The 274,866-nt window shown below is 55.5% G+C and overlaps 14 protein-coding genes across 18 annotated transcripts in view; 5 read left to right on the top strand and 9 right to left on the bottom strand.

Annotated features, from left to right (window-relative positions):
• Positions 1 to 5,833: 5,833 nt before the first annotated feature.
• On the bottom strand, positions 5,834 to 10,620 carry PCGF1 (polycomb group ring finger 1). Of its 2 annotated transcripts, XM_074147658.1 has the most exons (10): positions 10,500 to 10,620; positions 10,005 to 10,111; positions 9,612 to 9,717; positions 9,217 to 9,369; positions 7,870 to 7,941; positions 7,575 to 7,683; positions 6,958 to 6,991; positions 6,652 to 6,738; positions 6,484 to 6,564; positions 5,834 to 6,019 (listed from the first exon to the last, which is right to left on the bottom strand). In XM_074147658.1, the coding sequence occupies exons 3-10, from the start codon at positions 9,697 to 9,699 to the stop codon at positions 5,972 to 5,974; spliced, it is 672 nt and encodes a 223-aa protein (XP_074003759.1). In that variant the 5' UTR covers positions 9,700 to 9,717; positions 10,005 to 10,111; positions 10,500 to 10,620; the 3' UTR covers positions 5,834 to 5,971. The 2 variants fall into 2 exon arrangements, with proteins under 2 accessions (XP_074003759.1, XP_074003758.1); XM_074147657.1 differs by lacking the exon at positions 10,005 to 10,111 and having other exon boundaries at positions 10,500 to 10,610.
• A 9,705-nt stretch (positions 10,621 to 20,325) lies between these two features.
• On the top strand, positions 20,326 to 24,600 carry TLX2 (T cell leukemia homeobox 2). The gene is made up of 3 exons (XM_074147896.1): positions 20,326 to 21,112; positions 23,657 to 23,894; positions 24,384 to 24,600. The coding sequence occupies exons 1-3, from the start codon at positions 20,326 to 20,328 to the stop codon at positions 24,598 to 24,600; spliced, it is 1,242 nt and encodes a 413-aa protein (XP_074003997.1).
• A 3,866-nt stretch (positions 24,601 to 28,466) lies between these two features.
• LOC141464589 (interleukin-12 subunit beta-like) lies at positions 28,467 to 30,722 on the bottom strand. The gene is made up of 6 exons (XM_074147589.1): positions 30,653 to 30,722; positions 30,043 to 30,264; positions 29,617 to 29,725; positions 29,358 to 29,539; positions 29,100 to 29,248; positions 28,467 to 28,628 (listed from the first exon to the last, which is right to left on the bottom strand). The coding sequence occupies exons 1-6, from the start codon at positions 30,720 to 30,722 to the stop codon at positions 28,467 to 28,469; spliced, it is 894 nt and encodes a 297-aa protein (XP_074003690.1).
• A 2,159-nt stretch (positions 30,723 to 32,881) lies between these two features.
• DQX1 (DEAQ-box RNA dependent ATPase 1) lies at positions 32,882 to 40,150 on the bottom strand. The gene is made up of 11 exons (XM_074147678.1): positions 39,853 to 40,150; positions 37,130 to 37,323; positions 36,468 to 36,843; positions 35,903 to 36,142; positions 35,497 to 35,596; positions 35,168 to 35,326; positions 34,759 to 34,950; positions 34,504 to 34,629; positions 33,970 to 34,160; positions 33,692 to 33,882; positions 32,882 to 33,487 (listed from the first exon to the last, which is right to left on the bottom strand). The coding sequence occupies exons 1-11, from the start codon at positions 40,132 to 40,134 to the stop codon at positions 33,307 to 33,309; spliced, it is 2,232 nt and encodes a 743-aa protein (XP_074003779.1). The 5' UTR covers positions 40,135 to 40,150; the 3' UTR covers positions 32,882 to 33,306.
• A 2,686-nt stretch (positions 40,151 to 42,836) lies between these two features.
• LOC141464465 (dedicator of cytokinesis protein 2-like) lies at positions 42,837 to 119,262 on the top strand. Its single transcript, XM_074147402.1, has 52 exons — positions 42,837 to 42,879; positions 44,925 to 45,008; positions 45,210 to 45,250; positions 45,485 to 45,540; positions 45,646 to 45,742; positions 45,822 to 45,970; positions 46,429 to 46,564; positions 46,701 to 46,855; positions 47,691 to 47,772; positions 48,976 to 49,111; positions 50,668 to 50,743; positions 51,258 to 51,337; positions 51,778 to 51,903; positions 52,021 to 52,145; positions 52,720 to 52,818; positions 53,357 to 53,429; positions 54,360 to 54,463; positions 57,244 to 57,433; positions 60,888 to 60,985; positions 61,490 to 61,579; positions 62,124 to 62,224; positions 62,388 to 62,522; positions 68,227 to 68,338; positions 73,612 to 73,682; positions 74,309 to 74,415; positions 76,274 to 76,401; positions 78,945 to 79,040; positions 106,019 to 106,117; positions 106,393 to 106,487; positions 107,072 to 107,150; positions 107,285 to 107,385; positions 107,583 to 107,641; positions 108,410 to 108,558; positions 109,603 to 109,688; positions 110,297 to 110,453; positions 110,746 to 110,786; positions 111,032 to 111,122; positions 111,217 to 111,336; positions 112,067 to 112,156; positions 112,282 to 112,386; positions 113,562 to 113,703; positions 113,880 to 113,961; positions 114,064 to 114,148; positions 114,423 to 114,509; positions 115,555 to 115,731; positions 115,875 to 115,958; positions 116,083 to 116,220; positions 116,563 to 116,648; positions 116,936 to 117,086; positions 117,440 to 117,551; positions 118,130 to 118,263; positions 118,334 to 119,262. Exons 1-52 carry the CDS (start codon positions 42,837 to 42,839, stop codon positions 118,421 to 118,423), a joined length of 5,430 nt encoding a protein of 1,809 aa, XP_074003503.1. The 3' UTR covers positions 118,424 to 119,262.
• LOC141464466 (uncharacterized) lies at positions 82,083 to 91,963 on the bottom strand. Its single transcript, XM_074147403.1, has 3 exons — positions 90,447 to 91,963; positions 86,358 to 86,432; positions 82,083 to 82,505 (listed from the first exon to the last, which is right to left on the bottom strand). The coding sequence occupies exons 1-3, from the start codon at positions 91,961 to 91,963 to the stop codon at positions 82,307 to 82,309; spliced, it is 1,791 nt and encodes a 596-aa protein (XP_074003504.1). The 3' UTR covers positions 82,083 to 82,306.
• A 249-nt stretch (positions 119,263 to 119,511) lies between the features above and the next one.
• On the bottom strand, positions 119,512 to 121,727 carry LOC141464649 (BCL2/adenovirus E1B 19 kDa protein-interacting protein 3-like). The gene is made up of 6 exons (XM_074147673.1): positions 121,652 to 121,727; positions 120,927 to 121,053; positions 120,713 to 120,842; positions 120,536 to 120,630; positions 120,243 to 120,392; positions 119,512 to 119,908 (listed from the first exon to the last, which is right to left on the bottom strand). Exons 1-6 carry the CDS (start codon positions 121,671 to 121,673, stop codon positions 119,860 to 119,862), a joined length of 573 nt encoding a protein of 190 aa, XP_074003774.1. The 5' UTR covers positions 121,674 to 121,727; the 3' UTR covers positions 119,512 to 119,859.
• Positions 121,728 to 122,014: 287 nt separating this feature from the next.
• On the bottom strand, positions 122,015 to 132,747 carry AUP1 (AUP1 lipid droplet regulating VLDL assembly factor). Its single transcript, XM_074147672.1, has 12 exons — positions 132,639 to 132,747; positions 132,177 to 132,314; positions 131,483 to 131,633; positions 130,386 to 130,573; positions 130,226 to 130,298; positions 127,204 to 127,277; positions 126,239 to 126,305; positions 125,560 to 125,665; positions 125,073 to 125,219; positions 124,788 to 124,951; positions 124,489 to 124,577; positions 122,015 to 122,156 (listed from the first exon to the last, which is right to left on the bottom strand). The coding sequence occupies exons 1-12, from the start codon at positions 132,686 to 132,688 to the stop codon at positions 122,108 to 122,110; spliced, it is 1,296 nt and encodes a 431-aa protein (XP_074003773.1). The 5' UTR covers positions 132,689 to 132,747; the 3' UTR covers positions 122,015 to 122,107.
• A 329-nt stretch (positions 132,748 to 133,076) lies between these two features.
• HTRA2 (HtrA serine peptidase 2) lies at positions 133,077 to 140,919 on the top strand. The gene is made up of 8 exons (XM_074147640.1): positions 133,077 to 133,434; positions 134,313 to 134,517; positions 134,588 to 134,782; positions 135,056 to 135,088; positions 135,536 to 135,644; positions 136,482 to 136,551; positions 140,157 to 140,252; positions 140,540 to 140,919. Exons 1-8 carry the CDS (start codon positions 133,079 to 133,081, stop codon positions 140,703 to 140,705), a joined length of 1,230 nt encoding a protein of 409 aa, XP_074003741.1. The 5' UTR covers positions 133,077 to 133,078; the 3' UTR covers positions 140,706 to 140,919.
• A 1,881-nt stretch (positions 140,920 to 142,800) lies between these two features.
• LOXL3 (lysyl oxidase like 3) lies at positions 142,801 to 155,246 on the bottom strand. Of its 3 annotated transcripts, XM_074147336.1 has the most exons (15): positions 154,931 to 155,246; positions 154,097 to 154,260; positions 152,669 to 152,880; positions 152,076 to 152,129; positions 149,383 to 149,442; positions 148,890 to 149,109; positions 148,412 to 148,592; positions 147,923 to 148,077; positions 146,916 to 147,089; positions 146,192 to 146,354; positions 145,421 to 145,664; positions 144,752 to 144,867; positions 144,376 to 144,512; positions 143,765 to 143,876; positions 142,801 to 143,508 (listed from the first exon to the last, which is right to left on the bottom strand). In XM_074147336.1, exons 1-15 carry the CDS (start codon positions 155,238 to 155,240, stop codon positions 143,435 to 143,437), a joined length of 2,376 nt encoding a protein of 791 aa, XP_074003437.1. In that variant the 5' UTR covers positions 155,241 to 155,246; the 3' UTR covers positions 142,801 to 143,434. The 3 variants fall into 3 exon arrangements, with proteins under 3 accessions (XP_074003437.1, XP_074003438.1, XP_074003439.1); XM_074147337.1 differs by lacking the exon at positions 152,076 to 152,129 and having other exon boundaries at positions 154,931 to 155,240; XM_074147338.1 differs by lacking the exons at positions 149,383 to 149,442; positions 152,076 to 152,129 and having other exon boundaries at positions 154,931 to 155,240.
• An 8,832-nt stretch (positions 155,247 to 164,078) lies between these two features.
• On the bottom strand, positions 164,079 to 182,701 carry LOC141464546 (protein O-GlcNAcase-like). The gene is made up of 17 exons (XM_074147518.1): positions 182,662 to 182,701; positions 179,004 to 179,055; positions 174,368 to 174,465; positions 173,761 to 173,891; positions 173,057 to 173,228; positions 172,588 to 172,686; positions 172,081 to 172,365; positions 171,641 to 171,769; positions 169,775 to 171,120; positions 169,526 to 169,700; positions 169,159 to 169,215; positions 168,151 to 168,236; positions 167,806 to 167,910; positions 165,979 to 166,070; positions 165,456 to 165,648; positions 165,202 to 165,373; positions 164,079 to 164,829 (listed from the first exon to the last, which is right to left on the bottom strand). The coding sequence occupies exons 1-17, from the start codon at positions 182,699 to 182,701 to the stop codon at positions 164,693 to 164,695; spliced, it is 3,369 nt and encodes a 1,122-aa protein (XP_074003619.1). The 3' UTR covers positions 164,079 to 164,692.
• A 3,114-nt stretch (positions 182,702 to 185,815) lies between these two features.
• DOK1 (docking protein 1) lies at positions 185,816 to 192,480 on the top strand. Its single transcript, XM_074147519.1, has 5 exons — positions 185,816 to 185,921; positions 186,269 to 186,565; positions 189,244 to 189,355; positions 189,505 to 189,677; positions 190,923 to 192,480. Exons 1-5 carry the CDS (start codon positions 185,859 to 185,861, stop codon positions 192,033 to 192,035), a joined length of 1,758 nt encoding a protein of 585 aa, XP_074003620.1. The 5' UTR covers positions 185,816 to 185,858; the 3' UTR covers positions 192,036 to 192,480.
• A 3,552-nt stretch (positions 192,481 to 196,032) lies between these two features.
• Positions 196,033 to 225,264, bottom strand: M1AP (meiosis 1 associated protein). The gene is made up of 9 exons (XM_074148074.1): positions 225,016 to 225,264; positions 219,492 to 219,674; positions 210,413 to 210,590; positions 201,220 to 201,393; positions 199,538 to 199,688; positions 198,238 to 198,379; positions 197,477 to 197,683; positions 196,465 to 196,620; positions 196,033 to 196,173 (listed from the first exon to the last, which is right to left on the bottom strand). Exons 1-9 carry the CDS (start codon positions 225,262 to 225,264, stop codon positions 196,033 to 196,035), a joined length of 1,581 nt encoding a protein of 526 aa, XP_074004175.1.
• A 35,713-nt stretch (positions 225,265 to 260,977) lies between these two features.
• The window catches only part of AADAT (aminoadipate aminotransferase), a 19,072-nt gene continuing 5,183 nt past the window's right edge, over positions 260,978 to 274,866 (top strand). Inside the window, exons 1-11 of one of the 2 annotated variants that reach the window (XM_074147468.1) lie at positions 260,978 to 261,296; positions 262,563 to 262,631; positions 264,264 to 264,432; positions 265,527 to 265,659; positions 266,304 to 266,378; positions 267,678 to 267,887; positions 268,415 to 268,480; positions 269,686 to 269,768; positions 271,054 to 271,150; positions 271,991 to 272,052; positions 274,386 to 274,450. In XM_074147468.1, coding sequence (XP_074003569.1) covers positions 260,978 to 261,296; positions 262,563 to 262,631; positions 264,264 to 264,432; positions 265,527 to 265,659; positions 266,304 to 266,378; positions 267,678 to 267,887; positions 268,415 to 268,480; positions 269,686 to 269,768; positions 271,054 to 271,150; positions 271,991 to 272,052; positions 274,386 to 274,450 — 1,348 coding nt within the window. Of the gene's footprint in view, positions 261,297 to 262,562; positions 262,646 to 263,195; positions 263,211 to 264,263; positions 264,433 to 265,526; positions 265,660 to 266,303; positions 266,379 to 267,677; positions 267,888 to 268,414; positions 268,481 to 269,685; positions 269,769 to 271,053; positions 271,151 to 271,990; positions 272,053 to 274,385; positions 274,451 to 274,866 lie in introns of those variants that run through there. The other variant, XM_074147469.1, reaches the window with a different exon arrangement.

The following is a 274,866-nucleotide window of genomic DNA, read 5'->3' as shown; positions in this document are numbered from 1 at the left end:
GAGAGGGGCAGCGGGGACCCTCCTGTATCCCTGGCACAGGCGGCACCGTGCGGTGCATCGGGCCGGGCTGAGCCCTCACTGGCTGCCGGTGTTTCCAAGCTTGCATTGATTTGCCCTAAAAGCCTCAGCCCGGGTCCTGCCCGTTAAACTGTGGCCTGTTTTACTGCTGGTGGGGTCAGCGGGGAGCAGGGGAGTCCAGTGGGGCTATGGGGAAGGGGCTGGTCAGTGTTGTCTGTCCCCACAGCACCAGGGCAGGGTGCCGGCACTGGGGGTACACAAACCCAAGGATGGGAGCATGAATGGGACCAAGGGGCGAGGAGGTAGGAGCACCCATCCCGTGTTCCCCGCCTGGCCAGGACTGCAAACGCCCCCCTCCGGCCATGCCCTGGGACCCTGCAGGGAAGCGGGGAGCATCCCTGGCTGGGATGGCTCCAGGGCAGCCATTTGCCTGTGCCCAGGGCACTTTCAATGGGGGCAAAGTGTGGCCAGTCGGAGGCAAGGGGACCGGATGCCATCCCACACTGCGGGTCCCTGTGCCATACGGCTCAGGCCAAGGTCCTCTCCTGCCCCAGGCAGGTCCCAGGTGAATGTGGGCTCGGCTGGTGCCCCTCACTGGGGCCGGGGCCGTGGGCGTGCGGCCGGCCGCGCCGCGCTCCCCCGAGCCTCCCAGCGCCGAGTGATTTATGGCCGGGGAAGCACGCGGCGCAGACAGATCGGGCCATAAAACCGGGGCAGGAAGTCGCCCGACTTCAAAGGCTGTGCGGGGCTGCGGCCGCAACAATAGCGGGGCCAGCGAGCGCCGTGCCGTGGCACCCACACTGTGGCACCCACACCATGGCACACACGCTGGCCCAGCCCTGGGGTCCTTGGTGGCACCCTCGTCTGAAAGCACCCCATACCTGCACCCTGTGCACGCCTGCACCCCACGTGTGCATCCCGTGTACATCCCATGCGCATTCCGTGTACCCAGGCAGTCAGTGCATGGGGCTGGTTGTGGGGCCGCCCCGTGGGCATTGAGGCCCCCCCCTCCATGGTGGTCCCAGAGCCTGCTGGGGTGTGCTGGGGTGGTGATCCTGTGGTGTGAGCACAGCCCCAGCGTGCATCCCCCCGCACCGTGCCCAGCGGCACGCAGGAAGGCTGGGGTGGGGGGGAGCATGGGCGGCCGCAGCCTTACAGACAAAGGGCTGGAGGAAACGCCGCCGTCCAAGATAAACTGGGAAAGGTGAGGGGGTGCCCTCCCGTCCCGCTCCCACGGCCCTGCCGCACGCCCGCGCCTGGAGATTGCCGGGGACACCCGCCCTGCCGCCACCCAGCACCTGGAGGATGCCGGGCTCGGGCTCGTCCTCGCAGCCAGGGCTGGGGGTGCAGCCTGGGCCGGTGGCAGGGTCGGGTGCCAGAGCATGGTGGCAGAGCTGGGTGCTGGGTCTGGGTGCCATGGCTGGTGTCATCACCAGCCTGGGCTGGCCCAAACTCCCCTGGGCGCCACACCAGTCCCCTGGCTTGAGGTGCAGACAGCATGGCTGTGGGGAGTGTCAGGGTCTTGGGGGCTGCTGGGGGGCACTGAGTGAGGAGTGGTCTCCCTGTGGCAAGTGCCACTTTCCCAGGCCCCCACAGCCGTGTTCCCCAGGGCCAGGACAGGGCCCGCTGCGGCCCCTCCATCTACAGGAAGGTGCCCCCCCGCTCCACATTCCCACAGTGGCAGGGCATCCCGGTGCCAGCACCGGTGCCCACATCCGCGGGAAGCCGGCAGGAAACCAGGCGCTGCTGTCCCGCCTGCCCTGGTCCCACTGCCTCTGCATGGGGCACGGCGGGGGCCGGTCGGTGCCGGCACGGTGCCGGAGGGCATGCGGGCACAGCATGCCGGCCCGTCAGAACTGCACGGCGTCGTTTAAAGACGATCAGGCAGTGACAGGAATTAAATTGTGTTTTGATTTTCTCATTAGCCTAATCTCCAGCGCGCCTCGTTACGGGGTAATTTCCCTGTGCCGACATGACAGCTCATTCCCACCATGACAGCCATATGCCAGCGTGCCCGTGCCGCACACTGGTGGTCACTGGGGTGCCTGACAGGGACAGCCATGTGCCCCGACAGGCCCGATGGATGCCCCTGGGGTGGGCTGTGGCATAGGAGGGTGTCAGGGTGTGAGGCGATGCTGGCCGGGCCCCATCACATGCGTCCCCACGGTGCCCATCCATCCTGCGCCCCGCAGAGAGGCACTGGCAGGTCCTGCTGTGCCACGGGCTGGCAGCCGAGTGGGACCCTGCGGTGTGGCCCAGCAGCTGGCCTGGCAGCATGGTGCTGCTATGCCGGCAGTGCCCGAGCTGGAGCTGGGAGGCCATAGTGATGCCGTGGGGGGGGATCACGGGGGTGTCACGGGGATGGTCCCACACACCGGGTCCCCGAGCACTGCCCCACTCACCCCAACAATGGGGTGTGAAGGTGGTGGCAGGCACAGGCAGCTCATTTGTCTCTGTCAGGAGCCGGCGTGGGAGATGGTGTTGCCGGAGCATGGCGGGGACAGCACAGCTGGGGGTGCTCAGCACCATCCCGCAGCCCTGCTTGCCTGTGGCACGGCTGGTGCCAGCACCATGTGTCGGCTGCCCGGGTGGCATTGGGGTCCAGCTCCTGTGCCCATCCATGGAATAGGGCAGGGGCTGGAGGGATGAGCAGGACCCCTGGAGCGAGTCCTCACGAGGCAGCTGCATTGCATGAGGCCTTTGGAGGGGGCCATGCTGTGCTCCTCTGCCAGGCACCTGCGGCCCCATAGCCCCTCATGGGGGTCACCACTCCACAGCCTGCCCATGGGGACTAGCTCCCTCAGGCCCCGCCGTCCCACCCATCACCTACACTGAGGGGCAGCAGGAAAGGGGAGAATGAGTCTCAGCAAGAAGTGGTGGGGAGAGGCCGTGAGACAGGAGTGGGGCAGCAGAATGGAGTGCTTGGGAATCTTGGCACAGGCTGCGCCATACTCCCAGTGCCACCTACCCTGTCACTCCTTGGTGGCCCCCAGGCACAGGGGCTGCAGAGTTGTGGGTGGTTCCACTGTCCCCATTGCAGAGCCAGGCTCACTCCAGGGACCTGAGGGCAGGGGAGTGGGAACCCCGGGGGTCCCAGCCCCCTAGCAGTGGGGAGCCATGCTGGGGACCATGGTGTGACCGGGCCGTGCTCAGGTCCTCCAGGGAAGGGCTGTGCAGCCCCCACCGCACCCCGGGTTAGGGCCAGTAGAAAGGGGGGCTCAGGTTTCCCTCTCTGCCGGGGCTGGAGCCTGGGGCCATTAGCCCCCTCGGAGCATGACGGGGGACGGGATATCAAAGCGCCTTTGCCCCGCGCTAAGCGGCGTGACCACAGCTCTCAGCTGGCCCCCGCCAACTCCACAGCCCCCATGACCGGACCAGGGGTGCAGGACCCTATCCTGGCACCTGTCCCTGCCCCCCAGCACTGCCCACGGCCTTAGCCTGCACTGGGACCAGGAAGTGGGGACCGGGGTCTCCCCACACACCTGAGTCCGTCCTGCACCCCTGGGCTCCCTCAGCTCCCCTGGGCTCAGCTTGCATCCCCCACCCAGGCTTGTCCTGCCCCCTCCCGGGCTCCCCTGTGAACCTGGATCTCCACGGTTGCCTGGGGCTCCACCTGCACCCCCAGCCTCTCCCTATCCCCCTGGGCCTCCCTGAATGCCCCGAACTCTCCATCTCCCCTTGCAAACCCTGCACTCTGGGATGCCTCACACCCCCTGCTGCCCCCGGCCCCCGCTGGACCCCTCCCCTTCCCTCCCGGGGTGGAGCACGGTGCAGATCCAGGCCCCGGCGGGCCATGGGGCCGGGCTGGACGGCGGGCAGGGGGCTGCTGGCACCGACCCCCGCGCCTGCCCCTGCTCCCGTCCCGGCGGGGGCTCATTTACCAACGTCAGCCCCGCAGTTGGTTTGAATTAGGCTCCTCCGCGGCCGGCACTGATAAGTGAAGGGGGCGCGGGGCTAGGGGGCGCGGGGGGCTCCCCGGCCCCGCTCCCGCTTCCTGCTCTGCCGTCTGTAACCGGCTGCCAGAGCCGCTGCTGAAAGACACGGGGACGGCCCCCTCCTGGCGGCCCGTCGCCCCCGCCGCCCCGCCATCCATCCATCCGTCCATCCACCCACCCGCCCGCTCCCACGGCCGGGCTGCCCTCCCCGCTTCCCGGGTTGGGACCCCCGTCATGCACCCCCAACCCGCCCCCCTCCGGCTCCGGCTGCCGCAGGGGGGAATGGGGGCTCCGGTGGCTGCCGGGGGAGGGGGCACGGACCCCAGCCCGGCCAAGCTGTACCGGGGTGCCGGCGGGCCCCAAGCACCCGCAGCACCCCGGGGCTGCCGGGCAGGAGCCGACACGGGGAAGCCCCAGGCACCGCGGAGCATTTGTGAGGCCGGGGGGACACACACATCATCCCCCGCTCCCCACCAGCCCCGGGACCCCCAGATGGACAGGGATCCTCGTCCCGGGCCGAGTGTCTCGCTGACCCCTGGCCTCTGCCCGCGTTTCACCACGTACTTAGCAGGGGTTTTCGGCACGGAGAGGCCGCGGCCGCCCCCGAGTGAGGGATGGCCGACAGCTGGGCCGGGGAGAGGGGCCGGTAACCGGATCCCCCGGCGGCGACGGCGGCTCGCGGGGTCCCGGGCGCGGGGTCAGCCGCGGTGCGGGGCTGGGGGTGAGGGACGGGCCACGGCCGCGGGGCTGGAGACCCCCGGGATGGGGGGAGGGGCACGGGGCGCCTGGAGGAGACAGGACGGAGGGGCCGGGGCTCCCCAGCAGGACCACGGGGACCTCCCGCTCAGCTCCGGGCCACCGGTCCGAGGGCACCCGATGCCCGCGGGCAGGGCCCCTCCGTAGCCGCTTTCCAGGGAGAGCCGGGACAAGCGGGAGCCGGCACCTGTTCCTCCTACGGGAATAGGGGACGCAGCCGCCGGATCGTGTTTGCAGCGCCTGGGCGAGGGGAGCACGGCCCCAGCCCCGCACCGGGCGACCCCCGCACCGGGAGAGCACGGAGCCGCCCCGAGCCGGCAGCTGGGCCCGGGGCCGCCGCACGCCCGACCCCGCCGCGCTCCGGCAGCGGCCCAGATGGCTGCGATATTGTCCCCACAATAGCGGGCTAATTAGGCGAGCGCTGGGGAGCTGGGGGTGGGGGAGCGCCCCGTCCCCCCCCCCCCCCCCCGCTCCGCTCAGGCAATCAAAGGGCCCATGACTTTATTACGGCTCATTATGTGCGGGCGGCGGGGGGGCGCGCAGCCTGCGCCGAGGCGACAGGCGTGTTATTTCCCCATCACTCCTCATTGGGATTCTGGCACCGGCGGCGGCGCGGGAGGGGGGGGAAGGTTGGGGGGGGGGGGGGGCCGGGACATGCGCCAGGCAGCCGTGACGGTGATTAATCTGCCGAGCGCCCGCACAACTGCGCTCGGCCGAGGGGCTGCACGCCCCCGCGCCGCGCAGGAACGGGGGAGGGGGCTGCATTCCCCCCGCCCTGCAACCCAGCCTCCCGCCTCTCCTCAAGCTCTGCACCCCCAACACTTGAACTTTACAGCTTAGCCCCCCACCCCCTCAAATGCTGCACCCACTCCCCAGGGCCCCCCACCAACACTGCACCCCCACATGGCTCTCCCCCACGCAGTGTTGCCCCCCCCCCCCCCCCGCAGATGCACCCCATATCCCTCCCCCAGCAGCAGCCCTGCGGCAAGGCACTGCCCTCCCCCCATACAGCCCTACTCCTGGGGGTGAAGGGGGCTCAGCAGGGCCCCCAGCTCAGCCACCCTCCTAAGAGACCCCATAGCAACCAGTGCCCAATGCCCCCAGGACAGAGGAAGGACCCAGGGGGGATTTTCCACAGTTTTATTCAAAAAATAAACTCGAGCAGGAGGTGTATTAAGTTAGGGGGAGCAGGGCAGAGGGTGCAGGAGCAGGGCTGTGCTCCGGGGGGGAGGGGGCGGGGGGGCAGAGCCCGCCCCCAGCCCCTACCTCCTCTTGTCCTTGATGCTGTAGTGCAGCAGAAGGGGCGCCGGCTGCAAGGCAAGGAGGGGGTCAGGGCAGCCAGCACCCCCACCCCAGGGCAGACACTCCCTACCCCAGCCCAGAACCCCATGGGGAGGCAGGAGCGACCCCTCCCCGCAGGGCAGACAGCATGGAGGGGCCCAGGCTGCACCGTGAACTTGTCCAACTCCTTCTGGGGCCCATCACCATCCTGACCCGTGCGGGAACCACGGGCTGGAATGGCTGTGGCACGGCCTTGGGCGCCCCGGGTCGCCGCTCCAGCGAGCGACATTAATCATCCTTGATTCACCGATTACCCGCTCCGCCGCCACATCCTCAGCACAGCACTGCCCCGAGCTCCCTCCTGGGGAAGCTCTCCCCATGCCAGACCCCACCGAGCCCCTCAGCCCAGGATGGGGCCCCTGGGGGTAAATCCTCTGTGGCAGAGGTGCAGTGGCATGGGCAGGGGGCACCATCCCACCGAGAGGGCACCCACCTTGCCGAACCAGCGTGAGAGCCAGAGCTGCTTCATCGTCATGTGGTCGGGGAGGGCCTCGTTGTTGAACAGGATCTGCACCTATGCACAGGGAGGCTGCATCAGGAGGGCCCCCCTGTGACCCCAACCCAGGGCCTGTGACCCCCACCTGTCCCCCATCCCACTCACGTGCTGCAGCGGCAGCCCCAGGCGGTGGCACAGGACTCTCCGCAGGTGCCGGATCTGTGCCCGCACGGAGCATCTCACGTACTTCTGCTGCAAGGAGCACAGCAAGTCAGGGGGGTGTGGGTGCCCCCAGCCCCGTGGGACCACTGCCAACAGGTGGCAAGGCCCCAGCTCCCCTCTGCCCACCCCACCTGGGACCCCATGCACCAAGCCGAGCCCAGAGCAAGGGCTGTGGGGCCAGGTCTGGGCAGACCCCAGGGGCTTGGGGCCCAGTGAACTGGCAGGGCAGCTGCATGGACCCCCGCTCACCTGCAGCACGGCCTTGCTCTTGTCCTTACTGGAGCTGTGGAGAGAAGAGAAGGGGCAGCCTGCCAGCTCCAGCACAGGGAGGTGGGGGGCCATACCCCCTGCCCCGTCCCTGGGCACAGCCTGATGCAGAGGTGTGTGCTGCCCCAGGCTGGGTACCCCCCACCTGATGTTGTTCCCCCCCCGCCAGCCCATCACGCACGCACAGAGCCGGGGCTGGCTGGGCGGCACGGGGCCGGCACGCCAGCCAGGACTGGCAGCTGAGCTGCAGCCATCGATCCCATTACAGCCCCCAGAGCTGCCGCTTATTGACTTTGCTGTCGGAGCAGACAGACAGCTGCGCAGCGCCCGCTCTGACAGCTATTAACGCTGGCAGCCACCGGGCAGGGCTGCAGCCCCAGCGCAGACACACAGAGCTTGGGCAGCTCCAGAGGGGCAGCAGGAGCCCCCCTGGCTCAGCCAGGTCCCCCCACCTTGTCCACAGAGGTGGAAGCATGGGATGTTGCTATACCCCAAGCGCAGGCCAGCTTCCAGTGCCACCCCGGTGCCCCTCCCCACCACACCAAGGGGCAGCAGCTCTGCCGGCATCCCACAGCCCTGCCTGCACTGCCAGCACTCACCTCTGCTTCTCCAGGCAGAGCGAGACATGCTCGTCGTAGCGGAAGTAGTGGGCGCGGGAGTGATCGAAGGTGCTGTAGGGGAGCCCCATGGGGTCGCCCCCAACCGTGTCTGGGGAGATGTGGGGAGGGGGCAGGAGTCAGCCCGCCTCCGCCCCGCCGGCACCACGGCACTGCCTGACTGCCATGGCGGGCTCCCAGAGACACTGCAGTGAGACACCCTCCACCCTCCTCCAACCCCACACCCCCCTGGGTGGTTGCCCCCAGGCCCCTCCATGCCACCCCTGAGTGCGCCCACCCTCGCTGCTGGGCTGTGTCACTCGGTCAAGGCCACGGGACTGGTAGAATTCCCGGATCCTCTTCTCTTCACCTGCGGGCGAGAGGCGAGCGCTACTCAGGGACACCCCCTCGCTCCACATCCCCCCCAGCCCAGCAGGGCTTCCCTCCCACCCCACAGTGCCTAGATGTGAAGACCCCTAGGCTGCCCCTGTCCCATCCCACTGCTCTGACCTCAGCTTGGCAACCAGCTGACAGCAGCCCAGACCCTCCTTCTCCATTCACCTCCTCCATGCCCCTGGCGGTCTCCACCAATCCCCCACTGTGGGCCAGGGAGCCCTAGCCCTGTCTTCGTCCCCATCCTTGTCCCTGTCCCTGCCCACACAGACACATCTCTGCTGACATCTTCCTCACACTTTTCCTCTCTCTGCTGCAGGGTGGGGGACCAGAGCCCACGCTTCATGTTTGCTGTGCCCCCTCCATCCAGCCCAGGCCTCCATCCCTCTGTGGCAGTGCCCAGTGCCCCATAGCAGGTTGACATTTCCAGAGAGGTGTCCCCAGCACCATCCCCAGTGCCGCCCCGAGTGACAGTGGCTAATCTCAAGCCCACCGCTGCGCCTGCGGTGTGGGGGCTGCCCTCCCTGCGTGCTGCTTTACATTCACCACCATCGACTGTCGGTTCATCGCGCCGTCACTCAGTGCCTGGCCCCAGGGACACTGCTTGCAGAAGCAGCTCCGACTTGCACAGCTCCCTGTCCCCACACCTCAGCCCCGCTGTGCTGAGCACAGCCAGCTGCTGGAGTCCGAGCACCGACAGCAGGGACCCGAGCTGGTTAAACGAAGCACCCACCTCCCTGCTCTGTTCCCCACCAAGCCCTGCAGTCACTCCACCCACCAGCATGGCCGAGAGAATGGTGCAGAGCCCCAGCACTGCCAAAGCCTCCCGTGGGTCTCTGCACTTGAACTTCCCAAACCGTGCAGTGCCAGTGCTGAGCACCCACCTTGCTCCACTCCCCATCCCTGAGTAGTCCTACATGCTTCCCAAGCACGGTGCCTGCAGCTCTCTGACACCTGCCTCCATGGGTGAGGGCCATTTGTCATGCTTTTTCCCTTGCTCTAGGTCTATTTTTGCTTGGTTAGATGCCCCCCACCCCCCGCTCCAGCCCCATCTCCCCAGCCAGGCTGTAACAGCCACCACAGATGCAGTCAGCAGCATTTTGAAGACCCTGACCCACAGAGTCTCCCACACCCAGCAAGGAAGTGCCTCCAAAAAGTGTCCAGTTCCTCCCCTCACAGCTTCCCTCCAGACTCTGGAGGACACCCATGCCAGGAACACCAGATCCTGCCCCACCCCAGACAGGACACTCACTTTCCTGCAGGCCGGGCACCAGCTTGTAGACGATGTCCTGCATGACACGGTCCAGCTTGAGGTTAAGCAGCGGCTGTGTCTCGTGGATCTTGGTGTTGCACATGGGGCAGTACTTGCTGGTCTGCAGGTACTTGACGATGCAGCTCTTGCAGACTGCAGCCAGGGGGAGAGGGTGTTGGGGAGGCCAGGACAGTGGCACAGCCCCATACCTCCAGACACTCTGTATTGACCAGCAGGACACATCCTCCTGGGCCCCTCAGGCAGGAGCCACTGTCCCAGGGCAGTGTTGGACCTGCCAGCGGGCAGGGGAGGCTCTGCTGGTCCCTGCCCGGGAGGCACCCCACGGGACCCCACACTGCTGCACAGGCAGCTGCCACCCCCACACAGGGACTCACACGTGTGCAGGCACTCAGTGATGGTTGTGGCATCGATGAAGTACCCGGCACACAGGCAGCACACGATGTGCTCATTCAGCTCTTTCATCTTCACCTTTACCTCCTCCTGCAGGGATATGCCACCATCACCCAGCCCCCAGTCCCTGACCCTCCAGAGCAGCCCCTGCCTGCTCCACAGAGCCCCCACCCACCCTATGGTTGGCAGGAACCCCCAGGGACAGCAGGGTAGGTCCCTCAGGGACAGCACAGCAGGGAGCACACAGGACTGTGGGCAGCTCCCACCTCTGCACAGGTAGAGGGACCCCCCCAGGGTGACTCAAAGAGACCAGGCTCCCGGGACAGCAGCCCTGAGTAGCCACCCTGTGCCCAAACTCACCCTGTTCCCCAGCTCACCCATGGCTTTGCCCCACGGCCCAGCCTTGGGGCCCAGAGCGGAGCTGCCACCGTGAAGTGGTGCGGGGATGCGGCTGGCCCCTCTCTCAAGCTGTGGGGCCCAGCACCTGCAGGGATGGGGCCACCTGGCATTGACAATCCCTAGTCCCCAATCCCATCCTTTCCACCCCAGCCAGGGCAGGGTTTTAATCACCTGTGCCACACCCCAGCGCCTGGCCACGCCCCTCCCGCCTGGCCACGCCCCCCCGCCCGCTGGTCCCACTCCTCCACCTGCGCCTGGCCCCGCCCCTCACCTGCGCCCCGCCCCTCACACCTGGCCCCGCCCCTCGCCCCCGCCCCTCCGCCGCGTGGGCGTCCCCCGGCGCATGCGCGGGGCGGCCCGCACGGCGCCTGCGCGGCCCCGGCGCCCCCCGAGCGGCGTCGCGGCGCCCTCTTCCGCCCACGCATGCGCCGGCCCGGTGCCGTCGCCCGCCGCCGCTTCCCGCCGCCACTCGCCTCGTTCCGAAGCGGATCCATCTTGTAGACGGCCTGGAGCTGGTTCCGCAGCCGCATGGCGATCGCCATCGGGCCCCCCTGAGGAGGCGACGCCATCTTAGAACCTCCTCCGCCTCCCCGCGCACTTCCGGGTTCGGGGTGGGGCGGGGCCGGGCCGGCGCCGCCCGCGCCGCTGACTACAGCTCCCGCCACGCCCCGCGCGCTTGCAAGGCATGCCGGGAGCGGCCGGGCCGGCGCAGAGCGCGGCCGCCCCCTGCCGGGCGCGGCGGGGAGCGCGGCCCGGTGCTGGCCCCTGTGCTGGTCTTGACCCCGGTGCTGACCCCGACCCCGACGCGCAGCGCAGGGCCCGCCCGGGGCGCTCGGCGGCAAAGCACCCCCGACCAACCCAGCCTGGACCGAGGGGTCTCCGCCGCCCTTCTGCGGGCAGCAGTCACGGAAGCCCCCGGACCCGCTTTGGGGGGAGGGCGGAACCCCCCCCCGCCGGTGGCCAATGGCGGGGGGCGCGCTCTCTTGACAGACAGCAGCCGCCGCTAATCAGAGCGCCGCTGCCTGGGCGTGGTGCTGCAGGCCGCCGCCAGGGGGCAGCAGAGCTCCGCGTGGGGAACCGGGGGCGGGGGGGAGGAATGGTGGTCCCGGGGGTCCTGTTCCGCCCCCGCCCCGGTGCGGGTGGGGCTGGGCCCCGCTGTGCCGGGGTGCGGGTCCCCCCAGCAGTGACCCCGGGGGCTGCAGGGTCCGCACGGAGCCGGGGGGGGGGGGGGGGGCGCAGATAGTGGGCCGAGCTGGGGTTCGGTGGATGCGAGGGGAGGGTGGGAGGCGGAAGGGTCTGTGCTGGGGAGCAGCGGGCGGAGGGGGCTCGGCTGGTGGGGGGTGGGCAGAGGGCTGGGTCGGGAGAGGAGGACCCTGGGCTGGATGGCAGTGGGTGCAGAGGGCTGTACTGGGGGGTGTGTGTGTGTGTGTGCAGGGTCCCAGGCTGAGGTGCCGGGGGTGCCGCCGGCGCTTGCCGGGGCGGGGGATGCCGAGGGTGCCGCCGGCGCTGGCGGGGCGGGCGGGCGGTCTCCCTGGCGCAGCCCGCCGGAGCCTGGAGCCGCGCTAATGGGGGGGTGATTGGATCAGGGCTCTGGAGGGGAAGGAGCGGCCCCGCTAATGCAAAGCAGAAGCCGTTAAAGGCCGTAATGGCTCGTTATGGTTACGATTATTGCTCCAATCCCGAGCAACAAGTGCCGTCTGGGGAGACGGCGGGGGCAGCCGGCGCGGGCGAGACTGCGCGGCCCCCGCCGGGACCCCGGGACCGGGCGGGCGCGGGGGGCGGCTGCTGCCGGCCGCGGGGTGGGGGCGCACGGCGGGACCCTCGGGCCGGGGCCGGCAACCGCTGCCTGACCGGCAATATTCCCCCCCTCCCTCCCTGCGACCCCGCTTTCATCAGCCACGCAGCCGAGCTGTCCCCGCTCCCGGGAGGCTCCCGGGAAGTGATTAAATCCCAGCGAAGCCGAAATGATGCCGTCTCCCACCGGCCTGGCCCAGGCAAGCCCCCCGGAGCTCCTCTGCCAGCCCTGCTCCGCTGGCACCCGGGCTGATGGCCGTGGCCAGGGCCCAGCTGGGCAGGGGCAGAGCTAATGGGGGGGGCTCTGGTGCCCCGCAGGGCTCCATCGCAGCACTGCCTTCAGGAGCAGCCTGGCTCATCACGGCCACGCCGGGGATGTGCCCTCTGCTCCCCTGGATTGAGTGTACGGAGCCAGGGTGCCTCCGGTGCAGTGGGGAGTGGAGGTTGTGGGCCCATGGGTAAGGCGGCACTGTCACTGTCAACACCAGCCTCCGCGGCACACCGACCAGCCAGAGGCTGGCCCCTTTGGCTCACCTGGACCCTGGATGGGTCCTGGTCCTGGTCAAAGTCCCGGTTTTGGTCAGCTCAGCTCCTCCTGGTCCTGGTCAGAGCATCTGTGTCCCAGCCCCTGTCACCTCAGCTCCTCCAGGTCCCAGTCAGCCACTGTGGCCCAGCCCAGCTGGCCAGGCTGGCTCAGACCCCCATGACCAACTTGGCCCCGTGCCGTGCAGCCAGCACTGGCCCCTGGGGTATCCCCGCTGTGCCCACCCCCCTGTCCCTGCCTTCTGCCCAGAACCAGGCACGGTGTGTGGCCGGGCTACAGTACCCGCACACCCGGAGGGGACCTCACCAGGAGCTGCACAGGTCCCCTCCCCAGTGCTGGGGTGCCTATGGGCAGAGGCGGGCAGGACCAGCCCCCCCACGCCGGGGGGACTGCGGCCCCCGTAACTTTCCCACCCACTGCCAGCCAGAGCCTGCCCGCCCCTCCAGCCTGTCCTTGCCGGGAGGTGAGAAATGAGGCTGGGGCCAGGGTGACCCCCGTGTCTGGGGAGGGCCCGGCCCCATTTGTACCTGCCAAGAGCAGTTCCTGGGAGGGACAGGCGGGCTGGGGGCTGCGGGGGTCACAGCCGGGCCAGCGCAGCCCTGGGGCAGGGCAGCATCACTCACTGCCAGCACCGTACTGCATCCAGCACCCCACTGAGCACCAGCACTGCACCATACTGACCACCGGCACTGCACTGTATTGACCACCTGCACCAACGCTGGCACCTCACTGAGCACCGGCACCACAACCGAGCACCAGCACTGCACCAAGCACTGGGACCAGCACCCCATCGAGCAGCAGCACCAGCACCGCTCCGTATTGGCCACCAGCACCGAGCACTTACACCACAGCGAGCACTGGCACTGCGGCAGCACTGGCACCACAGCGAGCACTGGTACCAGCACCCCATTGAGTGCTGGCACCAGCACTGCACCCAGCACCAGAACCAGGACTACTGAAAGCCCTGAGCACTGCCTGCCCACTGCCCAGCCCCGTGCATGCCCTGTGCACACCCCATGCACCCCTGTGTCCCAGACCAGCAGGACAGGCTGGTTGTGGTGGTGATGGCAGAGTGAGGCAGTTCTGCTGGGAAGGATGGGTTGACCCCTGGCAAGTGGGCACCAGGGCAGGGATGGGCACATGAGTGTGCCAGGCAGTGCAAGTGTCCAGCGGCCCTTGGCAGTCACACCTGCAGGTGCATGTCCCTGTGAGACCTGCTCATGCTGGCATGGGGCTCCCTGTGCCCTGCATGCTGTCTCCTTGCATGCCCCATCACACACACACCCCCATGCTCACAGCACCAGGTCCCCACACACCTGCACCCATTGTCACCTGAGCTGATGCCCCTGCATGAAGGACCTGTTCCTGTGCACAAGCACCCGTGACCCCCGCATAGTGTCCCCCCCTGCTCATTATCTCCACACGCTCACACCAGTGGTGCAAGCCCCCCATACTGGGTGAGGTGTGGGGCTGCAGGGCATCTGCAGTACCACCCAGGCATGGGACCCATGGAGATGGGGGGCTGCAGAGGGGCTGGGGGACCCACAGTGCTGAGACAGGCTGCCCACCCATGTTCCCTGCTGGTGTTGGGCGTAGTGGCCGGTGTGCCTGGCAGCTGGTGTTCCCTGGGGCGGTGCTTGCCAGCCTGGCATGCTTGAGGCCACGCAGCTCCATCTCTCCATAAATAATTAATGCCTGGGCGGCAGCCGGCACTTCTCCCAGCCTCAGAGAGGCTCCGGGGCTGGGCAGGCCAGTGCTTTTAGCAAAGACCTGCTCAAATATTCAGCTCCATTTCCGCTGCGGAGCTGCGTGGGGCCTGGGCGGCTCCTTCTGGTAAGCGCCTGCCGGGGGCTTTCCCGGCTGAGCCCCTCGTAGGGGCTGAGTGAGGCTGGGGCTGAGGCCGAGGCCGGACACACTTGTGACCGCAGTGGCGTGGGGCAGCAGCGCTCCGGTCCCCTCCCGGGCCAGGCAGGTGGGGGCCACATCCGGACTCAGCTCAGGGCAGCAGGGAGGGTGCAGCACAGCCACAGCCAGGATCCCATCCCAGAGTCCCCACAGGGGGGTCCCCATGGCTGGAGCCGCTCTCCCAGCCCCACATGCAGGGTCCTGGCCCCATGGGGGGCTCCAGGGTTGGTGGGACCAGGACAGGGCTGGTGCCAGCAGGGGCCAGGGATGGGCAGGGTGGGCAGGGGGCCATGGCAGGCTGCGGTGCGGGGGGCTGGGCGGTTATGGACTGAACTCCTGCCTAATGCACCTGATTGGATTTACAGAATCCAATTACCTGCCCTCGGCCTTTGATAACGAGGTTCTGAGCGACGGCTTCTGTCAACGGCCCTGCGGCAGTCACAGCCACGGCCGCTGGCACCCGCTGGCACCCCGGCCCGCGGGGACAAGCAGCACTGGCACCCACAGCCCTGCACCAGGCAGGACCCCTGGCAGGGTCCTGGCCAGTGCCAGGCCCCGGGGGAGGCAGGGATGGCGATGGGACTGGGGCCACAGGCACCCCAAGGACCACCGAGTTGGCTGGAAGGTGGGAGAGGATCTCAGCAGGATGGCCAGGCCTGGGATGGATCTGCCCCAGGCCAGCTCGGCGTGTTTGCCCGCAGCTCCCGCAGTTCCCACACACTGGCCCTGGCCCCACTGTGCTGCAGGACCAGGGCAGAGGAGCCGAGATGGGCAGCAGGACCAGAGCATCCCATCCTGCCAGCCTCCTTGCCTGGCCGGCTGCCCGCAGCCAAAGGGCCCCGGGAGCCATGCATGCCCCCCACTCCTGCAGGACTCCCTCCGGCTCCACCTTCCACCCCACTCCCAGTCCCTCCCCCCACCACGCTGTTGTCCCGCTGAAGGCCCGAGGGGCTCGGCGCCCACCCTGCTGTCAGAGCTGACCATGGTAGGTGCCCCCTCACACGCAGGGCTCCCCCACCCCAGGCAGCAACCGCTTCCCACGCCTCCTCCTTTGCCCTCCCCCGGCCCCTTCTCCCAGCCCAGGGCAGCTGCCACCGGGGGCCGGTGGGTGGGTTTGAAGGGGAAGGCTCAGGCTGCACCCCCAGCCCGGGCTCCCAGCACCCGCCGGGGCAGGGGGGCTGCCCGCACGCACGGCTCCGTTGTCCCCCACCTCGGGGGGCTGCAGCCTGGGGACTCCCGGCGGGGAGCAACCGCCCCAGCAGCTCGGGGCCGGCGTCATCCCGCCGCCGCCCGCGCGTCCCCGTCGCACCCAGCTCCTCCCCGAGGAGGCCGCGCAGACGCCGATGGCCACCGTGACGTCCGGCCGGGGCGGCTCTGGCCGTCGGGGCCCCGGGAGCCCGCGGTTCGGCCGGCGGGGCCGCCTCTCGCTCTGCGCGGTGCTGCCTCAACTGCCCCGGCAGCTGCCCCGGCCCCGTCCCGTCTCCGTCCCAGCCCCACTTGCCTCACCCCGCGCACCCCGGCCGGGTGCCGGCGCCCACCCTGGGGCGGGCGGCGGGGGGCACCGGGAGTGTTTCATGCGGTTAAGAAGTGTCTGATTGAGGCAGGAGGCGCCAGCAGCTCCCCCGGGAGCCGCAAGCCAAGGACTGGAGGACCAAATGCAGGCTAAAGTAATCCAATCTGGGCTGGCTTCATCTAATTAGCCCAGAATTAACCCAGCAGCCAGAGAGGAGCTGACTGTCCCTACAGTTTGCCAGCGGGTTTGGGGGGAAGCGGGAGGAAGAAGGGGACGTCCAGCGGTAATGAGATTACGGGGGGGAGCGGGCGGGAGCGGGCGGCTTGGCAGCATCTTGCCGGTGGTAACGTGGGGCCCTTCCAGGCCTCCGCCGCTTAATTGCCGTGCGCTGGCCGGCGTGCGGGGAGTGGGCTGTCAGCAGTGAGGGGCAGGCAGGGACCCGCTTTAATAACTCCTGCCCCGGCAGCAACACCTGAGCCCGGCAGGAGTCCCCCGGGGGACAGGGACACCAGCACAGCCGGCCCGCGGGGACAGCTGTCATGGGCAGCCCTGGGGCTACGGGCACCCGCGGGCACAGTGGGGGATGGGGTGAGGAGCCGGCACCCGGGGGGAGGGATACAGGAGCCCCGGCAGCTCCTGGGGTGGCTGCAGGGAACAGGCAGTGCTGCCGACGGGACCCCCATTGTGGATTAGGGTGGGGGTCAGGCTCCGATATGCCTACCCCCCTGCCTCCCAAGTCGGCTATGTGGAGCACTGGGGGGCCCCACGATGGTGTGGGGGGCCCAGAGCGGTGGGATACTGGGGGGCAGCTCCGCTCCACACCTTGCAGGAGCCAGTGCAGCTCTGATGGCAGCAGGACCTGGTGCCACAGTGGCCACAAGCAGAGTCTTGCCGCCGAAGGCTGATTTCCTACCTGGAACAGGCAAATGCATTTTCTTCTGTCATGTCCCCTCTGACCATCCTGCCACCCAGGTGCCAGGTCTCACTCCTGCCCTGGCGTGGGGATGAGTCCCGTGTGCCCTGTGAGGACCCCCAGGTCCAGCCCTGTGGGCAGGAGGGAGCACACGCTGGGGACCACAGGGGTGCACACAGTGGCCAAGGAGTGAGGAGTGTGTTTGTACTGGTGCGTAGGGGGGCATCCCAGCTCTTCCAGTGCAGGTGCACTGGGGTTTCCCTGCCTGAGGCCTCGCTGATTGTGTGGTGCTGGAATAGAGGCAGAACCAGGGGGAGCTGGGGGCCAGACCCTGTGTGGCCCCCCTGCCTCAGGCTGCATAGTGGCTCTGGGAACCCCAGGGGCAGGGATGGGGAGATGGCCCTGTCCCAGCTGCTGGTGGCATGAGGGTCACTGGGCAGTCAGGGCCAGCAGCACGAAGAGGTGACAGTGGGGGGCGGGGGACCAGTGGGGTTCCTGGAAGGGTGACCCCCTGCACCCACAGCCAGGGTGGAATGGGGCTTGCCGACGCTCTGAGCACCCTCAGCCCTTCCTGCCGAGCCCTCGGGGCTCTCCCTGCCCTGTGCCATCCTGGAGGAGCCCTAACCCTGGTGCTGGAGGGAGCTGGGCAGTGGTTTCTGCCAGCCCCCCTGCCTAGTGGTACCCACTACAGCCCCCAGCTGCGGAGCCCTCCCATCCTTCCAGAGCCAGTGCTGGGCGCTAGGGTCCCACCCTGAGCAGGGGCCGGGGGGAGCACCCACCCAGCGAGACCCCAGCTGGGGGTGCTGCCCAGCAGACCCCTGTGGGTGCGGGGCGGACCATGGTGCAGGCAGGCCCCGCATGAGCCCACACTGCCCCCGGCCCTGTCACCTGCCCCCCAATCCATCTCCTGGGATCGGCAGCATTCCAGCCCCTGGGCACGGCAAACATCTGCCTCCTGCTCCAGGTTTAATTAACCTGCTGCCTCCTCCCTCCCCCAGCACCAGGCATTTCCTCCCCACCACCGCTCGGGGCCGGGGCAGGCACTGATGGGGCCTGGGCCAACCCCAGCACCAACACCAGCACCAGCACCAGCGCCAGTGCCAATGCTGGCTGCGCCCCATGGGGCACAGTGAGCCCCTCTGCCATGGCAGGCCCACAGCCAGTGACTCTCTCCGGGTGGGAAAGCCACAGCCATTCTGTGCGCATGCAGCCAGAGCACTGGGCAGGTTTCTCCCGGCACCTGCCAGGCCATGAGTAAAGAAATGCTGGGAAACTCCCAGGGCTCAGCCTGGTAGGGCCCCCAACAGGGCAGGGTCATGGTGCTGCAGGCCAGAGTGCAGTGTCCCCCTCCTCTGCCAAGGCACACAGGGACCCACACCCTTGGCACGGGGGTCCTTTGGGATCAGCGGGAAGGGAAAGTGTCCCCAGCATGGAAAAGGGCAGCTCTGTGCCTGCCCAGCACTGCGGTGGGATGTGGACACAGCCAGCTCAGCACAGCACGAGGATCGGGCAGGGCAGCGTGTGCCCAGCCTGGGCCTGGCGGGGACGGACGCGTGTATGTGTGTGTACGTGTGCATCCATGCTGTGCAGCATGTGTGTGTGCAGCTGTGCTGTAGGCTGTGTATGTACAGTCAGCTGTGCAGCTGTGTGTTTGTACATCACCACCTCTCGCTGCCGGCTGAGTGTGTGCAGCCCTGGGTGCCTGTGGCCCCACACCCTGGAGGAGCTATGGCAGCAGGGACGGTCACCCCACACTTGCAGCAGGTCTGGCTGAGCCAGGGTCCACCTGGTGCTCCTAGTGCGTGCGGAGCCCCTGGGACATGCAGGGCATTGTGTGCGGTGCCCCCAGGATGTACGGTGCCCCCGGGGTGTGCAGTGCCCCTGGGGTGCGGCAGCTGCGGCTCCCGGTGCCGCCGTGATTTACAGGCGCAGGCCCCGGTAATGTCATTTGCCCCAGACCGGTGGCGCCAGGATGGCCGGACGGCCGCCCCCCCCGCCGGCCCCTGCCCCGGAGCCGTGACCCGCCGCCCCGAGCTGCTGCTTGCCCGGGAGCCGGGACCCCCAGCCCGGGACCTGCGGAGACCGACCCACGGGGCCGCCCCGCCGCCCCACAGCCGCGCCCCACGGGTCAGACCCCTCACTCGTGGAGCGGCTGTCGGGATAGTCTCCAGGAGGCCCGGCCCGGCCCGGCCCGTACCGCTCTCCGGTAGCCGTTACCGTCCGCCTGCGGAGTAGGGCCGGTCCGCGGGCCGGGGCCGGGGCCGAGCCCGCCCCGAGCGGCACCGTCGCACCCCGCGCCCGGGCACCCGGTGGGACTGCAGCCGGCCCCGCTCCTCAGAGCCAGGTACGAGCGTCCCGACGGGACCAGTCTGAGCTCCGTGCCCGGGAACTACGGGTCGGGGGGACCGGGATGGGTGTCCCGGGAACGGCTGGTTTAATAGAAACCGCAGGTCGCACTACCAGGAACTGGTCTGTGGGAACCGGAGTCCGTGACTCGGGAACAGCGGGTGGGGGGAACCGGGATCTATCACCCGGGAACGGCGGGCTCGGTGGAAACAGGATCCATGACCAGGGAACGGTGGGCCCCTGGAAAATGGGGTCCGTGCTACCGGGAACGGCGGGTCCGAAGGAAACTGAATCCATGGCCCGGGAACGGAAGGTCGGCGCAACTGGCGTCGATGTCCCGGGAACGGCGGGTTCCAGGGAAGTGGGGTCCGTGCTACCGACAACGGCAGGTCGGGAGAAGAGGGGTTCGTACCAACTTGAATGGCGGATGGGTCCGTGCCCCGGGAACGGCGGATCGGGGGAATCGGAATACGTGTCCCGGGAGAGAGGGTCCCTGCTACCGGGAAGGGCATATTGGTCCGTGTCGTGGGAGTGGCGGGGTCGGGGGAAGCGGGCTTCGTACCGCCGGGAACGGCGGATGGGTCCGTGCCCCGGGACCGGCGGCTCGGGAGAACCGCGGTCCGTCCGGGAGCGGCTCCTCGGGGCAAACCTCGGGTCTGTGTCCCGAGAGCGGCGGCTCGGAGGTCGTTCTGAACGGGGAGCTCCGTTCGCTCGGTGGTGCGTGGGCTCTGTGGGCTCGGGCTCGGTGCGCCCGGACAGCGGCGCCTCCGGGGAAGGAAGCCTGCGCGCCCCGGGAGTGGCGGGCACGGTGCCGGTCCGTCCGCCCCGGGATCCAGGATAACGGCGCCCTGGCCGCCTCCGTGCGCTGCGCCCCTGGACGCGCGGCCCTGTGCGCCCGGGAGGACGGCGCGGCCCCGGCTGTGTGCCCCGACGCTGCCGGAGTCTCCGACGGGACGGCGGGGGGAGCCGGGGCTGCGCCGGGGCACGGAGCGGTGCCGGTATCGCGGCGGCTGCCGTGGGCCCCGCGCCGCCCTTTCGTTGCTGCGAGCCGGGGGTCGTCTGGCGGCTGCCCCGTCGTCGAGGAACGGGGCTGGAGCGCGGCGGGACCGGGGGGCGTCCCGGGGCCGTGCGGGGCGTCGTGCGCCCGGGGCCCGACGGGCCGAGCCGGCGGCCCCGGGGCCGCAGCGGAGCCGGTGCGGGAGACCCGGCGGGAGGCAGGCCGGGCGGGCCGGGGACCCGGGGCCGCGGCGGGGGGGGGCGCCGGTGGCGGGGCGGGGCCCCGGGATGCGCGAGCCCCCGCCCCCGGGGGCGCGGGGCTGTCAATCACGGGGGGCGGCCGCCAATCAGGGCGCGGGCGGCTGGGATTTTGGCAGGTTCAGATGGAGCGGGGCAGAAAAGCGCGCGCCGCCGGGGCCCGCCGCGCACCCGCGCTCCCGCGCCGGGGCCGCCAGCAGCCGCGGGCCATGCCCCGGACCTGGCCACTGCCCCGGACCCTGCCCCGGACCCTTCCCCAACCCCGCCGGGCCCGCACCGGGCGCACCGAGCCAGCCACCCCCTCTCCCGCCCCTGCGCGGGGCCGCCCGCCGCCGCCGCCCGCCGCCGCCCCCCGCCGCCCCCCGGCCGCAGGCGGCCCGGCCATGCCCGCGCCCCGCCGGCTCTGAGCGTGGCCGGGCGATGGAGGCGGCGGCGCTGGCGAGGGAGGGCGGCGGCCAGGGCCCCCCGCCACACGAGCCCATCAGTTTTGGCATCGACCAGATCCTCGGCGGACCCGAGCCTGCGAGCGGCGGCGCCGGGGTGGCCCGGGCGGCGGGGGAGCCCGACTACGGGCTTTACGGCGGCGGCTACGGCCCCGCCTGCTCCCTCGGTTCCTACAACCTCAACATGAGCATGAACGTGAGCGTCAACGTGACCCCCGCGCCCGCCGCGCCGCCCGCCGGGGTCATCCGCGTACCGGCGCACCGGCCCGCGCCCGCCGCGCCGCCCGCCGCGCCGCCGCCGGTGCCCGGGCTCTCGGGGCTCACCTTCCCCTGGATGGAGACGACGCGCCGCATCGCCAAGGACCGGCTCTCAGGTGAGCGTGGCGGGCCGCCTACCGACAGCTATCGACGACTACCGACGGCTACCGGCGGCTCCGACGGCTTCGGTGGCTCCGGCGGCGCGGCGGGCGCGGCGCGGGGCTGGGGCGGGCGTAGACCAGGACCGCGCTGCCCGCGGGTACCGGTCGGCGTTGGTCGGGGGTCGTGCGGTCCGCCGGATCCCGCAGCGCGGTGTCCTCGCACGCCGCCTGCCTCGCTCCGCCGCGCTGGGAGCTGCCGTGCCCCGGGCCGGGCTCTCGCCGCCGCGGGAAGCGGCCGCCGTCGGGGCCCACGGAGAGCGGTCTGGGGCTAGTGCAGCCACCGGCAGCTCCGCCGCGGTCCCGCTCCTGTTCCCGGCAGCTCTGGGCAGGGATTGGCCGGGGTCCGGCTCAGAGCAGCACCGGGGGGGTCCTGCCGTGCTCCAGCCTCGGGCTCTACTCCGTGTCCAGTCCCTTCCCTGGGCCCGGGGGCACCGGGAGCCGGCTCCATCCCACCTCTAATGGAGATGCTGCCAGGGGTTGCGGGGTGCAGGGAGCCAGGATGCAGGGAGCAGGGTGGGGGCAGCATCTGTGTCGGGAGCAGGGTGCAGGGACCCGCTGTGGGGCTGCAGATGGGCAAAACCCATCTGCGTGTGGAGCTGGGTGTGAGGAGCAGGTGCCCCTGTCCCGTGTACCCCTGGGGATGGGGGCAGGCGGTGGGGGTCCCCATGGGGCCCGGCTATGGGGAGCCTGTGGATGGGACTTGGAGACCCATGTATGTGGGGATGGGTGCAGGGCACAGGGTGCGAGTGCCGAGGGAGAGGCTGGGATGGTGCGTGCTGGGGCTGGGGAGGGCGGGTGGCGATGCAGGTGTCGGGAAGGCGATGCAGGGTCCCTGTGCTGGCGGTGGGGATGGGAGCTGAGCGGCTGGAGCACCCAGTGCTGGGGCAAGGGTGTCAGTTGCTGCACCCAGAGAAGATGTGGGGTGCTGTGGTTGGGGTGCTGGGCACTGGGGCTGTGTGCTGGGTGCATGCAGGTACTGGGGAGCCCTGACCTGGCTCGGCTCGGCTCAGCTCGGCTCCTTCCCAAGATGGCGGCGCTGCCACGTCCGCAGCGCACGGCTCCATGTGGGGATGAGGCTGAGGGCTGCGTGGGGCTGGAGGCTGAGCGCTGGCTGCGGGGGCACTGGGGCCATGTGGGGTGGGAGGCTGGAGATTGTGGGGGCTCAGCCCGGGCGCCAGCAGAGCCAGGTTCGCCTCCCGGCCCACCCCGCCATCCCAGCGGTGACGAAGCACCGTCCCCACACAGGGGTGGCGGGTGACGTCCCCGTCTCCTGCCTGGCGCCAGCGGTGGGTGGACGGGGCGGCCCCTCCCCAGTACGGGGTCTCCCAGCCACAACCATCACTCAGCGCCACTGGCCTTGGGGTGGTCTGAGGGCTGTCAGCATCTGTTCCCAGCGAGGGGCCGCCCCGCACGGGGAGGGGGCGCGGGGGCCTTCGTCCCCCCGACTGCGTGGCTCCACCTGCGTCAACCATGTCCGCCCCTGCCGGCGGGCAGGCTGGCCTCCTGCCCGCGTTGCCTGCCTGGGTGCTGGCAGGAGGGAGGGTCGAGTCTCACGGGGAGAGTCTGTCAGGCGCCAGGCTGTCCCTGGGGCTGCTCTGGGGTCTTGCCCCACGCCCCTGCAGCCTGGGGTGGTGGAGCCCCATGATGGCCCCATGGGCTCAGCCATGCGCAGCCTTCATGTGCACTGGTGGCACCGGCAAGGGCCATGGTGCAGTGGGGCCGTGGCTTGGCCATGGGCCACCGCCGGAGCAGGAGGGGAACGGGAGCTGGGGGCTGTGCCCCACCAAGCTCTCACCTTCCTCCACACACATTCGTTCCCTGATGCTCCCTGTGGCTCTCGCTGCATCCAGGGCTGGGGTGCGGCACACTGGCCTTGTCGTTCCTAGCTCACACTCCGGCTGTGCAGGGACAGCCCCTTCCCCAGCCCCCAGCACCTGGGCAGCTGGTGGCAGCCAGCTGGACGTTGTCGGCACACAGAGGGAGACATCATCTGCCTCCCGATGGCTTCTGGGTCTTTGTCCCCTCACTGGGAGGTCTGGGACGCCCGGCAGCACCGCAATGGCTCTTCTGGGGCTGCGGCTGAGCTCAGCACATGGGTAATGGTGGATTTGTGCTGCTGGGAGCCTTGCTGGCCCCACAGTAGCCCTAGGACCGGGCTTGCCCAGCTGCCCCGCTGGCTCCGGTCTCCACCCACCAGGCTGGGGGAGCGATGGGGACGTGGCTGTGGGGTGGGGATGGGCCGTCCTGCCACATCTTGAGCTGCACAGTGTATCCCTGGGCTGTGGGAGCAGGTGGGGACAACTCGGGGTCTCCTCTTCCTCTCCTCTCTGCCAGGCAGCGCTGGCAACCCCTCCAGACCTTCCTGTCCCCGTGGCCCTGAACATCCCTCCAGGACTACCATGCTGCCTGGGCTGTGCCTGCTCCTGCCTTGCCCTCAGCAGGGGCTCTGCCCAGCCCATGGCCCCCCTGAGCCACTCCTCACCCCCCCTCTGCCCACAGCCGCGCTGTCGCCCTTCGCGGCGACCCGGCGGATCGGGCACCCCTACCAGAACCGCACGCCGCCCAAGCGGAAGAAGCCACGCACCTCCTTCAGCCGGGTGCAGATCTGCGAGTTGGAGAAGCGCTTCCACCGCCAGAAGTACCTGGCCTCGGCCGAGCGTGCCACTCTGGCCAAGGCCCTCAAGATGACGGACGCCCAGGTCAAGACCTGGTTCCAGAACCGCCGCACCAAGTGGAGGTAACAGGGCTGGGCCTGAGACGGCTGCCGCAGCCCCCACAGCTCTGACCCACCGCCCCCCTTTGGCACCAGCGCTCCCCATGGCTGTCATCCCCTGGGAGAGGCTGTGCTGGGGAGAGATGGGGTGCCCATCCCCGCTGCAACCCCTGTGCCCGGCTGGGTGAGGCGCAGTGGTGCCGAGGGAGGGACAGGCTGTGGGTGGGGACTGATGGGCACTGTGGTACCGGTGCACGGCGGTGCCGGCAGCGGGATGGGCTGCGGGTGTCGATTGCGGGGCATTGCCACAGCGGTGCCGAGAGAGGGATGGGGCTGTGAGGTGGAGGCTGTGGGGCACTGCCAGACTGGTGCACAGCAGTGCCAGCGGCAGGACAGACTGTGGGCAGAGGCGGCAGGTCACTGCTGCAGAGCAGAGGCTAAGGGGCATCGCCAAGAGAAGGATGGGGCTGCGGGGCAGTGGGGCAGTGCCAGATGAGCCCTGTGTGCTGGCAGGAGGCAGACGGCGGAGGAGCGCGAGGCGGAGCGCCAGCAGGCCAACCGCCTGATGCTGCACCTGCAGCAGGAGGCCTTCCAGAAGAGCCTGAGCCAGCCACTGCCCCAGGACCCGCTCTGCATGCACAACTCCTCCCTCTACGCCCTGCAGAACCTGCAGCCCTGGGCTGAGGACAACAAGGTGACGTCCGTCTCAGGGGTGGCCTCTGTGGTGTGAGGTCCCCAGGGAGCCGTGGACGTGCCAGGAGGCGGCAGTGGGAGCCAGTGGTGGGGTCTGAGCCTGACACCTCCAGCCCGTGGCAGGGAGGGGGCTGCTGCTTCCCGGGAGACCCCCCCATCGGCAGCCCCCTCCCTGCCATGGGTCAGCCCTCTTGGGTCCCGCCTTGGCCACCCCGCATATTTCCTTGCGGTTGGACTCAAAACTCTGCCGACCCCTGCTTGGACTCCTGCCTGGAGCACTGCTGTGGGCAGTCCCTTGCCCGGACACCATGGGGAGCCCAAGGATGGGCTCCTGCCAGTGTGCGGGCCTCTGCAAGTCCACCCTCCCCCTCCCCAGGGCTCCGGGGGCAGCTCCTTGGGTGGTTGCTGCTCAAGACCTGGTGCCCACCCATCAGCGGCTCTCCTGGCTGGGCCAGGCTCCTCTCCCCCTGTGGTGGCCACAGCCCTTGTCCCAGCCAGGGCAGGCTGAGCAGGGTGCGGGGCAGAACCCCCCATTCCTGATTCTGGGAGGTCCCCCTTGTCCTTGCCGGCGGCTGCTGTGGAGTCTGCACCACCTGCACACACTTGCCTTACCCTGGTCGGAGTTTTCCAGCTCCGGCTTCCAGCTGCGGCCCCCAGGCCGGGCAAGGAATCTGGCCCTGCAGCACCCAGCCCCCCTCAGAGGTGTGACAGACTGATGGACTGGGCTGGTCTGCCCTGTGGGCTGGGTTCCCCAGCACTCTTGGCCCCCAGACGCCCGCCAGTCTGCCGGCTCCCTGAGGCCCTGGGCCTGGATGTGCCCCTGCAGCACCCTACGATGGACTTGGGGTGCCCCTGCATGACGAAGGATTGCACCAGCCCCCTCGAGTGGGGCTGCCCTCGTGCCTGGCCCCCCTACCCCCCCTCCCAACTCTCTGGCTCCCAGGACCCCCTTCATCTTGGTCTGATGACTGAACCTTGGTCTGGCGTGACCCACAGCACACTCGTGGGGAGGCAGAGGGGTCCCCCTCCTCCAGCAAGCGTCTGTGCCCCCTCCCTGCCCCGGGTGACCCCCTGAGTGTTTCCAGTCTCGGCCAGGGACCCCTTCCCCTGCCTTAGCCCTACTCCAGCTCCGGCTGGGGTCTCTGGTTGATGATGGGGGGGAGAAACAGCGATGACCCTGACCCTAAACTTGACCTTGACCCCCGACCCCGCCGCTGTCCATGGTGCTGCAGACGCTGCCTGGGGACAGGCAGGAGCCTGCCCCTCGCCCGCGGCGTTGGGCTGCGGATGAGGGGCAGGCTCCTGACGGCCCCCCCGCCGTGGCTACCGGGAGGAGGAGGCGGGCAACCGGTGCCGGTTCACCGGCGGCGGGATTGGCTGCGGTTCCATGACGTGGCCCCGTTTTTACCGGGGGGAGGGGGGGGCGGGGAACCGCTGCGGCGGCGCCGCCGCAGAGCCGCCGGGATGAGCGCGGCCGAGGGCTGGCCCCGGTCCCGGTGGGGCGGCGGCGGCGAGGCGGTGCTCCGTGCCCGAGCCGAGGCTGCCGGGTACCGGAGGCTGCTGCGCGCCCGCGCTGCCGAGGTGGAGGCGCTGCGCGGGGCCGTGGGCGCGTTGCACCGGCAGCTGGAGGGGCTGCGGGACCGGCGCAGCGGGGAGCTCGCCAAGTACCAGGTGCGGGGGGTGGTGGGGTATGGGGTGGAGGGGTCCCGGATGGTTTGGGAGGGGGAGGATGGCTCGGTTGTGGGGAAGGGCGATGGGAGGGGGGGCAAGACACCGGAGTGCAGGGCCTGGATACCCGGAGGGCTGGGGAGGGGGCTGGGGAGGGGGCTCGGGATGGGGCTGGGGAGGGGCGGGGGTCCGGGGATCCGGACGGAACTGGGAGGGGGGTGGTGGTACAAGTTGAGCAGGGGATGGAGTTCAGGGCGGGGCAGCGGGACGGGGGTCGGGATGGGGCTGGGGAGTGGGATCCGTGCGGTGCGGGGGTCGGGGTCCTTGGGTCCGTGCGGGGCAGGGGCCCCGGGGGTCTGTGCGGGGCGGGGGCGGGGCAGGGGTCCGTGCGGGGCGGGCCGGGGGGTCCCGGGCATTGCTGACGGCCCGGCCGGCAGGAGCGGGTGGCGGAGCTGGAGCGGGAGATCGGCGAGGCGGAGGCGGAGATGGCCCGGTGCCTGCGGGAGTACCCGGCGCTGCTGCGGCTGCGGATGGCGCTGGAGGCGGAGATCGCCGCGTACCGGTACGCGGTGGGGGGGGGGGAGGGGGCGGGCGGGGCGGGGGGAGCGCGGGGTTCAGCCCGGGCCTGTCTCTTGCAGGGAGATGCTGGAGGGCGAAGAGCTGCGTCTGGGCTGTCTGGTCCCGCCGTGACGGGACACCCGGCCCTGCTGCGGGACCTGGCGCTGCCGGGACTCGCCAGACCCCGCGCCTGGGCCCCCAGACCCCGGACTTCTGCGCCTCGGGGTCCCCTGAGCCCCCACTGGCTCGCGCCTCGGGACCTCTGCTCCCAGACGCCCAGGCCATGGGACTCCCGGACCGTCTAGACCCCTCTGGAGTCCCGGAGCCCTGGTCCTTCTGTCCCCCTGTGCCATGGGCCCCCCGGACTCCTGGGACCCCCGGCTACCCGGACTCCCCAGACCCCTGTTCCGGGAGGTCCCGTCCCCCCAGGAGGGCGGTGCCCACGGGGCCGCACACTCTCACCAGCCTCTCCGGAGCAGCAGCGGGGTTGTGGTCCCGGCCCCAGCCCGCGCAGAAGCACCTCAATAAAGCCCCGTGGCATTATCCAGAGCCGGCCCCTCTGTGGTGGGGGGGCAGCGTCCGCTGGCTGGGCCCTGTGCTGGGGGCACCCTGCTGCGGTCTCGGGGTCTGCGGCAGAGCCAGGGCCTGCGGCAACTCTGTGGGAGACTGGGTGCTGCGACTGTGTCCCATGGCGGTTGCCTGGCTGCTGGGTCTTTGTTCCCTCCTGCCTGGCTGCAGCCCCTCGCCCCTGGGCTGGTCACCCCACAGGGATCCTGAGTGGGGCACATCATGTGGGCCTGGAGGGGACTGTGCCCCAGTGGGAGCCGAGTCCTCCCAGTGCTGGTGGGTGGTCCCTGACTCCTCCCTGCTGTGGCTGTGTCCTGCCCCGGGACCAGTGCTCCTGGGATCAGGCAGGGATCCTGCACCCCAGAATGTGGGGACAGGGTGCTGTCCCCCAGAGCATGCCCCCTTGGGTGAAGGGCAGCAGATCCACACTGGGGTACTGCCCCTGGGGCTGGGAATGTAGCCCTACCGCAGACCCCAGAAAGGAGGCAGGTCTGACAGGGCTGATGAGGAATAAGGGGGTCCAGGGTGCCCAGGCAGACAGTTGGCTAGGGTTGTGGGCCCACCCCAGCTAGGACAGGGCTGGGTATAGCCACTGACCTGGGCTGTCCCCGGCTGGGCTGGTGCATGTGTGCATGTGAGTGTGTTACACATCTGTTTTCAGCCATGTGTGAGGACCCCACGGGCCGAGCCCAATGCCGCCGGGAGCAGGGGCCCCTCAGGGAGCTGTGGGGCAGCAGGGGCCTTGCACAAGCCTGTGACCCCCCTGTGCGGCAGGGTCCAGTCTGGGCACCTTGAGCAGAAGGGAAGGGAAGGCAGGAGCCCTGCCTGTGCTGTGCCCAGCTGGAGCCCGCAGAGGCTGGGTGCCAGAGGGCCCAGCACCCCGCACTCTCCACAAAGACTAACGGAGGTTTGTCGTAGTAAAGCCAAGCACAGCCTTTATCAGAGGTAAAAAGCCTCTTCCAAACCATACAAGACTATGTAAAGGTCGGTGTTGGCTGCCTATGGCTGCCACACCTGGGGGGTGCCTCCCAGCACCGGGTGCCCCCATGCACAGGGAGGGGCAGTGGGGTAGGGGATGGGTGTGAGGGGGAAAGATGTGTCTGGGGGGGGTCAGCGCGCTCGGAGCTGGCTCTGCTGGGCTGCACTGACATCCTGCCAGGGGCTCCAGGGGCTCCAGGCAGGGTTGGCGTAGGGGTCCTGGCAGCTGATGCGCACTCGCTGTGCACGCTCCTGCATCCATGTCTCCTCTGTGCCCTCCACGTACTTGTCAACCTGCAAAGTGGGGCAGGTCGTGGCATCAGGGAGCACCTCGGCACCAGGGCTGAGGGCAGCCGGCATGGGCACTGCTGGAGGCGAGGCTGCGGGGAAGGCGGGACAGAGCAGGAAGCAGGGCTCAGGAGTGGGGGCTCAGGAGTGGGAGACACTGGCATCTCCCCAACCCAGACAGTGACACTGCCTTGAATGGGCAGTTCTGGAGGTGGGAAGCAGAGGTGACAGCCAGGAGTGACAATTCAGTGCCCCAAGGAGAGAAGCAGAGTAGAGGGGAGGGGACCACTGCTGAGCCCCCAGAAAGTCGCTGTTCCCAATGGCACCGCTGGGTGGAGGGAAGAGTCCAGGCTGGGGCTGGGGCAGGGACGGGATGCGCACAAGGCAGGGTGGGCATAGGGCAGGGTAGACACAGCAGAGCAAGGACGTGGGGTGGCATGTGTAAGTGCAGGCTGGACATGAGCATCCTGCAGTTACCTGGGTGCCATTGGGGAGCTCGTACTGCAGCCGGTAGAGCAGGGCGAAGTAGGACTTGGGGAGTGGCCAGGAGGCTGGGGGGGCCCAGGCCAGGTGGAGCTGCTCCCCCAGCCGCTGCACAGTCAGCTCCTGCGGTGGGTCGGGCCGCACTGCGGGTAGAGCAGGGCTCAGCACAGGGCAGCTCTGCACAGCCCTGGGGCTGAGCCCTCCCACAGGGCTCCCAGCACCCCGAGGACCTCCCCACTGGTCTGAACTCACCAATGTCACGTACGAAGAAGCGGATGGAGAAGTTGAGGTAGGAGGTGTCTGAGAGCCCTTCCAGGTGCAGCTGCAGTGGGCGCAGCTCCTCGGCAAAGGGGCAGAAGGAGGGGTCTGCAAAGCTGGCACTGAAGCGACCACGGTGGCCGGCTGCTGGCACCCACTCCCCTAGGGAGCCATCGCTGCAAGGGGGAGGCAGACGTGAGAGCTGGGTGGCCAAGGGGCTGGGTTCGGGTTGGGGGGTCCCTGTGGCACCCACCTGCGTGTGAGGCGGGCACGGAAAATGGAGGAACGGGGGCCGGTCCAGGAGCAGTGAAAGGAGCCGCGGTAGGACTCAGCCTGGCAGGAGACGTTCATCCCTTTCTCACCTGGTGGGGCTAAAGGGTGACAGCTCAGGGGCTGGGCAGGGTCAGGAGTGGTGCTCCTTCCCCATATGGCACAGGCGAGGCTGTGACCCCACGGGGGCTCCCCCCAGCCCCTCCCAGCCCTGTCTAGTGCATTCCCACAGCCCCAGGGGCTGGGCACAAACATCTGCAGATGCACGAGCATCTCCTGGTCCTCAGTCTGCCCCCAGCTCCCTGCGTTGCCTTCCCTGCCTCATCACCCCCCACCCACCCACTCTACTCCCTCAGCCCTGGCTCCCCCATCCGGCTGTGACAGCCCCCTCATGCCCAGCCCCACGTACAGGGTCCGCTGACCACGACGTAGGTTGTGTCCAGCAGGACAGTGCCGGCCCAGCAGCTGTAGTTGCCTGTGGCCGGCAGGTCCAAGCCAAGGATGGTGAGAGTCTGTCCCTTGGCCACAAGCTCAGCCATGGGCTCTGGGTCCCCGTTCTGCGTCCAGGTTACTCGCTGCTCCGAGGTGTTGCATTTTACCACCACATCCCCATTCAGTTTCCCCACCAGAACTGGAGATAAGAGGCAGAGACTGGGGTCAGAGATTGGCTATGGTGTGAGCAGCCCACCTCCCACACCACCTCATCTCGACGCACCACACCCATCCTTCCCCACAGTTCCCACCCTGCCTCATCACCCCATGTCCATCCCCACCCTGCTCCCTCACCCCACACCCATCCCACCCTTCCCATCTCCCCATGTTCACCCTGTCTCCACCCCATCACTTTCATGCCCATCTTCTAGCCCCCCACCCCACCAGAAGAGCTCATGTCGTCCCGTATCAGAGGGATGCAGGTCCTCCCTGCTCCCTCCAGCTGCTGTGGGGGTCCTGCAGTCTCTCCTGCACCAGTGTGTCTCCCCTCCAAGGCCTCCCCTGTGCCCAGGCAGGGCAGAACTCACACTTTGGGGGGAAGGCAGTCAGAGCATCCACAGAAGCGAGGCACAGCACCAGCCCCACCAGCACCAGCATCTGGGAAGGGAAGAGCAGCAGTAGAGGAAGGGCAGCTCCGTGCTGGGGAGGGTGGGGGGCAGCCATACCCCAGGAGAAGGGGAGCCAGCCGAGCTGGGATGCAGCCAGCAGGGCCAGAAAGGGTAGAGAGGAACAAAGGGAGTGTTGCAGTGTGTGGGAAGCTCTGCACAGGGCCGGGCAGCCAATGCAACACCCCAACCCTTCCCGCTGCAGTCCCCCAGATGTCTCCCTGGGCAGGGGGCTGCAGTGGCTGCCAGTGCAGCAACTTCCAGGGGCTCCCTGGTGCCCAGACTCTCCCAGGGCTGCTGTGCAAGTGTCCCCCCGGCAGCTCCCATGCTGTGCTTACCCCGTCGCTGTGGCGTGCGCTGCTCCAGTGGGCTCAGCATGGGCTGGGGGCTGGCAGGCAGCTGGGTATATACTGAGCCAGGACCCCCCGGGGCTGCCCCAAGGTGAAGCCAAACCACAGAAGCATCACAGTTCTCAGAAGAGGAGAAAGCTGGGCTGGGTGGAGCTGTGAGCCAGGACCCGTGCTCAGCCCCTGACCCACCCAGCCCCAGCCTTGCTGGGACTCACCATGGGTACTTCCCAGCCCAGGGGCAGTGAGGACAGGTCCTCTCCCAGGAACTGCTGGGCACCCAGGACTATGCTGGAGCTCTGGGTGCTCCCAGCTCTCATAAAGAGGTCCTGAACCCCAGGATCGGCTGAGGGTTTGCAGATCATCACACGTGGCACAGAGCACCCACAGCCCCTTGCCATGGGAGGAGCAGGGGCCGGAGCACAGGGAAGGGACCACCAAGATCCAGCAGAACCTGTCCTGGTGGTCTGGAGAGGGGCTGGCACAGTGCTTGGCCCTGGCCAAGATGGGCTGCAGTGTGTCCCTGAGCAGAGGAGTGAGTCCCTGCAGAGACTCAGGGTGCTGCATCCAGCCAGACACAGGCAGCACTGGCTCTTGCCCCTTCACTCCTCTGCCAGGGCCACGCAGCTGCCCTGGCTGCTTGTCCCATGGGATGCTGTGCTGGGACAGGGATGTGAGAGCAAGGGCAGCCACAGCCACCAGCCTCCCCTTTACCATCCCTGTGACCACCAGCCCAGCTCTGCTGCATGGCCACCTCCGCTCAGCCTGGCAAGGCACAGCCCCTGCGCCCACACCAGGCACCAGCACCAGCCCCCACTGCCTGCAGCCCCGGCCCAGGGAGAGGGGATGGGGCAGCCCCCCCACCTCGGGGGCAGGCAGTCCCAGGCCAGGGAGGGTGACAAGGCGTGAGCTGTGTCCCACTGCTCCTGCTCACGTACTTTCTGGGGTTCCTAGAAAGCGAAGGGGAAGTTCAGGCTCCGAAGAGGCTGTGGGGAGGCCCAGCCCTCACCTTTCCACCCGACCTTCGAGGCGCTGCGGTGGGGATGGGGCAGCAGAGCCTCCGGGCCCTTTCCAGGGAACAGTGGAGCTCCCACGCGTGGGCTGTGGGGAGGGAAGGAGAGAGGGAAGGAGGGAGAGAGCGGGCCCACCTGCCAGGATGGAGCAGCCCCATGCCCATGCTAAGGGGTCCATCCTGGGGCAGGAGCTGGAGCACAGCACCCACCCTGGGACATCCGGCCCCCCAGGCAGAAACTTAGCCCTTGGCTGTGGTGCTGAGGAGCCACAAGAGGAGTGGGATTTCCTGGAAAGCTGGAGGGGACCCCAAGGCAGTCAGGGGGACCACGAGAAGGAGAGAGGGGAGCCCCGTGCCCCAAGGGAGCATCCGTGCCTTGTCCCATCCTGGGGGGAGCAGGAGCTGGCTACACATCCAGACTGCCGCCCGCGCACCCCCCGGCTGGCCGCAGCTTCCCCTTTGCTTCTGCAGAAGAGCACACGACCACAGAGGGGAAGACCCATCACAAAGGCCAGGGCTGCCCCTCGGCACGTTGGCGGGACCGGGGGCAGCGGCACGCTACCCAGAACCGGAGGCGGGAGGTGAGCAAGACTAGGGATGCTTCATGTTCAGAAACCCCCCTGCGAGAAGGGAGTCTTGGGGCGGGGTGGGGGGGAGGCATATGGCTGCCCCGCAGGGGTGTGGGGGCCAAGGGGAGCCCTTGCCCTGCTGCAGGCAGGACCATGAGGTGGGACAGAGCCCATCCTTGCTGGACCCCTCCTCGGCCGCAATCACAGATACGAACGCAGGAGCAAAGATCACAAAACTTTATACAGGAGAGACCCACAAGTGGCCCCTCAGCCCCGGGGCACTGCTCCCCAACTCAGGTGTGGGGGGAGCGGGACAGGCAGGAGCCGGCAGCCCCAGCCCTGCAGCAATCCCAGGAGACACACGGGGTGAAGGAGCCCAGCAGGGATGGCCTGCACGATTCCCTCGGGCCTGGGGCCAGCGCTCCCCCCAAACCAGGCTCTGTCCCCAGGGGAGGTGCCGGGGGCTGGTCCTGCGGCCGCTGGCACGACGACTGTGGTGCAGAGCTGTGGTAGCGGCAGGCTCCACCTGCGCCTCCCTGGGTATCGGGTCGGTCCCTGCAGCAGCACGGCCCTCACAGGGCTCTCCTGTCCCTGGTGGTCACAGCCAAGCCCAGGCAGCCCCAGCATGGGGACTCCGGTGGCTCCAGCTCACTGCAGCACACAGACTTCCCTGTCCTCATCTTCCTCGCTGGCTGCCTCTCCTAGCGGCTCTGGCACTGCCGGCACATCCTCCACGGCCACCACTTTCTCCCGTAACTCCATCAGCAGGTCGCGGCTCTCACTGGGTGGCAGGTTGCTCAGGTAGTACTGGGGTGCCAGCTCCACCAGCCTGTGGGAATGAAGGGGTCAAGGAGAGGCAGCCGACCCCAGGGGCATCCCTGGACCAGCCTCCTCACTCCCTGGCATGGGGACACTCCCCCACCTGCTCCACCCGCCCACAGGAGAGGAGGCCAGCAGGCCAGTGACAGCTATGGAGCCACATACAGACACAGCCCGGGCACGACCTGTCCCTCCCCATCCCTGAGGTCCTCACATTTGGGGCTGGATCTCCGAGACCACGCGAAGGCAGTTGTCCTGTGAGATGGTGAACTCATGGTAGAGGACCCAGGGGGGCAGGCGCTGGGGGGGCTGCCGCAACAGGTAGCAGCAGGCTGGGGGCAGGTGGGCCACATGCTTGTGCGTCAGCATCACATAGTTGCCGGAGCCGTCAATGTCCCGGGCCACCTGAGGAGCAGAGTGGGAGGGGAGCAGGGCTGGCTGGCATGAGCCCCCCATCCCCCCAGCCAAGCTGCCTGTGGCCCCCCAGCGAACCTTGAGGAAGTAGCCAGAGATGAGAGCTCTCTGGATGTTGAGCACGTTGGCATCGGTGCCGAAGGCGGGGGGTGAGACAGGCAGCTCGATGCGCTGCATCACCTCCAGCAGCTCTGCCCGCACGATGCTCGCCAGCCGCAGCGCCTCCCCGTTCACCGCGTGCTTGCGGCACCAGCCCTCATCCGCGTTGTCTGTGGGGAGAGCGGGGTCAGCACCACAGGGACAGGGTGGACAAGTAGAGACCCCGCATGGAAGCCAGTGGCCTGGCTGGGCTAGGGCTCATTGGCCATGAAACTAGGCGCCGTGGCTCCCATAGACTGCGTCCCCTCAATGCAGTGGGGACAGGGACTGTGCAGAGAGCGTGGCCCCCAGGTTGGGCTGGGACCCCCTCACAACCAGGCTGGGGTGCCTGGATGGGGTCACAAATGTGGCTCAGTGCTCACTCCTGAAAGGAGCAGGGGGGACACGAGGGAGCTGTGGGACACCCATGGGGTGCGCAGCCCACTGACAGTTGAGCCCCTGCCTGGCACTCACGCTGCTGGAAGGCGTTGAAGATGTTGATGAGGGTGAAGTGGTCTCCGTCTGGGTGGAGCAGGGCCCGCCGGCGCATGGTCACCGCCTCCTCCAGGTGTGTGGAAGGGGGCACAAAGCAGGGGGAAGCTGGGGATTGTGCAGAGGGAAGGTCACCATGTGACCCCCAGCACCAGCCCTGCCAGTGCTGGCTCTCTGGGGGCTGCACCGTGCCCTGCACCAGCAGCAGATAGGGCTCTGAGCCCCTTGGCATGGTACCTGTGAGCATGGCAGCCAGGCTGACCATCTCCTCCACGCAGTCGAATTCGCAGGAGGCAATGAGCGCCTTGGCCAGCTGAGGGTCCAGAGGGAACTCCGACATGATGATCCCCACCTCTGACAGGTTCCCATCATCATCCAGAGCGGCCAGGTAGTCCAGGTCCTCCAGTGCTTGCATCAGTGACTCAGGGGCTGGGGTAGGACATCAGCCAGCTGCCAAGACCAGGCAGCCCATCCTCCTCCTCCACCCGTGGGACCCTCCAGACCCTCTTCAGAGACAACTCAGGCTGTGGTGACAGCCATGGCCATGGCCAGCCTCCAGTTCCTCCCACATGTCTGCCCCTATTGCCCCCCTCTGCTCCAGCCCCCCCATGCCATACCCGCCCCCTCTGCATCCCGCAGGCACTACCTGGCCGGTCAAGGAAGTCGCACTGGCCCATGTCGGCGATGTCCAGGCGTTTCAGCAGCAGCACAAGGCGGCTGAGGCTGGTCTCGCTGACGTGGGGTGCAGGGTTGGGGGGCAGGTGATGTTCGTAGAAGGCCTCTGAGTAGAGGCGCAGGCAGGTGCCTGCAGGAGAGGGGTCATGAGCCATGATGGTGGGAGAGATGGAGCCCAGGCACAGGGCAGCAAGTGCAGGCAGGCAGAGAAGCGTGCTGGGCCACGGGCTGCCTGGAGCCCCAGCGGGGTGGGACCAACAGCCCTCTCCATTTGGGGGACACCCGGGCAGGGGCTCTCACCTTGAGGGCTTCCTGCGGCTCGCTGCATGCGCGACTCTGCCTGGCTCTTGCTGATGGGTCGCAGCACCTGGGACTCTGCCCGGATGCGGGGGTTGTAGACCTGCAGGTGATGCCGTGAGAAGGGACACCCACAGACGAGTCCCCACCTTCTCCCAAGGCCCCTCCGCCCCACTGGTGCAGTGCTGCCACTGCCACCTCCCTGAGGCAGACCGTGTGCCCCACACAGAGTCCCCTAGCCTGGACCATCACAGCAGGACCTGGGCCGAGCAGACGATGCAGAGCTATGCAGCCCTGCTACTCCCTCTCCAGACTTGCCTCAGCCCATGCTGCTGGCTGTGCCCCAGAGCAGAGCCAGGCCCCCCGCTCGCCACCGCTGGACACCCCTGACGCAGGCTGGCACACTCACGTTGCGTAGCTCCAGCCCAGAGTCAATGACGAAGCGCACGGTCCCCAGAGAGAAGGAGGAGTCAGCAAGCCAGTGGGTGACGATCACCCGCCTTTCTCGGCTGCTCTCCTCCAGCACCTCATACACCTTCTGCGCTGCACGGCCCACACCGGGGTGCAGGGGCAGGACCAGCAGCGGGCCCAGCCCTGGGTTCAGCGCCATGGCCTCAGTCTGGATGGCCCCACAGCACTCAGCGATCTCCTGCAGGGAAGGAGAGGGGGACATGAGTGATGCCCGCCGATGCCCGGAGAGGCTCCATACCCAGGACAGGGTGCTGTGCTGGGACCTGTGGCTGCCTCCCCATGCCCTAGGGGGGAAAGACCCCAGGCCCCCCATGGTGCCCACAGCCCCTCCACAGAGGAGGCGCAGCTCCTGCAGTTTACTCCCCAGCAGTAGCCCCCATCGTCCTCAGGGCTCCCCGCACAGAGCTGAGAAGGATCCCCCAAACCTTGCCCCTGCCCCCCGTTCTGGCCTCGTGGCATGTTGAATCCCCCAGGAGCCAAACCGTGGGGTATCCACAGCCCACCTGCTCGCTGGCCAGGAAGAGCAGGATGTGGCCAGGCTCCTGCCGCCGGTGGATGTCCAGCACAGCCTGGCAGGCAGCCGCAACATGGCCACGGGCCGGTGGATCCCTGTAGAGCAGCTGGGGAGAGAGACTGGGTCCTGGCACCCGCACCACAGGGGGGTCCCCGCAGAAGGCTCGGAGCCGTTCCTCCATGGCCGGCGAGGTCACCACCACCACCTTCAGTGCAGGGCGCTGGCGCAGCACGTCCTTCAGCAGCCCCAGCAGCACGTCAGTGGGCACCGTCCGCTCCTGCGCCTCGTCCAGCACCACCACCCCATACTGCCGCAGCAGTGGGTCTGACGTCATCTCCCGCAGCAGCATCTCATCTGAGCAGTACCTGCCATGGACCGCCCCCATCAGTGTGGGGCAGTCATGGAGACCCTTGGCACCGTGGGCTGCACCCTCGTGGGCATCCCCGCACACAGCCCCAAGGGAGCATGCCTTGCCCCCTCCCCAATGGCAGAAGCCCCCACCACAGCCTCAGGAGGGCCTGGGCAGCCAGCAACGAGGCCAGGCTGGATTAAGAGATTATGCTGCTGCCGGGGAGCTCAGCGGGATTAAAGTGTGGTGCAACAGGCGCTCCCGGCATGGCAGCCTGGGGGGAGCCCCCGCCGTCCTCATACCTGAGGATGGTCTCGGTGGTGCAGCAGTCCTCGTGGGGGACACAGTAGCCGACCTCATGGCCCAGGTTGAGGTCCATCTCATCCGCCACGCGCAGGGAGAGGCTGAGGGCAGCCAGGCTGTGGGGCTGGGTGCAGGCCACCAGGCCGTGGACGAACTGCAGGGAAAGGGCATACTCCGCGCACCACTGTGGGATCTGCAGGGACAGAATGTTGGTCAGGGCAGGGACAGCATTGCCCAAGCCAGGAGCACCGGGATGTTCCCCTGCTCATCATGGAGCGGCGCCCGCTGTGTGCCCCAAGAAGGGCAGAGGGACCGTTCCCACAGCAGCCCCCAGAGTTCCAGCTGTAAGACCTCCCAAGCCAGAGGCCGTAGAGAAGCACTTGACAGCCCAGGCAGGACCTTCTCTCCTTAGTATTATCAATTCTGAGCCCCAGAGCCTCATCACCCCATCCCTGTAGCTTTCTGCCTCATTATAGGACACCACGGCCCTGGCTCTTGCATTAAGGACACAGAACAACAATCCTCTCTGCCTCCACCTCCCCAGGAAAAATAGGGCTGGAGGGGTATGTACTGCACTGCCTTTGCCAGAGCTGCCAGCTCAGACAGAGCGGTGCCTCCAGCTAATGCCTGCCAGGGCTTAAGAGGCATTTGGGCAATGCCCTTAATAACGTGCTTTAACTTTTGGTTAGCCTTAGAGCGGTGAGGCAGTTGGACTAGATGATGGCTGCTGGTCCCTTCTGACTGGAGCCATCCTGCTCTATTCTAACTGCCCCCCCTACTCCTCTCCAGGGAAGGGTGGGCAGGCTTCCAGTCAGGTTCCACACAGAGTAGTGGTCACTGGCTGGGTCCATGAGATCCAGACCTTGCAGCAGCCACAAGGCTGGGGAAGGGGCTTGAGCATCCTTGCGTGGGGCCAGAGGGATCACACACCACTCCAGGAAGCCCCACGGTGAGAGACAGGGAAGGAAATGCCAGGGAGCTGCCCAAGCACCCAGCCAGGTGGTGTGGGAAGGTCCCAGGGCCATGTGGATGTCCCTTGGACATTGGGGACCAGAAATCTGCTGTTTAGCTGCTCCCAACACACCTGCCCTCCTTGCTCATTCCTCCCACCCCACGTACCCCCAAGAGCAGGTGACTGCGCCCCTGTGTCTGCCCAGCACCCCAAGTCACAGACAGATAGAGTCCTGCCCCGGGGCTGCCTCCAGAGAGCCCAGCTTGCAGCCAGGTTGGAGCAGACGGGTCAATCACGTGCCCGGCAGTGACCACGGGCGGGCGTGCAGCCTGCTCTGCTTCTCCACCCAGCCCCACAACTGTCCCATGGATTAGCTTGGCTCTGTCTCTGTGCATGGCTCTGCACCTTCCCTTCCACCACCTTCCTGCCTGCAAAGACCATCAAGGGCAGTGCCACAGGATGCAGCCAACCCTCGGCCATGACAACAGTGAAGGGACCCAGCTTGCACATTGGCTCTTCCCACTTTGGGTGGCAGCACTGTGTGTTTGAGGGGTGCTGGTGCACCAACATGCAGGATCAGATGCTTCACACAGGTCAAGTCATGTCCCCTGGGTCTGCTCAGGGGATGGTGGTCGCAGGACCCCGCAGGGATTGTAGGCAGGGTGCCTGCACCCAAAAGCAGCCCGACCCTGGGGCCAGACCAGGCCAGGGCCCGCACAAAGGCTTTATTACCCAAATCCATCACTCTGCGGGTTGGTCAGTGCCGCAGGCTGAACCCAGGCCCGCACTGCAGCAGGGTCACACCCAAGGGAGGTGGTTTGGGCCCCGAGCCCACTGCCAACACCCTGATAGCCCCAGAGGCCAGCAGCTGCCACGCAGCGACCCAGCCTGCTCCAGCCCCGTAGAGGCCATGGCTGCCCCCGCAGCTTCCAGGTGATCCCTCCCCTGGTCAAAGTCTGTGTGACGACGTCTCTGGCTGTTGCGCCAGGGGCTGTCAGATGGGACCAGCTCCCTGGGACAGGCAGGCTGGATCCTGGCACCCTGGACCCACCACCGTCCAGCCTCACTGCCCACACCCACTGCCGCCCCATGCACCTGGGCTCAGCTCCAGGGAGGGGCTGTTTCCCCCTCCCTGCGTTGCCTCCTGTGCCTGCCTGGCACCCTGCACTGCTGCAGCAGCCGCTCCCAGGGCAGCCATGGAAGCACTTCCCGGCTCGTGCTGCGGCTTTGCCCAGGGCCCCAGCGCCTGCCCTGGCACATCCCCACGTGCGACCACCTGGCTTTGCACTAGCCCTGCCCCACACCAGGCTCACCGCAGCGGCATGCTCCCAGGTACGGCAGCAGAGCCAAAGCCCTGAGGGGCCCATGACCTGCTCTGTCCTCCCCCCAAGCTCAGATGCTGCTGTGGGTTCAGGGAGCTGCTGCAGTCTCATCCCCATGCCTTCTGCCCACAGCCCTGCAGCCACCCAGGCTCCCACCTCCCCACTCCTCCATGGCCCAGGGACTGCCAGCCAGCACTGCTGGGGTGAGACCCTGGTGGCTCCTGTGCCATGGGAGCTGTGGCTCGCTCGGCCTCAGGGCAGGACCCAGCTGCTGCCAACAGCAGTGCCACAGGTGTTTTGAGCAAGTGGGATGGCGTGCAGAGAGAGACCACTGGCAGAGTGACTGGTACCGCAGCCCCATGCCGGGCTCCAGGCAGCAATGTGGTCCTGTCCAGCCACACTCAGCCCCCAGCAGGGCTGGCCACCCTGACACAACTCCCCCACTCACCTGGGTGCTCTTGCCAGTGCCAGGGGGGCCGGACACCAGGATGATGCCACTGTTGCCTTCCAGGTGCTCCATGAAGCTGTACTTGGTGGTCCAGACAGGCAGCTCCCGGCGCTGCCGCAGGAGCTCATAGTAGCGGGAGGAGAAGGGCAGCCCATCGTAGGGGTTCACCTCCAAGTCACCATTGCAGCCCAGGGCTGGGTCGTCATCTTCCTCCTCTTCCTCCAGCGTGGAGCCAGGGCCGCTCTGCCGGGGTGGGGAGCCAGGGGCCCCACAGCCAGCCATGGCAGGGACGTTGGCGCCGGTGCTGCAAGGGCAGGCAGGAGGTGGAGCAGGGCCTGGGGGAGCCTGGCACTGACCCACCCTCACCCACACCCCTGGAAGGAGGGAGCTTGATGCGGCCCACCGTACCGTCCTGCTGGGGTGGGGGGCACCTGGGGGGCACAGGGGACAGTGGCAGGCAGGAGGGTGCGGGCAGAGAGTGATAGGGACAGGCAGGGGTTTGACACAGCCTGGGCGTGGGGAGCGGGGAGAGGCAGGTGACAGGGCTGGGGTGTGGGGGACCGGGGGGGACGGGCAGAGGACCTGGGAGAGCACGGCAGGACCGAGCGGGGTTCAGGGGACTGGACCGGGCTGTGCATGGGGGACCGGGCCGGGGTGCAGTGGGTGTGGGACAGAGCAGACACCTTGGAAGTGGGCGGACAATACGGGGCCGATCCCAGCAGACGGACCCGAATGGAACGGGACGGGCCGGAGGGGCACAGGTACCGGACAGACGGACTGGACCGGACGGGGCACCTGAGCACTCGGACGGGACGGGACCGAACCGGACCGGATCAGACCGGACGGGATGGGGACAGGTCTCCCGACTCGGCTCCCCCCGAGCCGCGGCTCCGGTTGCGGTTCCGGTTGCGGTTCCGGTTCCAGTTCCGGCCCGTCCCGGCCGCCGCTCACCTGCGCGCGCCGCCGGCACCACCACCACCTCGGGGCCTGCTCCGGGAGACCGTCAGGTGACCGCGGCGCCGTCACGTGGCCCCGCCCGCGGCCGCCAATCAGCGCCGCGGGGGCGTTCCTCGCCCGCCGGCGCGCGGCCCGTTGCTAGGCGCGGCCCTGCCTGCGTGGCGACCGGCCGGGCCGGGCTGGGTCCCGGGACCGCCGCCGGTGGAGCGATGAGCCTCTCGGTGTCCGGCCCGCCCGGGTGCGCGCTCCCGAGCCCACCGGCATCCCGTACTGGTCCGGGCGTCCGCGGGACCCTGCACCCGAACCGGGCGCCTTCAGCCCGGGGTGGCTCCCGGTCTATGGCCGGTCGGGACCGGCAGGTGGAGCTGCCGGACCGGCAGACGGGCCATGGCAGCTCGGCCCGGCCCGCGCGTCCCCCGAGCGCGGAGCTCCCGCCGAGGCCGCGTGGACCGGGCAGGGGGGCAGAGCCCGGCCGTGGGCTGTGCAGTCCGGGCTGGCCCCGGGACTTGGCGCCGGCGGCGTCCGGGAGCCCCGGCTGCCGGCAGAAAGCGAAACTCCGAAGCCGCCTGCAGTTACCGCTCTGCCCCGCAGCTCCGAGAAGGACCCGCCGGCCCCTGCCCTGGCCCTGGGCAGAGGCTCTCCTGCCATGGAGGTCCCTGCTGCCGGCTTCAGCTTTGGCACGGCCCGGCGTGCTGTCCCAATGCGCTGTGTTGGCACCAGGCGTTGCCACCCCAGCCAGGGATCCTGCTGTGTCACTGCCCAGGAGCAGCCGCCCAGGCAGAGGGGAAGATGCTGGCAGAGGGCTGATCTCCAGGTTATCTCCTCCAGCTCTCTGGGCAGAGGCTGCTACCACAGCCTTTGTGCTCGGGGGCCCTTAAACATTCCTGGCCACCTCCTTGCCCCTGGGTCCCCCTGTACGCCCAGCTCCCCCCAACCAGCTCTGGCAGCTCGCCCAAACCTGCTCAAACCCCCTTTCCTGTGGGGCTCCCCGTCTGCCTCCATCATCTTTTTCTCAGTTCTGGAGGGTCTGTGAGGGCTACTTGGAGCAGGCTTTGGGCCAGGGGTGTCTGCTCTGGAGCCTGGGATGACCCATGTGACGTGGGAGCTGCACCTGAGGGTGACGCCAGTGCAGGGTCAGGCTGGCTGGGGGAGATGAGGGCCTGGAAAGGGAGTGTGGGTGACACAAGGAAGGAGCCTGACGTTGCCTCAAAGGGGCCAATGGAGACGTGGTTCAAGCTGTGAAAGCAGGAGCTCCGCCTGGGCTGGCCACGAGTAGGGGGATGAGGGGCCCCACAGCAGCATGGCCATGCAGGAGGAGAGGGCCTGGCCAGTGCAGGCTGGAGGCTGAGCAGAGTCAGAGGACGAGCAGTGGACCTGTGGGTGCCGGACAGCCGGGGTTTGCAGCAGGCGGGAGGAAGGAAGTGGTTGATGCTGAACTGTTGCTTCTGTCACCATTCTTGTGCTGCAGGGGCCAGAGGGCTGGGTGTGGGTCCACTGAGCCTCATGCACTGAGGGACAAGGACGGGCCAGCACCAGCTGGAGGGGCAGAGGCCTCATCCCAGTGGTGCTGGTCTGGAGCAGTGCATCTGGTCCAAATTCATGGCTCCCTGCAGCTTCCCGTGTTGTGGGGTGGCCAGGGCTGTCCTTGCTCTGTGCTCCAGCCCTGTGTCCTGCTGGCTGCTGGGCTCTGACAGCGGTGCTCAGCGGGAGTGGCTCACAGTGCTGCAGCATCACCCAGGGCCAGCAGCCCCATTGCACCCCACAGGCAGGGCCAGTGATCCACTTGAGCCTGGGCCCCTAGGAGGGTGGGGTGGTGGGGTCCCAGGAGCTCCGTCCCCACCACCTCTGTCTCTACCCTCATGTGAGGGGGTGCAGGGCAGTCGGGTGGGTCTCTACAGCACCCGGCTGCGCGTTGAGGAAGCAGAGGTTTGCACAAGCCGGTGAGATACACGTGACCTGGGGAGCGCGGCAGGAGGAACCATCAGCCGCCCCGCACAGGGCTCTGGTCCCCTACGGCACAGCTGGCCATGGCCCCGTGGCTGCCCACTAAGGAGGAGAAGTATGGCGTGGGTGAGTGCAGGCTTCGGAGCTGAGCGGCCACCGGGCCCTGCTGGGCTCCTTGGCTTGGCAGAGGGGTGCAGAGCTGGCAGGACAGGGTGCTTGTGGCCAGGGTCACACTGGTATTGCCCCCCCCGCTGTGGTGGCTCTGTGGCAGAGGGCTGTAGCGGCGATGGCGATGGCGGCTGGGTGATGGTGTGGGTCTGTGGGGTGAACGGTGCTGGCAGTGCTGGGCTGGGTGGGGCTGGTGGCAGTGCTCAGCAGTGTGAGGTGGGGGCCAGGTCCCTGTGATGGTGGCGCTGGGTGGGCTGGTGGATGCAGGAATGAGCTGGGGGTGGGCTGCTGATGGGGTGCCCTGAAGGACCAGGGTTGAGCAGGGCAGTTGTCAGTGGGACCCGCGCACCCAGGGCTGAGCGTGGCTGATGCTGGGTGGGGATGAGGAGCTGTGGGTCTGAGTGGGGCTCGGGGCTGAGTGTTTCCTATGCTTGACACAGGATCCTCCCCTTTGAGCTAGGTGTCTAGGCTCATCCTGGTTGTTGAAGTGCAAAACCAAGGGGTGGTTAGCTTGTTAACAGGGATCGTTAGCTCATGTATGACCTGCTCTCAAGCCTAGAACCATCCCTGTAACCACCACCAGCTGGGGCTTTGCTCCCAGCCTCTGCGTCAGTCATGGCAAAGCCCTGGGCAGCCCTGTTCCCTGCACCACCCCCCAGCTCAGGCTCCCCACCTCAACCTCAGCCCCTGTGTAAGCACACACACCCTGTGCCCTGTGCCAGCCCTTGCAGCCTTGCGCCTCTTCCCGTTTCTGGCCAGGGCTGTTTCCCGTGTCCCCTCCACTTGTGCTGCTGACAGCACCCGGAGCAAGGGCTGAGCCCCTGCGGGGTCCTGGGCAGCACCAGGAGCAGGGTCTTGTCCTGCTTGTGCAGGACAAGCAGGTTCCTGCTTGTGCCCGATGGGCACTAACCATCCTGTGGGGAAGCCTGACCTGGCCGGGGCATGGCAGGGGTGGGAAGGGGCTGGAGGGGAGTGAGCCTGGACCAGGGCCAGGTGCTGCTCCAGGTTGGCTCAGGGTCCTTCTGTGGAGGGCAGGGCGGCAGGAGGGGTGCCGTGGGACCTCAGGGCTCCTGGTGTTGCAGTGTGTGCCGGGGCCAGCATGAGGGGTCCTGATGGGTGGTGCAGGTCTGGGGATGTTGCAGTATGGGTTGGCCCTGACTGGGGCTGGTGGTGGGTACGGGCAGTGTCTCAGCAGGGACCCCCTGGGTGCTGGCATGTCTGCAGGGGACTTGTCTCCTGGTGCAGAGTGCAGCTGGTCCTGGGGCCAAGCCAGGGCTGCCTCCACCAGACAGAGCTATCACTGTCCCCATGACCAGAAATAGCAGCAGGACTAACCACAGCCCATCCCACTGCAGCCCGTGCTGCAGCAGGAAGTATCTGGCTGCCAGCGAGCTCCTGCACTCCCACTGCCCTGCTGCCCCATAACCCCGCTGCCCCCACTGCCCTTTCCCCCGCCACCAGCTCCTGCTGTCCCCAGGGACTGGCCTGTGTGCCCCTGAGCTGCCAGCCCCAGGGTGGCAGCAATGCTGCTCCAGGCAGGAGCTTGGCTGGCGCTTGCCTCCCTGCACTGTTTGCAGTGAGAGTGGGACCACCGGACTGACCTGGGTTGCGGGTGGCAGGCAGTGTGACCAGGGATCACGCCAAGCAGGGAACCCCCTGTGCTGGATGGCTCCTGCTGTTCCTGGTGCCATGCAGGCTCTGCTGCAACACTCCTGGGGTCTGGGGTCCCCTTCCCACCCCTGTTCCGCTGTGGCAGCACTGCTCTGCCTCGCACTGCACCTCCCCAGAGGTCTCATGCCGTTTGTGTGGCAGTGGGACCCTGCACTGTCTCCTGGGCATGAGTGGTGCTGGCTGAGGTTGCTCTGCCCCACGCAGGGAGGCTGGCCATGGGGCATGCTATCCTGAAGGGAATGGGTACACAGAGCCCCAGGTGGGCTGTGCTGGGTGAGGGGGGGTCCAGATGAGGGACCCCTGCTCACAGTTCCCGGCCCCTCTCTCCACAGCTGTGTGGAACTTCCCGCGTACCAGTGAGCATCACCTCCCGCTGCAGATTGGGGAGACGGTGCACATCCTGCAGGCCTCCGAGGGTAAGGGTGTCCAGCAGCCCTGGCCAGGCCCCGTGCCATCTCTCCCTGCCGGGGAGAGGCTGGGGTGCTGGGGTGCACCCTGACACAGCTCGTCCTGCACCCTCTCTTGGCTGTGCTGCCAGCAGGCACCCAGCCCTGCCCTACCACGGGCTGCTGGGTCCCTGAGCCCAGCTGATGGTGTCCCCTTCCCTCCCCTTGCAGGCTGGTACCGTGGGTACTCACTCAGGAACAGGGCTGCCCGGGTAGGTGAGGGGCTGCTGGGGGCTCAGGACATGGGGGGGGGGGTGTGTGGGCATGGCCAGTGGCTCACCCTGCCACTGCTGGGGGGATGTGCCAGGCACCTTTCGGCACTGCCATGCTGAGACCCTCTGCGGGACCCTTGGTTCCGGGATGGGGGCTCCCAGCTGTGGTCCCCTGGGTAGGGCTGTCTCCTGACCAGCCCAGCCCTTATGTGATGACAGCTCTGGCTCCCCCAGGGCATCTTCCCGGCTTCGCTCATCCACCTGAAGGGTGCCGTGGTGGAGCACAGGGGGTAGGTACCAGACAAGGGCACGGGTGGGTGGGCCCCATCCACCTGCCCAGCGTGGGGTCCTGTGTGGTGCTGCAGGGCTCCAGGGCTTCCTGTGCCTCTCCCCAGGGCGGAGGAGAGTGTAGTCCCTGCCGAGATGCCCATGGTGCAGGAGATCACCACCACGCTGCGGGAATGGGCCACCATCTGGAAGCAGCTCTATGTGGTGAGGGCCATGGACCGGTGGTGTGGGGGAGCTGGGGCTGGTGGGGGCACACAAAGTGACCCTGCGCTGGTGCCCACAGGCAGGGCAGATGGAGCGGTACCGGCAGGTGAAGCAGATGATGTACGAGCTGATGGAGCGGCGCTCGCAGCTGCTCTCAGGGACACTGCCCAAGGACGAGCTCCTGCAGCTCAAGAAAGAGGTGACCGGCAAGATCGACTATGGCAACAAGTGAGAGCAGGAATGGAATGCAGGGGGGTGGGATGGCTGGCGGACATCTGCCCCTGCCTCAGGCACAGGCTGCATGGTGCCAAGGGACACTTGGCACCTCTGCTGCAGTATCCCTGAGTCCTCATCATCCTGGCTGGGTGTCCCTGGGGCAACCTGTGTCCTTGCTGTTCTGGCTGGCTGTACCGTGGTGGCTGGGGACAGTGAGTGTGCTGGTGGGTGTGCAAACCACCTAGCCAAGGGCTATCGCCGACAAGCCCTGGCTGGGGCAGGAAACCATCCCTGGTGCTACCTGGCTCTTGTCCCTTTGCCAGGGTTCTGCTGCTGGCCAGGACCTATCTGGATCTGTCCTTTCCCCACACCGTGCCTGCACCCCCAGACTCTGTGCCAGCCCGTGCAAGGGCAGCAGGGTCCCAGAGAGATGTGCTGGGTCCTGCCTCACCCTGTCCCAACCTCTGCAGGATCCTTGCGCTGGACCTGGTGGTGCGGGATGAGGATGAAAACATCCTGGACCCCGACAGGACCAGCATCATCAGCCTCTTCCAGGCACACAAGAAGGCTGCACAGACCATCACACAGCGCATCCAGGAGGAGACGGTGAGAGCCAGAGCTGGCCCCAGTGCACTGAACCCTCTGTGCCGAGACCCTGCTGCCCCATGTGTGGCTGTGCCATGTCACGGGCCGCCATGCCATGGGGGCAAGATGTGGGGCTGAGCGGCCTCGTACCCCGCAGAGCCCACAGCAGAACGCGCTGCACTGCAGCACCCGCCTGGCGGCTTCACCCTCCCACAGCCTCTACCTCTGCGTGCGCAACTTCGTCTGCAACATTGGCGAGGAGGCACAGCTCTTCATGGCACTGTACGACCCCGGCGAGCAGCGTATGATCAGGTGGGACCCCAACAGTGCAGGACCGGCCCTGCTGCCTGATCCTTGACACCGGCTCAGCCAGGTGCCAGTCATGCTGCTCCATGCAGTGTCTCTTGGTCTTGTCCCCACTTTGTGGGGAAGCTCCTGCCCCTTTGTACCTGGTTGCCCAGCCCTGACCCCTGCGCTGCCAATCCTGCCCAGCTCACCTGCCCACCCAGCTCATGATTCTGTGATTCTGTGACCAGGAACCAGTGTTATCTCACTGAGGGGAAAGAAGCATGTCCCTTCCAGCGAGGTTGTCTCCTCTGGAGCCAGAGGGTTTGTTGGCAGCGTGCAAGGTGTGCAGCCACATCCTGTGGGACAGCCCATGGCTCGCCCAGCCCAGGGCTGTGCATGCCCAATGCGTTGTGGCCTGTTGCAGGCGTGCTGTTGGTGTGCTGCCCTGTGCTGATCTGCCCATGGCCCCAGGCAGCCAGGAGCTAGCTCAGCCCATGCCAGACCCTGGGTACCAGTGGCACAGCATGGCCCCCTGCAAGGGACCAGCAAGCCGGTGTGCCCAGAGCACCTGCAAGCTCCCACTGCTGGGGATGGCCAGGATGGGCCAGTCCGCATGCTGTGACTGGGGCCACTGGTTGGACAAGGGATCTGTGCAGTGGGAGCTGGCAGGGGCTGGGCACACGAATGGGGCACAAGCAGCACCCTGCCCATGGCCGAAGGGCTCCAGCCCATGTTGTGGTGTTTGCTCACAGGCTGCTTGCTACAGCCCCTGCCTGGCCAGTCCCACACCAGTCCCAGCTCTCCTGTCCTGGTGCCTGGCCCCACTGCGGGCTCCTCACCCCTTGCCTTCCTCTCACAGCGAGAGCTATGTGATCCGCTGGGCCAGCACGGGCGTCCCCCAGGACATTGAGCTGCTCAACAACCTCAAGGCTGTCTTCACGGTGAGCGCAGACCCCTCGGGAACAGCGCTGCTGCTGCTGCCTGCCTCTCCCCTTCTGCAGAGCTGCCTGCGCCTCCTTCCCTCCCTGCTGCCTGCAGAGGTGCCCCCCCCCCCCCGCAGCATTTCGGATGCATCCAGCAGAGTGCACAGGGCCCCTGAGACCCTGCTGCAGGCCATGTCCCTCTCCAAGCAGCCGAATCCCACTGCTCCTCCCAGCTGCTCACTCCTTGCTGCTCGTTTCTTTTGTGCCCCCCCAGCCCAGCCAACCCCAAAACTCCCATGCAGACCCCAGTCCTGGCACTGGGATGTTGGCACCTGCTGTGGGGTTGCCCCTTGTGGCCTCCCCTCCCAGGTGCAAGGTTGCTGGGGATGTCGGGGTGCCCATGCCCCCATTTCCGCTCCAGCCATTGCCCACAGCCAGGCTCAGTGGTCCCTGGCCGAGGGCAGGAGAAGACGCAGGAGGCGCCTGCTGATCCAGCGCTTTTCCCGCTGCACCAGCAGAGCTGAGCTGACCGTCGGGACAGCCCAAGAGGGGCCATCGATATGCAGATGAGCTGGGGAAATCAATGCTAATGAGCAGCATCAGCACTTCCAGCCCTGGCAGTTCAGCTCCCCTGGCTCTCACCCACCTCTGACCCCTGCCTGCTGCTGGCATCGGCCGCATGTCCCTGTGCACTGCGGTGTGACCCTGCCCTGTGCCACAGACCTGCAGGAAGCTTCTTGCACAGGGGCAGCACCTGCGGGACCTGGTTGCTGCAGGGTCCCTGGAGCTGGGGTGTGTGGCCACCCCACCAAGCCCAACACCATGTCAGACCTGGTACCTTCCAGGGCAGTGTGCCCCCCTTGGCTGTGCTGCCTGGCCTGTGGGTGCCCCATGGGGCCGTTGGTCTTCACCAGTGCTGGCATTGTCCCCATCCCTCGGGCTTGGGGCTCCCTGGGGTGCACAGAAACCCCGGGCTCCCTGGGGCAGTGAGGCCATGTGCCTGCCAGCTGAGCACCTCTGTGAGGTACAGTGGTAGGGGTCTCCCCAGCCCTTGAAGGCTGAGCCGGGGTGCTGGCTGCAGGGACACATGGTGGCTCTGCACCTGCTGGTTCATCCTCCCGCAGAGCCCCTGGTACCCCGCAGTCACCCAGTGCTGGCAGAGGCACATCCCTGCACGGTGCTGCTGGCACCCAGCTCACGCAGCCCCTCTCCCTGCCTCAGGACCTGGGCAGCAAAGACCTAAAGCGGGAGAAACTTTTCCTGGTGTGCCAGATCATCCGTGTGGGACGCATGGACCTTCGGGAGACTTACAGCCGCAAACTCAGCACAGGCCTACGGCGGCCCTTCGGCATCTCAGGTGAGAACAAGGTCTGCCATGGGTGCTGGGAGGAGATCCCCCCCAGTGCTGCCCATGCCAGCACTCCCCAGCACCCATATTTTGGCCACTGGGCTCCATAGGGCTTACTAGCCGTGGAGCGCAGTGGGTTGGGGCAAGAACACCCCAGGGCTTCTGCCTCCAGCCAGGCAGCCTTCATACCAAGCATGGACCCCAACTCTTCCTTGCCTCTGCATGGCTGTGTTTGCCCTGTCCCCCCAAGCTCTCTGCCCTGTCTCCCCCTCCCCAGCCTGATCCACAACCGCCTATGGTGGTGCAGAGCCTTCCCCGCCAATGCCTGCTGCTGGGGTGTGGGGAGGGATCTGGCACAGCCACTCCAGCAGCTCCCTGCTCCCATGACTGCTGGAGCCACATGCTTCCCGCAGCTGCTGTCGTGTCATCCCTCAGGGGCTGTCCCTGCCCTACTGGGGCTGCAACGCCCATGGGATCGCAATGCACCCACCCTGGCAGAGGAGAGGGACTGGGGGGGCCCAGCCATGCCTCCTTGCTTTGTGGCATAGGGGACCCCCAGCCTGGCACTGCTGGAGGTGCCCCTGGGAGCAGCCCTGGGCCCCTCTGTGGTGCCTGTCCCCGGTGGAGTGGAGAGCTTCCCTGCCTCCACCTCAGCCCATGGTCCTGCTCTGGGTATTGATCCTCATTGGATGGGCTCCCTCGGAAAGTATTGATTTTACTTGGCTAATTAGTGTGTGCTAGGACCTCAGCCACAGAAGAATTACCAGGTGAATTAGGAACATATCGACATCTAATTGCACTCTGAGCTGAGCGTGTCCCCAGGGAGGGGCCAGATGGATTGTCCTGGTGCACACTCTGTGGTTCCCTATCCATCCTGTACCAAACCCCCTGTCTGTGGGCAATGGAGAGGTTCTGGGTACAGCTTATTTTGGCCAAAATCTGCCCTGGAGCTCTGAGGTCACCTGTGGTGACTGGTTGGCGGCTGCACCATCTCTGCATGCTGTTCCCCAGAGGCACGCCACTGGAGGGGACGCTGGACATATGGTGTGATCCCTGAGCAGCCAGCTCTGCCCCAGGGTAGCTGAAGTACAGGGTGAGGAGGGAAGAGCCCAAAGGACAGCTGGTCTTCAGGCTGTGCTCTGGCACAGGACCCTTTCCCGCACTGGGGGCTGATGCCGGTGCTGCTGCTGGCCACCCTGGGAGTGTTTCCCGTGGGTGAGCTGTGCTGGGATGCCAAGTCCCACTCCTTGTTGGCAGCATGTCCATCCACCATGGAGCTGTGTGGGTGTGGGGTTTCTCCCTGCTAAGAGCCCCACACAGCTCAGTGCCATCTGGTATGGGGTGGCAGAGGGGTATTGGAGGGCCACAATGACCTCCCTGTGGACCACTGTCTGAGGCACAGCAGAGTCAGTGCTGGGGGCACAGGAAAAGTGATGGCTACAGGACAGGACAAAACTGTCCTGAGTGCTGGTCCCAGGAGGATTTGGCATGGAGGCTTCTGGTGCTGGGGGCTGGGGCTGCACCCATGGCAGCCACCCTACGCTGCTGCCTCTGTGCTGCTGCAGTGATGGACATCACGGACATCACCAAGGGGAAGTGTGAGAGCGACGAGGACAAGCAGCACTTCATCCCCGTGCACTTGTGAGTCCTAAGCGGCTGGGCAGGGGGGCAGCGGGTGGGGGGGAAGCACTCTGTGGGACTGGCAAGCACCGAGACAGTGGCTGCAAGGGGACAAGAGGTGCTAGGATCAAAGAGAAAAGATTTCTCTATTTGAAAAGGGCTTGAAGTGGCTTTGAAAAGGGACCATGGATCCTTGGGACATGATGTCACCAGGTCCAGGACCTCAGTGAGGTTAGAAAAGGGGTATTTCTATGGGCAACAACGTACTTGGAGATACTGAAGCCCCAACTGGAGCTCTACCTCTTGGCCCCTTGGGGCACATGCATGCTTAGGGTCCCAGGTCTGCTGTGGGTGCCTTCCTGCACCTCCCTTCCTGTGGGCTGGAAGCTGGCAGGTTGGGGAGCTGCAACGGGATCCAGGCTGCTGTTCTGTTTGCTGGTGGTCAGTGCCTGGCTGTGGAGAGCAGCCATGTGGGGTTCCCTGTGTGCGCCTGGTCAGGGAGCCCCTCTGAATCGCCGCGCTCTGGTGTTTGCAGGGCGGCCGCTGACAACGATTTTCTTCACAACATGATCAGGAAAGCAGTGGAGGGGAAGGACATCAACCACAAGGGACAAGGTAGATCCCCTGCCCTGTGTGCCCACTCTGTGTCATAGTATGCAGCAGGGGACAGGGCAAGACCCCTCCCCAGCCCATCCCACGTTTCCCTGCAGCTGCTGCTTGTGCTTGGGGACCCGAGGTGTCCCCTGACCCCCACACTGGGGCAGTCCCCCCATGCAGCTCCTCACAGGGTCCATGGGCTTCTTCTGGTCCCTGGCCAGCCCTGCCCCTGTCCCACAGTGAGGGCTTGGTGTGTGAATTGTCCCAGCAATCAGGATTGGAGCTGTAATGGTTTGCTGGAAGCGACCACCCACCCAAACACATGAGGGGGCTGAGCCCAAGAAGGGACAGACACTTCTGGAGGAGGCGTGTATGGCTGGCAGCCTTGCCTGGCATGGCACAGCTTGGGCTGAGCTGGTGCAGGCCATGTGGTGACATTCTGCACTCTGTCCCGGCAGGGTTCTGGGTGTCCCTGAAGATGCTCTGGGGTGACCTGAGCCAAGTGCGGAAGGACCATCCCCACCTTGTGGACCGCAGCACGGTGGTGGCACGCAAGCTGGGCTATCCAGAGGTCATCATGCCAGGCAAGCAGGGTGGTGGGTTGGACCATCCCTGGATGGTCTCTCAGGGTTCCAGTGTGGGGTTACAGGGTGCCATGCTGCAGAGTGGACCTGGTCCTGCTGACGGGGCTGTCCCCACAGGAGATGTCAGGAACGACATCTACCTGACGCTGGTGCAGGGCGAGTTTGACAAGGGGAACAAGAAGACACAGAAGAACGTGGAGGTGACGGTGTGCGTCTGTGATGAGTCAGGCAGCATCGTGCAGGTATGGCAGGCACTGCATCAGCCTTGGAGCAAGGGACTGTCCTCTGCATAACCCTGTCTTGGTCAGAAGCAGCAGCTCCGTGGTGGATGCTGGTGTTGGTGCTGGCACAAACGAGCCGGAGTAGCCTCTTTGGCTACTGGACCCCCTGAAGCTGCCCCAAGGCACAGCCCCCACCTCCTTCTCCCTCCCTGATAATGCTATTCCCATGGGGCAATGGAAGCCAAGCAGTGACTGTGCCCCGGAGGGTCATGTGTCCCTTGCTGGCTCCTTTCGGAGGCTGCACCATGCCTGGTGGAGGGTATGGAAAAGCCTTTTGTTGCCCTCTGAGCCCATCTGGGAAAGGACAGTCAGAAAGATGACCCCGCACTGGCTGGGTTGTTGTGCAGGGGCACCTGTGCTGGTGGGGCTTGGGTGAGGGCTGCCATGGCATGGGCAGGGGAGAGCAGCTTTCAGGGGCTGGCCCAGGTTAGCAGGGGATGCAAAATTCTTCAGCCCTTTGAGTTTATTTGATCTGTAATAAGTAATGTCAGGAGCTGACCACAAAGAATCTTTTCTGCTGCTGCCCTCTCTGCAGAATGTGATTTACCACGGTGCGGGGGACAAGCCAGCAAGCGAGTACCGCTCTGTGGTCTACTATCAGCAGCGGCACCAGCGGTGGATGGAGACGGTGAAGGTCTGTTTGAGCCTTGGGGCACAGGGACTGAAGTGGGACAGGGGCTGTGACCCACCGAGGCTGCGTCCCTTGCTTTTCCTTGCACAGCAGGACTCAGCTGCCAGAGGGGGACATCCTACCAGGGCTGACTTTTTGGGGGAAAGGATGTGGAGGATGGGAGATGCTGCTGATGTCATGGCTTAACCCCTGGATGGAGACTCAGGGTGACCTGCAGCAGGTCCTGCAGCAGGGAGAGTGTCCGCTGCCCCTGCTGATAAGCAGTGTTGGGGCAGGGGCTCCGGGTGCACTGCATCGCTGGCAGTGTTCCTGCATCGCTCCTGCCTCTCCCTGCAGGCTCATGGACGTACACCACCAGCCTTGCACAGACACCCGTTCTCTAATTCAGCCTCATTAACTGAAAGGAAAGCACGTGGATTTGGATTTAAGCAACTGACTGTTCAGCACAGCCTTTGCCCAAGCACAGAGGGGTCTTGGCCAAGCAGATTGCTCAGCCCGTACTCTCCTGTCCTCATGTGGGCACACATTCTCTCTCTCTCAGATTGCTGTTCCCATTGAAGATGTCCACAAGACCCACCTGAGGTTCACCTTCCGGCATCGCTCCTCCAGCGACTGTAAGTATCTCCTTTCTTCACGTCTTCCTCTGCTAACATTCCCAGCAAGGGCTGTGATGGAGGTGGGCTCTCTGTAGCTCAGGAGCTGCAGGAACAGGAGGGCCCCATGAGTGGCCCTCGTCTTGTACCATGCAGGGATACATCAGGTATGCTGTATTCATGCGGGAGAGGAAGGAAGCCATCATCCCTGTTTTGCTCTGTCCCCACTGCCCGTGGTGGGCAGCAGATCTCTGGGAAACTGCTGTCTCTTGCACGCAGCTGCTCCTTGCGCGCCTGTGCTTGGCTCTCTGGAGCACCCGCTCTGTGTCCTGTGGTGTTTGGCTGCAGCAAAGCTGGGGTGTGTGGCCAGGAGGATGGCCTGCTCCCAGAGCAGGGATGCTGCTGTCGGTGCCTTCACGGAGCTGAAAACTAATGGGACGTGGTGTGGCACATCCTGTGACTGCGGGGACCTTCCCCAGGGCCACTGTGGAGACCTGCAGCCGAGGCTGCTGCTTGCCAGTCTGATCCTGTGTGAGCCAAACCCTGCCTGCCCCAAGTCCTGCCTGCCCCACGTCCTGCCTGCCCCAAACCCGTCTCATTCCCACAGAGGCAGCTCTCCGATGGCCACTTGCCCAGGCAGCACATGCTGGCAGCCCAGTGGTTCCTCAGGTTGCCAATCAGCTTGTCACTGCTGCCTCTGCCCCTGCGAGGTTCCCAAACACTGCAGCAGCCGCCTCTCCCGAGTGCCCCAGGGTGGTCTCACTGTGCGTGGGGACAGCCAGCGGGCTCCAGGAAAAGAAACACGATTTCCCCAGCGGCCCTCTCCCAGACCCCCTCTGGCTGCTGGCTCAGGACGAGTCCCCAGTTGAGCTGCCCTTTCCCTGCCCGTGCAGTGCGTCCTTGGGCTCCCCCTGAGCCGGCTTCACCTCGCCCCGTGTTTGTCTTTTCCAGCCAAAGACAAAAGCGAGCGGATTTTCTCCATGGCCTTTGTGAAGCTGATGCGACCGGACGGCACCACGCTGCGTGACGGGGAGCATGACTTGGTTCTGTACAAGGTACAGGGGTGCAGGCAGACCCCCTGCCTCGAAGCAGGGAGGTTGCAGGATGGCAGCTCTCCCAGTAGCTTCTTGTGCAGGGCCGGGGTCCCAGTCCCTGCTGGAGCTGCTGCACTGGTGGCACGTACCCAAAGTCCCCCGGAGGGTTTCCAGTTCTTCCCTCCCTCCCGTCCTTTCTGTCCTTGGTGGTGGGGGCTCCTGCCACGGCTCCCTGCACGCAGCGTCTCTAATCTCCGCGCTGCTCCTTTGCAAATGACAAGTTTTGTTTAGAAAAAGGTAACTTAAATGTATCTGACTTAGGAGAGAATGTACCCATGAAGATATTTGCTACACTTTACCTGATTTCACCAGCGTTTTTCTGCCTAAAACTGCTTGGTTGCTCTTCTGAGAGAACAGAGAGGGAATGTGGGGAGGGAAAATTCGCTATTCATTTGTAAAAAAACACAGTGGGCTCTGATGCCGGAGTGTGAAAGACCCCTATGAGCAAGCTGCCTCGCTTTGCCTTGGTGTCACCCTCTCCCGGGCTGGGACTGGCCATGGTGAGGGGACCAGGAGGGCATGAGCTGGTCCCTGCTGCAGGGGCGATCTCAGGGCTCTTCCTCTGTGTGTCTGCAGTGCTTTATTGTTCCTTGCCAGCAATGGTGACCTTCCCACCTCAGCCCCTTGGCTGCTTCTGGTATTTAACTGAAGTTTTCTTTAATTTCCCTGCTGTTCTTGGCAATGTGACCACAGTTACTCAAGGTAGACCCGTCTCCCTTCCCAAGTCCTGCATCTTTCTTGGGTGAGCAGGTCTGTCTCCCACCTGCTGTGGCAGCTGTGCAGCTGGCCTCAGCCAATGCTTCCCATGAGCTTGGTGGAGGAGTTCCTCTTCATCACTGCATTTCCTTTCCTTTTAGGGAAGCTCTCTTAGCACCTCAATGCTGCTTCTGCAGCTACATAATGTCCCAGCAGCAGATGGCCTGCTGCCAGCACCCACTATGCTCACTGTTGTCCCACGTCAGAAGACCGTGCTGTGGATCTGACGCTGTGTCACCCTGGAGCGCTCCTGCCCCATGCTCACGCAGCTGCCCCGCTGGGGGCTGAGCCACCCATGTGCCCTTGCAGGTGTCTGCCATCCAGCTGCCTGTCCGCAACGGGGCAGTCCCGTCCACTCCCTGCCCGAAGGAAGGACCAGCCCTCCCTGAGTTGTCCTTGCTTAGGCACGCTTCTGCTGACAGGAAAGGCTCACTCCACCTGGCCAGCCAGTCTGTCCTGGTCCTGCCATTACTGTTCCTCATCTATAGCTCTTGTGATGCCCAACTGCCCTCCTGCAGGGGCCCCAGCCTGGGGACGGGGACAGACTCGCACTTCTCTTCCACAGCAGCTCCTACAAATTTGAAATTGTTATTGTGTCCTTCCTCCTTGTTCTTTTTGGGCAAAACACCCAAATTCTTTAAATGCTGCCGTGGCCTCCAAAGCTGCAGACACGATCCCCGGCTCTCCAGGGGACTGTCCCCTCTGCTGCTGTGGCAGGATCACCGAGCGCCTTTGGGACTTGCTGGTGCCAGGTGGGGCAGCAAGATCAAACCCTGCGCACCTCCCTCCTGGATGCATTTTTTCCTTAAAGGGTTGTTGCTGCCCTTACTGAACTGTCACATTCAACAGCATTTTCCAGACCTGAGCAAGTGAAAGCTGGCGTGCCCCACTTCGTCTTCTCCCCGGCTGACTCCTGCTCTTCCCAGCAAACACTGGGGCTTGATTCTGGGAGTCAGAAGCTATTTTATGTTTTTATCTTTGCCAGAGGAATGTGAATGATAATGCTTTTAGCTCCTCAGACCTCTTGATCTCACGCTGGTTGAGAAATGTCTGAAATTAAGCCAGTTTACCCTTCGTGGGTTTAGCTACCCTCGGAAGAAGTGCAGTGCCTCCTGCGAGTCAGCTGGCCGCTGTGGGTACGCTCAGTGGAGAGAAAACCCAACAACAAACAATTTTGCGATCTTTGTCTGACCCTCAGCAGAAATAAGTTTATCACACAAGGTTGCAGGCAGGGGAAGAAAAATGTGCTAATGCCAAGCTGTAAGTGAGCACTGGTGAGCTCGGGGAAGCATGGCTGTAGTCCATGAGTAGGGGACACAAAGAAATAGGTTGTTTTGCTGCCATGAGGAGAGATCCCAGCATGCCCACACAGGCAGGAAATGTCCCATTGGGCTGGTGATAGTGATGCCGTGGGACCGCGCCAGCCACCTGGTCAGTGTCCTGCTGCGTGTCCATCCCCATAGCAGTGGTCAGGAGTATGGTTTATTCCCAGAGCCCTGCTGCTTGGCTCCAGGCTCCTGTGTGTCACTGGCCTCCCCCCCTGCTTTTCCACACATCAGTTCTTGTGTCCTCTCTCAGTGGTACCAGCTGAGATCCGGTGTCTCTCCCAGTTGGTTGTCCCAGTTGAGCACAGGTTCCAGGAGAGCCCCGCAGGGAGCAGCTTTATTGGATGCTCTGTTGAAATTAATGTCAGGTGAGCCGGCTGCACGGTCTGCACCGGGCTCTGCACCGCAGGGAGCAATTCCCCTGGGCCAGCTCCTCCATCCCAGCGACTCCCGCGAGCCAGAGATTACCAAGCCGTAACGATGCCACCATTAGCTGTGCGCGACTCTGCTGACCTCCTTGCCCTGCCCCATTCTGCACAGCGAAGTCCCCCACACAGAGGAATTTACGTGGGGTGAAAACCAAGCTCATTGGGTCAGCCCTGCCCCATGGGGCTCCCATGGGACTGCGGTGGCCGGTGTGAGCCCTGCTCTGCCTTGCAGGGTGACAGCAGGAAGCTGGAGGACGCCAGTGCATACCTGACCCTGCCCTCCACGAGGAACCTGTCGGAGCAGAAGCTCCTCTCCGGCTCCTCCTTCCGCGTGAGCGGAGGCACGTCGGGCTTAACCGTGTCGGCCCGGGACAGCTTCCAAATCTCGACGCTCGTCTGCTCCACGAAGCTGACCCAGAACGGTGAGTTCCAGTTCTCCATGGGGGTGGCAGCAGGCCTGTGCCCCCACCCCACAGTGCATTTCTACCTGCCGGACCACCCTTCTCCCAGCGGCAGTCTCTCCAGCTGCTGTCTGCTGGCACTTGCCAGCTACCGTGGGACATGGTGCTGGTGCTGCTGTGCCAGCGCTGGCCCCCTCCGGCACAGTGCAGCCAGAGTGGGGCTCACTCCCGTCACAAATGGCACCGGGATGGCACGCCGAACATGCAGGGAGAGCAGGAACAGTGAATGCTGAATTAGCGTTTTGATGCGGTCAGGACTGCCAAGGCTAATGGCTGTTCCTGGCAGGGCAGCACGGTCCTGGGGGCTTTGGGGGGGCTGCTGTCCCCTGGTGAGGAGTGGCAGTGAGCAGGAATGCCTGCAGCCGGGGTGGTGCTGCCCTGCCCGCTGCCCTGGCAATCCAGGTTCTGCCCCAGCACCCACACTGCTCGAGTGGGATGTGGTTTGCTGTAGGCTCTGTTTGCATATCACTGGGTCGATAGCTCCAGGCTGTAACTTGGAGAGTTTCTCATTTTTTCCTTGTTTTTATTAAGGTTCTCTTTTGGCTTATCTGTCTCCTGAGCCCTCCTGAGTTAGCAGCAGATTAGTTTTCCAAGGCGGGGGAAATGAGAACAAACAATAACGGGCTGCAAGTGTTTCCAGGAGCTCTCCCACCTTGGGGGCGTGGAGCTGCTGCCAGCAGCGGTGGGTAGTTAGCAGTTTCTTGGCTGCTGCAGACCCTTGCAGATGGTAATTAATCGCTTATGCCCTTGGGGGGCTGTGCCATGGCTCTGAGCTGGGAGCTGGAGTAAGCTGCTGAGCGTTGCTGTCGAGGACTCCGTGACCTTTTTTGTACCCTTCAAGATCAGGGTGGGAATTGGGACTACCCGTTTTTAAACCCTGTCCTCAGTTAACTAGCGTGGGCTTCCAGCCCTGGGGTGCTTTGCGCAGTTTGTTGCAGGGCAGCCAAGAGCCTACGTGCCACCTTAGCACAGACGCATCAGCATTTGGGAAGGGATGCCATCCAGAGGGACCAAGACAGGCTGGAGAGGTGGGCTCGTGCAAATTGCATGAAGTTCAACCAAGCCAAGTGCAGGGTCCTGTACCTGGGACGTGGCAACCCCAGGCACAAATACAAGTTGGGTGGAGAATGGCTGGAGAGCAGCCCCGAGGAGAAGGACTTGGGAGTGCTTATGGATGAGAAGCTCAACATGAGCAGGCAGTGTGCACTGGCAGCCCAGAGAGCCAACCGTGTCCTGGGCTGCATCAGGAGAAGTGTGGCCAGCAGGTCTCGCGAGGTGATTCTGCCCCTCTACTCTGCGCTCGTGAGACCCCTCCTGGAGTACTGTGTCCAGCTTTGGAGTCCTCAACACAGAAAGGACATGGACCTGTTGGAACGGGTCCAGCGGAGGGCCACGAGGATGATCAGAGGGATGGAGCACCTCTCCTATGAAGACAGACTGAGAGAGCTGGGGTTGTTCAGCCTGGAGAAGAGAAGGCTCCGGGGAGACCTTATAACAGCCTATCAATACCTGAAGGGAGCCTACAGAAGAGCTGAAGAGGGACTCTTTGTCAGGAAGAGTGGTGACAGGACAAGGGGCAATGGTTTTAAATTGGAAGAGAAGAGATTTAGATTAGATATAAGGAAGAAATTCTTTACAGTGAGGGTGGTGAGGCACTGGAACAGGTTGCCCAGGGAAGTTGTGGATGCCCCATCCCTGGAAGTGTTCAAGGCCAGGCTGGATGGGGCTTTGAGCAACCTGCTCTAGTGAGAGGTGTCCCTGCCCATGGCAGGGGGGTTGGAACTAGATGATCTTTAAGGTCCTTTCCAACTCTAGCCATTCTATGATTCTATGATTCTATGATTTGCAGGTGGGATTTTGCCTTGTACAACATGTTTTGGGAGCTGGCAGAACAAAGAGGTGTCGGCAACCTTGAGCGAGCGCTGGCGGGTGCCAAAGTGCTGCACGTGCCCCTCTGAAGCGAGCCGGGGGAGCGGGGCTGGCAGTGAGCAACCCGGTGCCAGTCCTGCGGGAAGGGAGGGCTGATGGGGCTGCTTTCTCCGAGTGCCCTCGCAGGCAGCCAGCTTGGGGGAACCATGGCACACACACCTCCGCCGTAATGGGGACCAGCAGCCTGGCCCTTCACCAGGTCTAACCATGCTGCGCTGCGCAGCGGTGCTGGCGCTCAGGCCACAGCAACCTTTTCAGTGTGCGTGTCTGTGTCGCTGCAGAAAGCCACGCAGCCGCCCATCCCTCGGGCTGGGTGACATGAACGCCTGGAGGTAATGTCTCCAACTGCCTGGAGAGTTAAACGCTGCACGGGAGCACTGGCAGCCAGCGGGCACCATGCTCGGGAGGCGAGTGGCGGTGGTGCTTGGCCAGGGGAAGAGTGCATGGGAAAGCCGGGATTCCCTCCCGGCCAGCAGTGCTGCCTCTGCAAGGCCAGCGGATGGAAATGATTCATCCTGCTTTTGCTGAAGTGCAATGATACAGCCGGGGAAACCGTAGCCCTGACGTGGAGCTGGGGGCTCGGGGACAACAGCCTCGCAGCTCAGGGGACGCAGTGCGCAGTGACTCATCGCTGCCGCACTGATGGGGTCTGGGGCTGCTGCGGTTCAGTGCAAGTGGGGCTTGGGGCCACTGGTGTTCAGTTAATTCCCTTCCTGCGGCACAATTACAGCTTCTACAGTAACAACCTTTTATTTAGCCAAGTTTTATGCTTTTGTGGTATTGAAGTCAGGAAGCTTTCTGTGCTGAGCAGCAGTTGCACAGGGAGTCGGAGGTCGGCGGGGTCCTGGCTGCTCCCGGCAGCGCTGTGCTGACCACCGGCTGCTGCGGTGCCATGGCTGCACTCTGCATGGGCCATGGCCGCTCCCTGGGAATGGTGCTGGCCGGTTGGCATAGGGCCCCATGCACATCTGGGGCCAGCAGCTCATTCTGCTTGGCACAGGAGAGGAGCTGCGAAGTGGCCACTGCAAGTGGCCACGTGGCTGGGACGGCGGGGCAGGCGCAAGGGGCACGGAGACCCTCGCCATCCAGCCAGTGGAGGGCATGAGTGTGGGAGGACAGTGACCCACAGCCTCTCTGCTGAGGTCTCTCTGAAAGGTTTGTGGGTTCATGGGGAAGCCGCAACTCCAGTGCTGAGACCTGCTGTTTCAGGTTTCAGTTTCTCTCCCACGGGGTTGTAAAGAGGATGGCAGCGCCTGCCCGTGCAGCCACACAATGGAGTGTCAAGAGCTCAGGCACGACTGGTGCTCTCCCCTTGATTCCCCCAGCATGGGGCCAGCAGCAAGCAGCAATGCATCCCCCGGGATGGGGCTTCTCCGTGCTGTCTGCCCTGGGTGGTAACGGTGGGAGAAGGGAGCTTGGAGGGTGGGTTACATTTGGGTCTGGCAGTAAGTGAAGGTGTGCTGACTCTCCCCTTCCTCCCACCCAGTCAACCTGCTGGGGCTGCTGAAGTGGCGCTCCAAGCCCAGCCTCCTCTCCGGGAACCTCCAAAAGCTGATGAACGTGGATGGAGGGGAGGTCATCAAGGTACAGCCAGGACCTTCACCCCTCCCATGATGCCAGGATCTTCCCTCCCACCCCCTCCCTTCCCTGTTCCTGAGCTCATGTGGCTGCTTCCTGGGGGACAGAGGGATGTGGAAGTTCCCAGGGGTGGCAGTGTGGGCACCAGGGGTTTCCTGGCAGCCTGCCCGAGCTTGCCAAGAGCAGTTGCTGGAGCACGGGGAGCTGCCCTGGGCTGGGGCTGGACTGGGCAAACTGGGAGCATCCTGCACAGCCTCAGCGCCTCTTCCCCAGGGAGAAGTGCTGCCTCTGCCTGTGGTGATTGCCCCGTTGGCCCTGGAGAGCCCTGCTGAGGCTACTGGGGCAAGTGGGCTGCCTGCCTGGGGACAGGCCAAGCCAGGGAGTCATGTCCTGGCAAACGGGCAGACACCTCAGGCTGAGAAAGGCAAGTCGCTCCCGCACTAAGAGGTGGTTCCAGGATGATGCTGGGAGTTAATGCTCAAGCCCTCACAGTCCTCTTGTCTCTCCCAGTTCCTCCAGGACACATTGGATGCCTTGTTCTCCATCATGATGGAGAATGCAGACACGGATGTCTATGACACGCTTGTCTTTGATGCCCTGGTAAGCAGGACTTGCTTCCCTGCACACACTGAGCATGGGTCTGACTCCAATAACCAGTCCAGGATGGGCCCAGGTCAGACCGGGGTGGGTTTGAGATGGGGCTCATTGATCCGACCAGACAAGCCGTGCAGCGCCTCTGGCCCTACCATGGTGCCTCAGGACAGTAGAGCCCAGCTGTCCCTCCACGGGACAATTCCAGAAAGATTCAGAGGCATTTCTCCTACACCAAAACAAGAGTGACCCCAGTGACGGGACTAGGGGAGCACTGGGGTCAGGGTGGCTCTTGTGGGACACCCAGGGTCGGTAATGGTGTGAGCTTTGCGCAAGCTGGCCAGGAAGAGTCCTACAGCCGCTGGGCTTGTGACTCATTTTGGGCTTTCTGCTTCAGAGGTCTGCCTGTCCCGGCAGACTGGGCAGGCATGCAGGAGGCTCTGGCAGCTCCAGCAGCCCCCACAAGGGGTCAATGCCACTCTGGCTATGGCTGCAGGCACCTGGGCATCCTGCTGCCCGCACTGAGCCATGCCTGCTGCCCTCTTCTCCCCAGGTTTTCATCGTGGGGCTGGTGGCTGACAGGAAGTTCCAGCATTTCAACGCTGTCCTGGAGGCCTACATCCGCCAGCACTTCAGTGCCACACTTGCCTACAAGTGCGTACCCTATAGCTGTGGCACGGGAGAGATGGGGCTGGGATGGCAGGTGTGGGGAGGGAAGGGGCCAGAGCCTGGAGAGCATCTGGCAGGCAGCATGGCATGGCTCAGCCAATGCTGGGAAGCCTGCTGAGCCCTGGCCACACGTGTCACTGTCCTGCAGGAAGCTGATCTCAGTGCTGACACAGTACATAGACCAAGCGAGTCGGGGAGAGCCCTGCGAGCCACTCACACGCACCTTCAAGGCCTTGGAGTACATTTTCAAGTTCATCGTCCGCTCCCGGCACCTCTTTGCCCAGTGAGTACCAGAGATGGCTTCCACTGCTCCAGGTGCTATGCTGTGCTGGGCTACTATACCAGCACTGCTGGAGTGTTCCTCTCTGGGGGGAGGGAGGAAAGGAAAGGTCCCATGGGGGGTCCCTCTGCCACGGGAGCAGTGTTAGTGCCAACTATTGGGTCTGGGGATGCGTCTTTGGCACCTTGACCTGCCTGGTGATGGTGACAGCTGCTTGGGTTGGCTGTGGCACCTAGGGGTGGCATCCATGGCTCCCAGCACTCTGAGGATGTGCTGCTGTGTCGGCTGGTCCCCAGGCAGGCTTTCTTCCACCAATGCGCTTCCTCTCCCTGAGGTTTCCAGGAGTTTTCTGGTGCACAGCGTACTCTGGTTGCTGCTGGAGCAGTCAAGGTCTGGCACAGATGGCAGGCAGTGCCATCTGTCTCGGGGTGGGAGAGCTCCTGTGGTGTGAGGGGCTGTGGCAAGATGGGTGCCATCACACAAACTGCTCTCCAGCTGATGAGTAGCGTTTCAGTGTTTGCAAAGTGACTTGACGGTGAGGCAACACACCCGCATTAGAGTGAAACAAGCCTCTGGTTTGCTGTCTGTCAGGCTAATTGCTGCTGATTCCTGCCGCGTGTGTGCTGATCGAAAGCCCGAGTGCGTGGTGCTGGCGAGATTGGCTTTGGTGCCATAGCTGTGGGGTTGCCCGTGAGCTCCAGGCTGGCACAGAGCCCGCATTGTCTCCCTGCAGCACCGATGGCTTTGCTCCATCTCTGTACAGTCAGGCCCTGACCTGACCCCTGCTGCACGTCCCGTGGCATCAGGAAATGCCCAGTCCCTTTGCATACGGCTAACCCAAACGCCATGTACATAAGGCCAGAGGGACCTGCAGTGACCTCCTGCCAAAGGCAGGGCTTGCTCTGCCCAAGCTGCCCCTGATGGGTGGGTTTTTCCAATGTGCTCTTAAAAACCTCCCACGATGGAGATGGCAAAACTTCCCCGGGCAGCCTGCTCCCCTGCGTAGGCGACACTGTGACTGGAAAGGTTTTCTGGCACCCAGCCTTGCTCTTCCTGCTCATTCCCGGAGAGCTTCTGCCTGCCCAGCCTGTGCTGTTTGGGAATTTTTTAGCAGTTTTTTCTTTGGAGAAGGAAAGGGAAACATTGCACTTACTCTTGTGCTGCAGCAAAATGAGGTGGCACAGTGCCAGCCCCAGGGCCTGGGGAAGGGGTGCCTGGGCCAGCTCCCTGCCTCCCCCCCCCCCAATTTGTCCTGGCTCAGCGGCTCATCCCTCTGCTCAGCACAAGCTCTAAAGTGGGTTGTAAGAGAGAGAGAGACTTTTTACTTGTCCTTTAGTGACAGAACAAGGGGTAATGGTTTTAAACTGAAGGAGGTTCAATGTAGATTGGACATAAGGAAGAAACTCTTAGCTGTGAGGGCAATGAGACACTGGAACAGGTTGCCCAGAGAGGCTGTGGATGCCCCATCCCTGGAAGTGTCCAAGGTCAGACTGGACAGGATTTGAGCAACCTGATCTAGTGGAAGGTGTCCCTGCCCATGGCAGGGGGTTGGACTGAATGATTTTTGAGGGACCTTCCGACCCAAACCCTTCTTTGATTCTGTGATAGCAGGATAAGTGGCCGGGAGCCTCCATGGTTCCTTGTTGCTGCTGAGGATAAGGCCAAAATCTGCCCCGGGTACCTCCAGACTCCTCCCAGGGCCTGGCTTGCTTTGTTCCCCGTGGGCATGGGGTTCATGTCCTAATCTGTGTGATGGGACAAACAAGCCTCCCCTGGGCAGGCGTGGGTGAGCCCAGTCGTGCTGCTGGGCTGAAGTAGAAAACCGAAAACACGACTGATTAGAGTAACCAGAAAAAGCAAGTTACGTTCCTCTTTCATTCCAAGTACATGGCACCGAAAGCTGAAGCGTCCCAAGAGAGAGGTGGGAGGCGAGGTCCCTCTGCACGCAGCATCACCAGCCAGCACTGGGAAAACAGCAGGGTTGCCCCATGCTGCAGGGCCACGTTTCAGCAGGCAGGTGTTTTCCAGGGAGCGGAGCAGGAGCCCAGGGTCTGTCTCCACCACCCGAAGTCCTGAGCACTGTGCAGAGGTGCCAGGACATGTGTTGGTGTCCCCATTGGTGCTCTGTGCCCTGCTTACGGTGAGGAGCTGAGTTGGGTTCCTGGCATCCACAGGGACTCTCAGATCTCACTTTGCCCCCACTTTGTCTTTGCTGTCTGCCAGGCGTTCCTCATGTAGCTCCTGCTGCAGAGTACTGGGTCTGCCAGCATGCCCTGTCTGTCCTTCCTCATCGCTCTCACCCACCAGCCCTTCCCAGGGTCTTGTTCGTGGCCAGGTAACTGCTCCAGAGCTCTGGGGTTCTTCAGCATTAGACTGAAGTGTCTACCTGCTTGTCATACGTGAAAATACAGAGCAAATTCCCTAGTTTATAGAACTTCTGGCAGAGAAAATTAATTATATGGAGCATTTGCAAACAGCCCTGTGAATTAGTTTGCATTGGAATGAAGACATCCCTGAAGACATTTAGTGTTTTTATTCATCTTCCCTTTATCTTACTGATCTTAACAGCGCAATAACATGGACTCCTCAGATCTTCTAAATACTTTAAATGGTGCTACAATTTGTACACAGTCTATAATTTAAAGAAATTAGATTGTAATTATAATAAGTTACTGCAGATTGCTGTATTTATTTGATTATGTGTGCTACTGCTGGAGTCGGATGAGCAGCTCACGTAGCTCATAGCAGGATCCCAGGTTGCTGTGAGGATGATTGAAGCAGGGCCCAGCTGGTTTGAGGCAGGAGGTTCATTGCCTGAGCCCCTTCGCCAACTTTGTGGCCACTGCATGGGGAAAGGGCTCCCTGATTCCCCTCCTGTCATGGGAGCCAGTGGGCTGTGAAGGGGCCGGATCCTGGCACCGGCCATGGAAGTTCTGTGCCCAAAATGTGGGAACGTGCCCCCAGCCCTCGCTCTGCAGGGAGATGCCATGCCGCATCTCCAGCCACCTTCCCCTTTGGCACCTTCTGCACTGTGCTGGGGCACACAGGGTCTGTTGGAGCCCCCCAAAGCTCCCTGCACCCTTCCCAATGTTGAGGACCTCTCCTGTGCCCGGCTCCAGCTGTGGTAACCCAGACTCCCCTCAGCGCCCCCCCTGGCGCCCGCATGGCTCTGTCGCCTCGGGGACAGGGATGGGGGAACTGGGGCTTTGATGGCAGGGTGACATGGTCTCCTGCTCGCTGCTTCCTCCCTGACACTTCCTCTGGCTGCTTCTGCTTTTTGGCTGCTACTGAGGATGGCAAAGCTTTCCTGAAAGTGCTTATCGTCACCCCAGGGCTTGTCCCATGCGGGGCCCCCTCTCCTGCTGGTTGCAGGGGGAGCTGGGGTCACTTGCTCTTGCCAACGTCCCTTCACAGCTGCCTGCTTTGCAGCTTGCAGCCCCCTCGCCCAGCCTCACTCAGGCAACACCTATGGGCTCTGCCGTTGCCCTGCTCGTCCCCTCTCCTGTCCCTGGGGTAGCCCAGCACCCCTGCGAGGACTGGCCTCTCACTCCCCTGCACCCTCTACCTGGTCAATTGTGCAGCATCCCCACTGGCCGACCTCCTGCTGGAGTCCCTGGTGTCCCCAAAGGCTGCTGCAGCTGCTGGGCTCCAGCCACCGTCCGGCTGAAAGCTCCTGCGGAAGAGCTCTGGGGGTTTGCAAGCAGGGCGTCCCTTCCCGAGAGCCGCGCTGACCCTTCCCAAGTAAATGATACTCAACATGTTTTTTATTGCAGTCCGTGCTGATTTGCTTAGTGAGCTGGTGGCTGGATAATTTTTCCTGCCGCTTCAGTGACGGTGCTTGCGGGATTTCTGTGTTGCGCCTCGAGCTCAGTTAGGTACCGGAGCCCGAAGCTGCAGGAGCAGAGGCAGGACCATACCCAGTGTCTTTACACCCAAGAGGCATCGGGCTCAAGGACCAGGCTCTGCCTGCCAGTTTTCTTGACGAAATCCTCCAAACCAATATGTCAGCAATAAATTAAAAGACCGATCTGACCCACGTCTGCTGCAGTGATGCAAATCAGCTGTTATCTTGGCTTAATTGAGCTACACGCTCCGACTGCTTTATACTGTGCTTGTTTGAGTCATTACACCCTTAAAAGTTCAGAAATCAGTGTTGACAATATGTCTTACAATTGTTAAAATAGTGTATCGTACTCATGCATGCCTTCTTTAGGGTAAAAACAACAGAATTTTGTAGGCAAGAGTTTATGATGGAGGTGAGCTTGAAAATCCATGCCAGTCAGTCATGAGTAGATGCATTAAAAAGAGGGACTGTGAAAAATCTACCAAATAATTAAATCTCTAATAATTGATGCTCATTGCTACATATCATTGCTGTGAGAGTAGATGCTGTATGTGGACCTTAATTTCCTTTTGCACAATTTTAACACATACAGACTTCTTTAAATTTCTTGGCCTCCGGTGGGGTTTTGGGCCAGGGAGAGCAGCTGGGCCAGGCTCCAGGGCTGCGGGATGGGGCTGTGGGGAGCAGGGGGCTGCTGGGGGCTCCCACTGTTTAGTAACTTTTAACATTGAGGGCGAGAGGGAGGGACCTTTCTTGAGTTAGTCTAAGCTTTGCTTTGACGTGGAAGCTGGCGGAGGGCTGTAAACCAGCCGCTGCTCAGCTGATGTGTTTGTCTGAGCACATCTGAGATGCCTGAGGCAGATCAACAAGCTTGTTATCGCTGCCAAACCTGCCATGTTTCCTATGTTCCCTTGGGCTCGTTTACCAGAACAGGAAAGATGAATTTGAAAGGGGAACTATCCAACTGTAATTATATAAAGCAAAGCAGCAAAGTTTTTACAAAACCTAGACTCAATAAAAATAGCTGTTAAGCAAAAAATGACAGACCTTGTTTGTTCTGCTGCTGTATGCACAATTAGAAACCAAAAGACAATTAAGAACTGAACACGTTTAGCTTGCTGCGGTGGTGGTCGGCGCGCAGGGGTTCAGCTCAGGCTGGAGGATGTGTCTGTTTCCACAGCCATGGGGAGATCAGCGTTTTATCCCTCATTTCCCCCATCTGTACCTGCAAATCACATCCCAGCAGGGCTCATTGCTTCATTCGCTGTGTCAGTGGATGGGGTGAATTAGCTCAAATACGACCTTTTTTCCACAATGAGTTACTGCGGTGACTTTATGCTTATGATTATGCATTTCATTAGCAGCTTTGGAACTTTCTCGCAGTTTCGCAGGTCTCATGGCTAAAGTTCCCCACGTGTTTGGTTTGTTCTGCGACTGGTCACTCAGGTTGTGTTCAGGCTGGAGGGCTCAGGAGGTTTCCTGCTCAGGTGGGAAGATCCTAACCTCCTTTGAGAGGACTTTGGTGTACAAAACCATGTAAAAGAGTTTATTTTTTTTAAAAAAAGAGTGTATGCATGAGTATGTATAAGTGGTATATATATGAATACTGTAAAGGAGCAGATAGCAGTCTTTGATATGGGTAATTCTGCACATCTGAAGCGTTGCTTCTGGCTAGCCCTTGGGACAGGCAGTGGCCACCTTGGGGCAGTGGCCGTGCTGGGGCTTGCTGCTGGACCCAGCTATGGAAAATGGTCACCAAGGAGCATAATTAATTGGGGTTGGAGGTGACACCCATAGTCCCTGGGGGAAGGCACACGATGCAGTGGCGATGCAGTGACAGTACGGTGATTCTGGCTGTTGCAGGCTCTACGAGGGGAAGGAGACGGCTGAGTTCCAGCACTCACTACAGCGGTTCTTCCTCTCCCTGAACCAGCTGATGAAGTCCCCGCTGGAGGGTCCCACACTGCTCTCCCAGGTATGGCAGGGAGAGGTGCTGCAGGGGGGCTTCAGCTCTGGTTTGTGGTGGGATAGATGATGCCCATGCAGGGGTGACACTGGCTGTTCTGCATGCAGACCTCCCCATGTACAGGGCATCAAAGTGAGCTGCCATCCTGTCCAGTGCCTTGCTATCCCCCAGGGCCCCCACTTTTGCCCCCGGTGCAAAGCTCCCCAGAGCCTCAGAGACCACAAAATCCTGCATTACGCTGGTGCCAGGGGCCACGGCATGGGTTGGGATCAGCAGCTTAGGCAAGCAGTCTCCTGGCTATGCACGTGCCAATTCCTGGAGAAGAGGGTCTCAGGAGGGCTCCTGGCTTGTCCCCATCCTTGAGCTGGCCTGGCCCTACTCCCTGCACCCTGGGACCAGGCTGGCATGGAGGGACTAAGGGGGAGCATAAACGGTGCACTTTGCACTGTGGATCCCCATGGGCACAGCGGCATCCTTTACCAGCAGCCAGTGACAAGGTTCTCCAGCTGCTGGTGTGATGGTGCTGGGGGTGGGAGCTGAATGGAGAATGTGATGGAGCCACATGTGCTCTGAGAAGTCAATTAGTGAGAGGAGGCAGGAGCTGGTGCTGGGGCTGAGTTGGTGTCGCTTTGGTGACGTGCCAGTGGTGAGGTTGGGGCCACAGTCTGCAGCCATGGTCTTCCAGCTGGAGAGAGGCACCATAGAATGCAAGCAGGGACCTTATCTCCAGACTGGGACGTGTGGTGCCCCTAGGACAGCTGGCAGGTACTGCTCCTGTGTTGCATAATTTCATGACATTCTTAGATAATACCTTATAACCTAATCAAATTTTAAAAAAAAAAAAAGTAGTTTGAAGACCAAGAGGACAGCTGTCCTCATGGAGAGGAGGAGGGCTGTCCCTCCTTATCCCCTCTCTCATCTAAACACTGATCATGATTCTGATTTCCATCTCAACACCGTTGCTCTAGAGACTCTGTGCTATGGTAACCCCACGCGCTGCAATGTTACTGACTGCTGCACGTTCACCTGTGCCTTTTCTGCATCACTCAGCACCTTGTTCGGGCTGCAGAAAATGATTCTTGCAGATGCATCCAGCGTAGAGCGGCCACTGTCCAGGGCAGAGGGGAAAGGTCTGCCTGTGCATCACGTGATGGTGGCTCCTTGGAGGGTGGCAGAAAGGGGAGCTCGTTCCATCAGAGCGGGGCAGCATCGGGGTTGTTTCTCCTTAACCTCCCTCAGGTCATTTTTGGTCGTTGCCTCCCAACTTTAAAGTTGCAATTTTGTCAATGCAGCTTGTGTTTGGTACTTCTGAGCATGGCTTCACACTCAGCTGCATCACAGTGCGCGGTGTCGACTCACCCCGAGTGTGGTGTCAGCCAGCTCTCCTCCTTGCCATCACTTGTCCTCCTCAGTGCTCACCGCTGGCTCTGCTGCTCCACAGATGTTGCGGTGATGGGGTTTCTCCCACGTCACCAACAAAGTGTTTCACTGGGGGGAGAGAGTGCCCAGGTGAAATTATTCAGCATGGAAGTGAAAATCAGAAAATGGTCTTAAAAGCAAGAAATCCCTTAACTTTAAATGCACGGTGATGGGCTCCATGGTCATGTTTCAGAGGGTGCAGCTGAGCTGGAAAACCCCCAGCAAAGGGTGACCAGGTGTATGGGGCAGCACTCCAGACCCCTCCATCCTGGCAAAGAGATGAGCAGGGAGCTACAGATTCGCCTCTGATCTGGAGAGTAGGGTAGGAGGTGGAAATGGTTCCTCAAGGTCTTTCCTGACTTGGGAAGGAGGGAGCATCTTGTGAAATGAGCAAAAGCAGTGCTCATTTATCTACTGTGTGATGAAGCTGTTGAACCCCTTGTGATGGTCTGTATCTGCTCCTTGGAGCAGGCTGTGGATGCTGAAAGTTTGCACAAGTTTGCAAACAGCTGTACTGATCTGTGGAATTAAAATCCACCCAAGATTATTTAAATATGAAGACATTTCTGACTCAAGAGGTCCTGACCTTGGGAAGCACCACTGTGGGCTTGTGAGCCAGCAAAATCCTGTCCTCTTCCCCTCTGAGCCTCAGACCAAGTGCCTGGCCTTGTGCTACCTGGCTCCTGGTACCTCTGCCCAGCCTTGCCATTGGTCCACTGTCTGGAGGGTCCTGTGGTTTCCCTGGTGTCCTGACCCACAGTCACCCCAGCCACAGTTCTTGTGCTGCATCCTGCACTGGTTCCTGCTGGACCCCAGCCACTGGGTCTTGCTATATCCAGCCCTGATGGTGTCTCCTGAACAACTTGAGCAGGTACTCCAAGGAGAGAACTTTTTTTTCCTTGCTCCCTCAGTGAACTTTGTGGCTGCTTTACAGAACTTGCAGACATCCTGCATCTCCATCTGACAACCAGCTCCCATCTAGCAGCTGAAGGTGATACCCAAAAGATCTGTTAGTGGGTGATGTAAGCTTTGCAGCTTCATCCGGTTCTGCCTACTCTTTTTGTTAAAGCTGCAATTATCTGATCAGCCCAAGGCAGAGCTGATAATAGCTCCTTAGCTGCAACACTCCTGCAAAGGCCACCTCTCTTGTGGAGAGAGCCGGTCCTCTGTTGGACTGCTTCAGGCTGGGAGGTTTTGGACTGTTTTGACTACTTGGAGCTGTGGAGAGGAGGCCGAGACTCTTTTGGCTCTGCTTACTTGTGTCAGGCTGGGGTCCAGGGTTGAACCCATGTCGTAGTCCTAGCTGGAGAGCAGGAGCAGCTCTTCAGCCAAATACCTCCAACATCCCCGATAAACACTGTGACTGGAGGGTGGCCCTGCTGTGAAGGAGGTGGAAGGTACCTGCTCCCTGCGTGCAGCTGCCTTGCACATCTCCGGCCAGGAGATGAAGGCTTCTGCTGGAACCGTTCCCTGCCATAGCCAGAGGGCCGTGAAAAGAGCTTCACTCATTCCACTGCTTCCCTCCTGGAGTCCTGGTTTTCTCTGGACCTGAAGAAGTTGAGTTTTGAGGTGGGAATGGGGTACAGACTTAAGCAAACGCTCAGGGTCATGCCAGCTGCCAAGCTGCTGAGCAAAGCGGAGCAGATCGTCATGCTGCTGCCAGCACAGCCTGCTTCAGGGAACCCAAACTGGGTCTTGTGCCTGGAGACAGCCCACACAGGCATGCAGTGATGGCAGGGGGTGCGTGTTTCCCCTAAAAGCCAGAACCAGTTTCTGGAAGAAATCCTTTCTGAGGTGTAGATGCTGATATTTATGAAGTCTTGTAACACTGGAAAAATTCCTGAGGAGTGGTAAAAATTCTATATTAGCTCATTTTTGAAAAGGTGAATCAGATGACCTTGCTAACTGTAGACCAAAGAGGCTGACCATTGATCCCGGCTCAGTCATGGAGAGGATGCAATCAATTCAGAGTTAAAGGATGGCAGTATAATTAATGTTAATCAATGCAGCTTTACTAAGCATGGAGTTTAATGAAAAAAAATCAAATTTAGCTGTTACTTTTTTGAAGTTACGAATGTGACTGACTAAGATAACTGACATAATAGGCGAGACTAACAAGTGTCTGACTTTATACAGAATTCTGATTTAAAATTAGCATTGTGTAAGTTTATTAAAATAACTACTTTTAATCTCCTTAATATATACCATCTCAGCGCTAAAGAAAAGGCATTACAAATGGAGAACTGTCGTGCCGGTATGGGCATTTCTTTTTGGGTCCCCAGGGAATTGGCTCTCAGCTCAGACACCTCTGCACGTTTGCTGATTTGCCAGAGGCTGCCATGGCCAGTGTAGGGGGCACGGGCGGCAGTGGTGGTGCTGGATAACAGGGAAGCTTCTGCAGCCTTGCTGCCCTCAGTTGCAACAGGAATCTAAGTATTGGAGAAGGGTTTGCAAGAGCTGCAGAAATGACTCAGGGTCTGGTGTGTTTGATGGAAATTAACACTATTTCAGTCAACTTGAAGAGGCTAATGGAGAACTCAATCACAGTCTTTGCAAACCCAGAGGGAGAAGGCATTGCTGGAGCATCGTTTAGTGCCACAGGCAAGGGCAGAGCCCACTCCAGCAAAGGGCACTGGAGCTTGCTGAGCTCACATGGCGCCGGGCAGCAGGATGGGCGACCACCACCACTGGAGCCGGCTCTGGGCCGGCGGGGCCTCTGGGGTGGAGTTTTTAATTGCATCTGGAGATCTTCACAGAGCTGCCCGAGCTTTGGCCGAGGGTCTGCCCTGTTTGTTACTGCCCTGACATGGGCAGCAGCCACTCAGCGAGGGGTCAGAGCCACACAGAGGTTTTGGTCGTGCTGCAGGGTGCTCCGAGGGCAAACCCATCTAGGGACATGCCCAGCCTGTGCCCATAATCTCTGTGTTCTCTGTGCTCCAAGGGATGTCTCCAAAGTGAACTTATCCAGGCAATTTTCAAAACTAGGTGAATTTGCAATAGGCACCAGTATCTCAAATTCCTACTGTAACTCAGAGGGAGGCAGTGAACTCCATGCCGAAACCAGTGGGTAAAAATTCCTGGAGCCAAATTGTGTGGCGGTCAGCCCTGTGTCAATCTGCAGGCATCGAACCTCCTGAAACTGATGTTGAAGTGCAGAAGTGTGTGTAGACCACCTCTGGCACCTGGCTGTACCTGGAGGCTGGAGGCTTCCCGGCACTGCTTTTAGCACAGTTTGAAGCCTGGGGAAGCCTGAAGGACCAGCTACCCTGGCAAAGGTAGAGAGAAGCAGAACTCAGCGAGTCAGTTATGCTCCTTAGTCACATCATAAACATAACGAAGTAAATTTTAATGCAGAGAACTTTGTGGTTGGTGTGTTTGCTGTTTCAAAAAACAAATAGCCATGTGCCCCCTACCCTTGCAGCCTTCCAGAGAGGGCATGGAGCAACGCAAGCCAGGGCCCATATACCTGAGTCATGTTGTAGGAGTAGTTCATGTGGTTTCAAAGTAAAAGCTGGAGACTGTTATTCGTATCGACAATGGCAGAGGTGTGTGACCATAGTGGTTCTGGGTGCTTTGCTGGATGCTGGTGGCGTGGCAAGAGGAAGCTGGTCCTGGCTGGACGCCCCCTCCCCAGGGACGGTGAGGGCGATGGGCTGCGGCTGTGGGCCAAGCTGAGCACAGCGCTGCTTTAACAAGAGTTGGGACTGAATAAGGATGGTGCTGGCTCAGCACCCACAACCTGGGGGGAGGCAGGAGAGGCTGGGGGTCACTTCCCTGCCCACATGGCATCTGTCTGTCTATCCTGCCCTGCAGGCGCATAGCAAAGCAGGGCTTGTGCAAGCAGTTCTCTCATCTCTTTGCAGGGAGCAGCCCTGAAGTACCTGCCTTCCATCCTTGAGGATGTGTTTGGGATCTTCGACTCCTCTGTGCTGGGGTAGGGTCCCTACTGCCCCTGTCATCTCCAGCCCTGCTCTGTGGTGTGCTCGGTACCTGCCCCAGCCACCTCTGCCCCAACTCTCATCCTGGGGCAACCCCTCATCCCAGAGCTGCCAGCAGGGATGCAGGCTGACACCGTTGAGCTGAGGGCAAGGACAGGCAGAGTGGTCTAGGTTTCCTGATGCCTGGGAATTACATTCTTATCCCCTTCCTAGTTCGAAACCAGGGGAGGGTTTTACTCAATTCTAGCAGTAGCCTGTGCTTCAGGCAGGGGCTGAGCCTGGAAACCCTCAGTCCCTGCGGGGTCCATTTCAGGAATTCAGGCAGGGTTTTTGCACTGGGTGTCTCCACGTGGCCATCTGCAGTGGGCACAGGCTGCCCTGTGGCTTTGTGCGGTGTGACCATCCTGCCCTGCTCCTCCCCGCACAGCTCTGCCCTCATCGAGTGGCTCCCCCTTGCCCAGCAGCCCCATCCTGACCAAAACACGGGAGCAATCCATATCCAACCCCCGGCTGCTGCATTTGTCTTCTGCAGAAGCAAAGGGACTGCAGGTGCTGCAAAACAAGTGAGGTTCTTGCAAGCCCCGTATTTAACACTCCTTAAATCCTCTCTCCTGGACTGCAGGGCCTTGCTGCGGGACTTCATTGGGAACCTGCCACCCCAGCGCCTGCTGAGGCAGAAGCTGCAGTCCCTGACCGACATCGTCAACAGCAAGATCTTCCAGTCGTACGGTGAGAAAGGGTGCTGGAGGTTCCTGGTGGGACTGCCCATGCTGAGCTCTCTGGGGGAACCAGGGCATCGCACAGGGACAAGTCCCTGCTGCAGGGACTGCTCCTCTGCCGCTGAGACAGTGCCGGTGCCCATGGTGGCTCTGCAGAGGGAGGCAATTCCCTCGAACTTGTGATGGAACCGTGCATTGCCCAACCCCTCGCCAGGGCCCAGCTGGTGCTATTGGAGTGAACCTCTTCTGCTGCCTAAAACGCTGGAAGGCTGCAGAGAGAAATACAGCTTAGCTGAAGCAATGTGCAGTCAGTGTGAGAATGGTCTAGGGGGGGTGTGTCAGAAGGATGCTTTAAGATGGGTGTGTGTGTGTCAGACTGGAAGGACGTACTGAGTAGGATTCCCCAGGTCTGCCCTGACCCTGATGCTCTTTGGTATTCTTAGGCGTAATCTAGATGATGGAAAAAAAAGTAGACTTGGTAAATTTTGCCCTGCAAGGCAGAAGCGACTGAAGGCACTGTGGAGGACAGACTCAGGATTTAAGATAATCTCAACAAGTTGGAGGAAAGGTTTTGGAAGACATAGACCATATTTAAGTTTAAGAAAATAATGTGAAAACTATCACTGAGCAAGCAGAGGACAGAGCCCAGGGCGGTGGGAATGCTGCAGGAGGGGTTTGTGACAAGGGAGCAGAGGGGCTCAGCGATGCAGCCCTCACAGAGAGAGCATCTCTTGGATGTGCGAGCACCCTGCACCCTACTCAGCATCAGCGAGGCCTCGGCTGGGCTTACTTCCAGGTGCAATTTTGGGTGGCACAAGAAACTTGTGGCTAAACTGGAGAAACTCCAGAAGAAAGCAGTGAGAGAAGCAGAGCTTAGAAGACGGGGTAAGGAAGAAATGCCTGGGGGACTTGGGTCAGGAAAGGGCACAGGGGAGACACAATGAGCTGTGAAATATCCACACAGCATCTTCAAAGAGAAGGAGCAGTCAGGAGCTGGGCCAGGGGTGCTGGGCTTCAGCCGCAGCAGAGAGGCTCAGGGGAGCAGCTCAGCCACAGGCAGGCAGGCAGGAACCATTTTGCGTCTCTGTCCATGGAGACTTCCGGAGCAGGCAACGTGAATGTGACTAACTCGGCCATTGAGTGTGGGTGGCAGGTCACCTTCCGCTGCCTGCTCCAGCTCTGCTCTGAGCCACCACGATCCTGCGAGTGCTCCCCGCATCCTACCCTGGGTCCTTCCCTGTATCCCTCCCCACATCCCTGGGAGATGGTACAACACCACTCCTCCTCACCCAACAATGGCAGACAGTCGTGCCACCAAGAAAACAACAGAGAAATGTTTTCCCCCACTTTTTCCCTCCCCCCACTTTTGTGGTGCTACCATGGTTATAAGCAGCAACATGGCACTGTCAGTGCAGGATGGTGTCACAAATGCCAGCCCAGGGCAGAGGAAAAGAGTAATATGTAATAGGAACGCATGGGTTTTTCATGTATTCAGCACTAGAGACTCTAGTTAATCTAGGTGGTGTCCAGTTTAAAAAGTCTCCATCTATTTAGTTAAATCGTAAGCACCTTTAACAGAGTAGGGATGAGGCTTTTCTATTTCAGTTTAGCTTAGCTTAGCAGAGAGGATAAGTAACTGTGTAACAGGGTGCAATGAATTCCCTGTGATGGAGTCTTCCCACCAGAATTTAATGTTTTTCCAAAAATCCAAGGAGGAAGTTGGCAGCTCCGTGTGTGGGGGTTGCAGCACAGACCAGGCATCATGCTGGTCCTGTCTGTCCTGTTGGTCCCTTTCCTTCCCAGTCCTCTCCTGTGCCGGGGTGGTGCTGGAGCCCACCAGCCCTGTGCCTCCCTGTCTGCCCCAACAGAGTGCCGGGAGCTGCTGTTGCAGACGGCAGTGCCCATCCTGCAGGAACTGATCGAGAAGGGGGAAGAGGAAGATGCCTGCATTGAGCTGCTCAGCAACATCCTGGAGGTGCTGTACAAAACCCAGAAGGTAAATCCCATCTTCACTGCTGCCTCCTTTTTCCTCTCCAGTAATCACCTTGGAAATGACCTGACTAAATCCGTTTGAGTAGGGCTAAGCACAAATTACTAGCCATGATACGTTTGGGACTAATTGTGGTCCATCCAAAGTCAAAGGGGGCTGTGGGCACCCACCATCCCGGTGGGAAACTGCCCAAGCTGTGGGTAAAAACCTTCTGATTTCCACCTCAGCTGGTTTCTGGCAAGTTTCAACCCCCCCTGTGGAGGTCAGTCCCCATAGGTGAGGAAGATGCCTCCAAGCCAAGGGACAGCATCAACCTGAGGGCAAAGGGGTGCATCACTGGCTGTGCCTCTTGCTGTCCCTGCTCTGCAGGTCCAGAAGAAGGGCGAGGGCTGGGGATAAGGCAGCCTGTCAGCAATTTCTTGCTGGCCCCTGGGCAGCGTTGCGCTCCGAAATTAGCCATGATGGTCCTAAACGTAAGCCAGAGCTCCGTGGCATGCACCACGTAAGCCCAGCACCCTGCAGCAGAGAGCCGACTGTGCCCAGGGTGGTGAGGGAGCCCCATGTACCCCCTTCCCCCCACGCTGCCTGCAGGAGCCTGCCCACTGGTGTGGGGTACCAAAGCAAGAGATCACAGTAACACACTGGGTCCAGCTGCACTCAGGGCTGAGCGTCCAGCTAGGCATGGTCATGCTGTGAGTGCCTGACCCCCCAAATATGACTCGTCCCAGGATGGCCTCCGGTGGGACAGGGCCATCCTTGCTGGGCATCAGCCCGACTTTGTGGGATGCTATTTTTTGCAGAGAGCGGAGGAGCGGCGAACGCAGCACGGCACAGGCGAGGGACGGCACAAGGACCGTGGGAATGCAGAGCTGGTGAGTGCCTCTCTGGTGGCTTCAGCACTTGGTGGATGATGGGAAGGAGCCAGGCACCCCTGTGCATTCAGGAATGGCTCATCTGCATCTCACTATGGTGACAAACCCTGAGATCAACGTGTGGAGCTGGGCTGATGATGGCAGGGATGCTACAGTGATGGGGTCAGGCCTGGGAGGTGGCCTGCAGGGCTGGGAGGCTGGGGGTCTGTGTGGCTCTAGGCTGGCTGTGAGCCCCCAGTGCCCCATGTCCTGCCCAGGGGTGGGGGTGTCTGTGCCCAGACCTTTGCCCTGGCCTGCTGTGGCCTCGGTGCTTTGTTGAGCACCGGTGGGTGGGCTCGGGTCATTCCAGCTCCTCGCTTGGGTGAGGAGTGAGCGAGGTCTTGTAGTTCTTGGGGGGCAGCGGGGCAGCCCGACAACTCCAGAGCTGGTCCATGCTGGGTCACACAGCCCCACCAGCATTCCGGTGGCCCCTCTGAGCCCTGCTGGACTCACTGCTGCCCAGGTGCTGGAAGGATAAAATGTGGGCTTGCATACGCACTGGAAACAGCATAAAAAAGACAGAGCACAACCGGTGACTGCCAATGGCCCCCTTTCTGGGACCTCTTGGGAAGTCTAGATGTCACACAGTGACCAGCACTGTGGAAGCTGAATTAGACACATGCCACCATGTCCTGGGTGGGCAAGGTGGCTGTGTGAACATGGCTTGCTTAATTCTCCTGGCACTGGGAAGCCCAGGCAGCGGAAGGGAAAGCTTGGAAATTGTTGTTGAAATGTCTCGGTTCGGCCTTAACTTTTTAACCTTTAAGTAGACAATGGTCAGGATGTTCATGGGTGAGGATACTGCTCTCGTTTCAACCCTGTGTGAGCCGAAACCCACCTTTGTCTGCCTAGTGCAGATGCAGCCGTCCCCAGCCGTCCCCAGCTGGGTGGAGAGTTTTGCCAGGGAGGTGTATGGGGCCGAGCTATGCAGAGACACCGAGCCCCATATTTACACTGGAGCGCATTACCTTGTTCCAGCTCCAGCTGGTTGCCCTGATGCTGCCAGCCCCCTGCACAGTGATTAAATGAGCCATAGTAGCTGTGCTGGAGTGGACAAGTCTTTTGTTTCAGTATTTCATATAAATCACAAGTCTTTAGAGTCAGCTTGAGATTTCGCATCTCCCAAGGTGCCACAAGCTCATCCCTCCTGGCAGCGTGCTCCTGCCTGGCCACCACCACGGACCAGAACTCTCTGGTCCCACAGCTGAGGATCCTGGGCACAGGGCTCGTCCAACAGCCATGGTCTCCAATGGCTGGAGCAAAGCTGCTTCCTCCCCGCTGCATGGGGGACACTGTGAGATGCTGAGGAAACTCATGCCCTCAGTCCTGGCTCCCGGTCCTCTGCCAAGAATAACTGCAAACACTTTGCAACATCCTTGCCTGCTTTTTTTGCTCAGCCCCAGTATTTGCATTGGTGCCCCAGGGCCGATCGCATGTGGCCTGGGAGGCGGCGTGTTCCCAGCCCAGCCTGCCAGCACCGAGTACCTGTGAGGACTGGGGACTGCATGCCAGCTCTATGCTGAGGGGTCGATTCCTGTCGGCTGTAGTGATGGTGCTGTCAAATGTGCCCTCCCTCTTGGCACCGCAGCAGGCAGCGCCAGGTGCTCAGGCGTGGCTGTGATACCTCTTGCCTTGCAGGTGAAGGTGAAGAAGCACATCCAGCTGATCCTGGAGCGGCTGCTGCACACTGTCAATCGGAGGGTGATCGTCCTGGACCGGGAGAACACCCTGCGGGTGAGTACCACCACAGCCGCTTTGTGCTGTGCCGGGCATCGGGGCCACACCACTTCCTGCGGCTGCCGCTGGGTGATGTGTGAGATGCAAAAAGCGTTGCTGATTTAGGGGTCTGGGACTGGGTGACCAACGCTGCTCCTCAGCTAGCACTGCAGCCTGGTACCCAGCTGGCTGGGTGTGGATGAGCAGGTGTTTAATGCAGCAGGATGCACGAGAAAGCCCAAAAAAGAGAGGGGCAGCCATGCAGTTCTGGAGTAGAGGGTGCATTGAGAGGAGCAGGCAGGGTGTATGTGATGCAGGAAGCCAATTTTGGAAGCAGATGAGGAGTTTGGGCAGTATTCTCCAGAAAATTAGCGACTGGACCCGGTGAACTGTCACAGTTTTACATTCCAAGAACACGTGGGAGGAATGTGCTGGGACACCCACCTCTGGGTGGGAGGCGTAGGCAGGTCAGAGAGCTGCTCAGACGAAGCTTCATGCAAAGCAGCTGCACCAGGTGTGATGATTTAATCATGAAGGAGGGGGAAACAGAGCTGTGGCCAGTGTGGGTTCACGGGCACTCTGATGTGGATGTGGTGGCAGACCCAGCGTGCTTGGCCGGCAGCAAGGAGTGGGCCTGACAAGCTGCTCTGGGTCATGAGAGTGGGTGAGGAGCTAGGTCTGACTGCGTTCCAGGAGCCCAGAGAGAGTGGCGGGGCTGTGCAGCAGTGGAGAAGTGCCGTGCCGTGGGGAAGCACTGTGCTGTGCTTGGGGAGGTGTGGGTATCTGGAGTGGCAGCTCAGCCCTTTGCTTGAGCCTTCTTGGGATAAGGCTGCAGTTTTGCCGTCCTGTTCTTTGTTCTCATTAATAAAGACTGAACTAAACTGAGGCAATGAAGCCGGTGGGCAGGACAGGACCTTTATCCTCACTGGCCCTGCTCGTGCTCTCCAGCGGATGAGGCTGCCCTGGTCTCTGAGCATCCCAGGTGCTGGGATTGCTCCTGACGGTGTGCTGAGGCACCAGCATTGCTGCTTCCTGTCCAGTGACCCATTCTTGTACCCCTGAGGGACAGGGGCGCTGCAAGACCTCCCCTCCGGCTCCTGGCTCAGCCTGCCCTCCTCCCCTACCCACTCAGCCAGTGCAGCCCTGGTGATGTAGCCCCACGGTGACATTTCCCAACAGCAGCTCTGGTGTCCTGGGGTGGCTTTACTGGCCGAGCCGATGGCTGTTGCAGTCCCTGTGCACAGTGGCCTCGCAGCCAGGCAGTGCCGCTGTGCCAGATGCACCCCTGGCTCTGCTGCCGAAAGCTGCAGTGCTGGGGCTGTGCCGGGCGGGCACAGCAGGCTCTCAGCGTTGGAGTATGATTCACATGTGACTCAGGCAGGAGATGCGTACGGGGTTGCATTTGGTATCGTCTTGCTTTAGCCTTTGTTCCCAGGCTGCGTAATTCAGTGCCAGAGGAAGCAAGAGCAAAAAAGAGCTGTTGGGCACGCTCTGCCAGGCTGTGACAGAGGCGGGGAGGGACGCTGGGTGCTGAAGTGTGGCCCCATATACAGTGCGGGAGAAGGGGAGCAATCCTTTGCCTGCGCCTCACTCCCACGTGCTGGCCCTGCTGCGCTCCAGAAATGCTGTCTGGCAGCTTTCCCAGTGTGTTCATGATTTCAGTACTGCTGCTGCAGCCCCTGCTTTCACCGTGGGGTCCAAAACCCCTCAGCCCAGGCTGCTCCAGTAGCTGTGGCTGCCAGGATGGTCTGGGGGGAGCAGAGACCCATGTGCTTGCCAGCGCCCTGTTGAGCGGGGCCAGTGCTGGGCACTGCAGTATCTCCCACAGCTGAGCAGCTGGGGCTCCTTGGGACCACTGCCCCCCCCACCCTTGGCACTGCTCCAGCCCCACAAGCACCAGGTGGGTCCCTGGCACAAGGGACAGGGTTTAACATCGTGATGGCTCCTGCATGTGTAAGCGTTCTGCTTTGGGAGTACTGTGGAGTAGGGCACCAACTAGAGAGGTGGTGGCCAGACCTTCCTGTCCACTGCTCCCCCTCACCAGATCGACGTCTGTGTCTGCAACAGCCGCTTGCTGCAGCCGGGGGTGCCATGTGCCTCCCAGAAGAGGCTAGGCAATGTCCTCCTCTCCAAGACTGGTGGCCCTGCTGGGAGGGCTGTGACTGCTCCTGCCACAGGTGGAGGCTGAGGTGAGAGCCCTGGTGTGGGGTGCATGTGGCGTTGCCTGGCCCAGGGCTCCAGGGAGCACTTGCCCCGTGGCTCCACACCAGTGGAGGGTGGTCAGGGCCCAGTGAATCCCAGTGGGCTAGGGGAAACGTGGGGAGCACTTAAAGCACTGCGCTGGGAGTATGTTTGCCACCCACTGCTGCCGCCGGCCGCTTTGATCCAGGACCCTCATTAAACTGACACTGAATTTCTCTTCTCGTGGGGCAGCCTTGCAGAGGCTGGAATATTTGAGCTGCTAATTTCATTCTCCCTGTAATTAGCCAGTGCATCCTGCAGCCAGGGAGGCCCTGCCAGCCAGCCGCAAAGTGGGAGAGGGAATTTCTAGCCCCTACAGCCACAAGCAGCCCCCACTTCTGTGGCATCCCCAGGTACAGGCAGGCTGTGCAGGGTTCAGCCCCTGGCCCCCTAGCATCACTTGGAGATGCTTGCTGGAAGGAGAGCCATGTCCCCCAGGACACCCATCTAGCCTGCCCTCCCTCCTGGGAGGTCTCGGGGACAGGTCTCTCTCCCAGAGACTCTGACCATTTTCCACTGTCTCTGACCTGGGGTGCAGGAGAAATCCCCAGTGCTCCTGGTTAACCTGCAGGCAGCAGCTGGGGGGACAGGCAAGCAGCCCATGCTATGGGGTGCAGGGACAATCACTGATTTCAGCTGGGGCAGGTGGCCTTTGGGGAGCCCCAAGGCAGACGAGGGCCTGAGACCGCTCTTGCTGAGGGGCTGTGGGTGCCTGGGACTGGGCAAATACTGCAGCCCATGTAGGAGAATGGCCGCCAGCCCCCTCCTTATCCTCATCCAGAACAGAAGCGCACAGGTGGGAGAGGATGTAACAAAAATAGCGTCTCCGTAGAATTTATTGAATTCTCATTAAATACAGCCGTTGTTCCCCTCGCCTTATTTACACAGGGGCTTCAATACATTAAACTGAACGGTTAAAAATATAAAAGCTGGTGCTACCCAAACCCTACCGTCAGAGGGAGGGAGAGGAGGAAGGAGACGTGGGCAGGGGGTCAGTGCTGGGATGGTGCCCCCGTGCTCCTGGCCTGGTGGGCACGGCTGGCTCACAGGAACCAGAAGCATTTGCGCCTGGATTTTTTCGCGTCCAGCTTCGCAGGCAGCTTTGTCACCGGCGACGGCTCTTGCCTGGGTGGCAGGACAGCCCCTGCCACCGCCGCGGGGGAGCTCGGCGTTGTGTCGCCCTCAATATGGCTCAGCACTCGCTGGAAGCGTCCCTCCTGCTGCCGGAAATCGTGCTCCACGCTGTGGGCGTGGAAGGGGATGCTGTTAGAGGGCATCACTCACTGCGGCCCCCCTGCCCGCCATGGCTCCACACCCCCCCCGCAAGTCCCTGGGGACCTCAGCCCTGCTCACGTCCCCAGGACACTCAGCCCCTGGTGTGTCCCCAGGGCATAACCCCAGGACCTCAGCACCACTGTGCTCTGGAAGCTGCTTCACCAAGACTGCGCGCATGGCAGGGGACCAGCCTGGCTTCAGTGGCTGTCTGGGAGCCTGTGGTGCAGAGTGGCCCTTTGGGCATTTCTCTGGCATCTTTTTCTAGGGCTCCTGGCATTTCCCAGTGGGCAGACTTCCTGGGGTCACTGTGCGCCCCTGTGAGGGGATGTCCTGCTGGCATGCCCTTCAAACAGCTCCTGCCCACCACCCTCACCCTCAGAGGCTGTAAGTTGAGGGGTGGGTGCCGGATCTGTCCCAAACAGCCACCCCGCCTGTGGCAGTGTGGTCTGCAACTGGTCATGTGGCACCACACAGCTAAACGTGCTGTGCTGGAGCACCCAGGGACCCCTCCTTCCAGAGGGACAGACTGACAAACAGCCCCTGACCTGGTGGCAGGGGGTACTGTGGTATGGGTCACCCTCAGCTGCCCCCCGCCCCCTCCTGCCCCTGCACCTTCTTTCTTATCCAGCCTCAAAGCCTGGTGCTGCTTCTGCTTTTCTCTTGGGCTTGACTGTGCTTTTTCCTCTGTTTCACCCGCTCCCCAGAGCTCCTTCGCCCTAAATAAGGACAAACATCCCAAGTCCCTCCTGGGGAGCTGATCTGCTTGCAAGAGGCCTCCCGAAGTACCAGGGACATGTTCCCGGCACACTGTGTTGGTGACACTTAGGTGGCACTCAGGCACCAAGCAATTGGGGTTTTCTGCAGCAGAGTCCCCAGCTCAGGAGTGCAGTGGCTCCCCTACCCTGATCAGGCCATCAGCAGCAGTGCCTGTTAGTGACCAGTGGCACTGCTGCAGGGGCAAAAGCTGGCCATGCTCGGCAAGACAACCCTGCTCCCAGCATGGTGGGGAGGGTAGAGGAAGGCTCCGGACATGCCAGGCACCCTGTAGTTGCCAGCCACAGCAGCGTGCTTCCCTTGCTGCCATCCCCCGCTGCCAGACTGTGACATGCTCTGCTGTCAGGACACAGCTTCTGGTGGTGCTGCTCCATCCCCCAGGGCTGCAGGGTCCCTTCTAGCTCAGAATAACACATGCCGAAACCTTGCTCGTGACCTGTCTGGGGCGGGGAGCTGTAAAACCACCCTAGCTGGGGACCAGTGCTGATGGGAGGGAGGCAAGCCCAGGGTCTCTGGGACTCTGGTTAGCTCTCAGCCCCCTTGGAGAGCAGCTGTGTGTCCCTGCAGTCAGGGCCCCTTGTCCCGGTGCTGCTGCCACCACCAGCACTGTATCTAGCCCCCACGGGCTGATGGCAGCTGCAGCATCAGAAGGTGACACAAGCATGCAAGGGCCATGCTGCTGCCTGTCACACCCCCTAGGTAAGGGGGAGCTGTGCCCCCCACCTCCCCCCAGTCCTTAGGTTTCCTGCAAGTGCTGGAGCCCTCCCGTGTCCCTGCAGCACCCCGCAGTGCACAGGCTGGCTGCTGGCGGCCACGTGCCATGATGCTTCCTCACACGGAAAAGTGCTCTGATCTCCTCACACCAGCCATGTCCCATCGGATCGGGAAGGTGCTGTGGTGTGCGCCTGGGACCACGCACGTGGCACGGCCACCCCACACACGGGGAGCGCCCCACAAGCCTCCCCACAGCACGCTGACACCTTCTGTCACCTCCTCTTACCTCCCGTCACCTCGCCCTGTGAGGACACTGATTGTCCCCAGCTATTTCTAGGATAAAGGGTGAGTGGTGGCAGACAGCCCCTTAGCGGGGGGGCAGCATGGGGATGGACACCAACTCCCCAGCACAGAGAAAAGTCTTGGGGCTGTTATGGGGGTGCACAGCTGGCCCCGGAACAGGACACGGGCGGGCAGGTCTGCTCCCCACTGTGGGTGATCCTGGCACCCTGTGCACTCCGCACTTGATGCTGCCTCTGTTCCCCCCACCGTGTGTCCCACTGGAGCCTGTTCTCATCACGAGGATGGCAGTGAAGCCCAGAGGGAGTCCCCAGCGGGAGCCTGGCAATTACAGGGAGCCACCTCCCCCAGATGTGACATCTCTCCCCGCCGCAGTGCTGCATGGAGACAGGCTCGTCAGACCCAATTAGCACTGAAGTCCCCCACAAGCTACAGCAGGGGAGTTTGTGGTGTAAATAAGCAGAGAAAAAGAGAGATGGATGCAGCGCTGCTGCGGTGGTATGGGTGTGCAGGGCAGCCGGCACAGGGGGTGCAAGGACGCTGATGTACAATGGGGGTCAGAGCCGGCCCCCCCAGCCTGGAGGTGTCCCGAGGACAGTTTGTCTGTCCCTCACACAGGGGCTCACAAAAGCACAGCAGTGGCTGAACTGCCCCGTGCGCGCACCACGAAGCGCTGCTCAGTGCCAGCTCTGTGCGCCGCATCCCACACTTCAGAGTGCTAACGGAGTAAGCCAAATTAATAGCAAAATGAGAATATGCCTGGCCAGCCACCTGCACACACACAGAGAGAGATGGCAGGCTGCATGGCCAGAGGGGCAAACGGACACCCACGGATGCTTGGAGGGGCAGGCAAAGATTTGGGCAAAACTGCAACTCCTCAACGCCCACGGGGCTGATGGGGAGAGGGCCCCAGCCACATCACTGCCTACACCGGGAGGATGTGAGATGCCTTTCCCTGAGACCAAATGGGCTCTGAGGAGAGAGGGCATTGGAGGAAAGTGCTTCCATGCCCTGACTCAAAGCTGACGCCAGGGAAGCAGAGCTGATACCCCGTGGTCCCAGACCCAGCAAGGGGCAGGAACCCCCTGCACAGCCGGCAGCCCTGCTGCAGCCTCTGTGCGAAGCTGGCACAGGGACAAAGAGATGCTGCCTGGACTCTGAGTGAGCGAGCAAACCCACCCACCAGCCGCTAATGAGGCTTTCCCCGATACATTGCTTTTACAGAAGATAAATGCTCTGCCATTGAACTGGAGCAGCTTTCCTTCCAGCTGCAGCCAGTCAGCTGTCCTTCATGAAAATCACCCCAGCTAATCCTGGGAGTGGGAGCTGCTCTCTGCAGAGATAAAGCAACCAGATTCAGGCCCACTAACACCAAGACCCTGCTCTGGCCTTTCGACATGTGGTAGGAGCTGGCTGCAGAGTGGTGAGGTGCCTGCACCCATACCAGGAGCACCGGCAGCACGCCAGGGGAAGAGCTGGCACCGGTGTGCCTGAATGGCTCCTTGGCTGGCCCAGGGAGCCCAGCCCTGCCCTGAGGACAGTGAGCTCCTGCACTGTGCTAGCACCTGCCAGGGGTCCTGGCATGCCAGCTGCCAGCCGTGCCCAGAAGTGGCTTCAGCATCCTGCCTGGCACGGCCAGGTGTGGGGCCACAGCTGGCCATGCCCCAGTGCAACGTAACCTGCCGGGGGAGATGCTGCCTTTCAGGCCATGAATGTGAGGAGAGACAGGAGGCTGCAAGCTCACAGCTAGAGCGTGCAGCTGGAGGGGAGCAGCCTGTGAGCCCCATCTCACTCCTGCAGGTGAGACCCTGCAGCCCCTCGTGGCTCAGGGTGCTCTGAGCACCCACCTTATCATGGGGACAGGAGGTGGAGCACAGGTGGGCAGGTCCCCTCCATCCCCCAGTATGGTCCCCAGGAGCAAAGACTTGCAACTCCCCCACACCTCTGCCTCGTAGCCAAATTAGGAATCTGAGGGGTTGAGAAGAGCAGAAGCTCCCCAGGAATGTGCAGGGTGCCAGAGCTGGCTCTTACCTGTAGATGATGCAGGCACAGTCCCGGCAGGTCCCGCAGTTGGCGATGTCTTGCCCTGTCCGGTACGAGTGTCGCCTGTGACAGAGCATAAGTGCTGTGAGCCTGGAGACCCATACTCAGTCCACCTGTGCTTCCTCAGCCACCCCCAGGCCCCTCATATGCATCTTAAGTTCGTACTCCGGCATCCAGGAACTGCCACCCAGCTCCTCTCCTCCCTGTGATCTAGCTCCTCTCCTCCTGAGAGGTGCCATTTGATGCCAGGCCAAGTACGATGCCTTTCAGCTCCGCAGATTTCTCAGGTGGTTGCAAACCAGAGACAGGCACAGCAGAAGCCCCAAATCCTTCATATCTCCTTTCATCTCCATCCCAGAGCTGTACCTTATGCCTGCGGCCACCCCAGGCCACCATGCATTTCCCCACACATGGTGGCACAGAGGGAGCAAGACTGTGGGCAGCGTGAGGTCTGTGCGGGGGCACTCGTGGCACACAGCAGTGCCCTGACAGATGGGCAGAGGGAGATGCTCCAGAATAATCACCAGCCTATGCCAAACTCAGGATTTATGCTTTTTGATGCTTTCGCACCAGAGAAGCATCCTCCTCCAGGGAAGGTGCATGGCACTCAAATTAAGCCAACAAGTCCCAAAGCTCAGCTCAGCCCCAAAGCAGCCCTCCTCCCCGGTCTCTACAGAAGGTATCTGCACCCCGAATGTTTCTGCTGCTGGTGTTGATGCATCCCCAGGCCAGCTGCACCCTGCACAGGGAGCATACACCGTGCTGCCCTGCTGGGTGAACACCAGCTGCCTGCCCTGCTTCCTGGGACCAGCTCTGTGCTCTGGTCCCCCCATGCAGAGTGAGCATCCCCAGTGTCCCCACTGCCTGCTGGCAGCACATGCCAGCTGCCACCCTGGGGGTGTCCACCAGCTGCAGAGTCCTGGTGTCCCAGAGGCCAGCAACCATGGGGCACCAGGGACCAGCAGCGAACCTCTTGCCTGGCCACAGTGCCAGCCCAATGCTTCACTGAGCTTGGCAGCCTCCACGTGCCACTGCCAGCCCTGGCTTTGGCTGCCAGCAGGAGAGCAACCATCTCCCTGGGCAAATGGTCCACTGATCATAGAATTGTCTAGGTTGGAAGGGACCTTTCAGATCATCAAGTCCAACTGTTAACCTAACACTGACAAAAACCATCACCAAACTATATCACTAAGCAAATATCGCTGATGTCTGTCCTTGCTCTGCAGCTTCTCTGAACAGAGCTTGTGTGCCTTTGGCTTCACCACCCTCCTGAGCCCCCAGGGTGCTGGGGCTGTGCCAGGGAGCTGCCCGCAGACCCCCGGCGCCCCAGCACTGCTGGTGGGTGCTCACTGGTGGTGCCCCAACTCCACTTGCTCTCAGAGCTGCAAGAAAAGGACGCTATGAAATGCTTTTGGTCACCCTTGCGGACTCTGTCTCCATATCTCCATTGCCCTTCTTAGGCAGTGCAGGCTACGGCTTTTGGGGGACAGCTGAGAAAACACCCCCTGTCCCACATATCAGTCACATTTTCCTGTTTAAATCTTCCTCCTATTACTCGACCTTGATCATGATTGTTCTCAGTCCTCGAAAACTAGGTCTTTTAATGCACCAAATTATATATTACAATTGGGATTATACTCTTGGCACATAAATTAGATCGTGTATATATATATATTTATTTATATATATAAAAGGTACATATGTATGTGTGTGGGGGGGGAGTATCTAACATTGTATAAACTGTGCCTCTCTACCAGGATGAGATCTAATCCTGAGATAGGTGTTTGGTGTGTTACATTGCCGGAGGGAGATATCTGGACCCTGTGAGGACACTGTGAGCGGCATCAGGGCTGGTGGCACTGCTCTGGTACATGGCAGGTACCTTGGAGCCACTGCGCACCTGCAGGATGCTGGCCCGTGCCAAATGAGGCCAGGCTGTTCCTCAGCATCAGGACACTAGGATAGTTTTTTTATGTGATTTCCTACCCCATTCCTTATGTCTCCGGGCATCTTGTTTGCTCATTTGACTGCAACGGTATATAGAGCTGAGATCTTAATTAAGCTGCCCGCAGTGAAGCTAAATCAGCTTCCCAAGCAGACAAACTCAATTCTGATCGTGGGAGCAAACTTGCCCTCTCAACAGGCACCGCTCTGCACATGCCCTCGTCATACCCCGCAGGGACGAGGCTTGGCACGACTTGGGGTCTATGGGCACCCCAGAGGGCAGCATCGCAGGCCGGGGGAGTCACTCCCTGGCCTTTCTCTTCTGAGCAACCACATAGCCCCTGGGGCCAACAGACCCGTGGGCAACCCTGACAGGCGAGGGGCAAGTGGGCTGTGCACAGGGCTGCACGCTGATGCCCAGCAGCAGCAGCAGAGATCATGGGGGGAGCGAACCCCAGCCCTGGGTCTGGCTGGAGCCCCCAACACCGCTCTCAGGTCCCCATCCCTGGAGGGGGACCTCCAGTGCTTCAGCCACTAGAAGCACTTTTTCAGTGCTGTGCTCTGAAAAGCCAGAAGAGTGCAGGCAGGGTGCTGGACTCCCCAGGGAGCCAGGCTGCGCTGAGCTGCTGGTGCTGCTTCTCTTTTGGGGCAAACAGGGCCAAACCCCAGATCACGCTCTCCTCTCCTCCTGTGTGGTCACCCGTGTTGTGCTGGGGCAGGAGTGGCCATGGCACGCACAAAGCTGACTGGGGCAGGCAGCTCCTGCACGACCAGGGGGAATGGGTGCTCAGAGCACAGGGACGGGCCCGTGGGAGCTGGCACCCCAGGGCTGATGGCAACTCCCAGCCGGGATGGGCACACACGGGCTGCACCCACGGCCGGGCAGCCTGTGCCAGGGAGGGAGCACTTGCATGCTCTTACTAACCTAAACGTGGGCTTGCATGCTCTTACTAACCCTCTGTGGGATCCTAAACGTGGGCTTGAGTGCTCTTACTAACCCTCTGTGGGATCCACACCACCTCTATTGCTCCTAACTGGAAGGAGGTACTTAGCAGTCATTTGGTTTAGATAAAACAATTAAACACATGCACAGGCACCAGGGCCAGAACTACCAGGAGCTGCCCATCTGGCAGGTCCAGATCTCCTCCCGTGTGCCACCCTGCCTCCCCAAAATTGCATGCCAAGTCAGACATACCAATACCACCGCGGCACACACCCAGCTTGATGTCCCTGGCAGGCTGAGCTCCTCTCCACCTGTGAGGCCAAACTAAAGAGCTGCCAAACTGAGCTCTCCCGTGTCAGTGCCCCAGGCTGTCCCCATGCCTCCCCTAGTGGGAGCTGGCTGTCTCGGGGTGTGGGGAATATGCCCCAGCAGGTTTTACAGAAGGGTGCCAGGTAGCAGCTCCTCACATCTCGGTGGAGGTTGGTGGTCCTTGTGTGAGATGAGTTTGGAGGGTCTCAGCTCTGGGCCATCACAGACTAACCTCTAACACCTTGCTCCATTTGGCAAATCTACCATGGAGGCTAAGAAAAATTGGCCCAGGGGATGCCCTGCCCCATGGCCCATGGAGCAGGTCCTGTGCAGGACAGGGGTGCCTGGGCACCTCCTCGGGGCACAGACACTTCAGTCACTGGGGCACTGGCCCCCAAATTTGTGCCTTAGGTAACTTGAAGGATGGGGCTGAAAGCAGTTGTGACAAATACAGAGGCTGTCCCCAGGGCATGGCAGGGAGGCTGTCCCTGGGGAATGGCAGTTGTCCCTGAGGCATCCACCATGGCTGGGCTGAGCTTGCAGTTGGGATGCGACATCCCAGAGCTCCGCTCCCAGTAACCAATGGGCAGGTCAGCTGCATCAGAGCTGAGCAGGGGGCCCAGCGCCCCTCACCCCCCTGGCTTGCACCCTTTCCCTGGGCATGGGGAGGGCACCCTGGGCGCATGCAGAACAAGCTGGGGTGGATGAGACATCACATCAAGACATGGTGTCGCATGAGCGTGGACGGCAGCTCCAAGTTTCTCAGGGGGAAATGCGTCCAGGAGGCGGCAGCACCCAAATCTCTGGAAGGGCCACCCATCCAGAGTCCCCCAAGGGACATCGCCCCTCCCTGGTCCCCACCTCCATCCCCGCCTGCTCACCCGTCCCGCTGGGCCTCCTTCTTCTCCAGGTCCTGGATGACGTCCAGCAGCACCCGGATGGTTTGTTGGCTGGTCTCCAGCACCCCTTCCAGGGACTGCAGCTGGGACTGCAGGTCCCCCTGCTCCCTGGGCCCCCGGGGGCCCTCTCCCTGAGATGTCCGGGCGTCCTCGTCCCCTTTGGCTGCCACCACCAGCTGCAGAAGGTCCTGGACGTGGCGCAGTGTCTCCGACTGCTCAGCGGTGAGGCAGGGCTGCCCGTGCCAGGGGACCTCTGGTGCCCGCCCGGCTGGCTGTGTCCCCACACCAGGGCCCTGTGGGGCTGGGGCCAGTGGGTCCCTGGGCCCCTCTGGTCCTGCCCGGCCATGCCCAGGCTCAGCAGCACGTAGCCGGCTGCAGATGCTGTGGGGGTCTGGATGGCCGAGCACAGCTGGTGTCTTCTCCGGCAGGGTGGCGGCAGAGCCATGCCAGCCTGGCGCTGGTGGGATGGGGGCTGGCGAGGTGCAGCAGGGTCCCCCCCATGGCGTGCCGCAGAGCTGGTGCTGGGGTGGCGGGGGGTCCCATGGGGGGTTGCCCTGAGCTGGCTGGCAGAGGCTGGGGGTGTCCGTAGCAGGGATGGTCTGCTGGCGGTACGGCAAGGGCTGGGGCAGTGGGCGCCCATGGGGCAGGCTCCGCTCCGAGTCGCTCCGGCCGAGCCCCCGCGGCTCAGTGGGCGGCCGGGGCTGACCGCAGGGCACAGAAGCTGGGCGTGGGGGAGCCCCACGGCTGCCCCCGGGGTTCCCACGGAGCCGGGCACAGGCAGGGGGTGGCGGACAAGGATCAGGGACGCAGCTCTGCGCCGGGGAGGTGCAGCGGGCAGCAGGGCAGCCGGCTGTGCCCGGATAAGGGGGACAGGGATCCCTGGGCGGCGGTGGTGGTGGCACACGGCACACCACGGCGTGCTGGGCGAGGGCCGCGGCACGATCATGCACGGGGAGGCTGCTGGGTGCCCGTGGGGGCACAGCCCGGCTGGTACCAGCGGGCACGGTCCCCCCTGGGCACCAGGCACTCCCCGCGGCGGCAGCCAGCACCGCGTCCCCGGCCACGTCGCAGACGCTCTTGCTGCGGGGTTGGGAGGCCTGGAAGGGCTTCTGGAGGCTGGGGGAGGTCTGGATGGCGGTGCTCATGCACGCCTTCCTGGGCATGGGCAGCGTCAGCGAGCCCGGCTGGGCCTGGGGCCAGCTCCGCCGGGAGGCACAGAGAGCCGCCGGCTCAGGGGCGTCCCTGGGGGGCGGTGAGGCACGTGGGGTGTTGGGGCCGTGGGAGGCCGTGGGCCCCGGGGGGGGGCTGGCCGCCCGCTCTGCGCTGCCCTCCACCAGGTCCTTGAAGCGGACCTGCTGCGTGCGGTTGCGCCGGCGCTTGAGGCGGCTCTCGATGTCGGGCGAGTCGCGGTTCAGCAGCACCGAGCGCACCGTCATGGCTTTCTCCTGGCCGCCCTCGCCGGCGGGGGCCGGGCCGGGAAGGGGCTCGCGGCTGACCATGGCTCAGGGCCCCGGGGCCGCTGCCCTGCGGCGGGGCGCTGCGGCGGGGCACGGGGGGCTGAGCACCGGTGGCCGGAGCCCTGGGCTGCACCCGTGCCCGGAGATGCCCGGGGCGGTGGGCGGCCTCATCCCGTGCCACCGTGGAGAGGGGATGCTGCTGCGTGGGAGGCGGGCGAGGGGCTGCTGGGCATGCTGCCCACCGCCCGGCCCTACAGCCCTCGGCACGCCGCCCCGACGGCCCTGCCGGCCGCCGCGCCGCCCCCACGGTGCCGGCAGCCCATGGTCCCGCCGCCGTCTGCCGGGCTCAGCGCCGCTCGCCGTGGGCTGCCCGGGGCGCCGGGCACCGGCTGTCCCTGCCCATGGCTCCTGGAGGTCGCAGACCTGCGGGGACAGAGAGAGGTGGGTAAGCCCCGTCCCCGCTGCTGCAGCCCCCCAAGGACGGGAGCGTCCCCCGCGGGGCCGCTGGCCTCTGCCTGCTCCCTCCCAGCCCTACCATCACAAAACGCAAAGAGACAAGCTTTGATCTCCGGCGCTGCCTCTTCAGCACATAGAGAGAAGGAAAAAAAGAAACCCCTTTAGCATAAACACGTTACAAGTTCACAGCTCAAATCAAGTGGAAGCAGTTGTTAAAAATAGCTCTGCCTCACTGGGGCTGGTGCCTCGCGTTCGTGGGGCACTGGCAATGGGAGGGCAGGTGTGGGGCAGGCATGGGGGGGCTCTTGCGTAGGATGGATGGACATGGGGCATCTGCTGTATGTGGGGCACTGGCTCTGCTGGACAAGGTGTGGGGTGCCCAACCTGTGTGGGGCATGGCTGGAGTGAGGTCAGGATCTGTTGTGTATGGGGCAGGGCTGCACTGGGCACAGGGGACCCATCCTGTGTTGAACATGGCTGGACTGGGCACAGGGGACCCGTCCTGTGTGTGGGATGACTGGACTGGGCACAGGGGACCTGTCCTGCATGTGCCACCCGCTAGAGGTGCGGGAACGCTAGCTGGGCTGCTGGTGTGGGGTAACCAGCTCTGTGGGCATGAGGTGAGACTGTGGCTTGGGGACAGTGGACCACCTCGGGAGAGTGAGAACGAGCCGAGATGGAGAACAGGCATTGTGGCTAAGACAGCGACTTTGGTGAGACTGGGGGATTGCTCCCTGCCCCTGGAGATTGAGGTCTCCACGGAGCATTGTACGTTTTGCCATGGTGCGGCCCCAGGCAGCCTGCCCAACCGCAGTTCTCTGCCCACTCTGCCTCACGTGCACAGCTCTCACTCGCAGGGCCACCACCGGCACCTGGCTGCAGGACCGAGGCCACAGCTCCTGCCTGGGGACGCATCCCTGACACCAGCAGCGCTTCCCAGGTGGCAGAGGGGCAGGACCCGGGGCAGCTAACCCTGCCCCTGAGCAGGGGCTCTCACACAGTGGGGATCACACCCAGCCATGTCCCCATCCCTGCCATCACTTGTGCATAGCTATGAAGGGCTCCTCCTCCCGACGCAGGCAGGGCAAACCTCCCTCCGCAGCCCTGTCCTGGCCATACATCCCCCACACCAGCACCAAGCCCCCATGCCCACATTGCTCTGCCTCTCCCACCCTGGTCACCAGCTGCCAGGGCATATGACACTGCAGAGCATGGGGTGCACACTAGGACCCCTGCCCAGGGTGACCCCAGGGAGCAGAGGAGACTAATGGCTCCATTTGGGAACCAGTGCCAAGGATAGGGCAAGAGAGATGGAAACATCATCCCCAACAGGCAGTGGCATTGCTCCACCTGGCAGTTCAGTCTCCCAGCATTCAAGGTCTGCAAACATCCAGAGGTGGCACGGGCACGGAGCAGAGCAATGTGGGCTCCCCCATGGCACAGACTCATGTCCTCACACCGCGCCATGTCCCACATCCCCGTGCTTGGCACTGGTGTCCCCTGCTCTGGACCACAGCCCACTGCTCCCCCAGTGCCCCTGCACGCTCTTCAGCACACCAAGATGGAGCCTTTGCGTGCTCCACAGCCCTCCTGCCCTCATCGCGGACAGACATACAGCACTGGCCAGCCCCCCCCAGCTCCCCTCGCTGTCTTGCCTTGCTCCTGCTGTAATGAAGCTGCTGACTCAGCACAGCGGCCTGGAGTCACCCAGAGCTGGTAACGAGCAAACTTCCCAAGTACTGAGCACAACGGTGCCCGGTGCTTCCCCAGGTCGGTGGCTTGCGGAGCTGGGGGCTCATGCAGTCCCCTCCGGCCTCTGCCCTGGCACCACACACCCCAGTGCCTCTGCACCCACCGGACAGTGTTAGTCGGGATGCTGCTCCACGCGCCGCCCAGCCGCCCGACGCTTTCCTTTCCCAAGCTTGGAGCCGTGCCCAGACACCGGGAGATGTTTGTGAGGCAGGACGCGACGGAGACACAGCGGAGGAATGGGGCACCTCGTTAGTATGGACAGCAACAGGCGGAGAAGAGAGCTGGCTCAGGGATGGAGCCAGCGCCACCTGCCCCTGCGCCCCACACTGACCGCAGGCTGCATGCGAGTCCAGGAGCAGCCCCACGTTCATGCCTGACAGTGGGTGCCTGGCCCGGGGCATGGGACAGGGCAGAGCCCGATGGGATGGCAAGGGGCCACAGTGCAAGCCCCTGACCAAGACTGCTGCAGCCACGGAGTCACCTCTCCTCACGGACACAGCAATGGCCCGTGCCCAGAGCTCAGCACCCCCGCCCCAGTCCTGCTTCAGCATCCCTGGCTGTGTCTGTGCCGAGGAGGCACACTCTGAGCGGGGCCGGCTGGCACATCTCTGTGCTGGACGGGCCTCCTGAGCACAACTTGGGACCAGCACGGCTGGCCTGAGTGCTCCCAGAGGGCAGCCTGCATGTGACCAGCCTGCTCCAGAGGTTTCCTTAACGAGAGCACTAATGGGCACAGGGCAGAGGATGCCAGGAGCTGCTCCAACAGCCAAGCACGGGGCAGGAGCGCTACTGGCACAGTCCGAGTGCAGATGCAGTCCCCATGAGCCAGCAGCGGGGACCTCGCTGAGCCATGGCCGATGGCAGAGCGAGACGAGGCCGTTCCACTGCCTACGCAGCAAACGCGAGGCTGTCAGTCAGTGGGGCCTCCGCCGAGGCACCCTCTGCCTCCTGAACTGCACCGCTGGAGAGATCAGAGACAAACCACAAGGACAAAGAAAAAGTCTATAAATTATACATGCAGTAACTCCATTTGGGAACAGCTCGGAGGATGTCAAACACCAAAAGCAAGGACCCTCCCACTCGTCTCTCTGTGTATGCTTTATGGTACAGTTACATTTAGTGCCGCGTTCGGGCGCTGTTTGCAGTGTGCCGGCATCTTCGAGTGCTGATAATGAGTCCGGCTGTAGGACAGAATCAGGACTGTGCAACCCAGCGACTGTGATATCTGATGGGCTCCCCCCATACTGTAACTGAATCCAAGGAGACTGCTCTGCCGACGGATCCGTCTGGAAGCATGGCTCCAGGGACATTTTGGATGCACAGAATGGGACACCAGGAAGGGGCTGTGCAGGAAACAGAGGCACCCAGCACCCAGCTGCACCAGTGTTTTCCAGCTGCTATCCTCAAGTATGTTTACTGGGAAATGGCACTCAGCTCCCCGTTTCTGGGGCCACATGTTTACCCACACCCCACAGGTATTCAGCTACCCCAGGGGCTGCACCGTGTATCCAGCACTCAGCCATGCTCCCCGCTGAAAACCCCAGTATGGGGACCCGGGCTGGTCAGACTGGAGGAGCAGAAGTAGAGACATCTCCTACTAATGCCACCCTACTGCAGAACGAGGTACCTATGGGTCTGGCCAGTCCTGCAGCGCTGAGAGCTGTCGGGAGGACAGCACTTGAGAAACAAGGACTCTGAGGTCCAGAACCCACAGCAGCCTGTTCCAGGGTCTGGTTTGCCAGGAGCCTGGGGCTGCAATAGCTCCTCTGTCCTACGGGATGATGGGGATCGGGGACAGAGTCCAGCAGGGGAGGGGACCTGTCCTAGCTACCTACTTGTGCCGTGGCTGATGCTCATCCTCAAGTGCCTTGTGTGCAGGCAGCTCTCAGGAGATCCCTGCTAGTGATGATGACGAGGAGCAGGCAGCCCTGCCAGCAGGCTCCTGCCTGCCCTGCCAGTGCTCAGCTGGGGAGGGGGGCTGTGCAACCTCCTGAGGCCGAAGCACGAGGCAGAGGGCTGAGCCCTGGTGCTCTTCTTTTGCGTGCCCCACTGGGCTTTGCACCTGTGGGACAGGGGACATTGAGGTCCTCCCTGGGACTGTGGAGAGTGGCCTCAGGAGACCCTGAGCATGTGAGACAGGACAGCAGCAGAGCCCCGGTGCAGGGGGGCCAGGAGGGGGTGAGTGGGCTAGCACTGGCCGAGGCACAGGACCACCAGCCTGAAGCAGCAGTGGGAGAACAGGCTCGGAGCTTGACTAGTAACAGCTGAAGGACAGCAGCATGTACCAGCCATGCCAGTCAGCACAAGGCCATGGAGAACATGGCTCATCAAACCAATTTGCTGTCTGTTTTGATGAGGTTCCAAGTTTGGTCGATGAAGGTAAAAGCCTCGATGGAGCAGACTTGGATTTCTGTGAGGCATTTGACATTTTGACGAAGAAAGCAGAATAATATGAAAGCAATGTGGCACGCATTAAATGGATTAAAAACTGGCTAACCAGCATGTCTCAAGACATAATCATCCAGTGATCATTGCCAATTAGCCGTGCTTCTGCCCAGGTCCTGTGGAGGGGCAGCCGGGCCCCGCGTGGGCACTGTCACTGACCTCACAGGGAAAAAAACTCGGCATGGAGAAAACAGGTGGATTATACCAAGGCTGAGAGAAAGGCAAGGAAGGAAAAAGACAAACACAGAGCCGTGAGAGGAGCACGGAGCAGACGCTGTGCAGGAGGGGTCTTCTCTGCTGCGGGAGCCTTGGGCAGCTCCAGCCAAGCAGGCAAAGTGCAGTGAAACCCAGCGGCTGAAAATCGGGGGTCAGTGCAGTCAGAGGAGCGACTTCCATAGACAGTGAAGCCAGTCGGCGCTAGAGCAGCTTGGAAAGGATTTGCACGGTGATGGATCCTCCATCTTGGCAATTTTTTAAGGTCTGAGTGTTTTTCTCCTCTAATTCATATGGGAATTACAAGGGCATGAATAAGGTGAGACAGCAGGTCACATCAGATGATGTATAGATAAAACCAGACGACGCCACCATAATGCAATAGATGACACAAGTACTTCAGCGGTGGACTCTCCATTTCAGCTGGATGCTCAGCACAGTTGCAAATGTTGTCTCCTCCACTGAATAAGCCCAGTAGCTGAGGAAACATCAGGGACTGCTTCCTATGACCTGGCCATGGACACCACTGAACTTCAGGTGCTGACTCCCACCTGCTCCTCAGCTTGTCTTCACTTCCTGCAAACATCAAATACTCCTCAGAATTACTGGGATTTGTAAGCAGTGCCGGAGCATCCCAGCTGCCATCTCCAGCCTGGACCCCTTCAGATCCGTGAACCTGCCATGCCACTTTGGATGGTGAGATCCAAAACCTGGTCCTGCACCACCAGCCCATGCTTTGCCAGCATGCTGTCAGCTCCTACCTGCAGCCTGTAAAGGGCTTGTGAATCTCTCCCTGGAGATCCAATGGCCCCATGACTGGGTCACTCCTCTTTGGCCATTACTGATTGATGGTGAATTTTGTGAGACAGAAGCATTACATCTTCTGGTTTTTTATCTTGAGACTCGTCTCTCATGGGCTGCAGCATTGACGTCAGAGGAACGGAGCCCTGTTTCACACTGTCCTGTCCGGAAAGCTATCTGCATCCACCAAAAATACTGCAGAGCAGAGGGAAAGTCTCCAGCTGCTGCTGGAGCTGCTGCTCCTCCTCTGGGGCATCAAGGCCCAGCTCAGCTCTTCCTCCTGACTCAATAGACATCAGTGTCCTGTGGGAGAGACCAGCCCGGGACTGATAAGGCTGCTGGGCAGGGCAGACCTCTGCTACGGCCATCGAACAGCAGGACTGCAGGCACCAATGGAGGGTCCAGCTGCCCTCCACACCCTTGAACAACCCTGCCCACCTTTGGCCAGCTTTGGCCCTTTCTCCACCCATCCTCCACCTTGTCCTCCTGGCAATGTCTGTGGCAGAGGGAAAACCAGAGCAGACACATAAATCTTCTCAAGACGCAGGAAGCCAGGAGATTAGATTTATGAGAGAGGAAGTCATATTCTCTGGAACTGCAGAAGAGAACAGCTAATTACCCAGCTCCACTCACTGGATACAATGGCTTCTCTTGGGACAAAATCTTCACTTTTCCTGATCTCTGGAAAGGAAAGAGGTGCTACTGGTGCTGAGAGGGGTGGCACCAGAGGATGAAGCATTTGCTCTCAGCACAGGACCGGGCAGCAGCCAGGTTCATGACACATCACTCAGCAGCAGAGCTTAATCCCGCTTTGGCTCCGAGAGGACTTGACGCGTTTGTACTCAGATTGGAGCATCTGTGGGACCTGAGGATGGATGAAGAACTAAAAACATCTCCTTGGGCAGCTAGGAAACCTGAAATCTGGTTCCTTGCTGAGGAAGCTCCACCATGAAGCCAGCTCATGGCCTACCCTCGTGGTTCTCTTGGAGGCTCTTCCAGAGCCTGGCTGCTCGGAGGCTCATAGACCTTCTAATTTCCTGCAAGCACTTAATCGCAGCCAGTTTATATCTGACTGTGCTCATGCCAATATAGTGCTTCCGCTTGAACAGCTCTTCTCCCTTCTCAGCGTTCAGCCCTCATGTGTTCACAGCGAGGACACGCATTCTTTCTCTGGCCATGCTTTGCAGAGCTCAGCAAGTCCAGCTCTGGCAGTGTCCCCCAAGGCCAGCTCCCCGTGTCTCCGACGATCCTCACAGCCTCCCTCCACACCCGAAGTGTTTGACCTCCTCCCTCCCGGCGACATTCAAGGCAAGGTCTTAGGCTCTGTATGAATGCTGTGGGGCTCCACCAGAAACACCCAAGCTGGCCCAGCTAAGGACGCCAGGTGAAGTCCCCTGCAGCTGGGGCAATGCCCTGGGTGCCTCATGCTCCGCAGCGCCCCAGTGAGCATCATCCAGGACCTCCAGGGACCATCGCTGACACACGGGTCCTCCCCTGTGTCTGCCGGGGCCTGGTGCAAGCAGCAGCTTGCACGAGCCAAGGGATCTGCACGCATCTCTATTTAGGTCACTGGCTGAAGTGCTCTGCAGGAAAATTAGTCACTCTCCCAGCCACAGGGACCAGGAGAAGGCTTTCATTCTCCAGAGTCCCTGCCACCCGCCTCTCCACAGCACCAGCACCCGCACCCCTGGGCACCCTGTGGGCACCTCTGCAGGGCTGCCTGAGGCTCTCGGCCACCCTCACCACAGCTAATGCCCCATGGAAGGGATCCTATCAATTAGGGAAGAAGCAACAGCATCCTCTTCTTGGCATGCAGAGGTCATCGACTCCCACTTGCATCGCTCCTCTCTCTTTCAACTGCAAATATGCTGGCACTGTCAGATGGAGACTTTACGTGGTCAGGAGACACAGTGAAGTACAAAGCCTTTGCACAAAACCTTCAGAAGTCTGCAGGAGCCAAATTATTCCTCTGTCTCCCATGGATGCTAATACAGCTGTCATGACAGTAGTGTCTCTGTCCTTACTGCTACCTGCTTGCTTTCCCACCTCTCTTTTCCAGGCAGAGGAGCACCGATATCACCATTTAAAATGATACATGAAGAGGTAGGGTGACCTACCCAAGGGAACACAGGCAGACCATGGCAGACAGGCCATATGGAGTTGGATGAGGTCAGGAGGAGTTTGCTTCATGCCCCAAGTCTTCCTTCAGCCGCCTCTGTGGAAGAGCGGGAGAGCATCCCTCGCGCAGTCTGCAGCTGCTGCTGGACACTGCGGTTCAGCATCTTTCCTAGGGGCTACAGAAGAGACCACTGTAGGAGAAATCAAACACCTTGTTTGGCTGCTTCCTTCCCAGCAACTGTAGTGTGGGCAATATCACGTTCCTCTGAGTCCCAGAGATGCCTTGCAAGGATGCAGGAAAACCCCCGATACGGAGATCTGGCTCAGAGACCAGGAGAACTCGGCCAGTACCCAGCACTGAAGCACACAGGCTCTGCCGGTGCCTCCGACATGGGCTATTCCTGCAGTGATTACAGGACAAGGGAAGTAGGACACAGCTCAGAGACTTTCGGCCACGGGAGACGCAGCTCATCACAAGACTTCCTGCAGCTCCCTGCTTTCCTGGGGAGGAAAGTCCCACCTCTTGGAGAAGCACGCTCAGGCACCCATCTGGAGTCAAACCGCCCCAGCGAGAGGAGCAGCCGGCCGAGCTGGGGAGCCCTGACAGACTGGAACTCCGTGTGCTCCTTCGCATGCCAGAAATCTTATTAGAAAGCCGCAAGCTGTCCACAAAAGCACATTTCTGGAAAAAGCTAGAAAGGCTTCACCGCCCAGCAATTCACAGAGGTGACCACAGTACCCTGGTCAACCCTGCATGCCCCAGTCCAGAATCCTGGGGCTTGGCGCCAGGTGCAGGCAGTGCCCACTCACCAGGAAGCCCTCCTGTCCCGACGGTGCTCGCCCGGCCGCAGTCCTGGCAGCAAGCACAGGAGGCCTCTGCGGCTGCAGCCTCCCAGCATAGATAGGGAGAATGCCGTTTCAGAATACAAATTCCTACCTTTAAGTGGATTTCCAATGCCATCTAGCAGTTGCCCCCCCCGCCCTTTATCTTTATGCGCTTTAGACAACACTGGCTACCAGGGGAATTTAGGAATTAGCAAGTGTCTTTCTTTGCCATGTGCCTCGGTTTCCCCACCCACCAAACAGCCAGGATGATACAGACCATCTTCATAAACATGCAAGAAAACTGGTGCTTTTGGACAGGGTCTAAGACTGAAATAGTATTGTTACTACAGAACGGAATAGACCCAATAATTATTTGTGGCCTCTGGATGCTACCATACTATTAAATAATTATAATAATTGTAATTCATAAAGAAGATAACCTCAGTCTAAAGGAGCTTCCACGTTTATATCCACTCCACTCCTGCGAGCGCACTGGGAGGACTGAATGCTTCCCGCAGAGAGGAGACACACTGGAAAAGGACGGCGTTGCCAGCCTAAACCCGGCTCTGCCTGGGAGTCACTTCCCCAGCAGCTCTCCAGCCCTTCTCCTCGGGCAGCATCAGCAGGGAGGGAACACAGCCGGCAGTCCCCAGTGTCCCCTGCTTGCTGCGGCTTTCCCAAGGGGCTCGCTCCCATGCCACCCAGGAGGTGACAAGACCACCGGGAGCTGCAAGCTGGGAAGGAGCACTCTGCACCTCTGAGAGCACACAGGCAGCCCGGCTGATGTCCACCGTCCCCATGCGGGCACACACTGGCAAAGCCCGGGTCCCGGCGATTACTCATACGTGTCCACCTCGTGCTCTGAACAGAAAAACAGCTTCACGGAGAGCCTTCCTATTTCACGGGGAGCAGCTAGGGCTGGACCCAGCTCTGCTCTTGCCTCAGCGGCTGCCAAAGCCCCACCAGCAGACACAAAGGCCTTGAACACAGAGCACGGCGCTGGGAGCTGCTGGGAGCAACGTGGGCTGAATCCCTCCAGTGCGAGCAGCCGTACCCTCGGCCGGCGTCAGCGCGACGTGCAGTACAGAAAGTGACATCCCTGGGATCGTGTGTGTGCGTGTGTCAACCAAACACAGCCCTGGCTGATGGACACGTTTCCTAACGAGGGGGAGCAGAGCGCCAGGCAGCCGGGCTGAGCGAGGCAGGCTGCTCCCGGAGCGCAGCTCCCTCCCCGCATCTCCCGCACGGAGCCGCTCGGCAAGCGGAGGTGCCACGGGCTGGGGCGGCACAGCAGGGCAAGTGGAGTGGGCAGCAGAGCAGCAGCACAGGGGGGCCTGGCCCTCGGGGGTCTTCGGCCCCTCTAACACAGCAGCTCTCAGCACACATTTATCTCCCTCGGCTGCACACCACGCCGCTGCCTCCGGCATGGCCGCGTCCCCCAGAGACCCCCGCTATGGCAGCCAGCGGCTTGGCTCGGTGCGGGGTGCCACTGGCCCCGTACACTTCCCCGGGCAGTTCCTGCTTGGCGGCGGGGCAGAGGATGGGAGGAGCCGGGGAGTGCTGCGACCCCCGGCAGCACGGGGCGCCTGGGGTAGCCGAGACCTCTCGGGGCCGGACACCGCGCACCGGCGGCGGGAAGGGACAGCGCGGATCGCACCCCCCTGGCCACCCAGCCCGGCCACCCTCGCCCTTGCCCCGGCCCCGCCGGCCACCGCGCATCCCGCGGGCCGCTGCGCCGGGTTCCTGGCCACGGGTGCCCGTGCCGCCCCGGGCTCCCCGCACCGCCGCGGGGTCCCGGTTTCGCGGCTCCCCGTACCGCTCCGCGGGGTCCCGGCCCCGGGGTCGCCGCACCGCCTCGAGTCCACCGCCCCAGGTCCCTCCGCCCCGTCGCCCCCGGCCGCGGTTCCCCCTGCCCCGGCCGCGGGGCTGCCGCGCCGCCCCGGTTGGCCGCACCGCCCGGGGTCCCGGTCCCGGCCCGTGCCCCACGGCCGCGGCGCTCCCGGCGCAACGAGTGGGCGCCGCAGGGCCGATGCCCGCAGAGCCCAGCCCGGCCGCCGCCCCGCTCCGCGCCGCTAGTCGGGGCCCCGCTCCCCAGCCCGCCCGGTACCTGGTGCTCGGCAGCGGCGGCGGCGGCGCGGGTCGGGCAGCGGCGGGCGCGGGGCACGGCGGGGCGGAGCCGCGCGGGCTCGCCGGTACCGGGGCGGAGCCGGCGGGGGCGGGGCCGGAGCGGGGCGGAGCCGGGGCCGGGGCCGGTGTCGGTGTCGGTGTCGGAGCGGCGGGTGGGCTGGTGCTGGCGGGGTCCGGGGTGCCTGGAGGGTGCCCGGCCCGGCCGTGCCCCGCCGTGCCCCGGAATCCCGGTACCTGCAGCCTCTCGGCCAGGTACTGCCCGTACCGGGCTCCCCGGGCGATGGCTGCGCGTCCGCGGTCCTGCGCTCCTCCTCCGGCACCGCGAGTGTCGGGCAGGAGGGGAGGGCAGAGCCGAGCCGGGACAGGTAGGGGGAGCGACAGGGACAGGGGCAGGGACAGGGACAGGGACTGGGACCGCCGAGTCTCTGGGCAGCGCCCCTCCCGGGGGCGACGTGTGCAGGCGCCGTGGTCAGTCCGGTGCTCGGAGCCGGGCACACGGTGGGGCACAGCCCCTGTCCCCCCGCCGTCCCCCAGCCCAGCAGCGTCGGGCCGGGAAAGGCCCCTGCCCGCCCCGGGGCTGGGGATGTGGCGGCAGGCAGTGTGGCTGTGGGCACGGGAGGAAGGTGGCCTTTGCACCAGGCAGGGCTGGGGGGCAGCAGGAGCCACACCACAGCAGCGGGCAGCGTCCCCAACAGGTCCCCGAAGTGGGGAGCAGCAGGCAGGAGTACAGCATCCCCCTCGGGGAGCACAGACCCTGTTCTCCAGCCTTGAGCCTGTCCTGCCTGTGGCCCTGCCGTGTGCCGGGTGTCCCAGTCATGCTGGGGCTGCAGCAGCGGGTGTGCTGGCTCCGGGAGGTGCTGGGGCTGTGACCTGGCTGGGGGCTGTCTGGGACTGTTCTTGTCTGTGACCTCCCAGCAGGTTTGGTGGTCACGTGCTGTGCTACCCCTGGGCCCGTTCCCCATGCACACGCCGTCCACAGGACAAACCACATCCGTATGTACAGCAGTGCCTGGCTGTGCTGCTCCCAGTAATGTAATTTAAATGTAAATACAGTTTCCCTTGAAGAAGGTGTAGCAAGAGGTACAGAGAGTTCACCTGGATCTAATTCCAGCAGCCACCAGAACAGCTGTTTCCAGATGACTGAACTAATCTCATCAAATCCCCAGAATAGACTGGCTTGCTGCAAAAGTTTCCTCCTGTCACCTTCCTGCCTTGTCCCACGTTCCCTGTGAGGCTGTGCTGGTTGCACAGTGCTTCTCCCTGCGGTGGTGGTGGGTGACGTGCACCCCTGGCTGGTACATGAGAAATGACCCCCCCCAGAACCTCAGCATGGCTGTACAGCCAGGCTCTGTCAGTGGGAAAGGTGACCCCGGCTCCCACCATGGGGTCTCTCCTGGGGCCAGGGCTCTGTGGCATCGCACACACGGACACTTACGGAACATAGGTGGATTTGTGGCACTTCCTCCGCTTTCACAGCACTTGGTGCTTGCTGCCTTGCAGGCAGGGCATCCCCTGCTCCCGAGCTGAGTTCTGGGAGCAGATCATGCTGCACAGTGAGGAGGGACTTGCCTCCAGCTTTGCCAGGCAAGTTCTGCTCTCCTGGATTCATACAGGCAGCCATGGGTAACTGGCGACCTGGGTGTCTCTGCAGGGTGACTGTGGCCTCCCGGTGTGTGGGTGCTGCTGGCCCTGCTGCATGCTGGTGATTAGCAGGGGACCCTTAGGTCTGTGGCTTCACTTTGATGCTAAAAGGACTGGGATTTATTGGGTTTTTATTAATTTGCTTCTCAAAAGATAATTCCCTGCAAACCTGCCTGCACCCTGGACGTCAGGCAGGGCTGACCGTGGGGCACAGTGCTTCCCCACAGCAATCCCTGCCGCGTGCTGCAGCCCTTCCTGAGGACATCCCTTGGCCATGCTGCTGGGGCTGCCCAGGGGTTGGCAGGGCGAATCCAGGGCCCTTGGTCACAGGCAGCAGCTCAGTGTGCCCTTTGGCCTCTGAACCCCCCCTCTGCTGGCTGCTCCATGGCAGCTGGCCCTTGGGCTGTGATGGGACTCCATCCCTGCTGCAGAGAGGGAATGCTGGAGCCGGTGGATTGAGCCAGGAGGAAGCTCTGGCAGTGCCAGAGGCTGGAAGGGGCCTGCGTTGTCCCATGTCCTGTGCCTTCATGCAGCTGCTGGGACTGCTCCTGCCCTCCTGGGATGGGCAGTGGTGTTCAGCAGCCAGTGGTGCCCTCACAGCATGGCAGTCTCCAGGAAAAGGTTGGCACCTGAAGCCACCCACAAAGCTCTGTTGGTGATACTGGGGCACGGCAGGGACTTTGCTCCTCGTAAGCCTGCCAGATGATGCATCTACCTGCTCTTACCCCCAGAAATAGCCGCCCTTTCCTGCAGTTTTCAGTCCTGAGTGCACCCCCAGGACAGCTTCCCCGCTGAGCAGTCACACATGGGCTACACTGGACACTGGTGGAAAATGGGTCTTTAATACAAGGAAGTGTCAGGCGCTCTCATGGACAAGTGTTTGCCTCCTTTCAGCCCCAGCAGTGCCAGGCTCTGCCTGTCCCCAGCACACGAGGGCTCTTCCAAAGGTGTTTGGGTTGGTTTGTATTTCCCTGGCGTGTGCGGCTCTGGTGGTGGTGTGTGGGGTGACAGCACCCTTGTGACAGTGGCTGGTGCTGAGAGCAGCTGGCTTTTCCACATGCTGACTTTGCTGCTGCGCTGTGGGTGCTGGACCAGGTGCATCCCCAGGTGACTTTGTCTGTGGGGTGACTCCTGAGATCAGTTCCCCTGCCTGGGAGCTTCCTGTAGCTTTGTCCCAAGAGCAAAGCTTCCTCTTCACAAGTCAATACTCAAAGCGCTTTAAAGTCTACTGCAGACTCAGATTTTATGTTAGAAGTATCATCAAGAGTATGTTGCACTCAGTTTGGGCCCCTTCACTAGAGGCAGTCTAGACACATGGGCCTCCAGAAAGAAGCTGCTTGCCATTTTCAAAATATGCTTACATCCACATATTGCCCTAAATTGCCTTAAAAATTACAGATGCATGCTACAGCAAATATGCTATATAGTGACATCTGTGTGCTCCTCAGCATCACGGCAGGTGTCAGAGCTGTCCTGGGTTGTGAGGGACTGGGAGAAGAAGGGCTGCAGGAGCCAAGGCTGAGTGGGGCAGGAGAAGAGTTCTGGGGAGGAGAGGACCAGAGCAGGTGGAGGGTGTGGGGCCCCCAGGGCAACTGGGGCTCTGGGGTACAGACCTGCTGGAGGAACATGGATGGGCACATGAGCCCCTCAGGGCCCCAGCACACCCCGTGGTGCTGGCCAGGCGGTATCAGCAGTGCTTGACCAGCCCCTCTCCCACAGAGTCACTACGTGGCTTGCATGGCTGCCATCCTGAGCCAGCTGGACAAGGACCACTACAGCTCTTACATCAAGGCATTCCCCTCCCGGCCTGAGCTGATGGTGAGTGCTGCCCCATGCAGTGAGACCTAGACTTTCCATCAGTGACACTTCCCTGCCTCTCCACCCTGTGTCTTGGCTGGGGCATCCCACCGGTCCCAGTACCTTGCCTGCACCTGGCACTGGACACCGGCACAGCCCACATCCCTGCTCCATGGAGGTGAAGCTCTCGCTGTCAGGTGGCGATGGCCTCTCCCAGCCCTGGTGCTCAGCACAGCGTTACCCTGAGAGGGCATCATGGTCAAGGCCAGCTCCTGACATCTCTTTTTCTGTGGCAGGACTTCCTCATGGAGACCTTCATCCTCTTCAAGGACTTGATTGGCAAGACGGTGTACCCCTCTGACTGGATGGTGATGAACATGGTGCAGAACCGGTGAGGACACCTGGGCTGGGAGGGGCCTGCAGGTGGATGTTGGGGCTGGATGTGAGAACCTGGGGTGCCTTGCTGGGACCTGGGCAGAGGGCACACATGCACTGCAGCACGGCTGTGCCGGGCAGCGTATGGCTATCTTAGCTACCTCTAAATCCCCCTCGAACAGCTCTGGGTCTGTGCTCAGGTTGGCTCAGGACAGCTCCAGACTCTCGCTGCTCTGTCCTGTGACAGTCCAGCCCCATCTGGGAGCCAGGTGGCAGGGCTGCTCTCTGCAGGTGGGAAGCCAAAGCCAGATACTCCATCCCTCCAACCCTGGGTGTCTGTGCACAGCAGGGATGCCGGGTGTGCAGGACCGGTGCACCCGGGCAGCATTCAGTGGGCAGAAAGGACCAGCTGGAGTGTGGATGCAGGCAGGAGCATGCCATGAGCCCCAGCTCCAGGGTGCTGCCCCCCACTGCTGCTCATCACCTTGCCATCGCTGGGAGCCACTAGCCTGGCTCTCCCCTCGCTGCCATCCAGCCCTGCCTGCAGGCAGGCAGTATGGCTGCCCTCTGCTCAGTGCCCCATGGCTGCTGTCCCCACAGGGAGTTCCTGCGCGCCATCAACCAGTTTGCTGTGACCTTGACGGAGATGTTCCTGAGCAACAGCAGCTTCGAGCTGCAGGTGAGGGGCTGCCTGTGCCCTGTGGGAGCCAGGGGGCCGGGAAGGGGATCCAGCCTGACCCTTGGTGCTGTGGGCTGCCCTCCAAGCCCCCTGTGCCACCCAGCCTGCCATTCATCCCTGTGTTTTCCCTGCAGCTTTGGAACAACTATTTCCACCTGGCCGTGGCTTTCCTCACCCAGGACTCGCTGCAGCTGGAGAACTTCTCCCAGGCCAAGCGCAACTGCATCCTGGCCAAGTGAGTCACCCTCGCTTGTGCTGGCCCTGCAGGCATTGCCTTAGGGTCGAGCTCTGCAGCTCAGCTTCAGGTTCCTGCCCCAGGCTGCAGAGGGGTCAGGGATTTTGGGATGAGCCGGTCAGGCTGTTTTTGGGTCCCTGGCCTGGATGCTGCACTCTGGGCTGCAGAGCGACACTAACCAACATTCTTCCTGGCAGGTACGGGGACATGAGAGCCACGATCGGAGCTTCCATTCGGGACATGTGGTACAACCTAGGTGAGCTGCCATGTGGCTAGCAATGAGGAGGCTTGGCAAGTCTCTGCAGGCTGGCACTCATCAGCACTGTCCCCAGAATAGGTGCTGGGGAGCGGAATGTTGCTGGTGTGGGGCGTGGAAGCCTGGGGGTGTGAGCAGGGTGTAGGAGCTTGCAGGTGTGCGAATTTGCAGGCGTGCAAGGCTGTGGGTGTGCGAGCTCACAGGCACCGTGACCAGTTGTGAGCTCACGGTCCCCACAGGCAGCCTCCCCTCTCCAGGCTGGCGTCTGCCTGCATCCCTGCCTTCCCATTCCCTGGTCCTGCGGGCTCCTGCCTTGCCTTGTTTCCCCCGCACAGGTGTGCGTCATGCTGCTGGCAGCATCCCAGGGCCAGGCAGGCAGGGAGGATACAGCATCTCTGCTCTCTGCCCCATGCCCCACCATGTGTGTGTGTGGGGCAGCCCGCAGCGCAGCAGTGGAGCAGTGACAGGCTCCTGTGTGAGTTGTTCACATACGTCAGGGCCTCCAGGACACTAGCACAGCCCCAGCTGGTGGTCCCACGGCCGAGTGTTTGCCGTGCTATCCTGGCCATACAGCATTAACTGCCTGGCAGCATGGATGCCCTAGAGGATTGCCTGGCTCTGCTGCAGCCACCTGCCCCGGGCATGCAGACATCTTCCTGGCACCACTCCCCCTCCTCTTCCACACGTTGTTGCCCTTTTCCATGTGAGCTGGCCCTGGGGAGCAGGCTGCAGGAGCCCAGGCCCCCCAGCCTTCCGTGCCCTCCCCAGGCCATCACAAGATTGAGTTCATCCCGGGCATGGTGGGCCCCATCCTGGAGATGACCCTCGTGCCGGAGCTGGAGCTGCGCAAGTCCACCATCCCCATCTTCTTCGACATGATGCTCTGCGAGTACCAGCTGACCGAGAGCTTCAGCCGGGTGAGTGCCCAGGGCTGTGCCTGGATCCTGCTCCTCACCTGTGCTGGACCGTCCCTTTCAGAGTGGGTGGAGGCGATGCTCACCCTCCCCTCTCTCATCCTGGGTTGTGGGGCTGTAGGAGGGAGGGATGAGGGACAGAGGGAGCTGGTGGGGAGATGAGGAGCAGGGACAGCTACCAGGTGCCGCAGAGTCTTTCCCAGGGATGAGCAGGGACAGGTCAGGCGTCACCCACTCAGCCAGTCTCGGCACTGCCTGGAAACAAGAACACAGTGGGAGGGGGGAGGTCTGCACAAACCTCCTCGTTTTTCTTCACTCGTTGATTTGAGTTTTCCCCATGCAAAAGGCTTTTCCAGTTTATGATTAGGTGGCATTTGTCTCTTCTGAGCTGGAAGCCTTTTACCCTGTTGAAGTGTCCCATGGGAGGAGAGGGACTGTGACTGCCCTTGGAGCCACGGGTGACATTGGTCCTGCTGGAGCCCCTTCCCTGGCCCCTCACTCACACCTCGGTCTGCAGCCACAGGAGAGCTGTGTTGAAGGAACAGTGTGGGCATGGCTGGGCTCAGAGGACCTGAGGCTTTTGCTGGGGATGTTGCTGAGCCATCCTGCTGTGGTACAGGGGCTCTGCAACTCAGGAGAAAACCATGGGCCCAGAACGCTGGGGGGTAGCGACGAGGCCAGTGCAGGAGAAGGACAGGGACCTGGGGAGCAATTCAGGGACCTGTCTGTGCTGGGGAGCAGGTCGGGGACCCAGGGAGCGGGATGGGGCCCTGTCTGTGCTGAGGCAGCGTGGGGACTGATCCACACCAGGGAGCAGTATGGCCTGGGAGGGGGGACAGGGACCCGTCTGTGCCGGGCAGTCCTGGGGAAGGGGCTGCAGCAGCCCAGCCTGGGAGCTGTTTGGGGGATGGAGCTGGCTCCAGCCCCCCCCGGCCCCTTCTATCCCAGTGCTGTAGCTCCATGTCCTGGGGGCTGCAGCTGCGGCAGCCTGGGGCCAAGCTCAGCACATCCTCGGCTCCTTGGCCACTCTCACGCACATCTCTGCAGTTTGAGGACGAGATCCTGCGCAAGTTGGACAGCGAGGTGGAGGGTGGCCGGGGAGATGAGCAGTACAAGCAGCTTTTTGAGAGCATGTGAGTGTTCAGTGACATCCCCACAACCTTCTCTCCAGGGCATGGCCCTTTTGCTGGCTACTCTACTCCTGCCCCGGCTGAATCCCAGCCATCCAGCTCCTCCTCACGCTGTGCTCTGACCCAGAGCACACCTCTTGGGGGAGCGGGACTTCAGAAGAGCAAGACTGCTGCCCCAGCAGCATCATGTCCCCCTTGCGCACCGCAGCTGCCTGGCCAGCTGCCCCTGCCTGCTCCCAAATTGTCCCTGCCCCAGGAATTACCCCTGCCCTGCTCCAGTCAATGCCCCTACCCTTCACAATGCCCCTGTCCTGGGTGATGCCCCTGCCCTGCCCACGTTTTGCTTTTGCCCTGTGGTGCCCATCACAGATACACGTGCAGGACGGCTGGAGCTGTCAGGTCTCTCCCCCATCCCTGATGTACCTGTTGGGGGACGGCATGGGTCTTGCTCTGTCTCGCTGCAGACCAGGTGTTGCTTTTTGCCCCTTGTTCAGGGAGCCTACCCCGCTCCCCGCCATCTCCCTGCACCTTGGTGGAGTGAACTGGGGCAGTGGTGGGAGCATTATGGAGCTAAGAAAGCAGTGAGACCCATGACCTCCTCTCCTTCCCAGCCTGCTCAGCTGCTGCTGGAAACACCCTGAGCTGGCCAAGCCTGGGGAGAACTTCGTTGCGCTGGTGACCGGGCTCCTGGAACGGCTCCTCGACTACCGGGCTGTTATGAATGATGAGAACAAAACCTACAGCATGAGCTGCACCGTCAACCTCCTGGTGGGCACCTGCCCCATGCCCCCAGCTCCCCCAGGGCTCAGCCCCATGTCCTCCCAGGCTGGGTGCTCCCAGCACAGCAGAGATGGGGTTCACACAGTGCCAGACCCGGTGTCCCCCAGAGGTGCTTGCTGGGAGGCATTGTGCAGCTCCCTGCTGCTGAGGGCAGCCCAGCCCCTGTGTGGGGACAGTCCCAGCGGCACTATGACCCAGAGCAAGGCATGGGAGCGTAGGGGGCTGTGGCATGTGTCGCCTCCTGGGGCCACTCAAAATGGCCTTGTCTGCTCTTCCCCAGAATTTCTACAAGGAGATCGACCGCCAGGCCATGTACATCAGGTGAGTGCAGCCCTGGGGAGACTGACATCACCCTGGGGTGAGGGGTCCCAGGGTCCTGAGGTGCCCCAGCCCCTGCCGCCCTGTCCCCAGGCATGTGGGATGGTGGAGCGACCAGAGGGGCAGGGTGCCGGGGGCTCTACCCCCCACCCAGCTGCCAGCTGGGGACACTGTCCTGTGGGGAACCACAAGCCAGACCCTGAGCCGCCCTGGCCATCGTGCCCCACACATGGTACCCTCGCTCCCAGGTACCTGTACAAGCTGAAAGACCTGCACGTCAGCTACGAGAACTACACGGAGGGAGCCTACACTCTGTTACTACACGCCCGGCTCCTCAAGGTGGGGCATGGGGGGCTGCGGGTGCCACAGGGGCTGCCCAGTGAGGGCCAGAGGGCTCAGCGTGACAGGCTCCTGTCTGCACATCTCTGCACAGTGGTCAGATGAGGCGAACACAGCCCCCATGCAGGGCTTGCACAGCCCCAACCTGCACACCCAGCGCCAGCTGAAAGAAGCTCTCTACAACCAGATCATCGACTACTTTGACCAGGGCAAGGTGAGCATGGATGCATGTCCCCGACAGCCCCCTCGCCCTGGGCAGCCAGCAGGAGCTGAGCTGTCCCAGGGGAAGACCAGCTCCCTGGCCACCACTGCCTCCTGCTCCGAGCCCCAATTCTCAGCCCAGCCCATCTGCCCTTCTCACTGCTGTGGTGGGGCTGGAGCTGCCCCACAGTGTGCCTGCGCTGGATGATTTGACCCTGCAACTGCCTGGCTGCCACGGCTGTCCTTCCTCTATCCCATTCCATTGCATCCTGTCCTGTCCCATCCCGTCCTGTCCCATCCCACCCCATCCCATCCCATCCCATCCCATCCCATCCCATCCCATCCCATCCCATCCCATCCCATCCTATTGCATCCTGTCCTGTCCCATCCCACCCCATCCCATCCCATCCCATCCCATCCCATCCCATCCCATCCCATCCCATCCCATCCTGTCACATCCTGTCCTAGTCTCAGACCCCAGCCCCATCACTGCCTGAGGGGTGGCAGCTGGGCCACCCCATCAGAGGGGCTGGCCTGGGCAGGGGGCTCAGGTGCTGGAGACAGCGAGAAGCCCAGCTGGACCACCAGCCCACATGGGGGGAGCCTGCCCTCCTCCTCACTGAGGAGCAGGGGTGCAGGTGCCCCTGCAAATGGGGACTGATCTCCTCTGGAAGCCTCTGGTGCCCCCCCACCCCAGCTCACTCCACACCATGGGGCCCCTGCCCTGGCCCCATCTCCTGCAGATGTGGGAGGAGGCCATCCACATCTGCAAGGAGCTGGCAGAGCAGTATGAGAGCGAAGTCTTTGACTACGAAATGCTGAGTGACATCCTGGTGAGTGCCTGTCCAGAGCAGCCTGGGGGCATGGCAAGCCATGGGGAGGGATGGGGGGTCTTCAGAGCTCCTGTCCTGTGGTGGGGCCCCGTCCCATCCCCACTTCTGCCCCTCTCCCCCTGCAGCAGCGGGAAGCCAAGTTCTATGAGAAGATCCTGAAGGTGCTGCGGCCCAGCCCGGACTACTTTGCTGTGGGCTACTATGGGCAAGGCTTCCCCACCTTCCTCCGGGTAAGTGGCTACTGTCTGCCCTGCGGCCAGCGCTGTGCCAGCAGCTGGCATGCTGCGCCTGCCCAGGCCAGCACCCAGGCCAAGCCATGTGGCTGCGGCCGTCTTGGGGTGGCACCCTGTGTGCTCAGTGCTCGCCTGTGTCTGCCATCTCCATCCCTGCTTGCTGGAAGGGCTTGGCAACTCTCAAACCAGCAGCTTCACTCCAGCAACACCGCGGGTTACGGTCCCTATTTACAAACAGTTGGAGACAGACTTAGGGAAGAAAAGCAAGGCACGGAAAGTTGTGGTTCTCTGTAACAGACAACGAAGGGGCTCCTGGACTGTGTCCTCAGCACATAGGGATGTTGTATCTCTGCTGGGCTGTCCCCGTGGCCCATGGTGGGGTGGGATCTGCTCCATGCCTGGTGCATGCTGTTTCATGATTGTGGTGCACAGATACGTGTGTCTGTGCCTTGTCATACCTGGGGTGCAGAGATGGGTCTGTGCAAAAGTGCTATTTATGAACAGGTTTTAGTACCTCCGGGGTCACAGTGGGAGCCCTGCGGACCCTCTCCCCACTGACCCTCTCCTCGTCCCTGCAGGACAGTGCTGCAGGCAGGGGTTTGCTCAGCACCTCTCCCTTTTCCTGTGCTGGCGAGCAGGCTCCTGGCATCCACCCGTGAGAGCAGGGCTCCTCTCTCTGGACAAGAGCAAAGTGTTTCATCCCCATTCACTCCTATTACATTCCTTAGCTTTTAAATCTATTCAGAGGCATGCTTGGTGGGCTTCTTCCATCCAAAGCATTCAACCATATTCTCCTACCCTGCTGTTACAGCCACAGTGAGGGGAGCATCATTTTCACAGTGGTCACGGTGGGTTTCAAGGGCTCCATGCTGTCTCCTGGGTGGTTTCTGTATCCACTGACTGCAGCTGCATGCCTGGCTGAAGACCTTCACTCCAGAGCCCTGGCTGTCCCAGCCAGCCTACCCTTTAATTCCTTTTTCCTCTGGTACCTGAGTTTGGAAAAATACTTTTTTTTGATGGGGGGGTGTCTTCCCCTCAGCTGGGGGCTCAGCCTCATCAGCACCTGCACCCCTAATGCACTGGGGCTTGCTGCAGCTGGAGCACAGGGCCAAGGGCTCCCCAGCCCCACTCTGCAGCGTGCTGGGACAGACTGCCATCTTCCTCCCCCACAGAACAAGGTCTTCATTTACCGGGGCAAGGAGTATGAGCGCCGGGAGGACTTCGAGATGCGACTGCTGAGCCCCTTCCCCAATGCTGAGAAGCTGAAGAGCACATCTCCACCCGGCCAAGACATCACTGGCTCCCCAGGCCAGTGTATCCTTGGAGCATGGGAACAGGGGTGGGAGGGCAGCTCATTCCCTTTGCCATTGCCCCCCATGTGTGTCCCCTACCCACAAACCCCTGGGGCTGTCCCCCTCTGGGCCCTGGGGTCCCTCTCCCATGCAGCCCCCATCCCGTGGTGTGCACCCATGCTTCCTTCACTCCCGCAGATATCCAGTGTTTCACCGTGCAGCCAGTGGAGGAAGCCAAGGTCCGGTTCAAGGACCGGAGCATCCCGGAGCAGATCACCAAGTGAGTACCCTGGTGTGGAGGGGGTGCCCCCACTCTGATCCGTGTGGGAGGGGACGCAACTGGGGGATCAGTCCCATGCCCTGCCCCTTCCCTCCTCTGCAGCTTCTATAAGGCCAACCACATCCAGAAGTTCAGCTACTCGCGGCCCTTCAAGAAAGGCCCAAAGGATCCAGACAATGAATTTGCAGTGAGTGCTGGTGGGGACTGCCAAGATCCCTGGCTGGGAGGAATGGGGAGAGCTGGGGTTCCTGCAAGGAGCCAGGTGTCCAGAGGAAGTGGGATGCAGGAGAGAACCCCCAGGGGGTCCTCTGGTCCTGGGATGGGGCAGATGCTGGTCCTGTGCCCATGGGAAGGGGAGGTGGGAGCCCCCTGCCCCATGGGGCAGCCAGGGGTGTCCCAGGGTGATGGGGAGGAGGGTGGTGGGATAACTGCTGGTGGGATGACTGCTGCCCTCCCTGCAGAACATGTGGATCGAGCGGACAACCTTTGTAACAGCCTACCCCCTGCCTGGCATCCTGCGCTGGTTTGCAGTGACCTCCACCACCACAGTGAGGAGGGGACGTGGGGGGAGCGGGGCCCTCCCCAGGCCATCCCTTCCCTGAGCAGTATTACAAACCCCAGATCCAGGTGGGATTGCTGCCTCCAGCCCCTTCCAGGCTTCCCAAGCTCCAGTGGCTGAAGCTGGGGTGCAGGGAGCACATCCCACCTGGTGCTCCCGCCGAGCCCCTGCTCCCAGTGCAAACCTGATCCAGCCCATCCAGCATTTGAACCCCCAAACCCCAGGAGTCCCAGCTTCCCCAGGCCACGGAGAAGGTTTTCTCTGCTGATACTGGGCATGAGTACCGTGCCCCCCTGCACTCAGGGCACTAACAGCCTCCATCAGCTGGTGCCGGTAGCATCGACCTGGTGAGAGGGACTGCTTTGTGTGGCTCACCCACTGGGATGCACATCTCCTCCGTGGGAAGCAGGAGATCGTGTGCAGGGAGCAGCAGAGGCGCTGGAGGAGTTTCAGCAGACCACTGCTGGCAACAGCTCTGTGCGTGGGTTTTATGCCTCTGTCAGAGGGAGGAGGCGCTTGGCCGAAGTCCAGGGTGTTTCAAGCGTGGCAGCAAGGCAGGCGTGTGAAGTGGCCAAGCCAGGCTGTTACAGGACAGCTGTGCCACAGGGCAACTTCACAGCTGCATGAGTGCTGCCACACAAGCGTGTGTCTGCCACAGTGCTCAGGCTGTGCACGCTGCTGTTGCACAGCTGCCACCGCCACCCCGCCCCAGACAACCACATTTACCCAAGTTTCCCCTAAGTTCACTGCTGAGCTGCTGCTGGCACAGGTCCGTCACCTGGCGTGTGGCCTCTTCCCTGCAGGACTAACCCTGCCACCAGCCTGCGCCCGGAGCCAGTACATGAGCCCGTGAGCCCTCGGCTCAGTTCCAGGCAGCGGGTGCCAGGGGTCTGAGGGGCTTTGTGGGGTGAGATGCGCATCCCTGAGGCCTCTCTCCTGTGGGGCTGGGGAGAGACCACCCTGCTGGCCCACACCAGGACAGACAGGTCTCTGTGTCAGCCGGCTGCTGACCTTTCCTCCCACTCTGGGCACAGACCACCATCTCCCCCCTGGAAAATGCCATCGAGACCATGACGAAAACAAATGAGAAAATTATGAGCGAGATCAACCGGCACCAGAATGACCCCAGCCTGCCCGTCAACCCCCTCTCCATGCTGCTCAACGGCATCGTGGACCCTGCTGTCATGGGTGGCTTTGCCAAGTATGAGACGGTGAGGACACGTGGGTACTGCACTGGGGCTGGCACAGGCACTCTTGGGGCTGGTGGCCGCAGGCACTGGCACTGTGTCATGCCATGGCCTGCCTGTGCGGAGCCAGCCAGCCCATCAGTGGGTCTGACAGGGGGTTGTTGCAGGCCTTTTTCCGGGAGTCCTACCTGCAGGAGCACCCTGAGGATGAGGGGAACATCGAGAAGCTGAAGGACCTGATTGCCTGGCAGGTAGAGACTACATCATCCCTCTGGTGGCCAGAAGGGACAGCTGCCCTGGGGTGCAAAGTGCCCAGTATCCCCATCCCAGGGGAGCCCCACAAGTCCAGGCAGGCCCACCCCTGTTCTTCTGCAGACCCCACTGCTGGCAGAGGGGATCCGGATCCACGGGCGGAAGGTGACGGAGGACCTGCGGCCCTTCCACGAGCGCATGGAACAGTGCTTCGTGCAGCTGCGGGCCAAGGTGGAGAGCCAGTACGGGGTGCGGGAGATGGTGAGTGCCAGGGTGGTGAGCACGGCGCAGGCACTGCACGGGTGGTGCGTGGCACCCACAGGATGACACTGGACAAGCCAACGCAGGTCTGGGGCAGCAGGCAACAGCTTGATGGGGCTGCAGCTGCAGCAACAGGGTGAGGGGCACTGTGCATGAAAGACCTTGGGGTACCTCCCCTGCCCTGGGCGGGGGGACAGTGCTGCTGTGGGGTGGCTGGTACTGGCACAACACCAGGACTGGGCAGAGAGGGCACTGCTGGCGCCGGCTGAGCAAAGGGAAGGAGAGGGGAGGCTGGGTGTTCTCACCCCTCCTGGCTTGCTCTTGGGCTCCCTGTTCTCTCAGATCTGCTTCGAGGACCGGCGAAGTGGACGACCCCGGTCCATGGCGTGGGGACCCGACTGCGACCGGCTGAGCCATGCTGGAGAGAGGCAAGTGCTGTGGTGGGGAGCACTGGCCCAGAGCCACCCCCTCGTATGGCCCTCACCCCTCCCTGCTGGCCCCACACTGCTGAGCCATCCTCTCTCCTCCACCTCAGATGCTTCTCTCCCACCTCCCCAGCCCACTGCCCTCCTGGCTTCCCTTGATACCAAGCCATATCTGAGGGGTCTATCCTGCCATGCCACCACAGTGGCCCTGTCTCCTTGGGGGGTTGTAGCCCTGCTCCCCATTCTCCCTCCTGCCTACCTGCCCCTCACCAGCCACAGTTGCTCCACAGCACGGAGGCAACCCTGACACCAAAGCCTGCCCCTCGCACCTCCGAGAGCGAGGACCGCAGGAACGAGCGCAAGGAGAACCGCTCCAGCACCTTCTTCGGGTACCGGCGGCAGGACCTGCGCCAGTCCATCTCGGAGCTGCCAGAGCTCAAGGTGATGCTCAGCACAGCCCTGGTGCCTCCCCTCCTCCCTGGGCCCCTGCTCATGCTCCCGTAGGTGTCCTGCTGCGCCTGAAGCCCCTGGCCCAGATGGCAGCACCAGGCCTTGGGACAGCCAGGACCTCTTGGGGGGCTGGTGGTAGCCTTGGCTGATGGCAGGGAGAGCAGGAGCAGAGACTGGTGGGGCACAAGGCTGGAGACCCAGGGGAGGCGCTGCCTCTGGGCTGTGGGCAGGGTGCTGGGGAGCATCACACCCTGCCAGAGGGTCCTGCATTCCTGCGGCTGTGGGTTCTGCGATGCAGTCTGACCCACTGCTCCGAGCTGCTGAGCCTCCCCTCTGCACCCCAGGATGAGAAGCAAAGACTCTCCCGCAACATGAGCGACAGCAGCCTGGGCAGCTCTGATGGGAAGCAGCCCCCACCAAGCCGAGACAGCACTGGTGCTCAACCCAGCACGGCAGGTACACCCCACCACGGCTGCTGGCTTGGGGCACCTTCCGAGTCCCATATCCTCCCCTGACCCTCATTGCTGGGGGAGGGTCACCTTCCCTAGCCCTTACAGCCCCAAGCAGCATCCAGCCCTTGTCTCCATGAGCAGGTCTGTGCACCCACCCCAGCAGTGCAGGTACCAGCACCCCCAGCACAGGCACCCTCACCCCTCGCCCCATCCCCGCAATGGTGCAGGCACGTTCTGCACCTGGGAGCAGACAAGGAGCACTGAGTACCAAAAGCACAGGCAGACCCCACGCAGCTCCATGCCCCGCCACCAAACGCTCCCTGTGGAGCTGCTGGTCGTTGATCCCAGACCTTGTGCCACCAGGTCTCTGTGCTGAGATCAGCTCCCTACTCCTGGCTGGGCTCATGTCCCACGCCACCCCCAGCCCCACAACACCCACTCTGCCCAGTGCTGTCATGCTCCTGCAGGCAGGAGAACTGGCCCTGGCAGCCCAGGGCATCCTGACGGGCCCCGCACCCCCTCCGCCCCCCAGTGTCACCATGGCTGGGTTATCAGCCCAGCCCACCTCCTCTGCCTGCGCAGGGCTGTCCCCGTCTCCCACCGGCTTCGGTGGCCGTGTGAAGAGTGCCAGCAAGGCCCCGCCGCTGCCCCGCAAGATCAGCCCCACGGTGTATGAGACATTCCTGGAGCAGAGTGATGCCTCAGCTGGAGGGAAGGTACCACCCCAGCCCAGGCCCCCGACCCCTGGTGTCCCCCACCCCTGCTAACTGCCCTCTCTGCTCATAGGCATCCACATCGCCAACAGTGGATGGAAATAAAGGGCTGAAGTCGCCACCACCTCCACCACCCAAGTCCAAGCGGCTGTCGCAGCTCTGACCCAGTGCCCGCCTGCAGCTGCACTGTCCCCTCGCAGCCACCCCTGCCATGGGGATGGAAAAGCCTGCGGTGCCCCTGCTCCCAGCTGCCTGCTGGACCACCCCTCACACGCCTCTCTTGCAGTATTTACAGAAGCATCCCACATGGCCACAGGACTCCTTGTGTGCCCTGGCACCCAGGGTGGCACAGGGCACCGCCATCCTGTGTCCAGCCAGGTCTGGCTGTTGCCACCCTCCAGATGCCCCCCTGGGCTGGGACCCACCTGACCCCAGACGCTTCCCAGCCCCTGTGGTCTGCGTCAGCCCTCAGGCCAGGCTCGCTCTCCTGCTAAGGTGAAGCAGTTGTGTGCCACCCTCTGCCAGGATGCCTCTGCCAGGATGTCTCTCCCACACAGAGCTGTGCTGAGCTCCTACCCACGCAGCCCCTCCAGTGGTGCGACCACACCGCACCAGAGAACTTTCCTTCCTCCACGCTGAATTGCCCACGGACCATGCCACGTGCAGGGCGACAAGCCAGCTGCCCACCAGCATGGGCTGAGCTCTTCCCTCCTCTCCCACTCTCCACCCCAGGGGCAGCTCCTGTCCCTCTGCCACCCACCCCATCCTGCAGCACCAGGACAAACAGGCACTGGGACTGCATAGGAGCCAGCCAGGTCTGTGAGTGGGCTCGGGCAGCATCGCGCTTCATGCCATGCCACTTCTCCTGCCGGTATCTGGCTTTGCTGCCCTGTCCATGCCAGGCTGGTGCCACTGCCTCAGTCAGCCGTGCTGGGCACCAGTCCCTGCCTCCCTGCTGCAGCACGCCATGGCCATGGCCGACTAATAAAGGACTAACGCATGAGCTGGGCACCCTATGGTGGGGCTGAAAACCCTGTATGCACCCCAGCACTCATCCCTGTCCATGGGCCTTTCCACAGCCAGGCACCACACGGGCACTGTGCCCCAGCACCCTCAAGAGCCGGGATTTGCCCACTCGGAGGCCCACGGCAGGGAAAGCCCAGGGGAACCCGATGCTGCTGGGGAACACACTCATTGTCCCCTGGCTGGGCTGTGCCAGGTGTGGCGTAGTGGCTGCCGGCACACTGCTCTGCCTCCCAAGCTGGCACAGGGCTGTTTATTTGCACGTGGTGGTGCAGGCTCAGGAGTCGTATTTACAGTCTCGTGTTAACGAGGAGGAACCTGGACCCGTAACCAAGGGATGGGGAGGGCGGGGGCTGCCTGCAGCAGGGAGCTGCCATCGGTGGGTTCTTGTCTACGTGGGAGGGTGGGATCAGCTCCCTAGGCTGGGGCTAAAGAGAGGACAAGGGAAGACGGCGCCTTGTGCCACAAACACGAAGTCTGGGACCAGATGGGCTGAGCTGGCGCCTGGGCTCCTTCCACACGCTGAACGGAGGAGCGGGGTGGTAGAGGCACCCATCTCTCGCTGAGCCCAGCACTTCACAGCGGGTTTGCCGAGGAGGCTGCCAGCCGCTTCCCAATGTAGATCCTGGATTGGAGAGAGCGACTGTAAGGCACCTGCATGGGGGCAGCCTGCTTGGCCTCAGTGAGCCAGTAGTGAGGGGACAGGGCAGCAGCCACCGAGACAACTGTGGCTGCTGGGACGAGCTGTGTAGGACAGCACCCAAGGATGAGCAGTCCAACTCCAGAGTGTTCCTCTGCTTCCCATGGGGACAGCCCCCTGGCTCAGGGCAGCTAAGGGCCCCCATATTACACAGACCACTGGCAGCGCAGGGCTCACCCTGCCCACACCCGAAGGTGGGTTCTGGCCAAGGCCACTCGACAGCACAGGTCGGGCCCATTCAGGCCCATCAGAAACTCACCCCAGTCCCAGGGTCAGCACGTGGCTGAGCAGCAGCGAGGGGATAAAGAGCAGCAGCAGCTCTGAACTGAAAAGTCTCTTCTTTCTCCCCACTGCACCTCCCTGCAGGCTCCACAGCACTGGCTGGGGGGAGCACACAAAGGCAAACTCCCTGGGAAAAGTGCACGGTTAAAGGGGGCACGACGGAAGAGGGCAGAGCACCCAGGAGGGTATGGGGACAGCAGGATGGGGCAGGGAGGCAGACAACAAGGGCAGGAGAAAGCAGGACATGCTGCTGGGGGACATGGGCCTTACTTTGGAGACAGATGTGGAGGGCGGCGGGCACAGGTCCAGCCGAGGGATGCTGGCAGGCATCGCTCCCTCCACTCGGCTTCCTCTGGCACATCCCGCTACAAGGAGGTGTAGGGCAGGTGAGGCCAGGGTATGGCCAGCACAGCCGCAGGGTGCAGCATGGGGGGACGGCTCCCTTACCTGCTGGGGGTGGGGACAGCCTGGCTGGGGCTGCCTGCAGGGAGGGAGCAGCTCACTCTCCCCAGGCTGCTCGCTCGTCTGGACGGCTCCGTCTTTATCCCAGGCTGGGGAGCCCAGTGTAAGCAGGGTACTGCAAACATAACGTCCTCGGTCACCCAACACCCACCCTGTCCAGGCAGGACTCCAGGTGCCCGACCTCCTCCTCAGGACTCACCTGTCGCTGCTCTCCGTCTCCAGCTGGGCCTCCAGCAGCATCTTCTCCACGTCAGCATGGCAGGAGGAGAACTGCGAGGGCTCGGGCTCCGAGTACCCTGGACCACACCGCAGCTCCACCCAGGAGCCTGGAGGGGCTGTCAGCCCAGCACCAGCCTGCCCCCCACGCTGCCCATCTGCTCTGCCCCGGGCCCACCAGTGCACCCCACCCCGCCCAAGAAGCCTCTTTGGCTCACCCTGTCCTGGCCAGGATCCCTTCCCTGAACCACCACCCAGGGACCACGGCAGCAATCTCCGACCTGGGACACCCTGCCCACCCCTCCCCGCCCAGGGCCGCTCCTCAGTGTCCCCAGTTCCCCTGAAACCCCCATCTGCCTCTGCCTGTCCCCCATGGCACGTGTCACCCTGCCTCTCCCAGACGCCCATTGATACAGCACTTCCCCACCCACCTCCGCCCACTTGGGACCCCCGTGGAATCAGCCCCTCCCGGTGCGTGCCAGCCCACCCAGGACACCCGCCCGGGCTCCCCGCTGACCTGCCCCCCCTGCCTCCCGGGACTCCTGTTGACCCAGAACCCTCCCAGACGCACGTCAGCCCTCCCGAGATCCCGTTGACCCAGTCGTCCCCCCCCCCCCCTCCCCGGCTCACGCCGGCCCGTCCGGGACCCCTCCCCCCCACCGTGCACCTCAGCCCACCCGGGACCCCATTGACCGGTGCCCCACGGACCGTCGTCGCCGGCGCACGCCATGGCCCCGCGGGTGCAGCCGCCCTCAGCCCCCGCCGCTCCGCCCGTCACGTGACGCCCGCGACCCCCCCCCCCCATGTAAATAAAACCACCGGCACCGGGAGCGAGTGTCTTAAAAGGGCACCGCCTCCCCGCCGGCCGCACCTCGCCCGGCACAGCTGGCGCCGGGACCGCCGCGTTGCCACTTTAAGCAGCGCCTACGTGCGGCGGGTGAGCGGGCGGCGGCCGCGGCGCGTGTGGATCCGCACGCAGTCGGGATGGCCCCGCCCCCTCCCGGTGCCCCCGCCCCTCGGTGCCCCGGTGGCCCCGCCCCCCCGGTTCCCCCGCAGAGCCGAGCCGCGCCAGACGCTGCCGCCGTTTATTTCCGCCGCCAGGGGGTGCCCCCGGCCCGGCCGCGCAGGGCACAGTCACTCCCGGGCCCGTCCCGCCGCCCCCGGTCAGGGGCTACCGCCGGCCCGCGCCGCGCCGTGCTTCTCGGCGAACCTCCTGCGGGAGAAAGCGGCCTCAGGCACGGCCGGGGGCTATCCCGGCATCGGGAACCCGAGCGGGAAGCTCCCTCCAAGCCTCGCCCGGAGAGGGGATGGGGTGGGCAGGGAGGAGAGGACCCCCAAGGGCCGGGGGAGGTTGCAGGGCTGGGGTCACCCTCCCGCTCCCCCTGCTCTCCCGGTGCCCAGAACGTGTCACCGCCCGGCTTTTGGAAGGGCGGTTTCCCCATCATGGTTTCCCTTTCCAGCCACTCAACGCGGGACACATCCAGGCACGGTCCCTGCCCGCAGCCCAAGTGTCCCACCGGGACAAGCTCAAAGGCAGAGGGGAAGGGGAGCGGGCTGCTGGTGAGAAGCTGTGACTGTCCCCAAGCACGGGACAGCGGGAGCCGAGACGCACCATGCTCCAGGCCCTCGAGGCAGGAAAAGGTGCCAGAGCAAAGACAGACTCCACCTGGGAGAAGGGAGAGGTGACACTGCAATGCCACCAGGCTCCTGAGAGCACCACCCTGACCTGACAGACACCCAGCTACTGCCACCTCCCGTGTGCGCTGCCTCCAAACTAAGGAACCAACCCTGCTGAAAACGCCAGTTCCTCCCCCGAGAACAGCCAGGTCTCGCTGACCGGCCAGGACCTTCAGCAGCCTGGGCAGAGGGCGGTACAAAAATAAAACGTTCAGCCAGCCTTTTGGATCTCCAACTGGCCAACCGACAGGGGCACCACTGCCCTTCCAAATCCCGTTGGGATCCTCTCAGAGAAGGGCAGAGATCACTGCTCCAGAGACAGAAGAGCCCCAGGAAAGGGAGATGGAAGACCGGGAGGCAGAAGAGCAACAAAGTCAGGTGGGGGGTAGCCACAGGAAAGGGTTCCCACCTCCTTTTCTTTGCCGTTGAACAGATCGTGCCTGGTGGACCCATCAAGAGCCCTCAGCCATCCCTGTGCTGGGGTTAACAGGTCTCGGGGACAACAACTCTGAAGAGGGAGCCCAACACTCTCTACGGCACAGGACTATTCTGAGGTGTCATTCCTCGAAACCGAAACGATCTTTTGGGAAAAACAGCCCTGTTCAAATTAAGTTCCTGGTGACTAAGAGCTACCCGCAGTCACCTAGGGCTAGCCCTGTAGAAATGGGCACTTAGAATTTGCCCAGCTTCAACTTCCAACCCTTGGGATTTCCTAGGCTTTCAGTAGCAAGAAGAAGCTGATGGAATGTCCAAAAGCCACCGGATCTCAAAGGTTCAACTTATCCTCTGCAATCTTCTCCCAACTCCCAGAGCACTCCAGTGCAATGTCCGTGTGTGGCACCGGACGGGTTCCCCCCTTCCCAGCAAGACCCTACGGGAGGGAGGAGACCCGACCCTGCAGCAAGCAGCCCTCTGGTCACTCTGGACTGAGCCAAACGCTCCATTTTCTCTACCATTTTCTACAGCACCTTCTAAGGAGTCAGCCAGGCTCAGCGGGAGATACCTACACACTGAGAAGCCATCATTTCTGCTGGAAGCTTATTCCATGGATTAATCAATTTCCTTTTTGGAAACAACTACCCTGTAACCTGTGTAAAGCCTGCCTGCCTGCCTACAACTTCTAACCATCAGTTACTATTCTGCTTTTCTCTGCCAGCCTTTCAGAACCTGGTTCCTTCACCCAGAATTATATATAGCGCCCCACCTCATTTACAGTAAGTTTAACAGACTTAACTTCCCCTCCAAACTCATTCTGAATTTTCTGTCTCTGTTCTATAAAAAGACCCAGACACCAGAACTGGACGCTTGTTCCACTATTTGCCTCATCCAAACCACGCACAGAGGTCGAACTCGCTCCCTGCTCTCTGTTATTTACACTGAGGAAGATTAATTGCACTGTCTTGATTGCCAAACAGCAAGCTTCTTTCTAAAATGAGTGTTCCATACCATCAATACCAATTTTGAAGAAATTTACAGTCCCGCAATGAATTCTATCAGTCAAATCTGCTACACCAAGGAACCAAACGAGATTTTGTTTTTGCTAAGCCCTATTCCTCAGCAGCTGTGCTTCTGGCAAACAGCTTCCATCCAACCCAGTCCCCAAAACCATAAGCCTGGTGGCAATTCAGGAGACAAGAGTGCTTCCCAGGAATGACAAGGGGCTGCACACTTGGCAGAGGTGAAGCAGACAAAACATCTGCCTCCTTCAGCCCTGGTTCACTGCCTCAGCCCCACTGTCTTGGCCCAGAGGAGGGGAAGGGGAAGGCGCGAGGCCAAGCAAGGGCTGACCCTTGCTTGGGGCATATCTGGGTACTGATGGGGACAGGGTCTGGGGACTCAGACAGGGTGAGGTGTGGGTGGACTCTCACCTCCTGGCATAGTCGTACAATGCTCGTTTCCGCTCCTGCAAGGACAGATGCCGCTGCACAGGGGACTTTGCGAACTGCTTTGTAGCTGGCTGGAAGAGAAAGCACAAGAGCCATCAGGAGACAGTCAAAGAAAGCCAGGAGACCTCCTTAGCAGCTCTGCAAGGACACAGCCTTCCAGTTTGGTCTCCAATATAAAATACTCTGTTCCCCTGACATCATGGCTAGTCCTGAACACAGGCCATCATGCTCTGCCTGGCGAGCCATCAGGCCAGAGGAGACAACACAACCACCCAAAGTACCTTGGAAGAAGGCATAGCTACGGAGCCCTGGATGCCAGAAGCAGCTGCAGCCTGGGAGGTAGACGGGGCAGGCAGGTCAGCACCAGCCTCCTTACTTTCAGGAAAGAAGGGTACTCTCCCCTCCAGCAAGTTGGCAATGGTGGTATCCACACAGTTGGTTTGGGCTTTAGGGACAAAGAGGATCTGTTAGAGAGGGAGCTGCTACAACAGGACACTCACATCCTTGCTGCCACCATGCTTCACAGTACAGCAGGGACAAGGTTTCTGCTTTTGGGCATCACTAACCCAGGTCTACCCTGATGACCTCCAGAGGTACATGAGGCAGCACCTCCTTGACCCGCTGAGCCATTGCCGTGATCCGCACATCCTCAGGAGCAACACCAGTCAGGCTGGAAGGCATCCTGGGCCTGGCTGCCAGGGGCTGGCTTGAGGCTGCAAGAGAAAGAACAGTGGGCACAAGAAGGTGGCCTAAAGGTGCACTGCCCTCAAGTTGTAACAGCTCCGCTTTCTCAAGTATGAAGTGGTGTGATACGAAAGTCGGACGTTCTGCACACCACCATCATCTCTGTGCTCAGGAGCGGTCGTCCTCTCCCTGCCAGCCAGCCACAACCCCCAGCCTGGAGCACACAGGCAGCCCCTGCTCCCCAGGAGGATGTCAGACATGCCTTCTCCTCTCCCTCCACACAGGAGTAACCAAGAACAGACTGAGGCCTCCCCAAAGGCAAAGCCCACGTGGCAGTTCCATAGTCAGGACACCACCAAGGACACCTACCTGGGGCAAAGGGGAGAAGCGACGTGTGTCTCAGCCTCTTCATGTGCTCAGTTTTATCTGCTGCAGTGAGCCGTGTGGATACCACACCCAGCTCCATGGCCAAGAGCTGCAGAAATGCAGAGAAGAGTCACATGTACATGAACTACAACATGCATGACCCAGGCATTCCCATCTTGCAGGGGAGTGTATCAGATGTACAGGCCTGCGTGGAGCCACGTCGAGGGGAAGAGGACTGGGAACTGATTTCTCCAGGGCCTCAGTGATGCATTTCAGTGTTGCATGGAGCACATGAAGGACCAGGAGTAGACAGTATCATCCTGACAAAACAGGCTGACAGGGAGATACAAGATCTTTGGTACAGGAGCTATGAAGCACCCAGCACATAAGGGAGAAGTGGAGAAACAACCGCTTTATTTGATTTACGGTATTATGAAAAGGGAGCAAAAAGTTTGAACTAGATGGGGAGAGCCTTGATAACTGGCAGAAAGGACAACGGGGCATAGCAAAACAGGCCATGGAAAAACTGTATAAGGGGCAATAAATATGGGCCAGAATTCCCATTGTACAAATACACCCATCCAGAAATGCCCTTTGCAACTCTGCTTGCACCCCACTCTCCTCTGTGACCGTCCCAAATTCCAGCAGTCCTACACATCCCTCTCCCAAGTCATCCTCCTACCTCCTGAACTCGGAGCGCAAAATCCTCACTCAGTTCTTCAGCTCGTCTGGGGACAGACGGCATCCACCTGAATGGGGACAACAGCACTGGGCTGACTGCTTCAAGGGCTGCTGGAGGAGCCAGCCCCATCTGGGATCAATAGCGCAATGGTACTATTCCCACCTCAGCTTGCCCTGCTCACCCCAAATCTCTCCCCAAAAGACAAGTGTCAAACCTCAACACTAGCTTGCAAAATTAAGGCACAGCTCAGAAGACAAAACTGGCTCATTAAATCTTTATTAGCATTCAAGCGTAACATGCGAAGTATCTCCTAATGAAGTTCCCCAAAAGGCCCCAAATGAGAACACACTGCCATTTACATGAAAGAAGAAAACAGATCAGCAAGACTCGAGCCAGATACAGCTGGGGAAAGCTACAGCACAAGACTTTTCCTTACTGAAATACCCCAGCCCCTAAATTTGACTCCAAGCCCATTCTGCTGCCTGTGGACCCTTATTACACCAACGCTACTCAGCCAGTCTGGGGTCACCTGGGCCCTAGACAGGTGTCTGAACCACCTCTGCAATTCACAAGGGATTGCAGGGAAGAGACAGACACTAGAGGACTGAGCTGCCTGCAGGGAATCACCCATGGGACCTGAGCAACCCTGGGGTGAAGTACAGCAGAGCAGCTGGCTTCAAAAATATAGCCGGCAAACGTAACGTAAAACCCCTGAGAGACTCCTTTCCTTCACCAGCTGAATGCAGGAACCAAGCACCCTTTCTGCTTCAGAAGCTGGTTGAAGCTGGTCCAGAAACTGGACCTGGCATGGACCAAATAACACTGAACAAAGCCATGCTGAAATATCACACCGAGGGTGCGCATAAGCACATACCAAAAGATCTCTTACTACAACAGTAAAAACGTCAAGCTCTCTGCCCACCCTAAACCCTCCCACAAATGGAAGAGAGAGAGAGAGATAGTACCTTACTTGATAAACTGTGAAGGGAACAAAGAAGGTCCAGAGCAGCTCTGTAATCCAGGAGGAGTCAGCCACACTCTGGGGAAGAGAGCCCAGTGAGATTGCAGCCCACAAAACACAAACTAGTCAGGTCTCCATCAGGGAAGCAGGCGGGCAGAACACAGCTAAGCCACGGCAGGAGTAACAGATACACAGGCAGAGAGGTGTGGAGGACTGGGAAAGAGGGAACGGCAAACCCAGCGCACAGCGAGGGCAAGCCCCAGGGCAGATTCGCCTTCATTAGTCTTCACCAGGCAGAGCAAAAGAGTCAAAAGTTTTCACTGCTCCGAGTCATTTTTTCCTCCCACTAGGACAGCAAGATTTTCCCTCAAGATCATCACCTTCTCTACTAGTCTGTGCCTTTAGAAAGGACCAAAAATGCCTTAAGATCTACTAATGCTTCCTTAGAATAATGAACAATCCTCCCTTATTCTGGCAGGAACAGCCCATGTAATATCTCAACTCCTGTAAGCTTTATCTCTTCATTTCCAAACAGGCTGCACTGTGAAGAAGTCTTAACAACTCTTCTCTTTGAAGATAAATCATTAAAGGTGATCTGTGATTTATTACTTTCTTCTTAGGGAAAAGGTTATTTAGTAATTTTTGGAAAAAGGAAGTACCGTGATGCCTGGCAGCAGACAGCACTGGAACAGGCGCTCCAAAGCGGTGGCCTTCTCAACGGGACGCAGCCCCCAGGAGCTGGACCATACTCAGAAGCAAGTCTGACTGAGAGCAGAAAGCTGAAGACTTCCAGAGACTGCCCCTACACTTTACTGTTGAACGGACACTGTTTCTAGAATTACCTTTATCCTGCAGTGCCCAAACTTTCCACAAGCTGGTGAGAACACCATCTCAAGACCTTCAGCTTGCAATATAGCTGCCTCGGCTTCTTTTACACATGGCTGTGTCCTCAACCAAAGCAGCATGGCTCCAAGATAGACCTTGTGCCTGGATTATTCCATGGCCTGGGAAGAGGTGCTATGGATGAGAATAGCCTAAAAACCACAGCCACCAATGGTCACATAAAGAAGCCTCATCTCCTGGATAAACAGATCTAAGAAACTTAAAAGCAAATGCCTTATAGTGATGCCAAAAGCCAGACTTCAGTTACGCTGCCTCGTGCCACAGAACACCACCCTCCTTCAAGGTTCCAGCCAATTGGAGCTGAAGAAAATTATTTCTTAAAACCAAATTTGGTGGTTTGCTCAGCCCAGTGTCTGATATATAGCACGCAAGTGTCTATAAGAGCTTTCTGTAAAGCACTGATTGAGCCATTCAAAGTATCACAGTCTTCAGAAGTTTCTGATGACTTGAAATTACGTAAGAAATCCACCAGGATTTACTTAGCCAATGTGCATGAAGGGCAAAAAATTCTGCTCGACCTCTAAAGGTAAAAATCTGAGCCAATAAGTGACTATAACCAGTAATTTCAAGCAGATCTGCAGTTATGTGCATGCTGTTCATAACACTCACGAAGGAAGGGATGCACGAAAATACAACTTGGCACATCTCATAGAATTTCTCAGAGGAGCCAAACCCATGAAAAGATAAGATATTCATTATAAACAGTCCAGAGCGGGACAGCTCTCCCACTTCTCTGGAGTAGCCATTCAAAAAGGTAAAGTATCCTCACTGTTAGAAAACTGTGTCTTAATCCAAAAGCGAACTTGTGCAGGACCAGCATTTAGTCTCAGCACCTGAAAAGACGACTGCTGTGTGCTTTGTCAGAAAAAAAAAAAAAAAATTCTCCACTTTCAAGCCTCTTCTCCAACAAGCAAGCAGTTATCCACAACAATCTCTCTGCCTTTTCTGTGATAAGCTGATTAAGCTGGCTACCTTTAAGTTTTCCTCTCTGGACTCTGCATCGTGCTTATGGCCTCCTTGAACTCTCTACTACTGCCCCACTTTCTTGGCAGCGGGGTTACCAGAGCTTCGCATAATATTTTAGCAGCAGTTTTCACCACTGTACACGTGCAGCTAACTGTACACGTGCAGCTATTGCCATTTCCTCACCCTACCAGATACTCCTCTTGCTATGCACGCACAGACCATGTTAAACTTACAAGTAACAGCCGTTCACCAGCAGCTCTCACTAGTTCACTGGATTGCAATCAATAATCTAGTTTCTTCATTACTCACTAACCCAAACTTCACCAGCAGGGATCTCAATATTGTCATCTGTAGCACCAATAAAAGCACTAAAAAGCACTGGGCAAAGAACTAATCCCTAACAGAATCTCACTTGAAAAATACCTGCATGCTGATGTTTTAGCATGGGCAGTGATATTTTGTGACCTGCTGGTAAGTGGTTTTCTATCTATCAACTGTGTTCTACTATCTTAAAAAACCAGACAATAGAGAATCAACTAAAATGCCTGACAAATATAAAATGCAGATCCATAAATCGTATCAAGAAACAGGAAATTCAACAAAATCTCACTCTGTAAATAAGCCAAGAACAGTTTTATTGAGATCTATTTAGCTGCGCTAGTATTATCATGATGAACTTTGCCACTTTTCTGAAGCTAATGTTGCATCATGTTACAGATCTGCATTTAGGAGACACGAGCTCAAGAACCAAATCCAAAGAACCTTGCACAACTTTTGGCACCTCAGCCACTCCCCCAGGGTGACCAGAGCTATTCTTCCAAAGCACTTTAAAAGAAGTGGACCAACAAAGAGGAAATGAGACACAGTGATGCTATGGTCATGGAAGCCAGATGGCATATTGTTAGACAGCTGAGCTACTAAAACGTTTATCAAAATTGCCAGTGTAACTAAAAGAGTATTGACTTAGAAGTTCCCTGGGAAAGGCACGTGAAAAACAGAAGCATTAGCACTGAGAAGCCAGTCCTTGAGGTGACGGACACAAGGACAGGCTGCACTACCCACAGGCTTCAAAGCAGAAGCAGAATTAATGGCATCGCCAAGACCCTCACACAGAGCTCGCCTCCACAACTCCTCCTTGCCCTACGTCCCTGACTCACCACAGTGATCAAAGGCCTCTGAACTTGTAGGGCAACTGGTTGTACCACATCCAAGATTGAGAACGGCCAAGAGCTGAAAAGGAAGAATTCAGCAGTGAATGACCCCAAAGCTAAAACAAAGTGATGACAGCCCTGCCGCAGGAATGCCCATTCCTAGTACCTGAAGCGGAGCAAGCCGGCCCGGCCGTTGGTGGCAGCCTCCTCCGGGAACAGCAGCAGTGGTGGGTTTCCTCTGTGGGATGAATACACCTTCAGGGAATCTACCAGTTCTGCTCGGCTTCCTGTTACTCCCAGCTCCATGAATCCTCGTGACCAGCAGATGAAGCCAGGGGCACCATTCAATGCAGGCTGCAAGGGAAAACAAGAGTAAGGAAGAAATGCCATCCTGCCCTCCCCTCAAGGCCTACTTTCCCAGATGACAGTGGGAGACAAAGTTCCTGCTTATTAGCAAAAATGCACCTGGGGCCAGAGGGAGCAACCTACATGCTAAAAGCACTAGCAGCAGGGAACACGTTACTGCCAGGCTTCAGAAACTGCTCTGGCCCCAATTGCCTAGGAATTGGATTCCTGATTTTCAGTTCAGACTGTCTGCCTGAGAAACGAATTCCCCCCCTGCCCGGGGTGACAACCGTGTTTCCCCATATTCTCTCTACTAGTTCCTGACACGCTTGGCAAAAGATACGCTACTTCCAAGAGTTACTTTTCTCAAAGTAAAGAGCAAATTTACTGCTGTTTTCAGGATAGAGGACCAACAAACTAACTCACTCTCAGGCACATTTGGAGCCTGTTGATTCAGGAACTCCACACATAAGGAATTTCACAAGAGTACAGGGAAAATTACACAACCACCAGCCCAGCACAATAATCCGAGCACTACTGTCCCACCACACAGCTGCCCTCAGCACTCTTCTGCAGCACAGCCGCCTGTCCGCATCCTCAGAAGTGGCACCCACCCTGCTTCTGACACCACCTATTTGAAAGGCCAGAAAAGGATACAGATGCTAGGATTCATCCACTCTCTTTCCATAAAATCAATACCCACTGTAACATTTCCTGCTCTTCCTCACCCTGTTTCCATTTTTCATGCAGTGCCTACAGAGTGACACTGAACCACAGAAAAAAACTCAAGGTGTGTGCAATCCTGGGTTAATAAATAAGAACTGAAGAGGCTTAGGGCTACATGTAAATTCTGAATGAGCTCTTCTCTTGAAGAGAGGTGCTTCCACACCTGCCATGATCCAGCTCCCAGTTACTCACCGTATTACATGAGGTCAGAAGGTTGATGACATTGTGATCGAATTGTGTCACGTGGTTGGCGATATACACCCTCACATTGACATCACGAAGCCGGGGATCACTTTGCCGCACAAATAAGCCCAGCACTGAGCACATCACACGAACAATAAACCTGGGGGTGGGAAAGTGCTTTCCTCAAGTCCTGCAGTCTGACCCGTTGCTGGCTTACATATCCAGCAAACAGAATAGAGACTTGGGAATTCATGTGACTTACAAAAAGACAGTGGTACAAAATGCAAATGACATGACAGATACGAGGGACAGGAATTGGGGGGGGGGGCTGCAGTTGGGGCTAAAGGCTGCCTGCAGAGCTGTAGCTGCAGCATGAAATACGGGGCAGCAAGCTACACAGAATTTCTTAGCAGACCACCCAGGTGATCTAAGTGTTTCAGATCAGTCTTTGAGCACTCAAGAGGCAACTGCTAGCTTTGGTCTTGGCAGGGAAGACACCTTCGTGGGTCCTGGGGACAAAGAGCCCTGAAAGCACAGCTCCCCATAAACCTCTGCATAAAGCTAGCCTTCATGGCTAAGGACCCCAAACGGGTGAGGGCAGCCCTCCCACCCCATGTTGCCCCACAGCAGTATCTATACACCACATCCCCACCCTGGGCAACAGCAGGAGCTCTGAGCCTTGGGGAGAGCTGGGCTCACGCACCGTCGCAGCACGCTGTCAGGCAGGGCACAGCTGACCAGAAAGACGTGTACACCAATGAAGAGGCGCAGGACGAGCAGACAGAGCCCCACGGGTGCGTACAGCAGCAGGGCCAGAAGCAGGAACCCATCAGTCGGAAACCTGTAGGACCAAAGAGCAGCACGGACAGCCTGAGCACGGCTGGGACACACGGGGGACGGTCAGATGCACCGCTGCCCCTGCTCTGTATGACCTCTGGCGCCTCCCCAACGAGATACCCAGCCCTTCCCTGTCCTCCCCACCACGAGACACCCGACCTTCCCCACGGAGCTCCCATGGGATACCTGTTTCCCCAGTAGACCCCTAGGGCTTTCCGCCAGGGACCCCCCAGCTTCCTGCGCGGGCCTCTCACGGGACAACCCGGCCCGCTCCCCCCCCGGAGCCCACGGGCTCCCCCGCGGCCCCTCAGGCCGCCACGACTCTCACCGGTGCGAGTCGAAGAGCCGCTCGGGGCCCGGGGCCGCAGGAGGCTCCATCCCCGCCACACCCGGTGCCTCAGGGCCGCCGAACACCCGCCGCCATCTTCCCCCGCGGCCGACCCGCCTGGCCCGCGCGGGGCAGCCTGGGAGGTGCGGCGACTTCCCGGCGTGCACCGCGCCGTCTCCCCGCGGGCCCTGGGCGGTCGGCGAGGCGGAGACAGCAGCTGGCAGAGACGGTGCTCTCACCGCAAACCCTGCTGGCCCTCCCTCACCGGCGGCCGCGCTACAGCTACCCGCGCAGCTCGCCGGAGGGACTACATCTCCCAGCGCGCCCTGCGGCGGGACTACAGCTTCCGGTAGTAGTCTGCAGCAAGACTACGACTCCCAGCGTTCCCCGCGGCGGGACTTCAGCTCCCAGTGTGTCCCGCGGGCGGGCACCGGAGCAGTATGGCGGCGCTGGCGCGGTGGACCCGGCTCTCGCTGCGGCCGGGCGCCGCGCGTTGGTGCCGAGCTCTAAGTGGGGCTTCCGAGGCCCCTCCGCCCCCACCGCCGCCGCCTCCCCCCTCTGCTGGGGCCCACGTGTTGGCGGCGGCGCTGGGCGCCGGGACGGCGGCGCTGGTACTGCTGTGGGCCCGGGAGGGCGAGGGACGGCGGTCCGCTTTGCCCACCCTGCGCGCCGCCGTGCCCGCTCCGCCGCCGCCCGCCTCGCCGCCGCCCGCCTCCCCCCGTGCCGCCTTCAACTTCATCGCCGACGTGGTGGAGAAGACAGCGCCCGCTCTGGTCTACGTGGAGATCGTGGGCAGGTACCGGCACCAGGCGGCCCGCAGCCCCCTCCCTTCCCCCGCCCCGCGGAGCCGGGCTTCCCTGCTACCCGACGGGGCAGATTCCCTCTTGACTCTGTCCCGATCCTCTCTCGTCCTGCACTTCCGAGAAGGGTCTGGCCCCGTCCTCCCTGCACCCCCCCACACCCTCCCCGGCCACACGGCCTTCCCTCTGCCAGCCTCCCTGCCCTGGCCTCCTCGTGTCCCAGGCACCCGGGCACGGCACCCGCATGGGGTCCCACTAGTGCTGCGGGATGGACGGATCCATCCCCTCACCCTGCTGTCCGTGCACGCAGCTGGCACGGGGTTGGTCTTCGCCACCAGGGCATGCCACTGCCGCACCACCACCTTGTCCTCCGGGACTGTTTTGGCAGAGCGTGGCCCCAGGCTGCCTGCGGCACAGAGTTACTCTGTTCCAGGAGCATGACTTTGCATTTACCTTTGAAGTCCATAATGTTCTGGCCATCCTTTGTCTCCAGGCTGTCAAGGCACCTCTGAATAGTAGCTCTGCCCTTCAGCTTATTGACCGCTCCCTCCAGTGTGGTGTCACCTGTGGGCTTGCTGAGTGCATGCAGTGTTCATCGTACCTTTGCAAGTTGTGTACAGACTCCTGATTCTTCCTGCTTGTTCCCCTGTTGCATGTTGGTGTGGACTCTCAAGATGGGGACCTTTCATGGGGAAGTGAAGGTGTCTCCCCTGTGGTGTGGTTGCCCAGACATCCTCACTACCCCTTGCTTCTTTCCAGGCCTGCCAGTCTGGGCCACGCAGTCTGCCTGGTCCCTGCCTACCCTCCACACGCCCACCCTCCAAGTCCTCTCAGAGTCCCTGCCACCCCTCCCTGACCTGTGCGCACCTTGCAGGCATCCCTTTTCGGGCCGTGATGTGCCCATCTCTAACGGCTCGGGTTTCCTGGTGTCTCCGGATGGGCTCATTGTGACCAACGCACACGTGGTGGCAAACCGGCGGCGCGTGCGGGTGAAGCTGGCCAGCGGCGAGCAGTATGACGCTGTGGTGCAGGATGTGGACCAGGTGGCGGACATCGCTACCATCAAGATCAAGCCTAAGGTGTGCATAGCAGTTGTGGAGATCCTCCCTGCATTCCTTCCCATCCGCTCACTGTCCTCCTTTCTTCCAGCACCCTCTGCCCACCCTGCCCCTTGGACGCTCCTCTGAGGTGCGGCAGGGAGAGTTTGTGGTGGCCATGGGCAGCCCGTTCGCCCTTCAGAACACCATCACTTCTGGCATCGTCAGCTCAGCCCAGCGGGGCAGCCGGGAGCTGGGACTGACCGCCTCTGACATGGAGTACATCCAGACTGATGCTGCTATCGATGTAAGGGGAGCTTGTGGCACACAGCGGGTTGGCACCTCATCCTGGCTGCCCTCTTTGGGGAGGGGGGAGCTGGGGAAGGGCTGTGGGTGCCGTGAGGTCAGAGGAGCCTAGACACAGAGCACAGGGAGAGGAAGGGATTCTGGCCCATCGCCTGGGCGCTGGCTGTGTTTCTCAGCCTGTCCCTGTTCCCTGGACTCTGCCTCCCTGCCGCGGGTCCCGCTGTGCGAGGATGTCTCTTTCATGGCCTGTTTACTGCTCTCTCCTCTGCTGCAGTTTGGGAACTCCGGGGGCCCCCTTGTCAACTTGGTAAGTTCTCCTGCTTGCCCCCTCGCTGGCCAGGGCAGAGATGTGCCATGTGCCCTTTGGTCTGTGCCCCCTGGGGCTTGGTGCCCCTCAGTGGGAGCAGTTGTGGGTGCTGCCAGGAGGGGGGGACTGTGTGTGCTCCAGGCTCCTTCTGAGGAGGAGCAGGGAATCAGCCCAGTGTGGGAGCCCTGTGCAGCATCTGTTTCGGGGAGCCTGAGCCAATGGGACTCTGGTGTGCCTGGTGAGGCGAGCATGGCTGATGCTGGCAGGGCAGAGAGAGGGCCTGTGTGGGCTGCAGCCCATGGGGATGGTCCTTAGCCAACCTCAGCAGGGTTGGGCAGGCTGCAGAAGCAGCAGGCTGGGAAGGGATGGGGGCACAGGCTTGCACAGTCATTCCCCTCCTTTCCACAACGCTGCAGCCTGGATAGCACAGTGCCCTTTCCCCTGCAGGATGGCGAAGTGATTGGGGTGAACACTATGAAGGTGACATCAGGCATCTCTTTTGCCATCCCCTCAGACCGACTGCGGAAGTTCCTGCAAAAGGAGGAGCAGCGCAAAAGTGAGTTGGGTGCCTCTCTGCTTGAGTGCTGGGGGAAGGAGGCCAGAGGGAGGAGAATGAAAGAGGAAAGCTCTTGCACAGCTGGGCTCTGGGCCCTTCTTCTGAGAGAAGAGCAAGCAGAGCAGGAGAGAGAGTCTTTGGGGGTAAGAAGATTCTCACATCTGGCATGAAACTCCCCTCAGCCATGGGAAAGCTGTGCTGCTACTTCCCTGCCTACAGGCATCTAACAAACTGCAGGGAGGATGCTGGCCTGCATCTTCTGCGGATAAAGATTTAAAGTGTCCCAAGTAGCTTGCACTTAAGTCCCCAGGGGTAGGTGAGGATATTTTTTTTTTCTGTCCATTGTCACTTTTCATTAGATCTCAACATGAAATCAGGAAAATCAGTGGACCATTTGTTGGTGTTCAAAGGGAAAGGATGACATGGAAATTGAGGGCCACTTAGCCTTGTGTGTACTGATGGAAATGCAGGTGCAGGATGCAGATGTATCGTGAAGGACAGGTAGTTAATTTAGTCTTGTAGAACACTACCTGGTTTTGTTCCTTTGTGTGTGGTAATTTATTTAATAGAGACTCTTGCTATCTGGTTCTCATGTTGACACTGGAGTGATACTCTCAGTCAAAAAAATAGCAATTCAATCCAGGAAAGTGAAGTATGCAATACCTATAAAGCTCTAACTGGTTAATGGAACTTAAATAAGCTGTTGGTAGGGAATCAGAATGACGCCCTCTGTACCTTGAGGTGTGTGGGCTTTGTGACTTGGCTGGCTCAGCCCAGCCATATTTTGAGTGTGTGTCTGTTTTCAGCCTTGTCATTTGATGTCCTTCCCTTTGACAGGCTCCTGGTTTGGCAATACAGAGACAAAGCGCCGTTACATAGGGGTGATGATGCTGACTCTCACACCAAGGTACGTGTTCTAAGGTCCAGGGCCAACAGGCTGGTCTTGGAGCGTGGTGCCTGTGTGACGGGGTCTTCCAAACTAACTGCAAGTGCCTGGTTTTGGGAGGATTGTCTTCAGAGCTTAAGCATTCACTCTCAAGTCTCTCTGTGCTTGTGTTGTGTTTAGACTCTGGGCTGTGTCAGAGGTAAATTAGAAGTTTCTACACTTGTGGCAGAATCTGCAAGCAGCAGAACCTACGACCCAGAGTGCCAGATCAGTCTATAGTTGTCACTGAGGGGAATTTGATAAAGATGCCTTACAGCACAGCATGAATGAAGAGCCACCAGAAACATTGTGTAATCAATAGATAGGCAACGTACCAGCTGAAAGTTGTGAAACGGTTGGGCAAGTTGCATTGTCTGGGAGGGGGGATCTGCCAGGTGAATTGCTGTGGTGCAGAAACAGTTCTAGAATATGGGACTTTCAGAATAAGAAATGGCAAGCTTCCCTGCAGTAGTGTTGACTGAGGAAGGAGGTGAACAGGTAGGAGAGCAGGCTGTATTGGCACACACAGGGTGGCTGCCACCCAAAGGGTGGTGTGAGGCTCTGGGTTTCAGGAGGAAGGCTGGGTGATGCCCCTGGAGGGAAGTCATCACAGTGCTGTCCAGTGCAGCAGTGGCAAGTGGGAAGAGGATGACTTGTGTGTCTGAGACTCTTCACCCTCATGACTGTGGCTTGGGAAGGGCATTGTGTTACCTCTGCATCTTAAGGAACACTCTGGTCAGCAAAGAGGACAACCAGCTTGGGTCTGACAGAAGGATCACCTGCTGCCCTTGCTTCAGCTGGTCCCCAAGATGTGCCTGTGGCCTTGGCACCCAACCAAGCAGCCAGGCAGTGGCAGCTGTGCCCTGCTGAGGACTGGACAGCCCTGTTCAGGCCTGCACCGAGCTCTGCTCGGGGCTGCAAGCCTTGGGAGGGAATTGCTGCAGGAGTTATACCTACCAGTAGCCTCCTGGAGGCAGCAAGTGCCTGTGTTAGGAGTGTGCTGGACCTGCACTCGCACCTCTGAGAGCAGCGCTCCTTTTCAAGCACGGTGTCTGCTCTGGTTCATTGGCTCTTACAGCCCTCTTTCAAGATACTTTTAACTAACTCTTGGGGCTCAGCATGCTGGTGGGGTTCATTGTAGTGTGCTTGGCAAAAACACTTTCAGGGCCATGCTCTGCCCTTGCTAAAGCTCTCATGGCTGTCAGTGGGTTTGCAGGCTGTCTGCAGCTCTGGACAGCAAGAGCAGTCTGTGGGGTTCCTGCCTGGGACACAAATGGAGGAGCAGATGCTCTGTGCCTCCTGAGATTTGGGGCAGTGGGATGGGTAGGGGAACACTGTCAGCATTGCTGGCGTGGCCACTAGCTGCCCAGATGCCCAGTAGATGGTGCTGGTACTCGGCAAAACCTGTGGGAGGTGGGAGCCCAACCTCCTCCCGCTTCACTGGACAGCCGTGCAGGAAGAAGTCCATCAGGGAAGAAGCGTGAAATGCTTCGGACCTGGCTCCTAGGAAGTGGGTCCAGCTTCAGCACAGCCAGCAAACAGCCTGGCAGCTGGTCCTTGGAAACCATCTGACTGCAAGTCTTGTTTGTGCCCACTTGCTGGGAAGATCTCCCAACAAGGGATTGTTCGCCTTGGAGTCGGGTGATTACACTGTCTGAACACGTTCATTTGAAAGGCCAGAAACTTGCTCTAGCACGGGAAGAAGGAGAAGCTCTATGTTGGGTACAAGCTTCTCAGCGTCCTGGTCCTGCTGCACAGATTGCCCGGCAGGCAGGAGCTTCCTGAGACACCAGGCCTTTGCCCTGCTGCCCTAAGGGAATGGAGGTGTGCCAGTGACTTTGAGCTCAGCTGTGGTGGAGCTTGTAGGTACCCTCACCTTGGCCACAAAAAGCCAAGGGAAGAGACAGGGCCCTGGCTAGCACAGCCCTCTGCAGTAATCTTACAGCACGGAGTAAATAGGGACTGAGCAAAAGACACAGCCAGGACAGCTGACCTCAACTGACCATGCTGCATGACATCATTCTCAGCAATAAAACTGGGGGGTTGGAGTTTTTCCAAGGTAGCCATTGCTCGGGGATTGGCTGGGCATCAGTCTGCTGGTGGGAGGTGGTCAGTGAGTGCCTTTGCATCACTTGCCTCTTTTTTTTCTCCTTTTTTCTTTTTCCTTTTCTTTCTTTCTTTGCCTGTTAAAATATCTTTTATCTAGACCCACAAGCTTTCTTGCTTTTGCTCTTCCAGTTCTCTCCTCTGTCCTGCTGGGGGAGTGACCAAGCAACTGAGTAGGGACTTACTTGCCACCTGGGGACAATAACCCACTACAACTGGGTGCAGCCACTCTTAGTGCTGTGTAGCCTAAAATCACAAAAGCACTCATTTACTATGTTTGTAGACACCTGCTTAAGGGCATGTATTGTTCAGCTTTAGTGACTGAGGTGAAGAAGCAGACTTGACTTCGTAAGCGTGCAGACCACATCAGATCAGTAGTTCTGTCAGTAGTGCCCAGAGACAGGACTAGAGGCAATGGGCAAAACCAACGTGAGATTCCATCTGAATGCAAGAAATCACTTCTTTACTGTGAGGAGGGTTGTCAAAGCCTGGCACAGGTTGCCTGGAGGGGTCGGAGAGTCTCCAGACTTGGAGATACTCAAAACCTGACTGGACACAGTCCTTGGGCAACCTGCTCTGACCGAGCCTGCTTGAGCAGGGAGGTTGGGCTAGATGATATCAAGAGGTCCCTTCTGACCTCAACTATGCTGTGATCCTGGGAAATCAAGGGATGGCAGTTTGCAAAGGTCAGTAAAAAAAGTAGAGTAGAGTTCAGCAACGACCAGTGTGAAGTGGGGAGTCATAACTGGCTCAACAGTTACCTAAGGAGGAGCAAGGAGTTGGGCATAGTGACTATGGGAATTTCTGGGGCTGCAGTGGATCAGAGCTGCTGCACAGTGTTTGAGGGAAGAAAGCTGTTTACACGATGAACGGTCCCTCCTCTCTGGTGAGGTACAGCTGGAGCACTGTGTCCAGTTCTGGACACTTTCAGGAGGGGTGAGGAGCAGTTGGAGAGAGTCCAAAGAGGAGCAGTGAGAGATGCAAAATTTGAGCTAGGTTTAGAAAACCTAATCTGTAGGAAGATTGGAGGAACTGGGATTGTTCAGGCAATAGACTCTGGAGGAGAGATGTGGGTATACCTCTGGCAAAAAAGAGGGGTCATAGCTTTTGTTCTGTGTCCTACCCGCCAAAGGCAGAGAAATGGATCTGCACCAGAGGAGGGGTAGACCTGATACAAGGAAGGGTGGTCTGACATGGGGCTGCTCAGTCAGGGGATGGATGTGCATCACCAGCAGGTGGGATCCAGCTGGCAGCTGCTCTGGTAGTTTCCAGCTCTTCCTGTCCTCTAGTTTTTGACAGTAAGATGATGGTGTTTGGGTGCCCCTGGAGTTTGCAGCTGGTCTCTTTGTGTTTAGCATTGTGCAGGGATGCAGGAGGAGAGATTCTGTGCCATGGTCTCCAAGCCTGTGCAGCCATGGTGGGGTGGGAGCCCTGCTCTGCCTCACAGCTCCTTCCCATGATGCCGATTTTTCACTCTGCAGCATCCTGGCTGAGCTGAAGCTGCGTGACCCCAGCTTCCCTGATGTCTCCTATGGAGTGCTAATCCACAAGGTGATCATTGGCTCCCCGGCCCATCAGTAAGTGCCACCCTGTGCCTTGGGGGGTGGCATGGGAGAGCAACTACACAGGATGGGGTGCATTTAGCTCTGAGTGTTTTGCTCCAGAGCAGCAGGGCTTGGGCCCCGCAGCTGTTGGTATGCAGCAGAAACCAACTTGGTCACCCTGGCCCACACATGGCGTCCTGTTGACCAAGATGCCTGTGTGGCTGGAGGGACACCTGGTGCAGTGTCCCCTTCCTTCTGGGAAGACAAAGCCAAGTGTCTGCTTCACCTGCTGTATGTTCCTGTCATCATTCTCCCCACAGGGCAGGACTGAAGGCAGGTGATGTCGTGCTGGAGATCAACGGGCAGGCATCGCGCCGCGCAGAGGATGTGTATGAGGCCGTACGGACGCAGCAGAGCCTGGCCTTGCTGGTGCGGCGTGGCTACGACACTTTGCTGGTGAGCGTCGTCCCTGAGGTCACGGAGTAGCGGTGCTGTTGCACAGGCTGCTGCAGGCACTGGCTGGCCGTGCTGGCTGAGAGCCGAGGACACAGGACTGAGCCGTGACTGTGCCGGTCAGGGAGAGACTGAGATCTTGTGAGGGACTGGAAGGGGCCAGGCAGAGGGGCCCGGCCTGGTGCTTGGGTGGACTCATGGTGCAACTGCTCCTCTCTGTACTCAAATAAAGCACTTTTTTAGGGACCCCCAGTGCTGTGTGGCCTCCTTCCCACGGCAGTGGCAATGCCATGAGGAGGCTGTGCTGTGTGAGACACTGCCTGCCCTCTCAGTCCTTGCATGAGTCCTTCCAGCTGGGGAGGAGGACACTGGCTGTGCCTCTAGAGATCTCCTTGGTGTTAGAGGTGTCCTGCCACCCACTCGGCACCCGCACAGGCTGTGATCTGACTCCTCCATCTGTAATACACGGGCACCCATCAAGCCGTGCCTCGTGAGGCCACCTCCTCTGCGAGTGAGAGTGGCCCTGGAGCTGCTCTGGGGCAGGCTTTGCGAGGGCGGCTCTCCCTGCCTCCCTGGTGTGCCCGCTGAGCTGGTCCTTGGCAGCACTCGCTGCTGTGGCTGTGCCCGAGAGGCCAGAGGGACGTGGCAGATGTCTGCCTCATCAGATTGCTTCCACGGGGAGCACTGCTCCAAAGTTTGCATCCACTTCTGCACCCATGAAGCAGCTTTCTGGACCATGGTGAAGGGAGTGTCAATGCTGGACTCTGAGATGGCTGGGACAGGATCTTGCTGGCTCTGATGTTCAGGAAGGCTGAAAGGAGCCTGTGCCTGTCCCTCCCCCAGCCCGGCGTCCATCCCTGCCGGAGCACTGCTCTCCCACGCATGCAGCCTGGCCCCTGGGGACAGTTTGGGGGCCCTCCCTGTGCTCTGCAGCTGGTGGCTGAGAGCCCAGCTGGCCCTTCTGAGAAGGAGCAGCTCTGGCTGTTCCTCGCCTTCCTGGAAGAGCTCCTGCTCTGCTCCGGCCCCTGCCAGAGGCTTTGGGAGGCAGACGGCTCTGAGATGAGGGCTTCCTTGAGGGGCTATGTCCAGCCCTGCTCCGTCAGGGAGGAATGTGTGTGTCGAGCCAGGCCCCGCTCGTGATGGGGCTCCCAAGCCCTCGCCCCTGCTTGTTATTTTTAGGAGATGAAAGAAGCACAGTTCCTTGGGGGTGCTGTGGCAAAGGGCGGCTCCGAGCCACTGCTCCCCCCCTGCGCTCTTCCCGCCCCGGAGAACAGGCCTCCTTTCAGGCAGCCCTGGCTTCGCCAGAGGAATTTGCTCCCCCGGCAAGCCCCAGCCGGCTGCTCGCAGGGGAAATAGCTGAGACGCCGGCGGCGTTTCTCGCATAGCTGCTCCAGCAGCGCTGACCGCAGTGATTTCCACTGCCTGGAGCCAGGGCCTGCCCCAGCCCAGCCGCCAGCTGCCCCTCTCTTCCTCCCCAGGCTGTCCCCCAGTGATGTGGAGGTGGCTGCATCCCTCTGCTGCAGATGGGCCCAGAGTGTCTGGCTGAGGTGGGGTGTCCCTGCCTTTGCCCTTTTGTCATGTCCTTGTTCCCTGCCCGAAGTGCCTCTGCTGGGCTCTGCTCCCTCCATGCCAGTTGAGGCAGCCCATCTCTGCTGCCAGACTGCAATCCTCGTGGGTCACAGCCCCGTGGTGGGATTTCTGCTCAATACCATTTGCATTGCATCTGGTGTGGGGGAACCAGCACTTTGCATCCCTGCTGTCCAGGGTGGCCCTGTGTTTTCCCTCCAGTGCTGTGGGGATGCTTGAGGCCAGTGCTTGGGCTCCTGCTGGCCCATTCCTCTTGCCCACACGGGCTTCTCCCAAAAGCTGTCTTTCCCTAGCCCAGCACCGGCTGAGGGTGGTGCAGGCAGGTGAGGGGGAACTGGTGTGGGGCTGGTTCCCACCCAGCCAGGGCTGTGTGGGCAGGGGGTAGCTTCCTTGCTCCAGGTGGGTGTTGGAGGTGGGTGCAGGAGTTGGTGGTGTGGGCAGCTTCCATGCTCTGTGCCCAAGGGTGCCAGGCAATCCTGCCCTGTGCCTCCTGGTCCTGCCAGACTCCTCGTCTCACCCCAGAGAACAGCCAGCAGCCGTTGGGGAAATAGAACTGACAATTTTATAGAGAAAATAAAATTACAACTAAGAGATGGGTGTTGGATCTGCTGCCAGGCAGCTGGAGGCAGTGCTGCCAGGGCAGGGGCAGCCACACCATCCCCAGGGGACAAAGGGGCTCCCTGGGGCTCTGCCGGTGCTGTGCAGGGGTGTGAGTCCCTGCATGGATGGTGGGTCCTGGGCTCTGCTGGGGCCAGCTGAGGGCAGAGCCCTGGTGAGGGCCGTGGGGGTGAAAGGAATCAGGGCAGGATGAGGGAACAGGAGGTGGAGTGCAGCTGGGATGGCACGGACTGGGAGCAGAGGCGGGCACGATGGGGGGTACAGGACCTCCTGGCCCATACCCACGTGCCGCAGCCCAGGGGACAGGGGCGCAGAGTCTTCTGGCCAGTGGTTGGGTGGTGGCCCCAGGCTGGGAGGTGCAGGTGTGCAGTGCCTCCAGCACCAGCTCCTCAAGGTGGGGAAGGGCAGCTGGTGACGGTGAGGGTCCTGGGCAGTCCCCAGCAGGGCACGGTGGTGGCGGTGCTGGGCATGAGGCCTCCCCACCGGCCCCCCAGCAGCTTCCTCCCACCAGTGCGGGGCAAGGGAGGGAGATGCCTGTCTCCCCAGGGGCCGGGGCCCTACGAAATCTGGTTGTTGAGCTGACCTGGGTATTGCTCAAACCGCTTGTTGGCCTCCTCGCTGAGCGCATCACCTGGGCAAGCAGAAGACAAGAGATGTCAGGCACTGCTTGTCACCTGTCCCACCAGCACCTCTGCTCCCACCCGAGCTGCCCCCGAGACCTCAGCCCCTGCCTCCCCGCACCAGCCCGGCCACCCTGCCCCAAGCCCCATAGCCTGCCCTCAGCCCCACTGCTTCCTGCAGCCCCCTCCTGGGTCACCCCTGCCAGGACACCCCCTGCCCTGGTGTCCCCTCGTCCCCACCCCTGTGCCGCGTCCCGGGGCTGTTACCGATGTGGCAGCTGTGCACCCAGATGCGGTGCCCGTCGTACTTGCAGTTGCATTTCATGGCATTGTTGGTGAAGTCACTCTCCGCCACCTCAAAGTTGGGGTTGATCACGACCTGTGGGGCACTGTCAGTGAGGGTCGCAGCTCCCTGCCCCACGCCCGGCAGTGCTGCAGCCCTGTGCCATGTCAGCTTGGCCTTCCCAGCCTTGGCAGAGCTGCTGCCTGTGGCACGGTCCCCAGCACCCCAGCCCTGGCAGGATTGGTCTCCCCAGCTGCGGTGGGATCTGCTGAAGGGCTCCAAGGAGCTGGTGGCTGCCGCTGTGTTGGGGTGGCCCTGTCACCATGCTCCATGTGTCCACGAGCAGCAGGAAGACCCAGGCTGAAGCATGCCCAGGCAGGTCCCACACAAGCCCTGCATGTCTCTGGGCAGGACAGGCACTGTCCCACACCAGCATGCATCCCACCAACCCCACCAAACCCACTCAGAGAGCAGGGGATAGAGGGCCAGGTGGCTTGGGAGCTGGGGGTGCAGGGGCAGAGGGTGGGAGTGCAGGTGGGAGGGATGCAAGGTGGGGGGTGTGTGTGTGTGTGTGTGTGCAGCTCAGCTGCAGCACCTGCAGGATGTAGTTGCCTGGCTTCACATCAGTGATGTCGATCCACTGGCAGTCGATGTCGTGCCGGTACAGGTCCCAGCAGCCCACAGTGATGCCCTGCTCCCCAAAGTTGGCACACTCGTACCGCTTGGCCACATCTGTGGGCAGGAAGAGAGTGTGGCTCGTCTCTGCTGCAGCCGTCTCTGCACAGTCCCCGTGTCACCCCCAGCCTGGCCCCAGCGTGTGCAATTTCACTGAATTTTTACAGTTGGAAGGGACCATAAAGATCATCTAGTCCAACTCCCAATGGCTCCAACTCCCAGCAATGGCTGGGGATGGGCAGCCCCACAGTGGGGATATGGGCAGGGATGGTGCCACAAAGCCCCTTGGCGCCCACCTTCCTCACACTCGGTGTCCTCGAGGCAGAAGCTGGCCTTGTGTCCCTCCGCCACCTTGGTGCCGTTCGGGGTCAGGATGTCATAGTGGGTGAAGATGTCCATGCTGTGGTAGTGCCTGCAAGAGGGAGCCCACAGTGCCCCAGCTGCACCAGTGCCCGGGCACTGGGGAGCTCAGGGGATGCTGGGGGCAGAGGAGGAGCCCTACAGAGCAGACAAGAGACTCATCCTGTCCTACGGCGGGTCCCCTGCCCAGACCCTCGCTGTCGGGGAAGGTCCCCACAGTCCCTGCTCTGAGGCTGCAGTGCTGTGAAATTGGGCAGAGCTCAGCCCTGGGAGGGGACACGGCTGTCCCCAAGCCAGATGGCCCAGGCAAGCAGGGGGCTCAGCTTGCAGGGCACAGCCTGCAGCCCCATTCCTGCCCCCCCAGGGCCCCCAGCCCCAACACTGCTCGTCCAGGGACAGCCCTCAGCCAAAGCAGGTAAAACTGGACACTGGGCAGCAAAGGGTGCCTCACCTGGCATCACCTGCACCCAGCGTCACCTTCACCCCGCGTCACCCTCACCCAGCCCACCCGAGCAGCACCATCGCCCTCTCCCCTCCCCTGACCGCCCCCAGCCCAGGCTGTCCCCCTGCCTGCATGCCCGTCCCTGCCCGTGCCGTGCACGCACCGGTGGCACTCGTGCCAGACCCAGGAGTGCCGTCCAGCCTTGGGGCGGAAGTCGGCACGGCCGTTGTTGTGGATCTGGGAGGAGAAGCGGAGCAGGCGGCGGTGCCCATAGGGCCAGTTGGCCAGGCGGGCCGAGCTGGAGAGGCAGTTCTCCTCGGCGGCGCAGTACAGCATGTGCAGCGGCCGGTCCTCGATGTAGGCCGTCTCCTGCACCAGCGGGGCGTGCAGCAGGAGGTCGGAGGCGGCTGGGGAGCAGGCGGCTGCTCAGGGACAGACGGCTGCCCCGATGCTGGGCGGGCAGCAGGGACGGGGCGAGTGGCCAGCACAGGCAGCTGAGGCAGCCAAGGGAACGCGTGCCCTCCCCATGGGCTGGGCACAGGCTGACCCTGCAGCCCCGTCATCTGCAAACCCCATCACCCACAGCTCCATTGCTCATAGCCCCATTATCTGCAGCCCCTGGCCCTGGAGCACCATTGCCCGCAGACCCCACAGCCTGCAGACCCCATGGCCCACAGATCCCACTGCCTGCAGCCCCCACCACCCACACACCCCATTGCCCACAGCCCCCATTCTCCGCAGACCCCTTTGCCCACAGCCCCCATTGCCCGCAGCTCCCACCACCCACACAACCCATTGCCCACAGCCTCCATTGCCCACAGACCCCACCACCCACACACCCCATTGCCCACAGCCCCCATTGCCTGCAGCCCTCACTGCCCACACACCCCATTGCCCACAGCCCCCATTGTCCACAGCCCCCACCGCCGCTCACTCTCGGAGCAGATGACACCCGCGGCAAAGCGTGTGCCCGTGTTCCTGCAGTTCAGGCTGGTGCCATGGTGCTGGCAGTGGCTCAGGGACATCTCATGGCCAGCACACTTCACCCCACTCAGCACCATCTCCGTCACATTGCTGGCATCCCAGTACCACGTCTCCTGGGGAGGAAGGCGAGACAGGCTGGGTGGCAGGGCTGGCCACCATGGGTCACCCAGCTCATGCACGCCCAGGCTGCAGCCAGCACCCAGCCACAGTGCAGCCCTGCCCACGTACCCAGGCTGCCCACGAGGGTCCCGTCCCATGGCACGGAGCGGTCACATGCCTTTGTCCCCATACAACCCCACAGCTGTCAGGGAAGCGCCGGTGCCTGTGCTTGCTGGGGTGTCACCAGGGGCCTCCCCGCCGGCACCTACCGTCACTGCGTGCAGGGAGTAGCCCAGGCCGAGCTGGCGACAGGCCACCATTGCCTCCTTGGTGGTCCAGCCATCGCTGCACACCGTGCCCCACTTACTGCCTCGCTTCACCTCCACACGGCCTTCAAATGTCGTCCTCCCGCCGGCTAGGCGGATCTGCAGGGAAGCCCTGGGGCCATGAGCAGGCATCCCGCACCATGCCACCTCCCACCCCATCCCCTGTCCCCTGTCCCATCCTGTCCCCATCCCCGCGAAGCAGTGCTGGTGGTGGCTCGCTGCCCTGGCCAAGCTGGTGCTGGCACCTACTTGTAAGCCGTGGTTAGCGAATCCCAGACCCAGCTGGCGACAGGCCACCATCGCCTCCAGCGTACCCCAGCCTTCGCCGCAGACCAGACCCCAGCGCGGCTGGTCCCCGTCACCAGCCCCCACCGCCACCTCGACCCGCCCCTCGAAGCGGCTCCGGCCCCCGCTCAGCCGAATCTGCAGAGAGAAGCAGTGGCAGCATCATCATTGTCATAAGTGATGCTCCTGCTGCTGGGGCTGCATCCCGCAGGATGGTCCTGCCCAGCACCCAGCTGCCGCACCCAGATGGACCCTGAGCCAGGGACTTTGGGGCACACAGGGAAGTGGCAGCCAGGAGCTGAGCGGAGCCAAGCACAGCTTTGGTCAGCAGGGACTTCACCAAAAATGGTGGGTTTGGGGCCAAGAAATTGCTTGTGAGTTTGGGAACTGTCTCACCAAAGCAGGAAAAATGGTTCATTTTGAAATGGCATTCTCATTTCAGAAATGACAGGTATGAAAGTTAAAAATTATTAAAAAGCCCAAAGCAGATGAAATGACAGGGCAGGGCAAACAGGAACATGGGGTTCCATTCGCTCATTTCATCATCAGTAAAAAAAAAAAATCTCTCTTGGTTGACCCACAGTGATTTTTTTTTCTGGTGCTTCTGCTGGGGAGCTGGCATGGGCTGGCAGCAGGGAGAGCAGCAGGGAGCAGTTGCCCCACACCACCCCATACAGCAGGGTACTACAGGGCACCCACAGTTCCCCATGGCCCCCCCTTCCACCTTTACTCCTCACAGGGGCAGCTTGGGACTCCCACCTGCAAAATCCCAAAGGCCCCCAGGGCAGCCCTTGCCTCACACCAGGGGAACATGTGTGGGGTGTGATGGGGTGCAGAGGAGGAGAGATGATGGGCCATCCTACAGCTGGTCCCACGGGCCCTCCCCCAGCAGCCCACTCTGGGGGCCCCAGTGCTGGGACCTGCCAGGCACCGTGGCCCCACAGATGCTGGCAGTCCCCCACAGAGCGCACCAGGTTCTCGTAGCCCATGTAGGGGATGTTGCAGCGGACGGCCGCATCTTCCGTGTGCTTGCAGTCCTCCTGTGTGATGTTCTTGAAGGGGCAGCTCCAAAGGGACTTCTCAGTGCCCAGGCACTGCACCTCGTTGATGTGGATGGGCCCCGTCCCTGCCAGGGGGACAGAGGGAGTCAGGTCCCAGTGACACAGGAACAGCCATGGCCATCCACTCCTCATGGCTGCCTTTGCTCCTAAACCGTGCACCGAGAGAGCCTGGCACACTCCTGGCCCCCATGGCTACTGCCCAGGGCAGCATGGCTGAGTGGCCACAGACCCCTGGGGATGCTTGGGGCAAGCCCTGCACCACGTGTGACTGGCAGCCAGGTGCCCACAGGACAAGCCCAACCATGGTTCCCCCCAGCCCAGCAGAGCCTTGCACCCAGTCAAGTGCCTTGTCCACAGGCAGGAGGGCGATGCCTGGCCCCTCCACCCCAGCACCCTCACCTTGGCCCATGCGTGCCCCGGTGAGGGCCTCCTTGGCGCTGCCGAAGCCCAGCTCTCGGCACACCACGCTGGCTGACAGCAGGTTCCAGCGGTCGTCACAGATGGTGCCCCACTCGCTGCTCTTGAGCACCTCGACACGGCCCTCGCCGACCTTCGCACCACCCTTCAGCCGGATCCGCGGCTGCAGGGGAGCAAGGTCAAGGTACGGTAAGCGACAACATGGTATGGGACAGCACGGTATGGCACAGTGCAACACAGCATGGCACAGCATGGTGTGGCACAACACAGTGCAGCACAGAGGTTGCTGGCTGTGATGCCTGGGATGTGCAGGGAGAGGACACCATCCCCACCTTCTACTCCATGAGTTGGTCACCCAGGGACCCGCACACCCACTCTCGGGTGCAGCCCAGGGGTCAGAGCCCTGCAGCAGCCGGCTGTGGGCCACCACAGGACTTGGCCCCCTCCCCAAGGGGCTCACCTGGCCCTGCTGCTGTTGGCGCTGCTTCTTCTTGTGGCCATTGCCAGTGGCAAAGAGGGGCCCAGGCACGCAGCTGACAACAGCGGGCATGCCGGCCCCACAGGCAGCTGAGGTGTTGCCCCGGTAGAACTCGAAGGAGCACATGGAGAGGTGCACCTCTGTCCCCGTGCAGGACACAGAGTGCAGGCGGTAGTTGAGCTGCTGCCGCTCCGTGAAGAGCCTGCAAGGAGAGAGGAGTCCTGAGAGAGGAGTCCTGAGACAGGACTGGCATGGCCAACCAGCAGCAGAGGTGTCGATGGCCACCCTGCCTGTGGCTGCACTCGCTGTCCGTGCCCCTTACACTGTCCCCTGGGGGAGAGATGCTCTGTGCCTGCAGATCACCCACCCCTCACCGGCTGCCTGCCCCACATCCCCAGCAGCACGGGGACACGCACAGTGCCGATGGCACTGAGTGGGGCTCCTGGCACTCAGGCTCTCCACCAGAGCCATTTACCTCTTCTTGGACCCTACATCCTCCCTGCGCTTTTGTTTAGGCCGAGATTTGGAGGCCAGCCTGGAAAACAGAAAACAACCGTCAAGGAGCCCAAGGCCTCAGGCTGTCACCTCCACTGGCTGCAGTGACACAGGGAGCACAGCCTGCCCCGGTTGTCACTGAAGACTGAACTGGGCACATTGGCCTCCTAGGGAGACTCATGCACGTCCCCTTTGTGTCACACATGGGTGCAATGGCATCATCTGCTGCCAGCAATGTGACAGAACTGCCCTCCACAGCAATGATGCAGTTTCCTGCCCACCTCCCACCAGGAAACTGTGCCGGATGCAGCAACATCCTGTACTGCCTTGCCACACAGCAGAAGATCAAACGCCACTGGCAACAATTTGATCCGCCGGGTACAAGTGAGGTGTGCCCATGTCCTCATCCAGACACCGGACAACGTCACTGCGCCATGCTCCAAGGGGAGTGGGACGCCCAGCAAGCACAGCACCAAGCAAGCAGCGCAGGCAGCGAGTGCTGTCCCCGGTGTCACAGGGCATGGTGACACTCACTGCAGGCTTGAAAGGACCCTCTACCAGCAAGGGGAGCTCCCTGGGCACACGCTCAGTGCTGCAGGGAAGATGAGGCTGCCTGGGGCTGGCACACACATGATGTAGGTATGGTCCCAACACGCTCAAATGCTTGGCTTCACTCAGGGAGGAAGGTGCCAAGCAGGGCCAAAACCCCAGGGACCACAAGGAGTGAAGAGCAGAGTGCCTCAAAACAGGGCAGGGGACTGCCACCCTGCCAGGGACAAGGCAAAACCAAGCCTGGCAACTGACTCCACCGGCAAGTTTGTGTCATCCCACACAGCCCAGCGAGCCCCAAGATACAGCACAGGGCTGCCAGGAACTGGGATTCAAACGTCCAGATGAAGGACATCAGTGCCCCTTTGCACTCATGAAATGACCTCTCAATCCTGCACCCAGTTCTGGGTCCCCAGTACAAGAAAGAAACCAGCTAAGCAACGCGAGCTCTGGGGAGGGCCACTGAGACAGTCAGGGTTGGAGGAGAGATGGGGGTGCAGGGCTGCTCCAGCCGGGGGCCGAGACAGATGGACCTGGACCTGCACCTGCAAGGGGCTGTCAGGGAGCCAGAGCCCAGCTCTTCCAGCCATGGGAGGGAAGAGCAGGAGAGAAAACAGGTGTAACTGGCAATGTGAGGCTCAGAATTGGTGTAAGGAAAACTTTTTCCCCATGAGGGCTGTTCAGCATTGGAGCAGAGGCCACGAGGCTGTGGGATCTCCATCCTCAGAGGTTTTCAATAGCCAACTGGATAAAACCCTGGGCTGACCCGCAGCTGGCCCTGCTCCACACTGGGGGTTGGACCAGGACTCCCCAAGGTCCCTTCCAGCCTGGATTAACCTGTGACTCCACATATGACTGTAGTCATGCAGCCCTAAATTTATCAGCCCCACCAAAACAGCATGTGGCTTTCAGGAGACAGTTCCTGCTTCAGTCAGAGGGAAGGGAGCACACGGCAGATTCACGGACTTCACAAAGAATTTCACCCAGTGCTGCAGGAGAAATAGCTGCTTATTGGAAAAGGGGCAGCCAGCACCAAACCAGACAAATAACAGCACGTTGAAGTGAGTGGGACCTGTGCGTGCAGGTTTGAGGAGACCCCATGGGCTGACCCCGTCTGGATTTCTATCACCCGTGCAGGCAGGGCTGCAGGAGCTGGTGAGGATGCCTGTTGGGGACACAAAGCTGGGAAGTGCCACAATGAAGAGCTTGGGATGGGTCCAGAGTGTGGGGCACCTTCGGCACCAGGGAAGGTGGTGGGACCAGGGCAAGGTCGTGTGCTGGTTTCCGTGCAGCAGTGGACTCAGATGAGAAGTGCCATGCTATAACCCAGAGAGGATGGGCTCTGGCTCGCTGCACCCACCACCAAATCTGGCAGCAAGGTTGAGAGATGGAGGGAAAGGGCAGCCAGACTATCCCTGGGACTGGCAGGAAGGCAGCAAGAGCGAGTGGGCAGAGGGTGCAAGAGATCCCGAGCAGATGCAGCACTCATAACAAGACCTGCTGCACCGTGCCCATCACACTGCTGCCCAGCACTGGCAGCACTGCCATGCCCCACACCCTGGTGCCCAGCACCGTTAGTGCTGCTGAGCGGGTGCTCTCATGCCTGCACCAGCCCACCCCGCAGGGAATGGAGGGGTGCACAGCCTTTCCAGCTTCCCCGCTGCTGCTTTCTCATGAAAGCAGCCCATTTCGACAACCCTCCCTCCCCATCCGCCAGGAGAGACAGCTCCACTCTGAGGCCTCCAGGTCTCCATGGGGCTGCAGCACAGGACATTGCAGGCCTCTCTGTGTCTCCCAGGGAATCCTGCCCACAGTGGGTCTGCGCTGCAGACCCTGACCCCTGTGCCAGGACTCCTGCCTGGTGCGTGGGATGGGGGCTGCTCTGCCTGGGGTGTGGCAAGCCTGGGAGAAAGATTGTCTCTCATGGGGAATGAGGGACGCCGGTGTGCACAGACAGGTCCCACCAGGGTGGGGTTGGTCCTGCCTGCCCAGCACAGCCTGGGCTCTTGGTCTGCTCCATCTGGATCCATTTGTGCCAGGATCCGTTCTGATGGCAGAGACCGGTGGGGCCGGACAGCCCATCTCCGCCAAGGGCTCAGCAGATGGGGCGCCCCGGCCCCTTACCTGCTGCCTGGCTTCAGGCTCCGGCCCTTCATCCTGGCTGCGCGCTTCAACCGCCTGTGGGAGCAACACCACAGCTGCCCAGTTAGGGGTGGGTGCAGTGCCAGGTGCCACACTGGGCCCCATGCCATGGGTATCATGCCCATGCCCATACCAATGGATCCTTTGCTCCAGCCGTGGTGCTGCTGGAGCATCCCTGACTGACTCAGCTGAAAACCTCCCTTTGGCACAGGGAACACCACACTCCCTGCCAGAGGGAAATGTGGAGGTGCACCCCTGCCAGGGAGTGAAAGCTGCCCTCTTGGAGCAGCCTCTGCAGTTGTGCATGGGGCAGGTATGCAGCCGTGGCCCCCCTGATGCACCACTGCCCCCTGGCTTGGTTAGCAAGCGGCCATATGGCCAGCTGTGGCTAGCACTGGAGAGCAACAGGCACGGGAGGGATGCTGGGGAGCCACAATGCCCAACAGCATGGACACCTGCTGTTCCCCCAGCACTGCCCCGTGTCCCTGGCACTGTCCTCAGCTCTGTCCCAGCCCTGTGCTCCCAGCTCTGCTCCGACACCCTAGCCCCGTGGGCTCCCTGCTGGCCTCACTCACTTGTAGAAGTTCCTGTTCACCTTCTTCTCAGCAGGGAAGCCCATCATGCCGCAGATGACACGGCTGTTCTGGCTGTTCCAGCCCTCGTCGCAGATCTGTGCCCAGCCATCCTTGTAGCGCACCTCCACGATGCCCTCCGTCACTGGCAGCTGCCTCCGGGACCCAGACACCACCGACCGCAGGCGGACCTCCTCCACGTGGCTCTGCTCTGTCTGCAGGGCACAGGTCAGCACAAGCTTCCACTGCACCCTGCTGCCCCGGCTCCCTGCCAGCCCTTTCCCAAGGATGTCCCAAGGATGCAGGCACCCGCAGGAGGTGGGATCCCAAGTCCCAGGTGGAGAGCAGGGACAGCCAGGTCCTGCATCCCTGCAGGCCACATCTGACAGCCCTGGGGGCCAAGGACCTAACCCCATCCTGTGCAGCCAGTGCCCCATGTCTCCCTGCCCTTCTGGGTGCATCTCCTGGGAGCGTGGCCAGAAGGGCCAGTGCTGCCATCCCATCACCTCGGGACCATGCACCCCGAGGGAGGGTGACCAGACCACCCCAAGCCCAAGCACCCACCCAGAGCAGGACAGCAGCAGGGGGTGCCAGGACACTGGGAACACCCTGCAGGACACAGCCCCAACCCCACTCGCCCCACAGGAGACCTGCCATCCCACGGCCAGAGCTGTGCCATGGTCCCACACCCAAGCCACATCCTGAGCAGAGCCTCATCCTCCTCAGGCACCATGTCTGGGGGAAACAAGAACCCCAGCTGGGAAGAGAAGGGCAGCCATGAAAGCTGGTCTGAGAAACAGAGAGCTTGGAAGAGACAAAGTGAGAGGGAGAGGCCAAGTGTGCCAGAGGAGTGCAGCATGGAGGAGCAGGTCTGGGAATGAGGGTCCCCAGCAAGCAGGAGAAAGAAGAAAACAAGCTGCAGGGATGTGAGACACACAGACCCCCTGGCCCAGAGAAGCTGCTGGGGGAATCAGCAGCTCGGGATGCTCAGAGGAGGTCGTGGCAGCGCTGGGGTCCCATGCAGGGCAGGGGAGGGATGTGCCTGCTGCAGGGTGGCCCAGCACAGTGCCAACTGCTCCCTACAGCCCCAGCGCCTGGCTGGGCTGGGCCCACCCCAGGGAAATATGTGTTCACACAACTCAGGGGCACCCTGGGAGCCAGGGCAGAGGGGTAGCATGTTCCTCTTTCCACGGGAGATGGGGACAGCCCGAGTGCTATGGTTGAGAGAAGGCACCGACAGAGTCCCCTGGTCCTGCACACAGGGACCCTGCCAGTGTGTGGTGGTGAGGCTGCCTCCTGACTATTTGGGGAGGACTGCGGCCAGGCTGGGCTGCCCCACAGCAGAGCTGCCCCACAGCAGAGCTCCTGACAGCTGGCTCTGCAGGATCCTGGGCAGCACCAGCTGCCCACCCTGGCCAGCAGCTTCCTCACCTCGATGACATTGGAGTCCTTGAAGCCTGGGATGCGCTCGTCCTTGCAGATGACACCCGCATCTTCCTCATGGCTGCAATCACTGTTCCCCCAGCCCCGGTGTTTGCAGTCCGCAATGCTCTTCTCTCCTCCCGCACAATTCACGTTGTCCAGCCAGATCCGCCCTGCCAGACATCAGGGCCAAGGGTTAGGGGGGGCCCAGCCCATACATCAACTCCTGGGAGCAGGGGAGGTACCCGTGGAGCACAGCCAGGGACCACGCAGGTGTACAGCAGGAGTGTGGATGTTGGGCTGGAGGCAGCCCTCCCCTGGCACAAATGAGGCTGGTGAAATGCCAAGAGTAAAGCCCTGAGTGGGGGGATCTGCAGACGGGGAGTTTCCACCTCCCCAAGGAGCTGCTCTGCCAGACACAACGCCCCCATGTAACGTGCCCCCTGGGGTCTTTACAGCATCTCACCTGCAGCACAACCCACCACACCCCTGCACCATATGCCCACAGTAGCCCAGACCTACAGCCCCCCTAAAACCCCCAGAGGCATGCACATCCCCACCGCTGCAGTGCCTGCCTGCAGCCACCCTGGATACATGCACAGCTGCTCACACACAAACACACAGAGTTTCCCAGCCAGCTTTCCATGTGCACACACATGCATGTGCACACACACATGCACACACACTGCCAGGCATTCAGCAAACCCACGACCTGCCTGGCCCCCTGTCCCGCCACCAGGGCCACGCACACCACCCCATGGCAGGGGGCTGATGTGCAGCCACAGCCAGGCTGGCCCAGGCTCATGCAGTATGGGGGGGCTGTGCCCACCGCTCCTCTCTTACCAACGCCTTTGCCGTACTTGGCGCTGTGGGCCCAGCCAGTGGCAGCCACAAAGCCGAGGTGCCGGCACAGGACTTGCGCGTTGGCCAGCGTGAAGTCATCATCGCAGATGGTGCCCCACTCATCGTTGTAGAAGACCTCCACGCGGCCCTCGTTGTGCTTGCGCGGGTAGCCAGCCAGGCGAAACTTCAGCTGGGGTCCGGGGGTGTGCGTGGGACCCGGGGGGGTGGGCTGGGTGCTGCCCACCCACAGCCACACGCTGCTCAGCAGCACCAGCAGCTCCTGCCGTGCCCACGTGCCGCAGCTTCCCATGGCAGCTCGGCTCTGTGAGGGCAGAAGGGGTCAAGGCATGTGGGATGGATGAGCCATGCAAAACACCAAGCTCCCCTTATCCAGCTGGTTAAACCCCCGGCTCACAGGCAGCTCTGCTCAGCACCAGCATTCCCATGCGTCTCGTCCCCAGGTGGAGCCAGTTGGCTCTTGCTGCCCGCCCGGTGCTCCCTATGTGCAGCCCCCCGCACTGGCCCTGCACCCCCAGGGCCAGGTCTCTGCCCAGCGCCTCCCCAGCACCTCACACCCCTCTGCCAACAACCACTACCACCACACCACCAGCTCACATCTCCTGTGCCAAAGGGCAGACAGGCAAAGGGGTGTGCGTCACCCCAAGGAGAGACACAGAAAGGAGGGGATCAGCTGCCAGAGCAGAAGGAGCTGAAATGGGACCAGAGCCCAAGGAAAGCCGAGCTGGACCGGCCAGGAGCTTCATCCACCGGGAGCAGTGCAATGGCCACTGGTGGTGAGGGGCTGCCAGCCCACGCTCCTGCCCACTGCGAGGAAAAAGGCGGCCAGAGCCTTTCACATTCCTCTCTGTGCAGCATTTCTCCAGCCCTCCAATAACATCTGTGGCTCCCTGAATACCTGAGGGAGATGTGGTATTCCTGCACCAGCCCCATCAGCAAACAATGGTGAAAACACTTCTCTGTGAACCGACTTCCCATGCTCTATTCCCATTCATCCCGCCAGGGACCACTTTAACCCCATGGGTGCCACGGCAGCCCAAGAACCGCATTTCTGCATGGGCAGTGTCAGCCCTGCTCCAGGCTGGGCTCACTGCCTGCCTCCTGCCACCACAGCTTCACGTCACCCTTCCAGCCAGTCCCTTCCACAGGTGGGAAAGCACACCCCCAAACCTGGGAGTCCCCCCCAGGACAGGCCCACCAGAAATATGTCTCTGTGCCCTACATCTCCCACCCTGAGAGCAGATCCTGCACTCACACAGATTGTGTTTGTCATTAGACAACATTAAAAAGAATAAGGTCTGGCTCACCCACAAGTAGGGCTGATTTAAGACTCCAATGTTTAGCTACACGGTTACCGAGGAAGTGAAATTCAGTGAAAACAAATGCAAATCCCGCACATGCTCCCAGCGTGGGGCTGTGCCACAGGGACCCTTCTCACAGGACCCTCCCCATGGTGCCAGCATGCTTCCTTAGCCAGCACGCTGCCCTGCGAGCCTTCATCCCTGCCCTCTCACGGCTCACTGCCTACATGCCACTTCAGTGGGATTGCACGGGTGTACTGGGACATCCTCGGGGACCCCTTCTGCTCTTTAGGTGCCACGTTGTAGGAGCCACTGGACTAAGGCCTGTCCATGTGTTGCCCCTTTGCTCCTGGCCTCTGGGCACCTGTGGGGTGACAGCAAGGTCCCTGCAGCAGCTTTGGGAAGGGGGTCCTCACAGAGCAAAGGGGATGTGGAGTTCCCCTTAGGAGAGCACAGCCTCTCTGGGGCCTCGCTGTCAGCCTGACCACCAACACTGGGCTGGCACAATCAACCCATTGACCCGCCAGCACCTGGGGCAGGGTTTCCACAGAGGCTCTGCTAGCCAGAATTGGCCCTCTTCCTGCTCTGGTCACTTTTCCAGATGATGGAAGCCAGGTCACCCCTCCAGCTTCTGGGAATGCCTCCTGGACCCAAGGCAAGGATAAAACAGGATGATGCCCAGAGGCAGCCCCTTTTCCATGCCTGTTGTACCAACAAAACCCCTGAAGATGTTGCCCAGGCATGCACCACATTGGAGGTGCCACCAAGAGCAGCGAGTCCCTTGAGATGAGTCCCTGGTGGCCGCAGGGATGCTCAGGGAGAGAGGGTGAAGGGTAGTACAAGGACCAACACCAGTCCAGGCCAGTGCAAGACATGTGGCGGGAAGCACATGAACCCCCTTGGGGCAATCACATCAGATCCAGGTCTGTCTCTCTCCTGTGTCACAGCCTGGGGAATGGGGGACACCACAGTGCTGATGGAGACACAGCAGCAGGCAGGAATGAGACCTGGCTCAGGGCAGCCCACGAGCCCTGGGGCTGGTGGGAGCTGGCTCTGGGCTCCCCACACCTCAGCTGCCTGCTTTGGCACCGCGAGAACAAAACAAAGCCCAGCGGGAAGCATATTTGCGGGCAGGCAGCAGGGAAACGCTTTGCTGAACCATTTAATCAGCCTGTTATGGCAGCGGAAAGAGGAGGGCAGGCGCAAAAGGCCACCCCAGCCCTGCCAGCAGCTCAGGGAGTGGGGTCTCTGGGCTTGCAAGGGGCAGGCAGGGCAGGAACATCCCATCCACATCTCTGCTTTGTCTGGAAAGCAGAGAAGGGATGAGCTTACCATCTCACAGCTGTAATAGAACACTTCTTATTCTGCCCATTGGCGACTGAGGGGACATCCCCCCTGTCCAAATGAAGAATTGTAAATCCCCAGAGCTATACCACTTTGCACAACCCACAAATTCTGTGCTAATTGTAACACACCTTGGGAGACTGGGAAAGCTGGAAGTGCATAGGGACTAAAAGCTTCACCGGCACTTGCACTCAACGAGCAAGATGATCTCTGCTGCTGCGGACTGCGGGCAGGCTCCAACTTGTTTTGCAATGGGGTCAACAAAACGCTAAAGGACAGCAGCGCAATTAATGCCAATCTCCCCAGTTCTGCAGAAATAGCCCGTGTCAGAAAGCCGGTATGACCTTTTATGAGATCACAGGTTTGGTTAATTGGAGTAACTGTGTTGATATAACAGGCTGAGACTGGAAGGCATTCAATTCATCTTGCACCACCTTTTAATGAATAATTAGCACTCAACAAAATCAGTGCACCTTCTACTAAGTGGATTAAAACTGGTCACCTGCTGGAACTAAAATGTGGATACAACTGGGAAGTCACCACTCTGTGGGCCTTCTGGTGAGGATCACATGCTTTTCAAAGCAAAACCGTGTCTGGAGGAGGAAAAAAGTCCTCTCCTGGTACAGTCTGCAAAGACAGAAATGGGTGGGAGTGTGCAGAACTGTGATGGGGACAGACTTGGACAGTGTGGTAAAATGGCATCATATAGCCTATATCCTCCACTACAAGGAAAATTTAAACCTGTGCATTTAGGAACAAAGCATTTGGGACCAGAGACCAGAACATGGCACCTGAGAAAGTGCTTGGGCTTTGTGTGGCAAAGCACTGAGTCCCCACAGAGCCCCAGTCCCTACTGAGCCCCATCAGTGTGACCTCCAGGATCTGATATGCTCAGACCGAGCAGGATCATCACCAAAATCATGGATGCCAGTGAGACACAGCCCTGCAGTGACATGGGGCAGCCCCACCATGTGCCTGCAGTCTCACAGCCCTGCCAGATGAGCTCCTGGCCCCACGTCCGGCTGGGAACAAGGCACAGCCAGAAAAGCTGATGCTGGGAGGGCCTCCATGTCCTGACACCGTGGTGGTTGGTGCGAGAGCCAAATGGTTCCAAGCCCTACAGCAGTGGCAGGAGGTGCCCTGGGACAGGGCAGGGACATCCAGCTGCAGCCCCACTCTGGCACCCCCAGGTCAGCTACCTCAGCCTCTGTATTTAAAAGCCCACTGTGGATTTCTCTTCCTCACAGTCCTTCAGTAGCCTCTGAACCTGCTCAAGCTTCTGCCATTCATTTCTGCATTAACCCCAGCCTGCTGCCACCCTCGGCACTCTTCTCTCCGGTCATGGCTTTCCTCCGCTCAGGCTCTAGCATCCCTCATTCCCACCGTACTTCCTCTGCCCTTGCAGCTCAGCCTGCCCTCAGCTCCTGCCACTCATCTTGCAATTTTCCAGTGAAATGCCCTGCTGAGGTCTGCACAGGCCAACAGCACTTCCCGCACCCAGGATAACCTAGGATAGCTGTGGGGCTGGCAGTGTCAGCTCCCCAGGGCATGGCACGAGTCATTTCCGTACTATCTCCTCCTCTGAACGAGCTCCGAGTCCATGTGCCAGGGAGGTCAGGCTAACAGGGCTCTCATTGTCCAGATCACTTTTTCCACAGTCTGAAACCCAAGCAGCGCGTTTGCTCTTCCCCAGCCGTGTGACGTTGCCCGACTTCCCCGCTCTGCTGGCAGGCTTTGCTCCCGGGGAGCCCACCCCCAGTCCCGGCGGGGCCGTCCCGGGGAGCTGCGGCACAGCTCTGCAGGCCGGCAGATGGGGCTGATCCCTGCGCAGCATCTCCCGGTTTCAGTCTGGGGCCCCTTCCCTCCAGCCCTGACACAATCTTATGGGACCACAGTCCTGGCATGGCAGAAGGGCACAAGATCCTTGCCAGGGCTGGGGCTCTTCGGCTGGGACAGACAAGCCGGGAAGGTGTCCCTCCACCCTGGAGGGAATGATCAACCACCACAAGAGTTCCAAGGGAGATTTCTCATCTCCTTCCCATCTCTGGCCAGGGGAAGGTGCACTGCTTTCCCCAGCCTCCATGGGCTATTCCTGCTGAAAGCAAGTGTCCCACCAGGGCGACAGCTCCCACCCTGTTAGCACACAGGACAGCTGGTGCCACCAGCAGCACAGCAGGAGGACATGAGCACTGGTGCTTTCAGAGGACCAGGAATCTGCAGGAACTGCACACATCCCCTGGAGAGGGTGAAAGGCAGAGGTGCAGACAGCCTTGGCATGGCCAGCCAGAACCTGCGGAGGGGCAGGGGGCTGGGAATCGCCTGGGACAGGGACAGGGTGTCCAGATGTGTCCCCTGGCTGCTGCCGCCACACGTTTTAGTAGAAGCTGGGCACAGTCCTACCCAGCCTCACCTGTCCCAGCGCCCCTGCTGCCAGCTGCCTGCTCCAGCCAGGGACAGTCTCCTCTTGGATTGGGGCTCCTGCCAGAGCCGCCGGCTGGGCTGTGCCGTGCCGAACGTGCCCACCCCAGCACACGAGCAGGCTCAGACACACAGCAGCCCTCACGCTGCAAGCGGAAAGGGCTCGGGAGGACGGGCTGGCCCCGAGCGAATGCTGGGCGTGGGAGCCGGAGAGCAGCCCGGGGCCTCCCCACTGCCGAGGAAACCTCAGGAATGTCCCAGCCGGGCGTGCACAGGGCCCAGGGCCACATCCCGGCCCGCAGCACAGCTGGTGCTGGCAGCTGGGCATCTGAGAGCCCTGCAGGGCTGAAACCCCAGGGCTCCCTGCACTGCCCTGGCCTCGGCCCCATGCTGCCGAGGCTGGCATGGGTGCAGGGACCCTTTGGTGCTGAGGGCAGCCCTGCATGGCAGCAGAAGCCATGGCACATCTTCACCTGCTCCCATGCCAGCCCCACTGGATCTGCCTGTCCCAATGGACAATGGTGGCTCCTGTGCCCCCGCAGGGCCTGTACCCTCCATCGCTCTACTCCCCTGACTGCATCTTGCACAGGGGCTGCACCTCAGCTATGCTGGAGGGGCTGAGTGGTGCTGGATGAGGGGTGCCCAGAGCCCAGGGAGGCTGCTGGCTCCCAAGGACTGTTCCAACCTGATGTGCCATTCGGCACTCGCCGAGCACCCAGAGGGGTATCAGTCTGTCCCAGCAAAACCCCCATGAAGGGCAAACAGATCTTGGGAAGGGGCAGCTCCTGATGAACCGGGGCCCCCGGCAAGTTGGCACATTTGATCAGCGTGTGTTAGGGCAGCCAAGCACAGGGCATCCCCACGGCACAGGGATGACATCCCAGGCCACAGCAGCTGGGCCATGGTGGGCACCACAGCAACATGTTCTCTTAGCAGAGGCCTTGGATACACGCACAGGGACATGGAGCAACACAGGCACTGACGAGTGGAAGGACTCAGAGAAGAGCAGCACAAGTGACCAAAGACCTGGGAAACTCGCCAGCACAAGGAGGAAGAAGCTCCCTCTGTTTATCCTTCCTTGGGAAGTTTAAGGGATGACATGGTCACACTCTGCCTAGGCCCACAACAGGACATCCCTGAGAGCGTGGGGTCGCGTCCCCAGCACTCGGAGCAGGAGAAGGTCTGGTGGGTCCCATGGCTTCAGATGTGCGGATCCATCCCTTCCCTTCTCCCCAGGGCCCCAGCACGCACAGCCCAGCGCTGGCGCTTTCGCAATCCTGGCTGCCTGGATGGGCCTGCTCCACTATTCCTGCTTCCTGGCAGCCATGGGGTGCCAGGAGTGTGTGTACATGAACTGGGGAAGCCCCAACACCCCCACTTAGCTCCCTGCCTGCTGGGACCCCATAGGATCGAAACTCTGGGGTGAGCACAGCCAAGGTCTGGAGGGCAGCAGGGCTCCACAGCTGAACTGGTCCTAGAAACACCAGGGAGCAGCCCAGGGCCACCACAGAAGCCTGGGAATCTTGGCAGGCTTGGAGACACCTCCCAACACTACCCACCTCCCACTGGCTGGGAGCTCACTGCCTCAAAGGCAGGATGCCTGTCCACGCTATCCTGCTGTGTGTCCCCATCCTGGGCAGTGACAGGGACACTGCTGTGGACAGCATACCCCAGCTCTTGGGGCTGCCCAGGGTGTCAGCTGGGGCAGAGCACTGAGTGCACACCAGGACTGCGCTTCCCTTCCCCGGCTGACTCTGGGTCCAGCCCCATTGGGCTACCTGATATCCCCCTGTCCTGCTGTCACCCTCTAAGCCAGGGCAGGTCACACTACAGCTCTTTGCAGTTCCTAACACCACCCAGTTTCCCCAGGACACAGAAGGGCCCTCAGCTCTGCCAGGGGCTGCCTGCTCTGCACTGGGCTCTCCTGGGCTCTGGAGGGGCAGCCCTGGGAGGAACCAGCTGCAGGAGGGAGGGAAAGACCCCAGAGGAATGTGCAGACGCTGCAGCCATCAGCCAGTCTCGAGAGCCCAGACAGGCTGAGAGGCAGGCGGTGGGGTCCGGGGGGGCCCAGGCACCCCAGAGCAGAGAGGCAGCCTGCTTGGAGCTACTGGGAGCTATAGGTGACCTGCTCAGCTGCCTGCCTGCTCCTCTGGAGAGCAGCTGGGAAGACGCAGGGCCAGTAGTGAAGAGGGAACGCATCCCCAGCCCTCACGCCTCACATCCCTTCATCCATCCTCTCTTCCAAGGGCCACAGCAAATTCCATCTTCATGGAAATCCTGAGTCTCCACTGGCCTTTGTAAACCACAGCTCAGCAAACAAGCCTCCCGAAGCCTGCTCGGGGATACGGTGTGGCTGCACAGCCCCGATGCGGCACCCCACAGACCTGCTGGGTCTGCTGGGCACCCCTTCCCATCGAGTGGGCGGGAAACACGCTCTGCCCGCACCCTCTCCCACGCAGGGACCGGCGACGCAGCTAACACAGCTCCCCACCGCCGGCAGAGCGCACAAAGCAAGCTTTCTGTAGCAAACGCCGGGCACCCTCCCGACAACCAGGGGAAAGCCGAAGCCCGCACCCCACCGGCACGGCCCAGACACCCTTCGACAACCAGGGGGTTGTGGGGTGGTGAAACCGGCACCCCCACGGCCCCTCCCTGCCCCATCGCCGGTGGCTGCACAACCGCCGCACATCAGAAACCCAGACCCCACGCACTCGGCCCCGCTCCCCACCGCCCCCGCCCCGGGGCACCCCCAGCCCCACGCTGCCACGGCGGGAGCGGCACGGCGGCACCCCCCCACCCGGCCGCCCCCACCCCCGCCCCCGCCCGCGTCCTGGCAGGACCAGACGGGCTCCGCGGGTGCCGGGACAGTGCCGAGACGCGCTCCCCGCCGGTCCCGCTCGGCTGCCCCGGGCGGTACCTCTCGTCTCCGCGGCTCCGGCAGCGCCGAGCGAGAGCCTCCAGCCGAGTACCGGCGGAGCGGAGCGGAGCGGAGCGGAGCCGTGCCGTGCCGTGCCGTGCCGTGCCGCCCCTCTCCGCCCCGGCCCGCCCCACGCCGTGCCCAAGTGTCCGGGGCCGGCCCGTGCCGCCCCGCCGCCCCGGCCCCGCCGCCGGTACGGCGAGGACGGGCCCCGCGCCCCTGGCCCACGCCCTGGGCTGGGGCCGGCCCCACCGGGGCCCCCGCCCCGACTGGGCTCAGCTGCGGAGCCGGCACCGGACCCCAGGGACGGAGACTCTGGGGCTGCCCCGCCGCTGCGGGGGTGGGCAGCCACAGCCCTTCCTCCGAACAGCCCAGCCCTCCCCGCTCGCCCGTGGCGGGTCCCTGAGCCTTGCTCCCACCCGCGTGGCCGTGGGCACTGGGTCCCACCAGCCCGGCAGCACTGAGCTCCCCGTCCAGCGTGGGTCACCCACGGCAGCCTCGGATACAAGGACAGGAATGCTGCCACCCTTCGGAGTGGCTCTCTGGGCATGGCAAGAGGGACTCCTGGCAAGGGAAGGGCAGGGCTGCCCAAGTGCCCCCTGCTCCTGGCCTCTTGGCCACCCCTGCTCCAACCTCCTCCTCACCCCTGGGGCCAGGGGGCAGCCAGCTGTGGAGGGCAAGGAAAAGAAACCTTCAGTGACGGTTTGCTCCTTCCACCCATCTCTCCCAGCACTTTTCCAGAGGCTGCAGTAGCATGGCTGGACAGACGTCCCCACCCCTTGGTCCTCCTGCCCATCCTGGATGTGCAGTGGCCCCCAGACCCACAAGGCAGCCATGACCAGAGGGAAGGCCCAGGCCCTGGGGGATCCCATCCCACAGGAGAGCTCCATCCCTGTGAGGAGCCCTGCTATGAGCCCACGCTGGCAGCTCCTGGAGCTCCTTCCTGGAGCGTGGGGCAGGGGCAGGCTGAGGGCTGGCGAGCAGCTGCAGAGGTGGATGCGTAGGGAGCTGCTTCATTTGAGGTTACACAGGACCAGCTATAACAACAGCCGGTGTGAGGCAGACAGATGACTGCCAGGAAGGTGGGCATGAGGGTGTGAGAGGGACGTGTTGGTACCCCAACACTTTCCCCCAAGAGACGAAACATGGTGAGAGCCCAGCAAATGCTTTATTGCCAAGGACAGCACTTCCCTCAGCCCCTGGGCAGCAGTGATAGAGGCTGCCTCACTATGTCCCATACCAGATTGGTCCATACAGACAAGAAGGTCCTGGGTGCCGAGAGCCAGCCCCAGCACCGGCTGCCCAGCCTAGGGCCACAGAGGATGGAGAGAGCTGGGCAGCCCAGCCTGTGGGACAGGGACGCTCCCTTAGCGCTAACGCACTGTGCCATGCTCTGAGACCATCACCGTAAATACTGCCTGTGTGGGTCTCACAAGGCCTGGTGGTCTGCAGACAGCCTTCAGGTGTTGCTGGCTCCCCAGTAAAAGTGGAGTGTGCTCAGCACACAGGAACAGTTGGGGGAGGAGTGCAGGGGCCTTGATGCCCAAATCTCCTGACATGTCAGAAATACCTCTCTGTCACCCAGTGCCATGCACTCATCCCAGTGACATCCTGCTCACCCCCAGGCCATGTCCCCCACCATGTGTACCTGCCCTGCTCAAGGTGCCCCTCTGCTCCCGCTCCCTCAGGCTGATGCTGTGTGGGATGGGGAGTCAGCCTGTCCCGTGGCACTGGCTCCCTGTGCCCACATCCAAAGCAGTGTGCTCAGAGGAGACGTCCCAGTAGCCGAGCATCGGGGGAGTTGCCCCAGGCCACTGGCAAGGCGACGAAGCCCAGCTTGCTGTAGAAGCTCAGCTGCTGCCGGTCAGTGGCACTGACCTGGCAAAACACTCCCCGCGACCCTGGAAGGGAGGTGAGACATCAGGCTCCTGCCACCAGAAACCCAGCTCTGGAGCTGGGGGCCAGTGACTGGGACCCCCTCCTCAAGGGGGTCAGCATCTCCACTGCCCTTTGGCACTGGGTGCCTGCACCATGCCCTGAGACACAGGTCCACGTGTCCCCTGGTGCAAGGGGGGGGGCACGGTGCGTGGGAGCTGGGGCCAGACTGTGTCAGAGAGGGTATGGGGATCCCCAGTGAGGGTACCCCAGCCCCGTGCTGAGAGGTGGGGCCAGCCCCCAGCTCTGGGGTGGCCAAGGGAGCAGTCGGGATGGGGTTGTGCTGGATCAAGGAGGCCTCAGCCGCCCCCGCCTGAGCACGGGGAGGTCATGCTCACCATTGGCCCTGAGTGCGCTCAGCAGGCAGATGGCCAGGCTGCGGCTGGCCCCCACGTCCAGCACACGGGGGGCTGTGCCCAGCTGCACCAGGGAGGGGAAGCGCCGCAGCACAGGCAGGGGCACAGCCGGTGGCTCTGTGTGGAAGAAGAGCAGTGCTTCCTCCAGGGCATCCTGCAGGTAACAAACACAAGTGAAGGAACTCCCTCCACCCTACCCCATACCCGCTTCCCCTCTGCTCCAGGTGTCCCCTCACCTGTCCCAGAGCTGGGGCACCTACACCCAGGTCCCGGGGGTACTTGTGCCGTATGGCCGGCAGCCAGCTGCTGTCTCGCTGTTGCAGGAAGCCTTCAGCGCAGAGTGCTCCGGCTGCGTAGCCGCAAGGACCACCCTCATCCTCCAGCACAAATGTGTACTCGGGGCTCAGGCTCAGGAAGCTGCCCAGCAGCCTGCCAGCCAGAGCAGGACCAGCGCTGAGCTGCTGCCCTGAGCCCAGCCCACCCCGGGGAAAGCTCAGACCAGCCGGCCTCCTCCTTCCTGCCCCGGTGGGACAGCACCCCAGTACCCACCAGACCATCCCTTTGAGACCTCCCCCCGCCACCGCCCAGCAAAAGCCCTCAGCCTCCTTGCCCACCGCCAGCTGTGCTGCAGGCAGAGCTGGTCCTGGCAGGGATGCGGGGAGAGGTCACTGCCTCACAGCACAGACCTGCATTGCCCTGCACGTGGCCAGGCTTAGCACACACCTGGCAAGAGGGAGCCCCCGAGGGACCATGTCTCACCTGTCACCGAGGAGATCAGGGTGGGCTGCAAGGATCTTTGCGACTTTGGGGTCACAGTCCAAACTCTCCCGGCACATTCGGTAAAGCTCTCCCTGGAAGACCCAGACCCACCTCAGTCTTGGCTCTGCTCCGCTGCTGCCCCTCGGTTTCCTGCTGCCCCCACCACTGGCCCTGCCAGAGCACTGTGTACCAGCAGCTGCCCCAGTTAGCCATAAAGAGGGACCCCAACCGGCGCTGTGACCTCCAGTGCATCCTGGCCCGGGGAACGTATGAAGGTGTGTGCTTCAGCTGCCCAAGGGCGCTGGCCTCTGCGCCAAGTGATGCACCACGCACCACCTTCTCCTGGCCTCTGTGGCTCGTTGCCACAGCACAGCAACACTTCAAGATGAGAGATTGCCACTCCAGTCAGGCATCCCAGAGCAGCAGCTGCTGAGGAAATGCTGCTCAGCCCCAGGACGGAGCATGCTCAGAGCAGCCAGAATGGCAGCAAAAGCAATACTGAAACTCAAGTCTCCACAGAGCATGTGCGAAGTGGGACATCTCAAAATTTCCCCATCTCGGTCAGATTTGAGTTTGCTGCTGCTCACAGGACCAGCAAAAAAAACCTCCCGATAAAAGCATTGCTTCTCAAAGGAAAAGCTGCCTGATCACTGAACGGCGAGGGCAGGACAGCACCATTCTGAGTGTCATTCCCAGAATGGGCTGAAGGGCTTAGCTGGATTTTTTCTCTCCCAAGTTTCACTGGACACAGAGGTTCACCTTGTTCAAGTTTAGCCTGATCAGATGAAATCTGACAAGGGGCAATTGAAAACAAGCTCTTGCAATGGGAATTGCTGGCAGCTGCAGTCTGATATTATAATCGTCCCTCACGTGCTTGCAACTCCTCCTCTGTTATTTACAAGTGCTGCAGCTGTGCATTGCCGGGTACTGTATTTAGCAGGGATGTGCAGTTGTGTCCATGGTGGCTGGATCTGCAGCGTTAGCATTTCCTTTAGCTCGGAGAGGTGGGAGAGTGAGGGAGCATGGTGTTCACTGCAAACTGTGTGGTACGTGAGGAACCCAGGGCTCTGCTGGATTTGGCAGTAGTTTAATTTCTGTGTCCACTCACCTCCAAATTTTCCCTTTCCCTCCCCAACCCATGGAACTGCTGGGATGTCAAATATGGGCAGGGGGTGATGGAGGGTGGGTGACAGCAAGCAGGCTGACAGAGCCTCTCCAGCAGGGAATCATCCTGTAAATGGGATGAATGTTTGAAGAAGGGACTGATTTGGAGATGAACCTCAACAGGCTCAACCAGAGCCACAGACTGATGAACGCTGCAGGAGGTCGCCATCCAGACTTGTCCTGTTCTAGATCTTTTGTGGCATCTGCTCATAGTCACTGCTAGAAATCAGCACTGGGGGTGCTCTGAAGATTGTCTTCACAACCTGGTGGCCCCAAGTCTGTGCTAGTTTATCTGTGGCTGTGCCTGCCACTCACTTCTGAGCCAGCTCTCCCTCTCCTGCTGCTGCCTGCCAGGGTGCTTGTCACAGGGAGGAATGTGATGGTCCCTGCCAAGGCCACTGGCCACAACACCCACTTTCCAGCCCAGGGGACTGAAATGCTACTGGACACAGCCCTGGGTGACCTGCCCCAGGCTGGCCTGCTCTGAGCAGGGGCTGGACCCCGGAGGTCCCTTCCCACTTGCATCACTCTGCACTGTGAGCTCAGCCTTGGGGTCAGCAGCAGATAAGCACGTATCTCGTTAGCGCACGTACAGCACAGGCCAGGCAAAGGTAAGCTCCCGCCTGAGTGGTGTGGGCCACCCCTTTGGGCCCTGGCTCTCACCTTGTCCAGAGGCAGCAGTGGGCGCAGGAGATAGAGCTGGCTGGATGGGAAGAGTGGAGGTGGGTGATAGAAGAGGTCACAGCTGTTCCCCACGGGCAGCAGTGCCTGGAAGAGATACAGTCCATCAAGGAGCAGGTTGTCCTGGCTCCAAACCTTGTCCTGGAGGCGGCAGGAGGAGGGTCCCTCTGAGGCACCCTAAACCCCAGGAGCTGCAGCCAAACAGCAGAGGCCCAGGGCAGCTCTGCCTTCCCAAGCTTGCAGCAACCCAATGGCAGGGCCAGCAGCAGCTGGGACCTGGCTTCCCAATGTCTCCTTCAGCCCCCACAGATATGGCCGTGTTCTCACCTGCAGCTCTCCAAAGAGGCCCCCACGATGCGCCCAGGGCTCAGCATCCCCCCTCAGCAGCATCGGGGCAGTGATGCTCTGGCACCCTGGAAGCAGCAGGAGACAGACACGTGTGAGGTGAACAAAAACCTACTGGGCCAGGGGGAGATCAGCCTCCACCGCACATCAACATCACAATCACACTGGTCACAGCTCCACGGATCTGCCCCCACAGCTGTGCAGCCCGGGCACAGGACCTTGTCTGGGCTTGGGCAGCCAGCCCCATGCACTGGGGTAGCAGCACACCCTCCACAACAGGGCTTGAAGTGGGGAAATAGGGAATGGTATCATCTTGCCTTCCTGAAAAGTGTCAGGTAAAGATGCGGTTACTGGCCACTGTTGGGAAGCTGCAGCCTGGCACAGAAAGCAGCACCTGTGCCTGCGGGAACTTGCCCTGCATGCAGCTGCTTCCCTGTGGAAGTGGTTCAAGGCACATGGCCCTGTCCCACACTGGTCTTGGAGACCCTCTCAAGTTGTCATCTGGTAACACTTCATGGTTTGTAAGAAGTCACAGAGCAACCAAGGAACCCTAACCCAGAGGAATGGGAACTCCCAAAGTGATGCACAGGCATTCAAAATTCAGCCTCACCTCTGTCTCTCAGGGCATTACTGCTCCCAGTGGCCCATGGATCACTTTTACCAGAAAGGCTAAGAGGTCCTTGGATTAAGAGGGCTGAGGAACCATGCCCTAGAAATAAGCATTCCCTCTAGACTGCAAGAGATGGTGAAGATCTGCTCCGATGACTGCCCTGTCCCCAGCAGCAGTGCCCCATCCTGCCTTGGTGTGTCAGGGCACAGCAGGGCTGCCAGGCTTCCCATGGCCATTCCCACTCTGCTTGGCAGGCAGGGTATGGGAAAGGGCCGCCAGATGGCAACTGCTGGCTGCTGCTGTGGGGCTGGAGGTGACAGAGGGCAGCAGCCAGGACCCCACTGCCCAGATAGGTGAGCCAGGGTAGCACTGGTACTTACAGCCAAAGCAGCTTCCCCAGGTGCCCTTGGGGTCAGGGTCACAGAGGAGATGGCCATCTGCAAGGGAGGTGAGGTGATGAGCATGGGTCAGCAGCAGGGAAGGTGTCAAGGGGAGGTGTGGTCACAGGAGAGACCCTGGCACCCCAGGCGGGACATAGGGACCCCAGACCTCTGGGAGGGGGTCCCAGACACCTTCACCTCTTTAGGGGGAGAAACAGTGGATCACCACAGAACAAGCTTCAGGTGCCCTGGGTGTGCCACAGTGCCCGGGGGCCTCTGCACTTCAACATGGCTGGATTTGGCCAGGGTGCAAATACGTGCTAAGGTGGCCACAGGGGCTGGCTGAGGGCTGGCATCCGCCACCTACCCAGCCAGAGGATGAAGGCACTGGCGGCCAGCAACATGTTGCGGATGTCCCAGAGGTAGGGGTGGAGGTCGTAGAGCAGTGCCCGTCCGGCGCTGCTGACGAAGTGGCTATGCAGGCGGCATGTCTGAGCACAGAGCAGCTGGAAGGACTGGGCTCGGCTGCGCCACTGCGTGCCCTGTGGATGGACCAGGTGTCAGCGCAACTGTGACAGGCACCGGTCTCCCACAGCAGCGCCTGGACCAGCCTTACCTCGCAGGCATCAGGTGCCGTGGCCGGGACCCCCACACTGAGGCTGTTTGCCCGGAGCCACCGAAAGTGCTCCAAGAGATGCTGCGCCTGTGGCCCATGATGGTAGGGCAGGTAGAAGAGCTCCACCAGCATCCGCACCTCCTCCAGAGTCAGCAGTGCTGTGGGGTTGGACCTGGCCTCCTCAAGGGTCATCAGTGTCTTAGGGATGGACCCAGCCTCCTCTGAAGTTAGCGGTGCTGTGGGGATGGACCTGGCCTCCTCTGAGGTCACTGGAGCTGTGGGGTTGGACTTGACCTCCTCTGGGGTTACTGGTGCTGTGGGAATGGACCTGGCCTCCTCTGGGGTCACTGGAGTTGTGGGGTTGGACTTGACCTCCTCTGGGGTTACTGGTGCTGTGGGAAGGGACCTGGCCTCCTCTGGGGTCACTGGAGCTGTGGGGCTGGACCTGGCCTCCTCTGGGGTCACTGGAGCTGTGGGGCTGGACTTGGCCTCCTCTGGGGTCACTGGAGCTATGGGGCTGGACCTGGCCTCCTCTGGGGTCACTGGAGCTGTGGGGCTGGACCTGGCCTCCTTGGAGCTAAGTGGTACCATGGGGCCAGATCCAGCCTCCTTCAGGGTCAGTGGTACCATGAGGCCAGACCCAGCCTCCTCCAGGGTCAGAACGACCTTGGGGCTGGACCCAGCCTCCTCTGCGGTCAGTGGTGTCATGGGGCCAGGGCTAGCATCAACCTCATCAGTGAGCAGAGCCATGGGCCCAGGGCTGGCACCAGCCCCATCAGTGAGTGGTGCTGGGGGGTCAGGGCTGGTGCCAACCCTGGGCCCTGGGGGTGTCTGGGGCATGTCAGCCCTGCTGGCCTCAGGCTGGGTGCTGCTGGGGGGCTGGGGGAGGTTGTCACCCCCTGTCCTGGCATCACTGGTGGGTAGGGGAAGGTTCTGGCTGGTGCCGGCCCCATTACTGCAGCACATTGCAGGGTCTGGGCTGTGGAGGGTCTTGGTAGCCACTGGGATTCCTGCAGACTGGGCAGTCCCAGCTGGACTGGGCAGAGCAGAGGAGGACTCACAGCTCTCTCTGCTCCCTGTGGTGAGCTGGTCCCCATCCCCTGTGGGGCTTTGCCAACTGCTGGCAGAGGTCCCGCTCCCACTACCCTTCTCAGGCTCCGAGGTCACCTTCCTCCTTGACTCCCCTGGTGCCATGCCGCAGGGCTCAGGGCCATGCTGGTCTGCCCCACTGGGAACGGAGTTGTGGGGCTGGGGGTCAGGCATGACCTCCTGTCCTCCTGCTGTGCTGGGCTGGAGCCTTGTTCCTCCCTTGAGGGTGATGTTGGGGTGTCCTGGGGTCCTTCCTCCTGGCAGAAACAAGCAAGGGGGTAGCCCCTCTGGCACCTGCTTGGAAACTGCTACCCATGGGGCAGGACAGCCTTGGGGGTGGCCATGCTGGGAAGCTCCATCTCTGAGCTGGCGGGGACCCGGGAACCTGCCAGGACCATGGGCTTTGCATCGCTGTGTGCTCTGGAGTTTCAGCCTCTGCAGCTGGTGAGGCCACAAGCTTCGCAGAGGCAAACAGTGCATGCACCTGGCTGAACCCCGTCTTCCAGAGCTGTAGAATGGCCAAAGCTCCCACACTGCCAGCCAAGGAGATCCCCTCTAGGATGCAGCCAGGGCAGGGGCACCCAGTGGGCAGCATGGCACAACGGACACCCACGCCTGCCCACCATGACACACACAGGCCCCACTGCAGCACCAGGCAGAGTGCACCATCCAAATGGGCAGGGCATGGGGCTTCCTCACCCCACTAAGCTCCCAGCAGAGCCAGTCCAGTGCTCGGGGGGGATGAGGGATGCTGCACGGTGTGAGTTCATCACCTACCTGGCTCCAAAGCCTGCCGGTTTATCTCAGCCACCCAGTCAAGCAGCGCCAGCTCCAAGGCCTCCTGGGGGCTGTAGCTCCCCTCCTGTGTGCCTTGGCTGTCCCCCAGAGCGGTTGCAGTCTCCATCCCTAAGGAACTGGAGTTCATCAGCCTGGGCAGCCCCGCTCTTTGCTTGATGGAGCTATCCCATGCCACACTGAAAGCAGGCAGACCCCCTCCCTGCCCCAAGGAGATGCCCCCAGGGATGGATCCCACACCCCAGCATGTCAGGTGGTGCCCAGCCAGGTGAGACACCTCACCCAGGCTGCCCTGCAGGAAAGCCTGCAGGGTCTTGGCAAAGACAGGCAACGATGGCCAAGGCCCTGCCCCGGGCGCACAAGCTCACTGCCAGCGCTGTGGTGCCACGTACAGAGCTGCCCGGGGCACCGGGGCCACATACCTTCATGATCAGGGTGGGCACAGTTCCTCAGCTCACTTTGAAACCATCTGCCCAATGTGTGTATGGGGATGAAGTTGGCCTGGAGCTCACAGTTGGGGTTGAGGAGCAGTCCATGGAGCCTGGACATGAGGCCGGGGGCACGTCCTGTGTAGGGGCCCAGGAAGACGCGTCTGCAGTCATAGTCGTTGGCATACAGGTTGTCCCAGATGACAGGCTGGCGCCGCAGGACACCCTCCACCTCCTCCAGCAGTGTGCCTGAGAGCTCCTGTGACACCACCTTTGGGCCTGGAGCATCACGGCACAGATGTGCATGGAGCAGCAGACAACACAGCCCATCATGCACACTCAAAAAAGGGACACGCAAAGGTCTGGGCACTGAGCATGGAGATGAAGGTCAAGTCACCTCACCTCACCCTCCCTAGCCAGAAGGAGAGCAGACCCACAGCATGACCCACTGCCTGCCTGGTGGGGGCTGCACACCCCAACAGAGCTGGGCCAGCCGCTCACCTGTCCAGATGACTCCAATCCCCGGGAGCAGCTCCTGGCCGAGGGTCAGCAAGTAGCAGGACTTGCTGGGGCTGGGAGAGCAGAGAGAGCTGCAGTACTCTGGGGAGAGAGCACAGAGCATCCCTTGAGGGACAGAGAAACTGGGAGGGGAGAGAAGAGGCTGCCTGGGGTCAATGGATAGGTGCTGGGGAGATGCGTAGTGCAGGGAATACAGCATGCATGGCTGCTGAAGCACCAGCCCATCTGCAGCCGGGTCCTGTCCTAGTCCTGAGATCTCCAGGGCTCCCACAGGAGCAGAAGTGGGCTGGGGGAAGCTGTGGAGGCTGCCAGGGCAGTCAGCTCTCAGCAGACACAGGTGCTGGGTACAGCCAGCCAAAGGGCATCCTGGTCTGCTTTGGGGCACCATAGCTGGCCAAGCACAGGGCTCTTAGGGGTGGGGTGGCTGGGGCTGCATGGCTACATTTGGTACCTGTAGGACAGAAGAGGAAGACGGAGGGTTGGCCCAGCTCCTGGTACACCTCGTTGGCCACAGACGCCTGAGCCTGCGCCAGGGAGGGGAAGACATCTCTGTCAGCTTGGCACATGCAGGGGTCGATGTCGTCGAAGAGCAGTGCGAAGGAGCAGCAACCCATGTCAGCCACCTGTGGGCATGGGCACGGGCTGCTAGGATCCCTAGGCAGCAGAGACAAAGGAGGCAGCGAGCCCCTGCCACCTGGACAGCAGACATCTGGGGCACCTGGACAGATGGGGCGGGCAGAGCTGCCCTCACTATGTCCCCCATGCCTGCCCAGCAGATGCCACGCACAGCCCCATGGCCACAGCCCATCTCGCTCCAAGCCCATGGGGCAAACACACCATGCCAGAGGCTCTTTGTCCTCCCTGGGGACCAGGGGCTCAGCACCAGCCTGCACTGGCCTCCGGTGCTGCCCAGCAAGCCCTGGGGCTTGGCCGGTCCCTTTCCTGTCCCCAGCTCTGCCCACTCACAGCCAGGCATCCATAGAGCCCTCAGCTCTCTGTCTGCCACCAGGCGCCCCACAGGGCTGCTCCCTGATGTGCAGCAGCAGGAGGGATTTACAGCCCCACACCAGCCTTTTGGGTGGGCGTGGGGCCCACACACAAGCATGCATGCCTCTCGCCTGGGAGCGGTGCGATGAAGGAATGGCCCCACGGTACCTGCCTGAGTTTTTGCTGCAGCAGGATCCGATCCCTGGCACTTGAGAACACCATGTCCTGGCCAGCAGAAATGGCGAAAACAAACTCCACACCTTGCTCTTGGGCAGCTTCAATGAGAGATTTCATGCGGGCTGGGGACAGAGCAGAAGGGGTGCTGTGAGCGCTGATGGGCAAGAGATGGAGGGAGACAAGGGATGGAGGGAGAGGGAACCACAGTGGCCCGAATGGAAGGAGCTGAGGACATCGAAAGGCATGAGAGAGCATCTGGAGGGGAGAGGTCCAGGGGAGATAATTCCAAGTCTCTTGGGACACAGAGTGCGCTCCACAAGGGTTTGTGGCCGCTGGCATACTCAAGCATATTGCCAGAGACCCACATAAGGAGCTTCCCATGCTGGGTGGGCTCCTAGACAATTCCATGTCATGGGCAGGGTCTGGGGAAGTTCCTTGTACTGGGCAGGGCCTATGGGGGTCCCTGCAATGGGCAGGTTCCTGGCACGAAAAGTGGTAACAACCAGCTTGACCCTGGCTGAGATGCAGACCATGTTTCACCCTTGAGGACCCAGGATGCCTGCAGCCCACCCATGTTGGGGCCCAGCAGAGCCGCTACCTGCCTCATGCTCTGTGTAGGGCTCTCTCCAGAGCAGTCGGTGCTTCAGCTCATCCTTGGGTGCATACATGTAGCAGTTCAGCCCCCAGCGTTTCAACCTGTGCAGCAAGGAGAAGGGGTCACACAAGGCTCCAGACAAGCTCTTTGCAAAGAAGCATCTGGGCAATTGCTAGCCCACAACACCAAGAGCTCCTCGGCACATGGTGCCCTCTCCTTCCCCAGAGCTGCACTGTGTCCTGCAGGCTTTCAGCCTCTTCTCACACAGAGCTCCCCAGACTGCGGAGCCACAGCTCTTCCCCTGCACAGGAAGCCCTGCCCTGCACACTTTTGATGGCCACACGGAGACATAAACCTCAGCCAGTGCTACCAGTGCTGAGCCCAACGATTTGTGTTGTTTAGGGACCTCCAGAAAAATAGTGCATCTGGATGAGTAAGTCTTGGAGACAAGCAGGATGTTGCCTCCTGGGAGCTGAGTTGAGTTAACACCCTTGCTGTGGAAAAAGCATGTGGGAGGGACCAGCTTGGCCTAAACAGCCTATTTTAACCACTTGACAAAGTCCTGTGATGATGAAAAGCTCAAAGTCCCGAGCAAGAAATGGAGGACAGGCGAATGGCCAGGGCAGCCTCTGGGGGAGGAAGGGGGGATCCTTGGGGGAAACTGAGAACAAAATGCGAACAAGATGGGCAATGAGACAGAGGATGGGGCTGGAGTGATCAAGGGAGAACCTCAGTGGTCTGTGGCTCCATACAGCCCCCTGAGGGTGCAGGCAGCCCCAGCCCTGGAGTCCAGCCATGGGGCTCCATCAGGCCAAACCACCCCTGCAGCTTTGCAACACCTCTCCTGGGGCTTGCAGTGAGACCTGTGAAAGCACTTGGCATCCTGTGTAAGCATGTTTGGGGTGGGTTTCTTTTCCCTTTCTCTTCAGCTGTGCTTCTAATTGTGTAATCAAGAACCAAGCTTGTTTGTAGCCCAAACATGCAGGCTGCAAGGTTGCCTGTTGTGATGAGTGACTCCAGAAGAAGCAGGTATGTACGACTTAGATGCTTCTCTGGCTGTGAGAGGTCTCTGTGGAGCAAGACCAGTGGAGACACCCTGGAGAGCTGACACCTCACCGGTCCCTCAAGCTCAGTGTCCAGGAGCGGGGTGCACTTGCCAGGACTCAGCCCATGGTACCTCCCTGGGAACCACACACACCTGGGGTGCCCTCAGCACTGCAGATCCCCTCACATCATTCCCTTGCAAAGCCCATGTCCTGTGTCCAGGCTGGCCTGACTCCACCAACAGCCACCAACGGCTGCATCGTTCCCAGTTTATGCCTTGATCACTTGAACAGGTCAAGACCTTCAAAGCTATCACTCTACAATGTTTTTTGCAGCTACTGGGTCTCACTGGGGCTCTTTTGCACTCTTGTATTTTTCCATCTCTTCTCCAGTGAGACACCAGCACTGGACACAGGCTGCAGGCTCCTCACAACCACTGGGCTGTCCCTTGCCTGCTCTGGTCTCCCCTTCCCCACACTGCGGCCAGACATGTCCTGCACCACCTGTCCAGCTCATGCACAAACACCTTTTTTCTGGCTGTGTTAGGTGCCCTTTCAATGGAAGGGGGCCCAGAGCAGGCTGTGTATTCACTGCTGGGATGATGTCTGTGCCACATGCTACTGAGGTATGACACAGACCTCCAGAGGCAGCTCTGCAGCAGCTGCTGTGCACACCCTGCCAGTGAGGCTTGCAGAGCCACTCCAGAGAGCCTGCACCCCTCTCTGTTGCACCCAGTTAACGTGGGGTCCAGCACTGCCACTGCAACAGGGACCAGGATTCATCACCGGCATCAGCAGTAACTCTGCTTTAACTGAAGTCGTTTTACAAGGAACTCACAAGCTGCTGGCATTAGAATCACAGAATGGTTTGGATTGCAAGGAACCTTTAACGACTATCCAGTCCAACCCCCTGCCACGGGCATGGACACCTTCCAGTAGATCAGGTTGCTCAAAGCCCCATCCAATCTGATCTTGAACACTTCCACAGCTTCTCTGGGGAACCTGTTCCAGTGTCTCACCACCCACACAGTAAAGAATGTCTTCCTTATGCCCGATCTAAATCGACCCTCTTCCAGTTTAAAACCATTACCCCTTATCCTGACATTACAGGACGAGTAAAAAGGCTGCCCCATCTTTCTTATAAGCCCCCTTTAAGTACTGAAAGGCCACAATAAGGTCTCCCTGGAGTCTTCTCTTCTCCAGGCTGAACAACCCCAACTCTTTCAGCCTGTCTTCATAGGAGAGGTGTCTTTCCTGTGCTGAGGACCTCAGAGCTGGATGCAATACTACAGGTGGGGTCTCTCCAGAGCAGAGTAGAGGGGCAAAATCACCTTCCTCAACCTGCTGGCCACACTGCTTCTGATGCAGCCAAGGACCTGGGCCTGCCTGCTTCAGGGGATCAGACTGCACCGTCATAAGGTCCTTTCTGGCCTCAAAACACACAAATTCCTTCCAGAGTCTCCCCAGCAATCCAAGACTCACTGGAAATTATCAGGACGGGGCAGACACTTCCCCAGACAGCTCTTTTGGCACCCCTGTATGAAAGCCATCTGATAGACTCATTTATTTTTATTTATCCTCCTTAGTAGACGATGTTTTACATTTTCCCACGATGAACAGACTGGGAAGCACTTCATGTACTACACGATACAAGTGCCTCATCTTGTTTCTTTCCAGAGAAGAAAAGCACCGATGAACATACCGCTCACGTGTACAAACGTGAACATACATCCCAGTCCAGTACCAGAGAAGGCCGTCACTAGACCTTCTCATTCCTGACATACTTTAAAACATCACACCTTGTTTTCCTTCTTGCATGTTTCCCCCAAATTTTCTCAGCTACATTTTTCTGTATCTGCATCACTGCGCTATGGTCCTTACTTGCAATTGTGACCACCCACACTGTCCCCAGTGCACTCTCACAGCATGACCGGCACATTTCCCACACAGTGCACGGCTGCCAGTGACACCACCAGCACAGTCACCAGCACACGGCCCTGCTGTCTCTGGCCCACAGCCCAGCCATCACCAGTGCACTGCCCACGCTGTCACCAATGTACTGCCCACACTGTCACCAGTGCACTGCCCACGCTGTCACCAATGCACTGCCCACACTGTCACCAGCACACTGCCTATGCTGTGACCAGCACACTCTCCACACCATCCCCATGCCATTGCCAGGGCAGTACCCACACTGACCAGTGTGCTGCCCAGCCCATGACCATCGTGTTGCCCATACCAGGAGCTCCATGGGAGGCCCTGCGGGACCTTAATCTGTCGGTGACAGGTCCCGTCAGCGGCAGGGCCTGTCAGTGCAGCTCATCCCTGATGAGCATCCCATCACTGATGGCCAGTGTATGGGCACCAGCTACCAGGAGAGGGCTTCATCTCTCCTGCATGGATCAACTCCATCCCAGTGTGATTCTCACAACCAGCCAGTGACAGATCCTGTCCACAGCCTGCCATCACAGGAACACATGGTGACACACAGACATACATGGCACTCACAGAGACACAAGGGCCCCCTCCACACCAGGCAGGGATGGCAGCTGCAGGCTAAAGTAGCCACCTGTCCCCACGGTGGAGTGATGCAGGTTTGCTGTGCTGTCTGTTTCCACAATGATAAGCCTGGCTCCAGTGAGGCCAGGCTGGCTGGAAGCATCCGCTTGGTGACCTTGCTGGGAGTGTGGAGCAGCAGGGACAGTGGCCCTAGGCAGGGCGAGCTGGCTGCTTGTTGTGGGTGGTAGTGGGCACGCAGCATGCTGTCCTGTGGCCAGCGCACCCACAGGGGCTTGTGCCATGTGATACTGCCCACGCCTGCGTGGTTCAGAGATGAGGCAATGGGCACTCATCCTGCCAGGTCAGCACCCAAGGTGGGCTTCCAGCCTGCTGAACACCCCCACGTTCTCTCTCACATGGATCTGACAACCCTCCTGTGCATGGGTTGCCGTAGCCAACCCACACCATGCTGCAGTTGGGGCAGAGCAGCTTTTCTGGTGCCTCCAGAGGAGGCATCATCAGGCTCACATAGTCCCCACACTCCTCTCCAAACCCTTCCCAGTTGCCATAGTTCCTCCCATGGTGCAGGTAGCAGGGTCTGACCCCGTCTCACCAACAGCTCCCTGTGGGTCTGCAGTGCCAGCACGCAGGGGGCTGGTGCCCACCCAGCCCCTTCCGGGCCCCATCCCCAGACCCCATCCCCTTGGAGCGCCCAGCCCTGGCCCAGGCCCCTCAGCCAAAAACATCTGGCTGCAGCTGGGCTGTGGCAGAGTCCCAGCACCATCTGCCGGCACAGGGCAGCACAGTCGACACATGTCCAGGCATCCTTGGGCTCAGCCACCAAATCCAGGTCCAGGCCCGGGAAGTCTTTCCCTGGGCTGGATCCTGTGTGCAGGAGTGCTGGGACAGAGGGTGCACTGGGAGAAGCCTGAGACCCCTTCACTGCCATCGCCCCAGTGTCCCAAAGGCAGGCCAGCCACAGGAGCCTCCCTCCAGCACGTTTTTCTCACTGCTCCTGCCTTCACAGCACTCTGGTTTCCACCTTATCCCTCTGCCACGGGCTAGCACCTTCAGAGAGGAAAATTCAGGATACTTGCCATTGAAAGAGAAGTTTCCTCTGTTCCATAGACCATGGTCTCCCGTAGAAACCTGTAAAAGGGAAATAAAAAGAATCAAAATGCAGTTGTCAGTAAACACCTCAAAACAGAGCGTCCCTGTACTACCCCAGGTGGCTGCTCTTAAACCCAGAGACTCACCAGTTGTTCACCTCTGCATACTTCAAATGCCTGTTATTTTACTATGGTCTTGCTGGCCATTGGTATTCAAGCAAGTGTGTATAATGTCTGTGGTTCCATCCTTCCCAGAAAGAGGCATCTGGGAAGAATTGCACAAGGTAGCACTTAACCTGGGAGGAGAAATTTGCACAGTAAAAGCCAAGCCTAGAGGAGATGGCTGAGGGCTGGCTAGGTTATAAGGCACTCTAGCATGATTTTGGGGTGCACCAACGCACTGAGCTATTGTACATTTATCCTAGAGTTTTCTGCCGGGGGATTTTCCTCTTTACAGAGATCAGCTCAGTGTCTCTTTGCATCTCTCTATGTCTGTGTAGTGTCAGGCTCTGTCAAGTAAAGCATCATCACTCCTGTACAGGCTATAAAAGCTGCTCTCTCTGTCTTTAATCACTGCAAAACTCAAACTGCACCAAAATTGCACTGACACAGCTCTCCCCTACACCCTGCAAACACAAACCTGCATTGCAGCAGGGCAGGACTTTACAGCATCGTCCCTGTCCCATGGCAAGCTGTTTAGATCAGGAACCTACAAACAACCCGTGGGGGTGCCCACAAGTGCAAGGACTGTGACTCCACAAGACATTTCACAGACACCTTGTCTGTCTCCCACTGGAAAACACCATTCCCACAGGCTTGCGAAGAGAAAATCCAGAGAGGTAAAGCACACCAGGGAGCAACTTCACCAGTTGTCTGCTGGCAAAGACACTCATCAATGAGCACCAAGGCTGGCCGCAAGGATGTTGCCCTTCCAGAAAGTTCACATCAGTAAAACCAAATGGAGGAACTACTGATCTGGAGTCAGCAAATTACCAAGCTTTTCTTAACGTTTCCACTTCTGCTGCTTGCAGGCTTTAGGTGATTGTTGGGCACCAGTATCTGACACAAGCTTGAGGTTGCAGCACCGCAGCAGCTGACAGTCTTCCCTGTGCTCTGCATGGCAAGGAACCAGTCTGTGACTGGATAGGGAGCAGTGGAACTGCAGGACATGCAGCACCCCTCCCCCTGTTGGGACTGCTTTCAAGGAAGGGCCCTTCTGCATGGAGAAAGACCTGGGAGGTGCAGAGGTGTCCGCAAAGGCAGTGAGAAACAATACCCAGTGGAAAGCAAGCCAGTTTACTTGGGGGCAATGGGAGAATAGGCAAGTAAATGGGTTTGGAGAGATGAAGATTTGACAGCTTCTTAAAAAGGAGGTTAAGTGGAACCTGTAAGTGTTCCAGCCCAGAGCTGAAATTTAGCAAGAGAAGGATCATCAGTCACTTCAAGTCTCTGCAAGATCTGGCAGCTGCAATGTGAAGTCTCACAGAAAATATATTACGTCTTGAACAGTGGTGGCTATTAGCCACCAAGGCAGCTTCCTAGTTTCGGATAGGCTGATAGGCTCTGCATCATGGAAAACTTTTAAATCAGTCAATGCAAGTTCTAGCAGACAAAGCCAACAGGAGCAGATATTCAGGGAAGTGAACACATTCACTGAACTGGATGGCACACAAGGACAGATCACGATGACTCTGTTAGTCTGGGAGAAAGAACCCGCTCTCAGCATCTGGCACGAGGCCAACATTGGCCAGAAAAACAGCCGCGTTTCCCCAAAGTACCTGAGTCCACGGGAGCTGGTCTGCCTGGGAGGGGACCCCGATGTCCTGCTCCCTTTGGCTGGAGCCCACCCTGCAGCCCACGACACCAACTGGGGCAATGGTGTGTCAGGGTGCACCACAGCACACAATGGACATTATCTTCTTTGCAGGGAGATCTTTTACCTGCTTGAACATCTCTACACGGTTGTTCCATCTACTTTGAAATCATATATATTCGCCTTGCTAGCCATGCCCCACCATGCAGGGGACCAAATTTGTGGCCACTCAAGGATTCCAGCAAACATTTCACCCAAAGACAGTATTTCTATGGTAAATAGATTTTCCACTTCCCAATCCATAGGAACGCCTGCTCAGCTCACAGGGAGGTCCCAGAAGTCCCCGTACAGCACCTGCCTGCCGATGCCTCACTCACACTTCGCTGTGAATTGACACTGCCTTGCAAGTATGACACCTCCTACACATGCCCTGCCAGCAACAGCTCAGTTGAAAATGCCGTCCTAGTGTGTTCTGCCCAGTAAACTGGCTTAAATCGTACCAGCAAAATCCTGCCTGTACCTGCAGCTGCATCTCCAAAGGAATGATGTTGGTGCTTTGGTTTTTTTGAAGACAGATGAGCACTGATGAGTGATGCTGTGCGTTTGCAGCTCAGCTCTCCCATAGCCCAGATCACTACATCAATAACCCATCAACACCATTACTTGCCAAACTCTGGACCATCTGGGATGTCCTTCATCAATTTCTTCACAGCCGTTAGCAAAGTCCTGATGAGCACATTAGGAAGCAAAGTCCCTAGACCCCAGCTGTTCCCTGGCAACTCCTCTGTCCTGGGAGCAGGTCACCCAGAGGCATCAGTCCGTCTCTAGCAGTGTCTGGGGTGTCAGGTGGCAGAGCAGGGGGCTCTGTGTAGGACACGCTGCTCCTTACCCACCTTGGCCTTGCTAAAGCTGTACCCGGCTCAGCAGCCTGCCCACGGCAGCACCAGCCTGGGTTCCCTGCCAGGGCCTGTGCTACCAGGGTGAGGGACGCCTTTTCTTCCTCACTCTCTAAGGACCTCTTCCTCCTGGAGTGGCTCTGCTGGCAGAATGTGTGTCCTTCTCTTTCCCACGTCAGCTTTCCTATATCAACGATTCTTTCTGACTCATATTTCTTTTTACTATCAGCTTCCCCATCCCTGCACTTTCTATTTTTTTTGTGTTTATTTGCATGGTGCTTTTGCTTCCTCCCAGGCAAGGCAGTGGAGAGTGTGCTCCAGCGGGGTACTGTGCTGCCAAGAAAAGTGGAGATGCTTTTGCCTAGTGGGTGCCAAGCCTGGCCCAGCTCCAGAAGTGCCGTGCTGCAGAAACAGGAGTCGGGGGTGGGAGGGGTGGACAGGCAGAAGGACAGGGCTGAGCCATATGGAGCTGCCAGGAGAGACCAGGTTCCTCCTGGCCAGCTCTGGCAGCCAGGCAGCTGGAAAAGCTGCCAGACTTTTACTGCAGGCAGGGAGGCAGGAGGGGCACACACCGGGATGCTGCCCCCACACCCAGGGCAGAGAAAAATACACTGCATCATGCTGGAGCTAAGAGCAGCGGGTCCCCATGCCTCACTGCGGGAGAGGGTTGGCTCTGCTGGGATGGCTGTGGGGTGCAGCGGTGCTCTGGGGAAGAGCTGGGGAGCATCAGTGGGGGGGTGCTGGTCCCATACCCCTGGGCAGAGATAGGGTGCTGTGCAGGGGCCCGGATCCCTGCCTCCCCAATACCCGGGGTCCCGGGGGTGGCTCAAGTCCCGGCGGCCCTTCCCGGTCCCTGTTCGTTCTTGGCGGACCGGGCCAGCCCCTGCAATGCCCAGGCAGGGGCACCGGTCCCAGCCGCGGCTCCGGAGGGACCTACCTTCCACCACGCCGCAGAGGAAGCGCGGCCGCCCCGCCATACCCGCGCAGGAGCGGCCCTGCCGGTGCTGAGGCGGGCGGAGTGGTGCGCGGGGGGAACGGAGGGACGCCTGGGGGGACAGAGGGATGTGCGGAGCGATGCACGAAGGGATGCACGGAGCGACGGAGGGATGCACGGAGCGACAGAGGGATGCACGGAGCGACAGAGGGATGCGCGGAGCGGTGCGCGGAGTGACGAAGGAATGCGCAGAGGGACAGAGGGATGCACGGAGGGGTGCGCGGAGAGATGGAGGGATGCGCGGAGAGATGGACGGAGAGACGGAGGGATACGCGGCGGGAGAGAGGGATGCGCGGAGGAATGAAGGGATGCGCGGAGGGATGGAGGGGTGCGCGAAGGGTCTCGCGGAGGGACGGACCCGCCGCCTGCCCTCCCCCGCGGAGACGCGCCCGCCGCAGCGCAGGGGGCGGCCCCGGCGGGTGGGGCCGCGGCGGGGCCAGGGCGCGGGGCGGGGCGGAGGGGGGGGACCCCGCATAGCCCCCGGGCAAAAAAGCCCCGTGGTGGACCGAGCGCTTCAGCCCTCCCCGGAAAACGCCCCGGGAGGAGCTGCCCCAGCCCCTCTGCTGGAGCGGGGCCAGGGCTCCGGGCGGGCCCTCGGCAGTCCCTCGGTAGCCCCGCCGGACCGGAGCCCCCGCCGCCCTGATCACCGGGTGGGCCCAGCCCGGTGCTGGCCCGCGCTTCCGGCGCCCGGGGTGCTGCTGGCACCGAGGCCCAACCTGGTGACCATGCCAGCCCCCCGCACTGTGTCTCCCGGTGTCCCCAGCTGTGGGTGTTCTCCCGGTGCAGGCCGAGGATGGTTACTTCTCCCGCCTTCACAGCTTCCCAGGACCTAACAAGCCCAGAGCTGTTCCCGGGTGGTCGGGTGTCATTATCCTCTTGTACTCATCACTGATCCAGCACCTTTGGCACTGGTACCCTCATGCCAGGCCCAGGGTGTGATGCCTCTCTGGCTCGCGAGGTCCATGAGATTAGGACTGTTTCCTGTGCCTCACATGCGACTCACCTGCTTGTGTATGTCAGGCTGCTATTTGCCTTTTGTCACACTGCTCTGAGCTGTTAACACGTTTGGCTCATGATCTTCTCTGTCCCACAGGTTCTGGTTTGCAGAAGTGCTGCCGCGTCATTAGTTCCCTATCCTGCAGCTACACAGTCACTGGTACCTGCCTACGTGCAGAACTGTGTGTTTGACGTCACTGAGTTGCTCTGCTCTTTTTCTGACCACTTTTCCTGTTTGTCAGTCTTGTTGCAAGGTGGACCCATGTCCTGCAGAATCCCTGCAGCCTTCCCCAGCCAAATGGCATCATAACCCAGAGACTTCGCTACCATGCAAGAGTGAGGGATGGAGCCAGGAGAGAGCAGTGGTGCACTCCTCCTGCAGTGAGGCACTGCCAAGTGCCCTCCCATCAGCTGGCACCACCTGCAGCCATTTCATCTGACCCACGGTCATGGGCTTGCACAGGAGAAGTGGACATCAGAAGCCTAGAAAATCAGGGTCTGTGGCATCACCCTCGACCCTTTGCAGGTTAAAGTAGTGCTAGGAAGCCAAGTCACAGTGTTTGGGCCACCAAAGCAGCAAGGAGCACAAGAGCGACCGACCAGCAGTGACCTAGCAGGGAAGAGGCCATCAGAGTGCACTGTGGGCTAGCGAGGTCTGCCCAAAGTTCAGCAGTATGGCATGGAGGAGGCTGCACAAAGCAAGGAGAGCCCAGAGCACTTAAAGCCTCAGCCCCTCAACCAGGGTCTCGAAACCAGACTCACATAGAGCAATAAAACCAGACTCATGACATCAATAAAAACTCATAACCAGAGATACACAGAGCAATAAAAACTGTGCTGGGTGCAGGGCAGACAATGACGTGGTGGGAAAGCCAGCTTGGCGCTACCGAGGTTGGATTATTCACGTGCAGGGAGCGACTGCTGGGGCTTGCTGGGCATAGGCCACGCTTGTGCCTGCTCTTTGCCTCACGGCCTGCACCAGCTCCTGCCGAGTTTTGCTGCTGGGGCACGCTGAGTTCGAGCCTGGCTCTGGAGAAGGCTGTTGGGGCAGACTGGAGTGGTCAGCCATGGCAGGGGCAGTGCTGGGAGCAGCCCAGTGCCCCTGGAGTGGCTGCGTGGTCAAAGGCAGAGAGATACAGATGGCATTACCCTGTCCTCGAATACTGTCAGAGAAGGAAGACAGGCAGGGCTGTGCATACACAGACGTGTTTGCTGTGATTCTTCCCTGTCCTTCTTCATCCTGAGAACACTCACCTGTTTGTTCCATGGTTTTCTTGGACTTGAAAGTTGAGCTAAGTGGCCTCTAATTCTTCACTTCCTCTTTTTTTTTCTCAGAGCCAGTCCATACCTATGGTATGCCCAGCAACATCTTCCTCTTCTGTGTTTGCTCTTTCTTGACACACTAAGCCCCCTACTTCACAGGCCAGTCCTCGGGGTGTGTTATGCCAGTCAGATCCCAATTTTAGATGTCTACAAAGACCTCCTACTGCAGTTGCTTGTTCCCTGCAGCACTTGCATAACTGCACTGGTGATGTACTTGGGACAACACCGATATGTGCAGCAAGGACCATGCTCTCCTGGGGATGATGGCCCTGGATGCCCACCTCCCAGGGCACCTTGTGGACTCTGCGGCTCACAGCACCCGCTCCCAGCTTGGCCTTGATCAGCAGCTGCCCTCATAGATGTGAAAGCCGCAGGGTGGGAAGGCCCCCACGCCTGGGGAAGGGGTGGCAGGGATATGGCCAAGGCTCCATCCCCTCCCCGGCCTCAGGACAGTATGGGCCGTGTCCTCCGACGGGTCTGGAAGCCGAGACCTCTCCCGTGGGATGCGGACAGCACGGCAAGGCGGAGCAGGGGCCAGCTCCTTCCCCAAGAGGCCGCAACTTTCCCGCCGCTACCGGGGCACGCTCGGCCGCTGGCGGTCCTCCCGCAGCTCCCGCACCGGCACAACGCAGCCCGGCGGAGACGGCCCCGCGGCGGGGACGGTCCGGCTCTCCCTGCCCCGCCCCCGCAGCCCCGCGTTCCAGCTCCGCCCCCCCTCCCCGCCCCGACACGTGCGGCCCCGCCCCGGCCCCGCCCCGGCCCGGCCCCCGGCGGCGGCGGGCGGAAGCGCGCGGCGTGTGGCGGCGCATTCGCGGCGCGGGATGGACCCGCCGGCCAAGGAGGGGCTGCTCCTGGTGCAGCACAGCCACAAGTTCGGCACCAAGGTGCTTCTCCGCGGGGCTGGGCGGGGGTCGGGACGGGGACGGGTCGGTTCGAGCCGGGCGGGCTCTCTTCGTCTCTCCCGGGGGGCCGGCCGGGCTCGGCATCGCCGCCCGGGCCGGGCCCCGCCGTCCCCGCTGCTCGCCGCCGCCCCGGCTGGGCGCGCTGCGGGGCCGCGGGCGCCGCCCGGCGATTGGGGAAGCGGGACCGGGGCGTTGCGGGCTCGCCGGCCCCGGCGGGACGGGGCGCCCGGTGGGGGGCACCCCCGGTGAGCTGCCGGCCCGGCGGAGCATCCCGGGCGCCCCCGGCTGCTGCCCGGCGGCGGCCCGGTGTGACGCCCGCTGCCTTGCAGAGGTGGAAGCGGAGCTGGTTCGTGCTGTACCCGGCCAGCCAGCACGGCGTCGCCCGCCTGGAGTTCTTCGACTGCAAGGAGCCGGCGGGGCCGCCCGAGCGGCTGGGCACCAAGCGGCTGGACAAGACGGTGGTGCGGCTGGCCGACTGCACCAGCGTGGGACCCGTGGCCGAGAGCGGCCCCCGGGCCGGCACGGCCGTCTTCCGCCTGGAGACCAGCGACAAGAGCTACCTCTTCGCGGCGGACAAGCAGCAGAGTGAGGAGTGGGTGGCCAAGCTGTGCGAGATCGCCTTCCCGGTGAGCCCCGGGGCGAGCGGAGGGGGCATCCTGGGCACCTTGCCCAGGGCCCGGCTGCGGCTGCCCGTGCAGGGCGGGGAGGGGGGGCGGGGGGCAGACCTCAGAGCGTGTTGCAGGGGGTGGTGGTGGTGAGACCCATTCCTACACGGCCTGGGGGCGCAGGGACAAGGACCCGGAGGCACATGTGAGTGGTCCCTGGCAGCCAGAGCTCCTGGGACTCTGGTCCCCTCCTGATAGCTCCTGCTGTGCCAGCAGCCAGGTGAGTTAATGGGAGCTCCAAATGTCAGGTTGGGCTCTTCTCCTGCAGTGTGGAGCCGTCCTCGCCCCCTGAGGGGGCCGGGTGGTGGCTGAGGAGCATTTCCTCTTGGCCCGACCACTGCTGCCTTTTTCCTGCCGTGGCAGTGGCGGAAGCAGAGCCCCCAGAGCGTTGCAGTGCCTGGCTCTGGGACCCACCTGGCTCCTGGGCCAGCAGTGCCAGCAGCTGTAGGGTCAGTGCACCCCCTTGCCCAGCTTCAGGGCTCGCTCCTGCCTGTGGCTGGGAGCACCCCATCAGTGCTGGGCCTGCAGCACAGCCCTCCAGCTCCCCGTCCTCTACCTGCACCCCTGCAGCAGCTCTGCGGCCTTCAGTGGGGCTGGTCAGGCAGCGCAATGCCTTCCTGCAAAGGCAGCTTGGACAGCGGGTGGCTTACAAGTACGGTCATCCGCACCGCTCTGGAGAGCAGCCCATGTCTGCCCTACCCCACGTGTCCCCTGCTCTCCCTCCTAGGAGATGTTTGCACAGCCCTGTGTTGTGCTCTAGCCGATTCTAGGCTTGGAGTGCTGGGCAGGGCTGCCCCACAGGATGGCTGGCTGCGCAGCTGGTGATCCCAGGGTCTTCCACGAGGATCCAGGTGTTTGCCCAGTGTGATTTACCTTAAGCCTTTTTTTGGTCCCTGCTTGTGCCTCCCTGAAGTCTGCTGTCAAGCCAGATGCATCTGTGCAGCAAGTGCCCTGCTGACCAGGCCAAGAGGCACTGGTGTGGTACTGCAAATTACTCCATGTCCGTGCCCGTGTCTGTCTGGTACAGACAGTGTTGCAGCCTTTGTCCTGGAAGTGGCTTTCAGGGCTGAGCTAGGGACACAGCATGTGCCTCTGGAGTGGTGCCAGTGTTTTGGCAAGGCACAGGGAACATCTGCTGGGAGCAGGGCTGTGCTCATACCTGCCTTCCTGTAGTAGCTCTCAGTTGTATGCTTGAGGTCCAGAAGCGAGCTGACAGTTTAGGAAGAGGTGAACAAAAGGCTGCAAGGATGGCATGTGTTTCAGAAAGGCCTGGCTGGAGCAAGAGGCACAGGAGCTGTGCGTGGCCTCTCTGCAAAAAGCTGAAGGTCCTTAGCTGTGATTTCTGGCAATCCACATGGAGAACGTGATTTTGTGTCATGTTGTTTGTCGCTGCCCAGAGGGTAAGCAGGGTCCAGTGGCTTGGGAACTGGGGCCAGGACTTCAGAACAGAATTTCTTTTTCTTTTGAAGATGAGGGAAAATGCAGTCAAATGGAGCCCTAATGAGCTCTGGCAGATCAGCTGGCCCTTAACTTACTTCCCAATCCCAGGCTGGAACCCTGCTGCATTGGGTGCTTTAGCTGAGCAGGAGCTGCTGCTATCAGCTCTAAGGACACTAGGTTTTAGCCGTCCGCATTCTATTTAGGAGGCAAAAAAGAGGGCCTGATGGGCCTCTTGTTAAGAAGCTCATGTGGCTGGGTTTTAAACTGAAACTGTGACAAGTTGCCTTCTGCAAGACATAAGCTCTGCTGCAACCTCATCCCACGTGACCCTGAGAAACAGCTTCCAGCTCCTGTCCAAATACAGACCCCTCACGCAACAGTGCAGAGTCTGCTGAAGCACCTCTTGCAAGGCATCTGTGAGCCCTTGATTTGCCTAGGGCTTCCCTGGAGGAGGATCTTTGCTGTTCAGTGGTAGCAGCGAGGGTGCATCCCCCCCCACAGACCCTCAGGGGACCCTGCTGCAGGGACACGGTGGCTGACAAGAGTGTGTGCGTTGCACTTTCAGTTCTGCATGCGCTAAAATAGAAGTTCTTGCTTCCCTTCTGCGGGCTGTGCACTGGTGCTGGCGCTGCTTTCCTGCCTGTGCAGAAGCAGGACATAGACCCTTGTGTTACTGGGTTGTCCCGTCAGCTCCCTGCCTTGCTTGTACCGCTGGGACAGTGTGCCTGGGCCCATACAATGCTTTAGGCATTGATGTCACCTGTGCTGGAGCCCATCGCTGAGGAAGCAGAGCTGTTCTCTGCCTGTGTCTCTGTGCTGGCTTGTGCTGCACCGGTGGCAGGGCCTGGAGGGTAGGGCTGCTGGGAGTAACTGCTTTTTTCTGCACCCTGTCCGATGCACAGCCCAGCTGGGGCCCAGGGTCATGCTGGGAGCTCCAGGGAAGCCCGTCCTGCTCTGCCTGGCCCTGTTCATCCGTGTTCGTGTCAGATCAGAGCAGGGGGAGGGTTGGGGTCTGTCACTGGCTCTGGGCAGGGAAGGGCTTGGTATGGCTGCAGGATGGCCAAGCTGTGTGGGGTTGGGGTAGGCCCCTTGGGGAGAGCGGTGGGCCCCAGGTGGGGCTGGGAGGACAGTGGCTGCAAGGGGACCCAGGGACTGATGTGAGAAGAGGGGGCTGGGGCTGATCTGCTCTTCCTTGTCAGGGAAATGGCCCCAGCGATGGTGGTGTGGCAGCCCGGCGTGGCAGAGAGGGCAGTGGGGAGGCACCGGCCCTGGAGATGGCTGTGAACTCCATCTACTACTCAAGAGATGAAGGTGGGACCTGCTGCTGCCCTGACTTTGGGCCACCTTCTGTGGGACCTGTCCTGCTGCTGCCCCATCGCCAGGGCTCCAGTGGGCAGGCCTTGCCTGGAGCTGGGGATGTGGCTTCCTCTGCCCTGCCCTGAGCATCCCTGTCCCCGCAGTGAACGCCTTCTGGGTGACGGTGCAACGGACCGAGGCCGCGGAGCGATGCGAGCTGCGTGGCTCCTACGTGCTCAAGGCAGAGCGTGACAGCCTCGTCCTGAAGGACCCACGGACAAATGAGATCCTCTATGTCTGGCCCTACCGGCTGCTCCGGAGATACGGCCGGGACAAGGTGGGTTAGCTCTGTGTGCCACATGCTGATGCCTGTTCCCCTGCAGGCTTTCCCTTGCTGAAAGTTAGGGAGCTGATGTGCCCTACCAGCTTGTGGCAGCCATGCAGCGGGCCATGCCAAATGCCAGAACTGCTGCAGCCCTTGGTGACCACAACAGGGTCCCCAGGGTCATCTGTCCTCAGCTCCCAGCTGTGTCACTGTGCAGGAGTGTGGGCTAACAGGACACCCGTCCCTGCCGAGGGCATGGCTGTGCAGAGCCCCTCTGTGTGGTTCTTGCCCCACTCCCACTGGGGCCATTGCAGCCCCTGCTGGCCCCTCTGCCAGACATCCCTGTGGCTGGCTTGCCCCCATTTTCCATCCCATCGCTCCTCAGCCCATGCTGCGGGCAGGCATGTCCTTCTATGCTGTGCACAAACTCTCCCTTCACTCCCTGTGGTCCTGGCTCTGCCCTGGATTCAGCCCATCCCTCCTGAAGAATGGTGGCCAGAGCAGGAGGGGCTGTTTGAGACACCAGTTACTCTAGATTTGTTCACCTTACAGGGTGTACTGCTCTAAGCTTGGCTGACCCTGTGTAGGTCACCTCTGCACTGTCCTCCAGCAGCAGGTCCCCGATCTGTCTCGTTGCTACCCTGAGCGCAACAGGTACCTGCCACGCTGGATGGGGGAGGAAGTGGTCACCCCAGGGCTGTTTTTAGAAGTGACTGTGTTGGCTGCAGTGTGCTGATGGTGCTTTCTGTGGCACTTCACCAAAAGAGAAGTGGAAACGGAGCTGCTCTTGGGGAGGCACCTGGCCCGTCCGCAGGGTCTGTCCTAGGGTCAGGACAAGAGCCACATGTGAGGAGCAGGCAGCTGCACCCACGGGTCTTCGAATGGTGAAGGGTTGGCTGTGCTTGCGTTTGGCAGCATTGACCCACAAAAGGAAGTCTGGCCCCAGAGGCCTTTATAGCAACCCCAGAGGCTGCTGCTGCATGCGAGAGAGCTCCAGTGAGGCAGAAAATCTCTCCTGGATTCAGGGACTGAGGTTCAGAAAGGGCGTGGGCACTTGCTGGTGGGAACTCGTGCATGAGTGTGTGTTCAGGCTTGAGGAACACAGCCTTGGTACAAGACTTCTCTTTAAAGTACTTTATACCATTAACAGAGTAATGCTGGTAAGGCAAATGCGCCTTTCAGCAGGAAGCACAGCCTGCACGATGCACTGTGCCAGCTGGTGCTGGGCAGGATGTGACCCTTCCGCTTCCCCTGCAGGTGATGTTCTCCTTTGAAGCTGGCAGGCGCTGTGACTCCGGCCCAGGGAACTTCACCTTTGAGACCAAGCAGGGCAATGAGATCTTCCGCCTGGTGGAAGCCTCCATCCGGGAGCAGAAAGCACAGGTGGAGGAGAACCGGCAAAGCTGTGACTCGCTGGATTCGGATAACCCCAGTGTGGTGCTGATCCGCCAGGCCCTGGCTGACTCCCTGAGCCTGGAGCTGCCCGCGGAGGGGGATGACACCCTGGCATCCAAAGCGGGGCTGGCGCCCAGGCCCAGTGCAGCGGCAGAGGAGAGAGATGCCACATCTTTGCTGAAGACCCGGACTCTGCCAGAGCTGCCTGTGCCGCAGCCCAAGCCGGTGGTCCTGAACACACCCCCGCGCTCCCCTCTGCCAAAGGTGCCCCACGCCGTGCTGCCAGCTGAGGACCCGTCCAGCGTGTACTCAGAGCCCCTGGACTCAGTGAAGGGCTTCCGTCCCTGGCTGGACACCCTGTACTCGGACCCCATAGACAGCAAGCCCACGAGCGGGGCCAAGGCACCCAGCAGTACCTCAGACGAGACAAAGCTCCGGCTGCCGGCGCCGCTGTACTCGGGCACGTACGAGCAGGTCCGGGCTGAGGGGCGCAGCCAGGCCTCCACCATGCCCGGGAGGAAGGAGCACATCTACGACGAGCCTGAGGGTCGCGCTCCCCGCTCGCTGCCACCCCCCACCTGCATCTACGATGAAGCGCGGCCCACAGGCGAGGCCTGGCGCACACAGGGCCATGATGGCAGAGGTGGCTATGAGTATCCCTACAACCCCAGCACTGACGACTACTCGGTACCTACCTTCCAGGCCAAGGCCAAGGGCCCCAAGCCACTGCCTGCCCCCAAGCCCCAGGCGGCCTTTATCCCCAAAGGGGGCGAGAGGAGTGGGGACCCTGGCAGGCGGTGGGGGAACCCCGCTCCTGAGAAGACGGCCGTCAAACCCAGCCTCAACAGCAGCAACAACAACAACGTGGAGGTGCTGTACAGCCAGGTGGTGAAGCCCCAGCACCTGCAGAAGAAGGAGCAGTCTGTTGATGAGTGCAGCTTGTCACCTGTCTACGAGGACCTAGGAGAGATCTAGCGTGCTGCTGCTCTGTACCTGCCCGGGAGGGACTGGGGGACCCAGGCCTGTTGGTGAGCAGTGCCGGCTGCTGTCCTCCATGAGTCCCAGGGGTGGCTTGGGGCTGGGTCTGTCCTGGCTCAGGCAGAGCCCCTTGTGCTCACCAGCACTGGGAGTGTCTGCTTTTCCCTGGAGGCCCTTTCCACAGCGAGAACAAGAGAGCTGTGGCTGGAACAGGTGCCTGGGTGCTTCTCCGGCTCTGGAGCTGGCTCGGCTGCCACCTCCTGCTCTGCAGGAGGGCTGGCTGTGTTGCCCTGCGCCTGCTGCTCTGGCTCAGCTCTGGCTCCCTCTCTGACCAGGCTGCAGGGCTGGGATGCCCGTTGCGGTGCATGGAAGGCTGCCAGCCATCAGTCTCCAAAAGTATTTTTATACAGAATTATTTTAATATTAAAATCTGTATGTCTCGGAATGAAACGTTTGCCTGTGGCATGTCTGGGCCGTCAGGCGTATGGATGGGGAGATGCTGGTGCAGTGCTGCGGGGTGGCCTGGATGAGCAGCGTTCGTGTGGTGGCACGTTTGCGTCTGTGCCAGAGCTACTGAGCTAAGGGGAAACTGTGAAGAAAGGCTCAGCTGGGGCTGGGATGCCCTGGTGCCAGGGGATTAAGGGATATGAGAGTCGGGCTCAAAGATACCCTTATGTGCTGATCGGGGCACAAAGCGTTTTGCGTGGCCTACTTTATTTATGCATGCTACCACATGACAGAGAAGTGCGTGCAGTGGGGAAGGCTGATCAGGAGAGACTGTCCGTGGTTTTCTGGCTCAGTGTTGTGGACCAGACCTGTCCTCTTGCTCAGGCTGCTCCTCTGTGCTTCACCTTACCTCCTTTCTGGTAGCAGTTTGGGGTGTAATAGATACTTTGGGAAAGCATAAGAAACTAGGTAAATGCAGAGCGAGCCTTTGGCTGGTCACAGCCTTTCTGTTGCCAAAGCAAAAGTCTGCAGTGAACCCTGAGTTTAGGACCAGGAGATGATCTTTCTGGATTCCGCCCAGATTAGGACTTGTTCTGTTTGCCTTCATAGAATGGTTTGGGTTGGAAGGGACCTTAAAGAAGATGTAGTTCCAATGCCCCTGCCATGGGCAGGGACACCTTCCACTAGAACAGGTTGCTCAAAGCCCCATCCAGCCTGGCCTTTAACATTTCCAGGGATGGGGCATCCACAGCTTCTCTGGGCAACCTGTTTCAGTGTCTCACCATCCTCATGGTAAATAATTTCTTCCTAACATCTAATCTAAATCTACCCTATCTCAATGATAAAGACTCCCCCCTTATCTTTCCTGTAGGCCTCCTTTAAGGCTGCTATAAAGTCTCCCAGGAGCATTTTCTTCTCCAGGCTGAACAACCCCAATTCTCTCAGCCTGTCTTCATATGGGAGGTGCTCCAGCCCACTGATCATCTTCATCGTCCACTTTCTTTTCTTTGCCTCACTTCCACTGTCTCCTTACAACTGATTTCCATGTGTTGAACAGTGAAGCAGCTCAAATGCAGCTGTGGCACATCACAATGGTTGTGTGCCTTGGCTGAATTCAGTCTCTGTACTTGCAAAGCAGCATCCTGGTAGCCAGTCTGGAGCAGGGCTTTGCTGAGGTGCTTGGCGATGCATGGCTTATGCTTGGCTGCTCGTTCTGCCTGTCTTCTTACAGTGCAGAAATGGCCCTGGATGAGCAGCTTTGCTTCTGCCCAGTCCAGGTGCTGTGGGCCAGACTGGGTGGTGAATGGGAAGTCCTTGGATATGAGACTTCCTCATGTGAGGACAGCTTGTGTGCTTCTCTGTTGTCTGCTAAAAGTCCATGCCCCAGATTAGCTAAGAATTGTCAGAGTTCTGGTCTAGCAGCCACAACTGGGATGCAACAGAAGAAGAAGTCTTGGTCTCTGTAGGGCCAGGTAGCAGTTTTTACCAGGAGAAAATGACTTGAGAGCTGCTCAAAGCCCAACCAACCTCTTCCCCTTGGGGCTACCTTTTTCTCTTTCCTGTTCTGAAAGACGTGTCCTTATATAACTGCTACCTCCTCCCCTTTAGGGCCTAGCGTGGTGCAGGCATAAGACAGCTTCTGCCAGGATATCCGTTCTCACTCTGGGATTAGGGAAAGCACCCAAGTTCCCTCTGGCTGTCAAGAGTCGGTCAGAGCAACAGCACAGTTACTGCCCTGCTTCACACAGTGGTGATCAGGCGGAGGGCTTTTCAACAGGGACCCCCAAACTGCCCTAATTTTGTGATTTGCTTCCCCTTACAGTCCCTTTTCCCTCTTCCCACGTTTCTCCTTTAGCGGCTTCCTTCTATCAGCAACAAATCACAAGCCCCTACTTGTTTATCCCTTCCCATCTGCAAGGTGTTTTGTTGACTTTGTACCCATTTGGCATTTATGATATGGTTGCCAAAGTAATTGCCACCTACGTCATCAGTTCAGTCAAGCTAATCCCCTGTTGTGTCCCCCACCCCATCCGCCTGATTTTGTCATTTTCATATTGTTGTCTGATTTGCATGCCCCAGGCTGGGCCATTTGTATGTGCATTACTGCCCCTTGCTACTGCTCCTTCCCCAGTGCCTCATGACATGAGGAGCTTGTTAGAGAGGCAGGGCTTAGCCACCAGCTTGCACACCCTAACAAATCCATAGCCCTGTGCCTGCAGGGGTGTCTGCCCTGGCCTCGAGGTACCCGCCCTTGACATCCTACCACAAGCAGCTGCCTGAGGTACAGCCTCCTGCCAGGCACAGAGTGCTGCCAGGGCAAGGGAAGAGCAGGTCCATGCTCTGGGTGGCTAGCAGGGCCTGTTAGTGGACTGGGATCCCAGGGAAATGAGATGACATTGACAGCTCTGCTCCCCTGCTGTAGCAGCGCCCTGGGAGCTTGGTGTTTGCATTGTGCTCTTGGTGAACTGCAGCCGTTTCTCCAGAGGTACAGGTCAGTGCTGGGATCGCTGTGTGCAATGCACACTATAAACTACAGGCAGTAAGTGAGCATTATGGTGAATAACTTTATTTTGAAACAGCTTGTCAGAACAAAGTAGAATACAACCAAGAAGCCTAGTGAGACCACCCCACCTTGGCTCGCTACAGCTGCCCTCAGCTCCTGCCCTGCCAGGGGCAGTTGTCCTATGTCTGCACTGAAAACCAGGCTAGCATCTGTGCAAGCACTAGGCAGAAGCTCTCTGGAAAGCTCCAGGCCAAACCCCTGCATCTTCTGTACCCTGCCAAAAAGTACTTGCCATGTTGGCTTCCAGAACCGCCCTGTAGGCGCAGATAGGCCATGAGGAGGAGAGCACCCAAGCAGCAGCTGGCTGGGAGAATGGTGCTGTGGTGAGCTGCCACTGCGTAGAAGCCAGCCAGGGCATTACAGCTGGCTTGGCACTTGCTACAAACCCCTTCACGAGTTGGGGAGCTGGAGAGCGAGACTGATTACAGAAGCAACAACATCAGCATCGACATGGGTTAGTGATGCTCTCAGGAGGGCAGCATTCTGGGCTTAAAGATTCAATTCAAAAGCCCTGTTTTATGTCTCTTCAACCCCCCTGCTGAACCTGCTCCTGCAGGATGACGGCAGCTTGACGTTACTGCCTACTTTATCTGTCTGTCTGACTTCCTCACCACCCTGCTTGCAGCTTTTCTGCACTCACTGACAGCAATCTGTGGTTTGTGGCCTGTACTAGCCTAGTCTTAGAAACCAAAACTTAAAGCGTGCTGGTGGTGTGTGCTGACGAGAATGGGAAACACGGGCTGTTGCAGGGGATAGCTGAATCTCTGGACAGAGGGCCCCAGAATAGCAGGTTTCCTGCAGACTGACTTGCTGACTAACAAAACCATAAAACAAGGAGGAACAAACAATGGGAAGTGCCTGTCTGACCAAGGCCAAGCTTAGTGTCTTGCCTGACCGCTTCCGGCCCAGTGAGTAAGGCTTGGCAGCTGAGCAAGAAGCCAAGCCCTGAGTGCACATGAGCAGGCTCAGACAGTGCCCTGGGGTTCACTGCAGAAACTCGTCATACTCCTTGGGGAGCAGGGAGTGCTCACAGGAATCTCTCCTCACCGCTGCTGGTCTAAAAGCTTGGACAGGAGAAGCAGCCATTGGAAGGGGTGCTACCATGGCTTTGGCTCTGCTCTGATGCTGCAATACAGGGACAAAATACCAATGCACCTTGTGGAAGCAGGCACCGGCTTGTCCAACAACCCACTGTCCGATCGTGTCTGCATGTGCTGGCTGTTTGGCATCCCTCTCCTCAACTGCATGAGCTTATGCTATGCCCAACCCTCTGCTGCAAGTGAATGTTGCCCCTGCCATACGCTGCCTTCCCTGTACCAGGAGGGTATCAGGGAGCTGCCCTCAGCCCTTCTGCAGGAAGCAGACCGGAAGGGCAGAATGGAAACTATCTAGGCTAGCCAAAGGCAAGAGACATACCTGCTTGGGTTGATGCCGCTCTGGTCGCTGGTCCCTGGGCTGGGCCTGCTGCCTGTGCAGAGGTTTGTACAACATACCTTTCAGGTATTTGTACAGGTTGCTTTTTAGGTGCAAGGGGTTATAAGCAACTTCCACTTCCAAGCTGTTCAGGGCGCTCTGCTCAGACAGGAGAAAGAAAACAGCGGCTATGAGATGTGACAGGCTGTGGGGTTTGCTTGGGTTTTTTTTTTTTTGTTGTTTTTAGTGTTGACGGCTTTTTTTTCAGGGATGAGTATAACAGACACTCCATGCAACCCTGCAGTGATGGAAGAAGGGATCTTTGGCTGGGCTGCTACCCACAAGGACCACCTTTAGCTGTGTATAGAACAGGAGCATCTGCAACCAGGTCTTAATGGATTTAAGCATTCCCTTGCAGGATGCAGTCCTATCCCCCCCATGCTCACAATCAGCCAACAAGCTGGAGCACCTTTTCTGGGCATCACCACACTCAGTGCTCTGCTTCATAAGGCCTCTTCCTCCTCCCCTCAACAGACATGCAACATTGCTCCAAAGGACAGGCATTTGCTGTCCATAAAGAAAACCGTAGAATATATTGGCTGCTGGGAAGAAGTTTTGGAGTGGTCCATCATATTCCAGCTGTCACTAGACATTTTCACAGCTGTTTCCTCCTCTACTCATCTGCTTAAAGCAATAGTGAGGGCTCTGCCCTTCCTGGCATCACCTGAAGCGGAGGCAGACAGCTCAGGAGAAGAACATATGGATGCACAATAGGAAATGCAGAAGCCTGAATCTATTGGAAGAAACAGACACTGTATGTATTGATTTTTCTTATGCCTAAAGCACCCCTCTCTACAGTCTGAGGACAGTCACGTTCCCCAGCAATGAGGGAGACAGCTACATCTTCAGGAGCTGCTGCATATCCTGTGCATAAAGGCTGATCATTACTCTGATCCCTGCTTGTACAACGGGGATCCTTTCCACAGATATTCGTGCAGGGCTGTCAGTGACTTACCTCTATAGGGCCATGCACACTCTCATGGTGTTCCGCAAGGAGAGGTGTGAAGGTTGACGGCAGCAAGAGCTCTCTAATGGCGACTGCTTTGACAAGTAGAGTGGCAGAGTCGGAAGGGACAATGACGTAGTAGGAATGCACCACGATGTTCCAGTTTGGACTAGTGTTCTGTGGCTCACGTTTGGCCAAAAGCATCCACTTCCTTTTCTAAATGGCAAAAGCCAACACCAATGTGAACAATGTGCAATAGCCACTTCCTTCAGCACATTCACCATAGGGGCTGCTGGGTTCAGGAGCAGAGACATTCATACACATCAGAATAAGAACGCTATTCTGCATTATGGTTGAGGATAGTAAGTTGTTTGGGTTTTTTTTTTTTAATTGAATGCAAGACAATTCTTAAGAAAAAAATGCAGTTTTGCTTTACGACTTGTCAGTAATGGAAAGCCCTCCACATCCTAAGTTTTGGTTAATTATTTTCACAGTTAATGATGCATGTCTAATTCCAACCCTGACTTTTGTGTTTCATACCTCCAAACACTGGACTTCTGATAGGCTAGAGAGTCTTCTCTAAGGTTTGATGTCCTGCAGCATCTTTCCAGTGGAGGCATTGGCTGGAAGGATTTACAAGCCCAACTCTGGCCCATGAGATGAAGCTACAGCTTTTGAAACATTTTCTGGTGCAGGCTAGACAGATGTGCACTAACTCTTCCTTTCTATGGCAATCCCTCCTCATGAGACTGCAATTTTCACACACTCACCAGAAGACTATGACATAGAGCATGGAAGCTGTGCTGGTTTATCTCCAGTTCATCCCAGTCTAGCTGCCAGCAGCTTGTGGGCTTGATGATGAAGGGCAGGCCATACAGTACAGACTCACAGACCCCTTCATACTTCAGAGCCCTGCAAATATACAGCTTATGTTAGTGAAGCACAGCCAACATGAAACCGGCAAGAAGACTCTACCAGGAGATGACTAGCTCAAGTGGCTACGGCAGTATCAGCTGCAATACAGCTACAAGCACTTCATGTCTGTATTTGTGTGACCTGACACTATGAAACCTTGCAGAAAAATCCAATTGCAGTGAAAAGAGGCTTTCTTGCTGATTGCCAGATTCTCTTGTATCTGCAGTGACAAGGGCATGCCAAGAAGCAAATCCATTCTTTGTACGTTTTGGATACAGAACAGATTGTTACTCTGGCCTCTTGGGCAATAACCCACCCAGGCAATTACATCTCTTCCCAAGTGATTTTTACTAGATCATGGTTATCCTTCACTTAAACTGACATGTGGTCTACTCTTGCACAGAGCCAACATCCCACCACAACACAGTGCTTGACATTGCCTGTCCATAGCACACTTCCGCTTCATGACAGGGCATTATTAAGTGGCTTCAGTGCTTTGGCTGTGGGCCATTTACACAGAATTACTGAGTGCTCTTCAGCTACTGACAGAATGAGAATAATTTTAAGAACAACTGCATAGTTTAGAAATTACACTTTTTTTTTCCCCTCTAAATAAACCTCAGAAAAGACACTAGAGAGCATCACTCTTCTTGTTATGCTCTGTGCTTACCAGCCATAGAACTGCTGACAGGAAAGTGAATAAATTCCTATGTGAAGAAACTATGAGGCTTTGCTTGCTTTTTTAGTACTAGTCAACTAGTTAGCTCAGGCTCTGACATCCGGTTAATCACGGTGGCCTCATTAGGGAGTGAGAGAACAGCAGAAATGTACATGGAGCAATGGCTGCAATCTACAGAACTTCACACTGGAGTGAAACCACTGTTGTATGAATAACATGTATGCTGTTACACTCATAAAGTCCTAGTGTCATGGTAACACTGTTTTTGACTCTGCACTCCTGTCTGCATGTGTGGGATGTGCTGTTCCGTAACACTAAGGGTTATGGGGGTTGAGGGTTTTGCCCACTAGCACTTAGAGTCCCCAGCACTTTATGGTGATGTTACTAGATCCTCGCTGAAATGGCACTGAAAGAGTGTAGGCTGCTATTATACCTGCCTTCCAGCTGCCAAGCACAAAGCACATAACAACACTTACTTTACAACCCGGAGTTTATACAGCACTGTAGCTGGCCAGGCTGCCATCTGGCAGGGTGAATTCAAATCCACTGCTCTCACGGTGCCATCCACTGCCCCAGACAGTAGAGCTGGATCGAGTAATCTCTCCTGCAAATCGCACTTCAGGCACACTAGGAGAAGGAGATTGGTTTAGATTGCTGGAAATGGCAGTGTTTAGCACAGAACATGCTCAAAGCACTTAGAAACACTAAGTTAATGTCTTCTAGCAACGCAACTATTAACAGAAAAACAACGCTAAGGCCTGTGACGCAAGGCAACAATCTATCCCCATTTTATACACAAGGGGCAATACCACCTACTTGGCATGTTAATGAAACATTGATTGGTTGGTAACTGGGCAGGCAAGTTCCAGTTTTGGTGACGAGTGGCCAGCTGTAGAAGGAGCAGAAGCTTGTTTCCCAACGCCACACTGGGTTCAGGGCCGCACATTTCCTGTCAGCTTTTCTATCTGTGTTTGTGGAGAAATCCAGCACTCTGATGACACTAACTCTGGTATAATATGATATAGCTGCATACAATATGATATAACTGCATACAATTTCTCTGGCCTTCCACAGATTTCTTGAGTGTGGGAAGGTGAAAAAAACCAACTGCAGCGTAACTTGGTTTGTCTTGCTAGCTACGAGAATGCATCAAGTATGAAATCCAATATTATGATGAAGGAAAATCTACCTTTAACAAAATATCATAATTGCCTGTGCTCGCCTGGAGGCTGTTACGGTAGCTACTATATAAATAAAAAATCACACCAGGGTTTCTGATCTGCCTGCTATGGAACATATCTGCAAAAGCCACCAGCAAGTCTATATGAGCTTTGCTTCCAGGCTGGAATTGACCTGTGGATCACCAGAAGAAAACAAGTGTTTTTCTGCTGCAGCGGCAATGTGAAGCTGCACATGAGTACCATATTGAAGTGGCATATAGTGCCATATTGGAGAGGCATGGAAAGTGGATTGCCGGAAGTGCATGTGCAGATTCCCATGGCAGTGCAATGGTGACAATACAGTTAACAACAATTTATGGGAAACACCTATGTTTTCTGTAGCTGTTGTTTTCACCCAAGGATAGATTGGGGATTTGGACTTAGACAAGTAAAGGAAAAAAAATTACATATTCCTTACACTTTTTCCCATGCATTATTATAAATGTTGGCAGCTCCAGCTAGAACATTAGCTGTTCTACTGCTTAATCAATAGATATAAATACAAGCCAAATACCTTTGTAAGACAGCCTTTACTTAAGTGCAGCTCTGGCACAGACTTTTAGTAGCAAACACAAGGAATAAAATTTTTAGGGCTATACAACTGAGCCAGAGGGTCCTTAGCCTTCAGCATGCGAGGTCCCTTTTACCTTGACCAAGTGGCTATAAATTCACATCTCTTCAAGGAACATTTTTGCTGCAGAATGGAAATTATGTATAGCATCAGCAGCCACAGGACACGGCAGCAACCTAAAAGTATTCTAAGCGAATGGCCCCTCTCAGCCTGAGACAACAGAATCTCCAGGCAGCTTTCAAAGTCACCCAGAGACCCTACTTGGGTCTCTAAATGTGAGGGAACATGCCCATGGGACAGGCCTGGGTAATCTTTAAGGCTGTGGGATTTAGGAGTTCGTTGCACAGGGGGAGAGAAAATAAAATACTTAGGGTGGTCTTGGGTGCAGTGGCATGGCTGAAGCCTCCTGATGGAAGGAGGAGATGGAGGTGTTCTCTCTCTGTGCCATAGTCATGTAGCCATGTTTTAAACAGCATCTCCAAGCTGATGACATTGTCTTCTATGGTTTGTACATCGATGTCCATTCCCAGGATTGCAATGTCTGCAGGAAAAAAAAGATGAAAAAGCACAAATATTTTCAGCAATAGAAAAGAACGTTCTGTTGCATTTTCCACTACACAACACTATCTTTAGTCCCTCAAGTGCTGTTCCATAAGAAGTGCTTCAGAAGCCATTACCATGCAAATCACAGCACAGCACTATGATGCCAGCCCTCTTAAAAGGACATTGCTAGAAGCAGAGCTGCTCCACAGGCCACACCAACACCCTTCTGATCAACGGGGTTGGTGGACTGGCTACTGCCATCTTCAGAGGACTAGCTGTGACTGATGCAAACCATCCTCTGGTGTGGTCATCTTAGCACTGGCCTCAGAGGCTCTTCTCACAATTTTAAACCATTTCCTCCTTTTTCCTAAGCAAGGGACACCGGATATGTGATGCTATAAGAAAGCAGAGAGACTGAAATGCTATACTAATGGGGAATTTTGTAGTAGTGATGGAAAAGTACTACTCCTCATACAGAAGATGAACGTTACTTTGCAATACTGCCCCATGACTAAATTGCTAAACATCCTCAATGTGTGTTTAACGGAGCAGCTGGTCACAGACCTGAGAAGAACAGAAGCAAAACTTGACCCAGACCCCTTGACCAACACAGAGGACATGTTTCAACATGTTACTGTTGAAGTGCTGCTTAGTAACAGCCATCCCATAGTAGATCATGCTTGCAGACACAACAACCGTCAAAACTATTCATCACCATTACATTTCATTTCAAATAAGTGAAATGCATAAAATTTAGAGACTTGTTAAAAAAATTAAAAGGAAAAAAAAATGTTTGCAAGGACATAGCAAGTATTTAAGTTACCACTTTTGAGGTGCAGAGCAAATATATATGATCTAGCAAGAACATTCAGGAAGGGAGAAATTGAAACTGGACAGCAGACTTAAGGAGGTCATAAGCAACATTAAACCCTTGCAACAAACACACATACACACACACAAATAGTAATGGAAAGGTGCATCCAAATGAGAAGCTAGCACAAAATCTAGCAGATTAAATAAATAAATATTTTTTTAAAGAAAGAATTTGATGAACAACTTGCAAAATGCATAAGACATGTAATATACCCATTTGTAAACACAGAAGGAGCAGACAGCCTTAACAGGGTCACCATACAGCTAGGATGTGAAACAGGTATTCTGAGAAGATTAACTCATAGCATAAATAGCTGTTTCTCCCCATTGTGTTTACCAGGCCAGCTGGGGGCTAAAATACAGTGCTACATCCATCTGCAATGAGAAATCTTCTCTTTATGCATTAGTATTTATAATTAGCAAAAATGACACTATGCATCTGCTCCTACATTAAAAAACAAAACAAAACAAAAAAAGACAGAAATTCATTAATCTCCGTCTACATGGCAAATAATCTAGGGCTAATATAATGACTGCAATTCTTTAAATGGTATGCAACTTGCAAACGCACTTTTTGCAGTATGGCCATCACAGCAGGACATACTTTTCAATGGTCTCCACCTTCCAGCCCCGAGGAAGGCATTGAGATCATGTAGGTTGTGCCTCTGCAGCAAAGAAGAATCAACTCCTACTTATCATGGGAGGTCCTTCACACTGTCCTTGCTACTGAAAGCCTTTAAGTCCTAATGTCTGGTCTGAATGTCCTTGGCTGCAAGAACGTTTCATTCCTTTTTTTCTTTATTTCTTCCCAAATCTGTATAGTAAACTGATTATTCCCTGAGCAGCTTTTAAAAATGTATCTTAAGAAGGCTATCATGCCTTACCCCAGTCTTCTGTAAGGGTTATGGAAATATGAGTTTCTCCTCTGTGGAGCAATGCTGGAGGATACTCTAGTGGAAGGGAATATCCTGCTTCTCTCTGGAGACTGCTCTTCATGAACAGAGCTATTACCAGTGTCAGTCATTTGCCCTGATGCTACAGGTCTTGCTCTCATTTCCCTGCAGAATGCACTAATGCACCTGGAGAGCTGGTTCTGCTTCAGCTGAGATGCACTTCCTACTTTTTTTAGACTTAGGTTTCTCTCTGGGATGTGCACTGAAGATGGCATTAACAGTTCAGAAGACAAAGCACTGGAAAATGCATGTAATTTACTTTGACAAATAGTGTATACACAGGCGACAAGGGGAATTATCTGTTTTTTGAGAGACTGTGTTTTGGGGCTGGTAATTGTTTTAGTCCTTTCCTCAGAAAATATTTGCCTATTTTTAAATTTTCTCTTCTGTAATAGATATGTAGCCACTTACACATCTTAAATTGGCACAATACATGGCAACTGTAAAAAGAAATTCAATCCGTTCATTACTGCCCGTTCTTAGGAAGAACAGGTTGGGATGCCGACATCTACTGTGCGATGGGTCTTAAAATTCCTGGAGAGCAGATATGCAGAGCCACTCAGTGGTCAGCAATCTGCAGAGCACATATAGAAAAAGGTTCCCTGGAATTTGAAGAAGATGGATTTTGTTCATAAAAAATGTGTTAGTGCTTTATCTTCAGTGTTTGTTTTTTTTGTTTTCCCAAAGCAGAAATAGATAGGGCCAGTAACTACAGTAACATGTAAAAATATCACATACAAATATTTACCTCCCTTAGCAAATGGTTTGGCAATGCTCAGATGCTTTAAGTGTTTGTAATGCGGTAGGGGCAAGATAATAATAATTCTCATATTATCAATTAGAGGTCAGTCCACTGGATCCTCTCAATTACTCCCACACACCATTCCAGGCACAAATACTGTATGCATTGATCATGATCTCTGCTCCAGTCTGCAGGCTGGCAAGCCCTAACGTTTTATCATTAAAGAAATATTGCAGCTTTAGTCTCTGTCCTACAGAGGACCTGCTTTGCAGTTTTGAAAAAGCAGTCCTTGCTGCTCGTCACGTGGTCTGCCTTTGTCTAGAAACGCACTCTTCCCAGGGAAGAAAACAGTAAGCATTTCTTATCCATGACAGGCTGCTCTTACCACGTTAAAAGCTATTGTAAGACTTGCCAACTGCAGGGCTTCAAAATATTGGAGTCTTTTCTAGCTGCGTTAACCTGGAAATGAGCCTATGAGAGGGGGATATCCTGATCCTGCCTTCCTCCTTTCAGTACCACAGGAAATTGTAGCTGTATCTTGCTTCCCTCCTTGAGCTGAAAAATCAGGTGCTTTCTCAGGATGCAGATCTTGCATCTTCACATCTTCTTGGCTTTGTGTAGTCTAGTACTATGTGACAGCAAAATAACACAGGTAACATTCATTAATGGTCCAGTAGGAAGCCTTGCAGTGAACTGGGATCTCACTGCAGTAGCTGCAGTATAAGCAAGGCAATGGGGTGTTCTGAGCCTTCAAGGTCTTACAGTCCAACAGAAGATCCAAAAGAAGGAAGCAGGGTAATACCATTTAGTCCATAGAAGTCTAAGAAGAAAATGCAAGCTTCTCACTGAATTGTCCATAAGAGCGTCTTGAAATCATCAAATACAAATCCATTTTGTCTGGCAAGATAATCAAGTGACGTGTCTCACTGAAAGCCCGAGCCAAGTGTCACAGCTGCTATCTGCCCAGTGGCTAAACCTATGGCTTGTTGTCGGTGCCTTCCCCAGTGCAAGTGCCTGTCTTGAATACGATACTCAGCAGCATATTCAATGCTATAGGTATTTTTTTCTTGCATAAATGGAAAATTCCGGCCTTGACCAGATATTTAACAAATCCAGTTTAACAAGATTGTTTCTGTCTATCTGGCATTTACCAAAGATGACTGCTTCATAGAGTCATGGAACAACTGCACAAACCTGCCCCAAACCCCATTTTTTCCTCATGTTCACTAATTACAATTTGTCTTACGCCCTTAAATTTCACTTCCAAAATTCCTTAGAGGGTTGGGGCAGGAGGAGGGAGAAAAGTAAGTATTTCATTCCAATAGCTATATCTCAGTATAGGTTTGTTTCTTACACAGTCTGCAGATCTACAGGATATCATTAAAGATGAAAAGAGATGATAGAACCTATAGCACAGATTTGTAAACTAAGTGAAAACAGGCTCACTTTTTCTTTTCCCAGGGTAGTGTGAGCCCAGACCAGTTTCTTGATATCAAACACTTTTGATGGAGGAATGGAACGGAGGGGAGGGATTTAAGACTGTTTCTTTAAAAACAATGGCTTATACAATACACAAAATTACAATTTTAGTTGTTCCTGGAAATTTTGTCAACTTCTTTCATTCCAGTATGCCCTGAATACCAAGTCATAATTGTTAACCAAGCCTCAGAGCTTCCAAACATCCTTTTATCTAAAAAAAGAAAAAAATAATCTAACTTGCATTTATTCCAGTGATGTTCTAAACATGGAAGATCACAGAAGTTCTAAACATAAGCATGATGTATAAATATAGTTTCTAGCTCCTTAAGTCTTAATTTAACTGTTTTCCTGTGGTATGGCTTTTATATATAGGTACATATGTCCAATAATCTCAGTTTTGTTATCAAAGTCTTAGAACAACAACTGTGTTATAAGCATCAGAGAGTGTGGGATTGTTTTTCCCTATCACACTGTGATAGTAGTTCTCAAGCAATATAACATCTCTTGCTATATTTGCTGAAACAATTCTGTTAGCTGTTGCAAGTTCCTTCAGCAAAGCAGATTACCTAGTAAATGTTTTCAGCTCATGTAGTAAGCTCTTATGATACTTCCATTTTGAAACCAAGTTTTTCTGATGCTTTTCAAAATCTCATTTAAGAGAAGTGCACTGCGCTATGAAAACATAATAAAGGCAAAGCTTTGTTTCCTATTCAATCACTCCATGTTTCAGCATCAGCCATTCTTGGAAATCTCACATCCTGCATGGGATTTCCAGTAAGTTTATTCTTTTTTTCTGCCTTTTCCTAATATATTTAGTCTGTGCCATTTTGAAGGTTGCTAAATTAATCCAGTTTGGTTTAAATACACTGCTATCTAACTCATACTGTAAACATTTTTGCAAACTGCACTTAAAATTTCACTTTCGTCTCACCTTAAATAGTGTAACCACACATAGTGAAGGAAATTATTGGCCTGTTTCTGAGGTTTGGAAAGAATAAAACTCAGCGCTATGTTGCATGCAAAAGAACTGCCTGACCGCAATAATGTTATATCTGAGCACTTACCTGTTACATGCTTTCAGGAAGTCTGACAGTAACAAAAGTTGGGTCCTTGGGTGAAAAAAACAAAGTTCTCATAATAATCAAGAGCTACAGCTCTTCATTGCTAGAGTCAGTCCGTATTTCTGTTGCTTCCAAACTTGGCATTTGTACTAATGGGTGGCTGTTGCTGGTCTATAACAGCCTTCTCCGTCTTATTTCTTTACCTTAAAACTAGATGTCTTTCTAAAGGTTCTTGATTCTCCAGAAACTGTGGGCTTGATTGAGAAATCTAACAAAACTCTACCCCTGTGTTATGAAGGGAACAAAATTAGGTCATATTCTTGAAGTCTGACAGTATTTAGAAGACAAAACAAAAAATCCTTTACTCCAGTTGTGTAATGGCCAAGAGAGTTATCTCCCAGAGGAAGTATGTCATACAGTCTCTTAAAAGAGAAAAAGATTAACGTATCCAAGTAAGTTGGGAAAGAAAGGTGAAACACCAAACAGATCATTCCGGTCTATTCTACCAAGGTTCAGGTCAGTCATTACAGACATATAGTGGATGTATTTATGAAAGACAGGTGAAGCTAGGAAAATAACATGTTCCTGTTCTCCTTGAAATCAGGAGTCATGGATAGTAAGTCAGGAGAGAAACAAAACTTTGATTTTGAGTGTATTTTAACAGAAGTTTCTGGAGAAGCAGAATGTTGGGCTTAGGGAAGAACATGTAAGGATCACTGCAGTGAACATCAGAAATCAGATACAGAGGCACTCAGCCCCTTCATATCCAAGAAACATCCATACAAGGGCAAGGGGAGAGATGCCAATAACAGCTGCCTTCTACCAGCCCTCCTGCCTGACAGGAAGGCTGTTTGGAAAGTAATAACCAGAATGGCTGGATAAAAAAATCAATGTGCGATCTGGTCCAAACGTGCATTGGACAGGAGAGCGTCCTGATTTGGGGACCAGACTGAAACCCTCCCTTTTGAAAATCTGGGCCAGTAAGATGAAAGAACTTTGAGGAAGTTTGGCTAGAAGGACGCAGCTAACTGATCCTTACAGAGCAGACATGAGGTCCAGCAGCTGGATGAACAGAAAGAGACAGAAGCCTACAATGATACAAAGACTTTTCATGAAACCCAGTCAGAAAGTATTCGCACTCTCATTGGTAGACATGGAGGCCATTAACTGTTAAGACTTCAAAAAGAGGATGACAGGGCCAACCAAGAATAGAGCTCAAACTCTAGCAATCTAACATTAAAGCCCCAGAGCAGGTCAGAAGAGATTTTGAGAGCAATTTACCAAAGCCATTACAAATAGGTTCAATTTTTTTCAGGCTAATCAGATTCACAACAGTTTAAGATCTCTGAGCTCTGTGATACAGCTATATAAAACAATAACCGAAAAAATAAATTGGAAACTGTCATTTTCTTCCAGTAAGCAGAGATGAAGACAGCACAAAATGAATTACCCAGGCAGATGGTTTAAAAAGAGATGATTTTTCGACGTGCTACAAATATAACAGCACTGCTCTGGATATTAAAAATGTAAGTAGGTTCAAACAGCCACTAAACAAACTAACGGAAGAAATAGCCACAGTGGGATGAACCTCTAATTAAGTGCTGCATCACAATGCTTATTTTGTAGCTGGGGATGTGCTGCAGTTGAGCGCAGCACTAATTCTTGCACTTCCTTCATGCTAGATCTTGCTACTTCAATGTTCTTTACTGTAATTTTGTCTCATACAATAATATTTTTTTTTGCAGAAACAGAGGAAAGGAGCTCCAACAGGTAAAAAAATCTTCACAAATCAATTGGGCTCCTTTTTCAAATTATTTGGACTATCCATTCCCTGGGGCTCCTCTTAGAGAGCAAATGGATTATCTGAGTCTTCTCATAACTAGAAGACTCAGAAAGTTAGAATTTCATCATCTGAAATGTCAATGGCCTTTGCATCTCCATTTATGTTTTCATTCCATTTATTGGGTGAAAGGGCTATACAACTTCACTTTTAAAAACAACAAGGTAGGGTTTTGCATGCTCTAAAGCAGTCTTGTGACCAAGAGGCACACAGCACCTCCTGTTCTGTGGTGTTTAGTTTTCCAAGGCTTCCCCTCCGGGGAAGTGGTGCTGTGCAGCACCAGCTTGATGCAAAGTCCTGGCAATAATCCTCCTCACCTGAGAAGCCAGCATTTGCAGCCACCCAAAATACTGGCCTCTTCCCATATGGACAAGATCGGTACTTTTAAGGAATACCTCAGCCTTGGAGCTGTAGGCAACAGTTCCTTCCACAATTTTGTAACTTGTGGATTTGGTGCGGTTTTGGCATATTAAATTAATTCTAAAATCACATCAGAATGACAGAACCTTGATCCTCTTTCTTAGGATGCGGTCATTTTATCAGCCTTGAGAAAGAGGTAAAATAACTGAGCAGATTCGAAAGTTAGGTTAAACGAAATACAGAAATGAAAGTTGCAGTTACAGCAGCATTGCAATGTACAGGATTTTACCGCTGTGGTGTTGGACTTCTGATCATCATCTCGCTGGTTCATTTACAGTCTGCTCAGCATCTTTTGCTTTGAAACAAAAAGCCTCAAAACAGGAGCTAAGAGGAATTTCTGTTTCTGAATTTCTCACGACTATAGCTTAAATTCTCACTGCTGAAAACTGTCAGACTAAAGCAGGAGTTCTTCAAGATATGGCTAGGAAAAATAACATTCAGGGTCTGGGGTGTACTCGCTCTTTCACTAATGAAGCATGTGGCAGGGTGTGCAAGGGATGGAACAAAAGGGAATCTACATTCCACCTAAATATTCCCAGCCCCTACTCTGCCAGTTTTTCTGACCAGAAATTTGCTACTGCAACCGTAAGAGAGAGGTAAGGCAACAACATCCAGTGTTGCCTGTCACTTAGTAAAAACAATATTGTCGTTGCTAACAGCAGGTCTTATGCTTACTTTGCAAGGCATCAGGACTCAGGTTTTTAAGCTTGTTACCAACTTGTGAGAACTTGCTGTGTGATAGACCTTGGTACCAGGTGTGTCTTACGGATTGGAGTTTTAAGTGTCAGCAGTAAAGGCCCTTGAAATGGGGATCTGGACTAGAAAATAAAGGCTGTAGGGCTACAAAGAATTCATTGATGTGTAATTATTGGTTACTGAAGAAACAGAATCTTAATAGCTGAAGAAAAACTGACCTAAGCATAGAGAAAAGCAGCAGCAGCTAAGGAAGAACAGTATCAGTGACAAAACCCAACTAATTAACAGGGTAAGCGCCCGACTTGGTCTGAAAGTAATTCTTTGCAGTGTTGTGCAATATGTAGTCTGGGGGAAAGAATTAAAGACTAAGAGATGTTTAGAAACAAAACTTGTGAAAGGACAAGACCTTGAGTTGACGAGGGGGAGGAGAGCGCTATCTCTGTAGGACCATTAAAGCTGCAAATGGCCTGCCTGCTTCTCCTTCTCTCCCTTTTGTCTGCCTGCTTCTCTCTCCCCCGAATACCTGCTTCAAGGATTCTGGTTGCCTTTGCCTGATCCAAGGACCTTTTGATCAGCCAGTCAACTGCCCAGGGTGATGCTCAGAAGTGTGAGTATATGTGTGTCTGAGAGTGTGTTACCCCTACAAACTGTATGCATTTTTCTCTTTAATCTCTCAATAAAGCTATATTGCACATGAAGTTAATTTTAGGTAATACCAAGAGATGCAGTAATGCATGAAGTCTATGTGCTAATTTTGCCCTAATGTGATAAAGCCCCAGAGAAGTGCCATGGTACAAACTTCTCGCTGTTCCTCCAGGCACAGTAGTTCCCACTTACATGAGTGACACTAAATGTCACAAACGAAAGTGGCATATATCAGACCAAAGCTAGAACTAGTGGTTGTCCTGCTGTCTAAAGCCATAACTTCCCTGAGAACCATTTCTTATACTCACCACTGCTGCTGGGCTCTTCTGCTGGCATGCACTGTTCCACATCCTCAGGCTCCAGAAAGTCTCTCTTCAAAACCTCAATGACTTGTATTCTTCGCAGACTCACAAGGTCTACATCTCTTAACTTCTTTTCCAGCTGATTTACCATTTCTTTGCTGGACTGGCTAGTCAAAATTGTGATCTGAAACACAAATCAGAGTGTGCAAGAGCTGCCTCTAACCCTAATCCTCTCTTGATAAGTGATGATTCCAGGTTTGTTTGAATAGCAGAGGTCCCACTATGGAGAAAGGAGAGAAATCTTGCTAAAATATCTATTCAAAAGCAGATTGAAAAGCATTTTTTTTTTTTTTTTGAGTTTTGGCTTATATTTAAGCCAATATGAAATGGATTGAGAGTTTCACTGTAGGAAGACCAAGAGGTTTTGTGCCACTACTAGAAGAAGTTGGAACAATCCACAACTGTCTTATATTCTATGCTTTGCACTTACAATCTGTGAGTCTGTGTATAGGAGGGACTCTGCCTGAGACTTTGAGGAACAGCATCACTTCCCATTACTGCATGAATTATAGTTCGAGTAGACTAAATTGGGCCTTCCTGCTTGAAGGCTGAATGGGATTTTTTTTTTTTTTTTAAGAAAGGAAGTATATAGTCTATCCTAAAGATGTTTCTTAAGAGAGCAACAGTAGGTTTGAGTCCCACCTCGCAGTTTTGGTGTAATGCTAAGTAAGCGACTGCAAAGAGTTTCTTCATCATTGACAATCAGCAACAGTTTCTAGAAACGTCAGGCATGTTTGACACCAGCTTCTACCCTGAAAGAGTAGTTGGGTGACAAAGTTTTGAGTTCTGACCTTGCCTGATAGTGATGGTGAAGTACTGAGTTTTCTCAGCACATCTGCTTATTGTTCCAAAGGACTATTTAATAACCCTAAAGGATAAGGTGTATTTTAGGTACGGCCGTTAACAAATGTCCTGTAGGGAGCATACAGCAAAAATTAAAAGCAGACCTCCACGAATGAGTTCTACTACAAACAACACCAACAGAAGCGACAGTTCCAAGGGTTAGGGATTTTTTTTTTGGGGGGGGGGGGGGGGGGAGAGTGCTGGGGGCTGCTTTTGAACTGACAAAAGTAGATAACAGGAACTGGTTTTGAGTTGCAGGGAGCAGAACCATCTCAAGATACTATTATTTTTTTAAACAGTTACAGATTTCCTACACTAGTACACCTTAATTTCACAAAAATCTTTAGGTTATGTGATGGGCCCACAAAGGAGAACAGAGATGGTGACAGGCAGAAGAGCCCAAATAATGCCCTGTTCTGGATACTGCCCTCAGCCTGTCAAAGGCTGATTTCCCCCAAGCGTAAAGGAGCACAGGGGCATGGCATTAGACCAGGAAACCAAATTAGGGGCCTCAAGGAAGGGACATCCTCTGGGGGCTGCTGCTGGGGCTGTCCCTGGAGAACCCTTGTCCAGGTGTGAAACCCATGAAGATGAGTCAAACCCTGAGCACCATTCCAGCTGAGAAGGGTGTTGCTGCCTAGAGTTGTGGGACACTTTATGGGGTGCAGGGGAAGAGCAGGTTGGGATTGCAGAAGGCTTATTAGGGGATGTTTAGGGGAGGAACCAAAAGTGGGCAAAGGGATGAAGCTAGGTGATTTGGGAAGGAACAAGTGTGGGAAAATAGAGGGGGAGAGGGATAAAAAGAGTCAGTCCTATGTAAACAGTTGGTGGGTCAGTACACTCACCTAGCCAGGCCCTGCCCTGATTACCAGAGTCTGTCCCGTCTTCTCCTTAATTTCCTTCCTAGCTCTGTCCTGGGTGAGGGCTCTCTTCTGTGTGCACGTGTGTGTTTGTGGGGTGTCTCAGTGCAGCTGCTGGAGTGACACCATGTGTTGGAGGCCCATGTGTCTGTGGTGCAGTGGCTGGAGCAAGCGCGAGTAAGCATACAATTGTTAGCAAAGATCAAAATGGACCAGCAGTGAACTGGTGAAATGGACTGGGAACAAGGGAGTCTCTAAGGGCGAGACCAAGGGAGGAGCTGGTTATCGAAGGGACAAGGGGAATCCTGACCAGCTCTGTGTGCGTGTATGTACATGTGTGTGTACACATGATGTACCAGCAACTGGAGTGGGGCTGCAGCCTTGGGGATTTGTATGTCCAGATGCCAGGAACTGGGGAGGCTGGGATCCAGGAGCAGCTACTGGGTCGACTGAGTGTCTGAGCCCAGCTGCTGGAGGGATCCACACTGTGTGTATGGAGACAGATGTGCATGTGTGTATACATACATATATATATATATATGTATATTCCTGCTAGTGGATCTCCCTCTTGCACAGCCAGAGAGGGGAGCAGGCTGAGGCCATTGGTGCAGTGTGTGTTTGTGTAAGCGCTCTGAGTGTCTGTCTGTGATCTATGTGACCAACCATGTATGTATATATGTGTTATATGCATGGCTTTGAGCAACCTTGTCTAGTGGAGGTGTCCCTGCCCATGGCAGGGGGATTGGAACTCGATGATCTTTAAGGTCCCTTCCAACTCTAACCATTCTATGATTCTATGTGCTCTGTGTGGATCTGCCTGCTGGGAATACATGCTCATCCTCACAACTGATTGGGGCTGGGGCCATGGAGCTGTGGCAGCCTTACTGATGTCAGATCAAGCCTGATTTCCCTAACAAATGATACCTCTTCAACTGAACTTAGCCCTAATGTTTATCTCTGAGTTAATGGGAATGAAGAAATTATTATGGGCTCCTTTTAGGAACTAATGAAAATGGCTAACGGGGACTGTTCTTGAGCTGGGGGTAGCTGAACTGTCTAAAAGCTGTAAGACAGCTATAGACAGAGCATTTACTACACCAATGCACCTTTATTTGATCAAAAGCATGGCTGCATTACATCTGTAGCTTATCACCTCCAATTTACCCTTTTCACAACTTGAGTCACACTAGCACATGCTGGTCAGAGACCAGGATAAATATTTTACCACATACAAAACCTGAGGTAGCTACTGTGACTTCCCTTCATATTACCGCAGTTTCTATATATAATCCCTTAATGTCATTATACTTCCCAAATTGACAAAAAAATGGGCTACTGGTAACTTGAAAAACACTTTCCATCCTATAGCAGATTGGCCACGTTTCCTGCCCTGTAGCTGCTGCTGAGACTTAGCTTCGCTGGTGCTAGTGGTTTTCCCCCTCTGAAGTCAAGATCTCAAAAGAGTAAGCATTTTCAATACTTTTAACAAATATTTGGGTTTTAAATGGTTGCAGCTTGTAACAAAGTCTGCCTCCTATGCTTACTAGTCAGCTAGGAATATTCTTGCCTCTTTGCGGTTTAACAGTTAGGAAAATGCCTATTTGCCTAAAGACTACATGTGATTTGCACAAGCAAATTGCCACTGGTACTCTTGTATAAATACCATCCATCATGGTCTCACCCTAAAGAAACTGTACTTCTAATACAACCATAATGCCTCCTTAAGCGCTTGTGTTTCTGCTAGCTCACATGAAAGCATACTTCATCAACAGCTTCCAACATACTATATTTCTTCATCCTACTGCTGTTCATAGTCCTGTCCTGTCCTTCCTGACTCTTCCCGCTGAGCCGCACTGTGCTCTGCCACTGCCCTCCTGACACTGCCCATGGCGCAGCGGCAGTGGGATGGTGCTGCAGGGCAGTGTGTGTTCCTGGTGAGAAGCTCTGGAGTAGTTTCTTCCACGTGGATGGAAGCATGGGGAAAGCTTTTTGGTTTGACTTGTGTTGCTTTAGAAGCGTAACAGCAAAAGCAAAAAAGAGCGCTTCTTTCAGAAGAGAAGGCTTCACAAACAGAAACAATAACTCTCTCTGCTGAGACGAGCCAGTGCATCTCAGTGGCAGGTCTGGCCCCTCGCCGAGTGCCTTTTCTCCTCCTGCCCAGCTGCCTGCACGCTCCCTCTGCTAAGCGTCTTTCCTCTGCTGCAGGATTTCCCTGACAGTGATCTTACTTGTTCCCAATTATTTCCTCCTAGGTTGTTTACTGACTGTAATTATATGCCTGTAATTTGCTGTTCCAGCCAGCACCATGGGTTACTGTATCTCAGTAATAGCACCACTGAGATGTCAGTTTGGTAATTGGGCACTGATGCACCAAAATGACATACAAAGCATTAAATTTTGATGAATAACAAAGATTCCAGATAAGTCTTCTGTTAAACCTTAACTGCAAAATACTAGAATCAACTGATTTATGAGGGCACTTAACTAAGGCATGAAGCTTTTGGAACAGAAGGAATTGTATTCACAATTCATCCCACTGAAAACCAGATGGAACTAACGAGTTCAAAAAATTCCATAAAGTAGGCCTTATTTTCTCTTGTCCATGCCTTATAGTTCAATGCAAAAATACTTCTCCTATGTTTTCTAATCATAGAATGGTTTGGGTCGGAAGGGACCTTTAAAGGTCATCTAGTCCAACCCCCCTGCAACAAGCAAGGACATCTTCAACTGGAGGTTGCTCAGAGCTTCATCCAACATGACCTTGACTGTTTCCAGGGATGGGGCATCTACCACCTCTCTGGTCAACCTGTGCCAGTATTTCACTAATGCTTTAAAATATCACAGAAACAGAATTGCTACTTCACAGTGGACTGAATAGAGAATGCTTGTGGGAGATGTTAAGAACTCCTTCGCCACACATGGTCTACCTGATAAGTTGAATTTAACAGGTAAATGCCTACTTTAACTGGCTTAAATTATCCAGTCTTTACTTCCAAGAGGGTATCCTTTTTTTCTTCCTCTTCAAAAGATACTGTAGCTGAGCAAAACCATTCAAATGCCTTCTGAGAAAAAGAATCAGAAATAAAAATCCAACTTACTCTGCATTAAAAAAAAAATAATGCTTGTGATGAAAACAAAATTTAAAATTTCAGTCACTGAAGTATCTGAAGCAGAAAGCTGCCTTTTTTTTAGAAACACGGCCTTTTGTAAGGTTGAAACACACTTCTGCTTTTCTGTCATCACTGGCTTTTATTTTTCAACAGAGGTCTGAGAATTGTAGGTGCTCTTCTGCTCGCTTCTTAGCTCCTTAGTGATCTGATGGTGCTTATTCACCCTTCTGTGAAAGACCAAGGCCACTCCTTAGATCCCATTTAGGTCTGTGAAACACCTTTTGTCAGGATTTGCAGAAGACTGAATTTCATCCACAGGTCACATTTATGCAGCATGCAGAACGGGAAGGATTGCTAGCTTGGAGAGAAGTCCTTTGTCCTTGAAGTCATCCACAGAACTAAACTTTGATCTAAGGTTTCCTCAAGATAGGCAATTACGATGCATTGCCATTTGGGAGCCCTCAGTACCCTCTCCAGTACCTGTGCCTAAAATCAAGTGTACTATAATACTTCAGATCTCTACATTACCTGAATTATCTCTCTAGTTTTATTTTGGATATTTTTCAAATTAAGTAGGACTGCTATAAATTGTCTCCACTAATGAAGCCACAAAAAAAGCTGTTCTTAATTTACTTTTTTCTTTCCCTTTGCTTTAGAAGGCATGCGTTCTTGGAAGAAATATTTGAGGCCTGTCACAAACAGTTTAAAGGGAAGTAAGGAAATGGAAACAGGGAACTAAATGTAGTTAGCATGGAGCAACTCAGAGGGAAGACTAGAGCTGGCAAATGTGACTGATGTCTGTGGTATCTGCTGTTCTATGGAAAACAGGAAAATTCAGTCTTCAGTGGGGATGTTACTTTGAACGCGGTGAAGAAGGGAAGAGGATTATACATTCGGCTGTCAGTGAGAGGCTTCTAGTTTACAAGGGCAGCAAGGAGCTCCTCCTGCCTGCTCAACTGACCCTCTGCAAGTGTTCTCTAATACCATAAGAGATTTTCTGACAGAGGTTGTCTATGCAGCAATTTAAGTCCAGTTGGCTGCATGAAGTTTCTGAAGAACGGCCACATCTCCTGGTTCTAGAGTTCTTCCCCCTAAGAAATCTTTCAAGTTAGAATCCATGCATATTTGAGAGTGAGTTTTTGTTTGCTTGTTGTTTGAGTGTTGTGATTTTGCTGTTTGTTTTTTTAAATTATTATTGTTTGGTTGGTTTGTTTGTTTTTTAATAGAAAAAATCTACTACCTCATTCTCTGGTTTGGATATACTGGAATTAGTCATACAAATGTTGGTCAGACTGCTGTTCCAGCTAGGCATGACAGCAAGCTCTACATCTTCTCATATTGTCCTGAGCATTTTTATAAAGATTCTCCTCTAGGATCTTCTTTAGATGGGACTGAGTGTACATACCCAGGACCTTTGCAGGGCCAAGGATAGTATAACAAACCATGTGAACTTGTTATTTTCTGGGACAAGGAAGAAAAACACTTGGTTACCCATCAACATTATCAACAAAGTGGTATGTGGTCAGATTAATTCCAGAAGAGTGGAGGACACCCAATTTTCCAGGCTGATCCAAGTATACAAGAGCAGATAAAAGTTGGTAAATTGTCAGAAGAGGGGGAATTAGTGTTGCATCTGTTTACACTGTTCCAATAAGAAAATGAAAGTAGCTTATACAAATGGTGGTCAACTGTTTCAACTAAGTGTGTAAGACCATAGCCTATACTGCAGTAGGTGTCTTACATCCCCTTGCAATGAAAAGCATAATATATCTGTATAATCTAGAGGAACAAGGATCACTTAGTGGAGTATGAAGTCCCTATATTCATGGATAACTTAATTTTTAATGCAGCTATCTCATTCTTTCAACTATACTAGATGGTGTCCTGAATTTTGTTGTGTATCAAAAAAGGTCTTGTCTCAAAAGTGTACTCCGTTCCAACCCCCAGCTTTGAAGTTAAAGCACAAATCGCATTTGAAACGGTCAGGAAAAATACCTCAAGACCCTAAGAAAACACAGAGAAGCAGTAAATCAGGAGAGAGGCTTCCTGGATAGACACTAGAAGTGAGTCTTAATTAAAGGTGGGAGATTGTCTAATCACAGCATGACTCTGGAAGAGTTTAAGGATCTAAATAAACTAGAAGGACTGGGGAAATTTCACTCATGGGAGTCTGGCTTCCTTTTTAGGACTGACAAAGCTCCAAAACCAGGTGGACCCTAAGCCTGTGAAGTCTGAAATGAAAAAGAGTTTGGAGATAATGTTTCTTCGTGCCCAGAAGAAAACACAACTTCTATCCGAGTCCTTCTCCTCTTGATAACTGCCTGTCCTTTCACATCAGTTGATAATTCTTTTAAAAAAATACTTCTTCCTGTGAACCTTGCTCTGCTTTCTACATTTGCACATATGTTCTCATGTGATGTTAGCAGCTTCCTTCCCACTTACGCAAGTATACACACCCAGTGGAGAGTACAGCCACTAGCGTGCACCAAAATCTATTAGATCCTGTCCCAGGACTGCTGTACATATAGTTTTCCCTAGATATGTCCCCTCTTCTACAGGAATCTGCCCAGAGAGATTTGAGGACTTGATATATTCATGCAGGATTTCTGGACATTGGACCTCTGGGACAGCTAGATTGCCGAATACCTAAAATTTTCTGGCATGTTGACTGTACACAGGGTCATGTCAGAGTCACTGCTCAAGCTAAAGTGAAAATACACCTATGCAATTATTGGCTCAGGAAGCACTGGACAAACCTGCTGTGTGCAAGTTCATTCCCACTGAGAATCCTGGGAAACAAGACACCAGTATGTATGTGTACTGAAATCCCAGACACATCAGGCTGTCCTACCATACCAACTCAGCTCACTAACCTGTCCAGCAAGACTTACTTAGCTACAGTCCCTGTTCTTTCTACTTCCTCCAGGCAAATCATCAATAGCCAGTCACAAAACTTCACAAAGCCTGAGCAGAAAGGAAACGTTTGCATGTGTGTCCTGGTTTGAGCAACCCAAGAATAATTTATCTTTCAGTAATTTTACTTTTCAGTAATATCTCTTCTAATACTAGGGAAAACTACCTTTTTAGAAAACTCTAGTGTCTGAATTTGTGAAAATATTTACTTTATAGCCAGCTATGGTATGTGGGTTTCAAGGTCTCAGTGTTTTCAAGCTTGCCAGGTGCAGGGATGAAGGGGAGTGAGACCCGGGTACTTGACCCAAGCTGGCCAACAGGATTACTTCATACCACGAGTGTCACATTCAATGTAAGTAAGAAAGTTTGCTGAGGAGTTTTTTTCCTTTTTCCATGGTGGCTGCGATCCTGAGAACTTCTTTCCCCAGTGCTGGACCCCGGAGCCCTTCCCTTCCTCCTGAAGCTGTAGCACTCACAGTGCCTGACATTTGCTGCCCAGCTTCTTACTGATAGAATTGGCTGAATGTAATCCTGGTATATTTTATACTGGTATTGGCATCAATATTGGTTCTTTAGTATTATTAATGTTAATTATTTAGTATTATTCTGTTAAATGTGCTTATATTTCAACCCTCGGTTTCCTTCTTTTTCCCCTAATTACCCTTCCCAGGTGGGGAGGGGTCATCGGGTGATAGAATAATTGTCTAAACTGCTGTGGGTTCTTCAAACCATAACAATGTGGTGTTTCAAAACACTTCATACTGCATCAGGATTACAGCAGGCATGGCTCTCCCCTAATTTGTTGAGGCATGGGCAAAGCAATTGAATTGCCCCGTTCTTTCTATGTCTGCCATAAAGGTGTCAAGAGATTACTGGTTTTCCCTTCACCCAATGTAGGGATGCCTGCCAAGGACAGATATGATGCTTCCTAAGTTTCAGGGACTGTCTGTTGTACAGAGCTTACAATGGTCTTTTTAGGCTTTTCAGTTATTTCATGAAGCCATTGTCATGCATCGTAAGGGATCCCTATTACAATTTGCAGAGGAGGAGCCCTGTGGAGCTCCCAAGCTGCCTGAGAAAATAAAAATGCTAGTTATAAACAAACCCTCCTGTTATTCCAAATACTGACCATAATTTCTTTTTACTATTTTTTATTATTTACTAATTCTTTTTTCTATTTCTTTTAAATTACTCTCTCCCTCCCATAGACATTAGATATCACAAAAACTATCATCTTAATGTGCTAACGAGTGGCAGGTCTGGTGGATGGTTCTCACTACCTTCCCAACATTTTCTTACCTCAACGGAACTATTTGTTGAGCCTCCTCCTGCTGTGTGTCTGCTGTATTGTTTGAACTGTTGCAATCCATCCTGCACAGCTTGTACTACTCCATTTCCCCCCTGTGGGAAACAGCCTTCTCTTGGTAGCGAACGGAGCTCTGAAACGCAGGCTTGAATTCGAGCAAAGTTTTCTCTCACTTGCTGCAAAACAGTATTCCATAACATTGAAAGACTGAAAATGTCAAACTGGTAATATGAAATATTTTTCCATAATGTGGAAGGAGGCTTTTGAATCCACAGCACTGAGATAAGACCGGGGGCAGGAGCCAAGTCATAAAGCAGTGACACAGTGACATGAATCAAAACCAGCTGATTGTTATGCTAGTAACAACACACACGATGACTTCTCAAGTTTTCAGCTCTCTACCTGTTTACTGCCACTAGCCAAAATGTAGTAGTTTGGTATGCCCCTCTTCTCTGGCCCTGCATAACACAGAGGCAGAACTTGAGACATAAATAGGAGCCCTGAGGCAGTGTGATATGCACAGGCCATAGTCACCCCTGCCATATCCATTCTCCTTTACTCGTCGGGCTGTGGATCTCTGGAACCTGCATCCAGGAGGGTTTTTAGTCAGACTGTGGCAACAGGTTCAAAAAGTGATTCTACAAACTCATGGGTAACAGGTCCATAAGCAGGTACCAAGAGGAATAGCCTCAAATATATCCTCTATCACTCTTAATACAAAAGCTGTCGAACTAGGGGAGTGTGAGGAGAGTGAACTGCAGACAGTGATTGGGCTGGCGCACTCCCCCAAAACAGCCTTTCCTTTTGAGACTGGGCTGATGGACTGTTGGTCTGACTCCGAGTCTTATGCTCTTATACTGCTCTTTTAGTAATGATTATCAAAAAAGCAAACACTGATGGAAGGTCTGTGGACCCTCCTGCTTGAAAGATGAGCTACCAGAGCAAGTGTTAGAAAGGTAAAATTATTCTATAGCTGTCATTTGTAAAAATGTTTTATTCCTTCAGAAAATAGCTACCACTGTACAACGGCTGCCCCAAGGACAACTGGTCTGACATTATGGCAAGATGAACTTTATAAACGCACAGATTATTAACCCACTGTGCTCCACTGTGATGCTTTGTGTCAGTCTCATGGATTGGAGGATATTGGGCCATATTCTCACTGCCTGCTATGGTGATTTAGATTACCCGCAGTCCAGGGCTGATGAATCCTTATTTCACATATGTTGCTCAGCACTTCCTTGAACTTGGTCTCACTTTATAAATGGTCACCTAAATCCACAGAAGGCCGTCTGAATATGAGTCGGGCTGGCCATGATCATGGTAGACCCCTCTCATACTCTTTCTCTGCACAAAATTAGTTGAGGCTACCTGGTATCTATTATCCAGCCATGACCTTTCCTTAGCATAGACATGTAAATGCTAGGGAGCACCCGGGATCTAAAGGTGTGTGGAGCATCTCAGCCAGCATTCACACTGATGTCAGCTCCCCTGAGCTTCAACTCAAAGGAGTTGAGACATATTGAGCAGGTAAACTGGCAAATTCTGGCCATAGTGAACTCTACCAAATCTGTTTGAAGTAGAATCATAGAATGGTTAGAGTTGGAAGGGACCTTAAAGATCATCAAGTTCCAACCCCCCTGCCATGGGCAGGAACATCTCCACTATAGCAGGTTGCTCAAAGCCCCATCCAGCCTGGCCTTAAACACTTCCAGGGATAGGGCAGTAATATAAGTAATAGAAGATGTAAGTAATATAAGACACTGCTGCCAGAGGTCACTTTCCTCACAAAAGAGGTGATAGATGAACATATGACTTGTTTACTTCAGATGCTTGGAGCTCTGAACCACTCCTGAGCAGCCATGGTTTACAGCACAGTCTTTCAGTGTGACTAAGTTACGAACCAGAGGGCTCAGGCATGTGTTCACAAACACCTCCAGTAGTTCTACAAATAAGGTGGGAAAGAAAGCTGGGACGGCCCAAACCTTGCCTCAGAATGGTGAAGAGAACCACAGGAAAAGACACCACACTGTACTCTACAGTGCAAGAAGTGTCTGGCCCATTATGTAGTTCTGCTGTGAGGTCAGCAATCTTCGATAAGTGCACCAAGCAGATACAGCCAGGAGCTTCTTCAAAGTGCTACAACAAAATTCACTGCAGTTCAGATGCCTGCCCTGCAATCCCAGGAGGCAGCTGCAGCTCACATACATAGACAAAAACTAGCTCCTTCAGGTCAAGTATTGCTTCTAACTGGGGCAGAACAGGGCTCAGCACAGGCTGCAGGGCACCCTGAAGTCCAGTTAAGTACCTGCCTTTGGAACTGGAACCAGCAGGGTTGCATTTTCTCTTGCATATGCACAGCTACTGTAAATGTTAACTTAGGCGAGTCTACACAAGCCACAGTTTCAACTCTGGAATGTGCTTGGGACATAAGTTAAGCTTCTAAGCACAAATTGTGTATTTAACTATTTCTGACTGCACCCCTCTTCTAGGAGCTGACACCCAGCCCAGTGCCATAGGCTTTGACATGTCTCTTCACATGATTCCTGCCCCACTTCATTATACAACTACAAGAATTCATAACTTCACCCTGTGCATCCAGCAAAACATTTTAATTTGCAACACTACATTGCTTGCAGAGAAAAGCTACCAAAACCAGAGACCAAAGCCGGCCACAAGCTGGGGTAGATACTGTGTTCACTGCACAGTCTGGCTCCTTCCACATGTTGTACCCTCACCTACTTCACTTCTTAATTTGCTGGTCCCTGTAGTTAATGCCTTTCTCCCTTGTTTTTTTTTTTTCATTCCTTTTTGTCAAGGCGGTTCTGGGATTCGGGGGGAATGGCTGCCCATCTCAGGGGAAAATGAGTAGGAATAGGGCCCATCAACTGGAGGTGCTCTGCTCAGAGTCCTTACTCAGTCCCACGTTAAAATTTTTTAATGCTTTAACGTTCACTTCCCCTCTTGTCATCATCTGTTTTCCTGCACCAAATAACCAAAGAAAGGTTGTTTACTTTCTTCCTGATTTCCTTTCCTTTGGCATCCCTCTGCCATTTCCAGGGAAGCTCTTTGGATGTGTCAGAGTTAGGCCAATAGAGGAGACCAGTAGGAATAAAGACTACAAACAAGTGCCCAGGAAAGACTAAGAAAAGAGTAACCGTATATGACACTTCCCCATGTACTCTCCCAATCTCTATTTTCAGCTCTGGGGCTTTCCTGACTTCGTATGATTTGTCTAATAAGCAACCTTTAATATAGCTCTATCTTGGTTCCTCACTGAGAAGCATCAAGTTGTTTTCTAGCTAGACCAGAAAACCAACGCCCTGTTGAGACAAAGGGGCAAGTTCAGGAGTACAGAAAAAGCAATGGAGCCCTGGTATTTCTGAAGAACAGATGTTTATCAGATAAAATCTGAGAGAGGTGTAAAACTGCTCCTGATTCCAGAAGCTACAGAGGACCAGAGATCATTATTAGTGAAATTAGGTCCATTGAAGAAGACAGTCATCTTGCTATACTTTACTGTTTCTAATGAAAAAAAGAACTACTCTGAAAAACAGCCTTCAGTACAACAGCAGATGTCTAAAATAAAGAGCGGGTCACTGGGCAGGACATCCAAGCAAAGCTGGGAAGAAGGGGAGTCAGGGCTCACACTAGAGTTGTGTCTATCAACTCGGTATGCACCACTTTGAGTGTGAACTTTTCTGTCTTGGACAAGTCCCAGAGAAACACAATATTATGGCAAAAGAGTTGATGTGATTACCAGTCATGCAACCAGGAGGGGGGGACTGTATTTTTTAGCTCTCTGTACAGCATTGCTGAGTCCAATATTGGAGTGTAGCATGGGAAAAAAACAGAAGAGTGAATACATAGAACATTATTGGGGCCATGGACATTATTAAGGGCCTGTAAAAATGCCTTGCAGTTAGACTTGCACTTTGTTCTCTTTCATTTACCAGCTAGAAGATTGGGAAGGGACCTGATTATGTTTAGAGTAAGAAAATATAAAATACAAGCAAGTTCTTCAATCTAGCCAAAAGAGGAAATATATTAACAAATCCCTGGAAGCTAAAGCCAATAAACGCAAATTAGAAGCCAGGTGCAAGTTTCACAATGACAATGATTAACCAGTGGAAGAAATTATCAACAGAAGTACTTAATTCTCTATCTTGTAATATTTTCAGATCAAAACTAGATGCCTTTCTGGAGGAAGTGCTTTAATAATATATGGGTACTTTAGTGAAATATAATAGCCTGTAATATGAGGGAAGCCAAACAATGATCTAAGGGTTCCCCTGTCTTTAAAAACTGTGATTACCAAAATGAAGAACTGCTGTTTAAATAAAAAAGACAGCCTATCATGAGCAGAAGAGTCATATGATGGGGCAAGTAGAGGGATTATGTTAAAGTGCAGTTGTGCTCTGGTGAGCCATGATTACCAAATGAGATCTGAGGTTGCTGTCAGCCAGCACATGTTGGATCAGCGTCAAGACATACCTAGCTAATAGAAAAGCAGGTGTTTGGCCCCTAACACTTACAAATTAACTTGGTCATAATGCAAAATTACTGAAAACAGGCCTGGGACCAGTTGTGAAACAGATTACCTAGTCCATCCTACAGTGACATGCTATGTAATTCATCCTAGGAAGCAAGACAAGTGTCTCTTCTTAAAGCTCCTAATCAGAGTGATTTCACAACATCTCCAGAAAATGTTTCTTTGATCTCCCTTTACTTACCCTGTCACATTATCTATAACCTATTCTACAAACTAAACACTTCCATTAGCCACAGCTTTCTTGCCAATCACATTTGCTATGATTTTTTTCCCCAGTTGGCTTCTACCTTTCCTGAGATGTGAAAACTTGACAAACTATTTCAGAATTTCACCATTGCTGAAAAAAGTGGAAGGGTTAATACTGCATGTTTACACTACATTGCATAAGTAAGAGTGCTCAGTAAGCCTGTTTATAATAGTATGACTTCATATGGGTTCTTGTGAACTTTATGATGCTTTGCAATCCCAAACTTTTATTGTAGAGTCATTCTCCATCTGTATTTATTCTGCTGCATATCCCTAGATGAATGAAAAACTTGTTCTTACTGACTTAGATCTATATATTTAAAAAACATGTAGATGTAGCACTGAGGGACGTGTCTTAATAGTGGACTTGGCAGTGTTAGGTTTATGGTTGGACTCGGTGATCTTAAGGGTCTTTTCCAACATAAATGATTCTATGATTTCAGGATATTTCTCAAATTTGGCAAAAAATATTTTGAATTCTGATCCTTTCCCCCTAAGTGTGAACCCCTCCCAAAGTGTTAATATTTGAGTATTACACAGATCATTTCACCATCCAAATTATTACAGCTGTAGAGTTGTGTTTGATATTTTTGGTAGAGAAGCAGTACAGACAGTGCAGAAAGTACCACATAAAAGGGAGAGGTACAACAGATGTTTTAGATGGGAACAGCATTGCATTCATGTGTGTTAGGTCCCAAGAGACATAATTTCACACATACCGTAAAGGGAAGCAGACACTCCTGCTGGTTCTGCACCACGTAGAGGCTCAGCAGGGGAACACGGCAGGGGCCTGTCAAACTGCAGGCCAAACAGAGTGTGTTTTCCAGAGCTTCAGAGAGTACAGAACAAGTGTTGGTCCAGGAAGGCGATGTGACATCCACAATGAGAATCCTCGATGGCTGCTGGCAGTGTACTTTAGTAGCAGGAAATGTTCTCCGTGTTTCTGAAAGCAATTTTCTGGAATTCATGGCTTCTGAACATAAGTACTAGCTGCCCAATTATCCGTCTGCATCTGAACAGGAAAAATTAACAAATAATAGCAATAAGTGAGACTCTCCCTTTTCCATTCACTTGAAAGCAACCTGAGACATAGCAGATAGTAAGGAATTAGAGTCCTACAGCTTTCTCCAAAGCAATCATTGTCCATATTCTAAGATATACCTACACAAAGACAAGCAAAATGCATATGGTCAGAAAACTAAAGAAAATGCATGGCAGATATACTCTTACAGATGCAAATGGAGCAGTTAAAAATGTTAATAGCATAGCCATCCCTAGCCCATGGATGAGCTGTGTGATATGTTGCATGATCCCTCAGTATGGCTCAGGTGTGTGGCATCAGTCTCCAACAGAGAAGTGATCTCCAGCAGCTGGTGGATAGCAAGACTTTGAACTCCTACTCCTATCTCTCCAGTGGCCAATGACTGTACCCAAAAACCCTGAGGAGAACAAAATCCTGCCCCGTGATACCCAGTATGAGAAAAGTAGCTGTCATAACCAAAAAAGGCCAGCATGATGCAGCAAGAAAATATTGCACATACATAAGTTTTGCTTTGTGGACCATGGAGCACTGACCTTTGTCCTTCAGAGTATCTGACACCTAGGCTTAGCTCTCTGCACTGACAAAAGCCTCACTGAAGGCAGCACTAGGGTTGCTCAGCAGTATCTCATACTGTTGAAGAACACAGGAGTGCTGCAAGCCTTAAAGAATCTGTAATGTCAGAAACTCCAACAGAAAGTATTTTCAGCCAAACACCAGCTTTGATTCCCAGAGCTGGCTGGAGATGCTGGGAATGCTATGCATGAATGTGGCTGGGCTTCATGTATCACAGAGCTGTGCCAAACGACACAGAGATTCGTTAGAACAGTTTGGTGGTGCTGTCAGTGTGAGAGGCGACAGCTTGCCCAAGGAAGGCAAGGAAAGAATAGGGCTCCTCAGTTCCCAGGTCCTAGAGAGGTGGTTCTTGTTGCAGTGCCCTGGGAGATCATGGATCCCTCAAGCACATGAACAGTGTGGTCACGACACATTTCTCCTCCACCTCTTTTGGTATGTTTCCTTTCAAATATCCCCCCTTTCATCCAGCAGCACCACTACATATGTGTGCATGCACAAGGCTCAGCTGGTGCTGTTTTGAAAGACTTCCTCACAATCTTTAAGAAAATTCGACAGTTTCAGTGAAAACAGCAAGCAGAGAAGAAGTGAGAAGCAAACAGGAGGAGTGTACTGTCAGCTCTTGTGTCTTTCCTGTGCCTCACGTGTACAAAACAGAGGAAACCACTCAGCCCTGGGCCCAGAGTGAACACCTCGTAGTTTGGATCAAAAGTTTAGAGGCAAAGTACTCACGTGCACTCATCCTCAGACCTTGAATATGATGTTTGTCCCCCCCACCATTTCCCTTCAATTCATATATCTTAAGCACAAGAGCCAGCATTTTTCTGTTAAAAAATTCTTTTTCTTCCTTTGTCATGAGCAAAGATCCTGCCTAAAATCTTCTTTTCACTAAATCTGAACATATTGGCACAAAGCACTCAGTGCTGTTTCTCAGGATAAAGAAAAAGCTTTAAAAATGTGTCTCAGTCTTGGTAATAACAGGAGTATGTAACCGTAGAAGTCTACTTGCGCACGGAAAAGTGTTTGTATAATTGAACATACCTTCTCAGTATGAACTAGAATAAATTCTTCCTACACCTGTGTAAATCCCCAGCAGGCTTAGTAAAAGTCTGAAGCAACCCTGGATTTACATAGCTGGGCTCTGGTCAGAACCCAGGCCAGTATGTGTTCCTGTAATCTGTGGTATGTTCAGCTGAGACAAAGAACTTCTTTATGTTCACCAAGGAGACAAGCTACTATATTTTCTACAGCCTCCAGCACTTCAGAATAAAAATTTCTGTAAGTCTTGAAAAGAGCAAGAAATACATTTCTATTTGATTGAAGTATCATCAGAACCCGTCCCCCCCCGTCCCCCCTCCCCCCATATTTGTAGGATGTTTGTCAGTGAAGACAAATCAAGAGTGATCACAGATTGAATTTCAAAACTGAGGCTAACATTTCAGAACTGGTGAAAATGTTATATATAGAGGGATCAATCATGTACGTATGTGTAGGTATCTTGCTTTGACTAGTCACTCGATACAGTGCCATCAGAAAATGAAAAACTGCCAGATACCACTTTAATCAGTGTCTCTTCTAGAGCTTTACAATTTACAGGAGAATTTACTAAATTACTTCACTGAATCTGGGAAAATATTTGTCTGTCTGTGTTTTTTGTGATGAGGCTTCGTACTACTGAACTCTGCAAGCTTCCAGTCCTCTCTCAAACAAGGAAACAAAACCCGTCCCGCAGTCAGAAATCTAGAAGAGATGGGTCTTTGATTTGCATGGGTTTTAGAGAGAAAAATGAACCTCGATTCTGAAAAAGACATAGTTTTCCTAAATTTGAATGAATTCCCTCATTCTTGACACTGTACAGGGCTATGCTTATTTTAAACTGCTTTAGTAAAATGGATCCCTCATCAGCTATGCTCTTTATCAACTGAATTACTTTAATTTCTTCATAATTGTGGTGTCTTAATCTCTGCTTAGCAATATTAATATGATTTATGTGCAGTTTTCTGTACAATATTTGACATACAGTGTAAAATGCCCACCTCTCTTACAACCTACACCAGTTACATTTAGCTGTCATGAGGCTGGATAACTGAAGAATTCTGTATAGTCTAACTGGTTGCTATGGTAAAATCATATCCTCATTTAAGCAGCAAGTGAACTGACAAAGAGCCTAGCCTCAGGGATTACACCATAATTCAGTGTGCATGAGTGAAAACTGTTAGTTCCAGCAGCTGATATGACATTAACTTATTGCTCAATAAAACAGAACTTATCAACTGTCAGAGCTAGGTGATAACAGTGATGTACATTTTGCTCAATGCAAGAAGACAAACCTTTCAGAACTAGAATGCCAGAGACAGAAAGAAAACTTTGCCATGTTGAGTCACTTGTGAGTGCTGATGACATTCTGCAGTTGCATATTATCCTATGTGCTTAATTTGTTCCAGGTACACAAAACCATTAAATAATATCCAAGTCTAAAAAAGCGTAAATGAAAGGAAACACTAAAGTCACTGGTTAAAGAACACTGAGGATTGTCTCCATCTTCTTTCTGATATAAGAACCAGGAAAACTTGGATCCAACCTTAAAGTGGGAATTAAAAAATGACAAAAATGTGAATAATGAGTTAAGTTAAGTTAAGAATGCCTTACTGGGTAGCTAAGCCCTACAGCTATGAAGACAACTACTTTGACAGTAGTCTGTTTACAGAGAAGTAGGGAGTAAAACCAAGAAAAGCTTGAGATGAGATAACAATGAATACAAGCTATTTGCAAGGAAATGCACACAAAATGGTAAACAAAAGGCTCCAACAAACAGTATCAGTCAACAGGTTTAAGGACAATAAAAACTTAGTTAAAGAATAAAAGCTACTCCTTAAACCCTTCAAGAACATAAGACAACACCCAAATAGTATAAATATGCTATTAGCTTATGTGGATAAGATTTCCTTTAACAATGCAGTAAAAAGTGATCAATAAATATTTTGATCTGCATTTAGAAAAAAGTACAGATAACTAATTATTCTTTTTTTTCTAGGGGTGAGAGAGGCTATTAACCTGCAGCTGCTAGGACTCTGAATTTTACATTTCAGAAAGGGGATCTCTGTGTCCAGGAGCTCTTTGAAGCATTTAACTCACCTCAGAGCTGTGCAAGTTCCAGAATAACCATAATGTTCTTGTTTAAACAAAGAACACGCAAAACGATTCAGATAGCAATAGCCTATTTGTCATAATGTACATACCAGGCAAATTCATGGAAACAGTGACATAATGCGGGCAATAACAAATTAAAAAATAGTTCCCTAGTTATGCAAAATAAATCTCATTAATGAGTAGATTTTGGTAGGATTACATATAAGCCTAGGTGGTCAAGACAGGAGTGTCAGCAGAGTACGATTTGCCTCTATTCAGCCTTCAATTTAAACACACTTGCTTTTAGCCACCGTATCACTATAAAAAGCAATGAATCCCCTCAATTAATATATTAAGAGCTTGTTAATGGAGAAATTGCAGATATCTATAAATGAGGATTATTCAGTAAAACTATTCCATAGCAATCTATTTTTTAAATTAGGTAGAAACCAGATGATACATAAACATTTACCTCATGAAATTTATAGAAGACACAAAGACTGATATTGCAAAGAAGAATCATTTACAAGGATTTAACACAGTTGTTCATCAAACTGGGCTCATTGGCATACTATGTATTTTAAAATGGCCAAATGGAATTAACCAAAAGATCAGCAGAGGTAGCAGAAGATAAGAGTTCATGTCACCTTCAACTCAGGCAGTCCCTGAGCTACGAATAGTTGGAGGCCGGGAAAGCAGTCTGCAGGAGCATCACTGCAGACTCACCCTCCTCCTACACTCTTCCCAAAGCATTTAATGTGTGCCACAAGTTCATGGAGGAGACGGATGTTGGGTCTTACCCTGTGTCACTATTTGCATATATTTATCATTTGGAGTTTCAAAGTAGCTGGGGTTTGAAAACATGCCCTTTTCTGATTAAGCTTTAAGACCCTGGGAAACATGAATATTCTCATGTGGAAGGCAGACCAAGATGCCTAAATAAATGGATTTACTAGAGAAGAATCCAGCAAACCATGGAGAAGTCTGAGCCATGAAGTGGCAATGCAGTGTGGATGGCCTCTCTTGTATATCTTTTTGTCTACTAGCCAAGAAAGGAAATCTTTCATTTAAAAAGGTCAGGATGAACAGAAAAATAAAAACAAACAATCAAAAAAAGTTAGCATAAAATCAAGCTACTGAAAATTATTCAAGATCCTATAGAACAGAAGATATTACATATTTTTCTAGACACAGTGCTATAACCAATAATAAACCAGGGGCTTTAGGCTTCTGCTTTCATTGTCTTAAAATCACCGAGTCTTAGTATGAATAGTCACTTTACTATAGTGTTAAAATCACTCATTATAACCTTTATGGTTTTTTTCTTAGACATGGAATTATAACATTGCGGGAGCTTAGAAAAAGGCATTTTCTAATTCTGAATCCCTAGAAATGATGCAGCAATTGATTGTGAACCAGTGTGTTGACAGATAAAGCGAAACAAGGACAAGCTGATGCATAATGCATGTGCCCAAGTGCCCCTATAGAACAACAAGACAACTCATAAAACCCATCAAGAATGCTCTGAGGAAAGCCATGTTATCATGAGGGACTTCTGATTGAGTGATGTGCTGGAACTCTCAGAGTTAAGACTTTTTAGGTATTGTAATATCTTTTTTATGAGATTATATGTATGATTAATGAAGCCTCAGAGGGCATATACTCTATCTTGCCTGGCATCTTGATTAAGAAACTAGGATGATATGAAGTCACCATACACATTAAACAGATAAAAACCTGCATAATTCATAAGCCTCAAAACATAACTGTAGACAGGCAATCATCACTGAGGGTGCTTTAGTAAGCGCACATGAAATTGTGAGATACATGCACGTTTCAGAGCAGACTAGAATTGCCCTCCATAGTAATGCCTTACAGACAGGCTCACTTCTATCGCTTTCTTTCTCCTACTCCCTGACACAAGACATCTTGAATCCTTTTAAATGCAATGAAACAGGATGGAGCAAAAGGGAACTTTTATTTCCTTTCCATCACATCCTGAAATATGCTTTAACCTGATGGTCAGGGCACTCTTCTGAGAGGTAGGGTGTCTTATGCGAAATCACCGGGAGAACGGCATTGAATCCAAGCCTCCCATGTTCCACATGCCTTTTCTAGCCATTAATCCACTGTGTGAAACAATTAGTGGCAATAACCACATTAGTCTCAGCAGAGGAGTGATCTCCTCTTATGAATGCAGCAATTTAGTTAATGGCGGTAGGAAAGAACACTGGCATGTGCATCCTCAGTAAAAGCAGCTGCCTCACTGTAATCCACACTTGAGCATTTACCTGCCAGAGGGAAGGATTTAAGATACCGTTTTCCCTTCTCTACTTCCACCAGGCCAGTGAATGTAATTCCTTGCTCAGGGTTAGATCCAGAAATCTAACACCGTGGTCCGGGTTCTGCTTCGGTTCTGCACGGGATCTTTCCAGGCTGTGACTGAGTAGGGCTTGCACCTGAACAACCAAAAGCAAGTCTGAAATCACAAATGTCAGACCCAAGAAGCCAGTCTACTCCTTCTCCATCAACACCAAATTCTGCTGGTGGACAGCAAGAGGCTGAATCAGGCAGAACTGCTGTGGGGAGGGTTTTGGGAAGGAGGTTTGGAACAGCTGCTCCTCTCAAACCTGCCCCATGCGGAGGCAGAAGCTGGTAGAAGACAGCAGGAAGACATCCACACAGATCCCGAGGCCTGCGTCCTCAGGAGAAGTACAGTCTGCAGTGCAGATTGATTCCCCAGACGCTATGGCCTCCCCTCCTATGCAGCTGCCCCATGAGCTGTACAGCAACACAGAAGACCTAGCAGGAGTTAACATTGCTTCACAGCAAAAATCATTACTAGATTTACAAAGGAAATCTGCAGTTTGGCAGGGGACAAGGCTACAGGGAGCAGTCAGTCCCCTGCTCCAATCTCTCCCTCTTCACACTGCTTTCCTCTACCAAATAAAAATTGGTGCAAGAAACAAAACACAAAGGGGCGCCTGTCAGCTCCTGGGCAGAATAACATAGCAGGGGGCTGCATCTCCTTACTCTTCCTCCTTCCTACCTCCAAAGCACTTGACAGTCTTTTGAAGGCTGCACATGATGCTGATGGCCAGTTGCAATTCATGTGAAGTGGTATGATTTCAGGTTATGCGAGAAGCAGTCTCATCATAGGATGTGTAAGACTCTGTCATGATGTATTAGGAATATGGGATTGGTCAGTGAAACTTTCCTTACTACCACACTTAGCATGTCACAGTTTCCTTGTTAACTGGTCAAGACTCACTTTTAAAGTAGTTAGTGCTTCCTGTCCCACTGTTTCTCTCGACAGACTGCTCCTAAACCTCAGTGCTCTAGTGATGAGAAACCTTCAAGCAATTTCCACCCTAAACATGTGATGTCTGGCCATTTTACACCATTGTTCTTGTGCCAGCATTAGCCTTTCCTTCCATTACTTTTCTCCTGTCTCATTATTTGCACCTTTTACATATATGTAGACAAAAATCATATCCCTGATCAGCTTCACCATGCCTTTCAAGAGACAAGGCTTTTCTAGTTGCAGCTCATAAAACAGGCTCTGTATTTCCCCAGTTATCCTAGTAATTATTTTCTGCAGCTCCTCCAATTTGAACATTTCTGTACGTATTTCACTTCTGTTCATATTTTATTCAAACTACACAAAACATTTCAGATGGCATCTCACAAATTTATAATGAATCCAATACTTCCCCATTACTAGTGAATGGCATTTGTCATATATGACACCGGAATAGGGAATACTTTATAAACTCAGATGATAAACCGAAGCGCATAATTTAGTCCATGTATTTTTTCAATGGTTTTCAATTTTCCTAAGGTGTAGCTTAGGATTTTTCAAATCTGGAAGATGTCCTCAAGAGATTTTAATATACAGTGTTTTAATATACACTAAACAAATTTTACTGGACACAAGTGGCAGAAAGCACAACTTATGTGGTAATGATGTATTAATAACAATTCTTGTTAATCAAGAATAAAATGCCTACAATACTAATGTATGCCCGTTAGCTTACAAACACAGTTCTGTGTGTTTACATCATGTGCTACAACCCAAACCCCTTGTATCCTGGATGCAACCTGTGAGTCTCTAAACTTTTCCCACTGTAACGTTCTCATTGATTCATATTTCCTGTACTGATTTTTTTAAAAAGCTTTAGAAAGCAATACTACCTCACTCACAAGCCCTGTGACTGGATACTCAGAAGAAGGGAATACAGCACACAGCAGCCCGCTGCACTTGTCCTCTGGCCCACTAAGCCAACACAGTGAAGCCTGCACACTTTAACTGCATGTCCCACCTGGAATATGAGGAAGTGCCAAGGCAGCCATTGCAGTTGCGGTCTCCAAATTAGGCAATCTCCCCCACTGCACGCCAGGTCTGTTCTGCCGCAATGCTGTGGTAGTGGCAGATCCTCCCTGCTCTGCCCACGGCAGGTGCCCACGGGAGAAGGGCGTGTGTGTAACACGGCAAGTTTCACAGCAAACGGACAGGCTGGATAAAGGGGCGAAACACTGCCTGTGCCAGTCCTCCTCCAGAAACAGAATCACAGAATCTTTCAGGTTAGAAAAGATCACGGAGTCCAGCCGTTCACCTAACACGACCAAGTCCACCCCTAAACCATGTCCCAAAGCGCCACGCCTACAGACACTGGGAGCGATGTCAAAAGAATATGGTTTAAAAGTTACATAAGTGCTTTGTAGAAAATTGTAATAGAACTTTGACTGAACCTTAGCTGAACTCCTGAAATTAAAACTTAATTGGGCCTTTTGCACCTGGACTAGATGTAAAAACAATTAAACTTAATTATGTCTGGACTAGATGTAGAAACAATTAACCAAAACTTAGATCAAAGAGATTGAGTTGCTGAAGGATTACCATATTGAGATCCTACTGAAGGCGAACAAGGCCTGCAGAGGGAGCACACTCCTGGTCTCTGATCAAGTATAGGATGACAAGATGAATAGTCTTTGGAATGGATTCTAGATAAGAGAGTGTCTGAGAGGAGCCTTGGAAGATTATAATACTAAAACGCACACTTTCTTGTAAATAATGAGCATGCTAATTAGGGGGATCTCCCAAAATGGTTAAAGCATTAACTTGAATGCATATATATGATGAGGGGTGGTAAAGGAACTGTAGTTCCCCAGTTAGATGTATCTTATCACTATAACGTTAGATTGTCAGAAATGTGTGGTGCGCTGGCTGTTGTCAAATGCCCGGCACCCAATTCTGCAGAATTGAAATAAAGACAAATATCTCGACTCAGTGTGTTGATTGGGTTTTGAACACCAGGTGAAGAACCCTCATTTAGGGACAACAGGAGGAGGGTCAGGAGGGAGCTTCTCCCCACCCATGGCGACCCTGCCCACAGGGGATATGCCTGTGGCAGCCATGCTGGGCCTGCTGTAGAGGACATGACTGTGGCAGCCATGTTGGGCTGGGCTGGGCTGGGCCCTGCTGTAGGGAACATGACTGTGGCAGCCATGCTGGGCTGGGTAGGGCCTTGCTATAGGGGACGTGCCTGTGGCAGCGATGCTGGCTGGAAGCATCCAGTCTGGGCCTGTGAGGGGCCTCCATGGTCAGCCATGCTGGGCCTGTGGTGCGAGGGGAGCCCTGCCCAGGCAGGTGGTGGTCAGCGCAGGGGGTTACCTGTGCAGCAGTGCCCTCAGACGTGCCCAGGAGCAGCACAGTAACCCCGGTGGAGGGACGGCTCTGGCTGTGGGGGCTCAGGGCGGCCTCCAGCAGGGAGCCGGCCCCAGCAGCAGTGCTGGGATGGAGCCCTCCTCCCTCCGGCCAGGGCAGTGTTGCACCCCCTCACCTGCGCACACAGGCATGGACACGGGCACGTGTGCTGCCAGGCATGCCCAGGTGTGCCCACGCAGTCCCAGGCATGTATAGGCATGTATAGGCAGGCATGTGCGTGCGTAGGCACAGGCAAGTAGACAGCAGGAACCCATGGGGCTGAATGGGGAGCAGGAAGGGCCGACAGTCACTTCTGCAGCCACGTAGCTGTGGTTTTTGTCTGTGCCCTTGCCTTCTCATCTATTAGGAAATGGATGTTTAAAGGAAAACTTGCATTTTACAGAAAGGATTTTAGTCTAAGAATACATGCTGGAGATCTCAAGCTAAAAATCATTAGAGATCCTTGCCATTTCAGAACATTATATACTAATTTATAAATTAAATATGGAGTTAAATAATAAACTTAATAAAACTATAAACTAAAATAAATATGCATTGAATCCCTGTTACCTCATCAGATGTGTTTCTGATCAGATGTTTCAACAATCTGTTATTTCCCATGTCTTTATCATTCATTTCAGCAGGTGCTTCTAGTCATTGTGGACGAAGAGTACAGATAACACAATAACCGGTAAATAACAACTACAGATCAACTGGAATAGAAATGTGTAGGTCTTACTTGCAGGTTGCAGCATATTTGTGAAAAACAAGAAGAGAATTTAGACCGTGGTGGAAATTATAGAACATCTCAGAGTGACACAACTGGTAGGAGAGGCAGAGCTATCCCATTACATAGACAAGGAGATTTCGGATTAGAAGTACAGAAGTGCATTGTCTCTGTATCCTAGTGCAGAGGCTTTTTTAATCTATCAGACTGAAGAAGAGCAAACCAGCACGAAGAATGTACCAGCAACTGGAGTGGTGCTTCAGCCTTGGGGACTTGTACGTCCAGATGCCAGCAACTGGGGAGAATGGGATCCAGGAGCAGCTACTGGGCAGACTGCGTGTCTGAGCCCAGCTGCTGGAGGGATCCACATTGTATGTATGGAGATCGATGTGTGTGTGTATTTATATACACATGCTATAGCTATAGCTATATATATATATATTCCTGTTAGTGGAGAGACTTATCACACATAAAAGGCTAGTGCAGAAATTATTGCATTGATCATGGTAGTACTATGGGCTGTAGGCAACAGTAATATATTTGAATAGACTTGAGTATCTGTTTTATACATTTGCCTTCTCGTCTCCCTCTCTCCCCACTCTCCCTCCTTCTCCCCACCTTTTCTCCCCTCTTCTACCCTTTCTAATGTGACAATAAAAAAAAAGTCACAGCTTGTGTTCAAATACCAAACAAGGGACTCTGTTAGAATAAGGAATGTACCCAGTACTAGGTATATAGCTGTCCTGTATACTTTATTATGCAGCTGTTACTTCCCTCTTTTCTATCCGTTTCTTTTTTTTTCTCTGCCAAATTACAAAGAAAGTATAAGAAAAAACTACTTGCAAGCAGTTATAATGATCAATTTTAGATAGTTTTTGAAAACTAGCGGGGTTGTTTGGCACGTATCATGTTCTGAAATGACATTTGGCTTGTCTCTGTGGCATCTTTGATTAACCTTAGATATTACTTTGCCTGTCTTACAAAAGTGAAAGTCCAACACCTGCTGTCTGTCTCATCCACCCTCCCTTTTACCAGTCTTTCACCTAGATTCTCACACAGTAGAGTAGGCTCAAGCTGTTTAAAATGTTATTCATCCACTTAAGATATGACTGCCTCTCCTTCCCATAGCTCTGTTTTTCTCCACCATTTCCTAACTGCAGAGTATGTATTTGTGCATAAAAGTGATTTCTTATTGTGTAGCACAGGGAAAGGACTAACAAAAATGAGTAGCATTGATACCGTCATCAGAGCTAGCAACAAACATGGTATCTTGGCTTCTTTATTACTGCTAATGTAGTATGCTGGGGAGAAAACCCATGGAGAAGTAGCTCCCGACACTTCTGAAGAATTCGGTTTTGAGCTTAACCTGTCGGCTTTTTAACCAGTGTCATGATACACATATAACCACTTCAGGCTGAAAAGCAGACCATTACTGTACAACCACTCACACACACTTCATTGCAGTTTCACAAATGGAGACTCTGGTCACTCTTTGCCTGCCTTAAAAGTTGTTACAACTACCCTATGTTGCTTTGACTTTGTCAGTTGTCCACTGTTGCAGTCCCCACATGCTTTGTCACAAAAATCAGTGCAGAAAGAGCACTGCCAATTCTAGAAACAGAAATATCCCAGTGTAGTAGGTTTTCACATTATTTTGTCTATGTTTCTATGAATATATGTAAAGATTATTAGATTTATAGAATCATAGAATACCTTGATTTGGAAGGATCAGCGAGTCTAACCTCCTGCTCCTCCCAAGACTACTTAAAACTAAACCATACGACTAATAGTGTTGTCCAGATGCTCCTTGAAATCTGACGGGCTTGGTGCCCTGACCACTGTCCTGGAGAGCCCGTTCCAGGGACTGACCACCCTCTCCATGAAGAACTTTTTCCTAATGTCCAGTCTGAACTTCCCCTGACACAGCTTCATCCCATTTCCTCGTGTCCTATTGCTGGTCACCAGAGAGAGGAGATCAGCACCTCCCTCTCCGCTGCCTCCCTTAAGGAAGTTGTAGAATTAGAATTAGTCTTCATAAAAATAGCAATGTTCAAATTGCTAGAAAATACCTGCAGCCCAGTCACAGTTGTCTATAACAGTCTGGTAATTAGTCAGAATATTTCAGTTAAAATATGTATTAATCACACATTAGAAAACACCTAAAATGTATGCATTCTCATATAATTATGGTTAACTTTAAATATAAAACATATCTATTTGCTATTACACTTATAACAATTTCTAATATAATTAATGGTTCAAATAGCGTCAGAAATACATTAATTTGGAATTCCCTACCTTTTCCCTGGCTCTGGCCTGTGCTTACACACACACCTCTTGAAATTTACCAGGCTCCAAGGGGTGTGTTATTGTTCTGCAGTAATTGTTCAGAATTTGCATAGTTACATCAAAGAGAGCAACAAGCATCTGTTTTCTGGACAATTATGCAAGGTTTGTTAACTATTCTCTGCACCCCTTCACTTTACATAGTATACTGGATACGATTTCACTGGGGAGGGAAAAAAACCTGCCAACGAGGACTGGTGTGCAAAAGGCTCCCAGTTTGTGCTCCCTGCAGTGCAGGAGGGATGCAGTTACTTAGCTCCAAAGGGGTCTCTCCAGAGGGGTACAGCTTTTCCCTGACCTGGGGCCTTAAATACACATTTAGGCACTGCAATGAAAGCGAAAGCAAGAATTAAACCCTCTACCGGCTCTCTGCTCTTTTGATTTCTTTTTAAGGTACACCTTCCACTCCTGAGGGTTTTTTATTTTAAATTTTGGTGTGGTTTTTTTTTTCACATTCACCCTCAAGTTTGCCGTATGTTAATCAGTGCCTAATGCTGCTCTTCTTCAGGGTTTGGACCCCTTAAACACATCTAAGGGGTAGTAGTAAGTAATTACCAACTATTCAGTTTCCACGGAAGCACAGATTTTTCTTTTTCTCCTCCAATTTTGAAATATCACCAACAAGGCTTTCCATAAAGAAGTGCTGGAAAGAAAGATCCTTTTGCCCCTCTTCCTTGTGTGTGCTTTTAAATTGGAGCATTGTATGCCATAGGTCTTCCTATCTATGAAAAACACAAGAGTGCAATTGTTCACCGCCCAGCACTTGCCACGTTGCTGTTTGCAGAGACTCGGCACAGAGCCAGTGACCATGGAGCTTACTAACGCTGCTCCTGTTGGTAATAACTGCACACTCCTGCATTTACTCCATTAATTTTCCTTTCAAGTACTGGAAACTCAGAGACTATTAAAATGGAATCACCTCCAGCAGGTTAAGTACCTGAAGTCAGTAATAGTACAAACTCTTCAAATGCATTTATTCATGACCGATGAAAATACTGTACAATACCCAAGAAACGCAGCAGGGGAAGGCAACGTATTAATACTTACATAGAAGATAAACCTGTTACACAGAACGTAGAAATGTCTTTTCCCTTTTCATGGCACATGAAGGTGCAAGACTTAAAAGCCAGGCAACCAAAGCAGTCAAGGCTTGCTCTCCACCATAGACCAGATTTGAGACTAATTTTGTGTTCTGGGTAGATATATATGTTTATTATTGTGCTATGTTATATCCAGCTTTCCTTTTTCCCTTTTTCCTCTCACTTTCTGTCAGGTGTCCTGTCTCTCTTGTTCCTCCCTTGTTCTGTCCTGCTTCCCACCCCTATGCTATTCCCCATCAGTATTTTGCTTTCTCTTGGTTTTTCTTTTTAAAAAGTTCTCTGCACCTTTTCTTTCACTCCCCCATTCCTCTGTCATGTGCCATGTCTCATTTTTGAGGCCATGCAAGTGACAGCAGGAGTGTGACAGGTTGCCAAAACCATCACTGTTTTTACCTTCTCCATCTCTCTGTCCCAATCTGCATCTCTCTATACGTTACTCAGTCCCTCTCCCCTGTTCTCTGGCCTACTTTTCTCTCTCCGTGTGTCCCATTCCCTGTCCCCATTCTTATCCTTCCTTCCTTCTTCCTCTCCTTTTTCTGCCTGTCCTGCTCCCTGACCCTATTTCTTCCTCTGTCTCACTGTCCTTTCCCTTGTACCTTCCTGTCTCTGCTTCTCAGTCCTTTCCCCTCAATCCTTCTCCCTCATCTTGCTTTTCTTTTTTTAATCTGTCCTGCTTCCTACCCCTCTCTTTCTCCACCCCTCTCTGCAGCTCCCTCCTCTCTTTCCCTCTCCCCTACAGCCATTCTCTCTCTCTCTCTCTGGCCCTGTCTCCCTCTTTGTCTCTCTCTGTCCTTCTTGTCTCTCCACCACCATCCTGTTTCCTGACCCTCTTTCCCTCTGTTGTTCCGTCCTTCTGTCCTTCTCCCTCCCTCTCATTTCTGTCCTGCTCCTTGTCCTATCGTTTCTGCCTGCGTCCCTCTGTCCTGCTCCCTGCCCCTGTTCTGTGTAACCCCTCTTGTCGTGCTGCCCATCCCAGGGTTGTTCTTCATCCTGCTCCCGGCCTTTATTTTTCCTTCTCTGCCCTGCTTCCTCTCCCTCTTTCCTCTGTTCCCGCTGCATCTTTCTCCATCTCTGTCCTTCTCCCGCTTTTCCCTTCTCTTTCTCGTACTCGTCCTGTCTCTCTTTCTCCCGGCGGGGACGGCCGCTGCCTCCCGCGGCACGCCCGCAGCCGTACTCCTGGCGCAACCGTCAGCCATCTTGTTCCCCGGAGGGCATGCCGGGAGATGTAGTCTTCCGGCACGCGGCTGCCAGGTGGCCATGCCGTGCGTTCGCCGACGCATGCCGGGAAATGTAGTTTTTCCGCTGCCCCCCGGCGGTCACGCTGCGGTACTGCCTGCATGCGCGCGGGCGCCGCCGTACTCCGCCCTGCCGCCCGCCGGTAACGGCCTGGCGGTACCGCGGGGTGATGCCGCCGCTCTCGCCGCCCCGTGGCCGCCGCCCGGTACTGCAGCCCGGCGTTCTCCGCTCCCTTCCGCCGGGGCCGCGGGCCCGTTCCTCCCTCGGGCTCTGCACAGACGCCGTGCCACCGGCCCCGTGTCTGGGAAGCCGCGGCTGGTAAGAGCTGTAGGACACCCACCTGCTCTCTCGGGTGGAGGACAGCCAAGCGACCTGAGTTACAGAGGAGGAAGGGGGGAGAAAGGAGCATCCGAACTGTCCAATTCCCCTGGCAGTGCCGAGGGCAAGAGCCGCAGTGAGCCCCGGGGGCCTCTCACCCCTCTTCTGCGTCCTGGGCCCTCGCTGGCCCCATTGCTTGCCCACGCTGCAGCCGTTTTTTTAAATTGTTTTTTTTGCTCCCCTGTACCTCTCCTCTTCTATCTTTTGTTGTGTCCTGCTCCCTCTCCCTCTTTTTTTTTTTTTCCCCATCCTCTGTCTCTGTCTTGCACCCAGCACTGTTTTCTCCTTTTCCATCTCTTTGTCCTGATCTGCATCCATCTCTTTCCCCACCCCATTTTCCCTGGTCTGTTCCCCAGCGTTCTTTTCCACTCTGTGCCTGTACATGCTGCCTTCTTATCTCTTTCCCTCATTCCTTCTCTTTCTCTATCCCTTGGTCTTGCTCACTGTCACTGGTTTGTTTTTTTTTTTTCATTTTGTATCTCACTGTCCCTGTCCTCCTTCCTGTCCATCTCTTGCTCTCTCTGACCATTTGTGCTGCTCCCTGGCCCTTTTTTTCATTGCCGCTGTCTCTCTGTAGGGCTCCTAATACTTCTTTTTCTTTCTCCAGCCCCCTGTGCTTCTCACAGTCTTTGTCTTTCTCCCTCTGTCATTGCCATTCGTCTTGTCTGTCGCTCCATCTTGCTTCCTGTCTCATCGTAGCTCACTATATCCTGCTGCTGCCCTGATTTTTCTTTCTCTGCCCTTCTTGTTGCTCTTTCTGTCTCTCTTCCTATTTTCTCCATCTCTATCCAGATCCCTGTCTTTTTTCTCTTTCTGCTGTCCCTCTGCCCTCCTTCCTCTTGCTATCTTTTCTGTCTTTCTCTCTCTGTTCCATTCCCTCTCCCATCCTTTCTAACTGTATCCCCCTGTCCAGCTGGCTGTCCCTTCTTTCCTTTCCCTCTTCCTCAGTATTCTTGTTTTTCTTCATATCTCTCACCCACTGCCCATGACAGTTGGTTTTTTTTCTCTAATGCTCTCCTGTTTTCTATCCCTTTTTTGTCTGTCATTCTGTCATGCTCCCTGTGTCTGTTTCATTCCTCCATCTCTGTCCTGCAACCTCTCTCTATTCTCTTCCTCTTCCATCCCTTTGTCCTGCTTCCTGTCCTTGTCTCTTAGTTCTGTTTCCCATCCTTTTTTCCTTTCTTATTCCATCTCTCTGTCCTGCTCCTCTCACTCTGTTTCTCTGTGCTTCTCCTTGCCTTTACCCCATTTCTCTGCCCTGTTCACTCTTCAATTTTTTTTTTTTGTTCTCTGTCTCTCTGTCCTGCTCCCTCTCACTGCTTTTTCTCACTCCATCTCTGTCCTGAACCCCAGTGCTGCTTTTTCCTTCTCCATCTATTTCTCCTGCTACTTATCCTAGGTTTTTTCTCCTCCATCTCTGTCCTGTTCACTGTCTCTTATTTTTGCCTGCCTTTCACATTGTTCTGCCTCCCTGTCCCTTTTTGGTCTCTCTGTACCACCTCGTCCTGCTCCCTGTCCCTGTTTTTCTCTGACAGTCTGTCCTGCTCCTTACCCTGCTTCCTCCCTCTCCCCCCTTAATTCCCCATTCTTCTTCCTGTCTTTCTTTTTTCTTTCTGTCCTTCTGCCCCAATGCTGCTTTCTCCACCTCTGTCCTGCTCCTTGCTCCTTGTTTCCTCTCACTCTCCCTCTGTCCTGCTTCCTGTCCCTGTTTTGTCTGTCTTTATTTCTTTGTCCTGCTGCCTGACCAGTCATTTCTTGCTATACCTCCCTGTCTAGCTGGCTCTCCCTTTTTTCCTGTCTCTCCTCCTCCATCCTGCTCCCTTGCCCTTTTTTCTCTTCTTCTGTCTCCGTCCTCTAGCCCATTGCGATTTCTTTTTTCCTTTTCGGTCTCTTTGTACAGAACCCATGCCTTCTTTATTTCTCAATCCCTTTGTCCTGTTCCCTGTCCTTTCTCTCTCTCTGTATGTCCTGTGCCCTGTCACTATCCTTGTCCCTCCTTCCTTCTTCCTATCCTTCCCCCCCACCCTCTATCCTGCTCCCTGACCCTATATTTTCTTGCCCCATCTCTCCACAGGGCTCCTCATCCCTGTTGTTCCTGATTTCTCTGCCTCAGGTGGTCTTCACTTGGTTGCCTGCCTGCCTTTGCTCACTCAGAAACTTTTATGTGAAGATAAAGATCCTCTTTGATCTCCAGCTTCCCCGTGGAAGAAGACAACATTCTTTTCTCTACGGAATCACCCCGATAATTTTGTTCCTGTTGATGGTGCATATGGTCTCCTCAAGAAACTTTATCTTTGTTATTTTTTTCTTACTGAAAACTTCCGCTGGGGTATGTTTTATCTTATTGTTTCAAGGTTACAGAAAATAAATTCAGATTAAACCTATATGGATGGAAAGTGACATATTTGTGCACAGAAATATTCTTTCAAACACTGGTATCTTATCGGTGCAACTCTTCATACAGGCAAAAGAGGGAGCATACATGGTGTGAGACAGAGTGTATGCATATATGCTTTGGTTTCCAGATACATGCATGCCCAAAGTGTCTTACTCAGTTTCCTAAAAGAAGTGATTTTCAACCTTATTATTTAATTCTCCAGATTAATAAAACTTTTCCAGTCTTTTATGGAACAAAACCCCACAAAATAAACCATAACATTTAGGAAAAACTTTTTCACCATGAGTCCTTTGCCCGGTCCTAGTCCCAAGATAAAGGCCATTTAGCACATACCTAATTGTGTAATTCATGCAGTGCATTTCAAATTATTTCCTTCACTCTAAGTCTCTACCTGTAATCACTGGTGTTCTATCACAGGCCGAAAGCGTTAATGCTAATTAAAGATAAAAGTAGCCTGACAGCTGCACAAGGAACTAATTAGAAACCTCTTTACATTTACTTTAAACCATGTAATGGATGTAGAAACGTATGAATCAGTATCTTCCTAATATCCTCATAATGTTTTCAAAGTTGATCACTATAATACTTATTTCAGATCATTCAAGAGGTGTCATTTTCCCCACTCTCTTCTTTAAAAATGGTAATACCTATTTTTCAGGGCCACAGTTCAGTTTAATAATTCATTAGCAGCTACTTGGAAGGGGTGTCTTGTGAGACTTGTGACTGCCGATTTGCAACTGTATCTTTTTGTTGTTGTTTTTGTAAATAATTGCTGTTTCTATTTGTTTCAAACGCTCTTACCTTCACACCTCTTCAAATCATTAGCCACATCAAGAACTTGCTATCTGTATACCTGCCTATTTTAAAATGCCATGTTTACTTTAACCCTTTTATAACATCCTTTTTACATTTCTCTAAACAGCCACTCGCACTGGTGCTACCTTTAGAAACCTGCTCAGTGACACCAGCTTTGTAGTTTTGTTTTGACTTCAACTCACTTTGACTAACCCAGGTTTTGTTTTCCTCTGTGTTCTTGAAAAATTCAAAGGAACTCCACAGAGCCTAGCAGAAGTTACTCGGATTACCTCAGTAAGAAGAGAAGGATTCCCCTGCAGCCCTAAGAAAACCTTTCGTAGGACAAGGGAAAAGTTCTCATAAATAAAAGACAAACCAAACAGTTGCTTGGTGGACTGTAAAAGAGCCTACTCGGCTGTATAAGAAAAAAACACCAGACTTTAGGCTTAGTTAAACGGTGACCTAACCACGTTAGGCTCAAAGAACTTTTTCAAGTCTTTGAACAAATATTGCATTTTCTAATCCTAAAGAGGTTTCCTTTCCCTGTTGTAGCACAAAACCCTCAAGAGAAAAGTTCACAATTTTCAGGCACAGCAATGCAACTACCAAAGTGAGCTACGTCACCGTCCTGTCCTGCCCAGTACAGCTAGGCTCAGTCCTAGGTGGTTTCACAACAGCATCCCTCTGGTTTTGTCACCTCTGGAACTGCAGTACTGCCATAGCATAATAAGCAACATTGACCACATCGTATTTGACATCAATCCAAGTAAAAAGAGAAAAAAAACTGTAGCAGTTTCCTTCTGAATACTCACTCTTTCTCCTCTAATCCCAGGAATTCTTGATTGGGAGAGAGAGAAAAGGTCGGTCAACAGGAAGGCCCTTTTTAAGATGACAGATTCATCTTTTAGATCACTGAATCTGAGATAGTTTTAGAAAGCACTTGTAACCGCCAGTGGTAAAAGGTTTTGCCATGATTGTCCCACTGTTCCCACAGGACAAAGCCCACTTTGAATGGCACATCAAGATCGTCTAGAACTCTAAGCTACTTCAGATAATAGGATGTTACACTTTAAAGGGAGATGTTGTCAAGGGATACAGGAACACTGCAATACTTAGTTATGCCCTTACAATGTTTTAAAGGCATTTAACAGGCTATACAGGCTGGATCCAAAGATCACAGCACTATGAAAAGACTCCTATTGACACGAAAGGTGCTCTGAAGCAATTATTCAGTTAATTGGAATTCTTTTTCTATTTGCAAAGCCATTCAACAGATCTGTCACTTGTAAACTGTCAGCTTGCTGTGTAAGGAGCAAGAGTTCAACATTAATATATCTTTATAAAATTACATAGTCACATGGAAAACAGACAGGCATGATTGCTGCTATGAAAGACATAAAAAGAGTTTTGATAACTTTGCAAGCCAGCTGGCATGAAGGGACCATGGACATGTGGCAGAAGAAGAAATAGGACTCAGGGATTAAGAAATCACAATTTTAAAAGCCCAAGAGAAAGCAAGCCGGCAGACATTCAATAGTAAAGGTCAACATTGTAAAATAAGAAATATGTAAGTATGAGCAGACAGAAGTTCTTTCTATTTTTTGCAAAAAAAAGCAAAAATCAAAATACAGCATTTTTAAATAGAGGACTCTGCTGCCAGACACTTTCAGCTAAGTAACTTTACAAGAACATTTTATTGAGTTTTCAAGATATAATTGTGAAAAGTATCTTTCCTCACTCTAACTGCATGTTGACCAAACGCCTTATTGCTTTTACAGGAACAGCAGCACCATTATTCTATAGCATTATACTAATAGTTTCATTAAGTTTCAGTGTGCAACTTTGAGGTAGGCGGGGGGGGAGGGGGGAGGAGGGAGGAGAGGGTGAGGGTGAGGAGGGATATGTTTTTCATAAATCTGAAACCATTCAGCAACTGGGAGAAACTGAAAACTAAGACAACCTGAGGAGGTCTTTTGGCAAGCTTCAATTTTTCTCCCAATGTCAGGTAATCAGATTATAACATTCAGCTGCAAACTGTTTTGATTGAACTAAAAGCCTGATTTAATCTGCTACAAATTCCTCCTTTATCTTGTACTCCATGTAGTACAAATGACTACATTTCACAGGGAAAGTGAGTGATTGTGCATTAACACCTGTCTGACTGAAGGGGAGGGAATTCCTCTCTTTCTGTGGAAAAACCCAAAATGCACCACCAGAGACAAAGCCCAGAAGCCGACGTTTTTGCAGGCTCTTGGCAGTACACTCAGTCACCTTCAATCTCCACAGCACCAGCCTTGTTTCTTGCAATTCTTTACGTAATCAACTACTGGCAATAAGAAATCTTGGGGAAACACAGGGTGACATTTGAAGAACGTTTTATTTTGCAACAACAGGAATTAATTTCCTGACAGGATTACCAATAGCAGTGTAGTTTTAAGAAGAAATTATCTACTAGGGCTAAAGAAGAAAGAAGCATGGTTGGTTTTCTTAGTTTTTCTGATTTTTTTTTTTCTTATAAAGTTTCCTCGTTGATGAATCCTTGGTTAAAATCAATTTACTGTGTAAAGACAGACAAACGGATCAACAGCAGTGATTCTGGGGCATGCTGATCTGACTAACATGTTATTAACCCACAGATTTATCAGTCTGATTTGGGACCCTATCTACTTCCTCAGATGAACAGTTTAATTACCAGTCCAGGACTGCCTGATTATTTTTAACGAAATGCTGCCCCCATCTGGGAATACAAACTGGAATCTACCACCACTTAACAGCACTTTGTCCTACCTGAAATGTATTAATTGTATTGATAAAGTTACTAAAAACAGATCTTCAGTATAACATACTTGAAAAATGCTTCATGGCTAAAAAAGCTTTTAATTTAAAATTTATAGAGAAGTGCTTCAACCCAGTGATCTGAAAAATCAAGATGTTTCTTACTGAGTACAGGCACACTGATTAAGTGTACAGTAGATGTATTTTGGAGTGTGTTACTGATATGTGATGCTAAATATTTTTAATTCCAAATTTTATTGAAAGCAGATTTTTTCAATAGAATTAGTCTTTAAGATAATATCATAAGCAGGTAAAAAACCACACAAAGTAATTACGTTTGGTAAAATACATCGAATTTTGATGTATGACCAATGCAAAACCATATATCTGTTGATTTTTTTTGTGATCCGTATTAGCACAATGCACCAAATTTAGTCAATGCACCAATCAAGTCATTAATGGTCTACAGAGTTGAGCATTATTCTCCTGTGCAGGCAAAATTAAATTTAAGCCTTTTTGGTTTTTTAGGTTTTTTTAGCTTCAGTGTATGAGCACAACTCATGAATAGCTGGCATTAATGTTTACCAAAGATTTCATCAAACATGAAACTGGGATTCAAAGAGTAGCAAAGAGCACTCGCCTGTTAGAAGTCCTCATGTAAAACTCACACCACTGTCATAAACCCTTTGCCACAGTGACTTGCAGCCATCTCCAAGGAATACAGTGACAATCACACTGAGGACATTTGCGCACAGAACAGATAATGGGAAAGGGATGAATGGCTTAGTCCTTTCAAAGTAGGAAAAAATCTTCAGTCTTAAGTGGCACAGGTGCACCAGATCAAATGTTAATTGAATTTAGGCACTTTGGTCTTTTCAAAGGACCTGGATGCTGCAATTCTTAGAACTGTGCTACCCAATTTTTAAACATCTTGAAACTGCAACAAGCCACACAAGCCCTGAGGACTTCAAATATTTAGGAAGAATTAACAAATCTCCTCACACTAACCAGATCATAGAAAAAGCAAAATAGACAGCTTTACCCTAAACCCACCTAACAGTGCAATTCAGGTGTCTTGCTTTTGCCTTGCAAAAAAGGTGGCCTCCCTCATTTGAAATTCACAGCCTTTAATTGTGAATTATACTTTGGAACAGTTCAAACCCCCCAAAATATGCAAGTCTCTTCATTTGAAGTATTGCTGGCAGGTGTTCTAGCTACTCAACTGCTACATCAGTCCCACTTGCAGGGATCTTTCCAACCTACCAACTGCTACGAAATCCAAAACTATTCAACTGAAGCTGTTGCAGTACTGAAGGGAATAAGAGCTTCTGTGAGCCAAAACCTAGAAGTACACACCACAATCCTACTGGTTAGGGCAGCAAGAGGGGTTCCAGTTCCTGCTTCAGTCCACGCTTTTGTTTCACTGAACAAGGATCTATATAACCCTCCACCCACAAACTATAACAGTCACACAGTCTGTGAACAGCAACTTATACTACCAAGAGAGGAACAGCTTCAAACTGAAAAAACCTCACACCACAAAAACATCGGTAACTTTGCTGTCAGGAACTTTCCCTGAGAAAGGGAATGGGATTGTGTTCTCCAGTACTCCAGTGAGTGGTCTAACCACTGCCTGTCTGGCAGCTTTCCAGAGAGGAGTGTGGGTCTTGAACCACAGCCAAAAACCACTGCCACAGTCTGTAGCCGGGCAGCCCTACAAGGGAAGGATCCCAGCAAGTACCCAGCACTGAAATACAGCCATTAGTCATTTAGTCAGGAGTTTGTACCCCAGGATCCCATGTTCACAAGCAGGGGAACCCTCCCCACACATTGTACATGATACCTATGCGTCCAATTTGGGATAGTGAGTTCCAGAAGGCAGCAAGAAGCTTAAAATTATGTTGCTAACACTTTATTATGATGTTAAGAGTTGTGACAACTCAATCTTTTCACCAACTTGAATGAACAGAAGTTGGGGGTTATTTTCCAATATTTTAGAAATGCCCAACGATTACTGAGTAAGCAAGAACAAGCTTCATGATGTTGCTTTCCTCAAAGGACTAAGTAATATCAGAAAGAATGCAACTTTCTTTATCAATAGTCAAACGTCTGGATTTTAGGAAGTTTGGACTGCATATCCCTGAGTACCTATAACAAGTGAAGTAATGCGTTTGCTGCAAGAAATGCAGTGTTTGATAGAAATCGCAATGTTGAATCAAATCAGTATAAATGTACTTGTAAATATAATATAATACAACCCAGTAATCACAAATACAGAGTAACTTACCATGTCTGGCTCCAAATCAGGAAGATCTGGTTTTAAACAAACTGTCAAGATACAAGAAAATATATGACTTCATCTGAAAGCAGATAAAACCAGATTTTTCTAATCAACTCATTGCATCAGTCTTCTATAAAGCATTACAATCCTTTCTCTCACTGCAAACAAGCCATTGTTTTGAAAACCTTTTTAGACATGCCGAGAAGCATTTTTAAAATAGCAAGGACATTTTAATTGTGGGTGACATGAATCAACTATCTGAAAGAACAGCTGCATCATCAGATGACATGAAGAGAGGTGTGATCTGGAAGTATAATAAAAAAAATGTTTTATCCTCTATTTACTATTTTTGTGCAAGTTCTACCTCAGAAATTTAATTTTAACTCTTCACAAAAAAGCTAGAAAGGAAAATAAAGTGGTAGGGAAGAAGCTTTTATGTGCTTCTAAAATCTATCTCAATCTGTTTCAAAGATTAAAAAAATTATTTGTTTTCTGTTCACTGAACCACAGTGAACCCCGCTTCACTGAAGTCAGGGATGAGAGAACTCAATGTTAAATAACTCCGATTTTGTGAATCTGAAACTAAGTCTTCTCATTTTATGCTTTATAATAATTGGAAGCAAACACAGGAGTCCAAATAGCTACGAAATTCAGCCTTTGCAGCTTAGGCATATTCTAGTTAGTCTTGTAGGATTATTACTTGTGTGTTATATGAAAGACCTCAAATACAGGATGAGGCCTCAAGAATTTAGACAGAAAATGAATTACAAAGCATGCCTTGAACACAAGAAATGACATCCAGCTTCTGGCACACTGTCATTGATAGTCATCAGTGCTTGGTACTTCAGGTACCACAACAAATGCAAACCAAGAAGTTAGTGTGTGCACTCCAACTAATATTTTGTACTCTGGGTACTCTCTGTTCTAGCTACTGCAGACACCTTCCGCCCCTAGACACAGAAGTGACGTTAAGGCCATCACTTCAGATCTTTGACAAGCTCCGAAGACGAAGAATCTTACAGGATCTTTTCAATTCATTCTTGCATGGACTACAGCACAATTTATAAAATAGCAAGAGAGCTTAAAACCTGAAGACTCAGCACTTCCAGTTCAGTCTAGAGAGTTGACAAATTATCATGTCTATGACCACAGTACAGTGGTCAATAATTATCTGGTGAATGAAAGCAATGTAAACCAGTCCAGAAGGATGAAGGGAAATATTACTCAAGCTGCGTTAAATTAAAACTACCAGACACAGTAAAGTTAGTATCAGCATAAACGGAGAAGGGAAAACTATTCAGACAATTCCAAAACCTCATCAGAACAACGGCTTCTTAGGTGACTTTTCCTAAAGCAAGACATTGCTAGGAAGTCAGCCAATAAGGCAGACAAATGCAATAAATGCAAAACTTCAAGAGGGTCTTTGGCGGGAGGGGCAGTTATATCAAAGTTAGCGTTTCACAAAGTGAACATCAGTTTTGTCAATGGTGTATTTCTGAGGGGAAGAGTCTAAAATATCTGCAGAGTGGATGGGGAAGAGTTTGCAAAATGAGTTATAAGCAATATTTCAATCAAGATGAGGGAGTTTGTCCTCTCTTCTTTTGGAACTTTTCAAAATATTCTTATACTTCACTCAAATCTCAAAATCTTTCATATGATACTGGATTCTTCACATAGCCACAGACATTAAGTAACAGATCATTTTAACAATTTTATTTATTGAAGGCTTATTGACAGTTTTGCAGGAACTTGTAAAACCAAGATTATGCCTGGATAGAGAAAAGTCAATTGACAGGCGAATAAGAATTTCTCTGTGGAAAGCAGAGACACTAACATGGCTTATAAAATATATAGGATTATAGTTGGCCCATCTTCTAGGGACAGTGAAAAATAGAGAGATAAAGTAAACAACTGACAGGGCAATAGTGAAAAATCATTTTCTGTACTGTTGGGCAAGTCTTGTCTAATATGCTAAAAATACAATCAGTTTCTAAATTCACTCACCCTGAAGCAAGCACCTTCATAGATCCATAATCAGTTTACAAGTGACTCTCATCAAATCTAGAAAAAAAATTATTCCCACAGTCTGTATGCATACTATTTAGCCACCAAAAAACTTCATGAGTTATCAGATCAATTTTTCAAAGCAATTTCTTCCAATGAAAACTGATTAGAAACTTGAAATTTACTTTCCAATCCAAATCTCAGCACCCTTTTCAATCCATGGGAAATACAGATAGGCAAGAGGCTTGAATTTTCATCTTCTGCCATTTCTTCTGGTGGGATGAAATGCTGTGGATACAAATCAGAGGAAAGAAATGGGTAGATTAGACCTCAGCTCTCCAAATATATAGCACCATAATGTTCTCTGCCTTGAAACTGTTACTTGCAGGTTGAGGAAAGAAGCTTCTGCCTTAAACTATGGGAAGATTCTCTTAAGGAAGGGCAACTGGAACACTAAAAGAACTGCTTCCACCAAGGTTAGTCACATCAGTTCCTTAGTGCAGAGGCAGAAATCCTGTTAGTTGGTTCACGCCTTCCGCAGCTTCAAAAGGTATCCTTTGAAGCTGAAGAAAAACTTTTGAAGTGATCAGTTATGCAAAAAGTTTTTTAAAGAACACTACATTCTTCCAGGTATTCTGTTAATTGGGAAATAACCAAAGATGCATGGGGATCTGAGGAACATGCAGGTAAAGTTAAGACTTCTCCTACTTCTGCTTCAATGCAATAGCTTTTGCTAAGTAAGCAGGTGTGCTCAGATGGACAGCTTCCCTCTGAACTGCCCAGTGCTCCACAGCACTTTCAGGCTTTAAACTCTCATTAAGTCCATAGAGACTTTAATACCCCATGGATTTCAAGGCCTTTCTGCTACTTCCTGCAAGATTTACTTTATATGCATCCCAAGAATTACAGAGTATGCTCATCACTCCCACAAGAGACCAAGAATAATTAGGAGAACTGGTCAGGCTTTCAGGTTGTCTTGGTGATGTCCAAGTATATCTGTAGATGTATAGAATCCTGCTGAAATATTACGTCACAAAATCTTTCCCTTTCATTTATCTACTAAGAGCAAGCAAACCCCAAACACATCAAAATCTGTAGTCATTTGATATTAAATGAAATAAAGAATAGAGAGTCATCAAATCAAGAAGAGGGATTTTGAGGGTGAGGGGTGTTAAAATTTTCAATTTCATATGGTACAAAACGAAGTCCACGATTTTGATGCAGCTTTATCCAAATTAAAGACTTCACTTGACATGATACTGCTAGATTACAGAGAAGGGTTAATAAAAACAATGTTTCAAGTAGATAATCCAAAAAACCCTTAGAAAGCTCCAGCAACATCTAAATAAATAAGTGTGAAGACAGGATATATGATGTTGTCTCATAAACAGACCAATGTATGGTAATATTTCTATTTTGAAACTGACATTAATTTTCATTTTGAGAGAGAAAAATATTTGAAAGCATTTGACAGCGGAACTCTTTAGGAAACAAATGTAAAAACATTTAATATATTATATTCCTCTCACTCCAGCACTCACATTTATTCCCGCTCACTGTTGGCCACAATCCAATGTCTGAAAAGAGATGTTTATGGCTCCTCATCTGTGACTTTCTCAACTCTGCCATTTGACCCTCACTCCTTCCACGCTTACAGGCTCACAGCCTTGTATATATAGTAGTATTCTTCCTCCCAAAGTGAAGTTCAGTTACAGACTCTTCTTAAGAATGTTTCACACCTCTAGATGCTTTAGTGTCAAGAGACTCATGTCATAGAAGTCAGAACTGTCTAGATGACTGACAGCTGCAGAAGGCTTGAGCACGCCATCTGATAGGAAATCCTCAAAACGTGTCTAACACCTCAGTCCTGGTAGCCTCAAAAGCTGCAACAGTGTCTATCAGGATAACAGAAAAAATAAAATCCTGATATTTTACCAAGCTTGACAGGTCTAAGGCCCAACAGCAAATATGCAGCACAGCACCTCAACAGTCTTTCATAGACATGTGGCCAAGAAGCAGACAACACGCTTCTCTTTTGGAATCACGGTTTTCTTGCAGCATAAAGTGGAGAAAACTTCAAAGCTACTTCAGTCTGACAGTTTAGTTTTCTACCGACTTTTAAAAAAGTCATAAATACCTCAGCCTCATGGCTAATACACTATGCTGTACAACACGATAGTTGTGAAGAACACATGGGCAAATTCCAAGAACATTCAATGAGGTGATTAGTTTTCTAAATAGTATTTTTAAATATTTGTATCATCCCTACATCTGCCTGTGGGAGGTGTCGTCAGAGCAAAGCTGGCATCTGGTTAAGTTAGGCACAAGGTAAACACGCTAATGCAAGTACAGTTCTCTAAGCAGTTATTGCAAGTTTCAGCCTGAAGTACCTGCATGGGCAATATGCAGCCGTCCTACACGCAAAAGCATATTCATTCAGATCCTGACCCCTGCTACATCAGGGAATTCCAGAACATGCATTAATTTTTCTAATCAACTACCAGCCTCACATCCAAATGATAATCCCTCCTAGGAATTCCTGCACATCACAGAAACAAGGAACTTCTCTAAACTCAGATGTGGCTTAGAAATCTGTTTCATAATTCCTGGGACACTCTCACAAACACAGCTAATCATTTGTAGGCAATACTGAGGCACAAGATCATCTACATATAAGCATCAGCAACACACTATTCCCTCTGCCTTTCCCCCCAGTTCCATAATACAACAGACATGGCAATAGCCAGAATTACTCTAAAAACATGGCCTGGTTTTATAAACAGTTACTTATACTCAGTGCTTCAGAGAAATGAAGGAAACTCATATTCTATACATGAAGATAAACTGGTTTATTATGCCATCCATTGAATTTGCCTTGTGAATATTCATGTTTTCTGTTTACTTCCAACATTATACAGTTCATCTTACTTGTACTACTCTCTGCCTTAGTTTCATTAATTAATCAGATTAATTTATATAACTTAATAATTCCTGAGGAATTATTGTTCACAGTTTAATTGCTGACAGTGTCAGAAAAACACTTTCTAAATCCATTTTAAAAGCAGTGATTTATAGCACGAGTGCAAACAGGGAGAAAAACAAAAGTGACTGCAAAGCTAAGAGCTTTTGATGAATGCTAAAATGCCATTAAAATGCTGTTCATAGTCTATGTGATACAGTCAATTTTATCATTCTTTCTGTGAATGCAATTGCTTTCTCTGAATGTGCTGACAGAGAGGTACAAGTCCACGGATTGTTGGTGCTTGCAGAACTGTTCATCATTTTTTAAATTTAGTAGTGTATGAAAAAAAACACAGAAAGCTTCTGTGCTTCATAAATCAAGATCATAAAAATGAACTTGCCTGAGGCTGTCTCTTTGAGGATTTTGAATCATGCCCCAGATAAGCCAGAAGGAAAAAAGGATGAGGACCTTGTCTGAAACACAAACACTGAAGTACAAAATACATTAAACAACGCTAGCGCCATCAAGATTCACTTACACAGAAATAAAGCTGTTTTAGAGTGAGAGTGAGGAGTTTAACATCAGAAGACTCTAACTGTACTGTTTAAAAACAAGATTAAACTGCCCCTCCTAGAACTTTCTTTTTGTTATTTGTTGATGAATTAATATAAGCTTATTCAATTTGTATCTGTCACCACTAAAGGAGCATTTCCAAGGTCTAACAACCTGTAGAACTCATGGTTTAGTTTCCATAGGTCCTGTTATTCCAAAAGATAATACATCATTCTGATTGTCCTATGAAAGTCACATTGTGCATTATAGCATTAAAGATAGCAGCAGCAAAACAGTTTGTCACTGCCTAAGGAAAAGTTCAGTTAAAAAAAAAAAACACCAAAAACAACCAACCAGATTTAGTGTAGCATGCAGACAACAAAATAACTCTGGTTATTACCCAAACAGGTTCATTGAGGATCTCCTCTGAAATAAAAAAAAGAATTGAGTTTGCTTTAACTAGGGAGCTGTTTCATGTAGTATGAAAGAACATGATAGAAAAGAAAGCAAAATGAGAAGGAAGTTCAAGGAACCAATGACAAGCTATAGGTACAAGAGAAACAAGGGGATGATGAAAGTAAGAAGATGATGGAAGGAAAAAAAAAAGTAGATGATGTAGAAGATCCTACAGCACTGTAGAATTCAGGCAGACATGAATATACTTCACGAAAAAGGACCACTTTCACCACCTGCAAAGATAGAAGCCCAAGAATCTGAGCAACAATGCATACTTTCCACTCTTGGATTTGCAGGGCTCAACATTTGTTTGAATAAGGATAACAGAGTAGAAAAAGATGCCATAATTAAAACAGACCTTGCTTCAACCTGAATTAACAGGTTAGCATAATCAGAACAACTGTGCATTTAGCAATTTCATTAGGAAAGGAGCAGCCACATGTAGCAATTGTTCACAGAAGGGAAACCCAGTGCTTTGAGCATGTTCTGACAGAGATGTTCTCAAATATGAGAGAAAAGGAGGACAAAATGAGAGATGGTCTGAGGAAAAAAAAATAAACACATGGTGTATCCCTGAAGCACCCCTATAATGGATGGCACTCACCTTCTCCATTCTCCCCATTCCTGCCTAGTGGTTGGGTTTTTTTCTTGCTTCAGGTATGTTGAAGAACATTTAACGTTCACTAGAGATAAACTTCTTGTCAACATTACAGGAAGTTTCTATATCAAGGACAGACTCCACAGCTTCTGAAGCTTCTCATCGAATTTAGGTTGGAATCTCAAGGCATTGGCCAACAGTGAGGTAAGTATGATATGCCAAACACAGTAATACAACATGGCAAAACAAACATACTAGAACAATAGGCACCAGTGAAGTTAAGCAGGAGATGGAGTCGGTCCAAATACAAAACAGGCTTTTCCAAAAGTTTTCCAAGATTTTTAAAGAGTCGTAGTTACATGCAATAACTGTGAAGCTAAGAGTAGATACTATGGGGTACATAATGCAAGAGAATTTGCACACTTCAAAGGCAATAGCTACACCAGGCAATGTCCCCAGATTCTCTGTATATTCAGAGTCACAGAAGCACCTTCAGGCTGCTTTAGGAATTCTGTATCCTCTCTGGGGCCATGTAATGACTGCAGGCAGATAACCACTGTAAGACTAACAGATACGAGGATCTTGCTTATCCACATCCCGCTCTGATAACACATGTAGACATCTGTTCTCAGAAGCGACAGAATTTTTACTCCAGATGTAATTTGAACATGAACTGAAGAAACTTAGCTCTTAAGAAGAACAAAACCTAATGGAACAGACACATAATTCTATCACAACTGCTAAATGTAAAATTTGGCTTGCAGTAGGATACAGGGGAATAGTCTGAATTATTTTTTATGTTTATAGAAGCAAACCCCAGAAATTCAAATTGAATAGATAAATACCCAACTCATTATAAACTTACTCATATGACAAGAGGCTGAATTCTAATCAAGAACTAACAACAAAAAGGTATCTTCAGCAGTTTGAAGAACACTTGGCGACTAGATGCAAAACCAGCAAATTATTACATGTTGAATAGAACAGACAAATTTCAAAATACACAAAGAAACACAATGCATCTCTAGGACCAGTTGTCACCACACCTGAAAAACATCTTTTCCCCAGGCAATGACAAGAATAAAGCAACAATTTCACTTTTCCATGATCTGCCTTTAGGATCATTCCTTATTCCATGCCACTCTTGCGTCAGACTAAAACATGAGACCTTGCAAGGAACAGAAGAACATACAAGGCCAGGGAAGAAAAACTCTTTTGCCTGCACTAAATGAAAAAAGGTAATAAAGGCTGAGCCCAGGGAATAACATATGTTGCAAGTAATAGCGAGTACCCACTTCCTGGGAGATTTCCATAATAGAGTTCACACATCAGCAACTGCCTATAACATAAATTCAAATTGACAAGACTGAGGTATGTATTATGGAACTGCATTTGTCTCAAGATTGTCAGGAGAAGTAATTTCATTTCTTATGATTCATTTCATCTGTATGTCAGTGTATTAACTGGATACAGTATTGATCTTCGCTCCATCCAATTCCAGCTTCTATAATATGGACAAAGTGATCTGAAAAATATCAAAATATTACTCCTGGCTTTTTTTTTTTTTTTTTAAAGCACAGGAGCTTCTGACACATGTCTAAGGAAAACACTTCATTGTATTAGACATCCCATCAAAGGAACACATCCTGGAACAAGCATCTGCTTTTGAGCTTTTGAGCAATATGTAAGTCAGTTTTTCTAGAGTTTGTACTAGAATACCTAGAAAACCTAGAAAAGATTTTCTAGATGCTGTGCTTTCCTCTCTGCTTGACTGGAAAAAAAGCAAAGATGGAAGCAGTGACGACAACCCTGGTACACTAAAAAAGAAAAGAAAAGGAAAAAAAGGTTGTCAATCAGAATCAGAGAATAAGACTGCTACACATCTGGGTGAAACCACCTTTCAAGCACAGACGGCTGCTTCAAACATATACAAGCTGTCACTGTGCAATCATTCAGTCTTTCAGTATAAGACAGCATCATTTAACAGCTGCTACGAATATTATGAATACCATGGATGTCCCATTACTTTCATCTGACAGTCTCTGAAGCATAACAAGGAGCCAGCCATTAAAAAAAAAAAAGGAAAAAAAGGTACCGAAACAAGCAGCAGCAGAAAGTACACTGACATAATAACAATGTTGTCCTAACTCTGAGGTTGTCAGCAAGCATGAACAGCATACAGGTGAGCCCATGATGCTGTTTAATTTTATTTGGGTAGGCAGCAGGATTCGTAGCTGTTTGAGAATCCTTCTTACTGTTCCCTAAGCAAAATCCCATTTTGGGGATGTATCAAGTTCTAAAACCCCAGATAAAGGCACTATAAACAGGTTTTACTATGCAGTTGTCTCAAAAGAGTGGGAGAGTAGCAAGTGACAGCATCCTACTTATTTTTCAGTAGCTCTGCTTAGCCACCAGCAAGATCAGGGTCTCACTGAAAAAGAAATTACATAAAGGAAGAATAAAAGTTTCTTTCCCAAGAGTTTACAGTGAAGACAGACAAAGAGTCAGGAAATTACTCAAGTAAACTGTAAGCCAAAGGACAAAGAAAGTCACATCTCTTCCACTAATTGTCTCTAGACACAGAGCCAGCACTCTCCTACCAGTTTTGGATTCCCACAGGAAAAAGAGGTACTTCTGATCTTTAACGTAACTGTGTCAATGGATGTTCACATCCTCGATTCAAACTGTTCTGCACTCCTAAGACCTTCCTGATCTTTGTGACTACTTCATGACTACTGCCAAAGTCAGCGTTTTTCCTGTGGAGGGCAGCCCTTAGCAGTAACAATTTGCTTCTGATGTTTAAAATGGTTGATATCACACTTACCCATTTTCTGGTCTTGTGCCATTTTCTCATGGGCAGCCATTCCAAATAGTCACGTTAAAATTTCCACTGTCACATTGTAACGCTATTTTGACAGCACCACTTTTAAATCCTGTTGTCTCAAACTACCACTGAGCATTATTGGCCAACATTTATCCCATTAATTGAAATACAGACAGTCAAGCTGTTCAGGTGGGACTCTTAATTTCGAGTTTCAGAAATTGCCTGCAGTGAAGCAACCACAGTGAAGTAAAATACGCCAATATTATTTTACCTGAAATTTTTATTTAGTTCCAGTTCACTACCTGGAAATGAAGCGACATCTTATGGTCAACGACAGGCAGTGCGAGCCCACAGACCAGGCAACCTTTACATCGCTTGGAGCACCACCTCGGAGGTTTTTACCCTTCTAGTAGTTTTACTCCCGTCTAGGTCCTCTGTAGACAGTATCGTATTTCCATAGACTCATATTTAATAGATGTGAAATTATCACTTCAAATAGGGCACTCAAAAAATCTTACAGAATAAACATGTTTCACAACTATAAAAAATATAGTAGCCCGGGCTCCATTGCAGCTCCTTACAGTTATTTACACTTTCCACTAAAATTGATACAGTTGCAAAACAGCATCTCAGTTGAATTTTGGTGTTTACTGTCTCAATTCTTTGCTCACCTCTTGGCCCACTTAAAAGGAATACTGGTGTTTCTGAAGTCCTTAGGGGAGAAGGAAATAGTGCAGAAACATTATTTGCCTAATCTCCTTGTTCTCTTAAGTTAAATTGCTTCAGGGTTTTTTGTTGTGGCTTTTTTGGTTGGGTTTTTTTTTTTTTTTTTTTTTAGCACATAACTGGATCTAGCTTAGCATCAATGCATAGAGATTTTGGAGAGATGTAGAGTACATTTTCAGATGACAGGAGATATTTCTTGTTAGGAACAATCATATATGGGCTTTATCAATGTTTCATGATTTATTCGAGACTTGCACAAATCAGCCATTGTTCTAAGCGTGCACGCAGATACACAAAGACAGCAAGGAAATTACAATACTTACACAGGAGGAAAACAAGAGCACACAACTTATGGTTGCCAAGGAATATAAACAGTGATGCAGAGATCTGCCACACGAATCCAGTGGGGATAAGCATTCAAACATTTGTATGCTTTCTTGTTTCTTTTCTTTTTTTTTTAAATTTGTTTCAGGAGGATGACACTGGAATTGGCTAATACACCACACAAAGCCCACAGAAATCAATAGAAATCTTTCTTTTGACTTCTCTGGGCTTTAGTCTGTGCCATGAAGTGCAACACTGACAGCCTGGAAATGAAAAAAACAGATTACACAAAAAGCAGCTCAGATTCAATTGGTGTTTCCAAAGTTTGGTGTCTCTCCATTTGGGGCTGCTTGGGGACATAGTCCAAATACTCAGTGGTTTTCTTACAAGTTTTCATTCTCTGGGTTGTTTCATATTTATATACCCATCTTTATTTTTGTTTGTACATCACATTATTAGAAAGTAATTACCTAAATTTGAAATTCTTTGGGCTGTGAAAGTTAGTAAAGAAATTTGATTTTCAGTGTAAGAGCGCTCACATACCAACTAAGCAAACAATACTCCTCAACTACATGAAAAACCAGGAAGGAACTCTATTTCTATTTCAATACACTCCATCCAATTATGAAGCCTTTCAGCACATCTGAACACTGCACAAAGTCACCCCAAAAAAAAAGAGAAAAAGAAAAGAGGGAAAAAGGTATCTTGCTATGGAGCATCCTCTTTTTTCTAGAGCCATTTCGCTCTCATACCTCAGCTTTGTCTTGAGCAGGTTTCGGAAGATGACAGTTAAAAGTGGCATTGAGAACCTTAGAGCCTCGTGATTTACTGATTTAAAGCCTAGAAATGCTCCAGTGCTCACCCCTTCCATCATTTTTACTCTCCTGCCTCCAAACTAACTAGGAAAACCTAGAAAAACCTGTGTTGCAAGGCACACCTGATTTTACATGCCCTTGCACTGGTTTTTCAGACTACTTTATACCTAGAGAGGTCTCTTCCATTTTCCACTCAGGAGCATGGACCCTGAAGTGCTGAAGCCCAAAGCCATGACGAGAAAAAGACAGTGTCTCTCTGGACCTCTCTAACTGACAGCAGCTACAGTCACATGTGTTGTCCAGCCCACAGCACGTGACACCCAGGGAGGAGGGGACATGCCACAACACGATGCTGCTCATCTATGAAAAAAAATTTTAAGTTCAGATATCCCACTTCACATTTTGATCTAAATCCTGCTTCCTTCTATCAGCACAAGCTTTAGTGAGAACATGACAAAGTGGATTAGAGCGTTGAAAACCAAGAACGTTTTTGCTGTGCTTTAACCGAAGCCAGTTCCTTCATCCCCTGTGGCTCCAGAAGAGCAAAGCCCAACGCGGGGTGGGGGCACAGACTGCGCTGCTGCTTTATACAGCTTCGAGCAGAAGGAAAGCAGCGCCCCTGGTTCCCCCGTTACTGCTGCCCGAGCGAGGTCTGCAAGACACCACCGGGTTCCACTCTCCCCCTCTTTTTAGCGATTTATAAACTAGTAATTTCATTAAAAACCTGATGTATTGACCAAACACGCCAGGTCCACTAGTTCTAACCTTCTGGACTAAGGAAAACGATAAGAGGCGTCACATTCTCCCCCGTTTACCCCACCGACCCCCTTCGCTTCGCCCCGTGGCTGGGGGCCCGGCCCGGCCCGGCCACCTCCCCTCTCCCCGCACCCACACGGCTTCAGACCAGCTTTTTAGGGCATTGCACGGAAGGAACCGATGGGGGAGCCCTGCGTTTCACGACTTTTGCACGAATCCGCACAGTATCGGCGTCTAAACCCCCGCACCGAAAGGCGACCGCCCTGCCTTGGCGGCGGCCCTGCCTGCAGCTGCCGGCCCCGCTCCCCTCACGGCCCAACGGCAGCCGCGCCGGCCAGGCCGGGCCGCAGCCCGCTGCCCAGGGCCCCAGCCCCGCAGGAGCCGCCCCGGGAGGCGCTCGCCGCCCCGCAGCGGGCGGGCCCGCACATGCCCAGCAGCGCGGGCAGCCGCCGCTGCCCTCTCCGGCCGCCGCCGCCGCCGGCCCCGCGCCGTCCTGCCGGTAGGTGCGCGCGCGGCCGGGCCAACGGCCGCCACCGGCCCCCTCCGCCCTGAGGGGCCGCGGGAGGGTGGCCGCGGCGGGTCGCTCGGGGAGGCCCTGGGGACACCGTGTCCCCTCCAGGAAAGGTGGTGGGGACAGGGGTGAGGAGTCTCGGGCGTCGCCGCGGGGAGCGGGGCGAAGCGCTGCCTGAGATCTCCCCTAACGCACAGGAGGCTGCCGGGCCCCGGGTGGAGGCGGCGGCGGGAGGAAGAGCAGAAGCCATGCCTGACGGGCAGTAGCCAGCACCGCTGCGGCGGGGCCTTGGGGGGCTGCTGCTGCTGGGGTAAACGCGCTTGGGGGGGGGGAGGGGAGTCAAGAACGGTATTTTTAGAAAGCGTGAGGTGGGGTTTTTTTAAGCAGTCTTGCTCGACAGATCATTTTAATAACTGCCAGCACATGTGTGTTGCAGTGGCTGCTGAAGGAGTCTTTTCTGTGAATTCAGTAGAAGCACACTTGGAAGGGGTGGTCAAGATGACAGGGTCTGCCTGCCCATCATTTCATGCCTCTGCTTTCCTTCCTAATGAAGGAGCAGGTGGCTTTCCTGGGAGAGAAGGCCTTGAGGCTTCCCGCCGGACTTCAGTTCACTATCCACCGAATCTCAATGGACACCAGGGAAAAGGGGGGAAAAACACACATCTGAAGCATTTTGAAAGACAATTATCCTTCCTAAGAAAACACCTCCAACTTGATGAGTGTTGTGACTTGGAATGATGGCCTGCAATCATTAAAGCGCTTTAAATGCAATACTTAATACAGCTAAATAAAGCTGGAATCTCATTAAAAAAGACCTGATGGGTGTTCAAGGTCTGTCAGATCTTCACATTTGTAATCTGCCTCTAAAACTCCACAGCTGGAGTAAAGGGAGGAGAAAAAGGCTTTTTCCTGTTCACAACAAGACCAACAAGTTCCCCAGATCAAAGCTGTACTGCTTCTGTGTACTGCTGTGTTTGTCAGAACAGCAGCATCTGGCCTATTCCCACTGTGCCAGTGTCACTGGGAAGCTGTGACAGAACCTATGAGTGTGAAATAGAAACCTTTTCCCTGAATTCAAAGAGGAATTCCAGCACTGATTTTAACATGAATAAATTGACATGTAATTTATGATAGAGCACATCTACAGAGATGACGAATTGGAAGCGTTATTGTGGGAGATGCACATACCAAAAGCACAGGGATTCCTTTTCACATTTCCAGCTTCACATCCAACTAATTCCTCTTTCCCCATAGGTATGAATTACTCTCGATTCATCACCACTGTGAGTGCAGCAAGAAAAGCATCTCCGATAAGACTTCTGAGTGAGTATAGACCTGTTTTTTCCAGGTTCTCTGGACTGGTATCATCCTATGTTCTGGACTTTGCTGGGGTATCATGGCTAAAGACTCGAGAAGGCTTGAAAGAAAACCTTGAGAAGGCCGGTTAACTTCTGTCAAGTTGAGATGTCAAGCAGGTATAGAGGAGAATAAAGCAAATAGCCTTGGACCCATCCAGACAGAAGAAATAGTATTATCATTTCAGCATGTGTCTGGAAAAAAAATAAATCTCTGTGACTCTGAGATAGGGGTTTTGGCACAGTTTGCTACTGAGTTTACACCGGTTGTCTGGAAACAAGCAACTGCTAATGACTTGAAATTCAATGCCAGCATAATGCTTCTTTGCATCTGGCTTTCCTGTGTCCTGTTAACATCTATCAATTCCTCACCCTGTCCACCCTCTCAGTGTAGCTACACTTTCCTTTTCTATATGACACAATCTTTAGGCTATCATGTTACATAGTCTTCTGTGTGAGAGATACAACAGGTTAACTGCCTACTTGTTTGCTCAGTTGAAACCGACAGGGGCCTGACGGAATCGGAGCACAGGACATAACATCACTAGTTAAGCCTTCAGGGGTCAATTTCCTCTCTTGGTAAGGGGTTGGCATTTGCTCTTCTGCTTAAAATGCTTTGTACAGGCACAGCTAAGTCAACTAATTCACTCTAGTCAGTCTCTATGCTTTTTCAAGTAATACATTAATATACATCGTAACACAAATATTAAGTAGCACAGCTTGTGCAGAAAAACACATTGAGACTGTGGTTTTAATGATGAGGTAAATATGTTTACCAGACCAAAAGTCATAGACATGACCCATATTGCTGAACTGATAAGAATTAACTCCTCATGCAGAAGTTTGCTAATAAGCAGTGGAGTACAAATGTGATAACAGGAGGCTTTAAACCAGATACGGTATCATCTGTCCTCTCAAATCTGAAAGCATTAAGCCAGCACGAATACCATATTGTGAGCTCTTGGATTTAATACAATCAAGTGCCCTTGCTGGTTTGAGGTCCATTCTGTGCTGCATAAATTGGATCTGAGTGATTGTGAAACTGTGACTTTAAAGCAAGAGTTGTTAACATTTTCTTCAAACTGAATTATTTACACAGTGCCTCTGCCACTAAAGCCGGGCTGCCAGAAATGTTCCCGCTACCTGATGAAAAAGCTATAGTCATAGATGTAACTATCAGTGTAGCTGCACTAGTGCCACATCAGCTAAAGTGAGACTGAATAACAAAAGCAAAGCAAATCATTCCAAGTCAGTCTGAACAGAAGGTCATTGAGATTTTAAATTCCTGAAGCCTAAAAGACATCAGTCACAGAAAAAGTTTTTATAATAGTAGAACAGTCCAGAAAAGATAAAAAAGCTATAATTTATTTTAAAACAAAGGTGATTTTTTTTTTTTTATATCTCCCACCTGTGTCATCCCTCCCAGCACCTATTTAATCCAAGTAGAAAGGTGAGTTTAAAAGGAATTATTATCCTTTTGAATTCCTGCTGTTAAATAAAGTGAAAAATGGAACAAGCTTTTCTGGACCATTATTATATATTGACTAAAGGATATGCAATAATGGAATTGTAACCATGTTTTTTTTTCGTTTTACTCTAGCTGAATTGATGCAGAAGTCTCCTCCATCTCTCATCTCTCTGGCTGGGGGGGCACCAAACCCTAACGTTTTTCCATTTAAGAGGGCTACGGTTGCCATTGGACATGGAACTGCTGTTGAGATTGGGGAAGATCTGATGAAGAGAGCTCTCCAGTACTCGGCCTCAGCAGGGTATCTCTCAGGGCTGCTTGCAATTCAAGATATCAGAATCAAAAGATCGTAATACCTTTTATTATTGCATTAATTCACCTGGGTTTTTAAAATCTATTTGTAAAACCTGTTTTACAAAATCAAGTTTAAACTGAAATGTGAGACAAATTGAAATAAGTGGAAAGTTTTAAGCATATTACTAATTTAAAAAAAACCCAAAACTAATACTAGTAATTCTCAAACCAGAACATTTCCTGGCTGTTAGCATCTGAGAATCCAGACTCTCAAGCCGCTAGGAAGAATAATTTTGTGTTTTGCAAGAAAATATTAATTAAAAGATACTGCATAGTATCTTATAACATAGTTATATATCAAATACTACATGTTATCTTATAACATAGTTTGGCTCATTCTGGAGTATTTGTTTTGCTCTCATTTGGTACCACATATTAAAATCAGTATGTACTACTTGTGGATGTAGTTGAATGGAGGTATTTATAGTACTGCCATTTTTAGTACAAAAATGACATATCATTAAGTTACTTTAGCACTCCTGTGAACTCCCCAGCAGACACCCCTTGAGTCAGGCATGTGACAGGTTTGCAAAAATATTTAGGTACCTACAGAGGCGTACAGGGCATTAATCAGTGAAGTTAAGACTTAACATCTAAATGAAGTCAGCCACTTGTGAACATCCTACAACATCTTAAAACATATTTTTTTAAAAATCTGTTTCATGAATCTGTATTATCTGCAGCCTATTCCTAGCAGTATTGCAAGCTTTGTCACATTGCCACATTTGAGTATGGAAAGGTCACTCCTAGGAGTGGATATTGTTTAGCCTCCACCCCTATTCCATCCTCAGCAAATCATTTACGCCCAGATTTCAGTGTGATAATTTGGTGTTGAGATGCCCATCTCTTCTGCTTTTCCATAAGAAACATTTATCTCATTTTCATCATTTGATAAAGTGGTCATAAAATCAGCATCTAAGTGTGTCTGTGTTACAGTTGAAATCAGACTCAGAAGTGTGTGCTAGATTTGGCAGTGGTCTAGAGGAACAGCCTAGCTTCGGCCTGTACGTTAATATACACCTTGTTTTATTCATGTTTCAGGATTCCAGAGTTGTTGTCTTGGCTAAAGGATTTCCAGCGGAATCTACATAATCCCCCCACAGCCAACTACAGTCCTGAGCAAGGACAAATGGAAGTGTGTGTCACAACTGGAAGCCAGGAAGGCTTGTGTAAAGTAAGACCAAAAGCTTCATATGTTAAAAGCATTTCTTTCAGAAACGTGTTTATTCTTCTGTAGGTTCAGTTATATTCGGCATTAAGTGCCACTATAACTATATGCAGGGTAGTTTGTTAAATATATGTCTCATGGTATTATCAATACAGGAACATAGAACTGAAATAAAGCTGGTGCGGCAAGTCTAATCTGTCAGGACTGCATGAATGTTCGGGTAAACCAAATAACCTGTCAGAAAATATGCTATAATGCAACATTTCATGCAACATTTCAAGTAGTGCAGTAATAAGTACATAGGTGCATTAATTGCATTACCATAACTCAATTCTAATTATGTTAGACATCCTTAAATAATTACCATTTCTAGTCCACTCCCACTGCTGCTTAATTGATCCTTTCTGTAACTGAAGCAGTGTTTCTATTGTATAATAGAGCACTATCTTTCCATACTCCCTAGCTGATTACCTAGCTTCATTTGGCTCTAAAGCAGATTTTTCATCTGTTCATTGCTTTTCTCAGACAGTATAATTAAACAGTTAGGGCATTACTAATATCTAATGAAGATTTTTAACCCCAAAGAAGTCAGAAGTATGAAGCATGTACAAGAATGGCAAATCTTTCTAAAATAGACTTCCTTTTCACAGGTGTTTGAAATGCTTATTAATCCTGGGGACAATATCCTTTTGGATGCACCTACATACTCTGGGACATTAGCAGCTGTAAGTACTTTTTAGCTGCAAAATGTTGCGAATGTTACATTTGAAGTAAACTGATCTGAAGTATCTGATCTGCAGGCTTTTATGTACACTTATATGTTCTGTAAAAACATAACTAAGAATCAAGTTTTTAGTGTTAGTCCAGTTAAGTTCATAAATATTAATTCACAGAAGCTTTTCTGCTAAAAGTTTTATAAAAGCTCTTCTCAGGACAGAAGTTCCCCTTCCAAATCCTGGTTCATTCAAGGGCTAAGGTCACATTTGGGATTGAAAGAATTGGTCACAACCTAGTCACATTAAAGCAAATTTATAACAAGTGGGTATTCAAAATGTCGGCACATTCACCTGAAGTATTTCATGGTCTGATAATACCATAGCTATAAGTAGTATGAAATTGGAACAGGCCTGAAACATCCATATATGAAGGTGTGAGTTAGTAAGAACTATCCAAAAATAGCAAAGTTTACTTCTGAAAAATAATTCAATCAGTATGTAATTAAATCTCGGCTTAAAATGCTTGAAAACTGTATATAAGAAGGGACAGGATAGATAATAAACCACAATTTCAGTCTAGTCTCCCCTTGCATCAAAACGTATTTTGTTATTTTTTGCTGTGCTAAGTTTGAGTATATCTTGTCTAATCAGATATACTTTGTTAGGAATATATTTTGACAGTGCAGCAACTTGCATTTTTACTTAAAAGTGCAGTGTACTACATGGTACAAATTGAAATTCCACAGAGGGGAGACAGCATGCTTTTTGTTAGTATTTTACCTATATTTTTTCATGCTGCTGTCAACATGTCATTGCAGTAACATCATTTCATTCTCTCCTGTATTGCTGAGTATATCTATTGAGAATAAATTCTTTGGCCTTTGTCAGTGAAGAGTAGCTTATAGTTCTGGCACTTCCACTGAAGTAAAGCATAAATTCTCAGTAGGAATTGAAGGTGCTTACTGTCTGTGGTGAGAGCATGAGGAGTCCTGAGAGAACACAGTTCAAATTCACAAAATCCCTTTCTGTTTGCAAAACCATGTGCAATTTTCTGGAGAAGAGCAGCAAAAAAACAGGAGCTACCCCTTTCTTGTCAGTTGGCTTAACAGGGCAAATAGAGTACTGTGATAAGCTTGACAAGCTTCGCAGCAATTTCAGGCAAACTTTCTTTTGAATCATGAGGAAATGGAGTTTGATATAGGTGTAAAGTCAGAAAGACTATGTATCACTGAAATTTTACAATGTCAATGACAAAAGAAAGACCTTTGAATTACAGGATTATGACAGTTTTGTTCCTCCTATCAACAGCTGAGACCTTTGGGTTGTAACATAATTAATGTTCCTAGTGACCAACATGGCATTATTCCAAAAGCTCTAAAAGAAATTCTATCTACTTGGAGCTCAGAAGATGTGAAAAATCGTAGCCACCACCTCCCCAAATTCCTGTACACCATTCCGAATGGTTGCAACCCAACAGGAAACTCTCTGACCACAGAGCGCAAGAAGGAGATTTACCAGGTACGTAGCCAGGGCCTTGTGAACCTTGTAGGTGGAAATTGATAAATGCCAGTCTCATTTCAGTTGAGGATATTCCATGTGTGGTCATTGGGCCCATTATTGGTCCAGTAGACTTTCCTCCTAGAAACTGTTTGTAGCAGAACGGCTTTCATGACAACTCTTCAGAGGTGCACTGTGCATTAGATAAATTGTTTTTGCAATAGTAGCCCATGGCTGGCTGGTATCTCTGCCACGGGCTTCAAACTGGACTTACTGCAAGTTTTCTGCACAGTTTGAACACTACATGGAACACACTTCCAATTATATGTGTCTGTCCTTGTACTGCAGGTATCATGTTTACTCTTAGAATTGCATGATGTTTAAATCAGGCATTTGAAAGTGTCTCTTGATAGACCCTTGTATAATAGTGAATGAGGAATCCATGGGATCATAATGTGGTCCTGGTGATAGGGCCAGGGTACAGGAAAAACTGAATTTACAATGTCTTTACATTTTAATGAATCTTTACTTTTTATTAATTTCTTTAGCTTGCAAGAAAATATGATTTCCTCATAATAGAAGACGATCCTTACTACTTTCTTCAGTTTGAAAAGGTAATTTGTCTTCCATACTCCTTAGTAACATCTTCTGCTCTGGTGCAGGACAGAACTAAGGTTTGAGCCATGGATCTTCCTTCCTGCATGTTCCTTCATGTCCTACCAAGGTAGTTGTACCAAGATCAGTCCATGCTACTTTCAGTTGTTGTCCCCTTTGTGGCATTTTATTGCATCAGTCCTGTTAATCAGTGGCTCAAATTCCTCAAGCCTTATACAGGACAGAATTTCCTTGAGTAGCCAGAAAATGGCAAAGACTTTGCCTCCAGAGCGAGACAAGTATGCCACTGAAGCAGCACTTGAAAATAGCAGCCTCTTAATGTTCCTTTCAGCCCAGCCTCTTCATTCAGTGGAAGACTGCCTACTCCCAAACTACTATATCCCATTTTTACCCCTTTGCCATTTGGAGAACCCTAGAGAGTTCTCCCAGATACCACAGGACATAGTACTGGGTAGGCAGCTTCCTTCCTTCATGGAACTTTTCCTCAAATGGGTAACAATCAAGTGTTGATCTGCCTTCACACATGGATCTACAGTTGCACAGTCTGCACAGTCTACCTAACTTCAGGATTAAAAACTGGTCTTATAAAGCAGTAAAACATTGGTAGAAGCTAATGTTCAGTATTTTCTATTTTGAAATAGGTTTTCAAGGGAGTAGGCAATAAAACTGCTTCACTTACTCATTGAATAGCATTGTGTAGCTTTGTTGGAGGGTGCAAGGTGAGAAGGTGTAAAAGTAGAATTCTTGATAAGGAAAAAGTGTGCTGAACTCAGATCATCACAATTTGGTCATATCTTCTGATTTCCCTTTTTAAGCTAAAGCTAAAAGCTACAGAGCCTCATCTTAGAAATTACAGTATCTGTTTACTCCATAAAAAAAATCTTGGCAGAGAAATCATTTCTCTCTCCTAATTATGGCATCATACCAAAACTTGAACTGAACCCTGGTATACTGAACAGTGGGCTAAGCATCAAAAAACAAGGCTGATTTCTTGATGATTTTCATAGAAGACTCTCACACAGTTAGCCTAAACAATCACTTGTCAGCAAGTTACTGCATTTTTTTTCCTTGGAATGCACATCTGTAGAATATTTACTATCAAATATTTTTTTAAGAAATTAGTTATGTCTTCATAGTAAAGAAAATAATTCCATCATAATCCTTACTAGCACCTTGAATTTTTATTTTTTATTTTTCTTCCAAGCCATGGGCTCCAACTTTCCTCTCAATGGATGTGGATGGCCGAGTTATCAGGACTGACTCTTTCTCTAAAATTCTCTCGTCTGGGTAAGGCCAGCTTCAGACTGCTCAGCATTGCCTGTTCAGTTAAGGCACAAGACTAATACTTCATACAAAATGATCAGACATGTCAGTGTTTTTTCATCTAATACCTATCCATTTCTGGAATGTACTTTCGGATCCACAGCTTCTCTCAGTCTGCTCACTTTTCATGTCACCTCTTGGCAGTCATTTAACTCCAGATTCTGTTTCTCTTCTGATACTGATAGTTAACCCGCTCTCCCCTGGCAGCCCATTCTTGCAGACACCATATAGACAGAAAGACAGATGCTGGATTCCAGCTCTGATCCTGGAACTTCTAGGAGCTTTTCTCTCTTCTTTTTCTGTTTCTCCTTCTATCTCTTACCATTCCTGCAAGACTCCCTGAACGTATAATACAGAATAGAAATCATGGCATCTTTCTCCACAAACTATTCATAGGATTATACTGATCTCTTGTCTTCTAGCCTTACAATTCTGGCAGGTTGTTTCCACTTGCCTGAAAGACTAAGCTGGCTGTTTTTCCATTTCACACAAGTCAACATATTTGATTTTTAACTTGCTTTTGTTTATTATCCTAATAGATATAAGAAAGTAATGTGAATTCTGCACTCGCAGCTAGTGGATTATAACCCCATCTCTGAGAAAGTGAGGAGACAACATGATGCTAAGTGTGATTGCACTTTCAGAAGTGACACTGCAAAAAGGCATGATGCAATTTTATCTTTGACAAAGATACATATGAGCTTACTGGTTCTATTTTTCTTCAAAGAAAAACTTCAGCCAATCTGTAAAAATGGGTCATAAGAACTGAAGCATGAATGAGAATCTAGTTTATCAGTCTAAATTCCATTTATTCTGCAGTACTGAAAGGGAGTGAAAGAGTAAAGCTGTTTGCCACTTCACATCTGTTTATCATAAAGCCTGAGCATTCATGATTTTTCATCATATGAAAACCTATCTTTCCTTCCCTTTGATTCATGTAATCTTTGTGGTTGCAGAGGAAAGCTTACAAATGTGGGATATGTCCTGGAGTCTCAGAACTAAGAAGATACTATAAGCTTTAAAACCCTTAGATGTTTTTATTTCATGACTTTGATACTCAGCTCATAAGTTGCATAAGCCTGGGGCTTAGGGCAGTATTAAGATATAGATAAACTTAAATGCATAGAGACTCCTTTCAATATCAATGAAACGGTTACATGTTTTCCCCGTTATAAGTTAAACCATAACTCACACAAAGTATTGCACACTGCATTTCTGTAGTAACTTCTTTTCTTTTTTTTTTCTCTAGGTTAAGAATAGGTTTTCTGACAGGTCCGAAGCCTCTTATCGACAGAGTTATTCTACACATTCAGGTTTCAACAATGCACACCAGCACTTTCACACAGGCAAGTACCAAACTGCCAACTGAATCGTCCTTGGGAAAGGTAACATATTCCAAGTCATAGGAAACCACAAACAAACAGCTTTGCACTTTTGCAGTTTCTCTGTGCTTTTACAATTTTGTTTTTAAGCAGCACATACATTGTCAGTTCTGCCAAAAGAAGAGAGACCACCATAGAAATTACAGCCAGAGCTTGAGGGTGTCTCAGCGCATGGAAAGCACAGCTAACATGCCCTTAACCCTCAGGTTTCAAGACTCAAGATTTAAAATACTTTGTATCTCTTGCTAGTAGGTTCACTTGAAAAACCACAATGTAAAGCATACATTGGAAGCACTAAGGTTTTTTTCTGTTTTTCATTCTACATTGTAATGAGAACAATACGGGCAGACCACAGAGATGTTACAAAGCAGGCTGCCAGCTACAGCCCCTTTATAATTAGTAATAAAGAAAAGACACATTGAGCACATCTAGAGCTGGCTTCCATCTTCCAGGTCCATTAGGTCAGCACAGAGGCAGTATTAAAACAGAGAGGCTGATATGGGCAGGAAGGTAAAGCAATATAACATTGCCTTCCTTCTTCTCCCTGATTACCATATTCAGCTCTCCATCCATTCTTCCCTCCCCCACCCCAGCTTCCAAACACTGCCATGATCCTTGGAGACAGCAGTAACATGTTCTACGATGACCTGTTGCTGTTGCCACCTCTGTTTATAAAGGGCTCCAAGAGACCCCACACGCAATTTCTTGCCTGTGTGGAATTTTAAATAATGGTTTATATCTTTTGATAATTGCAGAACAGTCCTGTGTAAAATATGGTGTTGATAATGTGTTTTATTTCTTTAGATTATGATATCACAGCTGCTTCAGCAATGGGGAGAAAAGGGTTTCTTGGAGCATATAGACAGGTAGGGTCATGTCATATTGAATCCCATCATCTGTCATTCTGCTTCTCGTTACCTACATAAAACATTCTTTGTAGTAAAGAAGTTAGAGGAGGTACCAGTATTAGGCTACAGGGATAAGCCAGGTCACCAAGACTGACCATATTCACACAACAGTCCTGAAGGAGCTCAGTGTGAACTTGCAGACATGCAGGTCAGGGCACGTAAACTACCACCACAGACCTACAACCTGCCATTCCACCAGCATGGTCATTGTGCAGCTCCCAACTGAAAGGGAGCTCAAGAGGATCCTGGGAGCGCCAAGTCAGTAAATAAAGTTTTCATCCCTGCTAAAGTGGTAGGGGCTACAGCAAAGGCTAAGATCACTGAGCACATGATCTATTGAGGAAGAGTCAGCATAACTTCTATAAAGGGAGTTCTTGCCTCACTAACTCAGCAGGGATTCACCCTCTAACACCCTTAATCTAATGGTTGTGGATGCTGATGGAAAGACCTACAGAGAGCATTAAGGTTCACCGACACTTGCTAAATATTGCCTCTGTCACTATGCTTGGAGACAGAGCGCTGGGCTAAGGTTTGACTCAGCATTTTTAATATATCCACTAACACAAATTTGTTTTTCATTTATGATGCTGGAGGAACATAGTTTCTCTTGAGTATCTGTGCTTCATTTCAGATGCTGTACTTGGATGCCATTAGAACCCCAAGCTTCCTACTTCAGTGGGTAGCGTGCTACACTCTGCCTAGGCCTGTAACAGGAATGTGAGCAAAGCACGGGAAAAATTCTTATGTGACTGTAACAGCCACTTCTGTCCCCTAAGCACCTGCCTGTTGTCCATACTGTAAACACTAGTATTTTAAAAAACAAAACAACAAAAAGCAAGCAGTAGACACGCCAATCCTGGCTTTGCCTTGTTTTGAGAAACAGGAGTATAAAGATAGGCTTTGCAGGGAAACTTGGACCGTGCTTTAGCTCAGCTTTCAGTAGTTAGAAAAATATATCCTAAGTACATCTCTTCACTTACTTTCTTCTTGTAGGCCAAAAAGCATCCTTGTTTAAGCCAGAAGTCCATTCTTCCTTTTGGCCAATGAAAATAATACTGCAGTAGGGTAGCTGCAACCCTTTATAACCTTCTAGGCTTAGTTGTCAGGTGACTTATTGATAAGGCCCAACAGCTGAGTGTAGTCTCTTCAGGTGATTTCATTTGGATAAGGTTTACTTGTTAGATTACACTTTTGGGTAGGAGATAGCCTGTTTGCAGCAGCTGCATTTTTGTGGAAGTCTTGTCTCACTAACACTTATATTTTCATTCCAACATGAAAGTAAAATGATAACAGAAAGACAAAAAACTTGCAATAGAATTTGTGATGTGGTAAAAACTGCGTAAGCGAGATTTCCCATTTCATGCAGAATTAGCAATTGGTATAGGCTGAGTCCCAAAACTATATAAGCCTTTGGTGGGGTTAGTGTTTGTCAATAAGGTGTAATAAAATGCATCCAGAAATCAAAGCTATTGGTTCAGAGAGTATATATATAAAAAAGTAAAATTATGCAAATTAGTAAGTACAGTTTCTGTACAGAAAAGGAAACACATTTGCATTGATTGATGAACTCAGTATCAGACACTTCTCTTGTGTCTTCCATTGCAGAATCACAGCTGTCTCATTTTGTGTCAACAAAAGCCACTGCACAAGATTTGTCCATGTTGAAATTTGGGTTAGGGTCATTTTTCCCAGTAAGAGGTTGAATTATTTGGAAGTTTTACTTAAAGTGAGAAGGAGATAGATTCAAAAGCTTAGGAAAGGGAAAGCTGTCAAATAGTGGTGACAGGTTTATAACGTGATTTGCTTTTTACCTTGTGAAATGTCATTTCCATGTGTACCTATTACACAAATTCTACCCAAAAGCACAAATATCGAGTCTGTGCTTTTGCATATGTATAAGTCCTTCATTTTCTTCAGTATGCCTGTTTTGTGTGGTAAATATTGCTAACAGGGCTTGTATCCACTGATATAATAGACAGAATGGATATAACATATAAAGACTTTCCGTGGCCTATGTAAAGATTAGGAAGCAGCCACACAAGGACTTCCTCTTTCTGGTTGATCAGTGCTTTGCTGGAGACACGCTGAAGCAAATATTTAAGATTTCTCTGATACATATACAAAGTTTCATACACACAGTATCCTGTATTATGCCCGCTGGGATATGCTGGTGTTTCCATTAAATGTGCACTGAGGTTGTTCAAGCGGAAAAGCTTTGTTTCTGCCTTTGGAAACAAATGGACTCTGAAGCGCTGTGGGATCATGACTTTGAACTGGTAATTTACTTTCAGAGTGGTGGAGTTCTACAGGACCCAGCGGGATGCAATGCTCATTGCTGCTGACAAGTGGTTAAAAGGTCAGTGAATGCGACACAGCTAATTACTTAGACTTTTTTCTAGCTATTCATCATCTTTGTGTTCAAGAAAAACCACTAAAGTTCATCGCTTGACTGAAGTGACAGATAAGCACTATAAGCAAATCAATGACATTAAATATTAAGCTTAGGACACATTATGTAGTGCTGCTGTTTTCTTGCTTTTCTGGTGGGACAAGGAGATGGCGATGAGAAAAAAAGCTCAGCACATTATTGTGAAAAGGATTTTTAGAAAGAACATGTATTTCACTCCACTATGTTCTTATACTTTTTATTTTTAAAATCTCAGTCTGAAATAGCCAGATTTAGTGGCCTTAATTTAAAAGAAGATATAAACATGTGATAATCATTTTTTTGTCAGAAATCAATTTCAAATGTCCACTTTAGTGGTTAGTCAC

Source organism: Numenius arquata, chromosome 5 (genome assembly GCF_964106895.1).
Source record: "Numenius arquata chromosome 5, bNumArq3.hap1.1, whole genome shotgun sequence".
NCBI lineage: Eukaryota > Metazoa > Chordata > Aves > Charadriiformes > Scolopacidae > Numenius > Numenius arquata.
This window is presented reverse-complemented; position numbering and strand designations above follow the sequence as displayed.

Bases quoted from the DNA above. Each gene is read 5' to 3' on its own strand.
- LOC141464589 (XM_074147589.1), bottom strand. From the start codon at position 30,722: ATGCTGGTGCTGGTGGGGCTGGTGCTGTGCCTCGCTTCTGTGGATGCT. The intron at 29,726-30,042 runs GTACGTGGGGCT...TAGCCCCACCAG, and splicing joins CGTCGTGGTCAGCGGACCCT to GTGAGAAAGGGATGAACGTC. The intron at 28,629-29,099 runs GTAACTGCAGGA...CCCACTTTGCAG, and splicing joins AGCTCCCCAATGGCACCCAG to GTTGACAAGTACGTGGAGGG.
- LOC141464466 (XM_074147403.1), bottom strand. From the start codon at position 91,963: ATGGTCAGCCGCGAGCCCCTTCCCGGCCCGGCCCCCGCCGGCGAGGGC. The intron at 86,433-90,446 runs GTGAGCAGGCGG...GCTCTGTCACAG, and splicing joins AAGGAGGCCCAGCGGGACGG to GCGACACTCGTACCGGACAG. The intron at 82,506-86,357 runs GTAAGAGCCAGC...CCACGCCCACAG, and splicing joins TGTGCCTGCATCATCTACAG to CGTGGAGCACGATTTCCGGC.
- DQX1 (XM_074147678.1), bottom strand. From the start codon at position 40,134: ATGGCTGGCTGTGGGGCCCCTGGCTCCCCACCCCGGCAGAGCGGCCCT. The intron at 34,951-35,167 runs GTAGTGCCTGCG...GTCCTACCCCAG, and splicing joins CGACTTCCTTGACCGGCCAG to CCCCTGAGTCACTGATGCAA. The intron at 34,630-34,758 runs GTACCATGCCAA...CACAATCCCCAG, and splicing joins CCTGGCTGCCATGCTCACAG to CTTCCCCCTGCTTTGTGCCC.
- LOC141464649 (XM_074147673.1), bottom strand. From the start codon at position 121,673: ATGGCGTGCGCCGGCGACGACG. The intron at 120,393-120,535 runs GTAAGGCCCATG...CACTTTTCCCAG, and splicing joins CCTCCACATCTGTCTCCAAA to GGAGTTTGCCTTTGTGTGCT. The intron at 119,909-120,242 runs GTGAGTTTCTGA...TCTCCAATCCAG, and splicing joins GTGCTGACCCTGGGACTGGG to GATCTACATTGGGAAGCGGC.
- M1AP (XM_074148074.1), bottom strand. From the start codon at position 225,264: ATGAATTCCAGAAAATTGCTTTCAGAAACACGGAGAACATTTCCTGCT. The intron at 199,689-201,219 runs GTATTTTATTTT...TCCTTCTCCTAG, and splicing joins TGCACCCAAGACCACCCTAA to TGTGCCTGAAGTGCGATTTG. The intron at 198,380-199,537 runs GTAAGTGTTGTT...GTATATTTGCAG, and splicing joins TATAAACTCCGGGTTGTAAA to GGCTCTGAAGTATGAAGGGG.
- LOC141464465 (XM_074147402.1), top strand. From the start codon at position 42,837: ATGGCCCCGTGGCTGCCCACTAAGGAGGAGAAGTATGGCGTGG. The intron at 49,112-50,667 runs GTGAGAACAAGG...GTGCTGCTGCAG, and splicing joins GCGGCCCTTCGGCATCTCAG to TGATGGACATCACGGACATC. The intron at 111,337-112,066 runs GTGAGCATGGAT...CATCTCCTGCAG, and splicing joins ACTACTTTGACCAGGGCAAG to ATGTGGGAGGAGGCCATCCA.
- TLX2 (XM_074147896.1), top strand. From the start codon at position 20,326: ATGCGCGAGCCCCCGCCCCCGGGGGCGCGGGGCTGTCAATCACGGGGG. The intron at 21,113-23,656 runs GTGAGCGTGGCG...CTCTGCCCACAG, and splicing joins CGCCAAGGACCGGCTCTCAG to CCGCGCTGTCGCCCTTCGCG. The intron at 23,895-24,383 runs GTAACAGGGCTG...GTGTGCTGGCAG, and splicing joins AACCGCCGCACCAAGTGGAG to GAGGCAGACGGCGGAGGAGC.
- LOC141464546 (XM_074147518.1), bottom strand. From the start codon at position 182,701: ATGGCGGGGCGGCCGCGCTTCCTCTGCGGCGTGGTGGAAG. The intron at 169,701-169,774 runs GTAAGGCTGGTC...GTCCATCCACAG, and splicing joins CGGCACCTGATGCCTGCGAG to GGCACGCAGTGGCGCAGCCG. The intron at 165,649-165,978 runs GTGAGACATGGT...TCTGGCTGGCAG, and splicing joins CCTGATCTCCTCGGTGACAG to GCTGCTGGGCAGCTTCCTGA.
- HTRA2 (XM_074147640.1), top strand. From the start codon at position 133,079: ATGGCGGCGCTGGCGCGGTGGACCCGGCTCTCGCTGCGGCCGGGCGCC. The intron at 135,089-135,535 runs GTAAGTTCTCCT...TTTCCCCTGCAG, and splicing joins GGGGCCCCCTTGTCAACTTG to GATGGCGAAGTGATTGGGGT. The intron at 135,645-136,481 runs GTGAGTTGGGTG...TCCCTTTGACAG, and splicing joins AAAGGAGGAGCAGCGCAAAA to GCTCCTGGTTTGGCAATACA.
- PCGF1 (XM_074147657.1), bottom strand. From the start codon at position 10,595: ATGGCGTCGCCTCCTCAGGGGGGCCCGATGGCGATCGCCATGCGGCTG. The intron at 9,370-9,611 runs GTGAGTCCCTGT...CCCTGGCTGCAG, and splicing joins CACTGAGTGCCTGCACACGT to TCTGCAAGAGCTGCATCGTC. The intron at 6,565-6,651 runs GTGAGTGGGATG...CCCTGTGCATAG, and splicing joins TGGGGCTGCCGCTGCAGCAC to GTGCAGATCCTGTTCAACAA.
- LOXL3 (XM_074147336.1), bottom strand. From the start codon at position 155,240: ATGGGAAGCTGCGGCACGTGGGCACGGCAGGAGCTGCTGGTGCTGCTG. The intron at 144,868-145,420 runs GTGCGTGCACGG...TCCCTCTTGCAG, and splicing joins GTCTGGCACGAGTGCCACCG to GCACTACCACAGCATGGACA. The intron at 144,513-144,751 runs GTGGGCGCCAAG...TCCTGCCCACAG, and splicing joins GGACACCGAGTGTGAGGAAG to ATGTGGCCAAGCGGTACGAG.
- AUP1 (XM_074147672.1), bottom strand. From the start codon at position 132,688: ATGGAGCCTCCTGCGGCCCCGGGCCCCGAGCGGCTCTTCGACTCGCAC. The intron at 131,634-132,176 runs GTGCGTGAGCCC...TCCCACCCCCAG, and splicing joins CCTGACAGCGTGCTGCGACG to GTTTATTGTTCGTGTGATGT. The intron at 122,157-124,488 runs GTGAGAGTCCAC...TTTCTCCCGCAG, and splicing joins TTGTACGACTATGCCAGGAG to GAGGTTCGCCGAGAAGCACG.
- DOK1 (XM_074147519.1), top strand. From the start codon at position 185,859: ATGGACCCGCCGGCCAAGGAGGGGCTGCTCCTGGTGCAGCACAGCCAC. The intron at 189,356-189,504 runs GTGGGACCTGCT...CTGTCCCCGCAG, and splicing joins CTACTACTCAAGAGATGAAG to TGAACGCCTTCTGGGTGACG. The intron at 189,678-190,922 runs GTGGGTTAGCTC...CTTCCCCTGCAG, and splicing joins GGAGATACGGCCGGGACAAG to GTGATGTTCTCCTTTGAAGC.